The sequence below is a fragment of the Oncorhynchus kisutch genome, linkage group LG10 (genome assembly GCF_002021735.2).
Source record: "Oncorhynchus kisutch isolate 150728-3 linkage group LG10, Okis_V2, whole genome shotgun sequence".
Lineage (NCBI taxonomy): Eukaryota > Metazoa > Chordata > Actinopteri > Salmoniformes > Salmonidae > Oncorhynchus > Oncorhynchus kisutch.
In genome coordinates, this window is record NC_034183.2 from 40,210,280 (window position 1) to 40,498,637 (window position 288,358).

Below are 288,358 nucleotides of genomic sequence, written 5' to 3' on the forward strand. Positions count from 1 at the left end.
GCAACGCTACTGGGTTTTTTATGCACAACAGTTTCCCGTTTGTATAAAGAATGGTCCACCACCCAAAGAACATCCAGCCAACAGCAGGCCAGTGGTCAAAAATGGGTAATTGATGAAAGAAGCTAAAGGAGGCTGATGCAAATTGTGCAGAGCAACAGACAGGCTACAGTTAGTCAACTGACAGTCCAGTACAACATTGGTGCCCAAAGACCTATAAAAGAATGCACAACTCGCCGTACCTTGACACGAATGGGGTATGGCAGCTGACGACCTTACGGAGTTCCACTTCTTTCAGCAAAAAACCAAGAAACTGCTGTTGCAGTGGGCTAAAGAAGAAAAACACTGGACACTGGAGTATTGGGAAAACATTGCCTGGTCTGATGAAACTCCGTTTACTTATGTTTCATGCTGATGGGAGCACTAGGGTATGGAGAAAACCATATGAGTACATGCATCCATCATGACACATGTCAAAACTGCAGGCTGTGGGTGGTGTGATGGGTGCGGGGTGTATTTCACGGCACACATTGGGCACATTGATAAAAAGGGAGCAATCGTTTGAATGTCACAGGACATCTGAACACCATTGCCTATCAGGTGGATCCTTTCATGGCAGCAGAGTGTGCATCTGTGAATATATTTTGTTCAGCAGGAAAATGCCTCATGCCATAAGGCTAGGATTGTCCAGGAATGGTTCCACGCACATGACAGTGAATTCAGCTTACTGCAGTGGGCCTGCACTGTCTTTGGATCTCAATTTAAATGAGATGGAATGACCTATTCGGAGTATAGATCCACTGCCAGCCAACTTAACACAACTGTGGGAAGCATTGGAATTAACATGGGCCAGGATCCAAAGAGGAGCGCATTCAACACCTTGTGGAGTCCACGCCCCGACGAATTGAGGCTGTTCTGAGGGCAAAAGGGGGTGCCAACTCAATATTAGGAAGATGGTCCTAATGTTTTGCGCACTCCACTTCAACCAACGTAACTCCAATAGAAAAAGTATCCCAATTGGGTTCTTAACAGTTACATGTAATGAAGTATCAATACATGAATATTAAACTAAGCAATTTGTTTCAGCAATATTGTACAAATAATATAGGGACACATGCTAAGATGCCTAGCTAGCCACAATAAAATGATAGCTAAATAGCTAGCTAGCTATTGGATTATAGATTTCAAGGTTGTTTTTTTGCATGTTCAACTAGCTGGTAGTTATAAGGCTAAATGTTTGCTAAATCTAGCTAGTTATCTTGTGTCTGCATTGCCCTTGTTGGGCTAGAAGCAGGTTAAGTGTGTTCAGGGCATTTTAGCACAGCTGTAGCAGTCAACAGGCAATAACAAGCTACTGTACCGTATAGGACATTAATGAATTGATGTTTTAACCAAATGTTCAAAATGTGTCGTTCAGCATAAACCTGCTCTCCACCACCAGTACAAGGAGATGATCATGGGTGAACAAGCAACACTTGAGGTATTTTGTCTTTGTACTTTGAGCTTACTGCCATGGACATTACATTTCCCGCTCCAAAGGACAAGACAGAAATGTGCTCTCAGGCTAGATGCCTTTGTTCATATTATAACATGAACCAAAGTTACTCAAAGGATCTTATAATATAGATCTAGGTCTAGATATTGTTTTTACCTTCATGTGTTTGTGTTCATTTTTCCCCCCTAATTTAGCACTTGAAGTTAATCAAGTATTTGATTGTTTAGTGTTTTTTTTATGTCAATGAGGAGCTATACCGAGCCCTTAGCATTGTTACAACATTTGCGGTGCACACTGCGATGCGGTACAGAGCTTGATTTGGCCTCTGCATGCCTCCGGAGGCTTCTCGATTGCATCACACCCTCCATACGAAGCCTATGACCACATTTTCAGATCAAGCATAAATTGGCTCTAAGAAGCATCAACGAGGACAGCTAATATAAACTAGCTTGACTCCGTTCCATTAACTCCATTCCAGCCATTACAATGAGCCTGTCCTCCTATAGCTCCTCCCACCAGCTTCATCTGTTGTTCATACAGGAAGCAACAAACAAACTACTATGGAGACAGTTATAAAATAGTGTATAATCCCCAGCTGAGCGAAAGGCACTGCAGTTACACCTCATCACTTAAAGCCCGCCCATATCGATTAACCAATGAGAATGTACATTTAAAGTACATGTTTTAACAGTATGAGAACAGCCATAATTCATACACATATAAAGGGACCTATGAGCATTTTAGATGAAAAAATGCAAATGTAAAAATTGGCATATATCACAGTTTTGGAATCAAACTCTTTGTGTACAGATCATACATACAGGAAAAGCTCATGGTCAGTGTAAAACCCTTCCTCTGACTTTCCCACTCATACCACCAAGATTAATGTTCATGTTAGCTCTTGTTAAAGCACCTGTGCATATCCACAAATAACCCAAAGTATTCACATTATAGCCCATCTGATGCTCCTATATTACAGCCCTGATAATACCTGCATACTGAGATAGATATATGTATTCATGTGGCAGGGAAATAACATAACAGCAAATTGCCAAAACAACTTTATAAATCAGTCGTCCCAGGCTCTCATTGCCGCGGCTACAAGGTGCTGGTGCTGATGAGAGGCTGAAGGAAGTGGGCATCCATCGCTACAGCGACGCCATCCATACGTCGTCAGGGAAATGGGCTTGTCTCGGGTGGCCCGGGGGCCCCGCGATCATTGTGCGTGTCCCCCCACTTCTCCCGCATCTAAATGGAAATGCCGGGTGGGTTCAAATCCATCCCGCCATCCCGCCATCCCCCCATTCCACAGTTTGCCTCGTTCTCAATTTAGAAAACCAAAAATCTCTCATGAATCAAAAGTTACAAACAGATTTTGCCGTGTCGTAACTCTACGATGGCTTTTCCCTTGATTGATTCTTATACACACACGGTTGGATTACCATAATGTGTTCTTGTGGCAAAAATTCTGTCAGGGGCGAGGGAACGGACTTGGGGGTAGAGGGAGCCGGGATTGGGGTGAAGGGAGGGAGAGGGGGAGACGGATGGGGGGGGGGGGGGGGGGTCTGTGCGCAGGTAGGGAGGGAAGTAAATAACAAATGTTCTGGGCTCCACCTCATCGGGAGTGATTTCAATGCAATGTTTCATCATAGCAACCGGAGAAGAGAGTGTTTGGGGTTTAGGCTATCAATTACAGATACAGTATGTGTAGGCAGGCAGACACTATCATTTGGCTGATTGTCACCAGTCCACAGCAGTGACACCAGGAAGTGATCCATCACTCTATTACCTGTGACACGTGGAGAAGGATAACAAGGCGTAGTGGAATCATGAGGGACTGGGGCCCCCTCCGACACCAAGCTCTTTAACATGCTCGGGGACACACATTCTAATGCAGACATTTAACCTTCCCACCTTCAGCCATTTTTCTTTCTGTTCTTTGAGACAGGGTAGATTGATGTGTTTTGACTTGGAATAAACAGAAGCTTCTGCTGTTGATTAAACTCACATTGGGTGCACAGTGCTTGAATGGGTGTTCCCTGTGTTGTTTACTCCAGTGAAGGCCAAGGCACATCTTTGGTTAATGCTTGGTGATATAATAAATTGAGGGTCAAGTTTTTTTCACCCCCTACCCCTTTCATACAGACAATCTGAACCTGCATAATGAAGGTGCTTTAGAGGGAAAGCCTTTTGTTTGAAAGGGGCACAAAACACCTAAAACAATGGTGCCCACCTTACAGATGGAGCAAAGTTATAGCAAAGAGATAGCAAAGTTGACCTCAAACTGTGACCAAGGATACTAACCGTAACCGTTGCACTTAAACGTAACTGAGTGATCATTCGTACTGTAAAATCAATATGAGAGTGCCCAACACACAAATAAAAAATGATTATGCTTGAACTTTGTATTAGTATTAAGACAACAAACAGAGGAACAGTTTATAGAAGCTTGATATTGAACACAACATCTCACACAGCAACCTATACATTTTCTCATTATCTTGGATAATGATAAAGGGGGAAAAAAGGGGGATAAAGGGGGAAAAGTGAGGCCTATATTTCACCCTAACATTTTGCTGGAAGTACAGTATAACGATAATGAGACCAGACGAACGCAGATATTCCTGGTTGACCTTCTCTAACAGAATTCAATGATAATGGCCAATATGCTGCCAATCTTCACAATAACACCATGCCACATACACACACATACACACACACACACACACACACACACACACACACACACACACACACACACACACACACACACACACACACACACACACACACACACACACACACACACACACACACACAGCAGACATGGTAAAAAATTTATAAAAACAGCAACGTACACGTCCTACCGAGGGCCAGAACTGAAAACAAAGTATTTTTAGGAACTCACCAAAAATCAGAGAAATCCTCATTTTCATGTCATTATTATTTCACTTTGGGACCTCTATTCTACAGATTCCCTCAGGTGAGGTTATTCTTCCACATAGATGGCCACTACCCTGGCCTTACCCTGCTGTACAATAACCACAGATAACACAGAGAGAGTCAACTTTAGTCCTCCCATTACAATCTCTGTCCTGAGCAGTGACTATATCAATCTGGAGGAGTAGGGGAAGATTGCCTGATTTGGTGCCCAGGGAAACCTCATCACTCTCGGGTCTCATTGAGTGTCTGACCGACCCTGCCTGGAGCCCAGGCTTGGCTCTGTGGCTCATTGCTGCTCAATGCTGCTCTGCTTAACATTATCACCCTCATCTGTAAACACAGTCATCCATCACCCGGCCCACACGGCAGCCCCCCCTCTTATCCAAACTGATAAAGAAGGTGTATACTCTTATAATTTGCTCATCTCTAGGAGAAGGAATAATAATAATAATCTCTACTTGATGTACAGTCAGTGGCTCCCTCCTCCTACTCTCTATTGCTCTGTTTCTCTCTCTTTCTCTCACTCCACGTTGCTCTCTCATTGGGAGCTCACTCACTTAAATTCTCTCTCTGTGCCCCCTCCCTGTCTCCTCTCCAGTCATAATGTGCTTGTGGATAGTCTATTAATGAAGCAGCCTAATTTGACACCTCAGCGTGGTGTAATGGATTAAAATGCTGTGCCGCCATCCGTCTGGCCGGCACAAATAAACCGCTCGGTGTAAATATTGTAATTCATACCGCCTCTCGCTCAGATGATAATAATCTTAGCCTGTTGATGCCTCGCAGATAAAAAAAATCTGACGATGAGCAAAGAGGGGAAGGGGGAGGAAGGATTCGCATACCGCCCCAGCAGATCCGCAGTTGACACAATCTCTATTGCACTCTACACTGCCCTTTCCCACAAAAGCAACACCTATATGTGAGAATGCTGTTTATTGACTACAGCTCAGCGTTTAACACCATGGTGCCCTCCAAGCTCATCACTAAACTAAGGACCCTGGGACTGAACACCTCTCTCTGCAGGTGGTGAAGGTAGGCAACAACACATCCACCAGACTGACATTCAGGGATGCATGCCACACTGACACCACACGGGGACCCCTCAGGGGCACATGCTTAGTCCCCTCCTGTACTCCCTGTTCACTCATGACTGTGTGGTCGCGCACGACTACAACACAATCATTCATTTTGTTGATGACACGACGGCGGTAGGCCTGCTCACCGATGACGATGAGACAACCTATAGGGAGGAGGTCAGACACCAGGCAGTGTTGTGCCAGGACAACATCAGCAAGAGAAAGGAGCTGATCATGGACTACAGGAAACGGAGGGCCGAGCACATCGACAGGACTGTGGTGGAGTGGGTCAAGAGATTCAAGTTCCTAGATGTCCACATAACTAAGCATCTACAGTGCATTCGGAAAGTATTTACACCCGTTGACATTTTCCACATTTTGTTACGTTACAGCCTTATTCTAAAATCTACAAAATCATTTTTTCCCCCTCATCAATCTACACACAATACCCCATAATGACAATGCAAAAACAGGTTGTTAGATTGTTTGGCAAATGTATTAAAAATGATTCAGTATTCAGACCCTTTACTCAGTACATTGTTGAAGCACCTTTGGCGGCAATTACAGCCTCAACTCTTTTGGGGTATGATGCTACAAGCTTGGCACACCTGTATTTGGGTAGTTTCTCCCATTCTTCCCTACAGATCCTCTCAAGCTTTGTCAGGTTGGATGGGGAGCGTCACTGGACAGCTATTTTCTGGTCTCTCCAGAGATGTTCGATTGGGTTCAAGTTTGGGCTCTGGCTGAGCCACTCAAGGACATTCAGAGACTTGTCCCGAAGCCACTCCTGCGTTGTCATGGCTGTGTGCTTAGTGTTGTTGTCCTGTTGGAAGGTGACTCTTCGCCCCAGTCTGAGATCCTGAGCGCTCTGGACCAGGTTTTCTCAAGGATCTCTCTGTTCTTTGCTCCGTTCATCTTTCCCTCGATTCTTACTAGTCTCTCAGTCCCTGCCGCTGAAAAACATACCCACAGCATGATGCTGCCACCACTTGCTTCACTGTAGGGATGGTGCCAGGTTTCTTCCAGACGTGACACTTGGCATTCAGGGCACAGATCTTGGTTTCATCAGACCAGAGAATCTTATTTCTCATGGTCCGAGAGTCCTTTAGGTGCCTTTTGGCATACTCCAAGTGAGCTGTCATGTGCCTTTTACTGAGGAGTGGGTTCCGTCTGGCCACTCTACCATGAAGGCCTGATTGGAGGGCTGCAGAGATGGTTGCCATTCTGGAAGGTTTTGGGCACCTCCCTAACCAATGCCCTTCTCCCCCAATTGCGCAGTTTGGTTGAAGTTTTTATTGCGCTTTCCTTGGTTATCCATTTTTGTTTTTGATATAGCTAGTCTGATGGGTATAATGTGTGAAAAATAACATGTGTTTTTGTGTATAAAGGGTTCACAAAAAAAATTATTCTCGAGACATAAAGCAGATAAGTAAATGTAATAATATTGAAATATCAACACATTACTATAGTGGGACAAATCCTATAATCCCTGTCACATAGGCTTATTTATTGATTTCAATCATGTCACTAATGTCAATGCCACACGAGAAGATATTTACGTTGTTAGGAAATATAAAGTTCCAAAGAAAACGATGAATTCCTAAGAACATTGTTGAGGAATTGCACTTACAAACGTTGTTTTCCTTTAAAAACTTTGCACGTTTTTTTTCCGTAAGTAGTGGTTGGTGAATCCAGCCCCAGGTGTGTGCATGCAGATGTCATGGTGTGCATGCAGATGTCATGGTGTACATGCATGTGTGTGCATGTAAGATGGTCATGTGGTCATCAACACCCCCCCCCCCCCCCCACACACACCTATTTGGCATGAGGTTAGTGAGACGACAGTGACACTCTTTCTAGGAGCAGGTGTCATAGTTAGAGTGACAGTCCCAGTCAGACGTTCACTAGATTAGCCACAGTGCCACGTGACAAGCAGCTTAACTCCTGATAAGAGCAAAGCCTTTTGGTCGGAGCCAGCTGATGTTGTTACCAGAGATGGTTTAGAGCAAGAGATATTGATCTACAGGTTTATGAATGAATGGACACACTTCATGGAGATGGAGGATTCTGGGAGGATCAGCGAGGATCCGTGCAATATCTAATCCGATGTCTGACCACGCAATATGGTCTATGGGTCAGCTGGGGTTGAGCTTCCCCGAAGACGTTGTAGCGAACATGGCACGTTTTTGTCCTGCTCCACATAAATCAGAAGAGATTGGCTATCATAAATCTATGACCTTTTCCTGAAATTAAACATGCTTCCTACCCTATATTTATGTTCTAAGTGAAATAATGACATAAATTATATGAACAGTATGTGCTGCACTGTAGCAGTGCCTTAGTGTGCTCTATACTACTGTACCACATATCTGCCCAAATTGTCTTAACTTAGGCCTACATGTATCTCAAAAACAAGGGAAGCTCGTGGCAGTATATTGCTGATCACAAGATCGTGTATGTCTCTAACAGGGGGAGGAATAAACTTATAGACATTACGCAGTCCTCTGGTGGACCGACTCGCTTAACAGATTTACGTCTACCGCTCTATGCTCTCTGAATGGCAAACAGGTGCATTTGCAATGTAAATGGGTGTATTCTTCTCTATATTGAATTGTTTTCTTAATCATTTCCTTTGTGCCATGAAGTAAAGAAAACAGATTCTGTCTAAAGAGCATTGGAAGTGTTAATGACCCCTTGGCTCAGCAGCAACATTAGTGCCTGGCAGCATAGCAAACACAGGGTCAATCACATTATCTCTAGGTGCTTGCTAACATCAACATTCTCTTTCTGATGAGCAAGACAATTGGATTCTGGAATTTGAAAGAAATACGTTTATAATGTCCAGTGGTGTGAATCTTCACCTCACGTAAGATTCTATTTCGTTCAAAGCATCTTAAAGATATGCCTATGTTCTGTAATCGCATTGTTTTCAACTAAATATAGAAAATATACCATCGAGGTACTTTATTTTTCTCATACAACTTTGTATGTTACTGAACGTCATATTGTAGATGCAGAATAAAGTGGGAATAGGCATACGCTCTTTACTTTTCAAAACCAAATGACTACATTTTAAATAAAGAATATGTAGCAAAATTAAGGTTTCCAAATGCATTGATCTTTATAATATAGTTATCACCACCAAAAGATGAAACAGAAAGATAAGATTGGAAAGAAACCTAATTTCCTTTCAAACCTTCGGTGGGACATCCCCCCCCCCCCCCCCCCCACATTAATAATCTACCCGTGGTTGAAATCTGTGCATAATGAAAATCTCTTTTATAAATATGTATGCAGCCAAGTCACAACATAATAGAGGTCTTTAGTGAAAAACAGATGTCTGGCTGGCTGATTTCTAAAGGACGAAGAGCAGAGAAGAGCACTGCAGAAAATGATGTTCCCTAGCTTAGAAATGTCTTTAATTAATAGCACATTTTACATAATGATTACACTGTAATTGTGCCAACTAGCAGAGTGTCATTAAGTACATCCTTGCTCCTTTACAATGCTCTCCGGCTAAAAAATAATGAGTTACATGGTATATCACTATGCAACAGGTCCATAAATAACATTTAAGCCCATACAAGGAATGTACTTATAAATAATAAATATTTGCCTTTTGTAATTGAGCAAAAAAAACGACTGCCTCTTTTGTCTGCCCTCCTATCCCCACCAATTTGGCTTTGTCCTGTTATTGGCTAGTTGGGGGAAAGGAGATTTTTCAAATGTTTTCCTTCCTTGTAAGTACTGAATAATTTATTTGCCGGCTAATAGCCAACACTGTCAACACAGGGTGGTTAAAATATACCTGTGTCCAGATAGATGCGTTGACTGGCCGGGAAGTGATTATTTCCTGCTTCCAGATATTTTGTTGGATGCAGTCCCTGTATACACTGCAGTAAATCACTGCCTTCCAATTACACAGCTCCACAAAACAAGGCTTGAATTCAAATCAGGCCGCAAAACAGAGACAGAGATAGCGTCTGCTTGCCTGCCCGGGTACTGTTACTCATGTGGGTGAGACAAGGGGGTCCGAAGGTGGAGTTGGGGGTGCAGGAGAGGGAGGGGTGGAGAGTAGGGTTGGGAGGTGTGAAGATTTGTTTCTTGTTTATTGCTTATTCCATTTTATTGTAAAGTGGCTTGGGTGCAGGTTGCTCTAACCTCTTGGGGGAGGCTGAGTTCCAAATATTTCAGTTGGTCCCATAGCACATGGTGTACATTTGCCTTTTCTGTGCCAGAGGTCACCTGTAGGTATGAAGAGAAATCATCATATTGCAAAGATATAAAACTAGAGAGAGGAGAAATGATTTAATTATGAATAAGACTTTGGAGGCTTGGAGGAGGTCTTGGAGGGGGTTTTACATTTACATGACATTTTAGTCATTTAGCAGACACTCTTATCCAGAGCGACTTACAATTCATTCATCTTAAGATAGCTGGGTGAGACAACCACATATCACAGTCATAGCAAGTACATTTTCCCTCAATAAAGTAGTTATCAGCAAAGTCAGTGTTAGTAGGAAAATACAACTAGGGATTCATTTAAGATACTCTTTGAAGAGGTAGGAGTTCAGACATTTTCGGGAAGATGTCCTAGGGTCAGGGGGAAGCTGGTTCCCCCATTGGGGTGCCAGGACAGAGAAGAGCTTGGAGTGGGCTGAGCGGGAGCTGACCTCTAGAGGTGGGAGGGCCAAGAGACCAGAGGTGGCAGAACAGAGTGCTCGGGTTGGGTTCTAGGGTTTGAGCATAGCCTGAAGGTAGGGAGGGGCAGTTCCCCTTGCTGCTCTGTAGCCAAGCACCATGGTCTTGTAGTGGATGTGAGCTTCGACTGGAAGCCAGTGGAGGGTGTGGAGGAGTGGGGTGACATGGCAGAACTTGACATGGGAGAACCACCAGGCAGGCTGCGGCGTTCTGGATAAGTTGCAGGGGTTTGATGGCACAAACACGAAGCCCACCCAACAGAGAGTTGCCGTAGCCTAGACGAGAGGTGACAAGAGCCTGGATTAGGACCTGCTCCACTTCCTGTGTGAGGTAATTCTCTAACAGATGTTGTAGAGCATGAACCTGCAGGAGTGAGTCACTGATTTGATGTTTGCAGAGAATGAGAGGGGTTTGTCCATGGTCACGTCAAGGTTCTTTGCACTCTGGGAGGGGGACACTGTGGCCGGTAGTGAGAGCATGTGGTGCCGACTCTATCCACTATCCACGTCACCTGGTAGGAGCGTCCTGACAGGTAGGATGCAATCCAAGAATGTGTAGAGCCTGAGACGCCCAGCCCTGAGAGGGTGACGAGGAGGATCTGATGGTTCACGGTGCCTTCGAGGCAGTGGATAGATCTAGGAGGATGAGAACAGAGGAGAGAGAGTCAGCTTTGGCAGTGCGGAGAGCCTCGGTGACACAGAGGAGAGCCGGACTCAGTTGAGTGAGCTGTTTTGAAACCTGACAGTTTAGGGTTAAGAAGATCATTCTGAGAAAGATAACGTGAGAGTTGGTCATAGACAACACGCTCAAGTGTTTTGGAAAGAAAAGAAAGAAGGGATACCAGTCTGTATTTGTTGACGTCAGCGGGGTCGATTGTTGGTTTCTTGAGGAGGGTAGCTACTCTCCATTTTGAAGTCAGAGGGGACACAGCCAGTAGCAGAAGGGGAGGGCCAAGCCAGCCGGGAGGAAAGGGGACAGTGAAAGTCATAGGATGTGGAAAGGGAGGAGAGTAGGGTCGAAGAGGCAGAATCAAGAGACAGGAGAAAGAATGATTTAGCAGAAGGTAGAAATTATAAGAGGAGAGAGTAGTGGGTAGTGGCTTAGTAGGAGCTGAGTGGGTAGGGTTGAATGCGAGAGCGAGAGAAAAGGAAATAATGTGGTGATTAGAGACATTGAGGAGGTTGCAGCCAGATTAGTAGGTGAACAGGACTGGGAAAGAGTGAGGTCAAAAGAGGAAAGGAGTGGAAAGAAAGAGGTGGAAAGAAATTAATCAAAGTCAGGCGTCGGGAGGTTGAAGTCACCCAGTACGATGAGAGGTGATCCATCGTCGGTAAATTAGCTTATCAAGGTGTCAAGCTCATTGCGGAATTTTCCAAGGGCACCTGGTGGGCAATATATGACAACAATGTAAAGCTTGAGTGGACAAGTGACAGTGACAGCATGTAATTGAAATTAGAAGATGGATAGGTGAGAGAGGGGGAAAATAGAAAATCTCCACTTAGTAGAAATTAGTAGTGTGAACATTTAAACAAAATAAGAAAAATCCCAAACTGAAAAACAATGTTGTTTTGTTTTTTCCCCCTACAAAATTCTAATCGCAATGCAGTTACCACAAAACATATTATTTTCAATGTTATAGCATAACAAGACGATAGGCTATAAGAGGCAAACTTTAGGCTACTTCGGAGAATTTGCGAGGCATGCAAAATAGATTACTAAGACATATGCGTGCCGCGTTTTTTCTTCCTGCCCCCTCCTCTCTTTCCCTCACGTTGGCTCGCTTTGTGTCATATTCATTACACTGATTCTGTTGCTAAACTTTTCTTAAATGGAAGCAAATGGAAAAAAACGGGGAGGGACCTACCTGAATTTGTCCAATAGACACTCGTGTTTTAGCTGTTCCGTTTTGCGACTGTTTGGACTAATGATTACACCCCTTTTCTTTCTCTTCACTAATGATGTCAGTGTGTTCAGTCTTCAGTCTGGTGTGTGTAGAATGTCCTAGCCTATTCATTGATGATAGACCCTGCTTTACTGAAGTTGTGGGACATTGCAAACCAAGAGATTGTGAGATACAGCCTTCCATTGCAAGATATAGCTTTTAATGACCTGTACATAGGACTGGTGCACAGTTCTGACTGTCTGCCTGGTGGCCAACCTGGCTATACTGTGCCCCTCTCCTCTCTCTCCCTCCCTTGCTAGCTAGCTATGAAAGATGCAAGTGTTTGTGTTCTTGGAAGAATTGCAAAAAAAGACTGAGTTGATTCTTAGTGGAATCGAATCTTGACACTCAGAGGTGGAATTGGTCATAATGGTCGTACAGGTGCAATGGTTAACCATCTGAAAAGGGAAACACCACGAGACCCAAACCATTACTGGCAGCAGCACAGCTGCATTGTGAATTACCATGACATTTTATTCATTTTCTGTTTCAATTGATTGTTTTAACGTAAAACCGATAAAGAAATGGCTCTTTAAACGTTAAGAAAAATTGTCCATTTGTCACATCCTTGGCCCTGTACCACCACTGCGACCACCAGATGCTCTCGGACTATGAGAAAATATTCCATGTCTCCGTAAAGGCCAAAAGGTTTAGTACCTGAAGAGCAACATAGGCTGACATTTAGTTTTTCCAGTTATTGATGCATTCTGCATGAATGCAATCCGTCGGTGGCGTTGGTTGGCGGGACGCTCAGCGAGATGGAGAGATGGAGGGATACAGAGGTGTGCGGGAATTGAATACACTCTGAGGCAGGGAGGCGAGCGGCCTCAATCTTGAGTGTTTTTGAGTGTTTTTCGTCCGCCGCTGCGCTGTGGCGCGTCGACCAGGGAGCTGATCAAAAGTTAATCTCATCATCACATATGCAGATTTCCCTGCACATGTGATTCACATTTGATCAGCTCCCCGGCCAACACCCTCCGGATTCTCTCCCTCTCTGCCACTCGCCTCCCTGCCTAAGAGTGTATTAAATACTCTCCCTCACACCTCCGATCGCCCCATCTCTCCATCTCACCAACCATCCCCCTCAACCAACGCCACCGACGAATTGCATTCATGCAGAATGCATCAATAACCGGAAAAACTAAAAGGCCTTGTCAGGGACGAGGAGTTGTCACAGGTGCAGGCAAATGATTCTCCACCGGCTCTCATCTGAGCTGCAATCAGCTTATAATCTGGGTATACATCAGGCTCTGACATGGACATTTCCTGCTTCCTTTCTCATTCTCTGTGGCAGTAATCACAGCGAGAGGCGCTCAACCTCACCAAAATGTATAAATAATTTTAATTCAAACATATTAACAGTCAAAATACGGGAATCCGTCATGGCGGCGTACGGGGAAAGGCTTCTTAAGAAGCAATCAGGGCCTCGGAGTGTGGTCTTTGTCTTTTGGCGACTGAGAGACAGGGTGCAGATTACTATCAGCCAACCCTGTTCTGCATAACTGCTCCCCCCCCCCCCTCAGTGCTTTTAAATGTTCCTGACGATCTATTACATTTACCAAGCAGCCTTCCCAGGCGGCTGCACGGCCCCCCTTGCTTCTCCCTTTAATCTCATGCTTCCTTGGGAATGCGAAGGAGATCTGGACGAGGGTTTAAAGACCTTTTTATGAAGGCAGGCATGTGGGCCTCTATCCATCTTCCACCAACTAGCAGACACGTTTATGTTCCATGGACGGGTTATGTCCCGCCATCTTAAAGAACAAAAACTTGCCCTTTTTACCTCATTGGGAAGAAGAGATGCTGGACATGTTACAGTGTTTTTTTTAGGGTTCCTAGACCAGCACCAGATCTTACGCTTGACCCAACAATGGACGTGACTTGGATGTATCTCTCACAAACTAGAACGATTTTCAGTCTTTAAATGTTAGACAACATTATCCTCCGGTGTGTTGATTATGTGAGATCAGACATGAATCTACGCTAGAAAGTGTAAATATTGAAGATGCATACATATTGTAGACTCACAGATAATGCTACGATCATTCCATCGACCCTGTGACAATACGAGTCAAACACGGATGCCCATACAGGCATAGGCACAGGCTTCCCATTGGCACTGAAATTAATTCCATTGCTTTGCTGTCGGAGTGTGTCATCGGATACGCACACATAAGTATAAAGATGTAAAATGGCATAATCCAGCCATCCAACCATCTTATTAAAGCACATCAAAATATATATTTTTTCATTCCACCCAGAGGAGAAAAGAATGTTAGCACTATCTATTCACAGGAGGTGAGAATTAAGGCAGTTTCCGCCTGGAAGCCACTCAAGCTTGTCAGGACACGGACTGCGGTTTTATGTCATGTCATTTATCTGGCGTTTATATTCTCTATGACCGCATTGTCTCTTTCAAGAACCTTTGGAAAATATACACGCTGTACAAACAGCCACCTCTTGTCCGTGGCGTAACTAGGAAATGCTAATGTTTTTCTAACAGTCACGGCGTCATAATGATCCACACACACACACACACATCTCAGACACACTTCCTTTTTTAAAATTCCTATTTAAATAAATATGTATTTAATAACACAGATAACAGTCAGAGAGAGTGGAATCCACATGGAAAGATAGGGGCATGTAGAAAAAAAATGGAAGGATGCGGGGTGAATGACAAGAATGGATCGAGGGATGCCCTCTCTTCGTCCGCCGTAAAGCACATCGAGGCAAATCAACACCCCATGGATCACAACCCTTTTCATTACAGTTTTAACAGGCACCGCACTTTCTATTCCTCACCTCGACAAAATCTTTGATGTAAAAGTTCCATAATAAAAAGAATAATAATGGTTTTCGCCATGGCCACAAGTTAATGGTTTGGATCCTAGTTGGGACTGTATGGATATGAGAGTGGAGGCAGCAGCAGCCAATGACCTGGTGGTCCTGTAAAGGTGGGTTCAGATTAGGCTTGTCTGTAGGCCTTAAGGAGACATATTTAGAATCGTATGTTATTATAAAAAAGGATATGACTGGATAACAGCATCAGTAGTGTATGCCATGCAATAACTGCACGAACAGTGTGCTCAACACATTGGTCATTTGAACCTTACCCACGTCATTGACCATTCTACAGCTGGTTATATAGAAATACACACAACACACTCACACACTGAGCCACATAAACGTCGGACATCATGTGAGTGTGTGCATGCTGTGAGAGTGTTTATTAAATTGCAAATCAGGGCAGCAAATTGAAAAGCCCTTGATCTTGTCATATAGATTTTCCCCCATCTATCCCACCCTTCACCCCTCTTCCCCCATCTATCCCCTGGCCTTCCCCCATCTATCCACTAGCATGAGGGCACACAGCAGGAATTATAGCTCAGTGAAGTGCGGTGGCAAAGCCCGGGAGATTCATAGACAGTTGAAATGATAAAGTCTGGTCCAGGAGAAGCGCTACCGGTGCAATAACAGCCAGAGAGTCACAATAAAGTTTAGTTTAATGACAAGCACAAATAACCTGAACATTTGGCTGGGCCGCTAAACCCTTGCTTCAGGATCGCATCTGATATATTAGTGGGCAACTGACCATGACTGCCGTGCGATTGTGCTGCTTGCCACGGAGGCGTGGGTCGCGGTGATACATGCGGCAAGGTGGCAGGTGTCCATTTTATAGAGTTATTCACTCGGAAATGCTGCCGGAGTGGACACTGGACGTTGGCTGGGCCATGGAGGGTGGAGGGGGCCTGGTTACATTATTGTTATTGCACAGCTGATATCTCCCAGACCCTGGCCCTGTTCACGTGCCCCACTGGACCTCTGGCTGGCTCAGCACCACTGCAGTGCAGTAGTCTAGTACACCAAACGCTAACAGGCTAACGGGTAGTCTCTGAGGTGATAACCAACCTGATGCGCTAACATGATAATGGCTAGTCTCTGAGATGCAGCTAGCCAAGTGCGCTAGCAGACTTATAGTGTCTGAGGTGATAACCAACCAGCTGTGGACAGGGGAGCCTGGCCTGACTAGCATCCTAGGCTGGGCTGGGGCACTTTGGTTGGTTAAACGACACCCAGAGAAAAATTACAGGGGCTTCAGCTTTTGGTCACTGTGTCCCGGTCTGGTCTGGTCTGTCCGCAGGGCTGTCCATTTTAGACAAGCCTCATGTAAAAACAGAACGGATATTATGTTTTCCCCTGAATCAATTTGGTGACCACATCATCTAGCAGTGTCCTGATACACCTGGTTAAATGACCAATGATGACTAAGTCTGAACCACAGAGAAACAACTAGATTATTTAGATCAGTGGTTGTCAACTGATTGATAGTAAATGTACCAATTATCTGAGAAGGGAAAACAGTCCTGTCTTTTCCATTGTCAATAATTCCGTTTGCCCATATTCTTGATGAAGACCACAAAATCAATCAAATCCAGTAAATAGTACTGCTAAAAGCTCCCTATTGGAAATACTGTGATTGAACAACATTTTTGAAGAGGTTAAATTATTTAAAATATATATAGATTAGTTAGTCATTTCTACACACTTTCTACCTGGTTTTATTCGATTAAGTTCGGACATTTTTTATTTGATTACATTTTTCTTTACTCAGACACTCAACCCATTCAAAACGTCCCGAGAAACAAACCAATTGAGAATCGCTGATTTAGATGATCTATTTTTACATTCTGAACATCCTCGCTAAAGCGAGATCACACATGATCATGTGAAAAACAATGGGACATAACAATATTCAATTTGCTCCAACACTCGTTTATCACACGCTTATTGTCACCTACTTAACCATAGTGAGTGATGATGGCTGGCTGGCCATGGCCTATGGTGTAGCTGATGGGCTGATGGTCTGATAGGCTGGGGTAGGAGATGGAGTGTCGGGCAGCTGGTCGCTTGGTGGTGAAATAGGGGATCAGGACTGGCTGAGTGTTGTGAGGACCAGCGGGAGAGACGACCACTGGGAGATGGACGATGGTGTGGCGCACCGGATAGTTTTCCCACAAATCAATCACTTGCTCCCTTAACAGTACTACACCTATGAGTATTCGTTCGCTTGAACATTTTGGTTGATGAGTACAGGGAAAAGACAATGCAGATATCCAGAAAGAGTGAAATAAGCCACAATACAGCCTTTGAATCATCCCTTTTGGGATGAACCCAGCACTGTAGACTCTAACAAGGGACACTAAGCGACCACCCTCTGCTAGGCTAGTTGTTGCCACGTTTTCTGTTTACACGGGCTAAAAGAGCTCATTTAGCGTGGCCATTGTTGAACGTGGCCCTCAATGCAGATCAATTTGAAGGGCCATTATCCAAGGAGAACGCCAGAGACAAAAGGAAGACAGCTAGTGACAAATGATCCAGCCCATAGTAGGGTATAAGACACGCTTACCATGCTAACAACATGGTCGGCAGAATGGACCCCACCCCCCGTTGAACGCAAACAATGGGCTTCCTATTAATCATCGTTGATACGTGTCATCATTATCCCTCAATGAATGGCTATCCAGACATCCCGGCGGACATCAACATGACAATTCAACACGCTGCAACGCAACTCCACTGAGAGATAGACTGGAGCATATTTCAATTTCTAAATGGTAGTGGACACAAAATAATAAACGGATTGTGTCGTCATCATCATGTCATCTGGAGGACTAGAACAAAAAATGGCGTTTGTGGGAAAATGGCACTGAGTGTTGGGGATGAGGGAGATGGTGGTGGTGTCTGGGTAACCTTGCAGGTACACTGTTGTGATTATTCTGTACAGGTTGGGATAATGTTGGGCCCTGGGGGACAGAGAGGAGCTGATTGGTGATTAGAGATATAATTAAGAGCAGCTTTGACATGGCCCCTCCCCCCTTCCTCCCCCCTCATACTCCCCCAGTCTCCCCAGTGCCCCCCACCTCCCCTAAAAAGCCCTCAAGGCCACTTCTCATCTGTGTTTATGGCTCTTCACCCTATTATCCCACAACAAAAGGGAGCTTCGCCACACAAACCCCAGCCAGCTGCCTGCCTGCCTCCCTGCATGCCTGGCTGCCTGCCTCCCTGCCTCCCTGCATGCCTGGCTGCCTGCCTCCCTGCATGCCTGGCTGCCTGCCTAGTTACCACCACTGCCCTGGAATACACTGGTCCTCTCCAGTGACAATAAAAAGAAACTTGAGATGAAACAAAAAAAAGTTACACCATATTTGCTCAGACTAACTATGATGAAAGGCAATGAAGACAAGGGCTCCTCATGCAGGTATCAATATAAATATTACTGGAAGGTCAATTAATATGTAAATGAACTCCTCCATTTAATTAGCTATTTAACTATTTTCTGAGGCATGGACATATTAAATCATGCTTAAAGACCCCTCTAACTAGGCTCCTGACAATAGTGCTAGGGAGTCGCGGGCTCATAAACTACCGGCTTGACCTATAAAGAGCCGCGAGTCTGCTAATTCCATCTCAGGCTAATTTTATGACTTGCATAAAATAACCATAGTGCAGCTTTGTGGCTGTAAAGAGGACGTGGGTGATAAAACTAGAGCCGGGGAAAGCATCAGAAATCTCCTCTTTACTAGTGTCCTCGTTTATTATTCTATTATTCTTTGCAGGGTACCAGGCTCCCGTGAAAGACAAATGACCTTATTATATTAAATCATTTGTGAGGATATTAACCGTTAATCACATATAAACAGCATTTAAAAGGTATTGATTTCCCAGCAGCTCATAACAGCTTTTTAAATTGATGTTCAATAACATGATAATAGATAATCAGCATAATTCTGCCCGTCAAAGTAGGGGACAAAGGTTAATGAGCGTTACTTGCAGTGACCTCATCCCAACTCCCCTTCACACCCCTCCAAACCCCGACTGATGACCTCTATCTCAACAGGTTCATGACCTTGGCTGTTCCCATCACCCCAGAAAGGGATGGACAACATGTTCAACATGGACAAAATACCTGTCTGCCCTCTGTCAGTTTTCAGAAGCATACCATATTACTCACCATGGTATGCTATTTCACATGTTCAAATGGAAATCAGATTAAAACTGGTGTTGTCATAAAATGACACTGTGACATTACAAATACATCATATGTACACTGAGTACACAAAATATTAAGAGTAGTATGTGAATTACATTCAGTGAAGTACAGTACGTAACGCAACTATGAGAACAATACAACAATTACCTTGGGAGCAGAGGTAGAGGAGAGGAAGAGGGGTCAAATGGGCCAATAATGAGACTAACCTACACACAGTAAATAAACATTGAATTCAACTTAGTGTTGGTGTAGATACATCTATAGCTCAGTAATCACCTCTCTAATACACCAGGCTTGTATAGAGTAGAATGGCCTGTCCTATTACCACATTAAGCCTGTAGAAAATGTCTCGTCCTATTGCCGGATAAACGTACGTTGCCTGATAGATAGCTATGTCACAGGGAATCATTCAAACTTGTTTACTATACTACACCCCTATAACATTGATAATATATTTATACCAATTGCAATCAACATTCCATACAGTTGAATGATTAATTCAGAATTATGGGCTTTGACATTAGGAACACCTGCTCTTTCCATGACATAAACTGACCAGGTGAATCCAGGTGAAAGCTATGATCCCGTATTGATGTAAACTGTTAAATCCACTTCAATCAGTGTAGATGACCGGGAGACCTGTTAATTAAAGAAGGATTTTAAAACCTTGAAACAATGGAGACATTGATTGTGTGTGTGTCATTCAGAGGGTGAATGGGCAAGACAAAATATTTAAGTGCCATTGAACTGGGTACGGTAGTAGATGCCAGGCGCACCGATTTGTGTCAAGAACTGCAACGCTGCTGGTTTTTCATGCTCAACAGTTTCCCGTGTGTATCAAAAATGGTCCACCACCCAAAGGACGTCAGGCCAACCTGACACAACTGTGGGAAGCATTGGAGTCAACATGGGCCAGCATTACTTTGGAACGCTTTTGACACCTTGTAGAGAATTGAGGCTGTTCAGAGATCAAATGGGAGGGGAGGGTACAACTCAATATTAGGAAGGTGTTCCTAATGTTTGGTGGAACTCAGTGTATATCAAAATATCCAGTTTTAATAAAGAGTAGTAGACCATACCTTCTTGTCAAAGGTAGGAAAACACATTATACGCCTATAGGCACATTAACTTTTGGACACACTATCGCTAGCAGTTTACAGGTGAGTCAATGAAGAAAATTGGGCACAACAAACTTTGAAAACGGATACCTATATTTGGACTTTTCACACCTTAGGTGAATCATAACCCTTTATTTGCAAGTATGGACAGCCATATTGTATTTAACCCTAGAACTTCACTTCAAAGACTACACTTTTGGTGCAGTTTTCACATTCGTGTGTGTGTTCGCGTGCGTACATCTGTGTATGTGTGTGCATGCATGCGTGCGTCTGTGTGTGTGTGTGTCTGTCTGTCTGTCTGTCTGTCTGTCTGTCTGTCTGTCTGTCTGTCTGTCTGTCTGTCTGTCTGTCTGTCTGTCTGTCTGTCTGTCTGTCTGTCTGTGTGTGTGTGTGTGTGTGTGTGTGTGTGTGTGTGTGTGTGTGTGTGTGTGTGTGTGTGTGTGTGTGTGTGTGTGTGTGTGTGTGTGTGTGTGTGTGTGTGTGCGCGTGTGCGTGTACGTGTGTGTGTCTGCATCCTTGCGCGTGTGCGTGTGTTTAGTTTTAAGAGTCCTCCCAGTTGCTGTTGTGAATCCAGACCGCCCGCAGATACCATTTAGTTTTAAGAGTCCTCCCAGTTGCTGTTGGGAATCTGGAATGCCACAATAATACATTGCAGCAGGTAGCAGAGGATGGCGTGCAGCATGCAAATCTATCTTGGTGTCCCTCTGGGGCCGAGGCAGAGGAGAGCACAGGGAGAGAAAATGAAACGGTGCTGCACCAAACACTGTGTCTCCTCTCTCTCTGGGACCAAAGTTAATTTCGGAGAGGGAAGTAGAAAATAAGGTTCAGGCTGGGCCTCCCTATCCTCTATCTCCTGTTCCAACACACTGTGGCTCATAGTATGGTACTAGAGATGGATATGTGAGAGGATAGACTCACATTCAAAGCCTGACACAGGTCCAGCTGATTCATTATGACAGGCCTATCTTTTATTAGCTCGTGGTTCGTATTTAAATTCCATCTCGTTGGAGGATGAAAAAAAGGTGAGTTTTCTCTGGTTGAATACAGCTGATGTATTATGCAGCCAGACGTATAGCTACGGCCAGGTAATTATTATTAGCCCTGTGTGTCTTGACAGTTGTGTTGAGTAGGGTATTATGTACGGGTATATGATATTAGCCGTTTAAGTTAGTAGTGAGTCCTATAGATTGACAGGATGTAAACTCACACAGCCACTGTGCTCAGTATATCCTAAAGATTGGAATGCTCTATGTAGATTGCCGATGCAAAACCATCCCAAGACAATACAAGCAAAAATCCCCAATAACAGTCTCTCTTGCCAAACTGTTGTTAGAAGAGACGAGCTCATTTTCAGGTGTAGAATTTTATCGTAGGATGAGGGGCTGAAATCAAACACATCCAATTTGCCAGTTATTAGGAGATAGACGAACAGGAAATTAATACAGGGGTGGACGCTAGAGTGATTCAATTCCAGGCTGCCAGCACAGGCCCTGGTTTTATAGTCTCCTCCCAGAGCCGTGAAGAGAGCGAAACCAGGCTAAATGAACATGACTGAGTTTGCTACTCTGCTCCTCTCAGCCTGTTGTTACGATATGGCTTTTAGCCCAAAACTTTTCGAATTCCTTATGAGTAAAAGGGTAATCGTCTGAGTGTAGTCATTTGTGATGGAATATGTGATCTAACTGCCCTACACTCCAAAGTAATAAGGTTGATATCGTAGTGTTATAGTAGAGTATCAAAGTAATCTGACCAGATATTTTTTATATATTTAACATTGACTTTATTTCACTGCTTCACTTAAGTAAAACGTTTAAAACTTCTTCAGCAGCAGTACCCCAAAAATACTTGTGTTTAATGGTACAGTTCAGACGTGTCTTAGGGAAAGGAAACTCTGCACACAACCTTTTAGTCATTTGATGTGCGACGATTTTGGTGAATAAAGACATTCGCCAAAGCATTTTAGTGCTTTATATTTCCCTGCACCTTGTATAGCTACTATGTTGAGATCTCTCCATTGCTCAGATTTGAGAGACAGAGGTTCAAGGAGTCCAGTGTGGCTGATACTAAGGCAGGGAATAATGATGAGGTGATGGGAGGTGGAGGACATGCTCTGCACCTCTGGTGTTGGGAGAAACAGACCAAACTGTATTGATTCTGATCCTGTTTCATTTTTGTAAGTGGCCAGTGTTTCACACTTTGTTTGGGCACCTTTTTTGATGGCCCCTGACAGGCCTGTTGATGCTGCCTGGGACAATTTGACAGGCTGGACGAGGCTGGGGGGAATGAACGAGGGGAGAAAGGGGAAGGGAAGGGGAGCAGGTTGTGAGTGTGCAGCTTAGCACAGCTCAGCACCACTGACTTTCCTATCCCATCGCCGCCTCCTCCCTCAGCCTCCTGGAATCAATTCTGTGTGTTTATAGACCATTTCACAGGCCTTTACCTGTAACATCACTGGTGTCAGTCCCATAAATACCCACAGATATATAATGGTTGAATTAGTATAATGGTTAAAACAAGGCTCTGGCTACAAGCATAAAGGAAATGTCAACATGTTCTCTTCACTAAGGCAATTAGAGACCATTACTACGACAGGCTTGGCTTGGAAACATCATCAAGGTTAAAGTCAAGATCCACAAGACCCCTCCAACTGCTGTTTTTTTGTTTACCCCTTGTCTCTAATAGATGGGCCATGCACATTTTGCAAACAGAGGCATTCGCAGGGTTTCTTCCAGGTTCAACGCCAAATCAGCCCACAGTTTTCAGCGCTCCAGGTAACTGGCCAGACGAATGCTCAGTGAGCTGGTCAAATACAGAGCATTTAGACTAAGGGTGCATGCAAAATGGCGCCCTATATAGTTTACTACTTTTGACTAGCCCTATAGGCTCCAATAGGGGGGTAGGGCTCTGGTAGTGCAGTATAGGAGATAGGGTGGCATTTCAGATGCAGACTAAACCATTTAAACAAAAGGACAAGCCAGACAACACTTCCACACCACTGGTTACCACATGGGACCACATGGATGTTCAAATCCAATCAAATTGCATTAGTCACATGCGCCGAATGCAACAAGTGTAGACCTTTACAGTCAAACGCTTACTTACGAGCCCCTAACCAACAAGGTAGTTAAAAAAAAATACACAGATAAAAATAAGAAGTAATTAAAGAGCAGCAGTGAAATAAGGACAGCGAGACTATATACTGTGGGGTACCGATGCAGAGTCAATGTGTGGGGGGCACCAGTTATTTGAGGTAGTATGTAGAGAGAATTATTAAAGTGACTATGTATAGATGACAACAGAGAGTAGCAGTGGTGTAAAGAGGAGGTGGGGGGGGGGGTGTTACTGCAAATAGTCTGGGTAGCCATTTGACTAAATGTTCAGGAGTCTTATGGCTTGGGGGTAGAAGCTGTTTAGACTCCTCTTTTACCTAGACTTGGCGCTCCGGTACTGCTTGCCGTGCGGTAGCAGAGAGAACTGTCTATGACTAGGGTGGCTGGAGAATTTTTAGGGCCTTCCTCTGACACCGCCTGGTATAGAGGTCCTGGAGGGATGTGGGTGTTTATTAGATCGCCTGCGAATTCTCAGAAGGCAGCCGGACCTTTCTCCGCCTCCTCTTCACGCAGACCACGGGGATCGGGGCCTGTTCCCGAGGAAGCAGCGTATCCTTTGCGTCAGGCTCGTCAGAGTCGTGAAAAGAAAAAGAAGATTCTGCTAGTCCGTGGTGAGTAATCGCAGTCCTGATGTCTAGAAGTTATTTTTGGTCATAAGAGATGGTAGCGACAACATTATGTACAAAATAAGATTTTAAAAGAAGTTACAAACAACGCAAATAAGCGACCCAAAAATCCCAATCGGCTGGGGGCACGTAAAACGTCTGCCATCTTCTCCGGGCGCCATGTTTCAGTAGGAGATAATGTAATTCAGGTTATTCCCCACAAGTTAATGAAATGAATGAATTACTGAACACACACTTAAACTGGTCAATTGAGTATTTGTGCAATTATCTTTTTCAAATGGTTTAAATGACTTCGCTGCCGGGACAATTTTCACACAAGCAAAATAACTAAATACTAAGCCTAACATTGCTTACACTGGCAACAAACAAAAAAAAGATTGTAAAATAAATCAATTGAAACTGAATAGCCTACTTACAATAATATATATATATCTGTTTAACATGTGTTCAAGCATCGAATGCAAACAATGCAGGATTTACAAGAAGGTTTGAGTTCCACGAACAAAGCAACCAGCTCTATGTCAACATATAAAAACTGAGACACACTGGTGATAATGTCAAATCAAAACCTTGGGAGTGTTGCCTCCAGACTGCAGATGCAAGCAAGGTTAAGAGAAAATGGTTCACGACCACACATCCCCCTATGGCCTTAAAGACTGGCTACAGCTGTGTACAAGCCAGATTGGGTTTATGATGTCTTGCTCGTTCGGAGGTAACTGTGTACTCCCCAAAGGCCATGGCATTTCAGTCCAGAGTATTTCAACCTTCATCAAGGTGCTAATTTGACCAGACCACTACTGTAGTTTTATGATGAGAACGCTGGGAGCATAAGTTAAGCTAATGTACTGTATAGCAATAGATGTATGGAAAGTACACCTCATTCTTCTGTACAGCGTCGCAAAGCACGCAGAACGCCATTATTAAGAAATACAAAAAAGTACTATGTTACAACACGTCATAACAATGTTTTCACCCGTGTAACTACAGTGTTACCACACAGTCATAAGAGCAACTTAAAGTGCTGTCAAAAATGTATTCAGGAAAATTCAGTTTCCTTTCCAATTCTGCAGAAGCTACACAGTTTTAAGCCTGACTGAGTCCTGTTTGTCCTGCCATAGAGAGCCGAGCAAGGCTGGGCAGGCGACAGGCCTCACGTATGCATCAGAATGCAGTCCCCTGTCTGCTCTGTCCCAACACCGCCCGCCTGCCCTCCCAACACTAGATGATAAGTCACCTAGCCTGGCCATATTGATTGGGCTCCGGGAGCCTTATACAAAGGATAGCAGGGAGCTGAGTGATTGTGTTTTACAGAGAACATTATCACTCCACCGAATGAGAGAGTGGCGAAAGAGAGAGAGGCCCGGCCAGGAAATGGAGAGGCCACCAGCCACGGCGGGAGGGAGTATATGACTTGACTCAGTGAAGCACTCAGTCCAATTTGAAAGCCAAATTGTGGTGCTTTAGAACAAAAAGAGACGGCTACAGATTGTCGGGTGATTTTTCTCTCTTTGGTCTGGTCTTGGACAGATTTACAATACTATTACTATTTCTATTCATTGCATTTTCTTCTATAAATTCATAACAGTGCTGAATCAAATTACACTGTACTGAACGTGTTCTGCATTTCATAATCGAAAAAAAAAACACCGAAATAAATACTAGGCTACTGTGTGACATCAGTTTTTATCTTATTCCTATGTCCAGTGTTAAAATCTATTTTATCACGACAGTGGATAGAATGGTTAAGGACAATTCTGTCAAAGTGATTGCATTGAGCCTTCAGATAACAATCCAAGTCAGCATCTCTGCTTCACTTACAGTAAACCAGCAGATGGACACATTTGTCCGTTATGGTCATTTAAATAGCTTTTACCGTTTTACCCCAGTCTATTTGTTTTGAACGGTAGATTTATGGTTCTGCAAGGTTTTATCAGCTCTGTCTGTAGATTAAATATGGACCCGTCTGCCAGTAGATCCCAGAGATCCCGTTGAAGGCCTGCATAAAAGCGTCCTTTTTTTCTGCTACCTTATCTCTCCCTCCCTCCTTTCTCTCTCTCCTTCTCCACCTCCCTCTCCTCTTCTCCTCATCCCTCTCTTACCATCCCTCCCGTTATCCCTCCCTCCTTTCTCTCTCTCTCCCCTTCTCCACCTCCCTCTCCTCTTCTCCACCTCCCTCTCCTCTTCTCCTCCTCCCTCTCTTACCATCCCTCCCGTTATCCCTCCCTCTTTCATCTCCCCACGTATAATTTTCCGGTCAAGCTGTGCTCTTCGTAGATAGGACTAACTTGGTAATCAGTGAGGGTATCAGAGCTCTAATAGACTCACACAACAGCTTCTCTTATCAGCCAGGTGCAATCTGGGGCTGCCCGCTTAACAAAGAATAAAAAATATAAAAAAATCCATGCTGCCGCTGGCACTTTAATAGATTGATGCTAAAAGTTTAGAAAATAAAACCCTGCCTGCTCGGCTAGCACGGCAGAGCTGCTTCCCTCAGACAGAGGGGCCCTCGATTGGAAGTGGCAGCTCGCGTTCTCTGCATCAGCCGGCCCTGTCATCTGGCCCGGGAGGTGCGTGTGTGTGTGCGTGCGTATGTGTGTGTGTGTGTGTGTGTGTGTGTGTGTGTGTGTGTGTGTGTGTGTGTGTGTGTGTGTGTGTGTGTGTGTGTGTGTGTGTGTGTGTGTGTGTGTGTGCTAGCACCTGATACATCACACGAGAGCGGCGTCTGAAAAACACATGTACTCAGAATCAGGGAATCAATAGAACACTTAATGAACAATTAGCGGAACAGCTGTAGGGCTGTCAGAGGCCCATCTGTATACAGCTCAGAGAGAGAAGGGAGAGAGGGGCAGAAAAAGGGTAGAGTGGAGAGAGAAGAGAGAGAGGGGAGTGGGCCTAATCCCATAACACTGGGCCTATTGCTTCAGGACATATCCCCCTTCCTCCTCCCATGCCCATAACAGCCGGGCCTATTTAGCCAGCAGAGCCTTCCTCCATCTCCCTCACCTCAGTCAAAATATGGAAATGGTTCAAGACATCCTTCAGGCTGAAGGATCGATAAATTTGACAATCTATGGCATTTAATTAAAATGGCCCCCGAAAGAGAGGCAGTTTGTTTTTCTGTGCTGACTCGGCCTGTCGTTTATTGCTCAAATGAATACATAAGTGTGTTCATAAGCACCCTTACATTAAATCCTCTTTACTCTTTAAAATAGGGTGGACCATGGTTTTCACCCCCCCCCCCCCGCGCGCCTATCCAGCCTGCCAAACACCATGGACAGATTCAATTAATATCTAAACCTAGTGACTTTTAGCGTATTCTTGATGCATAAAGAGATATCCCTCCACCTCAAACCATGACAAATGAACGTTGGCGACAGTGAGCTCTCTGATTCGCTTGTCACCGACGGTGGCGACCTTAGCTGCCAATCGGGTGGACAAATAGTCAACAGTAAACGTACACCGGGTTGTTGGATAGGTTCAGCCTTCGTGTGTGTAGTCTGCATAGCTGACGTTTATACATGTCGCGAGTGGACCAGTGGTGTAGGACTGACATATATTATGGTTAACTAAGCACCATGTAGGGTTTGGACGGTTGGATGGACAGAGTCTTGTAATTGACCTTGGACACCCTCTGTCGTGATATATTAAAACTTCATTTAAAGAAGAACATCCCCGGGTGGAGGAGGGATGAAGACTCTACCTCCCTCTCCTGCTGTAATGGATTAGATGGGAATCCATTATGCATTTCAGCTAGAGAAAAAGTATGGCCTGAGACCTGCTTAAAAATATATATTTTTTGTACTGAAAATTAATGCGTTCACACGTTCCACTGAGTCATTTTAAATGTTCTTTTTTAGTATATTAGGTATATGTGTTGAGAAGACCTATATTTCAAAGGAGTGTGGAGACCTAGTATTATAATAATGGGCACATTAATACATTCATGATTTTATCCTCTGTGCTATCTGTGTTTCGCAGTTGTTCTGGTATTCTTTTAGAGATCATACGCACACACACACACACACACACACACACACACACACACACACACACACACACACACACACACACACACACACACACACACACACACACACACACACACACACACACACACACACACACACACACACACACACACACACACACACACAGTTGTTGTGACAGTTCTCTCACCTCTACATCAGAGTGGTTTTATGTGTCAGCCAGGCTGCAGAGATTGTATCACTACGCTGTGTAAATAACTAGCTCTTTGGCCCTAACTCCACGGGCGGATGCCCACCAATAGCCACCGGAGACGTTTCACTGTCCTGACATTTTCTCCCCTGACCTCCAGTCTAACTCACTCCACTTCTCCAACCTCATCTTTTACTATTTGCCTTGGACAATGGTCCACTCAATGGTAAAAGTGTTTGAAAACCAAATGATTACTAGGCATGTCATTTTTGCTAATTCTAATTAAAAAGGTTAGATTGCACCATCATGTTGAGTCTTTAACAGGTGCAGGTGCTGATTAAATTGATTCACTGAGGCAATTACATCCGGATCCCCTTTAATTACTCTGGCTTTATGGCGTCTCTCTGCAGCACCAGGATCATGGAGAAGCTAGCTAGGGCCCTGCAGCCGCAGGAGGATAGTGGTGTGTGTGTGTGTGTTGCAGATCCGCAAGTGCATAGGCAACCACACACAGCAAGTACTTAAGCATACAATCACGCACTCTCGTATGCACATACACGCACACACAAATTTGCACACGGACACACATTCTCAAACATGCACATGCCATAGACATACTCAACAGAATAGATGTACACAAATAGACACTCAAATAAACAAGCAGGTACACCATACAGTGCGCTGGCTATGAGGAGACTCCGTAGAACACTAACAGGGCTATGAAACCGCAGTGTGGCAGAGACTCATGCACAGCAATGACAGGGGGAGGTAAAGCTAGTGGTAGAGGGAACTGTGTTAGTGTGCAATATACTCTCTTTGAAGCACAATGCACAGGTGCACAAAGTATGTTATCACACACACACACACACTCGCACGCACACGCACGCACGCACACACACACACACACACACACACACACACACACACGCACACACTCACACACACACACTCACACGCACACACACACACACACACACACTTGCCACCCCTCTCGACACAGGAGTAGGAGGAGAACTGAGTCGACAGCTACACAGCAGGCAATATCCTGTGCCTTCAGCCCCGTTGAGGTGCTGGATCCTTCCTTTTCAGGCTGCGGATGCATCTGGTTAGTAAAAGCTGACAGAGGGCCGGCCATGCCTGAGAGGAGAGGGGAATGAGGAATTTCGGTGTTCCTCCACATCACCCCGGAGACCATTTGCCTGAGATTCCCTGTCACCGGGAGTAGAAATCAAAACCAGCACACACATCTGTTGTCTAAATGTTAACTGCAGTGCCCTCCATGTTGTCACAGCCAGGCAAGGTTAGCCAACACCGGCTAGGAGGCTTTTCTTTGGGCATCTGCCATGGCAACGTGTAACAGAAAGAGGAGCAAATCAAATGTATTTGTCACACGCTATATACAGGGAGTACCAGTGGCAGAATAATATGAGGTATTTGAGGTAGATACAGAGCCTTCAGAAAGTATTCACACCCCTTGATTTTTTTCCACATTTTGTTGTGTTACAGCCTGAATTTAAAATGGATTACATTGAGATTTTGTGTCACTGGCCTACATAGAATGCCCCATATTGTCAAAGTGGAATTATGATTTTAGATTTTTTTTTTTTTACAAACGAATTAAACATGAAAAGCTGAAATGCCTTGAGTCTTCAACCCCATTGTTATGTCAAGCCTAAATAAGTTCAGGAGTAAAAATGTGCTTAACAAGTCACATAAAAGTTGCATGGACTCACTCTGTTTGCAATAATAGTGTTTGACATGATTTGTTTATGACTACCAAATCTACGTACACTACACATATAATTATCTATAAGGTCCCTCAGTCGAGCAGTGAATTTCAAACACAAATTCAACCACAATAGCCAGGGAGGTTTTCCAATGCCTCGCAAAGAAGGGCAGCTGTTGGTAGATGGGTAAAAATAAAAAAGCAGACATTGAATATCTCTTTGAGCCTGGTAAAGATATTCATTACACTTTGGGTGGTGTATCAATACACCCAGTCACTGCAAAGATAACGGTGTCCTTCCTAACTAGTTGCCGGAGAGGAAGTAAACTGCTCAGGGATTTCACCATGAGCCCAATGGTGATTTTCAAACAGTTCCAGAGTTTAATGGCTGTGATAGCAGAAAACTGAAGATGGATCAACAACATTGTAGTTACTCCACTATACTAACCTAAGTGACAGAGGGAATAAAAATATCCCAAAACATTAATAATTTTTGCAATGAGGCACAAAAGTAAAATTGCACAAAATGTGACAAAAAATATTTACTTTATGTGCTGAATACAAAATATTTGGGGCAAATCCAACACAACACATCACTGAATACCACGATTCATATTCATATTCAATATTCATATTTTCAAGCATGGTTGTGGCTGCATCAGGTTGTGGGTATGCTTGTCTTCAGGAAGGACTAGGGAGTTTAATAGGATAAAATGAAACTGAATAGAGCTAAGCACAGGCAAAATGATTGTGGAAATTCTGGTTCAATCTGCTTTCCAACAAATACTGGGAGACAAATTCACCTTGCAGCAGGACGATAACTTAAAACACAAGGCCAAATATACACTGAGTTGCTCACCAAGATACCGTATTTCCAAAAAGCATGTTTTCACTTTGTCATTATGGGGTATTTGGTGTAGATGGGAGAAATACAAATCTATTTAAGCAATTTTCAATTCAGGCTGTAACACAACAAACGTAGAATAAGTCAAAGGGTATGAATACTTTCTGAAGGTACTGTATGTACATGAAGGCAGTGTAAAGTGACTAAGCATCAGGATAGATAATAATAAGAGTAAAATAAAGAACAGAGTAGCAGAAGCATATGATGAGTGTGTGCGTATGTGTGTTTGTTCTGTGTCGGTATGCTTGTGTATGTGTGTTTGTGTTGTGTTGGTATGCGTGTGTGAGAGTGTGTTTGTGTGTGTTTAGTTGTCGTGTGTGTGTTATGTGTGTGTGTGTGTGTGTGTGTGTGTGTGTGTGTGTGTGTGTGTGTGTGTGTGTGTGTGTGTGTGTGTGTGTGTGTGTGTGTGTGTGTGTGTGCGTGCATATGTAGTGTATGTGAATGTGTGTGGGTTTCGTGTGGGAGTGTCAGTGTAGTGTGTGTGAGTGTGTGGGTATAGTCTTGTGGGTGTGCAAAGAGTCAATGCAAGACAGGGTCAGTGCAGATGGACATGGACACCTCCCAGTTCCAACACAAAGTCACATTGTAGAGGAAATTAACCACATCTAAACTACTTCATTCAAAGTTTTCTTCAGGTTTTTCCTGGACACTAAATTATCTTGGTGGGTGTTGATGTATTGCTGCATCATGACAGCTGTCTGGCAGTGGGCCAATGGAGACATGCAGAGACAGGTGAGGCATGCAATGCCTCAGCACTCCTCAGGATACCAAAGAACTGAGGCAGGATAGGAAGGGACAGGGACAGGACAGGATGGGACAGAATGGACAGGACGGGAGAGGGTAAGATGTAACATGACAGGCTAGAAGGGGATAGGATGGAACAAGACAAGACAAGACAGGACAAGGCAGGACATGGTGGGACAGGATGGGACAGGGCTGGACAGGATAGGTCCGGGACCAGACAGGATGGGACAGGACTCGATGGGACAGGGCGAAAGAGGATAAGACGGGACAGGACAGGAGGAAAGTGGATAGGACAGGATGAAGAGGGCTGGACAGGGCAGAATGGGGCAGGGCCAGGACCAGGACAGGACAGGATAGGAGGACAAGACAGGGCGGTCAGGAAAGGACAGGACTGGGCAGGACAGGATGGGTAGAACAGGACTGGGCAGGATAGGACAGGATGGGACAGGGTAGGATAGGACAGGGCAGGATAGGATAGGACAGGGTAAAGCAGGACAAGACAAGACAGGGGTGAGAGGAGGGGACAGATGTGTGGATTGACGTGAAACGTAAGCGTCCGTGCGTCAGGCAGTATTTATGTTCTGACGATTGCTAGAACACATACATTTACCCTTTTAGACCTATCACAAAGTGATGAGATTTCAAAGTGGTGGAGGTGCTTGTTTGAAGATGCACTGCATACCATTCCACAGCGGTGGGCGACAGAGGGGTGAGGAAGGGCCGGGCGTAAATCTAGCACTGCTGCACCTGGCGTGGGGACAGGGACGGTTTGGGAGGGTATAGGTCCGACACCTTAGAAGAGGACAGGACTTCACACTTACACTACATGTTAGTGTGTGTACATAGGTCATACATATATCCAGTGGTGAAAAAAGTACCCTATTGTCATATTTGAGTAAAAGTGAAGATACCTTAATATGAAATGACTCAATTAAAAGTGAAAGTCACCCAGTAAAATACTACCTGAGTAAAATTCTAAAAGTATTTGGTTTTAAATATACTTAAGTATTAAAAGTAAAAGTAGAAATCATTTCATATGCCTTGTATAAAGCAAAACAGGCGGCATAATTTTCTTGTTTTTAAAATGTACGGATAGCCAGGGGTACACTCCAACACCCAGACATCATTTACTAAATAAGCATTGTGTTTAGTGAGTCCACCAGGTCAGAGGCAGTAGGGATGACCAGGGATGTTCTCTTGATAAGTGCGTGAATTAGACAACTTTCCAGTCATGGTAGGCATTCAAAATATAACGAGTACTTTTGAGTGTCAAGGAAAATGTATGGAGTAAAAAGTACAATACCGTAATTAAACATCTCCACATTATAAATGCAATGTTTAATTGCACTGTAAGATCAAATGCTAGGCTGCACCGTAAGGATCTGGGGGTTTAAGAAGGCTAATCTCAAACATCTACAGTACAGTGGAATGTAACATGGTTGGATTTTCAATTATGTTTTGGTGTAACGGCCGTTGTTGGTGGAAGAAGAGGAGGACCAATGCGCAACGTGGTAAGTGTCCATCTTGATAATTTATTAACATGAACACGAAACAAAATAACGAGAACGAAACAGTCCTGAACGGTGAATACAAAAAAACACTGAACAGAAAATAATCAACCCACAACTCAAAGGTGAAACCAGGCTACCTAAGTATGGTTCTCAATCAGGGACAACGATTGACAGCTGCCTCTGATTGAAAACCATACCAGGCCAAACACAGAAATCCCAAATTATAGACAAAAGAACATAGACTGCCCACCCCAACTCACACCCTGACCATACTAAAACAAAGACAAAACAAAGGAACTAAGGTCAGAACGTGACATTTTTATTTTTTTAACACATCTTCACCCAACACACATTGCGTCACTATGAAAGGTCTAGCTCTAGCCTACAGAGACACCATCACAGGTGTAGTCCCAAGAATGTGTGTGCTGCCGATTCGCCAAAAGCCTGCTTCATTCCAATCCCGTTCCTGCACACTGGAAGATGCGTCACCCAAGGGCTGTGTGACCAGCAACACAAGCCATTTCCTCCTCTGAATGACACCAAAATAAAATCTTTATTGAGTGTCCATCTGTGAGCTCCAAACTCTGGGACAGAAGGACGCCTCATGGATTCCCTTCCCTTTCATGTGAGGAATGTGCTCGGCTGGGCAAATTAGATTTTCAAGAATCCACAATGTCAATGACACTATTGGCAGCTGTGTCTGTGTTAATTAAACAGGAGGGCATGGTTAGGATAGTTAGAGTGTGTGTGTGTGTGTGTGTGTGTGATATTCATACATCCCTGTAAGTACAAGGTGAACATAGCAGACCCTTACAGCACACAGCAGCCATCCCTGTGCCTCCTAGCACAACACACTCTTTCATGTTCACTTGGGGCCTGACAAAAATCCCCAAATCCTGATCCCCCATCACATTCCCCCCCCCCCGTCCACAGACTTTCCACAGCAGTCAAAATACAGAAACATTGCTGCATATTTAATGGCTTGATGTAACAGTTCTCTTTCCACAGAGTCGGCCGGTTGGCCTTAAAAAACAGCCTTGTTCTGTATGAACGCTCTGATCTGACACTTCCTGTAAATGATGTCATTATGTCCTCTACCAGCTCAAATGAGGCTGTATCACATCCGGCCGCGATTCGGAGTCCCATAGGGCGGCGCAAAATTGGCCCAGCGTCGTCCGGGTTTGGACCGGGGTAGGCCGTCATTGCAAATAAGAATTTGTTCTTAGCTGACTTGCCTAGTTTAATTAAAATGTTTTAAATAATACAAATCCAACCAAATGTATCTGTCACATGCTTCGTAAAACAACAGGTGTGGACTAACAGTGAAATGCTTACTTATGGACCCTTCCCAACAATGCAGAGAGAAGAAAAGAGAAATAATAGAAAAATAATAACACAAGGAATAAATACGCAATAAGTAACAATAACTTGGCTATATACACACAGGGTACCGGTCCCGGGTCGATGTGTTGGGGCTCTCTGGTTTCTCAGTGAATGGACATGTGAACAGATCCCTGAACTGGGACCCTCGATCCCAATGCCAATGCCATAATACAAGAGTTTGTATTGTACATGACAATATGTAGAGCATAGCTCAAACGATGGGGGCAACAGAAATATTACCCATGGCAACAGTGCGTCGTTGAACACAGCAATATTTTATTTTCCTCTACAGGCGAACACAATCCCAGCCTGTGTCACAGGGTCACATCTTCCCCCCCGGCTGGTTAATGGGCTGTAGAGATGGTTAGCACGTACGATTAGTTTTAATCTAGTACATTTGACTGGGTTACAAACAGGGTTGAATACATTTCAACACGTGTCAAGTTTTGTATTTTTTTCATTGCAAGATGAGACAAAACCTAAAACAAAAACTCTTTAATGCTTTTGGAACGTGTGAAGAGTTGCAGGGATCAGATTTTATGACTTTATTTTACTTTTCTGCACAGCAGTGTGAGAATCAATATTGTGATAAAGAGACGAATTTGGTTCATATTTGGCAGCGCTGGTAGAATGTAGCTGTCTTTATAGATTTACAGTCGAGTACAACATTTCAAATATATTCAACCTTATCTTCAACCCACATAAAAAAAATATATAGTTTATTCTACAAATGTCTGTCACCATTTAAACAAGATGATTCAATTATTACAATGCAGTTAGTATGTGAGTATAGTGTGTTTGAAGTTTGTAACTAGTGCAATTCTAATGAAAGTGCAAGGAGAAGCAAGGCATTGTACACGTCACCTACATAGATGTTTGACCGTGACATTGACAAACCTTCCATTTAGACTCATTTCATTTGCTTTGAAATGAAAAAAAGAAAAGTCATGTACCAAAGTACCTTTTCAAGGACAATAATCAGAAATGCTCGAATAACCTACCTCGGAAAATGCTAAACATCTTGAAATGATTTGGCAACATAATACTTTTCCTCCTAAGGTAAATGTGAACAACCTAGAACATATTTTACCAATCCAAACCTCCAGTACTTTCTCAGTATTGCTAAAAAAAACGAACTCTAGTATATGAATGGCACTCTCCTATACAAGCACTTCACCAGGCCCAGCTATAGAACCACAGATATATCCTTCCTCATACACGTCCTCTGATGATCCCGTTGGCAGCTTCTGTAGTGCAGCACTGATTTCCTTAAAAGGTAAATGTGTGTTATATTTGGCTGAGAGTCACTCTTCCAATAAGCCAAGGCACCAGATTATCCATCAGTATCAATAATGTACAATGTATAAGATTCAGTAGAGCGCATATCCCTAAGTACAATTTCATATCCATAATACAGACTTCTGGTATGTTTGATTCTTTTTTCTAATGTTACTGATTACATTTGAGCAGTCAAAACTAACAGCAACTATCTACAGTACAGGATAACAGTTTGAATGTTTTTAAGTTGAGCTAATTAAGCCATGAATGCTGGTGTGAGAAAAATAAATAAATACATTTAAGTGTCTGAAATAATTGTTTCATAGCTAGCAGATCCATAGGGTATAGGGAGTGTCTGAGAGGGGGTCTTGAGAGGTCCCGTTTGACGAGTCCTGGCCTTGGATAAGCCTGTTTCAGTCTGTCTGGTAAAGTCACTTCGCCGGCCATTGAAAAAGTCTCTGATCATGACCTTTGCCCTTGGCGTCGGCCTTCAGAGCAGCACAAAGTCTCCAGCAGTGGCAGCCACTGTCCGTGGGTTGTGGATGAAGGGCCATTCCCTTTTCTCCGGGGTTAATGCTGCCGAAAGGTCGTAATCTCTTCCGAAACCTTGCATGGAAGTGAATGCTGGGGATTTGTCCTTCACTGATGGCTGAAATACCTGATTCATAAACAAAAACAAAGCATACAATAACGGCACATGAAAGTCAGGAAAGTTTCTGGAAGTATCCAAAGAAGCCCACCTGAGAGCTGGAGAGCAGAGAGGGGAAACCTGCCTCAGATTCTAAGCTAAATGCTGCCCCCTGGTGTCGAGTTCATTTTATGTACAGAAGCAATATGGTCACAGAGCAGATTTTATCAACAGTTAACGCCTAAACTCACCATGTGTGGCCCTGTGCAGACATGCCCCAAAAAAAATCTAAAATCCAATTGCGCTATTTACTGCCTTGACTCTATATGATAAAAGTTCGGTCACACACAGCCATTCTCTCATCTCACTCCCTAACCTTGCTTTCAATGGGATATCCATTTCATCTGATTACAAACTAATAGGACTTTGACCAAATAGTAAAGGCTTTAGTTCACCCACCTTGGACAGTTCTTGGCTGATTCTCTCATAGGCTTCTACTATAGAAGTATCCAGGACTATGGTACAACTAGGATCCATCTTTACTGAAAGGCATCTTCTTTGGCGACGGGCAACGATATGACTAGAATCCTGTGTCAAAACGGACAGCAGTGTGTTATTGCCGGTAATATTACAAATCAATGATTGAATTGCTTGTGAGTACAGTATCAAAGATATAAGTGCGAAACTAGAAAGACATACCATGAAGATAAACACGTTATGTTTTATGAGTGCAATGCCGTTCTAATTAATCCTGTCACACTCGCAGACTGGTGAAAATAAAGATCTAGCTGTTACTGATCTCTTGTCACATTGTGTGCTCCACCCTTTGACCAAGCATCAGTAGAAGTTCCAATGCAGCAGTCCAGTACACTATGATAAATCCAGGTTTTATGTGTACCGGTGCTGAAATATTCAGGATCATAGTAGCTGAGCTCCTTATATTCCACATGCTGTATTTCTCCCCAGCAGCAGCCTCACATGTCTGAACAGCAAATAAATCAGCAGCCAGAGACTCAGTAATTTGCTCATAGGCTGCTTTAGGATTCACATCCTTAAGTACTAACAGAAACTATTAAATTCACATTACTGAGCCCCAGTCAGCTCAGTGTAATTTCCCATTACCTGCAGAGGGAAATGGCTCGTGCTGACATCCACAAAAGACTGACAGTAATGAGGGTCCATGTAAATCAAGCTGTCATCTACAAGGACAAAACAAAAGACAAGTTATTCAAAAAAAACATCTGATTATTACAAACACTACCACGCCGACGACACATCTCTTCTCTCCACTTTCTATGCAGAGTAGCTCAAAGTCATTCCGCTAGGCAACTGTTAGCCTTCTTACAGTCCAATATGCTTCTTGTTTTTTAATATCGACCAGGGTGGATTAAACTCTGCATAATCAAATGTCGTTGTGCGAGCACATTTCTTTCCCCCCTGGCCACGGAAAGGAGGCTGTCATTGAATTTTTGTGTAGGGCAATTACTTTTACAAACACACAATTATATTCAGCTATTTGCATATGATGTATGTGGGCTGGAGTTGCGTTTTGGCAGCGAGAATGTATTGCTTGTCATTTAGACATAATCCGGCACTGTATTTAAAATTGGTAAAATGTAAATGCATAAATATTGACTGCCAACATGTACAACTGAAGGTTCCTCCTGGCCGCTGAAGGTGATGGAGAGTCACTCACTTTGGGCCTCACTGGATAGATGAGGATGAGATGATATGCATAATGCCTCCTATGGAAATCAATTACGAACACAACTTGGGAGGTTTACCCCTCATGATAAATGAGCCAGGCTTTGATGGTCAGAGAAAAATAAAATAAGCGCTGTTTCACACACACTCCTCTCATATCCAGTCCTCTACGGTCTTCTCGTCACGTACACAAATGCATGAACTTACTTTGCCTCTTTATACAGAGAGGAGAAAGGACATTATGCTAAATGATCTTCACTTCCCTCTCTCTAGTCCTTTGCTTGGTTGCTGTGTGAAACACTAACCTTGAAAGCCCAGGATGTAGCAGGCCTGTTTGGACTTCCCCTCGATGATGCCGATACAGTGTTCCAAACTCTATATGCACCGAGGAGGATTGAGACCAGAGGACAAACAGTCAAATGGGTCGTGCCACCAACTGGGTGCCTTTTGGGTAGTGTAATTATTATTTTATTTTTTTATGTAAAAGTTTGATTTCACTTAATTTTACAATTTTGTCCCCCCAAAAAAGTATTCCCATCTCACAAAAAAATGACTACATTAAGTGTCAAATAAAGTGAAAGGATTGACTATAATAGGGTTGACTGTGGCAAGTGTCTCGTTGAATAGGATGCAGCGATACGAAACAGGATTTTTTTTATTTCTCTACCCAAAATAGAGTATGTCATGAACATGGCGGGGACGAAGCCCAAAACAAACAAACATACATATCTATATCACAGGGCAGTAAAATTCTGGGTGGAGAGCCAGACCCAGTCGCCTGGAGAGAAAACAGGCACCTCACTGTGGTGGCAGTCGGTCTGTTCCTTTGTGACGACGCACGGCCCGCTGGAGACGAGAATGCGCTGTGTTCCAGATCTCCTCAGCCGAGCGAAGCCAGTCGTCCACCACAGGGGCCTCGGTCTGGCTCGAATGCGAAGCTGCCAGGGCCGGATGATACCCCAACACACTAGAAAGGAGTAAGGTTAGTGGAGGAGTGGCGAAGGGAATTCTGCGCGTACTCAGCCCAAGGTAGAAAATCCGCCAACTCCCCCGGCCGGTCCTGACAGTAACACCTCAGGAACCTGCCCACATCCTGATTGACCCTCTCCACCTGCCCATTAGCTTGAGGACAGTACCAGGAGGTGAGACTGACCGTGACCCCCAGGCGTCCCATGAACGCCTTCCATACGCGTGAAGTGAACTGAGGGCCACGGTCTGACACAATGTCCTCCGGGATCCCATAGTGCCGGAAGACCTGCATAAAAAGAGCCTCGGCGGTTTGCATGGCCGATGGGAGTCCCGGCAGAGGAAGGAGATGACAAACTTTGGAAAACTTGTCCATTAACGAAGAGAAAAGTTGATGTCCCCCCGGGAGGGGGGGGAAGGTCAGTGAGAAAGTCCACCGAGAGGTGAGACCAGGGTCGTTGTGGAACCAGCAGGGGAAGGAGCTTTCCATAAGGGAGGTGTCTGGGTGTCTTAGATCGGGCACAGATGGAGCAGGAAGCAGGAACCCAGACATCCCTAGCCAAGGTGGGCCACCAGCACTTCTCAGTCAGGCAGGCGATGGTACAGACTATCCCAGTATGTCGTCCCACACCACTGCCGCGAAGATACGGAATGGAGGGATGATGGGTGTCTCCTCCCCCTGCCTCTCCTCTGCGTCATAGAGGTGAGACAGGGCGTCCGCCTTCACGTTCTTAGAGCCTGGCCTATAGGAAAGCATGAATTGGAACCTGGCGAAGAATAGAGCCCAACTGGCCTGTCTAGGGTCTAGTTTCTTCGCTGTCCTGATGTACTCCAGGTTGCGGTGGTCCTTCCACACCAGGAAATGGTTTTGGACCCCTCCAACCAGTGCCTCCATGTCTTCAGAGACTTTTTGACCGCCAAGAGTTCCCGGTCCCCTACATCGTAGATCCTCTGGGCGGGGCTCGGCTGCTTGCAGTAGAAGGTGTAGTGCCACAGCTTTGGAGGGGTTCCGGTGTGCTGGGACAGCCCTGCCTCGACTTCTACTTTGGAGGCATCCACCTCGACGATGGGGAGTGAGGGATCGGGATGTGCCAGCACAGGAGCAATGGTGAAGCGTGCCTTCAGCGTCTTGATTTCCTTCTCCACTTCCGCCATCCAACGAAGCCCAACGGGGACCTCCTCTCAGCAGGAAGGTAAGAGGCGCGACCACTGGGCTGAAGGCCCGGATGAACCTCTGGAAATATTTGGCCAACCACAGGAATCGCTGGACTGCTTTCACGGAGTTGGAGATGTGCCATGACCTGACTGCGCTGATGCATTGCTCCTCCATCTCCACCCCCTCCGTGGATATGAGGTAGCCCAGAACGGACACGGACCGCTGGAAAAACATTTTTTAAATTGTTTAACATATAGATGATGCTCCAACAGTCTTCCCAGCACGGACCTGACCAAGGAGACATGCTGGGCGCTGTCAGCAGAATAGACCAAAATGTTGTATATACAGTATTAACCACAATGCTGAACTTAACGTGGCTTTATTCAGTGTTTGATAATCAATGCAGGGGCACAGTCCCCCATCTTTCTTATTAACAAAAAATAAGCTTGAGAAGGCTGGTGACGTAGAGGGGCAGATAAAACCCTGCTGGAGGCTCTACTGTGCGTAGGTCTTCATGGCCTCGGTCTCCGCATAGTAGAGAGGGTAGACGTGTCCTCTCGGGAGGGCTGCGTCAGACAGCAGGTCAATGGCACAGTCCCAGGGGCGATGAGGAGTCAGGCATGTAGCCTGGGTCTTAGAGAAAACCCGGTGCAGATCCTGGTATTCCTCCGGTAAATCCACCTGAGGGGCGTGATCTGGACTTTCCACAGTAGTGGTGTTGACACACACCGCGAGACACCTCCCTTGGGATGAAGCAGGGGAATTCCCTGGCTTGTCACTTCCGCACCTATTAATGGCCAGAGGGCAGGTTGGGAAGAAAATACCCTTTTCTCCACAACAGGAGCCCAGATTCCTCCTTCTATGTGCTGCCTCGGGCAAGCGGCCCGAGGCAAGAGGCCGAGATGGTCCGGAACTCCAGGGCGAACACCGAGGCGGTCCTAGATTCCTGGGGTAGTCGGAGTAAGCACTCACCCCACTCTCAGCCCAGCACAGGATGATCGAACATCGAATGGAAGCGGGTGAAGAGCTCGTAGGACTCAACGTTGGGCACACCCAGGGCCCAACGTCCAGGGCCCGTCCGGTCAGTGCCGAGATGACGGTGGCAACCCTGTCTCTCCCGGAGACAGCCTCGGCGTAGAGAGCGAGGTCAAGGTCACATTGCAGAAGGAATCCCTTGCATCTCGCTGGCGCCCTGTCAAAGCACTCTGGGGTATTCCGCCGACCGGCTCAGATGGGACGGAGGCAGGTAGTGGTGGTGTGGGGGCTGGTGCTGGAACCGGTGCTGGAGACTGGAGGGACTGCACATTCCCCTCCAAACGCAGGATGGTTGCCAATATGCTGTCCATGGCGTCTGGAGAGACCGCCCTTGTGATGCTGGACTGTCCCTACGATGGTCGCCAGCTTGGCCTTTCCCGCTGTCTCCATTAGATGGGTTGATTATTCTGTCACATTGTATAATGATAGGAGACAGGCGCAGAAATAAAAAATATATTATTATTTTTCTCTACCCAAAATAGAGTATGTCATGAACATGAAGAGGACGAAGCCCAAAACAAACACGTCTATATATAACACAGGGCTGTAATCCAAACAAATAGTGAGGACGAGACCCGTAAATTCACAGGACGAGACCCGTAATAACAATACACGGGACGACACCCATAATAACATGTACACAGTCCCACCTCAGGCGTACCTGAGGCCTGGTAGTACATAACCGCTAGACACAGGCCTTAACACAGTAACACGAAAGCCGATACAACAGAGCACAGGTACTCACAAGACCAACGGACATGGAACAATAACCAACAAAGACAATGAGGAACAGAGGGCACATATATACACATACTAATCAGGGGGAATGGGAACCAGGTGTGCCTAATGAGACAAGATAGTCCGGGGTTGATGGTAATGATTCAGTTCAGTGATGAGTAAAAGGCCGGTGAGGTAGACCTCGAGCTGGTAAAAGGAATGAGAAGCAGTACCGGAATCCGTGACAACAAGGTTGAGGACTTCATCTTAAAACAGCCATGGGGCGGCAGGGTAGCCTAGTGGTTAGAGCATTGGACTAGTAACCGGAAGGTTGCAAGTTCAAACCCCCAAGCGGGCAAGGTACAAATCTGTCGTTCTACCCCTGAACAGGCAGTTAACCCACTTTTCCTAGGCCGTCATTGAAAATAAGAACTGACTGACTTGCCTAGTTAAATAAAGGTAAAAGAAACAGGGAGGGGCAATTGAAAATAACCTCCACAAAACTATAACTGTTAAACTATAACAGCAGTTGAGGTTAGAGTTGTGGAGTAACTACAGTGTTGTTGATCTATCCTGTACTATTTTCATCCGTCTTCCGTTTTTGTTTGGTGAAAAAGTTAGCGGGTCGAACATAACACGTCAACCCATAGATGTTCAATGATTGTTTCAGGGTATCTGCAGGTTCCATGAAGTTTAATGTAATAAATGTTTAATGCCAATTGGAATGAAATTTAATACTAGAGGTTGACACATGAGTTAAAATTCATCCCTGTCCCATCTTGTCCTGTCAATTTGTTTCCCGTACTGTCCAGATCCCGCAACAGTTCTATAACCCCAGATCTTTCGGCCCTCCACATGATGATCAAACATCGAGCGGAAGAGGAGGGTGAAGCGCTCATAGGACTCGACCATGGCACCCCAGTCCAGAGCCCAGCTCTCTCTGTCCAGATCCCGCAACAGTTCTATAACCCTGTCATCTATAATCCATCTGAGGGCCGGATTAAGAGATCATAGCCTTTTAAAAACACATTTAATGCAATTCTACATCATTTATATGACAGAAGACATTAGCTGGGCCTCCCGAGTGGCACAGTGGTCTAGGGCACTGCATCACAGTGATAGCTGTGCCACTAGAGATCCTGGTTCGAGTCCAGGCTCTTTCGCAGCTGGCCGCACTGCTTCTCGACACAATGCCTGCTTAACCTGGAAGCCATCCGCACCAATGTGTCAGAGGACACAAGTACACCTGACAACCTGTCAGCGTGCATGGTAGAAGAACATCCCTGCTGGCTAAACCCTCCTCTAACCTGGATGATGCTGGGCCAATTGTGCCCTGGCCCATGGGTCATGGGTCTCCCATGGGCCAGGGCACAATTGGCCCAGCATCATCCAGGTTAGAGGAGGGTTTAGCCAGCAGGGATGTTCTTCTACCATGCACGCAGACAGGTTGTCAGGTGTACTTGTGTCCTCTGACACATTGGTGCGGATGGCTTCCAGGTTAAGCGGGCATTGTGTCGAGAAGCAGTGCGGCTTGGCTGTATTGTGTTTCGGAGGACGCACGGCTCTCGAACTACCAATTAGATACCACGAAATGGGTAAAAAAATAGTAAGACATTAGCTGAATCGTTTTTAATAACACATAAATTACGAAAATGAGTGGCTACTCTGACTGACAGGTCAATCTGGTCTTGAATTCAAACAAACAACAGACCAGGCCAATGGTCTGTTGACCAGACCAATGGTCCAATGGCCAACAGACCAGGCCAGATTGTACAATATTAGGAGGAAATATATATATATATATATATATATTGAACAAAAATATTAACACAGCATGCAACAATTTCAATGATTTTACAGTTCATGTAAGGAAATCAGACAATTGAAATAAATGAATTAGGCCCTAATCTATGGATTTCACATGAATGGGCAGGGGTGCAGCCATAAATACTACTCAGAAATACTCCTCAATCACTGATTCAACCACAAAGACCAGGGAGGTTTTCCAAAGCCTTGCAAAGAAGGGCACCGATTGGTATTTGGGTAAAAATAAAAAAGCAGACATTGAATATCCATTTGAGCATGAAGTTATTCATTAAACTTTGGATGGTGTATCAATACATCCGGTCACTACAAAGATACATACTTCCTTCCTACTAACTCAGTTGACAGAGAGAAATTAAACCGCTCAGGGATTTCACCATGAGGCCAATGGTGACTTTAAAACAGTTACAGAGTTTGATGGCTGTGATAGCAGAACACTAAGGATAGATCAACAACACTGTAGTTACTCCACAACTCTAACCTAAATGACAAAGTGAAAAGAAGGAAGCCTGTAACAGAATACAAATATTCCAAAACATGCATCCTGTTGCAATAAGGCACTAAAGTAATAGTGCAAAAAATGTAGAAAGTGTTATGTTTGTGGCAAATCCAATACAACATATTACTGAGTTCTACTCTTCATATTTTCAAGCATAGTGGTGGCTGCATCATGTTATGGGTATGCTTGTAATCATTGAGGACTCTTTGACAGAGCTTGAAGAATTTGGATAAGAAAAAAGACTCACAGCTAAAACGCTGCCAAAGGTATTGACACAGGGGTGTGAATACATTTGTAAATGAGATATTTCAATAAATGTGCCAAAAAAAAATCTAAAAACACGTTTTCACTTTGTCATTATGTTGTGTGTAAATGGGTGAGAGAAAAACATATTTAATCCATTTTGAAATCAGACTGTAACACAACAAAATGTGGAATAAGTCAAGGGGTATGAATACTTTCTGAAGGCACTGCATATCATAGGCTACAGTAGGCTACTGAATATAATTTCCAGTAGCACTACGAGTCACCTAATAATGAAGATGAAGTCATAGGCTACTCACGTGATGGCCGATGCGCTCGTCATGGCATTAGCCTACCTCAAGATGAGCTACTTTGAGAAACAGTGCTAAGAGTTGTTGAGAAAAAACAAATATATTGGTTCTACAGACAGAATAGTCTTCTTTTTTCAGCAGTAGGCATTTGCTTTCCAAACTGTACATTTTTCACGTGATTGCATTTCGAAATCTGCAAAAGTCAAACCAACAGCCGCAACAAACCATAGAAATATAATCCATAGATGGCTATTCACATTCAAATCTGGAATGGCCTCCATTGCTAGTGTACCAACGAATTTAATTGTCATATTGCCACGGTAAACTGTTACAAAACCCTTCTATGGATTATATATCTATGGGCACAATGCAACAAATAAAGGAAACTTGAGTAAATGAGGAATACAAAGTACATGCTACAGTATGGTGTGCATTTTGCTTGCGTCATTTAGGTCCACTTGTAGAATCTATGCCAAGGCGCATTGAAGCTGTTCTGGCAGCTCGTGATAGCCCAACACCCTTTTAATAGACTTTATGTTGGTGTTTCATTTATTTTGGCAGATACCTGTTTGTGATACCTTAATCCAGTTATTCTTTTTAAAGCTATTGATCCTCTGTGGCTAAATCATGCTCTCTGGTGTATTTTTTAACATTGAGAGCGGGCTCCTGTGGTTGGATATAAAATTATATTTTCAAAAGTAAAGCAATTCATGGTCTTGGGTCCAGCCCCTGAATCACACAATTGAGCAGTCACATTTATTTATTATGCTGTTTATTTTATTAATCAGTTACCCAATCAAGGCAGGGCCCCCAATAACCTACATGGGACATTTTCCTCCTCTCCCCCCACCTCCATCTGATGATTATGGTTACCCGGACTATTTGCATTGTTGCTACTCTCTGTTTATCATATATGCATAGTCACTTTAACTATACAGTCATGTACATACTACCTCAACTGGGCCGACCAACCAGTGCTCCTGGCTAACCGGGCTATCTGCATTGTGGCCCACCCACCACCCGCCAACCCCTCTTTTTACGCTACTGCTACTCTCTGTTCATCATATATGCATAGTCACTTTAACCATATCTACATGTACATACTACCTCAATCAGCCTGACTAACCAGTGTTTGTATGTAGCCTCACTACTGTATATAGCCTGTCATTTACTGTTGTTTTCTATCTTTACTTACCTATTGTTCACCTAACACCTTTTTTGCACAATTGATTAGAGCCTGTAAGTAAGCATTTCACTGTAAGGTCTACAGTTGTATTCGGCGCACGTGACGAATAAACTTTGATTTGATTTGATTAGCAGAGCAGCAGCATGCTGTCTACTAGACTCATTGAGATCGGGCTCCTGAGTCCTCTTGTGGTTGGCTGTTGTAGTAAAAAATACATACTGACCAAAGGTATGTGGACACCTGCTTGATGAACATCTCATTCCAAAATCATGGGCATTAATATGGAGTTGATCCCCCTTTGCTATAACAGCCTCCACTCTTCTGGGAAGGCTTTCCACTAGATGTTGGAACGTTTGGCGATTAGTCCTGGCAAAGCTGTTCGATGGGGTTGAGGTCAGGGCTCTGTGCAGGCCAATCAAGTTCTTCCACACCAATCTCGACAAACCATTTCTGTATAGACCTCGCTTTGTGCATTGGGGCATTGTCATACTGAAACAAGAAAGGGCCTTCCCCAAACTGTGAAACAAAGTTGGAAGCACCGAGTCGTCTAGAATGTGGAACTAAGGGGCCTAACCCGTAACATGAAAAACAGCCCCAGACCATTATTCCTCTTCCACCAAACTTTACAGTTGACACTATGTATTGGGTCAAGTAGCGTTCTCCTGGGACCAGCGAAACCCAGATTTGTCCGTTGGTGTGCCAGCTGGTGAAGCATGACGCTCGACCATGGAAACCAATTGCATGAAGATCCTGACGAACAGTTCTTGTGCTGACACTGCTTCCAGAGACAGTTTGGAACTCGGTAGTGTTGCAACCGAGGACAGCTTTTTTTTTTTTTACGCGCTACGTGCTTCAGCACTCAGTAGTTCCATTCTGTGAGCTTGTGTGGTCTACCACTTCGTGGCCGTAACCGTTGTTTCCACTTCACAATAACGGCACTTGCAGTTGACCGGGGAAGCTCCAGCAGGGCAGAAATTTGAAGAACTGACTCGTTGGAAAGGTAGCATCCTACGACAGTGCCACGTAGAATGTCACTAAGCCCTTCAGTAAGGCCATTCTACTGCCAATGTTGGTCTATGGAGATTGCATGGCGGTGTGCTTGATTTTATACACCTGTCAGCAACAGGTGTGGCTGAAATAGCTGAATCCACAAATTTGAAGACGTGTCCACATATTTGAGTATATATAGCATATAGCTTTACTTACTGTGTTTGGCCTCTGAGATCCAGACGCCTATAGTCTGCCCTGTAGATAATCATGGCATTCTGCAATGAATAGTTGGCTGCCAGGTATAGGTCAGTATCATGACAAAATCTATTTAACATTTTGCAAAATAGACTTTGTGATACTACTCGAGATGATAATTTACTTAAATGTTTCTAATAAGTAAACACCTGAATTCTGTCGTTCCTATTTTCTTGTCAGTTATTTATATAACATAATAAACAGATATTGTAAACTTCCAAAGTACTCCATTGTGTAGTTGTGTAAATAAAATCTCAGATCATAAACAAGGTTATAATGGAATTCAAAATCATGGCATATAGAGGCCTATCTTTTCAAGTTATTGCTTTACAACTCAAGCTTTGGAAGGCATAACTCATTCCCAGTTAAATGTATTTCTATTCTGACCCTTAAGTAACACATGTTTCAGTGATTGATGGTACATTTCAAAAACTATATGGAATCTTCTCAAAATGTCTGTGAATTTTCTGTGACACTTTCTTATCCGGATAGTAAATTAAACATATCTGCACCAAAACAAATTACAGAAAGAAAATAAAAACTGATAAGGAAAGACATACCCAAGTAATATAATATCATACACAACCGCTTGCCCTTGCATTCAGGTGCCACACAAGCAAACCATATCATATTCTCCTTTCCATCGTTCCTGTAACAAAATCAACCATTTCTATAGTAGTCCATAAGTACATTGACATTTCTAGCTTGGTCTTCGATCTGTTTGTGCTATATAGTCAACTCCTATGCTATGGTAACATGGCATGATAACTATCATACATTAGGGCGAGGGCAAAACCACATAAACAGATCGGGGACCAGGCTATAGCATTTCTACAACCTGCACCACCAGCTTAGGATGTACAGCAGACACCACCAGCATCAACCTAGGAGAGTTACAGCTGCTTCTCTGCCAATTGATGTTCACCTGTTCGTGTGTGTCCCATACTCTTTGTCCTCGTCTTCACCAAGTAGCTCCTCAACAACAGCATCTTCCTCGAAGAAGTCCATGACCTCATGGTCTTCATCCTGCAGGCCTTCCTCAACGATGACCATATAGAACATAAGGGGATCATGAATGAACACAGTGAAAACTCACGGACAACTAGAAACAGCTCAACCCAAGTTTATTCACCCACTGGGTCATGCAGCTGCAAAGACAAGATGCCAGTCACTCCAGAACATATTTATACCTTCCAACTAGGCAGAGTCATCTCCTTGCATGTCTAAGATAGACACTCATCCTCTGTTGTTAGGCAGAAACAGAGTAGGTTCCTCTTAAATGTCTGTGAATGTGTGTGTGTGTGTGTGTGTGTGTGTGTGTGTGTGTGTGTGTGTGTGTGTGTGTGTGTGTGTGTGTGTGTGTGTGTGTGTGTGTGTGTGTGTGTGTGTGTGTGTGTGTGTGTGTGTGGTAGGACTATAATCAGATGGTCTTCAGGGTGGACCGGTGTGGCTCCCCTCCCAGCAGTGTCTTCTCTCCTCATCTGTTGACCTTATCTTGAGTTGAGTTCAACATCCCTCATGGTCCCGGTTCCTCAGCAACTGGTCTGCCTTATCAAGAACTGAAACTAGACTATAGCCCTTTGCCTCCCTCCTAAGGAACATTCATATTCAACAATGACATATTGAACAGAACATGAACTTTCTGCACTTCCCCTTTTCCTAATCGGTAACTTTCCATATCACTCAGTAACTTTCCACACACCTAGATCCTCTTTACCCTTCCTTAACTCCTAACATATACATTCCTTATACATGTAAAGTAATCAATAGGTTCTAGTATGGTAAAAAATGAATACGTTTTTTTCAAGCTAGAATCCAACAGTAGCTACAAGTTATCAACCTTTTGGCAAGGTGACAGTTGCATTTTATAATCCTAAGGTTTTCACTCTCACATTTGAGAAAACGGAACAATTTCATATCTGATAGTCCATAAGTGAAATATCAAATCAAAGTTGATGGGAGCTAGGAACAGGACAACTGTCGTCGGCACCATCTTGTTCAAATAATATGATCACATATGCCTGAAGCAAAGTCAAACCAGCTAGACCTCCAGTCTGAGCTTTTAAAAGTCATATGATTTATCAAATCAAAATCAAATCAAATGTATTTGTCACGTACACATGGTTAGCAGATGTTAAATGCGAGTGCAGTGAAATGCTTGTGCTTCTAGTTCCGAACATGCAGTAATATCAAACAAGCAATATAACCTAACAATTTCACAACAACCACCATATACACACAAGTGTAAAGGAATGAATACGAATATGTAAAAAATATATATGAATGAGTGATGCCTGAATGGCATAGGCAAGATGCAGCAGATGGTATAGAGTACAGTATATACATATGAGATGAGTAATGTAGGGTATGAAAACATTACATAAAGTGGCATTGTTTAAAGTGGCTAGTGATAGATTACACCAAGATGGCAAGATGCAGTAGATGTGTCACACCCTGACCTTAGAGATCCTTTTTATGTCTCTATTTGGTTTGGTCAGGGTGTGATTTGGGGTGGGTATTCAATGTTCTATTATTTGTATTTTTATGTTTTGGCCGGGTAGGGTTCTCAATCAGGGACAGCTGTCTATCATTGTCTCTGATTGAGAACCATACTTAGGTAGCCCTTTTTCCCACCTGTCTTTGTGTGAAGTTGACTTTTGTTTATGGCACATAGCCTGTAGCTTCACGGTTGTTTTCTCGTTTGTTGTTTTGTTGGTGTCATTTTTTATAATAAACTAAAATGTACGTTCAGCACGTTGCACCTTGGTCCACTTCCTTCAACAGCTGTGACAAGATGGAGTACAGTATATACACTGCTCAAAAAAATAAAGGGAACACTTAAACAACACAATGTAACTCCAAGTCAATCACACTTCTGTGAAATCAAACTGTTCACTTAGGAAGCAACACTGATTGACAATACATTTCACATGCTGTTGTGCAAATGGAATAGACAACAGGTGGAAATTATAGGCAATTAGCAAGACACCAAGGAGTGGTTCTGCAGGTGGGGACCACAGACCACTTCTCAGTTCCTATGCTTCCTGGCTGATGTTTTGGTCACTTTTGAATGCTGGCGGTGCTTTCACTCTAGTGGTAGCATGAGACGGAGTCTATAACCCACACAAGTGGCTCAGGTAGTGCAGCTCATCCAGGATGGCACATCAATGCGAGCTGTGGCAAGAATGTTTGCTGTGTCTGTCAGCGTAGTGTCCAGAGCATGGAGGCGCTACCAGGAGACAGGCCAGTACATCAGGAGACGTGGAGGAGGCCGTAGGAGGGCAACAACCCAGCAGCAGGACCGCTACTTCCGCCTTTGGGCAAGGAGGAGCAGGAGGAGCACTGCCAGAGCCCTGCAAAATGACCTCCAGCAGGCCACAAATGTGTATCTGTCTGCTCAAACGGTCAGAAACAGACTCCATGAGGGTGGTATGAGGGCCTGACATCCACAGGTGGGGGTTGTGCTTACAGCCCAACACCGTACAGGACGTTGTTCATTTGCCAGAGAACACCAAGTTCCCCAGACCTGAATCCAATTGAGCACATCTGGGATGTCTCGCTACATCCACCAATCCACAGACTGTCCAGGAGTTGGCGGATGCTTTAGTCCAGGTCTGGGAGGAGATCCCTCAGGAGACCATCTGCCACCTCATCAGGAGCATGCCCAGACGTTGTAGGGAGGTCATACAGGCACGTGGAGGCCACACACTACTGAGCCTCAATTTGACTTGTTTTAAGGACATTACATCAAAGTTGGATCAGCCTGTAGTGTGGTTTTCAAATCCAGACCTCCATGGGTTGATAAATTTGATTTCCATTGATAAGTTTTGTGTGATTTTGTTGTCAACACATTCAACTATGTAAAGAAAAAAGTATTTAATAAGAATATTTCTTTCATTCAGATCTAGGATGTGTTATTTTAGTGTTCCCTTTATTTTTTTGAGCAGTGTACATATGTGTCAGGTTCGTCGTAAGAACATTCGGACCAAAGCGCAGAGTGTTATGGGTTCCACATATTTATTGAGGTAAAACACACAAAACAATAAAGAACAAATGAACCGTGACATTCTAGATGCTCACAGGCAACAACACAAAAACAAGATCCCACAAAACACAGTGGGGTAATGGCTGCCTAAATATGATCCCCAATCAGAGACAACGATAAACAGCTGCCTCTGATTGGGAACCATACCAAGCCAACATAGAAATAAAATAATCTAGATTACCCACCCTAGTCACACCCAGACCTAACCAAAATAGAGAATGAAAAGGCTCTCTATGGTCAGGGCGTGACCATATGAGATGTGTAATGAAGGGTAAGAAAACATTATATAAAGTGGCATTGTTTACAGTGGCAAGTGATACATTTAATTACATCAAGATGGCAAGATGCAGTAGATGGTATAGCGTACAGTATATGCATTTGAGATCAGTAATGTAGGGTATGTAAGCATTATATAAAGTGGCTAGTGATAAATTGATTACATCAGAGTTGAGTCTGTATGTTGGCAGCAGCAACTCAATGTTAGTGATGGCTGTTTAACAGTCTGATGGCCTTGAGATAGAAGCTGTTTTTCAGTCTCTCGGTCTCCGCTTTGATGCACCTGTATTGACCTCGCCTTCTGGATGATAGCGGGGTGAACAGGCAGGTGGTTGTTGTCCTTGATGATCTTTTTGGCCTTCCTGTGACATCGGGTGGTGTAGGTGTCCTGGAGGGCAGTTAGTAACCCTATCATAAGGGTTATACATTCATTCTTGCATTCAACAGCCAGATGGCTTACTATTTTTTAGGATTCATATCACAGATAAACATATACCTAATGAGATATAGCTAGCTAAAAATAATAGCTACCCTCTCGCTTTCTTCTGGCTGGCAGGCTAGTAGCTACAAATCCAAATATAAGCCTATTCGTTTTAGCTCTAATACCTAATGACAAATACTCTTCAAATAGTCAATTTGAGCATTTTATTTTGTACAGTCATCAAAGAAAACCGAAATGTAAAAAAGACTAGCTGTAAGCTAAATCAAGTAGGCTATCTTGGTACATTTTGGGTGACTTACTCTGACTGCAGCTTGAACAACAGTAAACAGGCTAATGTTAGCTACCATTATTAAGTTAGCTAACTGACTTTGGTAGCTAGCAACCTAGCTAACATTTTCTGAGGAGACAGATAAATGAGAGGCCTGGAAATACGATGACATTGCTAAAGTAGGCAAGTAATTAGTATGAAACAACTTTGCAATTATTATGTCATCAAATTTACATTAGAGAGATGGCAATTGCCATAGCTAGAAAAGTTAGTCAAATATCTAGCTAGCAACACTAAAGTTATTTAGCTAAAATCCAGTACTGTCCCGTAATATTAGCTGGCTAGCTTCTTTTACAATACTAACACTACCGTCTCTAACATGTAGACTCGGCTTTCCTGAACAGTCCTATTCCAAGTCAGAATGATGAACAAACTTAATTTCAATTTACTTTCCCTGTTGTCCACCGATTTCGTCCCTATGTCGGAGGTAATCTGATACAAATGATCCACGAGGAAGTCTTATCAACCCTACCTTCATTAGATGGTTTGTATATCAGTTTGTATTACCGTTTTATTTTCAATACTGATGCGATTCACATGTGACAAACACTTGCACAATATGGCCAAGCCTAACCTAACCACAGATCGAATGACAAACACTTCCAGCTGATTGTGAGGAAACGCGCTTCGGTCAACCACGTTAGGTTACATTCGGCTACTGTTTATATATTGTGCTTCACGTGCAATGAGTCAAGAGATGGAAAATACAACCGACAAACCGGCATCGCAAAAAGTAGGGTAAACAACACTGTCCTGTGGATACCCTATCTCCACCTCCTACCGCCAAAAGGACCAACAGCATGTACAAGCGATAATAAGTGTAAGTATAATTGTATTCAACATTCGGAGTTGTAGAGATTATTGCCTCTTTTCTAGGGCGACTTCGGTCAGTCCGATGCAAGGTGTGCTGTGCTGTGCAGGAGATTCCACTGAACTTTTCTGACAGCCAAATCAGAAAAAGTGATTGTTCAAATCAAATTTTATTGGTCACATACATGCTTAGCAGATGTTATTGCGGGCGTAGCGAAATGCTTGTGTTTCTAGCTCCAACAGTGCAGTAATATCTAACAAGTAATATGTAACAATTTCACCACAAAACACACAATACACACAATTCTAAGGTAAAGGAATGGAATTAAGAATATATAAATATTTGGACAAGCAATGTCAGATAGACTAAGATACAGTAGAATATAATAGTATGTAGTATATACATATGAGATGAGTAAAATATGTTAAAATTTGTGGCTAGTGTTCCATTATTAAAATGGCCAGTGATTTCAAGTTTATGTACACTACCGTTCAAAAATTTGGGGTCATTTAGAGATTTCCTTGTTTTTGAAAGAAAAGCTCATTTTTTGTCCATTAAAATAACATCAAATTGATCAGAAACACAGTGTAGACATTGTTAATGTTGTAAATGACTATCGTAGCTGGAAACATCATATTTTTTAATGGGATATCTACATAGGCGTACAGAGGCCCATTATCAGCAACCATCACTCCGGTGTTCCAATGGCACGTTGTGTTAGCTAATCCAAGTTATAATTTTAAAAGGCTAATTGATCATTAGAAAACCCTTTTGCAATTATGTTAGCACAGCTGAAAACTGTTGTTCTGATAAAAGCAGCAATAAAACTGGCCTTCTTTCGACTGGTTGAGTATCTAGAGCATCAGCATTTGTGGGTTTGATTACAGGCTCAAAATGGCCAGAAACAATGCACTTTTTTCTGAAACTCGTCAGTCTATTCTTGTTCTAAGATATGGAGCCTATTCCATGCGAGAAATTGCCAAGAAACTGAAGATCTCGTACAACGCTGTGTACTACTCCCTTCACAGGACAGCGCAAACTGTCTCTAACCAGAATTGGTAGCTTCATTAACTTCTTAAGGTATAGGGGGCAGCATTTTCACTTTTGGATAAATAGTGAGCCCAATTTCAGCTTCCTGCTACTCATGCAAAGAATATAAGATGTTCATATTATTAGTGAATTTGGATATAAATTTGAAAAAGTGCGTCCCACTTGGCCAAAAATCAGGGAAAATGCAGCGTGGCAAATTTAAATAAATTGATATAAAAATCAAACTTTCATTAAATCACACATGTAAGATACTAAATTAAAGCTACACTCGTTGTGAATCCAGCCAACATGTCAGATTTTTAAAAGGCTTTTCAGCGAAAGCATAAGAATCTATTATCTGATGATAGCACAACAGTAAACAAAGAGGGTAGCATATTTCAACCCTGCAGGCGCTACACAAAACGCAGAAATAAAATATAAAACATGCCTTACCTTTGACGAGCTTCTTTTGTTGGCACTCCAATATGTCCCATAAACATCACAATTGGTCCTTTTGTTCGATTAATTCCGTCCATATATATCATATCCAAAATGTCAATTTATTTGCGCGTTTGATCCAGAAAAAAACAGCTTCCAAAATGCTAACGTCACTACAAAATATTTCTAAAGTTGCCTATAAACTTTGCCAAGATATTTCAAACTACTTTGTAATACAACTTTAGATATTTTTAAACATTAATAATCGATCAAATTGAAGACGTTCCATCTGTTTTCAATGCTGGTAATGCTGGTGATTTACCGCCGCTCTGATTTCCAAAAGACATTCCCGGCTGTATGTAATAACACAAAAATAATAATCTAAGAAATAACACATAAAAAAAACTAAATACTGCAAAGTTGTCTAGGAACTAGAAGAACGGCTGCCCTATCTATCGGCACCATCTTGTTTGGATGGAATACAGTTCAAAGGCAGCCATACTGCACAATATCGCTTACCTTTGAGCGGGACCAGCACAAAACTAGGAGGGAATATGTAAATAAAAAATGAATGGTCATTGGTCTATTATAATCAGATCACCTTTTGACGCTATTCACCAGCCAAAAATTATATTACAGCTGAACAGGCTGAAATTCCAGGCAATTTTTTCTCACAGCTATTACACTAAAGGGGCATTCCCAATTTCAGTTTTCGACCTCAAAGTGTGAAATGATCATTAAAAAAAACTAGAAAACATGTTAACGCACTGTCTCTTTGATATTTTAAAGGGACACAAAAGGCACTCATTTATTGTAAAGACCCAATTACTCGGCCATTTAGAGATATGGCCAAGTATATTGGCAACACAGTAATACCATCCTCCCCTCAGCAGCCTCATGTGATTGGTACCCTTGCACTTTTCTAAAAATAAACTCAGCAAAAAAAGAAACGTCCTCTCACTGTCAACTGCGTTTATTTTCAGCAAACTTAACATGTGTAAATATTTGTATGAACATAGCAAGATTCAACAACAGACATAAACTGAACAAGTTCCACAGACATGTGACTAACAGAAATTGAATAATGTGTCCTTGAACAAAGAGGGGGTCAAAATCAAAAGTAACAGTCCGTATCTGGTGTGGCCACCGGCTGCATTGAGATCCGGGCTCTTCGCTGGCCATGGCAGAACACGGATATACCTGTCTTGCAGGAAATCACGTACAGAAGGAGCAGTATGGATAGTGGCATTGTCATGTTGGAGGGTCATGTCAGGATGAGCCTGCAGGAAGGGTACCACATGAGGGAGGAGGATGTCTTCCCTCTTATGCACAGCGTTGAGATTGCCTGCAATGACAACAAGCTCAGTCCAATGATGCTGTGACACACCACCCCAGACAATGACGGACCCTCCACCTCCAAATCGATCCCGCTCCAGGGTACAGGCCTCGGTGTAACGCTCATTCCTTCGATGATAAACACAAATCCAACCATAACCCCTGGTGAGACGAAACCGCGACTTGTCAGTGAAGAGCACTTTTTGCCAGTTCTGTCTGATCCAGCGATGGTGGGTTTGTGCCCATAGGCGATGTTGTTGCCAATGATGTCTGGTGAGGACCTGCCTTACAACTGGCCTACAAGCCCTCAGTCCAACCTCTCTCAGCCTATTGCGAACAGTCTGAGCACTGATGGAGGGATTGTGCGTTCCTGGTGTAACTCGGCAGTTGTTGTTGCCATCCTGTACCTGTCCCGCAGGTGTGATGTTCGGATGTACCGATCCTGTGCAGGTGTTGTTCCACATGGTCTGCCACTGTGAGGACGATCAGCTGTCAGTCCTGTCTCCCTGTAGCTCTGTCTTGGGCATCTCACAGTACAGACATTGCAATTTATTGCCCTTGCCACATCTGCAGTCCTCGCAGTGGCAGTCCATGTATAACAACACCTGCACAGGATCGGTGAACAGGGCATCTTTCTTTTGGTGTTTTTCAGAGTCAGTAAACTCTGAAAGTGCCTTAATTTTTCACAACTGTGACCTTAATTGCCTACTGTCTGTAAGCTGTTAGTGTCTTAACGACAGTTCCACACGTGTGCCCCAGTGTGTGAATTTCAGACAGTGAGAGGCTACTTTGTTTTATAGAGTAGCTTGTACCCAATTCCCCCCCCCCCTTCTAATTTCCTTAATTTTGTCAAATACTTTCTGTGGTACACATCAGAGTCAAATACTTTCTATAGAACAAACTTCACGTCAGGACAGGCACCCAAAATTAATAATTAATATATGTGTATTATATTAAACAAGGGCCTCTCCCACTGTAACAAGGCCTCCAGGCTGGCCACCAGACGCTTGGCTGCACTGGTAGTTCAGGTCTCTGAGTTTAGAGGCTGGGGGGTCAATGCCTCAAACCAGTCTGAGGAACACAGACAGAGGACGATCAGGTTTTTTAACACCTAATATATATTTTCCAATTTGTTAGTTGAACACTGCTATTATAGGAAACTTTTAATGATCAGATCATTTATTTAATGTGCCTTGTTGAAGTATGTTTTGCAAATATACCAAAATCATCAGAAAACTAAATGTAGGCTGCATTCAGCGCAAGAAAGACTAAAGTTACAGCAAATGGTACCGGTATTCTGGCTGTCAGCTCAAATGTGACATTGAACCACATTCTCCAGACCAAAGACTCTTAGAGCAAAGACTCTTTCAGAAGTCATGAAATAAAGACTTGCCTTAAATCTTCTGCTATAACAGATACAGTCCAGTTTGACTTTAAATAAGAGAATGAGAAAACCCTATGGTATAATAGTCCAATTATAGCTTCTCAGTATGTCCTGTATTTCACTTTTACAGCGTTTTAGCCCTACAAACAGAGTGGGCACGTGGGGTGACGAGAGTGGGAGTGGCCAAGGCCATAAAAGGAGCCGGATTAGGGCATGCGGTATTAACATAATGCCCTTGCAGAGTGAATGAAAGGGAAATTGATCAATAAATATCTTTAAGTGGCCATTAGTAATTTTATAGTGAGAAAGAAAGATTTCTTTAATGACATATTTCAGAATCAGTGGAAGAACAAGTTAAGGCTCAAATATTGTTTTCTAAATGGCTGCATAAAAATAAAATGAGGTTCATATTTATCAGTGTGTGGGTCTCAAGAGGTCAGACTCCAAAGAACAGAGAAGCCACTTTGTTTAGGAGCCAAGAACCTTGACTCCTTGACTCCTGTTTTTGCTTTGACATTATGGGGAATTGTGTCTAGATTTTTAAAAAAATGTTTTGAATAAAGCTGTAATGTAACAAAATGTGGAAAAGGGGGTCTAAATAAATTTGTGGATTCTGCTATTTCAGCCACACTCATTGCTGACAGGTGTATAAAATCAAGCACACAGCCATGCAATCTCCATAGAAACATTGGCAGTAGAATGGCCTTACTGAAGAGCTCAGTGACTTTCAATGTAGCATGGTCATACAGTGCCTTGCGAAAGTATTCGGCCCCCTTGAACTTTGCGACCTTTTGCCACGTTTCAGAAGATATAAAACTGTATTTTTTTGTGAAGAATCAACAACAAGTGGGACACAATCATGAAGTGGAACGACATTTATTGGATATTTCAAACTTTTTTAACAATTCAAAAACTGAAAAATTGGGCGTGCAAAATTATTCAGCCCCCTGAAGTTAATACTTTGTAGCGCCACCTTTTGCTGCGATTACAGCTGTAAGTCGCTTGGGGTATGTCTCTATCAGTTTTGCATATCGAGAGACTGAATTTTTTTTGTCTTGATGACAGATTTGCACACTCTTGGCATTCTCTCAACCAGCTTCACCTGGAATGCTTTTCCAACAGTCTTGAAGGAGTTCCCACATATGCTGAGCACTTGTTGGCTGCTTTTCCTTCACTCTGAGTTCCAACTCACTCAAAACATCTATATTGGGTTTATGTCGGGTGATTGTGGAGGCCAGGTCATCTGATGCAGCACTCCATCACTCTCCTTCTTGGTCAAATAGCCCTAAGACAGCCTGGAGGTGTGTTACATCATTATCATGTTGAAAAACAAATGATAGTCCCACAAAGCGCAAACCAGATGGGATGGACAGTCCATGGACACTCCCAGCTGCCCACTGCACTGAGGCTAGGAAACACTATCACCACCAATAAATCCACGATAATCAAGAATTTCAATAAGCATTTCTCTACGACTGGCCATGCTTTCCACCTGGCTACCCCAACCCTGGCCAACAGCCCAACCCCCCGCAGCAAACTGGCCCAAGTCTTTGCTAGGTAAAGCTCTGGCTTATCTCAGCTCACTGGTCACCATAGCAACACCCACTGTAGCACGTGCTACAGCAGGTATATTTCACTGTTCATCCCCAAAGTCAACACCTCATTTGGCCGCCTTTCCTTCCAGTTCTCTGTTGCCAATGACTGGAACGAATTGCAAAAATCACAAGTTGAAGACTTATATCTCCCTCGCTGTACACAGCCCATCTGTAAACAGCCCATCCAACCAACTTCCTACCTCATCCCATATTTATTTTTGTTTTTCTGCTCTTTTGCACACAAGTATTTCTACTTGCACATCCTCATCTGCACATCTATCACTCCAGTGTTTTATTGCTAAATTGTAATTACTTCGCCACTATGGCCTATTTATTTCCTTATCTCCTTTCTTCATTTGCACACACTGTATACAGATTTTTCTATTGTGTTATTGACTGTACATTTGTTAATCCCATGTGTAACTCTGTGATGTTTGTGTCGCACTGTTTTTGCTTTATCTTGGCCAGGTCTCAGTTGTAAATGAGAACTTGTTCTCAACTGACCTACCTGGTTAAATAAAGGTGAAATAAAATAAAAATGGCATATGGCTGCAGAATGCTGTGGTAGTGCAGTGTCACCCTCAAAGCACCCCACACCATCACACATCCTCCTCCATGCTTCCAGGTGGGAACCACACATGCAGAGATCATCCGTTCACCTACTCTGCGTCTCACAAAGACACGGCGGTTGGAACCAAAAATCTCATATTTGGACTCATCAGACCAAATGACAGATTTCCACCGATCTAATGTCCATTGCTCATGTTTCTTGGCCAAAGCAAGTCTTTTCTTCTTATTGGTGTCCTTTAGTAGTGGTTTCCTTGCAGCATTTCGACCATGACGGCCTGATTCACGCAGTCTCTTCTGAACAGTTGATGTTGAGATGTGTCTGTTACTTGAACTCTGTGAAGCATTTATTTGGTCTGCAATTTCTGAGGCTGATAACTCTAATGAACTTTATCCTCTGCAGTAGAGGTAATTATGTGTCCTTTCCTGTGGCAGTCCTCATGAGAGCCAGCTTCATCATAGTGCTTTATGGTTTTTGCAACTGCACTTGAAGAAACCTTCAAAGTTTTGACTGATCATGTCTTAAAGTAATGATGGACTGTCATTTTTCTTTGCTTATTTGAGCTGTTCTTGCCATAATATGGACTGGTCTTTACCAAATAGGGCTATCTTATTTAATAAATAAATTCAACACATTAACATTTAACAAGGCACACCTGTTAATTGAAATGCATTCCAGGTGAATACTTCATGAAGCTGGTTGAGAGAATGCCAAGAGTGTGCAAAACTGTCATCAAGGACAAGGGTGGCTCCTTTGAAAAATCAGAGAGTAATGAAAGCTGTCATCTGTTGAGATCCTTCAGCCATAAAACCTTGGTGATAGGCTTTTCCTTGGTCCAGAACTGAAAATCAGCTGTATCATCCCAGGGTGTCTGTGAGATCCTGAATGGGTGGTAGAGGATGGCTGTCTGCCACGTTCTTGTGATTGGGTAGCCTGTAGTCGATACACAACCTGAGTGTTCCATCCTTTTTCAGGACACAGACTACCGGTGTGGAGCAAGGTGATTTCGACTTCACTATCCATCCATTAGCTGTAAGGGGTGCGTAACTGGTGGCAGCAAAATCAGACGCAGGAGAGCAGAACTGGGTAATAACCGGAGCAGTTTAATATATATATATATATATTAGTCATCTTGACTAACATATATAGTCATCTTGACTAACATATACATATATATATATATATATATATATATATATATATATATATATATATATATAACCACCGGCATCCAGAATAATACAGAATGGGTACAAAGCCCATCGCGCAACAGACAACAAATGTGCACAAGCACTTACAACAAACAATACCACACAAAGACATGGGGGGAACAGAGGGTTAAATACACAACACGTAATGAGGGAATGAAAACCAGGTGTGTGGGAAAACAAGACAAAACAAATGGAAAATGAAAAATGGATCCCCGATGGCTAGAAGACCGGTGACGTCGACCGCCGAACACCGCCCGAACAAGGAGAGGAACCGACTTCTGCAGTCGAGACATTAGCGAGCAGGTCTTATACATAGTCTTTAACCTCCTTCTAAGAGGGCTTATGACTGGGATATCATCCTATAAGTTGAATGCCATCTGGAGGCTGGGGATGCTTCCTATATCAGTATTGTCGCGGGAGAATGCACATGATTCTTAACATGGCATCTGCTTGACAATCTTTTGTTACTCTTCATCAAGATGACTAACATTAATTGAGAATGTGTTCTCAGTCAACTCACCTGGTAAAATAAGGGTTAAATAAATACATTTAAAAAACTGGTGGGTGCCAGAATGTTGCTGTCTCATCTCTGTCACCTTTGGGGTTGGATGATGAGCCAAGGCTGTTTACTTCAATGACAGTTTGCTTGTGGCAGACCAGTTTGTCTGTCTGCACAATTTTTGCTACTGGCTGGATGCTGCCTAGAGCTGTTCTTCTACAGTAGGTAGAGTCACGTCATGTTTGGTATGATTCCCTATTGGCACTTCAACGTAAGGTCTTTCTGTCTGGCAGATCTCCATTAGTCCCTCGCCAATGTCAAACTTGTCCAATTACAAGTTCTCTTCACTGGGTTCGCATAACACCACTAGATTGGAGGTGTCAAAGCTATAGATGGCACCTTACACTTGCTACAGGCAACCTGACCAGGGTGAATGACAACATCTTGTAGACCTACTTTCACCATGGCATACTCACCATGGCATACACAAAATTCCTAAATTGTCATACTTGAGTAAAAGTAAAAATACCTTAATAGAAAATGACTCAAGTAAAAGTCACCCAGTAAAATACTACTTGAGTAAAATCGTAAAAGTATTTGATTTGAAATATACTGTACTTCGAATGAAATGTTATTGATCAAATATACTTAAGTATCAAAAGTAAAAGTAAAAATCATTTCAAAATCCTTATATTAAGCAAACCATATCAAACTATTTTATTGTTTTTATATTTACTAATAGCCAGTTAGCCTACAATTAGTGAATGTGTATTTGTATTTTAAGTGGCCTGGTATTAGGGAATTTTTTATATTTTCATAATTAATTGGGCAACACATTACCTTTAGCTATACAGAATATCTTACCACCATGCGTTTCCATCTCCTCGTCTCTTCTTTTTCTATGGCATATTGTCGATTTGCACTAATTCATGTGCACCCTGCCACCGACAGTGCGGGATGGAAACAGGATTCCAAAAACGTAATGACAAAAAAACGACCAAACTTTTCTGTAAAAGAATAAAACAGCTCTGATCCCTACACATGTTCAACTCGAACCTAGGAGGGTGGGTCTTCTGGCGCCAGTACTGCTTTCGAGGTCTTCAGATGTAAAATCCTTTAGTCCCAAAAACTTTTCTGCCGCAGCCACATTAATGTCAAGTTTCTTAGACTTCTTTGAGACTTGTGTCGTACATTTTGTAACTGTGGCAATGAGCGCCACAAAATCCACCTTTTAAACACACATGGTATATTTTAACTGCCAGCAAACATTTACAATAGTCTGTGGAACGTCCACCACCACATGTTAGCTAGTATCACTTGTTTTCTCAGTACTTTTAAATCGCCTTCTCATAGGAGATTCGATTGAACGCTCTAACTTTTGCCACCTCAATCTCCTTCACCCTTACAGGGCACTCCAAGAACTCGGGATCATGACCCCCACCACAGTTATAACACCATTGTCCTTCTACACACCATTCTACAGTATACTCTGTCCATCTGCATACACTTGAAACTTTACAATTCTTACACTGCAATGGTTTGGGGGGGCGATAGCTCTTACAGCATATCTTACATAACAAAACTTCACAAGCGTAGGTATTTGCTCTTTATAAAAAAAACAACAGGACAGACAGACTTTCTTCTTTTTCTCCATTCACCCAGCGGGTCAGACGCCAGGCACCAACAGCACCAGGAATTCTCTTCAGGTATTCAACCTGAACATCTGTTGTCATCCCTGAGATGACTCCTTTGACGGGTGCTCTACTCCGAAGTTCAAAACACAAAACTTCTGTTGTCCGGATTCTTTTGAGGCTCACTGAAATCTTCCTCTTTCTTCAGAAATACAATTAATGAAAATAAGACCAATCCTGGTCACTCTGACAGACTCCACTTTTCCCAGCGCATATTTTACACTCCTCAAATGGGTCTCCCACATGTATCCTTACTCAACAAACGCATCCCAACAAGAGGCCCGACATCCTGGAACATGTCATTCACCATTATAGACCATTTCCTTTTTGTTCCAGTTTTTCGAAACTACTGTTGTCCATTCAGAACATTACCAACTTTGATCGACCCGCTGCTTGATTCGAACTCCATCTCGAGTCTACTTCCGCCACCTTTCTTCCATCTCCTCTCTCTTCTTTATTTCCTTCTCGATTGGGCAGACAGGCTGTCAACAGTTTCATGAAATATGTTTTGTTGCGAAAACATGTTCCACAACAGATTTCACTTGGTTTCCCAAATTAAGCACTGGGTAGCTGCAGGAAAAGGTTGGACAGCCTATGGCATACAGAGTTTGGGTGCAATATCACCTGTCGGGCAGCATGGAGTGAAAGCATGGAGTGAAATGTGTTCTTATAATTATTTCTCAGCTACACATAATAAGCACATGCTCCACTATAAAAGTGAAGTAGCCTACAGAACGGACAGGCGGGAAAGTGCAGAGCCACCATTCCCTATTCAAATGGTAGTGGGGCACACATGTTTCTTGTGTTATTAAAAACAAGGTAGCACATGCTAAGGTAGTTGAAGTGTACAGCTACATTTCAGATCCATTTTTGTACAGCTACATTTCAGATACATCTACCTTGTTTTATTAGGCCTCTAAAGCAATACTATTACTGAACAAAAATATAAACGCAACATGTAAAGTGGTGTTCCCCTGATTCCTCGCTTCATACTCGTCGCCAAACCCACTGGCTCCATGTCATCTACAAGACCCTGCTAGGTAAAGTCCCCCCTTATCTCAGCTCGCTGGTCACCATAGCATCTCCCACCTGTAGCACACGCTCCAGCAGGTATATCTCTCTAGTCACCCCCAAAACCAATTCTTTCTTTGGCCGCCTCTCCTTCCAGTTCTCTGCTGCCAATGACTGGAACGAACTACAAAAATCTCTGAAACTGGAAACACTTATCTCCCTCACTAGCTTTAAGCACCAACTGTCAGAGCAGCTCACAGATTACTGCACCTGTACATAGCCCACCTATAATTTAGCCCAAACAACTACCTCTCTCCCAACTGTATTTAATTTTAATTTATTTATTTATTTTGCTCCTTTGCACCCCATTATTTTTTATTTCTACTTTGCACATTCTTCCATTGCAAAACTACCATTCCAGTATTTTACTTGCTATATTGTATTTACTTTGCCATCATGGCCTTTTTTGCCTTTACCTCCCTTCTCACCTCATTTGCTCACATTGTATATAGACTTGTTTATGCTGCATTATTGACTGTATGTTTGTTTTTACTCCATGTGTAACTCTGTGTTGTTTTATCTGTCGAACTGCTTTGCTTTATCTTGGCCAGGTCGCAATTTTAAATGAGAACTTGTTCTCAACTTGCCTACCTGGTTAAATAAAGGTAAAATAAATAAATAAAAATAAAAAATAAAGATCCCAGAAATTTTCCAGACACACAAAAATATTCCTTAACTCAATTTTTCCCCACAAATTTGTTTACATTCCTGTTAGTGAGCATTTCTCCTTTGCAAAGAAAATCCATCCACCTGACAGGTGTGGCATATCAAGAAGCTGATTAAACAGCACGATCATTACACAGGTGCTCCTGGGCTGGTGACAATAAAAAGCCACTCAAAAAAGGTGCAGTTTTTGTCACACAACACAATGCCACAGATGTGTCATATTTTGAGGGAGTGTCCAACATAGCTGTTGCCAGGGAGAATTTGGCAGTACGTCCAGCAGAGCTCACAACTGCAGACCAAATGTAACCACTCCATGTCTGTAATAAACCCCTTTTGTGGTGAAAAACAAATTCTGATTGGCTGGGCCTGGATCCTCAGTGGGTGGGCCTGGTTTCAAAGTGAATAAGCCTATGCCCTCCCTGGTCCACCCATGGCTTTGCCCCTGCCCAGTCATGTGAAATCTATAGATTAGGGCCTATTGAATTTATTTAAATTGACTGATTTCCTTCTTTGAACCGTAACTCAGTAAAATCTTTGAAATTGTTGCATGTTGCGTTTATATTTTTTTTCAGTATGGTTGTGCCCCCCCCCCCCCATGGACTTGTAAAATGCCCCCCTCAGGCATGTCATCCTGGACCCTGATCTGGCCCCATCATCTGCAAACAGGGAGAGGCCAACACCAGGCCCGACATCCTGGAACATGTCATTCACCATTATACTAAACAAAACTGGACTAATTAGAGTGTCCCATTCTCTATCTCCACAGACTCAGAATAGGCCCCACCAACTCTGACTCTAAATAAACATTTATTGGTTGCATACACTGGATTTGCTAGTAACAAATCAAATGTATTTATATAGCCCTTCTTACATCAGCTGATATCTCAAAGTGCTGTACAGAAACTCATCCTAAAACCCCAAAACAGCAAGCAATGCAGGTGTAGAAGCATGGTGGCTAGGAAAAACTCCCTAGAAAGGCCTAAACCTAGGAAGAAACCTAGAGAGGAACCAGGCTATGAGGGGTGGCCAGTTCTCTTCTGGCTGTACCGGGTGGAGATTATAACAGAACATGGTCAAGATGTTCAAATGTTCATAAATGACCAGCATGGTCAAATAATAATAATCACAGTAGTTGTTGAGGGTGTAACAAGTCAGCACTTCAGGAGTAAATGTCAGTTGGCTTTTCATAGCCGATCATTAAGAGTATCTGGGACAGGTAGCACGTCCGGTGAACAGGTCAGGGTTCCATAGCCGCAGGCAGAACAGTTGAAACTGGAGCAGCAGCACGGCCAGGTGGACTGGGGACAGCAAGGAGTCATCATGCCAGGTAGTCCTGAGGCATGGTCCTAGGGCTCAGGTCCTCCTCCGAGAGAGAGAGAGCGAAAGAAAGAAAGAATTAGAGAGAGCATACTTAAATTCACACAGGACACCCGATAAGACAGACTGACCCTAGCCCCCCGACACATAAACTACTGCAGCATAAATACTGGAGGCTGAGACAGGAGGGGTCAGGAGACACCGTGGCCCCATCCAATGATACCGCCGGACAGGGCCAAACAGGCAGGATATAACCCCACCCACTTTGCCTAAGCACAGCCCCCACACCACTATAGGGATATCTTCAACCACCAACTTACCATCCTGAGACAAGGCCGAGTATAGCCCACAAAGATCTCCGTCACGGCGCAACCCAAAGGGGGGCTCCAACCCAGACAGGAAGATCACGTCAGTGACTCAACCCACTCAAGTGACGCACCCCTCCTAGGGACGGCATGGAAGAGCACCAGTTTCCAATCTCTCCAAAAGAATGTGGTGATCGATGGTATCAAAAGCAGTACTAAGGTCTAGGAGCACGAGAACAGTCAGCCTCGGTCTGACGCCATTAAAAGGTAATTTACCACCTTCACAAGTGCAGTCTCAGTGCTATGATGGGGTCTAAAACCAGACTGAAACATTTCGTATACATTGTTTGTCTTCAGGAAGGCAGTGAGTTGCTGCGCAACAGCTTAGTAACAGTGACTAATGTTCAAGGCAGGGTACTGGGTGGAGGCCAGCTAGTGGTGACTGTTTAACAGTCTGATGGCCTGAAGATAGAAGCTGTTTATCAGTCTCTCGGTCCCATCTTTGCTGTACCTTTACTGTCTCCCCCTTCTAGATGGAAGTGGGGTGAACAAGCTGTGGCTTGGGAGGCTGAGGTCTTTGATGATCTTCTTGGCCTTCGTGTGACATTGTGAGCTGTAGATGTCCTGGAAGTCAGACAGTGTGCCCCCGGTGATGCGTTGGACGGACTGCACAACCCTCTGGAGAGCATTGTGGTGGCGGGCGGAGCAGTTGTCGTGCCAGGCTACAGCCTTACAGAATACTTTTGATGGTGCATCTGTGGTAGTTCGTGAGGGTCTTAGGGGACAATATAAATTTCTTCAGTCTCCCAAGGTTGAAGAGGTGCTGTTGTGCCTTCTTTACCACGCTGTTGGTGTGGAGGGACCATTTCAGGTACTTAGTGTTGTGTACACATGAGGAACTTGAAGCTTTTGACCTTCTCCACTGCAGCCCCATTGATGTGAATGGGTGTGTGCTCTCTCTGATGTCTCCTGTAGTCGACGATCAGCACCTTCGGTTTGTTGAAGTTGAGATTATATTCCTGCCACCACTCTTACAGGGTTCTCCCCTCCTCCCTGTAGGCGGTCTTTCCGTTGTTAGTAATCAGGCCTACCATTGTTATGTCGTCAGCAAACTTTTGAGTTGGGAGACATGCATGACCATGCATTCATGGGTGAACAGGGAGTGCGGGAGGGGGCTGAGCACGCACCCCTGTGGGGCCCCCGTGTTAAGGATCAGCGTGGCAGAGGTGATGTTGCCTACCTTCACCACCTGGGTGCCTGTCAGGAAGTCTAGGACCCAGTTTTACAAATCTAGGTCCCAGTTGCACAATCCTGGATCCAATTAAACAGGTGACCCCGCACCCCAGCATCATGCAGCCTCAGCAGCAGTCCCCCTTTCCAGAGCATGTCGTATGCCTTTTCAATGTCCAGTAATAATTCCACCACTTCCTCCTTGATGGCCATCGCCTTCTTTATATCACAGTCCAGTGCTAGCACCGAGTCCATGATTAATCCGCTCTGGTACGGAGAAAAGAGACCAACACTTTCACACATATGTACTTGTCTGTTACCATTCTTTCCATTACTTTACACAGTACAGAGGTCAACTCTATGGGTCGGTATGAGCCCGGGTGGGATGCTATTTTCCCCGGTTTCACGATTGGAACTACTACAGAGGTAGTAGGGATGACCAGGGATGTTCTCTTGATAAGTGCGTGAATTAGACAATTTTCCTGTCCTGCTAAGCATTCAAAATGTAACAGGCACTTTCGGGTGTCAGGGAAAATGTATGGAGTAAAAAGTACATTATTTTCTTTAGGAATGTAGTGGAGTAAAAGTAAAACTTGTCAAAAATATAAATAGTCAAGTAAAGTACAGATACCCCCAAAAACGTACTTAAAAGTACTTTACACCACTGGTGGATAGCCTGAAACGTTTTGACACATACAAGTATGTCATCTTTATAATTTACAGTGATCTCTTCTCCATCCTCCAACACCAGCATACCCAACCGTCTGCAACTTCCCAACATTCGCCAATCACCACCCACACATCCCCCACCGGTGTATCTGCCCCCAATCTCACGCAATATTTCTCCAACACTCCCACTTAGCTCCCTTAATGACCTTCCCCACCTTCCATAGCTTTAATACTCCACCGCTGAACCCTCCAATATATGTCGTGTCAGGGCCCTGTATTCCAAATTTCGAGCACGAACTGCAGCATCACAATCCTTGTTCCTCCGTGTTCTCTGTGGGATAGTAAGCACAGAAGCTTGAATTGGCAATGAACACAGGAACTCATTCCATTCTTTAACAGATCAGTCACTGTGAACCTCACTGAAACATTCTGCACATTACTCTGCAAATTCCTCCCATCAAGCTTTTCCAATGTCTTTCATCCACTTCCAAAAGTTTCCGGCCAAACCAGCTCAGAATTGGGAAATGGTCGCTCCCAATTGTACAGTATACCGGTCCATTAAATCCGAATCCCCTCTTCTGGCCAGAACCCCTGATGCCAGCATCAGACAATGCATGAAATAGTTGCCCTCCCAATTTGAAATCTGGTTGGGAATCCATCTTTTATGCAGACTAATCTGTAGTTGTAAAAGTTAAGTACTTTAATTCTGCACTGGACACGGCACACTTCAACCGTTATACATTCCAACTCAGTTCTCAACATTACTCTTTCATACTGTACACCTAGTTTCAGAAACATCACCCCCCCCCCCCCCCCCCCTCCACTCGCTCTTCCCGATCAGCCCATGTGGCCACATACCCAGGCAAAACTAAATCCAAACATGGTTTCAAACACATTTCCTGCGCATACTGTCTCATGCGTATCTTTATATACATCCACAAAAGTCTTACATTCTTTCCCATTAGAGATGAAACTTCTCGCATTCTACGGCACTATCATAAACGTCATTCCATATCATTCGATTCTGACACTTCCCCAACACCACCGTCCTCCTGAGATCCACCTCTCCTCACTGCCTGTATATAGGAGTGAAAACTCACCACTGATTTATCCTTGATCTCTAAGAATGCCTCTGCTTGCTTAATCACTGCATCTTTCAGGCCCGGATGACATGTTCACCTGTCTCGCTACCCAAAACACTTCCACCATAAAGGCCAAGAACTCCTTCTTGATCAAGTACGAGTCAGCTGGAATCACTGATATTGGTGAAGGGGCCATCCATGGACCCCCCACTAACAGCAGCGCACACACCTGCATCTGTGCAGCATTGCTGTCCACAACTCGCTGCCCTCTTCATACGATACTCCCTCCTCCACTCAAATCTTCTATACCTGCTCAGCTTGAACATGGTGTGTTCACAACCTCGTAATGCTGCCACAAGGTTTCCCCCCACAATTACAACACTTCGGCTTTCCTCCTGCACACTCTGAGTACTCATGATCTCCTCCACATTTCCCACATCTTCTTGTCCTCCTGCACACCACTACCACATTCCCATACCTCTGGCATGTAGAGCACCGCAAGTGAGGCTGCACATATGCCTTGACAGTGAAGCTCAGGAATCCAAGGTTCACTCTCTGTTGCAAGATCTCCTCGCTTCTCTGTCCATTTCGAGTCCCTTTTGTTGGAATCGGGCTAAACTTTGATCATTGAGATATTAAAGACATGATTGATTAGAAGCATAGAATATAAGGAGTGAAAGAGAATGGGTTTTATGTCAGAAGGTAATGGGTCTCTGTAGAAAAACATATGGCTTTGGAATGTGTTGGGTGGACGGGAGGTGATCACAGGATTGCTATAGGGGATCGGATGGCCATCTGTGGATTAGGAGAAGGAGGGGTTGAGGTCAGGTCAGATCCCCTGAAGGGAGTAAAAAGGGTTTATTACCCGATTACCCTCTTCATGTGGAACCATAAGATGTAAGGATTGGAGAGAAGGAGGAGTGTCTAAAGTGGGGTATATATACTTGTGATGGTGAGATTTTTTTTTTTTTTCTGAATACAGCTGTGTCGACCCTTTGGGAAGAATTAAACTTGGTTAAGCTTCTCTAGTGTCTGTGAGTTGTTTACTCTGAAAAATAAGAACCTAACACCTTGAACAGGAAGACATCTACGATTCGAACCCCCTCCAGATTGTTCCTCAACTCCTCCTCCGTTATATCCAGAGTTACCCCATAAACGAGTCCCTTGGCTCTTTGGTTCAGTCCAGTCTCAAAGCTTTGGTCCATTTGGCAGGATTTTTGTATTGAAAATGTCTCCAATCTCTTTGCACAAAACGTCTGATACTTTAAGAGGGTTAATGCTACTGGCCTTCTATCTCCTCCTAAACTTCACAATAACCTTAAACTCCACCCCCCACTTTCCTCAACCCTCATTGAGGAACCTTTCCACTCGAGCCACCTGGGTCACTGTTACTGCCACTCTCCTCTCCCTCTTTTTCCACTTTAGTAAACTCTTTAGATTAGCTACCTCCCAACCATCTCCCTTCCCCTCTTTCCCACTTCCAGGCATGATGTTGGTCTAACTGACCGACCGACCACTTCCCACAGGTATACAGCCCCTTACAGCCCCACTAACAAACACTACTACCATGTGTGACCTCCCTGTCTCAACGACCTTTCGCCCCGGGTTGTCTCTCCTCTCCAGAATATGAGATCCATGGACCTGCACTGCTACTTCTTCTTCTTAAGTTTTATTGGCGGCTCGCAACCAACTGAAAGGTGCATACACCGCCACCTACTGTACTGGAATGTGAGGCTGGTCATGGCCTCCCTATTCATCTATAGTCTCTTATCTAGCCCTGTGTTTCCGCCTACTGTTCTGGGGTGTGAATTCACTACACTTTGTGTCACAGAAATGGAAGGGAAAATGGATGAGGAAAGGGGAAGAAAAATTTGCCCTATCAACTAACCTACACCCATTAAAACCTCACCACTTTCCCACTACTTGGCCTTATCTGATCCTATACCAGGCCGTAGCTTGGGAGGACTGAACACTATCGTTCAATACACCTAGTAACTCCACAGTAAAATCGCAGTAAAATCCAAGTACTTCCCTGCAGCTGCCACCACAACATCCACAACATCCATTTTCTGTGATTGATGTTCCATTTTTGCAGTACAGTTGATAACCATGGCTATGAACACTAAGAAGCCAACATTCTACCAGGCTACTACAAGCACATTCATTCATTCCATTAAGTTGTTGGTGTTATAAAAATCATAGAAATATAATATATTTATGCTTAAAATGCACTTTTATTGTGTCATAACATTACATTTCCATAAATGTATATTCAGACAGTGTATGGATAGAATAAATGGGATTTGCGATGTCTTAAAAATATATTTCAACTTTATTTAACCAGGTAGGCTAGTTGAGAACAAGTTATCATTTACAACTGTGACCTGGCCAAGATAAAGCACAGCAGTCCGACACATTCAACAACACAGAGTTACACGTGGAATTACAAACATACAGTCAATAATACAGTAGAAAAAAGAAAAGTCTATATACAGTGAGTGCAAATGAGGTAAGATAAGGCAATAAATAGGCCATTGTGGTGAAGTAATTACAATATAGCAATTAAACACTGGAATGGTAGATGTGCAGAAGATAAATGTGGAAGTAGAGATACTGGGGTGCAAAGGAGCAAGATAAATAAATAAATACAGTATGGGGATGAGGTAGTTGGATGGGCTGTTTACAGGTGGGCTTTGGGGGTGACCAGTGAGATATACCTGCTGGTTGGTGCTACCATGGTGAGCTGGGATAAGGCGGGGCTTTACCTAGCAGAGACTTGTAGATGACCTGGAGCCAGTGGGTTTGGTAACGAGTATGAAGCGAGGACCAGCCAACGAGAGCATACAGGTCGCAGTGGTGGGTAGCATATGGGGCTTTGGTGACTAAACGGATGGCACTGTGATAGACTGCATCCAATTTGTTGAGTAGAGTGTTGGAGGTTATTTTATAAATGACATCGCAAAGTCGAGGATTGGTAGGATGGTCACTTTTACGAGGGCATGTTTGGCAACATGAGTGAAGGATGCTTTGTTCCGAAATACAAAGACGATTCTAGATTTAATTTTGGATTGGAGATGCTTAATGTGAGTCTGGAAGGAGAATTTACAGTCTAGCCAGACACCTAGGTATTTGCAGTTGTCCACATACTCTAAGTCAGAACCGTCCAGAGTAGTGATTCTGGAAGGGCGGGCAGGTGTGGGCAGTGATCGGTTGAAGAGCATGCATTTAGTTTTACTTGCATTTAAGTGCAGTTGGAGGCTTGGTGTTGGAGTGAGATTTGAAATAACTATTTGAAAATGGACTGAAATAAACGGAATTTCTTTCAACAGCAAATACGTGCCAAATTGCATTTTGAAACTTGTGTTAGGCGAATGAAGTGTTTGGTGTCATACAAAAACAGTCTGTCTGACTTGTGGCAGGGTGTGTTCGTGTGCGCCTGCTTTAGGATCTTTACGGTAGCTATTCCAGACTCATTGTTTTCCTTGGGAGAAAGCAGCGGAAAGTCTGTGAACCCAAGCACATCAGCGTCTACAGTCATGGCTGAGCGCCGCGCATTCGCCCAAAAAATCAGCAGGTAAGGGCGTTACTTCCAATTTTAACACTGACAGAACTGAGTCCCTCGTTCAAGCTACGCCGTTTTCAATATTTAAAAAACTCGTCTTCTGCCCTCCGTTTCAAGGCAAAGCCATCCCCAAATAAGGCCCTGCCCGCTAGCTAGTTATCGTTAGCCATATCAAAGATGCCCAGTGCCAGTCATAGACCCGCCATATAGTACAGCGCTGTCTGTTTCTCGCAATGTTATTTTTGTGTATTGTGCCGTTGCATGCATACGGGGTTGAAGTTTAGCTACGTTTGACATCTATCATACTATCAAACCCAACCACTATCGGTCTTTACAGGGATTTAGGTAAGCATTAGTTGGACTGACTAGTACATCCGTAGTAGACAGTTGCGGTAACTTATTGGCTACGGCTGGGTAGCACTGACACATCGACGAGAGAAAGCAACACAGTAGCTATGATGCCAGTTGAGCGCTGCGACTAATGTGGGCAAAATCGAGCTCCGAAGTGGAGCTCTTTACTGTAGGTGCTGATTTCAGTACCCAAAGAATAGCCCGCAATTACACAGAACAATGACTTGTGTAATTGCGAGTTATTCTTTGGGTGATGAAATCACTAGTTTATGATAAATAATTGTTTTTATGTGATGGAGCTCCAGTTTGCCCAAACTGAGTCGCCGCCCAACTCCATCCTAAATCGTGGAGTTGAGTTTAAACGGCTTTACAGTGACGTTAACTAACATCGTCATGGACAGTGGTAGTTTACCAGCAAAAGCCCTAACATTCAAAGTTATGTCAACCACAGTTAAAGGTAATGCATTCAGGTCTATTGAAACGAACAAAACCAGAAGCGCTGTGTCAATTTCAGTTGCTTGCTGTTCATGCCAGTGGAATTAAAGCTGGGTGTAAAACAATGCATTGCATGGTTGTGAAGAAATTGCTCATATGTGACTCACCACCTGGATTCGGTCTTATGTAGTAAAAATTGAAATAGATTTTTTTTTTACATTGCTGAAAAGTAGACTGCAAAATGGTATATAATACACTGCATTTTTGAGGAACAATGGGAAAGTAATTCTGCATTGAAAGTTGATGAACCTGTGAACTCACTTTTAAGAAACTTGAGAGCTCTCCTTTGTCTCCATCCAGTCAGCATAGTTCACACCCTCTTAAGCCAGTGAGTTAATGTGCTAAAAAGTGAGTAGAGTAGTAAAAATTAAGAATAAAAGTGGTAGTAGCCTACAATAAGGAAAAATTCCAGCTAAACAGAAAGTGTTCAGATGTAAAGATACCTTATTAGAAAATTACTGAAGTAAAACTAAGTCACCCAGTAAAATACCACTTGAGTAAAAGTCTGTGGTTTTAAAAATACTTAAGTATGTACTTATGTATCAAAAGTATAAATAATTTCAAATTCCTTAAACCAGGCGGCCCTATTTTTATTTTTTTATTGACAGATATCCAGGGGCACACTCCAACACTCAGACATAATTTAAAAATGAAGAATTTGTGTTTAGTGAGTCTGTGTGGTATGTCACAAAATCATGTTACGACCACAAATGTCAATATAAATTTTTATATATCAATATTTTGCTAAGTGGATGGGTCTCTACAGAAGGTGTAAACAGTACAGCCAAAGGTTACTTGCATAATAGCAATACCAGAAATAGATGGTGTCAATATAAATCAAATATACAGTATGTTCACAAACAATATCAATAACGATAGTGATAGACGAGGTAGTTGTATGCATACAATCAGGGGTAAAGTGCCTGAGCAGCAGGAAAAAATATAGTAGCAGCAACGTGTGTGTTAGGTGAGAGTCATTTGAGTAGAGGCACTGCTGATGACTGGTCCGTCCGAACCACGCATGAGCAAGGGAATCTACAGTTGAAGTCGGAAGTTTACATACACTTAGGTTGAAGTCATTAAAACTTGTTTTTCAACCACTCCACAAATTTCTTGTTTATTAATTACAAGCTATAGTTTTGGCAAGTTGGTTAGGACATCTATTTTGTGCATGGCGCAAGTAATTTTTCCAACAATTGTTTACAGACAGATTATTTCACTCTATCACAATTCCAGTGGGTCAGAGGTTTACATACACTAAGTTGACTGTGCCATTAAACAGCTTGGAAAATTCCAGAAATATCATGACTTTAGAAGCTTCTGACATAATTTGAGTCAATTGTAGGTGTACCTGTGGATGAATTTCAAGGCCTACCTTGAAATCAGCCAAGACCTCAGATTTTTTTTTTGTAGACCTCAACAAGTCTGGTTCATCCTTGGAAACAATTTCCAAACGCCTGAAGGTACCACGTTCATCTGTACAAACAATAAACACCATGGGACCATGCAGCCGTCATACTGCTCAGGAAGGAGATGCGTTCTGTCTCCTAGAGATTAACTTACTTTAGTGCGAAAAAGTGCAAATCAATCCCAAAACAACAGCAAAGGACCTTGTGAAGATGCTGGAGGAAACAGGTACAAAAGTATTTATATCCACAGTAAAACAAGTTCTATATCGACATAACCTGAAAGGCCGCTCAGCAAGGAAGAAGCCACTGCTCCAAAACCGACATAAAAAAGCCAGACTACGGTTTGCAACTGCAGATGGGGACAAAGATCGTGCTTTTTGGAGAAATGTCCTCTGGTCTGATGAAACAAAAATAGAACTGTTTGGCCATAATGACCATCATTATGTTTGGATGAAAAAGGGGGAGGCTTGCAAGCTGAAGAACACCATCTCAACTGTGACGCACGGGGTTGGGGCAGCATCATGTGCTTTGCTGCAGGATGGACTGGTGCACTTCACAAAATAGATGGCAGCATGAGGGAGGAAAATTATGTGGATATATTGAAGCAACATCTCAAGACATCAGTCAAGAAGTTAAAGCTTGGTCGCAAATGGGTCTTCCAAATGGACAATGACCCCAAGCATACTTCCAAATTTGTGGCAAAATGGCTTAAGGACAACAAAGTCAAGGTATTGGAGTGGCCATCACAAAGCCCTGACCTCATCCTATAGAAAATGTGTGGGCAGAACTGAAAAGGCGTGTGCGAGCAAGGAGGCCTACAAACCTGACTCCGTTACACCAGCTCTTGTCAGGAGGAATGGGCCAAAATTCACCCAACTTATTGTAGGAAGCTTGTGGAAGGCTACCTGAAACGTTTGACCCAAGTTAAACCATTTAAAGGCAATGCTACCAAATACTAATTGAGTTTATGTAAACTTCTGACCCACTGGGAATGTGATGAAAGAAAGAAATGCTGAAATAAATCATTCTCTCTACTATTATTCTGACATTTCACATTCCAAAATAGTGGTGATCCTAACTGACCTAAGACAGGGAATTTGTACTTGGAATAAATGTCAGGAATTGTGAAAAACTGAGTTTAAATGTATTTGGCTAAGGTGTATGTAAGCTTCAGACATTAACTGTGTATATAATGTAGGTAGATGACATAATGACTGGGCCGAAGGTTCACCTTCCAACAGGACAACAACCCTAACCACACAGCCAAGAGTGGCTTCGGGACAAGTCTCTGAATGTCCCTGATTTGCCCGGAATGGAACCCGATCGAACATCTCTGCAGAAACCAGAAATCGCCATGCAGCGACGCTCCCCATCCAACCTGACAGCTTGAGAGGATCTGCAGAGAATAATGGGAGAAAATGCCCAAATACAGGTGTGACAAGCTTGTAGCATCATACCCAAGACGACTTGAGGCTATAATCGTGGCCAAATGGTCTGAATACGTATGGCAATGTGATATTACTTAAAAAAATAAAATAATAATACAATTTTATTTTAGTTTGTAGATTGATTGATTGGGGGGGGGGGGGCAGCAGCAATTTAATCAATTTCAGAGTAAGGCTGTAATGTAACAAAATGTGGAAAAAGTCTTTACTTTCTGAATGCACTCTACGTGCGTAATGTATTATGGTCATTGCAGTAAAATTACCATATTTTATGTGCTGAACTGTAGATTATTGGCCTGTTGGAAACTACGACTCCCTTCTGTGTCACACAGTTCAGGCTGAATCTGATTTATCTCTAGAGAAACTGTGCAATGTGCGCATTTGAATTCACTGAAAAAACACGAACAAAATGGAATTCAAATAACTGAACCGACCGGTCAATAAATTGTTTAAAAAAATGAAAAATAACCAACATTTCTGTTAATCAGTTAGCACTAGTATTGACTCCGGTGCGAAGAATTATGTAGATTAGATTTCTGTATTTTATTTTCAGTAAGTTTGCAGAAATATGAAACACTTTGTCAATATGGGGTGTTGCATGTAGACGGGTGAGAATTAAAAAAATATTTAATCTATTTTGAATTTAGGCTGAAACACAACCAAATTAGGAATCAGTCAATGGATATGAATACTTTCTGAAGGCACTATAGGTATTACAGACAGTTAGGTAGAGGTTGAAAATGTCAGTGAAGACACTTGCCAGCTGATGGCGCTGCAGTGGATAGCGGCCATCTTAATTTTCTTTGGTACATAATATTTCCTATGACCCGAAAACGGCTTCTGGACATCAGAACAGTGAACACTAACTTCGATTTGAATGAATATTTCTACTTCAACGAGTCGACAGCTCTAGACTTTCTGCTTACTCCGGACCAAGCCCAGTCTGGCCAGGGACCAGGCCACAGCAGGGACCATAATGGTGTCACAGGGAACCGTAAGGACAACCGTAAGGACAGTAAGGCCACCACCAGGGCCAGGGCCAGGGCCAGGGAGAGAGCCCTCATGGCCACAGCATTTTCATTATTTGCCAGTTGGAAACACTGGGCCAATTGTGCGCCAATTGTGGCCGGTTGTGAGACCCTGGTTTGTTCCCAGGCTATCTTGTGACGCTGTTAGCACTGAGATGCAGTGCCTTAGACCGCTGCGCAACTCGGGAGCCCTTCTAGCAGGGACCATAATATATAATAGTAATGTTTGGCCCACAACAGAACGGCTGCCCTTGACTATACTGTACCTGTCCTTCAGAGTGACCAGACTACTGCAGTAAATGAACTGGCCTTATCTGTTAACTTATTACGCCTACACTGCCCTTTTCCACTTTTCCAACGTGTGTGTGTGTGTGTGTGAGAGACATCTTTGACAGTACGCAGCCTGGAGGCAACATCTGACTGTTTTCCATAAGCAAAGCCTAGATTGAATAGATTAAACTGTCAAGTGGCTAGCCTCTGTCTGGACTGAAGGGTTGCCATTTGTTGGAGCAAAGAATTTAGCCTATAACTATGATCTGTCTCTCTGTGTTTTACCTGTTAACTTAATCTTAAGGATCGGTGTCCCGATAGCGGGAAAACTTCCGGTGAAACTGGAGGGAGCGTAATTCAAATAAATTCTAATGGTTATTATGGATTTTAAACATTTAAGTACATATGTGTCTTATATCGGCTGAAAGCTTAAATTCTTGTTAATCTAACTGCACTTTCCGATTTACAGTAGCTATTACAGCAAACATTCCATGCGATTGTTTAAGGACAGCGCTCCACATCAAAATATTTTTCCACCAGCACAGGTTTCACACATTCACATATAAAGATTAAATATTCACTTACTTTTTGTCAATCTTCCTCTGATTTGTCATCCAAAGGGTCCCAGCTGTAACATGTAGTGTTGTTTTGTTAGATACAATCCTTCTTTATATCCCAAAAACTCGATTTGAGTAATCCATTCTTTCAACTTGCAGAGAAAGGAATCTGAAAAATAATTATGGTTGGTTTTTCTTTGGATTTTCTCCTACCATATCTATTGTGTTTATATTAACCTACAAACTTCTAATTGTTTTCTTTCCAATGGTACCAATTATATGCATATCCTGGCTTCAGGGCCTGAGCTACAGGCAGTTTACTTTGGGCACGTCATTCAGGCGGAAATGGCGAAAAAGGGGTATAGCCCTAAGAAGTTGTTTAATGGTTTGATATTCACTGCTAAGCTTCTCTCTCCTCACCTCCCTACAGGACTGTAGCAGCTGAGGTGAGAAAGCAGATTGCTGGTCAGTATGGGGGCTCCCCACAGTTCCTCAAGAACCTGAACGTGGGTGCCGCTGCAAGCAACACCGTAAGCTTCTAACCACAATGCATCTTGGTGTTTTTGCAGAGGTAGAGGTAAATGGTGGGAGGGGGAAGGGTTTGAGTCTATCAGCTAACAATTAACAGGTCCATTCTTCATATCCTCTCACCCCTACGCTGTGGAGAGTGATAACACTGCCTTGCTCCTCTCACCAGTAATGAATGAGTAGGCGTGTCCAAACTTTTGACCTATACATACATGAAGCTGGTTGAGAGAATGCAAAGCTGTCATCAAGGCAAAGTGTGGTTACTTCAAAAATATTTTGATTTAGGCCTCCCGGGTGGCGCAGTGGTTATCTATCCATCTATCTCTGAACACCATCCAGTTGATTTCTATTTGCCATATATTTTTCAACTGTGATATGATGTTTCACAGTAGGTCTAAAGCTTTCTATTCTCATAGTTTTTACAGATTGTAAATAAACATTTTTGCTAAGTATTATTGATTGATTGACTGACTTTTCAAATAACCCAGCAGTGCTATATGCACAGTTAACTCCAAGTAAGTGTTGCAATTCTTCATCCTTTCCTGAACCTACGACAAAAAAACTATCTACATATGTACAGTACCAAAACCAATGTTCTAATGATTGTCTCTTCATAGATAAATCTGCAAAGCTTGGATTGTTGTATCTCTCATATATATATAACATTCTATTGGTTGAAAGAATTTTGTATAATAATTTTAATTGAAAAACTCTGTTTTGAATCTGGCATCGTTTTGTGTATCAGTACATAAACCATGTGCAATGGAAACGGTACATAGAAATCTCTTCCCGGCTACACTGAACAAAAATATAAATTCAACATGTAAGGTTTTAGTCCCATCTTTCATGAGCTGAAATAAAAAATCCCAGAAATTGTCCGTACACACAAAGCTAATTTCTCTCAAATTTTAACATTCCTGTTAGTGAGCATTTTTTTCCTTTTCCAATAAAATCCATCCACCTGACAGATGTGGCATATCAATAAGCTGATTAAACAGCATGATCATGGGTGACATCTGTTGATGTAAAAAAAAAAGCATGATTAACAAAAAATAATAATAATCTGATTACACAGGTGCACCTTATGCTGGGGACAATTTAAAGACCACTTTTAAAATGTGCAGTTTCGTCTCACAACACAATGCCACAGATGTCTCAAGCTTTGAGGGTTGCATGCAATTGGCACACTGACTGCAGGAATGCCCACCAGAGCTGTTGCCAGATCATTTAATGTTTATTTCTCAACCATAGTGACCGCCAACGTCACTTTAGAGAATTTGACAATACGTCCAACCGACCTCAAAACCGCAGACCACATGTAACCACACCAGCCCAGGACCTCCACATCCGGCTGAAGGACAAGGTCCTTACTTTCTCCCCCTTCCACTCCTTTTTTTTTCTTTTTACGATAGTGCTATAATTACTTGGTTGTACATTTTGGATAGAGCAGAAATGTACATATATTTTTGTTAGCTGCATGTGTGACAACTCCACCAATCCTTTTTCTGATATAATTTAAGGTTATACAGTTTTACATTTTGTTTTCCAAATTAGTTTTTTATCAACTAGTATATTTGAGTTCAACCATTATTTGTTGTAATATTTGTTCTGTCTTGTTGTGGATTAAACTGAAATTGCAACAGACTTTCTGTGGCTTGTTTTAAAAATATAGTGAGAGGTTGTAATCGGGAAAAAAAGCTATTTTTGAACAGGTGCAATACATTTATAAAATAAAAAGCTTACCTTGACTTGGAAGAGTGAGTGTTGTATAGCCATAGCCAGCTAGCTAACATAGCATCTCTCTCTGCGAGCTGGGTGTTTGAGTGGACTATACTAGCTAAGCTAGTTAAGTAAAAATTGAAAGTTATAAAAAAACAAATACTACGAAATATAGCTAGCTCTCTCGCTTCTCCTTCATTTTTGAAGACATTTCTCGAACTGTTCAACTATTGTCTTTGTCAACTACTCACCACATTTTATACACTACAGTGCATAAGCTGTAGCTTATGCTTTCATTACTAGATTCATTCTCTGATCCTTTGATTGAGTGTGACATGTGGCAAGAGCTCTGATAGGTTGGAGGACATCTATGGAAGTGGGTGAGAACCATGAGCCTCCTAGGTTTTGTATGGAGGTCAATGTTCCCAGAGGAGGATGGGTAGTTCTGTTTATACCATGGTGCAACCCCACAGAGTGCTGTTGAGGCTACTGTAGACCTCCATTGCAAAATAGTGTGTTTTTAATCATTTGGTGATATGTGAATATATTAAAATTCTAGATTTTTTTTGTGACACTATTTTTTAAATGAAATTCACTGAGGAGAATGGTCCTCTGAGGAGCCTGTCTGCCAATATAGAAAATGCAGTTGCCTGATAATTGGTTTTGAAACGTTCTCAGGATAGAACTTGTCTCAACATTTATCAAGCCACGGCATTTGCTGACAGCTAAGCCTTGATATTTCTTTGCTAGTAATACAGCTGGACTTTTTGGGGATGATTTTCTGTGGCTAAGGTAGGCCTTTTTCAGATATATTCTCTGATTTTTGTATTCACTCTACCAAAGCCTCTCCTCTCTGTTGCCAGGTGCCTCTCACAGAGGCAGTGGAGCCAGTGGATTTTGAGGAGTACCTCCGCACTCACCCACCCATAATCGAGTCGGGCCCCCTGAGGGACCTGATCGAGTTCCCCCCGGACGACATCGAGGTGGTCTGCACCCCCAGAGAGTGTCGCACAGTGGGACAGGCCGTGCCTGAGGAAGGGTAGGTGCTTGACTGGGACAATACTGACTGGCTGGGTTAGAGTGAGTTCCTCAGGACCAAATCAGATCAATCAATACAATTCATTTAAAGCCTTTAAAAAATATATCAACAGTTATCAAAAAGGGCTTTACTGTAGCCCCCCCCCCCCAAAAGCCCCATACAGTACGAGCTGAGTCTGTATCAGTTGAGACATTATCAGATTCCTCTAGGCCTACATCAGGTCTAACTCAGTTGCAGCAAACAGGATGCATCTCCTCATTTTAACACAATTACACCAATTGATTTACCAAATGAATAAAGCAAATAACTGTTCTGGTTTTGATGTCCGGTTAGGAGGGGTGTGACGTTACGCAATGTTTAGATATAAATATATTGTCTAGAACAGACATGAACTAACAGAAATTACTATTTGTCTGGTAAAATAGGTGGAATTTGTCTGCCATTGAAATCCTTGGGCTGGACGCCCAAGTGTTTTTTTGTGGTCGCCAATTATTATACATTTTGGGGATGGAAAAACACGTTCACTGTGTACTTAACCGGCTGAAACCAGATAAAGTATGTAGAAAATCATGGACCTTTATTTTAATTTTTTTAATAATATGATCTCTGAGAATTAACAATCACACAATTTTATTTGACCTTTTATTTAACTAGGCAAGTCAGTTAAGTACAAATTCTTATTTTCAATGACGGCCTAGGAACAGTGGGTTAACTGCCTGTTCAGGGGCAGAACGACAGATTTGTACCTTGTCAGCTCGGGGATTTGAACTTGCATCCTTTTGGTTACTAGTCCAACTCTCTAACCACTAGGCTACCCTGCCGCCCCAAATAAAAGCTAGAGTCAAGGAGAATTGAAATAAAAACAATTCATTTAGAAGTAGCAGTTTTGTTATGATGTTTGAGCAAAATAACACAGCATTAGCCATGGCAAAATGCATAGAATTGCAGGAAATTTGCTTTAAAACTGCAAAAATGTCTCCTCTCCATGGAGACGTTTTGTAGAATTGTAGGAAATTGGCTTAAAAATGCCAAGATTTCTCTACACCACCAAGATGGGGGATGTCATACCAAAAAGTGTCCCCCTCTGCGTCACAATGGGATTTGATAAACTATTAGCGTTTGTTGCTATATCAACGGTGTGATGGCCTAATGATTAAAATTTGAGTTCACTACAGCCTAAATGACGTTATTTTAGTCATCGCTATGCGAACAAGGCTGATTTCCGTGACAATTTCGTTGTTTAAACAAGTTTTGTTTAGCTTCCGTACCTCTCCTAACTTGTCTGGCTGTCATGTTAATATTTGAACCTGCCCTTCCCTTATCTACACTGAAATAATATAATTTCTGTCGTCCTCTACTCTGATTCATTTTCTTTCTATCTTGCATAGCTCATTAGTATAACCTTGTTGTTGAACATAGATAGATAGATATCTCCATATATCTCTATATATCTCTCTCTCCTCTCTCTCTATTTTCACAGATTGTTTCGGTGGGGACAGTCACATGGCAATCATACTAAAATACTGAATTCTGGTTTGTGGAATTTTAAAGGGGTTGCTGTGTGGGTGGGAGGTTCTGCCTGTCACTTGTTCTCAACAGGCATCCAGTCTCGAAAGGGGGACTTGTACTGAGTGTTTGCAGTGCTAGTGTTTTTAGTTAATCTGTGTATCTCACATATTATGTGCCCAGTATGACAGGGCAAGACAACTTTCTTAGCAGGTAATGACAATAACAGTAGCTGTAAATATCAATAACAGTAGCTGTAAATGTATGTAATGAAATGGAGTACATCAGAGGGATCCGTCAGGGGGTTGGGCAGAACCCCTAGTTCCTGGTCCTGGAGAACTGGAGCAGAGTTAAAGGGAACCGGGTAGGAGACAGAGACGTAAACAAGCAAACACACAAGTTACACTTTACTGCAAGAAAATTTGATGGATTAGTGCAGTGTTATAAATGGGAGCTATGTACTTTTCATAACTTTTGGAAGGTGTAGCCTACCTCAATGTGGTCCCCCTCTGGTTGGGGGGAGGGTTGATGGTCCTAAAGTCATTTGGAGAGGTAAATTGAAGAAGATGACCATTTATTGCTTTTTTAAATGTCAACCAATTAATTTTTACCTGGTCAAAAACCTTCACATCCTTCTCAGTCTGTGCCTGAAGGTGGTCTTTGAAGGTGTTCTGATCTGGTTTGACAACTTCCACCACATCAGGTGGTGTTTCAGTGATCTGAAAGTACGTTATACAAAAATAGCAATAGACAAACAACAAACAAATCACAAATTTGAAAGACTACAGTATATGCAATAATTGTATACACAATTGCATTGTTTACCTCAGTCAACAGCTGCGGCACCTGTCCGCACCCGGTGGAGACCTGGATGCAGTTGTTGTGTGCAAAGAGAATTACCTTCAGGTTGTTCTCCCACCCTTCCTGGTGCCAATCAAGGGACCTGCCCATGGCAGTCTTGAGGGTCTGGTTGGTCCATTCAGAAAACCTGGAGCAGGGGGTAGGAAAGTGATATCTATTGACAATGTAAGATATTGAAATATTTTGAAGATGTCCATCATCGCCTTGGGAGTTGGCCTCGCCAGTCTCGTCTTTGGAAGGGGTATGATACAAAACGAAAATCTAGTTGCAAGCAACCTTTTTTAATGGGTTACAGAAGAAAATGTAGAGTTAAGCACGTACTCGTCCTTTACTGACCTTAATGGGTATTGCCTCCACCCACTTTTTAAAGTGATCGGTCGCTTTCAGACACCAGCTGTTGCCATTCCTGGATGTCGTGAAGGGTCCGATGAGGGCCACCCAAACACTTAAAGTGTTAGGGAGAAGGTTACGTTATTCTTATGCAGATTTTAATATTTGTAAGTAGACTGACACACACATTCTATAATATTGAACTCTGCTGTGGTCAAATAAAGTAACCATTACAAAACAACTTATCAGGGCAAAATTTGAGTTGAGATACTTACTGATCATGTGCCATGGTGAAACAACTATGATGGGCTTCAACTCCGGCGCCACAGTCTTCACCCTCTCAAACTTCTGGCAGGCTAGACAGGGTACTGACCTTCAAGCAAAAAGTGACATTATGTGACATTCATTTAAATCCTAATCATTTCAGATATAATAGAATGTGATTGATAAACAAAAGGTTATTTCACTTGCCCAGCTCTCCTCCACCTGGACAATTCCCCGTCAGAAGAAGAGTACAGTAGGTTGATTCTGGCAATCATGCATTTTACTCCGAAATTGCCAGCATACATCTCGGTCAGCACGGCCTCCTTCTGCTCCTTAGTAAATAATCCCCCTCCTGTGTGGCTGGCCATCCTTCCCCTTTAGGTACATATGATTGCCTAACAAGTTGGAAGAGAAGAATTGTTGAAATACTTGAGTCTACCACTCTCTTCCCACCTCTCTCACGTTCATCCTTTATCACTTTCTTCTGTCTGTCTGGTGAAGACACCTAGTTAAGGGCATTTGTAAGCACCATAACTTTTTGACAGGGGGACACTTTTTGTCATGACAGGGCCTCTAAAATATTCTCTAAACGGGCCGACCGCACCACCTGCCACGCCCACCACCAAACCCCTTTTTGAACTAGAAAGCCCCCAGAAATAGGTCCTCAGTAATAGCTCTATGAATTACGTTTCCATCTGCAACATATGAACGTTAAACCTCACTGAACACATCTGGTGTTGAGGATGAGACGTTGACTGTAACGTGCGATGTCGCTTTGCCTTCCAGGCACAATGACGCCCACGTCAGAGACTGTGTCAGGTCCTACACTGAGGACTGGAACGTTGTCAACAGAAGGTAAAGCTCCCCTCTATTATTTAGGGAGCGTGTCCTTTTTTAGAAAACCTATAAAACATCTTAACACCCACATTTGAACCCTTATTTTACACATTTTTACAATTACACTTGGCAGCTAGTTATTTATTACACCTCAACACTCGCATTCTGGTCTACTTATTTCAACAGATACCATAAGCTTGGTACTGGGTTTAACCCTAACACCCTGGACAAGCAGAAGGAGAGGCAGAAAGGCCTGCCCAAACAGGTGTTTGAGGCTGATGAGATGCCAGACGGTAGCGCTTATCAGGACGACCAGGTAACCCATAGCAATGGGGCAGTCGACTAGGTAACCCATAGCAACGGGGCGGTCATCTTACACTTTCAATATTTTTATAGTGTGTGTATATAGGCCCTCTCTAACCTGTGTGTTTGTCCTACCCCAGGATGACCTGAAGCGTAGGTCCATATCCATAGACGAGACTCCGCGTGGCAGCTGGGCCTGCAGTATCTTTGACCTGAAGAACTCTGTCCCCGACGCTCTCCTGCCCCATTTGCTGGACCGAGCCCCCAACGAGGAGATCGACCGCCACAATGAGGAGCACCGCAAGTCCAACCGCCATCGCGAGCTCTTCGCCCTGCACCCCGCCCTCGAAGAGGTTAGGACAAAGGCGCACACGCACTGCTGCATTTCTACAGAGACGGAAGTGCATTTTGACGTCTCAGGCCAGCGTTTGCTTTGCCAGGGTCTTGTGCATGTCTGTCTCTTCACATTAATGTGTATCGTCAGCCATGATCAGGGTTGCCATGTTCTGCGGTTTTCCCGAAAATTGGGCTAATTTAAAAATGATGTGGCAGGTGAAAATGTATTGGTTGCAGGTTTTTGGGCCACTTCTAAATTACACTGCGGCCTCCTTGGCAATTTCTTTAAAATATATATTTCACTGTGACCTGTTGCTGACTATCAGGCAGTGAGGCAGCGTGTTCCTGAGTGAGTGAGGTGTGTAAGTAAAGGGTCAGAGCGGTGTCTGTGTGTTGACACTGAGCGCTTCAAGCAGACAGCCGAGTCACGTGAGTGAGAGGAGACCGAGCAGCAGGTGTCCACGTCGTGATAACTTTTTGCCAGTTGTGGGCAGGCTATTCAGATTGTCATTATGGAGACACTTATTTCCAACCCTTTTCCCATAAAACATACTAACGCGTTAGAACGGATACGCATCAAGAATGAACGGCCATTAGACTTTAGGCGCTGTAGAGCGCATTAGATACATTTGCTTGAAGGTGGTTTAAACTGCATGATAAACTGGGTGGTTCGAGCCCTGAATGCTGATTGGCTGAAAGCCATGGTATATCAGACCGTATACCAAGGGTATGACAAACATCAATTTTTACTTTTAATTATGTTGGTAACCAGTTTATAATAGCAATAAGGCACCTCGGGGGTTTGTGGTATATGGCCAATATACTACTGTGCTGTGTCTAGGCACTCCGCGATGCATCGTGTGTAAGAACAGCCCTTAGCCATGGTATATTGGCCATATATCACACCCCCTCATGCCTTATTGCTTAATTCGAGTGGGAATTTGAAATGGAAGTTATAGAACTACCTCGCGTTCTTCTGTTATGGACAGAAGATTAGCCATCTGTCTGTTGGCCATAATTAGACTATTCATTTCTATGCTGATGTAGGCTACTGTAATCTGCTGTTTAATACAATAAATATCACTGGAGTCATTGCAAATCAATTTGTGTCACTTGTGAAGCCTTCCTGGAGCTGTCAAATTGATTTATTCAGTGTTGGAAAAAGTAGGCTACCCAATTGTCATACTTGAGTAAAAGTTAACACCTTAATAGAAAGTGAAAGTCACCCATTAAAATACTACTTGAGTAAAATTATTTGGTTTTAAATATACTTAAGTATCAAAAGTATAGTAAAAAGTATATACAATTTCAAATCCCTTATATTAAGCAAATCTGATGGCACCATTTTATTTATTTATGCACAGCCAGGGTTTATCTCCAACACATAATTTACAAATGAAGCATGTATGTTTAGTGAGTCCACCAGGTCAGAGGCAGTACGGGTGACCAGGGATGTTCTATTGATAATTGCATGAATTGGACCATTTTCCTGTCCTGCTAAGCATTCAAAATATATCGTGTACTTTTGGGTGTCTGGGAAAATGTATGGAGTAAAAAGTACATTACGTTCCTAAACAAAATAGTAAAGTAAAAATATAATTAGTAAAGTACAGATACCCCCCCAACAACTACTTCAGTACTTTTACTTTAGTACTTTACACCACTGGATTTAATAAATAGGCTTTTTTATAACTTCAGTGTGTTGTAGCCTTGTGTTATTATGCAATTATTTAATGGCCATGTTTAGTAAATGAAATTAGAAGTTAACTGTGACCATGATCACAAATGGTATCGCAATTGCCGATCAGCTGTTTAATAGAATGCATTAGATTGACGGTGACAGTCAGATTAGGCTACAGATTAAAAAATAAATAAATACACTGGCTGTCATTGACAAGCATAGGCCTATTCAGTTCATATCCATATTATTCATATTTGCTTCAGTGATTGAAATTAAGACCCCATCCTCAGTAGCCTATTCCAGCAGGCTGTTGGGCAAGGGAAGCACTTCTTACCTCGAAATCGCCTCGCTATTCATGTTGACTAAATTAGTCTAGTCAATTAGAACTAAGCAAGCTGCTAAATCATTCATTTGACATCTTGCCTAGGCTACTCTAGGATATCTGAAATGAGGTGTAGGCCTACAGTTACTTGTAGAAGTATTAATTCATATTGGCCTTTTTCCTATTTTGTTGCATTAGAACCTGTCATTTTAAATGGATTTTTATTTGGATTTCATGTAATGGACATTCACAAAATAGTCCAAATTGGTGAAGTGAAATGAAAAAAATAACTTGTTTAAATGTATTGATTTTAAATGGAAAAGGGGATCCGTGCATGTGAAGCCACTAAATAAGATTTGGTGTAACTAATTACCTTCAGAAGTCACATAGTTGGATTGCACACAGGTGGACTTAAGTGTCACATGATCTCAGTATATATACACACCTGTTCTCAAAGGCCCCAGAGTCTGCAACACCACCAAGCAAGCAGCACCATGAAGACTAAGGAGCTCTCCAAACAGGTCAGGGACAAAGTTGTGGAGAAGTACAGATCAGGGTTGGGTTGTAAAAAAAAATATCTGAAACTTTGAACATCCCACGGAGCACCATTTAAATCTATTAATAAAATGTTTTAAAGAATATGGCATCACAACAAACCTGCCAAGAGAGGGTCGCTCACCAAAACTCACAGACCAGGCAAGTAGGGAATTAATCAGAGAGGCAACAGAGACCAAAGATAACCCTGAAGGCGCTGCAAAGCGTATCTGGAGTATCTGTCCATAGGACCACTTTAAGCCGTACACTCCACAGAGCTGAGCTTTACGGAAGAGTGGTCAGAAAAAAGCCATTGCTTAAAGCAAAATAGGCATGTGGGAGAAAGGCATGTTGGAGACTCTCCAAACATATGGAAGAAGATACTTTGGTCAGATGAGACTAAAATTGAGCTTTTTTGGCTATCAAGGAAAATGCTGGTGCAAACCCAGACATAGCATTTAAGGAATGATGTATGGTGTGAAATACAGGGAAATATTTGAGACTGGGATGGAGGTTCACCTTCCAGCAGGACAATGACACTAAGCATATTTCTGAAGCAACACTCGAGTGGTTTAATGAGAAACATTTAAATGTCTTGGAATGGTCTAGTCAATACCCAGACCTCAATCCAATTGAGAATCTGTCGTAGGACTTAAAGATTGCTGTACACCTGCGGAATCCATCCAACTTGAAGGAGCTGGAGCAGTTTTGCCTTGAAGAAATCCCAGTGGCTTGACGTGCCATGCTTATAGAGACATACCCCAAGAGACTTGCAGCTGTAATTGCTGCAAAATGTGGCTCTAGAAAGTAATGACTTTGGGTGGGTGAATAGTTATGCACGCTCAAGTTTTCTGTTTTTTTTGCATCTTCAAAGTGGGAGACATGTTATGTAAATCAAATGATACAACCCCCCCCCCCCTCTCCCACAATCCATTTTAATTACAGTTTGTAAGACAACAAAATAGGAAAAATGCCAAAGGGGGTGAATACTTTAGCAAGCCACTGTATCAGGGGCTATAGCCTGCATCTTGCTAACCAAACTGTGGCAAAGTTGAATTACAACCATAAACTCAGATTACAGTCAGTAGGCGTAGCCTAATTCTATTGAATGACAAGTCAATCTAATTGGCCATTAATAACGGTTTGTAGTCTTAACATCTGGCACATAATAACAGCACAATTGCCCGAAAATAATTTAACAGCAAATTATAATTTCTCTTGCTACATATTACAATTATTTTATTAGTTCACAATAATTATTTTGATGGAAAACCACATTTTTCTTAGGTCATTAGAAGTGAAGTCGATATTCCTTCTTAACTTTCTTGGTGACGGGGGCAGTATTGAGTAGCTTGGATGAATAAGGTGCCCAGAGTAAACTGCCTGCTACTTTGTCACAGATGCTAATATATGCATATTATTAGTAGTATTGGATAGAAAACACTCTGAAGTTTCTAAAACTGTTTGAATTATGTCTGTGAGTATAACAGAACTCACATGGCAGGCTAAAACCTGAGACAAATCCAACCAGGAAGTGGGAAATCTGAGGTTTGTAGTTTCATTTAAGTGATTGCCTATCCAATATGCTGTGTCTATGGGGCCAGATTGCACTTCCCAAGGCTTCCAGCAGATGTTAAAAGTCTTTAGAAAGTTGTTTGAGGCTTCTATTGTGGAAGGTGGTCGAATAAGAGCTGTTTCAACAAGTGGATGGCCGAGGCCAATCAGTTGTTTACTGCGCGGTCACGCCGTGCCTTATTTTTTCCTCTGTAATGAATACGCTATTGTCCGGTTGGAATATTATTGAAGATTTATTATAAAAATACCCTAAGGATTGATTGTAAACATCGTTTGACATGTTTCTACAAACTGTAATGGAACTCTTTTGACTTGTTGTCTGGATTTTGCGCTCGGCATTGTGCCTTTGGAATAGTGAACTATACTTGTGAACAAAACCGAGGTATTTGGACATAAATATGGACGTAATCGAACAAAACAAAAAATTATTGTGGGAGTCCTGGGAGTGCAATCCGACGAAGATCAACAAAGGTAAGTGAAGATTTATAATGCTATTTATGACTTTTGTTGACTCCACAACTTGGCGGGTAACTGTATTGCTTGCTTTTGTGGCTGTACCATGTTCTCAGATGATTGAATATTGTGCTTTTGCCGTAAAGCTTTTTTGAAATCTGACACAGCGGTTGCATTAAGAACAAGTTTATCTTTAATTCTATGTAAAACGTGTCTTTCATCAAAGTTTATGATGAGTATTTCTGTTATTTGATGTGGCTCTCTGCAATTTCTCCAGATGTTTTGGAGGCATTTCTGAACATGGCGCCAATGTAAACTGAGGTTTTTGGATATAAATATGAACTTGATCGAACAAAACATACATGTATTGTGTAACATTGAATCCTGGGAGTGTCATCTGATGAAGATCGTCAAAGGTTAGTGATTCATTGTATCTATATTTCTGCTTTTTGTGACACCTCTTTGGTTGGAAAATGGCTGAATGCTTTCTGTGACTAGTTGCTGACCTAACATAATGATATGTTCTGCTTTCGCCGAAAAGCCTTTTTGAAATCGGACACTGTGGTTGGATTAACGAGAAGTGTATCTTTAAAATGGTGTAAAATGGTTGAGGAATTTAAATTATGAGATTTCTGTTGTTTTGAATTTGGCGCCCTGCAATTTCACTGGCTGTTGGCGAGGTGGGACGCTAGCGAATCTACTCTCTTGCTGCTGAGAAAAAAAAATGGGGTAGTTTTCAGGCCTTCTGTGCGGATTTTGACTAGTCATTTGCCTAGAAATTTTAGCTAGACCTGGCAACCCTATCAATGCTAATGCTGTCACATCACATGGCTTTTTAAAGCGGCGAATATTCACGAATTCGACGCTACTGGTTTCACACGAGTGAAAATACTTCTTCAGATAGTGTTTATACACCGCCTATTCCAATATATAATGTACTATACAAAAACCTATGTTAATGTTTTTCTTCTTCTTCTTATACTTTCTCTGCGTCCTCAGGAGGAACCCATAGAGCGCCACTGTGTGCCTGATGTTCCTAAGGAGCACTTTGGCCAGAGGCTACTCGTCAAGTGCTTGTCCTTGAAGTAAGTGGGGGAACACACCGACAACCTTTAAAAAGCATTTTAGCTGCACTCTTTTTAACTGCCTTCTGCTTTCTACTGACCCAATCCTTTTTTCCCCTTCAAGGTTTGAGATCGAAATCGAGCCCATATTCGCCAGTTTGGCCTTATACGATGTCAAGGAAAAGAAAAAGGTAAGCTGTTATGTTTTCCTCAATGCCACTCGGCCCGGAGTTGTTGGGTCAGTCTCTGAGAAATCATTAAAAGTGGTTGGAGTCCAACATGAACTAGATGACTGGGCTATAAAAGTTTACATATGAGGCCTGTTATCATTGTGTCAATGCTCTTTAAGTCATACCATGTATCTGTATGAGTAACACTCAATTGTTGCTCATACGCATCAAACGTTAAGAGGGAAACGGTAACCAATTTAAAATGAAGTCCCTCGAAGCCCCTCTTCCATGCTCAGTCAATTTACAGTGAACAAATATTTCAGAGTTTTTAAAACTTCAATGTTGTCAGATTAAGTATTCGTAATGGATTGAGAAATACATTGCACTAACCGATATCAATATCAGAGTAGTCTCTTGTCTTTTTACACTGTTTATTCCATTCAAAATTTCACGTCTCTCTCCCTCATCAGATATCAGAGAACTTCTTATTCGACCTGAACTCAGAACAGACTAAAGGGATGCTGCGCTCCCACATCCAGACAGCAGCCATCTCTACCCTGGCCCGCTCAGCCATCTTCTCCATCACATACCCCTCGCAGGATGTGTTCCTCGTCATACAGGTCAGCATCACGCACATTTCTAGAGTTGCAAAATTCCCTAAATGTAAAATTAAATAAATAAAAAATCAGAAGGGAATAAGTAAATCATCCAACATGGATTTCTGAAAAACCAGAGAATTTTTGCAATGTTAACTTAATCACTTCCTGTACATTGGATCTGCCGATCTGTATGTGAGTAGTGACTGATAACTTCCTTCCTGTGTGTTGGCTGTCCCCAGCTGGAGAAGGTGTTGCAGCAGGGAGATATAGGAGAGTGTGCAGAGCCCTACATGGTCTTCAAAGAGTCCGACACAGCCAAGGTAAGAGCGTTCTTAAAAAAAAACATTCAAATACGCAATAGACTCAAAGTGAATGGTAATCTTTTCATAGGTTAGGTAGATTACAATGTTTATTGGGTAGGCTCTGTGGTATAGCTCATCAAACAGATGGAGGAGATGCAATGATTTTCTCTCCTTCCATATATAGAACAAAGAGAAGTTGGACAAGTTGCGGAGCCAGTCGGAGCAGTTCTGCACACGCCTGGGTCGGTACCGGATGCCCTTCGCCTGGACAGCTATCCACCTGATGAACATTGTGAACAGCGCTGGCAGCCTGGAGAGAGACACTGAGCTGGAGATGGGACTTCCAGGTCAGAACGCTTGGGGATCAATAAAGTTGTACAGAGTTGAATTGATTACCATAGAGGATGGCCAGTTCTTCCTGGATGTCAGTGTCAGCTGAGAACAGAACAGGGCTGTACATTTTGTCTATATGAGTCATCGGGTGGACATTAGTCATACCGGGGGTAAGGTTGCTGATGGAGAGGTTTCATACTGGGGGAGGGGACTCAGGGAACACATCTACTACATCCGCTTTTCATCAATTGTTAACTTTATTATCATATGAAATTAAACATTTCATTGAATATAGAGTGTAGAGGCTGCTCTATATGACTACCCCTGACCTTGTGATGTAATGAGGATTCTGTAACTCTGACGACCCTGGCTGTGGCTTTCTGTTGTTGTCCCCCCCCCCCTCCCAGAGAGGAAAGGGTCATGGTCGGAGAGGAGGAACTCAAGCATTGCGGGCCGGCGCTCCCTGGAGAGGACCACCAGTGGAGACGAGTCATGTAGTCTGAGCAGCTTCAGACCTGCTACCCTCACCGTCACCAACTTCTTTAAACAGGAGGGGGACAGGTTGAGTGATGAGGACCTGTATAAGTTTTTAGCTGACATGAGGAGGCCGTCTTCTGTACTGAGGAGACTGAGACCTATCACAGGTACAGTAACAATACCATCAGCACTACTCACTGCGTCAATAAACACAATCTTTGGAATTAAATCACCATATAAATCCACTAACTAGAAAAGGACCTTTACTGAAGTAAATTGAATGTCTCTGCTCTAACCAAGAAGCATTATCTTGACATCTAGCCACTTAGCTAGCAAGATAGCAAACCAAATGCATAGCTAGAGCTGAATTTAATTTGACACATCTTAGATTTCTTATTGTTATACTTACAGTTAGTTATAAGCAGTAGTGTAGCATGCACCCCCAAAACAATATAAATTATTTATAGTGGTGGGAATCCAACAAAGAGTCACGTAGGGCCCCCAAAATTCTAGTGCCGGCTTTGTATGGATGTGGGTACACTGTGGCCCATCATGATGAGTTAAGATTTTGTGTGGCCCCCATCCCCATCAAGGGGTGGCAGGGTAGCCTAGTGGTTAGAGTGTTGGGCCAGTAACTGAAAGGTTGCTAGATCGAATCCCCGAGCTGACAAAGTAAAAATCTGTCGTTCTGCCTCTGAACAAGGCAGTTAACTCAATCTTCCTAGTTCATCATTGTAAATAACAATTTGTTCTTAACTGACTTGCCTAGTTAAATAAAGGTAAAACATAAAATAATAATTCTAAGTTACACATCCCTGCTCTAGAGGGAGTCTTTTATTCGCCTCTAAACAGATAGCAAATCCACAATAGCTGATTCGCTTGATAATTTTTTACCGCAGCTTTCTGCCCCCTTCATTCTAGAACCATTTTTTTTATTTAACAATTGCTTATGGTGCTATCCCTAAGATCTGGAAGGCGGCGCATGTCCTCCCCTTCACAAAGGGGGATGCTTCTGACCTAGATAACTACCACCCAATTTCTAAACTACTGTAATATTTTTGCAAGGCAAGATACAATCAGTGGCAAACTCTTTTTAACTTCAAATCATATTCTTAATGTGCACCAGTCTGGTTTTAGACACGGATATAGCACCTTTTCAGCAGCTACACTTGTCTTCAATGATGTGTTTAATTGCTTAGATCATAAGAATCACTGTGCTGCCATATTTGTAGACATATCCAAGGCCTTTGATACTGTCGACCATCCCCTATTCATTCAAAGGTTGTCTGAAATGAGCTTCGACCAATTGTCATGCAAGTGGTTTGGAAACAGACAAGATGTGCACAATGTGCTTTCTGAACGTGTCAAGTTACCGCTGTATTACTAAAGGTGTCCTGCAGGGGTCTGTTTTTATTATTTACAGTGCATTTGGAAGTATTCAGACCCCTTGACTTTTTCCATATTTTGTTACGTTACAGTTTTATTCTAACATGGATGATTCTTTTATTTTTATCGATCCATACACAATACCCCATTATGACAAAGTGAAAACAGGTTGGTAGAATTTTTCACATTTATGCAAAATAATCAACGGTTACCTTATTTACATAAGTATTAAGAAATTGAGCTTGGGTGAATCCTGTTTTTATTGATCATCCTTTAGATGTTTCTACAATGTGATTGGCATCCACCTGTGTCAAATTTAAATTGTTTGGACATAATTTGGAAAGGCACACACCTGTCTATAAAAGGTCCCCCCGTTGAAAAACCAAGCCATAAGGTCGAAGGATTTGGAAAGGCACACACCTGTCTATAAAAGGTCCCCCCGTTGAAAAACCAAGCCATAAGGTCGAAGGAATTATACTTAGAGCTCCGAGACAGGATTGTGTTGAGGCACAGATATGGGGAAGGGTACCAAAAAATGTCTGCAGCATTGAAGGTCCCCAAGAACATAGTGACCTCCATCATTCTTAAATGGAAGAAGTTTGGAACCACCAAGACTTTTCCTAGAGCTGGCTGCCCAGCCAAACTGAGCAATCAGGAGAGAAGGGCCTTGGTCAGGGTGGTGACCGAGAACCTGATGGTCACTCTGACAGAGTTCAAGTGGGGAGATGGGAGAACCTTCCAGAAAGACAACCATCTCTGCACCACTCCACTAATCAGGCCTGTAAGTGGAGTGGCCAGATGAAAGCCACTCCTCCGGTAAAAGGCACATGACAGCCAGCTTGGAGTTTGCCAAAAGACACCTAAAGGACTCTCAGACCATTAGAAACAAGATTCTCTGGTTTGAGGAAACCAAGATTGAATAGCGCAAAGTATAGAGATGCTTGATGAAGGTTCACAACGACCCTAAACACACAGCCAAGACAATGCAGCAGTGGCTTAGGGACAAGTCTCTGAATGTCTCTTGAGTGGCCCAGCCAGAGCCCGGACTTGTACCCAATTTGAACATCTCTGGAGAGACCTGAAAATAGCTGTGCAGCGACGCTCCCCATCCAACCTGATAGAGCTTGAAAGGATCTGCAGAGAAGAATGGGAGAAACTCCCCATGTACAGGTGTGCCAGGCTTGTAGCGTCATACCCAATAAGACTCAAGGCTGTAATGGCTGCCGAAGGTGCTTCAACAAAGTACTAAGTAAAGGGTCTGAATACTTATGTAAAATTTCCAATTTGCAAAAATTTCAAACGTTTTTTGCTTTGTCATTTTGGGGTATTGTGTGTAGTATGATGAGGGACAATAACTATTTAATCCATTATTAGAATAAAGCTGTAATGTAACAATGTGGGGAAAAAGTCAATGGGTCTGAATACTTTCCGAATGACCTGTATATAAATAGTTTTGGTCTATATGCAAGAACCCATAACATTCAGCTGAATGCAGATGACACTCTTATGTGCACTATTGCTCCTGTTGCTGAACCAGGCTATGTTAGAGCTGCAATCTGATTTTGTGCAATCATCGTTTTAATATTGATACTTAATGTGGAAAAAATTAAATATGTTATTGGTTTACACATTTATGCATTGGATGGTTGCAGGTTCCCGCCCATAAATATATTGACTTTTGGATTGATAAAATGTGACGATAAAAATAAAAAAAACATACAGATGAGCTAGTTAAGAATTTGAGATTTCAAGTAGGCTTCTTTTTTATAGAAATAGATCATGCCTCTCCCTAAACAGCAGGAAGCAGATTGTACAGTCAACTTTCCTGCCAGCTCTTGGTTATGGTGGCACCATTTATCAGAATGTAGCAGCCACTACTCTAAAACCCTTGGATGCAGTGTACCATAACGTGATTCGCTTTATCACAGGTGACAGGTTTAATACTCTTCACTGCATCCTTTATCAAAAGGTCGGCTGGACCTCTCTAAATTCCTGTAGATCACTTCATTGCTCCCTTTTGGTTTACAAAGCTCTGCTGCGCGAGCTTCTAACATGTCTCACTTCTCTGTTAAAGTATATAAGAGGCACCAAACCCGCTTACAGGATTGGTTAACTCTAGTTAAATCAGCCTTTTAGTTTTAACGCCCCACCCACATTTGGAATAATTTACAATCCTCATTACTTCTTGAATCGCTTGTGTCAATATAGGGCCATTTTAGAACTCTAAGGAATGAATTCACTGAGTGTTGCAAGTGTTTCGGTTGATTGTAATCATTTATTTTGTATTGTAATGTATCTAGGAGTATTTTTTTGTTGCTGTTTTATTGCATTAGAATTTTGAATTGTTTGTTCTCATTGCACCATTGAGTATGAGACACTGGTCTCAATTGAGATCCCCTGAATAAATAGAAGTTAAATAAAAAAAAACACAAGTTATAGTTCAAATGGTATCAAAAAGCTGTATGCAACCTATTCCAGACTGCGCTTGAAACTTAGAAACACCATTCAATCTTAAATGGCGGAAGACTGGTTACGACCGGAATGTTTCCTGTCGAAGTCTATGGCCATTGAAATGCATTGGGATTTATGTAAATATGGTTGTAGTGTGCAAAGTGTAAGTAGTATCAAAAAGCATTTTGACCAGTGCCAATCTGCAAATTAAAAAATTATTTTGGTGTTGGTAGCTTTTACAGTTTTAGTGCTGGAGGTTCCAGTGCAATAATAATGATGATGATAATAATAATAATAACAGTTTCTAAAGTTGTGAGACACTGGGCCTCCCGTCAGAGAAAATCAAGAAAAATATATTCTATTAATTTCTCAAATAAATACAATAGTTTCAATAAAACTGTTGGAGAACAACCTTTTCCTCATGGACACTGTCCTGATTGAAGGCATTAATCCTGAGACCCCAGAAAAAAAGTAGCTTTTTATTTATCTGAGTTTCCAGTCTTTTTATTTGGCCTCACAATGAAGTGTTTTAACCTTTTATTTTCAGGACAGCCAGGTCTACAAGTGTAACACAAAACAATTTGACATGAGTTTTATTGACAAATGTCAAATTATACATTTTTCCAATGCAAAAACCTGATAAAAAGGAATTTGTGTACAGAAATGTATACTTACAGATATTGTTTGCTCAGTGGAAATTAATATCCAACTAGTCGGTGACAACTGTTTGGAGTTTTGACGGCAACTATGTGAGCTTCTTACAGTATTATAGACACTATTCTCCTGGGATTTCCTATGATCTATGTAGGAGAAACCCTTACTTTCTAACAACTCTTGTGTAGCATCATAGAGCAAAAACATGTTACATGTTTGAATGTCTCGGCTCTTCATTAGACTACATTTAATAGTCTGTAGCTCAAACCATTCGGACTCTAAATACGGTTTTGTAAAAAGATCCCGCCCCGGGCCCCCTTTGGGATTTGCCCTTGTCTCACAAACACTGCTCTAGCTCAGCCCCCATTAATCACAGACTAATGGTTAGTATCAATGGATGCAGAACAAATAGACAAAATCCAATGGCACAACACAGAAGTGTGTGTTTTAAAGGGGTTAGACGCCCAGAACACGCCGGCGTCACAGTGGGCCTGTAGGAGTTAAATCATGCTCTGCACAACTTAATGAACATGCAACTGACCTATTAAAAAATACATCAATGAAAGTGCTTTCAGGATATCCAGGTAATTATTATTTTATCTGAAAATAATCTATTTTGGTTTCTGTTACAAAGTATGTCTGGCATTTTTAAAATGCCGCTGCCCCTTTAATAGTTTGGTTGCGCAGTTGTGCCTAAACCATGCTACAAACACTGCTTGTATATGTGTTTTTTTATAAGATGCCATGTGCACAATTCTAGGAGTTGAGAGGTAAATGTGGTATCACTGGAAAGCTGGGACACCCCTCTTTTTAAAATTATCCATCAAATCTGCTTTAAAAGGTGTGTTTTCCCTGCGATGGTAGATAGAAAAATACCTCATATTTATTTGTTATTAGAGAAGAGAATACAGTTTGACTTTCCTTTCACGCCTCCACTAAAACTCTCTGGCGCCCAACACTTTGAAAACCTCTGACTTACGTATAACTTCCAGTGAGAGAGTACCACTGCCATATCAGTCCATTAGGCTTAGATATTCGTTGAGGTGTAGAGCTCTGTGTGTGATGTTGTTTATGTTATTTACCCTGTCTTGTTCCCTCTAGCCCAGCTGAAGATTGACATCTCGCCGGCCCCAGAGAACCCCCACTACTGCTTGACCCCTGACCTCCAGCAGGTCAAGCCCAACCCAGACAGCAGGGTCCGCCCCACCAGGGAGATACTGGAGTTCCCACCCAGGGACGTCTACGTACCAAACACCACCTACAGGTAATGAAACAATACCACTTACAGTTCATTCGGAAAGTATTTATTTTCTACTATTTTCCACATTTTGTTACGTTACAGCCTTATTCTAAAATGGATTAACAAAATGTTTTTGCTCGTTTATCGCCACACAATACCCCGTAATGACAAAGCGAAAACAGGTATTTAAAATGAAAAACAAACTTTATTTACATTATGAATACTTGTGTAAATGTGATTTCAGTTTTACATTTTTTTAAATAAATGTTGAAAAAATGATTTACCTGTTTTTGCTTTGACATGGTGTAGTGCGTGTGTGTGTATATGAGTAAAAAACAACAACAATTTCATCAATTTTAGAATAAGTCTGTAATGTAACATATGTAGAATAAGTGAAGGGGTCTGAATACTCTTCGAATGCACTGTACTTTACTTAGCCTTACCCAACACCAGCTACAGGTAATGATTCACTTTACCAACTAGCAGGCAACATAACAAGATGACATGGCATGGATATTTATTTAACCTTTATTTTAGCAGGGAAGTCCCATTGAGATGAAGGCCTCTTTTTCAAGAGAGCCATGCATACAAATGCAGCATTTTACAAATGCAATGCAATAAAAACATACAGTACTTACAGGACAAGCAATTAATGAAAAGCATTCCTCAACAGTTCAACGGGACTTCTAGAGTTAGCCATCCCTGTGATCAGGCCTGGTAAGTCTGTAGTTTAACAATGAAGTTTGGTGCGGCAGGTAGCCCAGTGATTAGAGAGTAGGACTTGTAACCGAAAGGTTGTAAGATTGAATCCCTGATCTGACAAGGTAAAAATCTGTCGTTCTGCCCCTGAACAAGACAGTTTAACCCACTGTTCCTAGGCCGTCATTGAAAATAATGAATTTTTTCTTAACTGACTTGCCTAGTGAAATAAAAGTAAGGTACGGCGGAAGTTTGTGCTAGAGGGCTTGAATTTGTAATCCAATACCATCCTTAAACTTACAATCTAATACCACCAACAGGCATTCCTGACACGTTGATATCATTCCTAGTCCTCAAAGGGAATGTGACACACATGAAGTCCTTCCTGTTTTTGAGACTGTGTATTTCCTTCTAACTGTTCTGATCAAATACACTGGAGCCTGGAGGACACAGACGAACCAAACAGTCTTTCTCCCTTCCACTATCCCTGTCTCGCTTTCATCTGAGCAGTGGGGGTAACACTACTGTAACAGAGCAGCACAACACACAACCTACAGGCCTTCCTGTTGATATTAAGCTTTCCTCCTAGCGATGGCGCATCAGGTTCAACGTGTAACAATCTGTAACATCACCCCATGTCCCGTGTGACTGCCTGGTCGACTGACTAACTGCACACGGCTTTGTGTTGAGTGGCCTCCTGAGCCCTGCTGCTATTTTAGTCAAGGTCAGAGAGTGAGGGGGACAGAGGACTTTTATCAGACGCTGTGTTGACATGGTGAGAGAGAAAGAGGGAGATGAAGGGAGGGAGAGAGAGGGCTCTTATCAGACACTGTGGTGGCATGGAGGGAGGGAGAGAGAGAGCAGGAAAGAGAGCGAGAGGACCCTTATCACAGGTTGTGTTGACATGGCCACTTCAGCTGCCCTGAGGCCTTGTTTGTCTGCTGATAGCAGTCAGGGCCTTCCTAGATTGAGCCCCTGCCAGCTTTAGTAACTCTGCTTTAGTTGCTCTGCATACTTCCTGGTTAAGGAAATTGATGTGGTGCAAACATCCTATTACATTACTAGGGGGGATATATCATAAACCCTCAAAGTTCCAGAATGTTTTGGTAATGGCAGTCATTTTGGTCAGGGAGAAATCCAAACCATTCTAATTGGAATAAATAGGGATGCACGATATATCGGTGAACATATCGGAAATGGCCGATATTAGCTAAAAATGCCAACATTGGTATCTGCCGATGTCTTGTTTAACGCCCGATGTGCAAAATCGATGTCAATGCTGACCTACATACCTATTTAACGAAGGTAAATGACGTAATGACAACGACAATATTTATGACCTGCACTGTAGATGCGCGAGGCAACGTTACCAGCATCATAGCATACGTATCGATGAATCGTTGTGACATATGAAATACGAGTGATAGTTTAATCAATGTGTAATAACTACGTAAAAAATGTATGAACGCGATAAATTATTATGTGACGTGCAGTCATGTTAGGGTCCTGATTGGTCAACAAGCTTATTTGACACGTCAGATATGTTTTTTGACACGCAAAGACCCAAATGGCGTTCCATAGAAATCCTGGTTGAGAATGAATCGACTGAACGAAACAGCACAGCAAGTAAGTGAAAGAAATAGGTCTTAATTATATTTTACTGGTAATGGGGACATGCGTAAATGCCAACAAAATAACTTTGTGTGTGTGTAAGTTTATTTAACTAGGCAAGTCAGTTAAAAACATTCTTGTTTACAATGATGGCCTACCCCGAACAACGCTGGAACAATTGTGCGCCACCCTATGGGACTCCCAATCACGGCCAGATGTGATACAGCCTGGATTCGAACCAAGGACTGTAGTGACGCCTCTTGCACTGAGATGCAGTGCCTCACACCGCTGTGTCCATGTGCGTGTTAACTATTTAACTGTACTAGAATGCTTAAAAGGCTGCTAAAATTGTAAATATCGGTTATCGGTATCAGGGTTGTTGTTTTTTACCAAGAAAATATCGATATCGGCCAAAAATGTCATTTCGGGGGATCACTACATGCAATAGTTATTGCCAACCTAAAATATTGTCATGTGATTCGTTCCACAAAAAGTCCCTTTTCCGTCCCATTGATATTTTAGTAGAAGTTGTGCACCAATATAGATGTCTTATTTTATTAAATGAAGTGACCTTTAATGTAGACCACATGGAGAATTCAATAAGTTAGATTTTTAATATGAAAAAGGTTTGCCAAAGTGCAAAAAATTATCTTCTAGGAAGCTTTCAAATGCACTTAATCCAAAAAAATGTGGTTTTACCATCATTGTAAATGATGTTATTATCTAGTTATTTTGTTGCTTTGACAGTAATTTCTGAAGATTATGATTAGTAATTAATTTAGGTTCTACCCTTGGCAATTTTCTGGGGTTTTGTGGTTGAAAACTGAGCCGGTCGAGCATAACACGTCATCCCTCTTACCCAAAGATAGACGGGTTAGACATGTTTTAGCAATTACTTTTTGTGACGCTTGCATTCAACTGCCACTCCCTGTTGCACACGGATTTATGACTGATATAAGATTAAATTGTCAACCCTGTTACTTTACCTAGAACTTAATAGGCACCTACTATAGTTACTTCCTGAGATGGGGAAAATATGTCAATGGACCATGTCTACATTTTTGTTTTCTGTATGGCTGTGGATTGACTGCGTTGTTTGTCTGGAATGTTGTCGTATTGGCAGTTAATTTGAAGAACTACTGCAATCATTCCACTAAACTTGTCTGGCTAGCTAGCTATCAAACGCACAGTGCAGATAATCTTCAAATTAATTGTCTCACACCATCTTATCACAGCACTGGCTGACCATGGTTGACCAACTCACCAAAATTGCTTACCATTTATACTGTCATAAGAAAGTTAATGTCTATTCTAGTATTCTCATTCCTAATTCTATGGTAGAAAACGCTGTGAGCTCTGAAGTTTATTTACCTATGTACATTTACGTGTTGAATGGACAAGCGGTACAGTACATCTGGGTACAGTAGCAAATGCAATTTACTCACTGTTGGTTGAGTGTGCTGTATGTTGGCCTCTCACTTGCATAAGATAGTTAATGCAAATAATGTTTCAGGAGTGTTATCAGCATTGCAGGCTGATCAGACTCAACTGTTGACTTTATAGGCCAGGGGTGTGATGACCTGTGGTTGGTAAAGCATTGCCTAAACCTGCTTAGATGGCATTAGATCATTAGCCCAGTTGGTTGGTTTTTCCTTGGCAAAGAATACAAAGGACAGCAGTATATTTGTTTTGGGTATGATGGTTTTATTTGTTATTATAAATATACAGTAGTTTACCAGAGCCTCTCTGATAAGTAATAGTGCTGAGCGATTAGTTTATTTTTTATTTATTTATTCCCTCAATTTTGGTTAAAAAAAAACATGAAATGTTTGCCTTAAAATGATTTTAGAGCTTTTTAATAAATATTCCAAAGCCAAATATTGAGAACATCCAAATGCCCAAATATTGGAAACATTCCATTGTCTTATTACTTTTTATTCTATTTAATTTGTTAGTCATCTCATCTAAGCTCTGCTCAGGCAGTAGCAGCCAGTCAGACAACCATCTGAAGTTCTCTCCAATGAGTTATGCTATTTAGCTAAGCTAGTAGCTAGCTGCCTATGCTGTATGAAACAAATATTTTCAAGACTGCTAATTACCAAATACTACAACTGTCAATCGGGTAGAGCTAGCTCTCAAACTGTCTCTATCCCTTTTGTCGGTTTTGTGTACATAACTCTCTCATATGGCCGGGAGTAACATATGGAAGGCAGTACAGGCGCGATGGATGATGGGCATTGTAGTTCATTACCACTTATGCGCTGAACTAGGTTAAATATTGTTCTATTGAAAAACTTTCTTTAGCATTTCAGTTCGTTCTTGATTTGATTTCTCTATTGTTTTTATTTCTCTAGAGGAACAGCGTGTTGAGCTGACAAAAACAAAATTAAATTGAATTCAAGTAATTGAACCAACGTCGGTCAATTAGTTTAATAATGGGGGAAATAACTATATTTAATTGAATCGCTCTGCAATAATTAGTAAGAAACATAACATATGTACAGTAAGTAGCAGCCGTTTTAAATGCAGCAGAAAGATAAGAGTTGGCAGGAGACGAGAGTCAATATGACCAATCTAAATGACCTGACGTTAACTACCCTGGCAGCACATTTAATAGAACATTATCAAAATTGTTTTAAATACAGTATAACGTTTTTAAAAAGATGGTGAAAACACTAAGCTCATATACATTTGAAGATCTATGCATCATTTTGATATTTTGTCTACTTATGTGTGAATATTTGGTACATTCAGCAACAGCCACCGAATGTGCAGAAATACAATATAGAGTGATAAATCAGTGGATAAGGACATGCCTGAGGATGATGTCTTTGTCACATGCAGTTCATTAATTTAACATAATGAGTAGTAACTTATCTAAAGCAGAGTGTTCTGTCGGTTACATAATTACTTAATAGATTTTTTTTTTTTTTCACCCATTGAAGGTAGCCTAACTTCTCAGTGCTGGGATGTGTTGCAGACCAGGACAGACAGTGTTGAATCATCTGACATTCCATCCAAACCAAAACGTGGCTCTTATAATACTGATTACCCAACTCTATGTGTATCTGGAACAATTTGTGAGGTCATTGACCGGCTGACTGCTATTGCATCATTCTGACGAATCATCTTATTTTCTCTGTCATACAAAATTGTTGGCTGGCTGTTATTGGCGGCAGACTTTTTTTCTACTGTCAACAGCTGCTCTATCTGTTGCTACCATGCCAACAATGTGTAATGCGAGGGTGGGTAAGTGGAAGGTTACGGCGAGAGGGGGTGTATTTGTTGTTGCCGTACCAACGAGGTGTAATGTAGGTGGGGACGAGGTTAAGGGGGACTTGAGGTGAGGGGGGCGGGTGAGGCGGGCCGTATGGAGATCTTGGTGGTCTTGAGGGAGTAGGAGGTCCCCATAGGTTTCCACTGGATTCCTTTCCTCCTCATGGAACGACCCTTTGACCTCAGCCACATGTACCTGCCGTTCAGGTTGGTGTCACCACAGGCATTGAACCACCAGCCACCTGCCAGAAATGGGTTAAATTATATAACAAGTCTAGAACCCATAGTCAATCTCTGTGCTGCCTGTTTGGAAATGTCTTTAACAGCTGTATGGTACCAGACAGTGCTGTGAACCTGTACCAAGTGTGTAGTCAGTACCTGTAGTTGCATCATGTGTGTGATCAATGCATACCTGTGTAGTTTTTGGCGCAGTTGGAGTCCTGGTGGTTGTCGTTGTCTCTGTCCTTGGTTGAGAACCTCATGCCACTGTGGTTGCCCATGGCGTCGGGCAGATCACCAGACAGATGGGTGAGGTAGAGGGTGTAGTGGGCCTGGGGTCCCTCCATGGTGAACTGGTACTCTACAGACCTCCTCTCCTCCTTCCAGTCCTCCAGCTCAATACGCAGGATAGATTCACCCTGACCAGCAAGGCTGTGGATCTTCCTCAGGCCCAGCCAGAACTCTCCTACAATTACACCGATAGCACACACAAATGTCATTGAATGGCTATAGAGCTACAACACACAGATAAAACACACCTTCTCTCAGAGCTGTCCTATGATAACACAGAGAACGTACACATTCTGTTAGAACCCTTCTATAGTAACACAGATCACACACAAATGTCAGAACTCTACTTTAACAGATCACAAACACATACAAAGCCATCAAATGGTCATAAAGCTAGTTCAGATTCTATACTGTAGGCCTAGCTACTTTGTTTTGTTCTGTATGCAATGGCCCATAACTCGTGTTAAATAGTGTGGGCCAAGTTCTGACACTCAATACTATTTTCCCTAGCCCCTGGCTGCATAATGTAGTCATGGGTGTGATGACATAATTACGCTCGTAACAGCGACGGAAATTGACACTGAACAATTCACATCTTAAAGGACCTGTTGGAATGCAGTCGGATTATATGCCTATGACCTGGGGTCCAAGCCTGGCTGAAGTTAAGTGCAGCTATTGCTTTGTCTAGTCAGACAATGGAGGAAGTCAATCTGTCAAAGGGTGCCTGATAAGCTAATTTACAAGAACTGTTTCCTATCCTCTGTTCCTTCAGGAAGTACTTAAGAGTGGTGGAGTGTGGGTGTATTGGCTGTTTCCTGCTTTATGAATGCCTACAGGCCTTTGTAGACTGGAATCAGGATATAAAGGCATAATCAGGTATGGGTGCTTGCCGCTGAGTTGAATTGAGCCATAAAGGTTTTATTTTTTTATTTTTTTGGTTATGGATAGAGATGTACTGTCTACTAGATCCCGACTGATGTATTGGTTCAACGATATTATTACGATTTTATCGCTAGTCCAACGATAACCGACACACAATAAATAGGATGAATAGGATGAAAAAAATTGAATGCTTATCTGAACACTTGCGGCCATTCTCATGTCATTGTTGTCACAATGTATTTAATCAACATTTGAAGCCTAGAGATTGGACAATTGCTCATTTGGATGGCGATTTATGAGAATTCAGTGGGGAAAATGACACTTTCATTTCCCCGCAGTAAAACAGTATATCGGCAGATATATCAGTATCTGTATGTTTTCTCCCCCCAGAAATCGGAATCTGTATCGAACCCCAACAAAAACTTATCGGTCGGGCTCTACTGTCCACACCACTGACAAAATTTACTGATAGAAAGAAATAAGCCAAACTAACTTTCCAGATCCCCAAATCCGTTCTCGTACTTCTCCCATGCTTGGTCAAAATCCACAGACCCGTCCTCCCTGCTCTGGATGACTGTTGATCCTCCTCCTGTCGATGTGGGAGATGGGACATGTAGTCAATACATGGACAGAGAAACACAGCAACAACAAAATCCAGTTCCTTTCTCTAGACTGATTATGGAAACTTGTAGGAAGTGCTTATTTCCTTCTGATAGCCTGTATGACTCTGTTTCCTATAGACTCGTTTCTGCTTGTCTGTTTTGTCTAGACCATTTAGACTTCTGTAAGAATATGTCAAAGATGTATACACAACGCAGAGGACGAGAGGCCTAGAATTAACAATCAATGGAAATAGATGTTTTTCAGTTCAACATCTGTTTAGAATCTGTTAAAATTGTCAGTCCTGAACTCATGGATACTTTTGCTGTTTTCATTGGTCTGAATCATCTCTACATTGAGTCTGGAGCAGGATACTTGTTATTTGGTTGTACTGCAAGGAATTCTAATTGGTCAGCCACAGGCTAGTGTGGGAGGGCGGGTAATAAATTGCTTTGTTCTGTGGAGAGAATCACCGAGGATGGGGGAGCATGAACACCTACTATCTACCTCCCTGCGTGATTTATTCTCTTTGGTGAATAAACCTATTTTCCTCCCCCTGATTTGCTTTGGGGTTTGTGTTTTTGAAGAGTAACATCAACTGCTAACGCTTGTATGTAATGCAAAGAAATGGCTTGACACATTACTGTCACATAGTTGGTTGAGAATTTGACACGGGATTGTGTCTTACCTGAGGTCAGTTCACAGAACACATTGAAAGGCTCAGACTGGTTTGGCTTGATAGAGTACACCCCGCTGTTTCTCTCTCCTCTGTTGAACAGATCACTGCAGTCCATGGATAGGTCTGTGTCCGGACCAGTGGAGTTGCCTGTCAGGTATCCAAACATGTCTGGCGTCTCTGAGTTGGAATCTGCAACTTTGTCAGTTGTGTCCTGGAAATTGTCAATGCTGATCTGGAATAGCAGGCAAAGTTAAAAGCGGTATGGTGTTGTCTATTTAAATGTTTTTAGTGGCCTTTTTTATACACTGATTGAACAGGGATGAAAGAAATGGCCATTACCTTTGGTCTACTGTATACAATTCGATTATCTCTTTAAAGCAACAGAGATGTGTACCTTTTCCTCCAGAGTCCTGATCTTAGTTTTTTGGTGGTTGAGCTGATCGTGCTGCTCCCTCACAGCTTTCAGCAGGTCCGTGATGGTCCTCTCCTGAGCCGCAATCACATCCTGAAACAGACCAGTTAACACTGTCTCGTTGATGCTCACATTAAAATACATTTCCCAATGGCATAACTTGAAATTGAAATCATTACTACTCATTAAAAAGGTATGTTTTCATTAACTTAAACTTCTCAATTAATTCAGCAAAATAAAATTTGATGCAATATTCAGTAGGAATTGTATATGTTGAATATGTGTGCCAGAAACACTGAATCTTATTCTAGAACAAAGACATTTCACATTGAAACAAAAGAAGTCATAAAGCTCAGTATTGATTTAATATGAGTGAAGGTCAGCAGTGTACCTTGAGTGACTTGATCTCGTAGAACTGCTCTGCGGGCATCATGCTCTCCGACAGTCCCTTCAGTTTCTCCTCCAGCCCTCCTACTTTACTCTGCAGCTGGCTCCTCTCTTGCAGGATACTGTTGATCTTGGAGTTGATCTCCAGTGACAGGTTCCGGATCTCCTCGTTGTTGGCCTTGAGGAATGTGGTGGTCTTCTTCAGCTCCTCCTCTTCCTCCTTTATCTCAGAGGTGACCACAGAGAGCTGGTAGAAAGATCGGTCAAAGATGTTGAGTTTTTGAAAGATGTCGTTGATCTGGGCCTTGGTCTTGTGGACAAACTCCCTGAGGCTCTGACCCAGCTGGAGCAAGCCGTTGGCAAGAAGACGGACATCGTCCAGCATGGCAAAGCGGGACTTGGCCTCGGCTGGAGGCTGCGTCTGGGTCTGGAGTTGAGAGGGTACAGTGGGGTAGACCCTGGAGGTATCCTGATGAGCTGCCTGAACTGTAGATACACCCAGCAGAAACAAGAGGCAGAAGAGCTTCATGGTCAAATCTCTCTCAGCAATCGTGGAATAGCAAGAAGTAGTCTCTCTCTCTCTGTTCTTCCTCCGCTGCCCTACTTTCACTCTCCGGCTGTCTGTACACCTCTTACTCTTTCTCTCTCTCCCTCTACCTCTCTCTCTGTCACTCTGCTAGAACGATGTGAGAGCAGCAGGCAGGCAGGCCTGTGTTATATACCCCAGTCCAGCGAGGGAAGGGTAGGTTAGTTGATCATTAAGCCCTGTTATGCTTGAGCTACTGGGCCCCCTGAAATCCCCTCGGCGGCCCCCTCAACCCCCTCCCTTCATAAACAAACAAATCACTGCAGTGAGCGAATAGCAAATACACCCCTTTAGCACAACATCCCCCCCCCCCCCCCCTTAACCTCCCAAATCCCCCACCACACCCTACCCAGCCTCCATCTGCAGTACACTGCTTTAGCTGATCAGCAGAAAGCCAACAGTGGAAGGCCATCAGATGATGGCTCATTTGTCCCTATCAATCTCACCTTATAGCAGCCACACCTCACCATGATTCATAATATGTCACACAATTGTTTTCTATGGGTTTGATTTAACGTCCTGCTGAATCAGCCCAGCATCACTCTCTCAGGTCCCTCTCGCTGGGTCTAGATGAGGTGTGCTCTATGTACTGAGAGAGGCAGGTGGATGTCATCAATGCTATGGTGTTTGCTGTAGTTTGCATTGGGGGAGAATAAATGTAGACGACTGTGAACTCATTTTGTTGCCATATTTGACTATTCTAGTTCTGCAATCTGACCGTGCTCACTTTGTGAGCATCTTTTGTTTCTCCTACTTAGCCAAGATTATTTTAATCCTACCAATAATCTGACTACTTTGAGATGTTGGTCAAACTGTCTCGACAACATGTTTCAATGATGGTTCAGTGACTCTAAATCATATTAGTCCTGCTCTATGTTTTATTGGGTGTAGAGGTGTGTGGGTGGGGGCAGAGATGTTTTTTTGGGGGGGGGGCACTAGGACTTTTTAGCAACTTTTTGCCTCTTTAGGATTGTTTGTCCAACTGAAAAGCGATGGTTATACTTTATTTTGTGGTCCCCAAAAGTTTCAAATGAAACGCCAATACATAATGAGGAAATAGTGATGGACAGCAACTTCCCTTCAACAGAGGCACATTGTGGGGAGGTAGTTAGCGTCTCCTTTGTCAGAAGTTGCTTTAGCATTTATGTTACCTGTAAATGCATGACGAAACTCACCATGCCGTTACAGACACGGGTAACTCTAGTGCAGGGATGGGCAACTGGTGGCCCCCCTTTTCAAGGCCCTCGGATCAACCCCCCAACCCCCTTATTTTGAAATGTGTTTGTGCATCAGCAGTTTTTCTCTTATGTCAGTCACTGATAGTCAGTCAATTAGTCCATGCTAACCAATTTATTTTAGATTACTAAGTTAGTTTAGCGGCCAGCTATCTAAACTTATTATCATGGTCGAATTACAGGCCGGGTGGCCCCCATTGATTTTGTTAGTCAGTCTCACTCAAATATATTACTAAAAACTAACATTTCTCTCCGTCCCATGGCAAAATGTGTAGTATCCCATGATGAGTTCAGATTTTTTTGGTGGCCCCCACCCCCATCAAAGTTAACCATCCCTGCTCTAGTACATAGCAATGTTCATAGCAAATGCAGATACGCTGGCTATTTGTTCATACAGTACAGAGTCTCTGGCTGCAATATGTCCTTAGTAAATATGGGTTTCTGAACGAACACAACTGGCTACATGATTCCTTACTCCCTATATGTTATCCTTTCTAAATCTGTGGGGAGCACAAACAGGGTACAGTATTCACATTGGGACATGTAGTAGGCCTACAGTGGGAGGACGAGTGTTGACTGTGTGACTCTGAAACAGTGCTTAGGCTTGGTTTGGTTATGCAGCTACTCTGAGTCAAATAATTGATTAACCTGAGATGAATCTGTTGAGGCTGAAGGACCAATAGGAGAGAATTGGCCCCGTGCTGAAAAGGGAGCTGTATCTGGTCCGTATGTGTGAGAATGTTTTTTTTTCTTCCTGGGGGTTATTGCAATGCAATGACATCATTCAAAAATCACCATGGGTGCCTCAAAGAACAATCAAGCCGATCAAAAATAAATATTAATCCAGCTCTTCGCCTTCATGGAGAGACAGCTACTAGACAGGGAAAGGAGGAGGGAGGAACGAAGGGAGAGGAAATTAGATAGATAGAGCGTGAGTGAGGGAGATGAACCGAGAGAGAAAGGATCAGGGATTCCCACGGTTTCAGCCCGTTTGTCGTCACAGCTGTGGTCCTAGGGGGACCTCCCCTGCGGCGGAATCTACGTCAATGTGGTCAGGCCACTGCACTGCGGCTTACGTTCTGGGGTCGTAACCCTGGGAACCCTAAAGCGTGTGTGTCCAGCTTGTTAGCACTAGAAAAGCCTGGCCTCATTGGACCTCCCTTCGTGGCAATGACACATCTTTTCAACATTCTAATAGTCTAATAAATAGATGAAATATATGCTATTGTAAAAAAAATAAAAAATGTTTGGTTGTGTTTATGAAGGTCTTAGGTAACATTAGAATACGAAAAATTGGTACCACCTTATTTGGATTGGATTGTAATGCATCTACAGATGGAACTGATAGTTAGTCCATTTCAACTATCTACATACTATCTACTAACCCTTGACCTAACCCCAACCCTTGTCCCAACTGTAAATTAACCCTTAACCTAACCTTAACCCTTACCCTTATTCTAAATCTAACCGTAACTTAGCAAGCAGTTGTTTATATATAGATAGTTTATTGATAGTATAACCATCTGTATAGTATCTACAGATGGACTATCCAAATAAAGTGACCTGCATAAAAAAAAAATATTTGAAATAACGTAGCATGTTCATTTGTTTGTTACTGTAGGTTATATGTAAAAATAAACACTAAAACCACAGTTTCAAGTGTAAAATAAATGCTATTCATGGAGTGTCTTTGTTACAACTATGAAACAAAAATAATGTATGTTGGAACAGAGTAAAAGCTTATTTTTTATAACAAAACAAATAAAAATACCCAAACCACCAAGACCCCCGGTCAGATAAAGAAAATATCAGTAGCCTACACATCCGTTTAAGTGCCAAGTGTGCCAATCAGCACAAACGCAATAATGGCATTATACTTTAAACCATGACTTAACTTAAAAAATGGCAAAGTAATACATTTTTTAAATTGGTTTGCGTCATTATGACACACTCTGCCTTTCTAGTGTTAACTGAAGCTCCGCTGCTTACTGCCTGTGGAGAAGAGAGGAGGGCTTTTTTAAAACATCAACCTATTGGCTACCACAATATTGTCCAATTGCCACTATAGACACTTAAAAAAGGGTAAAATAACTTTCCATTTTACATATCTATCATCGATGATGAACATTATACCTCTTTGACGGAATTGAACATACGCAGTTGGCCATGGCATTATTGCACCTTCCCCCAGCAGTCGTGCAGTAAGGCAAATGTTGCCCCCCCCCCCCCACACACACACATACACACAACCACCAATCCAGCCCAGCAGAGGATTTAGTTGCTGTGGATCCAGAGTGATTGACAGGACGAGCCTCCCTTTTCCACCAGTCGGTGGCCACAGAGGCCTACCCTGATGGCCTTGGTCACTCCAGTCACTGACCTATTGATAGTACTGCACATGTGTTATATTTAGTACATTATATGTAGGAGGTATGTAATGTCCTAAGGAAAATGGCGAGGGGACAATGTTGTGAAATTCACTCGGAGCTGTTGATACATACAGTATCAACAGTGCTGCTATGTCAGTTGAGTTCATGTGTTACTGTTTGACGGGAAGGTGATTTGGTTTCACGATGGGAATGCGTGTCTGTATATGTGTGTCTCAGGAACCTGCTGTATGTGAACCCACACAGCCTGAACTTCGCCAACCGTCAAGGCTCCGCCCGGAACATCACAGTGAAAGTGCAGTTCATGAACGGGGAGGACCCCAACAACGCAATGCCGGTAACAATGACACACACACACACACACACGAGAATGCTTCTTAGCCCACCCACAATAATTATTCTTAGCTCACCATGCCACGAGAATTCATTTTAGGGTTATTAGTGTATTTTGGTGCTTTACCAGGTACTGCTGCACAATCCTAGACTGATTTCATGGAAATGGATTGTGAAGAATGGTGTTCAAGTATATTTGAGATCTGTTACTAAACACATCATTTTAACACATGCAGACAAACAGGTCTAATGTCCACTGTATGTTGCCTCTCTTCCTCTGGTCCTCTGTAATTCAACCCCTGTATGCTGTTCTTCATCTAAGTTTCTTTCTCATCTCTCTCTTCCTCAGGTGATTTTTGGCAAGTCTAGCTGTGCAGACTACGCCAAAGAAGCATACACTGCTGTAGTGTATCATAACAGGTGAGGGACTCAGATCCAGCTGTCAGACAATTCACTGATGTTTCCATTTTGTATGAAGTGTGCTTAGGCCCTTTCTTAAAAGAAATATACACAGAACCATTCAAAAGTTTGGGCACACCTACTCATTCAAGGGTTTTTCTTTATTTGTACTATTTTCTACATTGTTGAGCTTCAATTGGTGGACAGAGCCTAACATTCTCCTGCAAAATGTCTTGATAAACTTGAATTCATTTTTCTGTCGGCGATAGTACGCTATCCAGGCCCTGAGGCAGCAAAGCAGCCCCAAACCATAATGCTCCCTCCACCATACTTTACAGTTGGGATGAGGTTTTGATGTTGGTGTGCTGTGCTTTTTTTCCCTCCACACATAGTGTTGTGTGTTCCTTCCAAAAAACTGTAGTTTCATCGGTTCACAGAATATTTTGCACCTGGAACATCCAGGTGCACTTTCGCAAACTTCAAACGTGCAGCAATGTTTTTTTTGGACAACAGTGTTGTCTCCCGTGGTGTCCTCCCTTGAACACCATTCTTGTTTAGTGTGAGTTTTTTAAAGTTTTTTTATCGGGCAAGGCAGCCCTAACCAACATCTCTAATCTGATCTCATTGATTGGACTCCATGTTAGCTGATTCCTGACTCCCAATTAGCTTTCGGAGAAGTCATTAGCCTAGGGCAGTGGTCACCAACCTTTTCTGAGTCAAGATCCCTTTCTGAGTCAAAATGCATGCCGAGATCTACCGCTCTGATTATTTTTTTTTATTAACATGACTTAAAAAACGTAAGCCTATGCAACATTAACCAGTTAAAAACAGTACTGTAGCAATGAGGTTTGTGTAGTAAGCTATAATCCCAATACAATATCACCGCATACTGGCTGCTTGAATTTACCTGCCAATGCATTGTTGTTCTGGACATTTAAAAAAAAAAAAACATTTGTGGTAGCTATATGATCACACCGGTAAGCGATCCATTGTTGTATTACTTGTGAGGAACAGCTGAGTGAGCACACATTTAAATAATTTGCTTTTTATTTTACTGGGCTGATGGTGCCTGCATCTGATGGTCAGTCTCAATGGAGGGAGAGAGCAGCAGACTGAGGGGTCCGTCTCTCAATATCCCTCCGCTCTCCCTTTCCGCCACTCACACTGACCAAAAAGCGACACCGTCTTCCAGCTGATGGTGAAACTCGAGTCGCACCGCATTACTTCTGCCTCATGGACAAATTCTCCTATGAACAGAGAAAGTGAAATATTCCTTGATATTGAAAAAGACCCAAGCTGCTAATAATAACAACGCAAGCCTTTATATACACTTTCCTACTCATTCATTACTGCTGCACTGCTTGTTGTAGCGCTGAGTGGAAATAGGAAGAACGCGCATTTTATGGGTTATAAAAGTGTTGAATATAAAGTGTTGAATATAAAGTGTTGACAGTGCTGAGTATGAACCTAAACATGAACTCACTCATAAAAACAGCAGCTCTTTGACGTATTCGTTGACAGTCTCTCTCTGGTCATGGTTTTAAATGTTTTGAAATCTCACAGTATCAATTTTTGCCGTAGCTTTCTTTCATGCCTGCATTTACTGCAGACTCGGTCATCTGAGCAATCTGATTGGCCAACGGTAGGCCTATAGTGGCACTTGATTTCCTCTCCGGGCCCGCCGGGTTGGCAGAGCTTGTACCTTCAGACACGTGAAATGGCAACAGTTTGCCTACCCGGCGAGCAGGGCAGTTGAATTGGCTGCACCTACCACCAACAGCCCGAGACAAATAAAAATAGGAAAACAAGGCTTAATCGTTGTTATTTTTTTTTACAGAAATGTTTAGGGATTGACTAGAAATGCCTTGGAGATCAACAGGTTGATCGCCATCGACCGTTTGGTGACCACTGGCCTAGGGGTTCACATACTTTCCCCAACCTACACTGTGAATGTTTAAATGATGTAGACAAGAAAAATACAATCAATTGTGTGTTATTAGTTCAAGCACACTATGTTTGTCTATTGTCGTGACTTAGATGAAGATCAGATCAAATTTGATGACCAATTTATGCAGAAATCCAGGTAATTCCAAAGGGTTCACACATACTTTTTCTTGCCTCTGCAACTACGTTATATGGTCTATGAATGGCAAAGGGATATAGGAGATTGACTTTATTCACTCAGTTCAACACCTTTTTATAAACTCGTCAGCACTTGCTGTTCGGTCGTCAATGAAAGGGAAGGGGGAATGACATGTCGTCTTAACTGCTTATAACACAAATTCTGTTTTGTGATATTAAGATGTTGACAATGTGTATTAAAGATCTATTTAGGAAAAGTCAAGGACATGGGGGACACGAATTTAAAAAATGTAGAGTAATAAAACGTAAATTAGTTTTGCGTCCATATGACGCTCTTGGCTTTTCTAGTGTTAAGGTTTAACATAGTTAACTATTTTTTTTATCACAGATTTTGAAAGGTTTCACCTTTGGATGTTTGGGGTTTAATTCCCTCGGCCTGTTCAATAATGTTATATTTTCCATTAGGGGGAAAGGTTGCTCAGGATCCTTCGCTCCAAAGGATGTTTCTACCCTTTATCCACAAACAATCTATTTTGTCTCCATGAGAAAAAGGCTTGCTCTGTATTAATTTAGATGGTTTTGTTCTATAGCTATTAACCCCTTGCTTCTTTCTTTGCAGTCTTTTAGTGTGTTGTTTATTCCTATAAACCTCTGCCCTAACCAACCGTGACATTTATATGCTTATTCCTATTCCTTTTACAGCCCTAACTGACCAGGACTCTGTAATGGCTGTTCCCCGGATCCCCGGACTTCTCTATAATCCTCTTAGATGTCTATTCCTATACGACCCCAGTCTTTCCCAGACGTTTATTTATTATGAAGCCCTAACCAACCATTAAATCAACTCTGTGTGTAATGGTTGTCGTGTTTCCCCCAGGTCCCCAGACTTCCATGATGAGGTGAAGATCAAGCTGCCGGCTTCTCTGACTGACCACCACCACATCCTGTTCACTTTCTACCATGTTAGCTGCCAGCAGAAACAGAACACCCCTCTGGAGACACCCGTGGGATACACGGTAACTACTGCACATGTATGCACAAACGCATGCGCACATGTGTACGGGCATGTCACACACGTGTGTGTGTGTGTGTGTGTGTGTGTGTGTGTGTGTGTGTGTGCATGCAAATGCACACCGTTTCACACGCACCACACACACGCACACGCACATGCCTTTTGCTTTTCAGGCCCTAATCATCTGTATTTCTCTCCTTCTCTCTCCTTAGTGGATTCCTATGCTGCAGAACGGTCGTCTGCGTACAGGAAACTTCTGTCTGCCTGTGTCTCTGGAGAAACCTCCTCAGTCCTACTCTGTTCTCTCCCCTGATGTTCCTCTACCTGGGATGAAATGGGTGGATAACCACAGAGGTGTTTTCAACGTTGAAGTGACATCCGTTTCCACTGTCCACACACAGGTATAGCCTACCACAACCAACATTTTCTAATTATGACATAACATTGAAGGTTGTGCAATGTAACATCAATATTTAGACTTAAGGTTGCGACCCATTCGATAAAATATGGAACGGTTCCGTATTTCACTGAAAACATAAACGTTTTGTTTTCTAAATTATAGTTTTCAGATTTGACCATATTAATGACCTAAGGCTAGTATTTCTGTGTGTTATTATAATTAAGTCTATGATTTGATATTTGATAGAGCAGTCTGACTGAGGTGTGGTAGGCAGCAGCAGGCTCGTAAGCATTCATTCAAACAGCACTTTCCTGCATTTGCCAGCAGCTCTTCACAATGCTTGAAGCACAGCGCTGTTTATGACTTCAAGCCTATCAACTCCCGAGATTAGCCTGGCAATATTGTAGTGCCTATATGAACATCCAATAGTCAAAGGTATTTGAAATACAAATGGTATAGAAAGAAATAGTCCTATAATTCCTATAATAACTATAACCTAAAACTTCTTAACTGGGAATATTGAAGACTCATGTTAAAAGGAACCACCAGCTTTCATATGTTCTCATGTTTTGAGCAAGGAACTGAAACATTCGCTTTTTTTCATGGCACATATTGCACTTTTACTTTCTTCTCCAGCACTGTGTTTTTGCATTATTTAAACCATATTGAACATGTTTCATTATTTATTTGAGACTAAATTGAATGTATCTATTGTATTAAGTTAAAATAATTGTTAATTCAGTATTGTTGTAATTGTCATTATTACAAATATATATTAAATCAGCCATTTGCCATTGCTGATAAATATATATATATGCTGATAAATGGCTGATTTTAATCGGTATCTACTTTTTTTGGTATTGCCGTTGAAAAAGCATAATCGGTCGACCTCTAGTCTGTTGTTCTTACCACAGAGCAGACAGAGCAGAGTCTCAAATATTTATTTGATCAAAGCCAGGTTTTCTTTGTTACTGACTTCTCCCATCCCCCCATCTCTCTCTCTCTCTCTCTCTCTCTTTCCCTCCCTCCTTCCATCCCTCCCTCCCTCCATCAGGACCAGTACCTGGATAAGTTTTTTGCTTTGGTCCATGCCCTGGACCACATGTTCCCTGTGCGGATAGGAGACATGCGCATCATGGAGAACAACCTGGAGGAGGAGTTAAAGTCCAGCATCGCCGCGCTGAACTCCTCCCAGCTGGAGCCCATCGTCCGCTTCCTCCACCTCCTATTGGACAAGCTGGTGCTGCTGGTGGTGCGGCCGCCCGTCATATCAGGACAGATAGGTACCGCATCCAGGCTCATAGGAACTGTAGCCTTTCAATCAGTTCATTTAAATAATTGTATTCCGTCGGTCATCTAACCTTCCAAATGATTAACAATAATAGGAAGATCATAAATGACACAAATATTCAAAGTGCTCATATTTTAAGAACAAACCTGAAACATGTGCCTTTGAACTTTATTTATTTGTGATGCCTTTGAACTTTATTTATTTGTAATGCCATTGAACTGGCACTGAATAAAACGACTGCACTATCTGGTCCTAAATGTGTTGTCCATGTTTGTATGTGTAGTGAACCTGGGCCAGGCGTCGTTCGAGGTGATGGCGTCCATAGTGAACCGGCTTCATAAGTACTTGGATACTAGTCAGGACATGCACGGCAGAAACAGCCTGCTCTCCTCTTATGTATACTACGTCTTCCGCCTGCCCAACATGGACCCCAACTCCCCCTCTCCAGGTACTTTAGCTTAATTTTTTTGTTTTACCCGTTTTACTTCTATTAAAATCGATTAAATTGTAAGCGCCATTACATTTGTTGTGGAGCAATAATTTGTATTTTCTTCTCTTCCATGTGTGCGTTTGTCTTAGGTCCAGGTCTGGGTGGTTCAGTCCACTATGCCACCATGGCCAGGTCCGCCCAGCGACCTGCCAGCCTAAACCTCAACCGCTCTCGTAGCCTTAGCAACAGTAACCCTGATATCTCTGGCACACCCACCTCCCCTGACGATGAGGTCCGATCCATCATCGGTAGTAAGGTAGGAGACACGTTACAGACCAGACATGGTTTACGTTATGTTTCTCAGTTCTTTTGGGGTGTAGTCAGTCCACTATGCATCAATGGTGCAGTGTTTTCCAATAGCGCCAGCCGTTTTTCCACTTTATATTAACTAGGCTACTTTTCATTTCAAAGTTTCAAATCGCTAGTCCGTCGCACCCTTTCCCGCCAGAATGAACGATATGCATCTTCTAGCGATCTATTGGGGTGCTGCCGCCGTGCTGAAGTTTGCAGGTCTGTGAGTGTCTCGTTAGTCAGTGTAGCCTACCGAATAGGCTTTTTGGAAATTATCTGCAAATAAATTATGAAAACATTAGATGGTGAATCATCACTGCAGGAACAATAGGTGGTGGAGAGCCGCATTCTGGTCCAAATATGATAATGTGGGCCCTCGCGCAATCCATGCATTGAAACGGAATTGACCTTAGTAGGGAATCAACTAAATGTATAGGAAATGTATACATTTCTCTAAGTTTATTGTAAGTCATGAACAGAATGCATCATTGGTTCATATTTCCTGCTACTTTCTGAAGAGGCAATGAGAATGCCCCTGTTTCTGTGTGTACGGCAATGATGGGGGTTGGGGTTAAAAATAAAATATAGTACAAAACGCACATCACGACGAGACGACACCACACCACTACATAAAGAGAGGCCTAAGACGACAACATGTCATGTGTTGCTGCCATCCTAACACAGCATGGTACTGTAGCAACACCACATGACAACATGGTAGCAACACAAGATGGCAGCAGCACAAAACATGGTACAAACATTATTAGGCACAGACAACAGCACAAAGGCAAGAAGGTAGAGTCAACAATAGATCACGCTTAGCAGCCACAATGTCAGTAAGAGTGTCCATGATTGAGTCTTTGAATGAAGAGACAGAGTTAAATCTGTCCAGTTTTTTTTGCAGCTTGTTCCAGTCGCTAGCTGCAGCGAACTGAAAAGGGGAGCAACCCAGGAATGTATGTGCTTTGGGGACCTTTAACAGATCGGATGTTGCATGTGAAGGATGAGGGCTGCAGTGGGTATCTGAGATATGGGCGAGCTCTGCTTCTAGCTCCTAAGCAACTTTGTAGTATTTAGTTATTTCTTACAAAAAACGTTCTGGGCTAATAATGTGTCACATACATACGGAAATATCTTTTGGATATCAGTGCGACGGTAACTCACCTGCATTATGACCAGGAATATGACTTTCCCGAATTGGATCCTTTGTTCGTACCCCACAGGGCAATTGAACTTATCCCAGAGCCTGCTCCAAGATGCCACCGGGGGAGGAGAGGTATTCGGAGTGGACTTCTAGTCAGACTCTGGAGGCATGCACACCTTCCACCGCTTCTGAGTATATTACTCACTTAGTCTCTGGACAATAAAGTCTATGAGCTCAGGGTGAGGATCTCCTTCCAGAGAGACATCAGGGACTGTAACATACTCTGTTTCACGGAAGCATGGCTCTCTCGGGATATACTGTCCCCGTCCATACAGCCAGCTGGGTTCTCAGTACATCACGCATAGAGGAATAAAGAACTCTCCGGAAAGAAGAAAGGCGGTAGTGTATGTTTCATGATTAACTACTCATGGTGCGATTGTGATAACATACCGAAACTCAAGTCCTTTTGTTTACCCGACATAAAATACCTCACAATCAAATGCCGACCGTAATTGTTTTGGGAGGTAAATTATAATATATAAAATAAAAAAAAAACTTAATTTAACTAGGCAAGTCAGTTAAGAACAAATTCTTATTTTCAATGACGGCCTAGGAACAGTGGGTTAACGGCCTTGTTCAGGGGCATAATCTTTGGTTGTAGTCACAGCCGTGTATACTGCTCCCTCAGGCCAATACTATGGCATCCCTCAAGGAACTACACAGGACTTTATGCAAACTAGAAACCTCATCCTGCGGCCGCATTTATTGTAGCTGGGGATTTTAATGCAAATTTGAGGAAAATACTACCGAAGTTCTGTCAACACATTGACTATAGTACTCGCTCTGGAAAAACACTGGACCACTGCTACTCCCCCTTTCGAGATGCCTAAAAGGACCCTCCCCCACCCTCCCTTCGGCAAATCCGATCACAACTCCATTTTGCTCCTCCCTTCCTATAGGCAGAAACTCAAACAGGAAGTACCCATGCTAAGGTCTATTCATCGCTGGTCTGACAAATCGGAATCCACGCTTCAAGATTGTTTTGATCACACGGACTGGGATATGTTCCAGGTACCCTCTGAGAATAACATTGACGTATACACGGACACGGTGACTGAGTTCATCAGGAAGTGTATAGGGGATGTTGTTCCTACTGTGACTATTAAAACTTACCCAAACCAGAAACCGTGGATAGATGGCAGCATTCACTCAAACCTGAAAGCTCAAACTACTGCAATTAACCATTTGCAAGGTGACTGGGAATATGGACAAAAAAACAAGTGTAGTTATAAGGCAATCAAACAGGCAAAATGTCAGTACAGAGACAAAGTGGGATCTTAACTTCTTATGGTATAGGGGACGGTTGCGTCCCACTTGGACAAAAAACAGGGAAAATGCAGCGCGGCAAATAAAATAAAAAATGATCAAACTTTCATTAAATCACACATGTAAGATACACAATTAAAGCTACACTCGTTGTGAATCCAGCCAACATGTCAGATTTTTAAAAGGCTTTTCGGCGAAAGCATAAGAAGCTATTATCTGATGATAGCACAACAGTAAACAAAGAGGGTAGCATATTTCAACCCTGCAGGCGCTACACAAAACGCAGAAATAAAATATAAAACATGCATTACCTTTGACGAGCTTCTTTTGTTGGCACTCCAATATGTCCCATAAACATCACAATTGGTCCTTTTGTTCGATTAATTCCGTCCATATATATCCAAATGTCAATTTATAAAGCGCGTTTGATCCAGAAAAAAACAGCTTTCAAAATGCGCAACGTCACTACAAAATATTTCAAAGTTGCCTATAAACTTTGCCAAAATACTTTTGTAATACAACTGTAGGTATTTTTAAACGTTAATAATCGATCAAATTGTAGACGGGTCTATCTGTGTTCAATACAGGTGACAACAAACCATGCTACTTTTCACATCTTGCGCAACTCTCAACAGTGTTAACCAGTTCCTAGATGGCCTACTTCTTCATTGGACAAATAAATAACCTCAACCAAATTCCAAAGACTGGTGACATCCAGTGGAAGTGGTAGGAACTGCAATTCCAGTTCCTAAGAAATATTGTTTGCCAACGGGAACTCACTGAACAGACAGAGACCTAAAAAAAAAAAATCTGAACGGTTAGTCCTCGGGGTTTTGCCTGCTACATAAGTTATGTTATACTCACAGACATGATTCAAACAGTTTTAGAAACTTCAGTGTTTTCTATCCAAATCTACTAATAATATACTGGTAGAAATGAGGGAAATGGTTTCCCTGTATTTAAATCCCCGGACACAAGGAGCACCGCATCTGGGTGAGCATTTTCTTGTTCGCTTATGGTTTTAGTTCCAGCATCGGTTTGTGGTGGCAAATAGATGGCTACGAAAAATATAGATAAACTCTCTTGATAAGTAGTGTGGTCAGCTTATCATGAGGTATTCTAACTCCTGTAAGCAGAACCTTGCGACTTCCTCAATATTCGATATCGCGCACCAACTGTTTTGACAAAGAGACACACCCCCCTCCCCTCAGCTTACCTTAGGCAGCTGTCTGTTCTGCCGATGTATGGAAAAACCAGCTAGATTTATATTTTACTTGTCCTTGTTCAGCCACGAAGCGGTGAAACGTAGGATATATGTATTTCAGATCACATGGATAGGATAATCTCTAATCAAGCTCATCCAGTTTATATTCCAATGATTTCATGTTCGCCAATAGAATGGAAGGTAATGGCGACTTATCCACTCAGTCTTGTTAGATATCCTGCACGCCAACCTCTGTCGCCGCCTCCTCCTCCGAGTGACGGGGATTGGGTCTGGGATGAGCAGTATGTCCTTTGGCTCCGATTCGTTGAAATAGAAGTACTCATCCAAATCGAGGTTCGTAATCGCTGTTATGTACAAAACATTTTAGGATCAGCACGATAATATAATACAAAAATAACACAATGGGTCAGCCTTCCCCTCTGGCGTCATTATTAGATTAAATAATTTCGCTGTATATTTTGGATGGAATCAGTTAAAACACTGATGGTGTTTTACTTTTCAATAAGAAACTAAACTATAGTTCAGTTGTAGTCTGAATTATGTTATATGGGACATATTTTAGATTATAAACTGGGTGGTTCCAGCCCTGAATGCTGATTGGCTGACAGCCGTGATATACAGTGCTTTCGGGATTCAGGCCCTTTGACTTTTTCCACGTTACAGCCTTATTCTAAAATTGATTAAATAAAGAAATCAACACAGAATACCCCATCATGAGAAAGCGAAAACAGGTTTTTATACATTTTTGCAAATGTTATATTTTTTACCAAAGTATTCATGCCCTTTGCTATTAGACTCGAAATTCAGCTCCAGTGCATTCCGTTTCCATTGATCATCCTTAACCTCTCTGGGATCGTTCGGGACGCTAGCGTCCCTCCTCGCCAACAGCCAGTGAAATTGCAGGGCAGAAATCTCATAATTAAAATTCCTCAACCATACAAGTATTTTAAACCATTTTAAAGATACACTTCTCGTTAATCCAACCACAGTGTCCGATTTCAAAAAGGCTTTTGGTCGAAAGCAGAACATATCATTATGTTAGGTCAGCAACTATTCACAGAGATCCTTCAGCCATTTTCCAACCAAAAAGCAGAAATAAAGATCAATGACTCACTAACCTTTGACGATCTTCATCAGATGACACTCACAGGACTCAATGTTACACAATACATGTATGTTTTGTTCGATCAAGTTCATATTTATATCCAAAAACCTCAGTTTACATTGGCGCCATGTTCAGAAATGCCTCAAAAATATCCGGAGAAATTGCAGAGAGCCACATCAAATAACAGAAATACTCATAAACTTTGATGAAATATACATGTTTTACATAGAATTAAAGATAAACTTGTTCTTAATGCAACCCCTGTGTCAGATTTCAAAAAAGCTTTACGGCAAAAGCACTATTCAATCATCTGAGAACAGCGTTCAGCCACAAAAGCAAGCAATACAGTTAACCGCCAAATTGTGGAGTCAACAAAAGTCATAAATAGCATTAGAAATCTTCACTTACCTTTCCTTATCTTCGTCAGAATGCACTCCCAGGACTCACACAATAAATTTTAGTTTGGTTCGAATACGTCCATATTTATGTCCAAATACCTCTGTTTTGTTCGCGCGTTTAGTTTACTATTCCAAAGGCACAATGCGCGAGCCCAAATCCAGACGAAAGGTCAAGTGTTCCATTACAGTTTGTAGAAACATGTCAAACAATGTTTACAATCAATCCTTAGGGTCTGTTTATAACAAATCTTCAATAATATTCCAACCGGACAATAGCGTATTCATTACAGAGGGAAAAATAAGGCACGGCCCGTCCTCGTGACCGCACAGTAAACAACTAATTGGCCTCAGCCGTCCACTTGTGGAAACAGCTCTTATTCAACCACCTTCCACAATAGAAGCCTGCAACAACTTTCTAAAGACTGTTGACATCTGCTGGAAGCCTTGGAAAGTGCAATCTGGCCCCATAGACACAGCATATTGGATAGGCAATCACTTAAATGAAACTACAAACCTCAGATTTCCCACTTCCTGGTTGGATTTGTCTCAGGTTTTCACCTGCCATATGAGTTATGTTCTACTCATAGACATAATTCAAACCGTTTTAGAAACTTCAGAGTTTTCTATCCAATACTACTAATAATATGCATATATTAGCATCTGGGACAAAGTAGCAGGCAGTTTACTCTGGGCACCTTATTCATCCAAGCTACTCAATACTGCCCCCCTGTCACCAAGAAGTTAAGATATTTCTACAACTTGATTGTAGTCCACCTGTAGTAAATTCAATTGATTGGACATGATTTGGAAAGGCACTTGTCAATATAAGGTCCCAGACTTGACAGTGCATGTCAGAGCAAAAACCAAGCTTTGAGGTCGAAATAATTATCTGTATAGCTCTGAGACAGGATTGTGTCAATGGTCTCACTGACAGAGCTCTAGATTTCCTCTGTGGAAATGGGAGAACCTTCCAGAAGCACAACCATCTCTGAAGCATTTCACCAATCCGGCATTTATGGTAGAGTGGCCAGATGGAAGCCACTCGCACAGCCCTCATTTACATGGATTCACTGACTTCAAAGAGGATTGGATTGAAAAACCCCACTGTTTCTGCCTCCACATAAGCGTTCACTGTACCACTGTATCACTTACTGTACACTATGAACCTGAGAGCAGCATTTCTCAACTGTGTGACTTGTCAACCCTATAGCTGATGGACAAACATCAGCAGGAACACCTTATCTCTGTAACCCCTGTATTGGCAACCTGACACACAGAAGAGAGAGGGTAACCTCCGCGACGAAGGCATAGCAAAGCATACAGTGGCACACTTTTAGTAAAGTTAAACAATCTTCATGGCTCTGTTAGTTGGGTCATTTCCAGGGGTATCCAAGTGTATTGCAGAGACACTTTGTAAATTAGTTAATAGCATGGACTTGCTCTAATGCAGCCATATAAATCGTACTTTGATCAAATTACTTAGTTTGACCCCAAAAGTACTTAACAGATGAGTGAGGGATGAACACTCCCTTCTCGGTCTTTCTGAATAGTCTGGTCTAACGTGATGCTAGTGATGGATGCTACCCCCATAGAAATAGAATATCCACCCATGATGGCACATCGACTTGAATGGAGATTCCTGTTCAAGGTATCCTAGTGATTCTAGTTCTATGGCTTCCCCTGTGTGATGAATGATACCTACAGTATAATGCTACTAAACTAACCTGTATTCTTATTTCTGAACCAAGGGTGCAGATTATTATGATGGGATATGCAATCTAATCTGTTCATGCATTTCTGTTTTCATGAATCAGGAGTTTCTCATGAAATTATTTCAGATCTTTAACTAACTAACTTTATTATTCCGCCTTGCTGCTTACGATTCAATCATCTTAACCGTTAACCTCTATGCTATTCCTTCCTCCTCTGTGCTGCTCTGTCCGCTTGTGGTTCCCTTAATCTTGCCTACCCTTTGACTTGGGACCCTTGATGTCTCAGGGCCTAGACCGCTCCAACTCCTGGGTGCACACCATGCGGTGTAAGAGCACCCCTTGGAGATCCAGCCACGGTTCTGCCTCTGACACAGACACCATGCAGGTGCTTAAACAATAACTCCCTTCCTCTCCCACCAAAAAAATACATCACTGTCACTCCCTACCCTTCTTAACCTGCACCTCAACCATCCCGCACCTCACCTACACGCTCTACCAGACTTAGGAAGTCAAAGCTGCCTCTATGAACCTTAAACCACCATCTTTAGTTCCTTCTTCTTTAGTTATTTCCCTTCTTGTCATCCTTTCTGTTTTTACACAACACCTTTCTCTCTCCATTTGGCTGTAGAAGAAACATCTATGCCCATTCTGAAGTCGTGGCATTGTCACTGTCTTGAAACGAGTGCGGAAGGATTTCTCACCGCACTTACTAATACCCCTAGTGTAGGAGAGGTGTTGCACGTACACGGCCAACTTCCAGGCAAGACCCATGTGACTCCGTTTGTGCCATTTTTCTTTTCTCATACTTGAAAGCGATACAATTTTTATTGGCAATCCCAGAGGCGTGCTTCATTTTCCCAACATTCATTTTAATTTGCTTTCTTCACCCTGTCCTGTTTCATTTTCACCATGATCATTTAAACCCATGCATGACCTACGACTAATCTCATTCAGCGTGTGGGATGGGCTTGATATGGAGTGTACTGGGTGGGTTTGGACTGCGAGTGTGTACGTGCTTGTCTTTGTCCTTTTTTTTGTTGTCTGTGTTGTGATTATGGTTGTCGTCATGAAGGGTGTTTTGTGGCTCTAGTCATGTCCAAAGATTCAGTTAAAAAAATCATATATGCATTTTTATTTAACTGAGGTAAGTTGTACGCACAAGTTAACCCACATCTGGGTTGTTTGTTGTCATTTCCCCCCCCCACATTTAATACTATGCACGAACTGCATGTCTAGGGGCAGTTTTTTCCACGTGTATAAAATGTATCTAATGAGGTGTGTAAGAAATGTAAATATGAGGGAACTCACACACTGCACTTCTACATTGCTACTGTATGTTTTTGTATACTGTCGTTTAGATTATGATGTTTTGTGTGATTTGTTTGTGCTCATGTTTGTTAATTGTGTGTGTGAGAGAGGGATTCTGCTGCAGACACATCTCCTTGGGTTGAGAAGGTGCTACAGCTAGACCCCACACCTGTTGACCCTCACTAACCTGTTGTTGTTGTCACCGTCCCATCCATCCCACCCGTAGGCCATGGAGCGCTGTGGCAACCGCATGTCTTCGCACACTGAGAGCGCCAGTTTCTTGCAAACTTTAACAGGACGGTTACCCACCAAAAAGGTATCTGCCACTGTCTACACCGGGGGAGGGGAGGAGCCATGCAGAATGCCCCCCTCAACTTATTCGCCTGTCTGTCTTTGGATGTGTGCCTCTTGTTTGGATCGTGTATTTGGAGATTGTGGTCTTTTTGGATGTAGAGCAGGGATGGGCAACTTTGATGGGGTTGGGGACCACAAAAAAATCTGAACTCCTAATGAGGGGCCACAGTGGCTTGCAGGTCTGCATACCTACATCCATACATACACATTTGTGGACCCCAGGAAGAGTAGCTTCTGCAAAAGATAATGGGGATCTAAATAAGCATGCGGCCCTAAGTGACATTTTGTTTGAGGGGGTCCCCCCACCTTGCGAGCAAAACATTTTTGTAGCCCCCCTCTTGACAGTTGAGAGGGAAATTTTGTTTTATTAGTTCATTTTCTGCAATTCTACACATTTTGCTATGTGGCAGTTTTAAATCAAGTTTGCTGTAATTCTACACATGTCATGGGCTGGAGAAAACATTTAGCAATTTTATGCAATTCTACTCATTTTTCATGGAGCTTCGATATAGATTTGTGGTTTTACAGCTAATTTCCTGCAATTCTACACATTTTGCCAAAGGGAGGAGAGAATTGTTTGCAGTTTTTAATATGATATCTGATTGAGTGACTAACAAAATCCATGGGGGACCCCTGGTTGGTAATTCAACTGTGATTACCTCCGGTTTAGATAGCTGGCGAGACTAACTTACCGATCTAAAAAAAAAATGGGCTAATTGAGTGACTCGGTGAATGACATAACAGGGGAAAACTGTGATGCTCAACCACATTTTGAAATTTCACCTTGTGTATTCTAACTCTAACCAGTAAGTCGAGGCCTCGACTGACAAAAGGGGTGTCGCTGGCCTGCAGTTGCCCTTCCCTGATGTAGAGTGTAGACCTCTTGGCTGTGATTTGAACTGTGTGTGTGTGTAATGTACCACTAACTATAGCACTTTTACTCTTGTTCCGGGAAACGGCACACCCTTTTTTAAATTTTTAATATTTAGATTTAAATGAAGGCTCCTTTTTCAGTCTTACCACCAGACACAGGTGCACCAAATGGATTATTTCATTTTTTTAGCAAATATTACATGATTCAGTTAAGCTCAAACTAAATTGATGTGTGTGCCTAACTGTCTGGTCTGTGTGTCTCCATCTCTCTGTGTCTCAGTTGTTCCACGAGGAGCTGGCCCTACAGTGGGTGGTGAGCAGTGGCATCGTCAGGGAGGGAGCTCTACAACAGGCCTGGTTCTTCTTTGAGCTCATGGTAAGACTACACACAGCTGCATCTCTGGCGCCCTTTTCACACTACTAAGCTGTGCCGACCTGTACTGTTCTGGCCTGGTTGCATATCCAACATAATTGCTTGGTTAGTTTTAAAAACTGATTTTAAGAAGATAAATTGTACAACTACGTGGCATAGACTTAGACATCACTATGCCTGTCCCATTATGGAGTCTGTGAGAGCATGGGAAGCACCATTGAGGACATCTTCATTTTGAAGTAGTACATTTTTCTCTCCTACTACTTGAGTTGGCAAACAAACTGAAAATGTGCGTACTGCCACCTGTAGTGTGTTGTTTGAACAGGTTTCATGCCAAGGTTGGCGATGTATTGTCACCTGCAGTTATGGAATGTTTACTCACGAGTGTAATTCATTGGCTGATCCCACTTGATGACCTGGATGGAATTATGTGATCCTTCCTTAACCCATATGAAGTTTCACACAGTTACTACTTCAAAATGGTGTAAGTCCTCAATGGCACTGCCCATGCTAAATCAAGCTTTTGGGCCCTAGCGTCCTCTATCATCTGCTATGGTTGGGCCCTGTCTCACCTTGATGACCTCACTCCTCAGGTGAAGAGCATCATCCACCACCTGTACTTCACCGAACGGCTGGAGTCGCCCAGAAAGAACCGTTTCCCTGAGCGCTTCATGGATGACATCACAGCCCTGGTCAGCACCATCGCTGGGGACATTGTCTCACGCTTTCAGAAGGTAGGAGTGAAAATTAGAATAAACTTTGTCACCAGCATAGGACACACGGGACACTACAGATCAGGCTTACATCAACACAGCAATTTCTAATGCCACTAACCACACAGATACTTCAAGTAAATTTATATTTTATGGTTCTGAGTAAATCAGATCGAGCAGTGTTCTCGAGAATTTACCCTGACCTCTGACCCTGTGTTTATGTCCAATCAGGACCTGGAGTTGGTGGAGCGTCTGAACACCAGCCTGGCCTTCTTCCTGAATGACCTGCTGTCTGTCATGGATCGAGGCTTTGTCTTCTCCCTCATCAAGACATACTGGAAACAGGTACTGGGAGAGGGAACCTACCCACTTAGCACCCCAACAGCACCTCAATGACAACATCCTTGTAGAATCTGCTTTCATTTAAAAGGCTTGGTGATGAAACCACTATGATCGATTACAGAGTGACTTTGTGCACAGGATTTCGGAAGTAACGCCAATTATCAATCCTGCTATCCTGCCCAAATGATTACCGCTCTGTAGCACTCACGTCGGTATCCATGAAGTGCTTTGAAAGGCTGGACATGGCTCACATCAACACCATCATCCCGGAAACACTAGACCCACTCCTATTCGCGTACCTGTTCCAACAGATCCACAGATGACGCAGTCTCAATCACACTCCACACTGCCCTTTCCCACCTGGACAAAAGGAACACCTATGTGAGTATGCTGTTCATTGACTACAGATCAGCGTTCAACACCATAGTGCCCTCAAAGCTCATCACTAAGCTAAGGCCAATGCTACTAAACACCTCCCTCTACAACTGGATCCTGGACTTCCTGACGGGCCGCCCCCAGGTGGTAAGGTTATGTAACAACACATCTGCCACACTGATCCTCAACATGGGTGCCCCTCAGGGGTGCGTGCTTAGTCCCCTCCTGTACTCCCTGTTCACCCACGACTGCGTGGCCAGGCACGACTCCAACACCATTACGTTTGCTGACGACACAGCAGAGGTAGGCCTGATCACCGACAACAGTGAGACAGCCTATAGGGAGGAGGTCAGAGACCAGGCCAGGACAACATCCTCTCCCTCAATGTGAGCAAGACGAAGGAGCTGATCGTGGACTACAGGAAAAGGCGGACTGAACAAGCCCCCATCAATATTGACTGGGCTGTAATGGAGCGGATCGAGAGTTTCATGTTCCTTGGTGTCCAAATCACCAACAAACTATCTTGGTCCAAACACACCAAGACAGTTGTGAAGAGTGCACGACAACACCTTTTCCCCCTCAGGAGACTGAAAAGATTTGGCATGGGTCCCCAGATCCTCAAAAAGTTATTCAGCTGAACCATCGAGAGCATCCTGACCGGTTGCATCACCTCCTGGTATTGCAATTGCTCGGCATCTGACCGTAAGACGCTACAGAGGGTAGTGCGTACGGTCCAGTCCATCAGGGGCCAAGCTTCCTGCCATCCAGGACCTATATACTAGGCGGTGTCAGAGGAAGGCCTAAAAAGTTGATAAAGACTCCAGTCACCCAAGTCATAGACTGTTCTCTCTGCTACCACACGACAAGCGGTACCGGATCGCCAAGTCTAGGTCTCAAAGGCTCCATAACAGCTTCTATCCCCAAGCCATATGACTGCTGAACAATTGATCAAATTGCCACCTGGACTATTTACATTGAAACACCTTTGTTTTTACACTGCTGCTACTCGCTGTTTATTAACTATGCAAAGTCACTTTACCCCTACCTACATGTACAAAATAATTTGACTAACCTTTACCCCCACACATTAACTCGTTACCGGTACCTCCTGTATATAGCCTCGTTATTTTATTGGTTTACTTTTTAACTCTTTCTTGAATTGCATTGTTGGTTAATGGCTTGTAAGTAAGCATTTCACGGTAAGGTCTACTACACCTGTTGTATTTGGAGCACGTGACAAATAAGATTTGATTTGAATTACAGTATTGGATATCACTTCACTGACTTGGAGTAAAGGGCCTCAACAGTGCTTCTCCATCAAACCCCATTTTGGGCACTTTTCTAGACCTCATTCCATGTCTTTCCCCAGGTGTCCACTAAGCTGTACATGCTGCAGAACCCGACTCTGGAGTCCCTGAGACTCGACTTCCTGAGGATCGTCTGTAGCCACGAGCACTACGTCACACTTAACCTGCCCTGCAGTCTCCTCACGCCTCCCGCCTCGCCTTCACCCAGCGTGTCATCCGCAACCTCACAGGTCAGCTATACACCGTACATACAACCTGGACACACACATACAGCTGAAGTCGGAAGTTTACATACAGCTTAGCCAAATACATTTAAACTCAGTTTTTCACAATTCCTGACATTTAATCCTAATAAAAATTCCCTGTCTTAGGTCAGTTAGGATCACCACTTTATTTTATGAATGTGAAATGTCAGAAAAATATTGGAGTGATTTATTTCAGCTTTTATTTCTTTCAGCACATTCCCAGTGGGTCAGAAGTTTACATACGCTCAATTAGTATTTGGTAGCATTGCCTGTAAATTGTTTAACTTGGGTCAAAGGTTTCGGGTAGCCTTCCACAAGCTTCCCACAATAAGTTGGGTGAATGTTGGCCCATTCCTCCTGACATAGCTGGTGTAACTGAGTCAGGTTTGTAGGCCTCCTTGTGCACGACAACGCTTTTTCAGTTCTGCCACACACATTTTCTATAGGATTGAGGTCAGGGCTTTGTGATGGCCACTCCAATACCTTGACTTTGTGGTCCTTAAGCCATTTTGCCACAGCTTTGGAAGTATGCTTGGGGTCATTGTCCATTTGGAAGACCCATTTGTGACCAAGCTTTAACTTCCTGACTGATGTCTTCATATGTTGCTTCAATATATCCACATCATAGATGTAGCCATCTATTTTGTGAAGGGTACCAGTCCCTCCTGCAGCAAAGCACCCCCACAACATGATGCTGCCACCCCCGTGCTTCACGGTTGGGATGATGTTCTCCGGCTTGCAAGCCTCCCCCTATTTCTCCCAAGCATAATGATGGTCATTATGGCCAAACAGTTCTAGTTTTGTTTCACCAGACCAGAGGACTTTTCTCCAAAAAGTACGATCTTTGTCCACATGTGCAGTTGCAAACTGTAATCTGGCTTTTTTATGGCGGTTTTTGAGCAGTGTCTTCTTCCTTGCTGAGCGGCCTTTCAAGTTATGTCGATATAGGATATTGTGGATATCGACACTTTTGTACCTGTTTCCTCCAGCATCTTCACAAGGTCCTTTGCTGTTGTTCTGGGATTGATTTTCACTTTTTGCATCAAAGAACATCCATCTCTAGGAGACAGATTGCGTCTCCTTCCTGAGCGGTATGACGGCTGCGTGGTCCCATGGTGTTTATACTTGCGTACTATTGTTTGTACAGATTAACGTGGTTCCTTCAGGCATTTGGAAATTGCTCCCAAGGATGAACCAGACTTGTGGATGTCTAAAAAAAACTAATCTAAGATCTTGGCTGCTTTCTTTAGATTTCCCATGATGTCAAGCAAAGAGGCACATGAGTTTGAAGGTAGGCTTTGAAATACATCCACAGGTACACCTCCAATTGACTCAAATTATGTCAATTAGCCTATCAGAAGCTTGTGAAGCCATGACATCGTTTTCTGGAATTTTCCAAGCTGTTTAAAGGCACAGTCGACTTAGTGTATGTAAACTTCTGACCCACTGGAATTGTGATACAGTGAGTTATAAGTGAAATAATCTGTCTGAAAATGACTGGTGTCATGCACAAAGTAGATCTCTTAACTGACTTGCCAAAACTATAGTTTGTTAACAAGAAATGTGTGGAGTGGTTGAAAAACAAGTTTTAATGACTCCAACCTAAGTGTATGTAAACTTCCGACTTCAACTGTATATACGCACGCACACACGTCCTGGAGTAGTAAGTGGTGTGTGGACAATTTCTCTAAATCATCCCCTGCTTCTGTTTCTCACTCTCTCCATACCTCTCTCCATCTCTACAGAGTTCTGGCTTCTCTACCCATGCCCAGGACCAGAAGATTACCAACATGTTTGAGTTGTCTGTCCCCTTCAGAGAGCAGCACTACCTGGCTGGTTTGGTGCTGACTGAACTGGCTGTTATCCTGGACCCAGAGGGCGAAGCGTCAGTAATCGTAAACTGTGTTACTGTCTGTGTGTTTGTGTGTGATCGGGAGACCGAGAGGTTATGTCATTTGGCTCCTTTGTCGCTCTCTGTCATACTCGAGGCAGGCTCCTAGGTGGTACTGTCTTTCTCTCTGTACTGTCTGAAGGTCTAGGGAGGTACTGTGGTCACTTGCATGTTTCTCTCTGTCATTCTGTACTGTCTGAAGGTCTAGGGGGGTACTGTGGTCACTTGCATGTTTCTCTCTGTCATTCTGTACTGTCTGAAGGTCTAGGGGGGTACTGTGGTCACTTGGACCTCATGTTTCTCTCGTCATACTGTACTGTCTGAAGGTCTAGGGGGGTACTATGGTCACATGGACCTCACGTTTCTCTCGTCATTCTGTACTGTCTGAACGTCTAGCGGGGTACTGTGGTCACATGGACTTCATGTTTCACTCGGTCATTCTATACTTTCTGAAGGTCTAGGGGGGTACTGTGTGTGATGTGCTATTGAGAAAGTGTCTCTCCTTTGACCTATACTGTGTGTCTTTGTCATTCTCGACCCTCTCAAGGCTAAGGGACAGTACAATATGTGAGTGAGTGACTGTTAACTTCTTATGGTATAGGGGACGCTTGCGTCCCACTTGGCCAAAAGCCTGGGAAAATGCAGTTTGGCATATTCAAATAAATTGATATAAAAATCAATAAAGTAAGATACTAAATTAAAGCTACACTCGTTGTGAATCCAGCCAACATGTCAGATTGTAAAAAGGCTTTTTGGCGAAAGCATAAGAAGCTATTATCTGATGATAGCACAACAATAAACAAAGAGGGTAGCATATTTCAACCCTGCAGGCGCTACACAAAACGCAGAAATAAAATATAAAACATGCCTTACCTTTGACGAGCTTCTTTTGTTGGCACTCCAATATGTCCCATAAACATCACAATTGGTCCTTTTGTTTGATTAATTCTGTCCATATATATCCAAAATATCAATTTATTTGGCGCGTTTGATCCAGAAAAAAACTGCTTCAAAATTGCACAACATCACTACAAAATATTTCAAAAGTTGCCTGTAAACTTTGCCATATCATTTCAAACTACTTGTTGTAATACAACTTTAGGTATTTTTAAACGTTAATAATCGATCAAATTGAAGACGGGTCTATTTGTGTTCAATACAAGACGACAACAAACCAAGCTACTTTTCAAGTCTTGCGCAACTCTCAACAGTGTTACGCAGTTCCTAGATGGCCGTACTTCTTCATTGCACAAATTAATAACCTCAACCAAATTCCAAAGACTGGTGACATCCAGTGGAAGCGGTAGGAACTGAAAACAAGTTCCTAAGAAATATCGTTTCCCAATGAGAACTCGGTGAACAGACAAAAAATTATTCTGAACGGTTAGTCCTCGGGGTTTTGCCTGCTACGTAAGTTCTGTTATACTCACAGACATGATTCACACAGTTTTAGAAACTACAGAGTGTTTCTATCCAAATCTACTAATAATATGCATATCTTATATTCTTGGCATGAGTAGCAGGAAGTTGAAATTGGGCATGCTATTTATCCAAAAGTGAAAATGCTGCCCCCTATACCTTAAGTTAATAAGCGGGGTTATCGTTCATCAGACGTATACAATGACTGTAAAAAAATATAAAAAACACCGCCCCCTTTGCCCTCAGAACAGCTTAAATTTGTTCGGGTCATGGACTCTACAGGTTGTCGAAAGTGTTCCACAAGGAGGCTGGCCCATGTTGACTCTAATGCTTCCCAAAGTTGTCAAGTTGGCTGGATGTCTTTTGGGTGGTGGACCATTCTTGATACACACGGGAAATTGTTGAGCGCGAAAAACCCAGCAGCGTTGCAGTTCTTGACACAAACCTACAAAAATTTCGATGTGAACATCTGCCACATATAGTGTCAGTTTAAAAGCCCAGCTAATGATGGTATTGGACTTTTTCCCATATAGCCTATGCATGGTCCATATTAGCAGGAAGCGTTATCACTTGTAGCCCAACTGATGCAGCATAGTGTCTATAAATAAATAGTCTACCCCATGCTTCAGCCTATCTGCATTTACCCTACTGAGCTTATCATTAGCTAGATTCCAAATGTGATATTTTAACAAGTTAGCATCCTATTGATGCATTGTATGTCCCAAAAGACTTGCATAAACACATTGAATGTGATGTAGGCCTACCTGTTAGGGTAACTTGGGGTAAACCTCCCCTGGGGTATCACTTACCGAAACCACCATGTCACCCCCCCCCCCCCCCCCCAACAAATCAAATCAAACTTTATTTGTCACATGCGCCGAATACAACAAGTGTAGACCTTTAAAAAATGAAGTAAAAAATAATTAAAAGTAACACAAAAGAACAATAACAAGGCTATATAAAGGGGGTACCGGTACCGAGTCAGTGTGCTGGGGTACAGGTTAGTTGAGGTAATTTGTACATGTAATTAGGGGTGAAATGACTATGCATAGATAATAAACAACGAGTAGCAGCAGTGTACAAAACAAATGTGGGGGGGAAGGTGGTGTCAATGTAAATAGTCTGGTGGCCATTTCATTAATTGTTCAGCAGTCTTATGGCTTGGGGGTAGAAGCTGTTAAGGAGCCTTTTGGTCCTAGACTTGGCGCTCTGGGACCACTTGCCGTGCGGTAGCAGAGAAAACAGTCTATGACTTTGGTGACTGGAGTCTCTGACAATTTTATGGGCTTTCCTCTGACACCTTCTAGTATATAGGTCCTGGATGGCAGGAAGCTTGGCTCCACTGATGTACTGGGCCGTACGCACTATTCTCTGTAGCGCCTTACTGTCAGATGCCGAGCAGTTGCCATACCAGGCAGTGATGCAACCGGTCAGGATGCTCTCAATGGTGCAGCTGTAGAACTTTCTGAGCACCTAGGGACCCATGCCAAATCTTTTCAGTCTCCTGAGGCGAAAAAGGTTTTGTTGTGCCCTCTTCATGACTGTCTTGGTGTGTTTGTTTATTTAACCTTTATTTAACTGATGCGGACACCAAGGAACTTTAACCTCTCGACCCGGTCCATTACAGCCCCGTCGATGTTAATGGGGGCCTGTTCGGCCTACCTTGTCCTGTAGTCCATGATCAGCTCCTTTGTCTTGCTCACATTGAGGGAGAGGTTGGTGCCCTGGCACCACACTGCCAGTTCTCAGACCTCCTCTCTATAGGCTGTCTCATTGTGATCAGGCCTACCACTGTTGTGTCGTCAGCAAACGTAATAATGGTGTTGGAGTCGTGTTTGACCATGCAGTCATGGTCAAACATCGTCGTCCCTACAGTGGAGTACAGGAGGGGACTAAGTACACACCCCTGAGGGGCCCCAGTGTTGAGGATCAGCGTGGCAGACATGTTGTTGCCTACCCTTACTACCTGGGGGAGGCCCGTTTTGTGAAGTCCAGAATCCAGTTGCAGAGGGAGGTGTTTAGTCCTATGGTCCTTAGCTAGTGATTAGCTTTGTGGGCTCCATGGTGTTGAACACTGAGCTGTAGTTAATGAACAGCATTCTCACATAAGTGTTCCTTTTGTCCATGTGGGAAATCGCAGTGTGGAGTGCGATTGGTGGATCTGTTGAGGCGGTATGCATATTGGAGTGGGTCTAGGGTATCCAGATTTATGCTGTTGATGTGAGCCATGTCCACCCTTTCAAAGCACTTCATGCCTACCGACGTGAGTGCCACGGGGTGGTTATCATTTAGGCAGGTTACCTTTGCTTTCTTGGGCACGGGGACTATGGTGGTCTGCTTGAAACATGTAGGTATTACAGACTCAGTCAGGGACAGGTTGAAAATGTCAGTGGAGACACTTGCCAGTTGGTCTGCACATGCTTTGAGTACACGTCCTGGTATTCCATCTGGCCCCGCGGCTTTGTGAATGTTGACCTGTTTAAAGGTCTCACTCACATCGGCTACCGAGAGCGTTATGACACAGTCTTCCATAACAGCTGGTGCTCTCGTGCATGCTTCAGTGTTGCTTGTCTCGAAGCGAGCATTAAAGACATTTAGCTCATCTGGTAGGCTCGTGTCACTGGGCAGCTTGCGTCTGGGTTTCCCTTTGTAGTCCGTAATAGGTTTCAAGCCCTGCCACATCCGACGAGCGTCAGAGCCGGTCTAGTATGATTCAATATTTCACTGTTGGGACGACGTCGTCGATGCACTTATTGATGAAGCCGATGACTGAGGTGGTATACTCCTCGATGAATTGGGACATGCTTAACACCCTGGCCATCCTACAATCTAAAATAGATGCCCTCAATCTCACTCTAATTATCAAGGAACCTACCAGGTACAACCCTAAATCTGTAACCATGGGCACCCTCTTAGATATCATCCTGACCAACTTGCCCTCTAAATACACCTCTGCTGTCTTCAACCAGGATCTCAGTGATCACTGCCTCATTGCCTGCGTGCGTAATGGGTCCGCGGTCAAACGACCACCCCTCATCACTGTCAAACACTCCCTAAAACACTTCAGTGAGCAGGACTTTCTAACCGACATGGCCTGGGTATCCTGGAAGGATATTGACCTCATCCTGTCAGTAGAGGATGCCTGGTTGCTCTTCAAAAGTGCTTTCCTCTCCTTAATCAAGCATGCCCCATTCAAAAAATGTAGAACTAAGAACAGATATAGCCCCTGTTTCACCCCAGACTGCCCTTGACCAGCACAATAACATTCTGTGGCGTTCTTCACATACAGCGTGGTGAAGAAGGCGCAACAGCGACTCTTCAACCTCAGGAGGCTGAAGAAATTTAGCTTGTCACCTAAAACACTCACAAACCTTTACAGATGCACAATCGATAGCATCCTGTCGACCTGTATCACCGCCTGGTACGGTAACTGCACCGCCCTTAGCCGCAAGGCTCTCCAGAGGGTAGTGCGGTCTGCGCAACGCATCACTGGGGGAAAATTACTTGCCCTCCAGGACACCTACAGCACCCGATGTCACAGGAATGCCAAAAAAATCAAGGACATCAACCACCCGAGCCACTGCCTGTACACCCAGCTATCATCCAGAAGGCGAGGTCAGTACAGGTACATCAAAGCTGGGACCGAGAGACTGGAAAAAGCTTCTATCTCAAGGCCATCAGACTGTTAAACAGCCATCACTAACATAGAGAGGCTGCTGCCAACATACAGACTCAAATCTCTGGCCACTTAAATAAATGGACTTAATAAAGGTATCACTAGTCACTTTAAAAAACGACACTTTAATGTTTATATCCTACATTACTCATCTCGTATGTATATTCTGTATTCTATTCCATCTACTGCATCTTGCCTATGACGCACAGCCATCTCTCATCCATATATTTATATGTACATATTCTTTTTCATCCCTTTACATTTGTGTGTAGAAGGTTGTTTTTGTGAATTTGTTAAGATAACTTGTTAGATATTACTGCATTGTCGGAACTAGAAGCCAAGCATTTCGCAACACTTGCATTAACATCTGCTAACCATGTGTATGTGGCCAGTAACATTTGATTTGATACCTCACGCTGTCTTTTGTTTCCGCAAAAGTTTTTGGGTCAAAAATGACAAAACAATTGTTTAAAATTAGCATCAGCTAGAAACGCTATAATGCAATGCGTCAGGAAATTGTTTGGTCAATGTGTTTGGACTTGTCCCTGTCCAAATACACCAAGAAAACAACAACCTCTGCCTTTCTCCCTCCCTAACCTATAGGATGTTTGGCTTACATAAGAAGGTGATCAGTGTGGTCCATAACCTGCTGTCCAGCCATGACTCTGACCCCCGCTACGCTGACCCTGAGGTCAAGGCCCGTGTCGCCATGCTCTACCTGCCACTCATCGGCATCGTCATGGAAACGCTGCCCCAGCTGCACGACTTCACGGGTGGGTCTAAATTCTACATTTAAGCCTTCCGTGTCCCAGACTTTCAGGAGTATTCTGAGTCTGTAGATATGTGGAGTTTATCCATACTTGAATGGCTGTGTGATTAGATTAAAGGACTATCAGGTGGCTTTAGAAGTCTTTGGGCATCCCACTGGTTCTGGTGCTGCTCAGGAAAAGCACATTAAACAATACTCCCGACTAATTTTGTTTTGTGCTTGTTGAACCTGATTGGTTCCCCCCCTCATTTCTGTAGATTCTCATATCCAGTGGGGCCGCCCTGGGGGAGCTCAGGGGTCCGCAGATGGGGCCGGGGGGGATGAGTCTGTAGAGGACGGCAACAGCATGATCAGTCAGACTGTTGCCATGGCGATAGCTGGGACCTCATCTCCAATGTCCCGTCCCAGCAGCTTCCTGCTCAACCCACAGGCAACTACAATTCCTGTTCTCTCTTTCTCTATCCCTTCCTCGCTTATTCCCTCTGTCTTTTCTTCCAGAGTCTCTTTCTCTCCTGTTAAGTTCCCCCTTTCTACCTCTTTACTTTCATAACTCTCTGTTTTGCTCACATTTTTTCCCTTGGTCTCTTCCCATCTCCCTCTCTCCAGGCCAGTCGTCCGCACGCCACCTTCTCAGCAGAGTCCAGTCGCAGTCTGTTGATCTGTCTGCTGTGGGTTCTGAAGAATGCAGATCAGTGTGTACTACAGAAGTGGTTCACTGACCTGTCTGTCTCCCAGCTCAACCGTCTGCTGGACATGCTCTTCCTCTGTGTCTCCTGCTTCGAGTACAAGGTAACGTGTCTCCTGGAACACAGGAAAAGCATGCGCTTGTTGTAGATCTATTGTAGTAATGCCTCAATTCTGTAGAACCACGTCAAGTGTATTGCCTCACTTGACAGTCCGTTATTTCGTGCCTGGATAAGACTGGGTGGAAAGAAACTTATTTCAAACGGTTTTATTAATTTGTACTTCCCAGGCTCTTATGAGTTGGTTTTCAAATCGTTACATGTACAGTTGAAGGCAGAAGTTTACATACACCTCAGCCAAATATATTTAAACTCAGTTTTTCACAATTCTTGACATTAATCCTAGTAAAAATTCCCTGTCTTAGATCAGTTCGGAACACCACTTTATTTTAAGAATGTGAAATGTCATAATAATAGTAGATAATAATTTCAGATTTTATTTATTTCATCACATTCCCAGTGGGTCAGAAGTTTACATACGCTCAATTAGTATTTGGTAGCATTGCCTTTCAATTGTTTAACTTGGGTCAAGCGTGGGTTCATTTTGGCCCATTCATCATGATAGAGCTGATGTAACTGAGTCAGGTTTGTAGGCCTCCTTTGCTTGCACACGCTTTTTTAGTTCTGCCCACAAATGTTCTATAGGATTGAGGACAGGGCTTTGTGATGGCCACTCCAATACCTTGACTTTGTTGTCCTTAAGCCATTTTGCCACAACTTTGGAAGTATTTATTTTATTTTTTTATTTTACCTTTATTTAACCAGGTAGGCTAGTTGAGAACAAGTTCTCATTTACAATTGCGACCTGGCCAAGATAAAGCAAAGCAGTTCGACAGATACAACGACACAGAGTTACACATAAAACAAACATACAGTCAATAATACAGTATAAACAAGTCTATATACAATTTGAGCAAATGAGGTGAGAAGGGAGGTAAAGGCAAAAAAGGCCATGGTGGCAAAGTAAATACAATATAGCAAGTAAAACACTGGAATGGTAGTTTTGCAATGGAAGAATGTGCAAAGTAGAAATAAAAATAATGGGGTGCAAAGGAGCAAAATAAATAAATAAAATACAGTTTGGGCTAAATTATAGGTGGGCTATGTACAGGTGCAGTAATCTGTGAGCTGCTCTGACAGTTGGTGCTTAAAGCTAGCGAGGGAGATAAGTGTTTCCAGTTTCAGAGATTTTTGTAGTTCGTTCCAGTCATTGGCAGCAGAGAACTGGAAGGAGAGGCGGCCAAAGAAAGAATTGGTTTTGGGGGTGACTAGAGAGATATACCTGCTGGAGCGTGTGCTACAGGTGGGAGATGCTATGGTGACCAGCGAGCTGAGATAAGGGGGGACCTTACCTAGCAGGGTCTTGTAGATGACATGGAGCCAGTGGGTTTGGCGACGAGTACGAAGCGAGGGCCAGCCAACGAGAGCATACAGGTCGCAATGGTGGGTAGTATATGGGGCTTTGGTGACAAAACGGATTGCACTGTGATAGACTGCATCCAATTTGTTGAGTAGGGTATTGGAGGCTATTTTGTAAATGACATCGCCAAAGTCGAGGATTGGTAGGATCGTCAGTTTTACAAGGGTATGTTTGGCAGCATGAGTGAAGGATGCTTTGTTGCGAAATAGGAAGCCAATTCTAGATTTAACTTTGGATTGGAGATGTTTGATATGGGTCTGGAAGGAGAGTTTACAGTCTAACCAGACACCTAAGTATTTGTAGTTGTCCACGTATTCTAAGTCAGAGCCGTCCAGAGTAGTGATGTTGGACAGGTGGGTAGGTGCAGGTAGCGATCGGTTGAAGAGCATGCATTTAATTTTACTTGTATTTAAGAGCAATTGGAGGCCACGGAAGGAGAGTTGTATGGCATTGAAGCTTGCCTGGAGGGTTGTTAACACAGTGTCCAAAGAAGGGCCGGAAGTATACAGAATGGTGTCGTCTGCGTAGAGGTGGATCAGAGACTCACCAGCAGCAAGAGCGACCTCATTGATGTATACAGAGAAGAGAGTCGGTCCAAGAATTGAACCCTGTGGCACCCCCATAGAGACTGCCAGAGGTCCGGACAGCAGACCCTCCGATTTGACACACTGAACTCTATCAGAGAAGTAGTTGGTGAACCAGGCGAGGCAATCATTTGAGAAACCAAGGCTGTCGAGTCTGCCGATGAGGATGTGGTGATTGACAGAGTCGAAAGCCTTGGCCAGATCAATGAATACGGCTGCACAGTAATGTTTCTTATCGATGGCGGTTAAGATATCGTTTAGGACCTTGAGCGTGGCAGAGGTGCACCCATGACCAGCTCTGAAACCAGATTGCATAGCAGAGAAGGTATGGTGAGATTCGAAATGGTCGGTAATCTGTTTGTTGACTTGGCTTTCGAAGACCTTAGAAAGGCATGGTAGGATAGATATAGGTCTGTAGCAGTTTGGATCAAGAGTGTCCCCCCCTTTTGAAGAGGGGGATGACCGCAGCTGCTTTCCAATCTTTGGGAATCTCAGACGACACGAAAGAGAGGTTGAACAGGCTAGTAATAGGGGTGGCAACAATTTCGGCAGATCATTTTAGAAAGAAAGGGTCCAGATTGTCTAGGCCGGCTGATTTGTAGGGGTCCAGATTTTGCAGCTCTTTCAGAACATCAGCTGAATGGATTTGGGAGAAGGAGAAATGGGGAAGGCTTGGGCGAGTTGCTGTTGGGGGTGCAGTGCTGTTGACCAGGGTAGGAGTAGCCAGGTGGAAAGCATGGCCAGCCGTAGAAAAATGCTTATTGAAATTCTCAATTATGGTGGATTTATCAGTGGTGACAGTGTTTCCTATCTTCAGTGCAGTGGGCAGCTGGGAGGAGGTGTTCTTATTCTCCATGGACTTTACAGTGTCCCAGAACTTTTTTGAGTTAGTGTTGCAGGAAGCAAATTTCCAAGTATGCTTGGGGTCATTGTCCATTTGGAAGACCCATTTATGACCAAGCTTTAACATCTTGAGATGTTGCTTCAATATATCCACATAATTTTCCTGCCTCACGATGCCATCTGTTTTGTGAAGTGCACCTGTCCCTCATGCAGCAAAGTACCCCCACAACATGATGCTGCCACCCCCATGCTTCACGGTTGGGATGGTGTTCTTCGGTTTGCAAGCCCCCCCTTTTCCTCCAAACATAACGATGGTCATTATGGCCAAACAGTTCTATTTTTGTTTCATCCGATCAGAGGACATTTCTCCAAAAAGTACAATCTTTGTCCCCATGTGCAAACTGTAGTCTGGCTTTTTTATGGCGGTTTTTGAGCAGTGCCTTCTTCCTTGCTGAGCGGCCTTTCAGGTTATGTCAATTTAGGACTTATATATATATATATATATAGATACTTTTGTACCTGTTTCCTTCCGCATCTTCACAAGATCCTTTTGATATTGTTCTGGGATTGATTTGCAGTTTTCGCACCAAGGTATGTTAATCTCTAGGAGACCGATTGCGTCTCCTTCCTGAGCGGTATGGCGGCTGCGTAGTCCCATGGTGTTTATACTTGCGTACTATTGTTTGTACAGATGAACGTGGTACCTTCAGGCGTTTGGAAATTGCTCCCAAGGATGAACCAGACTTGTGGAGTTCTACAATTTTTGGATTTCCCCATGATGTTTAAGCAGAGGCACTGAGTTTGAAGGTAGGACTTGAAATACATCCACAGGTACACCTCCAATTGACTCAAATGATGTCAATTAGCCTGACAGAAGCTTCTATTTTCCCTCATTTTTTCTGTCATAGTTGAAGTGTACCTATGATGAAAATTTCAGGCCTCATCTTTTTAAGTGTGAAAACTTGCACAATTGGTGGCTGACTAAATACTTTTTTTGCCCCACTGTACAAGTATTTCACACCAATTTAAAGATACACTTCTTGTTAAACCCACCACAGTGTCCGATTTCAAATAGGCTTTACGTCGCAAGCACCACAAACGATTGTTAGGTCAGAGCCAAGTCACAGAAAAACACAGCCATTTTTTCCAGCCAAAGAGAGGAGTCACAGGAGTAATCACTAACCTTTGATGATCTTCATCAGATGTCACTCATAGCACTTCATGTTACACAATACATGTATGTTTTGTTCAATACAGTTCATATTTATATCAAATAATCTCAGTATTCATTGGCGCGTTATGTTCAGTAGTTCCAAAAACATCCGGTGATTTTGCAGAGAGCCACATCAATTTACAGAAATACTCATCATAAATGTTGATGAAAATACAAGTGTTATACATGGAACTTTAGATACACTTCTCCGTAATGCAAACGCTGTGTCAGATTTCAAAAAAGCTCTACGGAAAAAGCAAACCATGCAATAATCTGAGTACGGTGCTCAGAGCCCAAACATGCCAAAAAGATATCCGCCATATTGTGCAGTCAACAGAAGTCAGAAATAACATTATAAATAATCACATACCTTTGATCATCTTCATCAGAATGCACTCCCAAGAATCCCAGGTCCACAATAAATGTTTTTTTTGTTCGATAATGTCCATCATTTATGTCCAAATAGCTCCTTTTGTTAGCGCGTTTGGTAATCAAATCCAAACTCACGAAGCGCGTTCACTAGGAGCAGACGAAATGTCAAAAAGTTCCGTTACAGTCCGTAGAAACATGTCAAACGAAGTATAGAATCAATCTTTAGGTTGTTTTTAACATACATCTTCAATAATGTTCCAACCGGAGAATTCCTTTGGCTGTAGAAAAGCATTGGAACAGAGTTCGCTCTCACGTAAACGAGCGTCACGAGCTCAAGGCATTCTGGCAGACCTCTGACTCATTCCCCTCTCATTCACCCCCACTTCACAGTAGAAGCATCAAACAAGGTTCTGAAGACTGTTGACATCGAGTGGACGCCTTAGGAAGTGCAACATGACCAATATCCCACTGTATCTTCAATAGGGAATGAGTTGAAAAACAACCAGGATGTGGGAAATCTGAGGTTGGTTGTTGTTTTTTCTCAGGTTTTTGCCTACCATATGAGTTCTGTTTTACTCACAGACATCATTCAAACAGTTTTAGAAACTTCAGAGTGTTTTATATCCAAATATACGAATAATGTGCATATATTAGCAACAGGACTGAGGAGCAGGTAGATTACTCTGGGCACATCTGCGCACCTTATTCATCCAAGCTACTCAATACTGCCCCCAGCCATAAGAAGTTAAAGTCAACTTGGTGTATGTAAACTTCAGACCCACTGGAATTGTGATACAGTGAAATAGTCTGTCTGTAAACAATTGTTGAAAAATTACTTGTGTCATGCACAAAGTAGATGTCCTAACCGTCTTGCCAAAACTATAGTTTGTTACAAGAAATGTGTGTAGTGGTTTAAAAACAAGTTTTAATGTCTCCAACCTAAGTGTATGTAAACCTCCGACTTCAACTGTGTGTGTGTGTCTTTCGGAGAGGTTGGGTTACAAGTGGAAGTATCAGTTGGACCTTGTGTGCAGTTGACTAATAAAGTCATCTTACTCGGAGAGCTTTCCTACTCTCTTCGGCTCACCTATAATCCATCTCTATTCCATTTTACCTCTCTTGCTGTGGTGGTGTGGCGCAGTAACCCTGTGTAACTTCTCTCCATCCTCATCGTGGAAAAAGGCCCATGTTGTTTTCACCACCATGCAGGGGAAGAAGGCCTTTGAGCGCATGAACAGCCTGACCTTCAAGAAGTCCAAAGACATGAGGGCCAAGCTGGAGGAGGCCATACTGGGGAGCATCGGGGCACGGCAGGAGATGGTCCGCCGCAGCAGGGGACAGCTGGGTACACACGGAACATACACGCACACACATTGGGAAAAGTGATCTGAAAATGACCATTCCATCTCTCTCGCCTTCACCTTCTCTTTCCCTTTCGCTCCACATCTCCTCACCCTCTCTACCCCTTTGCCTAATTTTTCTCTTCTCTCCTCCTCTTATGTCGTCCCCCCGTAGAGAGGAGTCCGTCAGGCAGTGCCTTCAGCAGCCAGGAAAACCTGCGCTGGAGAAAAGACATGACACACTGGCGCCAGCACAGCGAGAGGATGGACAAGTATGCTTGCGCTTTTTACACACACACACATACACACACACAGAGCGCGAGATAGAGAGGGATGCATGCACACATCGCCATCTCACAATCCACTCGGGCCCTATAGTGGGCTTCTTAAAAGAAACAAGAATCTAGTTTGAACTGAACAAGCCCACACCGAGCGATATGGGTTGGATTCCTGATGCTACAACAGCAGAATACACGCTGATAGACCCTATCCTATTGTTTTTAGATGCTCAGTGTTTAAAACGCCTGTAAGGCACATGCGTCTTTTCCTCTGTCCAATTTGATCTGTTAACTCATTCCTCCGAATGTTCTCTCGTGTCTCACTGTGCCTCTGTATAGGAGCCACAGATCACTCAGGTATTGTATTGAATGGTACCCCTGGAGTCAGTGTGCTGCTGTGCTCTGAGTTTCTCCTGCTGCTTTGGTGACCTGACTCATTACCTCCGAACCCTGACCTCTGACCCCCTAACCTCTCCTGTAACGGTGCTTGTGGTTTATCTCTGTCTGGCGCCTGCAGTGGGACTGCTGGTCCTTTAACCAGTGTGCAGTGCTCATTTGGGTTCTGACTGACATGTGTCTATTCCCTATTCTGGGTTTAGATGGGTGAAATCGATGTGATTCTGTCGCAAATGGTAGGCTCTCAATTGGTTGATTCAGCATGTGTGACAATTTGCACAGTAGAAAATGTAGATGATTGTACAGCATGTGTACTTGCCAATTAGACCCGTTTGTAATACTGAATGTCCGTTAATCAACAACAAAACAAATGGAAAAGCACTTTCATAGAAATCACATCTTCTATAGGTGTGGCCTCTCTACCCCTACCACTCTCCATCCAACCAGTGCCCCCCTAACCTTCCTCCTGTCTTACCTCTGCTGCCTAACATGCTGACCACACCACTCGCGTCATGTGCGCGAACATTGCGAAATAAATGTACACATACAACATATGTGTACATTCGCAAGCGCAAGCGTCTACTTGGCCAGGCGCTAAAATAGAAATTGGGTATATTTGTGACGCTCAACGCGCTTCAAGTCCGGCCTCTAGCATCTCCTCATTGGCTTTTAGGACCATATACCCACATGCCATCTCCTCATTGTTTTTTTAGGAGCGTATACCCACGTGGGTGATTGAAAGTTGAACTGAGGTCAGCACTCCAGTCAGTTGCAGTAATGTGCTGTAAAGTTGGTTGCCAACCGTCATATAAAGTCCAAAGAAAAAAAAACGCCTGAAGGAATGAGGAGAGATAATGAGAACCTAATTTGGTTTGCCGTTTTGTTGGAGTAGTGGACCTTGAGCATTTCAGGTAAAATAACAACCCAGTGTTTATATCCCAGGACAAATGAGCTAGCAACAGTAAGCTAGCTAGCTCTATTGCCATAAATGTTTAATGCTTTTTGACCTGTTCCCAAATTAATAGAATTGGTTCAGAGTTTGTTTTGATATTTCAACCTGCGTGTCCTGATTGCTTCTGGTGTGAGTGAACTAAATCAACGTGTGCACGTTGACGCACGTACGCGTCCGGTTTGGTCAGCATGTAACTAACCCCCCCCCCCCCCCCCCAAGGGTTGGAAGTGCGTTTGGGTCCCTGGTCCCCTGCTCTCCTCTCAGCGTGTAGCTACCGTGTGCTCTGGACTCTGTGGTGTACTGTGTGAGTACTGTGTCGTGCAGGTTTAGAGACAGCATCCTACTACACAGCCCAGGGAGTCCAACCCAAACCCAGGAGCCTTTAGTAGTTAGGTGTGTGACTCGTCAACTGTAACAAAGCATGTCATGACCCCCCCACCACCATCATCCTATTCTTCAACCCCTCCATACACCAAACCCCTTACAGTACGTTGCACATGGAAGAACTCCTGTCTGTGTGCGATGGCTCAAATGTGACTGACAGGCATGATGAGTGCTGTGGCATTCAAGGGGACCCCATAAATATGGAGCTGGCCAGCGGCCATTTTGGAGAGTGTCTGACCTTCTGTCCCGTCCTGTTTCCTGTGACAGGACCCGAGCGGAGCTGGAGCATGAAGCACTTATTGACGGTAACCTGGCAACGGAGGCCAACCTGATCATTCTGGACACTCTGGAGATCATCGTCCAGGTACAGAGGAATGACGTTTCCACCAGCAGCACTGCATATATTGCGACGAGAGAGATGCAAGACTTTGCCAGACTCTCACAGTCGCTAACAGTATTGGCGCATGTGTACGTGCACAGGTTCGCTTCACGCTCTTGCAGTGTGGCAGCCAGGGCGCCAAAATATCTGATAAGTATAGCCTCGTGCTACAGCCCTCTTAGTTGTTGTGGAAATGTACCCACTATGCTGTTTACTCTGTGCACCTATGTCATATCGCTGAGTCTACCTTTAAGAGGCACCGGACTCCTCACACACGCACACAGTCAGGTTGTAAGATGGACACACTTGCAAACCAAATTTCCCTCTGGAGACAATACAAATGTATTGATTGATTGTGGTATGTATTTTTAAATGTTGTTTTATTTAACCTTTATTTAACTCGGCAAGTCAATTTAGAGCAATTCTTATTTGCAATGACACTATTTGTGTATCCTAGGCGGTGTCTGTGACCGAGTCGAAGGAGTGTATCCTGGGGGGAATGTTGAAGGTGCTGCTCCATAGCATGGCCTGTAACCAGAGTGCCCTCTACCTCCAGCACTGCTTTGCTACACAGAGGGCTCTCGTCTCCAAGGTCAGAATTGACTTTCTGTCTACAATCGTGTCGATATCTTCCATCGAGGAGTTGCACCTTTTTAAAGAGATTTTGTGAGGTAGATTTGTAAAACGTCTGCGTACTGTCATAGTATTGTCTGTTTATCATACTTACGTACATTTCTGTGTGCGTGTGTGTGTAGTTCCCAGAGCTGCTGTTCGAGGAGGAGACAGAGCAGTGTGCTGACCTGTGTCTGCGTCTACTGAGGAACTGTAGCAGCAGTATTGGCACCATCAGATCCCATGCCTCCGCTTCGCTCTACCTGCTCATGAGGCAGAACTTTGAGATCGGCAACGTAAGTACAACGTCAGGACAACGCACAGCAAACACGGACACATAAGAGTACTGTCTACCTGCCCGCTACTTAACCAATTTCCAATACAACTATTGATCCCTTTAGGGGTCATTGAGTCCTTATTGATGAAACACAGGAGAAGGATTGCACGTCTTGTACATATTCCACATGTTCCTCCTTTTCAGGACAGGTTCCATTGTCCATGTAGGTGTTCTATGTTCTCGCTGTTTCTCTGACTGGCCCTGCTCCTTTTTGTAGAATTTTGCCCGGGTGAAGATGCAGGCGACCATGTCCCTGTCCTCCTTGGTGGGAACGTCTCAGAACTTCAACGAGGAATTCCTCCGGCGTTCCCTGAAGACCATCTTGACCTACGGCGAGGAAGACCTGGAACTCCGGGAGACCACCTTCCCTGACCAGGTAACCGCAGCAGACATGCAGGATGTCAATAGATTAGTACGGACTTACTGACATTTAATCCTTTTTAGTTATTGTGGTACTAAGCAGTGGAAGTACTTGTTCAATATATAAAAGTGCTCTATAAAAACACACAAAAACACACACAAGAACATATAAAAACACACACAAAAAAACAGATGAAAATGTCGTCAGAAAATGGCTGGCAGGAAAGGGAATACCTTGTCCAATCACGTGAGAGGATGATGTCACCTTATTACCCATGCTTCATGTTTCTATCTTTTGTGTGTACTTTAGGTCCAGGATCTGGTGTTCAACCTGCACATGATCCTGTCTGATACAGTCAAGATGAAGGAGCACCAGGAGGACCCAGAAATGCTCATAGACCTCATGTACAGGTATGGAACACACACACACACACACACATTGAACTTTTCTTCAAGGCGTTGCTGCGTCTGTGTCCAGGATCGCTAAGGGTTACCAGACGTCTCCAGACCTGCGTCTGACGTGGATGCAGAACATGGCGGGTAAACACTCTGAGAGGACCAATCACGCGGAGGCAGCCCAGTGTCTGGTGCACAGCGCAGCCCTGGTGGCGGAATACCTCAGCATGCTGGAGGACCGCAAGTACCTGCCGGTCGGCTGTGTCACCTTTCAGGTGAGGACAGGGGAAAATACTATTTTAGGACTGTATATTTGACTAGGAAATCATCCTGGAGAGACATGGTACTACAGGTTTAGTCCTAGCTCAGTGCCATCACAACTGACTCCAATTTATCAACTGAATATACAAAAAAAAAATATTCCCACGATTAACCCATTAGAGTGATATGTCTGTGTCTAAATAACGAGTGACCATGTGTGACTCGTCTTTCTCCGTTTCAGAACGTCTCTTCCAACGTGCTGGAGGAGTCTGCCGTGTCTGACGACGTGGTGTCTCCCGATGAGGAGGGTATCTGCTCGGGGAAATACTTCACCGAGGCTGGCCTAGTGGGGCTGCTGGATCAGGCTGCTTCCTCCTTCTCCCTGGTGAGAAAGAACTACTGCACTTAAGATAGACCAGAGGCAGTCCACTACTGGTTTATCTGTGACACATGGAGCGTTGTCAAGGCTTAATCTAACCACTCATAGTAATAAATACTTCACATAACCAGACCTGGGTCAAATACTTAAGATGCACTTAATCTTTTTTGCCCGGTATAGGAGAACCAATGGAATAGTCCCAAAAGTGCAATCCCCAAGCTAAATCAAGCACACCTCAATTCTTTCAATACCTTTTCCCAGGCTGGTATGTACGAGGCGGTGAATGAGGTGTACAAGGTCCTGATCCCCATCCACGAGGCCAACCGGGACACCAAGAAGTTGGCCACCATACATGGTAAACTACAGGAAGCCTTTGGCAAAATCGTGCATCAGGTAAAGCCACATGCTTTTATTTAGCTCTTGCCCTATACATACTGTAGGTATAGAGAACTGACAGACAGGACTGTTACGTGCCCAACAGACACTGTTACGTGCCCCACCTCTGTATGGAGGTCGTTTAGGACTGCCTGTCTGTGGATCTTACCCGTGCATGTCTGTGATTCTGGGACAGAGAAACACGTACTGTGACTGTACTGTGCCATGTGTGTGTTAGGAGCATGGACCCACCAGTGCATATTGTCTGTTGGAGGCATTGCAGGAAAGAGCATGCCAAATATGTACACTCTCAGACCGACAGTCACTGCAGTGTACCAACGTGACTCTAAACGTGTTTATATTGTATTTTCTTTGTCACCACAGAGCACTGGCTGGGAGGTAGGTCCTAATGGTTCCTGCTTGGCCTGCTCATTTACTTTTTGTCTCTACTTCATGTTTATTATTTGCTAGTTGTGTTGCTCTCTGCTGCTATGTTACATTATACTGTACCATCCATTAACATCTACCTAGACCTGGTGCTGTCTGTTTGTCCTTCCGTCCAACCAACTGTGGGACTGCTGATGCCATGTGACGGGCAGCAACCCTCCTCCTCTTCCTCCTCATTCTCCTTTCCTCTTCTGCTCTGTCTGCGGAAGAGGTTGTTTTAACATGACCGTTTTGGCAGGCCATGCATGGGAGCCCCAGTGTGTTACTAATGGCAAGTCTTGGTGAATGAGGACTTCACCTACTTGCACCCCTGCCTTGTCAGACCGTCTCTCATCAACAACAAACTGTCTGGTCTGGTCGGGCGTCAACACTGGTCTGGTCGGGCGTCAACATCTGGTCTGTTGCTCGCTCACCTGTTGTCACAACTCATCTCACAGGATTAGATTTTAGTCAGATATTCGTGCTGAGGATACACTCCCCCAGGTTGTTCTCTCGATACACACTCTCACAAACCAGAGCCCTTTTGTAATAGAACAAATTAACCACAAACCAGTTTCAACTGGATCCACATTCGGTTAAGAAACGTTGAATTTCAAGAGGGTGCAAGTCCAAGGATTTTGGACTGGCTTGTTAGATTTGTCCCACCTCAAAGTGAAATGTTCTCCCTTTTTTATTTGGGAAAAAGACTAACTAAATCGACCCCTGAGTTCCTTCATTCATACTGCTGCTGTTGTGTTATTAACTGGTATTAACCTGGTGTGTTGCATGACAAGGACAGAACACTCCTCCTCTTTCTCCTGAGGGAACTTAAGGACTGGGAGTACAGCTCCCTGAATGTTTCCAGGGACTGTGGAGCTCCATCACCACCATGACTGCATTCTCTTTTTTTTGCTCTCTTATCTCTCCCTCTCTCCTTCCACCTCCCTTTACTTTACTCTGTCTTTCTCTGCATGTTTTGTGTCGTGTGTTCTTAAAGTCAAAAGGAATAGTTTGGATATTGGTGGTTGCTGTCTATTCTATTTGCCTTGGTTTGTGTTGTTCTTGTGGTGTTCTTGTTTAGTTTCTCTAATGAATTACCTGGAATCCTGATTAAAATGTGTTCTTGTTTTCTCCTTTTGATTTCCCTGGTTGCCATGCCGACCCCTCCTTCCCACTTTACTAATTGTGTGTTGTGGTAAGTTTCTAGTTTGAGGATTACTTTATTTCTGTTACTTTTTTGAAGGGGAATGTAATGCAATAAACCACTGACAAACAACCACTGAGCCAAATGGCAGAGCAACTGATCACAGGAAAATATGCTATGTATTTCACTCTGTACTATATACCTATATTGCCACGGCCATGTAAGTTAAGATCATTGTTCAATGCAACCAATAGGAGCAGTACTGGGAGCTTGCAGCCTTGAGTTGATCTGGTTGGGCTCAGTCCTGACCTGTTTCTGTACAGCCACGTATATATCCTCCCCCTCTTCACACACACACACACACATACCACACCGACACACACCCGTTTCCTTAGCTGCTCCACTCCTTCCTGAAAAACTACAGAGCTCTCTGCTTGACCAGCGCCTGTTCATTTCATTTGGCTCTGTCCATCCTCATTCATCTGTCAGTTTAAAGGCTTGGGTACCTGGCCATCTGGACCTTAGACCGTGACAGACTTTTTACACGTGTACTCAAATCAAGTCAGATGTTATTGGTCACACACACACATATTTATCAGCTGTTATTGCGGGTGTAGCGAAATGCTTGTGTTCCCAGCTCCAACCATGCACACGTCAACACAACACCCAGAAATAAATACTGTTTCTAGGCCATTGCACATATTCCAATCTGATCAGCGATAACACATCATTGGTCAACGTGGTCATTGATAGAGCCTCTGAGAGTTGTTTGTTTATTCAAACATTTACATTCACCTAATAACAGTGTTTATTACGCTGAAGGTCGTTGGTCTGTGTTCATAGTTGGTGTTTGCTGAGGATGAGAACTTGGAACTTGATGGTTTCACTGAGTTGGATGGATTTCAGCTAATGCATCAATAGTCTGGCTCAGACATAATCAGACTGGCACCATCCACGGGGTTATTACCGTGCTTTATCCTTACACTTCTGATGACATTCTGTGTAAAAGCAACATGTTTTTGTTCAAGTAGCATGCATGCGCTTATATTTTACATTTGCCCACGTAAAACATGTTTTCTGTCTCACAGGATGGGAAGAGAATGTTCGGTACTTACTTCAGAGTCGGATTTTACGGCTCTAAATTTGGGGACTTGGACGAGCAGGAGTTTGTGTACAAAGAGCCTGCCATCACCAAGCTAGCAGAGGTCTCACACCGACTCGAGGTAAATGGCAGTTTGTCTCAAACTATCTTTTGGTTATTTTTTTCCAATTAGGCCACTGTTGATAACAGTCCTGAAATGTTTCGCATGTCAGCAGTCAAGTTTTCAAGATGTTGGACTTTCAAGATGGAAAGTGTCTCTTACTACAGTACATTATGTTTTGGGACCGTATCAACAGTGGACTAAAGAAAGAAATACCAAAAGATTGTTTTTCAGTGGATTTTTCCTTTAGGTAATGGTCTCTTCTCAGTTTGTGAAATGGTCTCGGTCTACTCTGTGAGAGAGCTGGAGCACAGAGTGTGTCCTGTGTGTTTGATCTCTTAGGGGTTTTATGGCGAGCGCTATGGGGAAGACCAGGTGGAAGTCATTAAGGACTCCAATCTAGTGGACAAGTGCAAACTGGACCCAAATAAGGTGCGTGTGGCGGTGGGGGAGAGGGTTTGTGGATAAAGATGTAATTCCAAATAATCACTTATTTGAATATTCATTTAGGTTATTTGAAGGCTATTGGTTATTTATGTGTATTGTGGTTGATGTTGGTAAAACAGGTGTCACTGTGTGTCTTTACTGTGTCCAGGCTTATGTCCAGATCACATACGTGGAGCCGTACTTTGACACCTATGAAATGAAGGACCGCATCACGTACTTCGACAAGAACTACAACCTGCGGCGCTTTGTCTACTGCACGCCGTTCACGCTGGACGGGCGTGCGCACGGGGATCTGCACGATCAGTTCAAGCGCAAAACCATCCTGACCACCTCCCACGCCTTCCCCTACATCAAGACCCGCATCAACATCATCCACAAAGAAGAGGTGAGGCACTGGCACGTCATCTCATAGAGTGACCATTACAGCGATGTTCTTACTGACAATCATTCGTATGAAAAACAGGCATATACAGTGGGGAGAACAAGTATTTGATACACTGCCGATTTTGCAGGTTTTCCTACTTACAAAGCATGTAGAGGTCTGTAATTTTTATCATAGGTACACTTCAACTGTGAGACGGAATCTAAAACAAGAATCCAGAAAATCACATTTGTATGATTTTAAGTAATTAATTTGCATTTTATTGCATGACATAAGTATTTGATCACCTACCAACCAGTAAGAATTCCGGCTCTCACAGACCTGTTAGTTTTTCTTTAAGAAGCCCTCCTGTTCTCCACTCATTACCTGTATTAACTGCACCTGTTTGAACTCGTTACCTGTATAAAAGACACCTGTCCACACACTCAATCAAACAGACTCCAACCTCTCCACAATGGCCAAGACCAGAAAGCCGTGTAAGGACATAAGGGATAAAATTGTAGACCTGCACAAGGCTGGGATGGGCTACAGGACAATAGGCAAGCAGCTTGGTGAGAAGGCAACAACTGTTGGTGCAATTATTAGAAAATTGAAGAAGTTCAAGATGACAGTCAATCACCCTCGGTCTGGGGCTCCATGCAAGATCTCACCTCGTGGGGCATCAATGATCATGAGGAAGGTGAGGGATCAGCCCAGAACTACACGGCAGGACCTGGTCAATGACCTGAAGAGAGCTGGGACCACAGTCTCAAAGAAAACCATTAGTAACACACTACGCCATCATGGATTAAAATCCTGCAGCGCAAAGGTCCCCCTGGTCAAGCCAGTGCATGTCCAGCCCCGTCTGAAGTTTGCCAATGACCATCTGGATGATCTTGGCCAACAACCTCGTTCCCTCAGTAAGAGCATTGAAGATGGGTCGTGGCTGGGTCTTCCAGCATGACAATGACCCGAAACACACAGCCAGGGCAACTATGTGGCCTAGCCAGTCTCCAGACCTGAACACAATAGAAAATCTTTGGAGGGAGCTGAAAGTCTGTATTGCCCAGCAACAGCCCTGAAACCTGAAGGATCTGGAGAAGTTCTGTATGGAGGAGTGGGCCTCCATACAGAGATTCCATAGATTCCGTCTCTCACAGTTGAAGTGTAGAGGTCTAAAAAATTAGACCTCTACATGCTTTGTAAGTAGGAAAAGCTGCAAAATCGGCAGTGTATCAAATACTTGTTCTCCCCACTGTATCCCTGTCTGTTACTTTTAAATATTGAAGCAATTGTCTCTCGTCTGCTTTCTCCATCTGATTGTCAATCCCTGTCTCTCTGACCCTGTGTTAGATCAGCTCCATGCCCATTGAGGTGGCCATAGAGGATATGCAGAAGAAGACCCAGGAGCTGGCCTTCGCCACTCACCAGGACCCCTCCGATGCCAAGATGCTGCAAATGGTCCTGCAGGGGTCTGTGGGGACCACCGTCAACCAGGGACCTCTGGAAGTGGCCCAGGTGTTCCTTTCAGAGATCCCCAGTGACCCTAAACTCTACAGACACCACAACAAACTACGCCTCTGCTTCAAAGACTTCACGAAGAGGTGAAGTACCAATTACTGCTCTAGAGGTCAATAAAGTTGATTTAATTTAAAGTACTGTTGTTTGTAAATCAAGATTATGGACTCCAATTCCCTGTGCTGTATGAAACAGGTCTTATTGAAGTCCAGTGCTCTGCTCTCACCTGTCCTATTCTCCTCCATACAGGTGTGAAGACGCCCTCCGTAAGAACAAGAGTCTAATTGGTCCAGACCAGAAGGAGTACCAGAGGGAGTTGGAGAGGAACTACCATCGTCTGAAGGAGGCGCTACAGCCACTCATCTGCAGAAAGATACCCCAGCTTTATAAACCTGTGCTGCAGGTCACCTCTCACAGGTGTGTGTGTGTGTGTGTGTGTGTGTGTGTGTGTGTGTGTGTGTGTGTGTGTGTGTGTGTGTGTGTGTGTGTTGACAAGCAGGAACATGCTTGTGAACATTAGAAATGGTTTAACTTTAAACTAGGGGTGTGCCGATCTCGTCATACTGGAAATTCGGAATCGTATCCATTTTATCACACTTTGATACTCGTAATCAGATTTAGTCTTGATCGGAAAACCCGGACGTGCGCTTTAAATGCTGGTAAAGTCTAAACCTCAAGTGCACATTACTGCTCTATCACTCAGAGTGCATCATTATGTTCCTTGTCGTGGAATTATTCGATTCAAAAGGAGAGACTTGTACATTTCTTCAAAACAAGTAAACGTTCTTATTTAATTACTGCAGTAGTGGAGCTTGTCAACAAGCCCCCCCCATAGGTGATACGTTGAGCCCAACCAGCAGGACTAAGCCACAGCATTTTATAGCAAAGTCCATCCTCCTGGATGTTCATGGCAAACAACAGATGTATGGAATGGGTCACAAGGTTAAGATTCGTATGAAAGATGCTAATAATTCACAGCAAAGGCTATCCGCTGTCGAGACTGTTCTCGTTGTGTAGAAACCAGAGTCTGGCCCCACCAACTCAATACTGGAGCCATCTCCCCATGGTAACCCAGTACAGAAACGGTAACTCATGCTATGGAATTTGGTCTTGTTAGGTTCATGGTAAATCTTCTGTCAGCATTAAAGCTCCTAGAGGCCCATCCTCAGTAGAATACACACAGATGAAAGTGTTCTGAGAACCTGTTATTCTGTTGCATAAAACAACCATTTGATGCAATAACAGTATTATAACATAATCTTGCAATTTTCTCCACCATGTCCTTCATTCATTCACCCACATTGTTAAATGACCCCGACAGATGAAAATGCACATGATTTACTTAATCCTATTCAATTATCAACAAAATAGGCTACTAACTAAAATGTATGGCTGGCTACTAGTGCCTGCATTTATTCCAGACACAGATTTAAATGAAGGTAGGCTAATTCGCTTGCCCCTGTATATTGTTTCACTTTCGAGAGGAGCAAAACTTTTCTCTACTGACACTTATGCCACAACATTTGTATAATAAAAATAAACTACATTTGACATTTTATTTTCTAATGATCTGTCGCTCGGTAAAACTTTTCACTGACTTGTTGATGCTCGATTGAAAATGTAACAAAGTGGATGATTTATAATAATGCATATAAAATGTAAGTGTAGCCTACATATGAAATGGTGTTTCAGGTCTAGTAGTTACATGAAACTATGCTATTACAGTGCCTTGCGAAAGTATTCGGCCCCCTTGAACTTTGCGACCTTTTGCCACATTTCAGGCTTCAAACATAAAGATATAAAACTGTATTTTTTTGTGAAGAATCAACAACAAGTGGGACACAATCATGAAGTGGAACGACATTTATTGGATATTTCAAACTTTTTTAACAAATCAAAAACTGAAAAATTGGGCGTGCAAAATTATTCAGCCCCCTTAAGTTAATACTTTGTAGCGCCACCTTTTGCTGCGATTACAGCTGTAAGTCGCTTGGGGTATGTCTCTATCAGTTTTGCACATCGAGAGACTGACATTTTTTCCCATTCCTCCTTGCAAAACAGCTCGAGCTCAGTGAGGTTGGATGGAGAGCATTTGTGAACAGCAGTTTTCAGTTCTTTCCACAGATTCTCGATTGGATTCAGGTCTGGACTTTGACTTGGCCATTCTAACACCTGGATATGTTTATTTTTGAACCATTCCATTGTAGATTTTGCTTTATGTTTTGGATCATTGTCTTGTTGGAAGACAAATCTCCGTCCCAGTCACAGGTCTTTGCAGACTCCATTCTTCCAGAATGGTCCTGTATTTGGCTACTTTCGCACGGCACTGTATATATTCAGTATTTTGGGCTTATGTAGAATACTGATGAATCATTAAGTGATCTTGCGAGACGTTGATTCACTTTAAGTTTTACACTTTATTAAACAAGCACCATTCTGAGAAGTGACGAAGCATCGCTCCGGTGCGATCTGGTCGATCTATACCCCTGTATAATAGAATGTGTCGGTCTACGAGAGGATCTCCGAGAAACTCCTCATTTAGAAATATTTGTCATCTTCATTTACACGGTTTTGGCTGCACCCTTCAGCAACACACTATCACAATAAATGTAGTAAATAAAATAAATAATAAATAAAAAAACTCTCACCTGGGATTAGAAGCCTGACTGTGAGCTATCTGTCCAACTTACGTTTGTTGCATGTTTTACTGACTTTGATTAGCAGATGGTGCTGTGTGACTTCTGTTAAGGACGCTCATGGGGGGAAAAAGGGTATGGTCACGTCAGTGTTTTTAATTGGCCGATACAATATTTGTCACCGGAAAAATCATGTCCAGCTGGTGTTTTTAGCATAGGGATAAGTATGCCAGGTTATTTGATAGGAAAAAGCTAACAAGTAGCGTTATATCACGTGCAACTATGGCAACAATTTTTTTTAGAGACATAGAAACAGTTTACATGTAAACTGCATCTAATGTTCACAACACTTTCTTTGGAGTGTTTATGATGTTAATTTGGATGTATGAAGTACTCCTATTGCTTATGTTTTGTCATGCATTCCCCTCCACATAAATATGATTTCCTGCTTTTGCTTCTGTTAAATGCAGCAAACGGACAGCTTCACCAGGTAGTTTGCTATTCTGTGATTTGGAATCACCTCTGTAAAACTGTCTGCACTTGGTCTCTACTGGGTGTAAGGTTATATGCATGGCCAATCTGGTATGTCTTGGCTTCTTCATATTTCACTGACTTTGCATTCTGTGTTCTTTTTTTCCACAGGGATTCCTTCAGCAGAATGAGTCTCCGCAAGCTTGAACTTTGAAGATGAAGACATTTTTTTAAATTAAGAATCATTGCCTTAGTTTTATTCATGTGTATAGACAGAGTCAGCGTTCCCGATAGCGAGCAGACGGAAAGCTAAAGAAGTGTTACCACGAACTCGGTTACGTCATACAAGTGTCTTATTCGTTTACAGGCAGGCAGCCTGTTTACGCAATCAGTGGGTTTAACAAAGTGGATCTTACTACGTGTAATGTCAAATCTGTATTCATATTTCACGTGTGCACTTTTTTTTATTTACTGTGTATCAATGCATTTTACAACTTGAACATTTTAATATTTAATCAGAAATTGGAAGGAAAGAAAACTTGCAAAATATGTACTGACACTATTTATCATCATGCTTTCTCATTTTTAGTTAGGGAAATGTTTTAAACATTGACATTGAATAGTTATGTATTTTTTTTTGTTGACTATTTTACTAAATAAATATTTGAATGTCCAAATGGGTGAGTAATTGTTCTTTGAAGACGAAAAGACAATCTTGAAGAACTCTGCATATGCTGGTGTTTTATTAAATGTACAAGAGAATCTACAAATTAGGAGGAGCGACAAGTTTAAAACGTGGGAATAATTCACATGCAAAAGAATCTACTCTGGACTTTTCTGGTTTCAAAACCAAACCATTTATTTTCAATCTTTAGAATATCATATTTTTGAACAGCAGGGAAAAGATTCATAGAAATGTTGTTTTACATAAGTTACAACTTTATTGCTTATAGTAAATCATCATTCTAGATATGATCTTTCATAAGGCCAGAACTTGTTTAACTGGAATGAGGTACTGCTGTTGGACAGAAATTTACAAGAAAACATCCCATGTAGGCTACATACATTACATGTTTTTGCACCATGGATTAGTCTTCTTCAATACGATGTTGTACTAGCATTTTGTAAAGTGATTGGCTAGGTATTTATTGACTGCTCGAATGTATTTATAAAATTTTGTACATAATAATAAATAGACCAAGAAATGTTATTTTCTACACGTGCAAAAGTTATTCCACCAAGAATTAGACAGAGATGGTCACCTTTATCTGTATCTAACTGAACTTAAACATTATGGACCAAAACTGAGCAGCTTATTTCTGACGGTCCAACAGTATTTGAAGGCATGGAGCCAGTGTTTTCCCTAAGTAAAGCTATGGACTTCCCGGACCGTGGGGGCTTAAAATAAGGTTGCCTAATGAGCTGTATTTTGGTGGCCTCTGGTACGTTATAATGACTTGATTCCATCTAAAATACACAGCAGAATGATTGGCTACTTCATCAAATTGTGGTACTGTGTAGAAAGACATGGCTTTACAATTTTAAATTACTGCAAATGTATACGAATTCAGTGTATTATTAGTTATTTTGGATGTTGTCTAGGCCTATATGAAAAGACTGGTTTCAAGTCTTACATCCAGTTTTACTGCATGACATGAATTACTGTGTCCGTAGGAACCAGGGCTATCGCTCAATGCAAGCCATTTCGATCTACGGTGTCCACAGATCGATTTATAAGCGGAAATCTCGGGTTGGATCCGTTACCAGTAACCACGCAGGTCCCCAAAACGGGACCTGACATCTAAGAGGTTTATAAAACAGAAAAATGTGTTAAACATCTTGAAAAAAAGGTTACATAAAAATAAAATAAAAGGTTTATAAGTATATATTTCTGACTTCACAGAATTTTGTATATTTTTTTATCGTTGTCATATTTGGAACAGAATAAGTCTCTCTCCGCTACCTATTGTTCCTGCAGTGAGGAGTCACCATCTTCATTGAATGCGTTCACAATTTATTTGCAGATTAACTTCCAAAAAGGTTACCAGTATGCAAATTAGGGAGGCAAATGAACAGCTCGCTCCAATGTGATTCGGTGGGCTACACTGAGTACGGTTACATGCACACAATAATGCGATTATTGTGGGTAGACAGAGTAATACATTTGATTAAAATGTTTAAATACTTGGCAAGAAGAACGATACCCCTAATAATCCTGTTTACATGCATAGCCCCCCCCCCCCCCCCCCCCCCCCCCCCAAAAAAAGATTGGTACCCCCAAAAAAGTATGTTTTAGTACGAGTCTTTGCTAGTCCTGTGTTAGCGGACCGATATAGCCGCCTGTAGCGTGGGCAAAAAAGATCAGCATCTACACCAAACTACTTACATGGACACATCAGCAAATGGCCAATCAAAATAAACGTTTTGGGAAGCATATTTGATTCGGAGTTTGGACATAACGTTTGTATGTGAAAACTATTCTACTAAGCATTCATTTAGTTGTTCCAAACTCACTTCACTAGATCTAAAGAGGGGGGCTTGCTCGGCTGGTGTAAGCAGGTCAAATACACTACTGGAATGCCGATTAAGTTGTTTACATGTCCTAACAATTTTAAAGATTGCTCAGAAAAACAGGTTTTAATCTGCGTATTCTTAAATCGGCGTATGGTCAGAAGTGTGTGATGGGGCGGGGGTAGGTTGACCTCAGGACTCCCCACTGGAAGCCCGAGGTAGGGGGGAGCGTGGGAATCTATCAAATAGCGCACCTCTAACTTTGTACAGTACTAATGCAATGAGTAAAATCAGTCACACTACGAAATGCTACCAAATAAACTGAAGGGTGGGTTCGCCCAGGGAGCCATACAAGCTACAACCACCACTGACCTACACACATACAAAGTGGTGTCCCTGGCGGAAGACCCTCCTGTAAAATAACAGGTATGGAGTAGAAGTAGAGCAGGCTCTCAGGAAGTCCTCCTCAAAAAAAAGCATTTCAGAGTCATCAAAGAGCATCCACTTCCCCTCGTTCTGCAGCAGGCTGCTCAGGGCCTGCTCCGTAGACACCCCACCTCCAGCCCCCTCGCACCCAGTCACAAGGACCTCCTCAGCCTCCTCCTTTATCCCTCCATTACTACTGTGTCCTGGGGCCCTGGAAATCCGTCTGGATCATCTGGTGGTGATGTCTGTCCCAGTAGTAGGCTGCCTTGTCTGGGTTGGCTGTCTGCTTGTTGCCCCCAAAGTCATAGCTGGACAGGCTCCTCTGGCCCCCCCAGCAGTACCACCCCCTCTGAGGCCTTCTTGGCCCCCAGCTTGCTGTTTATTGTGGTGCTGGCAGAGTTGGCGTTAGCAGAACCATTTTATCCTTTACCATTGAGACTAAGACACTTCCCCTTCATCATAATCCAACACCTCTTCCTTGGGTTGCGGACCATGCAATTTCCCACCACACTCCTCTTCCTCTCCGCTCTGCTTCTCATCCCCCTCGGGCAGGTGGACCTTGGTGTCCTTGCTGTCCATCATCCTGATGTAGGTGGTGTACCGTCCGCTGGAGATGGTGACAGCGCTGTGAATGACCACAGCAAACAGCTGGTAGTGCTGCCCTCCAGTGGCTGAGGGGTGCATGCACCACTCCTCCAGAGAGCGCTTGAAAGGGGTCTGTAGGGGGGGGGTATTCACCTTTGAGAGGCCGGCGTACAGGTCCTTCCTGAACAACACAGAGAGAGAGAGAGAGAGAGCGTCAGTTTACACATGCTGAGTAGCTTGAGACACAGAGGTTACAAAGATGGTTGCAAAACAAACACTGAACTAATCTAAACACACTGAACCTTGACACCGTCCTTTTTTCATCAGATCGTCTTATCAAGTACTGTTGTATAATGTGGTGTTGCGCTTCTGTGTTATATTATATCTGATTGTGTGTTGAAGTTGTATGTAAGTGGCAAAGTATCCATCCACTGTAACTAGAGTAAGTGCAAAACCAAGCAGACTTGAGACAGGGGGCATTATAAAGGACAGAGAAGCACTTGAGGTGGATGGTGACGACCTCTGGGGGGGTTTTATCAAACGGCAGACTCCTCTCAGCCTCAGTGTAGTGGTGGCAGGTCTCACAGAGGTACTCTCCTACGATCCTCTCCACCGAGGCAAACTGGGAGATTGGCCACTTCAGAGTTTTCAGCTCCAGCTTAGGGTCAGGGGAGACTGGAGGGGTGGAGAGCAGAGCAGAGGAGAGGGTGTTAGGGTGAGATGGTTGTAATATGAGAGGATATACATTGTGGAGACTGTTGTTTGGGCTGATCTTTGAAACCGCTTGTTTAAGTGGTGACTGTTCATGTATGTGTAACGGGTGCGCATGTGTGGTAGAGTCTCTAGGCTGCAGGATTGCCGTATTAAACAAGAACCCTAGGTGAGTGTGTGTACACATAGTAACACCCCTCACATTCCGAGCTATTGTCTGGGCCGCGGTGTTCGTCCGCCTGCACTGGGACACTGATGTCCTGGAAGTCTTCTCTCCTCTCATTCCAGACAGCGTGTCCTCAACACCAGAAGGCCCTGGAACAAACGCTCCATCAGGTCCACACCCAGGCACTCTGGACAGGGGAGAGGAAAAGAGGAGAGTCCAGATTCAACATAGTAATAGACAAAACAGAATGGCTAAAGCAAGGGTAAAATAAAAAATGTGACAGACAGGACACGGTCGATGAAGTGGATTTCCAATGGCATGTACTCGGCTATGACCTCACTTTCAGCTTTCTCCTCCGCTTCCTTTCTTACTTTCTCCCGAGGGTTTTTCCTGTGTTCCCCACCGTTCTCCCGAGGTTGGCTACTCTGCGTCTCCTCCTGGTCAGGTTCGGCTGTCTCTGTCTTCCCTCCTGTGTGGCAGCTAATCCATCCCATGCTCATGAACTTAGAGAAGATACTGGGCTGCTTCCCTGAGGACAGCCAAGCTCAGCTTGGGCCTCTTCTTCACCTCTCCTTTCCCTTCCACGTCGCTTTCCTTCTCTTCCTGCTTCTTCTACCCCTCTTCTTCGCCTTCGAATTTTGGCACTACAGTGATGTCACTGGAGGACTTCCTCTTGGGTTGGGAGAGAGGTTTCCCGTTTTCGGCTGACGATACTGCCTTCTTGGCCTGCCTCGGTGTCACTCTTCCTCTTACCGCTTGTTTGACCATCATCGTTAAGTGAGATTTCTGAAGTTTTAGCCTGCTCCTCTGTTGCAGTTTGTTTTGGTGCCCACAGTGGTGGCAGTGTCTGGCTTGACCTCTGACATCATCATCCTGGTCACCCTTCTGTTCTTTCCTGATGGTCTATGAGGCCTCCTGCATGAATCCCAGGATGCATTGGAGCACCTCCTGGGTGTAGTGCTGTAGGTAGCCCTCGTATTTGGGATTCAGCTGAATGTAAAACACTAATCAGACTCAGTCAAATATTGAATTGAATATTTATTAATACAAGTTATTCTCATTGAGAATCCTTTTTTTGTTGACTTCTAAAAGAGAAGAGGTGGTGCCGAATCACATGGAGTTGCTGGATAGTTTCCACAGTTTGATCACCTGAATTGAACAGCTCCAGTCCAGCTACCTAGTCCACCCTGACAAGTTCACTGAAGGGGAGCTGGCCAAGCCTCCACACAAACTAGTCAACACACTCAGTTCAGACCCCAGCCCTACAGCAAGGCCCCGCAATACTGGGTCACATTCATTAGGTAAAGTGTTTCAGAATGTTCTGATATAATGGTTGTGTAAAATGGAGAATGTACTTTAATTTATAGAGACACAGAGCAGTTTCACTTTTTTTTATAAATGTTTTTATTACTGACAAAAGAGCAAAGTACAAATACTGTATCAATAGGTCTGTATAGCAGCAGATCAGGTCTACATTATTTGGGTGGTAGAGCTAGCTAATCAGGTCCAAAAAAACTGGGATATAGGCCAAATCTGGAAACTAAGTGAATATATTGATGAAAGTCACCTTGTCCTAGAGAGATTTACATGGTTACCAAAACATCATGCCAGGGTAAGCCTACACAAAGCACAACCCTTATTTTAAGTGTTTCTAAATTCCCTTACGGGAAAAATGAATGGTGGAAAAACGATTGGAAACATTTCCCTGTTTGACCTCTTGACCTCTAGGTTTTATGGGTATTATGACTCAAACTGTGGTACTCTATGGGGCAGGTGGAGGGGGCATCCCATGGCTTATGCTATCCGAGTGACCCAAACATCATACAAACTATGAGGTCCCCATGCCATGATAAAAATATTCCTAAATGCATATTATTTTTTATATTTTGATTCTCCCAGACTGTGCAGCTTTTATGTTGGTGATTGTTAGTTCTCAAAGATTGTCTTAGAAAAAAATATATACAGTGGGGAGTACAAGTATTTGATACACTGACGATTTTGCAGCTTTTCCTACTTACAAAGCATGTAGAGGTCTGTAAATCACATTGTATGATTTTTAAGTAATTCATTTGCATTGTATTGCATGACATAAGTATTTGATCACCTACCAACCAGTAAGAATTCTGGCTCTCACAGACCTGTTAGTTTTTCTTTAAGAAGCCCTCCTGTTCTCCACTCATTACCTGTATTAACTGCACCTGTTTGAACTCATTACCTGTATAAAAGACACCTGTCCACACACTCAATCAAACAGACTCCAACCTCTCCACAATGGCCAAGACCAGAGAGTGTGTAAGGATATCAGGGATAAAATTGTAGACCTGCACAAGGCTGGGATGGGCTACAGGACAATAGGCAAGCATCAATGATCATGAGGAAGGTGAGGGATCAGCCCAGAATTACACGACAGGACCTGGTCAATGATCTGAAGCGAGCTGAGACCACATTCTCAAAGAAAACCATTAGTAACACACTACGCCGTCATTGCTTAAAATCCTGCAGCGCAAACAAGGTCCCCCAGCTCAAGCCAGCGCATGTCCAGGCCCGTCTGAAGTTTGCCAATGACCATCTGGATGATCCAGAGGAGGAATTGGAGGAGGTCATGTGGTCTGATGAGACAAAAATAGAGCTTTTTGGTCTAAACTCCACTCGCCGTGTTTGGAGGAAGAAGCAGGATCAGTACAACCCCAAGAACACCATCCCAACCATGAAGCATGGAGGTGGAAACATCATTCTTTGGGGATGCTTTTCTGCAAAAGGGACAGGACGACTGCACCGTATTGGGGGAGGATGGATGGGAGATTATCAATGGTCTTGTATGTCTTCCATTTCCTAATAATTGCTCCCACAGTTGATTTCTTCAAACCAAGCTGCTTACCTATTGCAGATTCAGTCTTCCCAGCCTGGTGCAGGTCTACAATTTTGTTTCTGGTGTCCTTTGTCAGCTCTTTGGTCTTGGCCATAGTGGAGTTTGGAGTGTGACTGTTTGAGGTTGTGGACAGGTGTCTTTTATACTGATAACAAGTTCAAACAGGTGCCATTAATACAGGTAATGAGTGGAGGACAGAGGAGCCTCTTAAAGAAGTTACAGCTCTGTGAGAGCCAGAAATCTTGCTTGTTTGTAGGTGACCAAATACTTATTTTCCACCATAATTTGCAAATAAATTAATAAAAAATCCTACAATGTGATTTTATGGATTTTTATGGATTTCTTTTCTAATTTTGTCTGTCATAGTTGAAGTGTACCTATGATGAAAATTACAGGCCCCTCTCATCTTTTTAAGTAGGAGAACTTGCACAATTGGTGGCTGACTAAATACTTTTTTGCCCCACTGTATATATCAATCACATATCTCACATGTGACTATATTCAAGGTTAGAGTCAAGAAATGTACATTCTATTGATCTATTAAATAGTTTACATTTTAACATATCCAAATCATGTAGGGAGCAATATCTGAGGGTTTATACTTGTATCTGATCAATCCAAGTTAATCATCAAAACAAAATACATTTTTTTAATGTTTAATGAGCTGTTATTGGCAGACAGTTTTGGAAATCTCTTTGGATAGTTCCACACTGGGGGCATTGGTGAGGCTTCTCTCCTGTGTGTATTCTCGTGTGGGATTTTAGGTCCTGTGATTGTAAAAATCTATTTTCACATTGGAATGGCTTTTTTCCTGTGTGTGTCCTCTCATGATCTTTTACATTCCTGAACCAGGTGAAAGTCTTTCCATAATGAGAGTAGTGGTGTCGTCTTGTTTTATTTGCGTTTCTGGGTCTAATTCCCCACGGTTGAAAAGCATGCATTTGGTTTTACTAGCGTTTAAGAGCAGTTGGAGGCCACGGAAGGAGTGTGGCCTCCAACCGCTGTCAGATTGAGAATCTGGTCTCTCTCCTGTCAAACATAAACACAGTATTTAGTTGAACAGAGAAACCTAAATTTATCCTCCATAAAATGAAACAATCTTCCTATGAGATTTAATCTAGACTAGACCCTAAATCTGTAAACATGGGCACCCTCATGGACTTTATCCTGACCAACTGGCCCTCCAAATACACCTTCAATCAGGATCTCAACGATCACTGTCTCATTGCCTGTATCCGCTACGGGTCCGCTGTCAAACGACCACCCCTCATCACTGTCAAACGCTCCCTAAAACACTTCTGCGAGCAGGCCTTTCTAATCGACCTGGCCCGGGTATCCTGGAAGGATATTGACCTCATCCCGTCAGTTGAGGATGCCTGGTCATTCTTTAAAAGTAACTTCCTCACCATCTTAGATAAGCATGTTCCGTTCAAAAAATGCAGAACTAAGAACAGATATAGCCCTTGGTTCACTCCAGACCTGACTGCCCTCGACCAGCACAAAAATATCCTGTGGCGGACTGCAATAGCATCGAATAGTCCCCGCGATATGCAACTGTTCAGGGAAGTCAGGAACCAATACACGCAGTCAGTCAGGAAAGCAAAGGCCAGCTTTTTCAAGCAGAAATTTGTATCCTGTAGCTCTAACTCCAAAAAGTTCTGGGACACTGTAAAGTCCATGAAGAACAAGAGCACCTCCTCCCAGCTGCCCACTGCACTGAGGCTAGGTAATACAGTCACCACCAATAAATCCATGATAATCGAAAACTTCAACAAGCATTTCTCAACGACTGGCCATGCCTTCCTCCTGGCTACTCCAACCTCGGCCAACATCTTCCCTAAAGCCAACACCTAATTTGGCCGCCTTTCCTTTCAGTTCTCTGCTGCCTGTGACTGGAACGAATTGCAAAAATTGCTGAAGTTGGAGACTTTTGTCTCCCTCACCAACTTTAAACATCTGCTATCTGAGCAGCTAACCGATCACTGCAGCTGAACATAGTCCATTGGTAAATAGCCCACCCAATTGACCTACCTCATCCCCAGACTGTTTTTATTCATTTACTTTTCTGCTCTTTTGCACACCAGTATCTCTACCTGCACATGACCATCTGATCATTTATCACTCCAGTGTTAATCTACTAAATTGTAATTATTTCCCTACCTCCAGTGCGGCTTGGTTGGGTTGTGTATCGGAGGAGGCATGACTTTCAACCTTCGTCTCTCCCGAGCCCGTACGGGAGTTGTAGCGATGAGACAAGATAGTAGCTACTAAACAATTGGATACCACGAAAAAGGGGTAAACAAATAAGTGTATGTTGTGTAGTAAGCTGTTTGTAGCCCATTTTCCCCTCTTCATTTTGCCTACTGTTCTGACTTGGTGGTGCACATGTAGCCTATAACCTGTTTTAGAGAAATGTAATCATTGAATATTGTAAGAGCTTTCACTGTCAGCTTATATGCCCCCTTTATTTATCCTACGGTTCTGACTAAGAACGGCCCATGTTCTGAATTCTGTCGCTGTACATTTCAAAAGTGCTGAACAAATAGTTGAATTGACTACAGTACGTCCATCCTAGCTCGCTCATTAACGTCTTAATCAAAATTTTGGATTGCCTCTATCTGCTTGTCGTCACCTTTTGCCATAGTTTGTACATCTCAATTGTCAGTAGAAACCACATTTTTTAAGCAAGTCAGACATATCAGCTATGTTTTTTTTTTAAAGGCAGTAAATGAGGCTGAATTAACTGTTTCACTGCCAGACAAGGCTCCGCTGATAGTCAGGTGTAGCAGTGGTAAACTGTTGGGACTTTATGTAGGCCCTAATAGTTTGTGAGCACCGTTTGTCACCGTAAAGTGCAATTCATGTATTGTTTAGTGTTGTGTAGTGGCTTTGCTGGGATGCATCCCCCATTTTTTGGTTTTTGTTAGTCCCACCAAGATTTACACGTTAAACTCGCCACTGACTATTTCAGTCATTTGATCTAGCTCTCGAGAACACAAGATGGCATATAGCCCTCTCTAGGGTTCTCAGTCGGATGTATGGGCCACAGCTGGGCCAATGTGTACATTTCCGACATTGTTTTAACGTTAAAAAACAATAATCCTCACTTGCGGTACGGTTTTGGAAACCTTTGGAACTTAACTTTCATATGACAGACACTGCAGATAGGTACTTGAATGGGTAACATTTGACCCATTGTTAATAACGTTATGTTGGTGGTCCACTCTTAGATGGTATAGGCATCTTACAGGGTGGCTTTAACGAATTACTACATTAAAAGAACAAGTGTAGAACTTCAGTAGAATGCCCAGATAAAGGGAAGATCCAGAATTAGTACATCCATCCATTTTCTAAAACGTTTTTATTTAATTAATTAATTAATTAATAATAGATTCAACTTTTATAGTGCTATTCATTACAAAGAATCACAAAGCAATTCATTGTATACATACAAAGGCTATATAAGCTATTGATTCTTGAAGAATATAACTTATTATGAAATGGGTTGTTTTGATCCTGGGTGCTGGTTGGAAAAGCAGCGTTCCAAGCCTTACTGTTATTGGCTGTTATAGGCACACTATGCCTGGCTAACAGTTCAATCTGAAAATTATCACCCTGCCTCATAAGAATGTCATGTTCATGTTGCTGTCCTAATCATCTCTTGTATTTATCTAAACTTGCACATTATTATTTCCTTTTGCTTCCAGCCTAGCATTTAGTTTGGAACAGCGGGGGTTAATATAAGCCTAGCTGTCTGCCTGTCCGACCTCAGGAACAATGTTTCACCTTGGAATTTCGATCTCGGTACCATAGATAAAGAGAACTCCTTTCTATTTCTGACGCAGATCACGCTGAAAGTCCTGCCTTCCCATCTCCTCATTGGTTTATAGAAGCAGGTACCCACGTGCCATCTCCTCATTGGTTATACCCACGTGGGTGATTGAAAGACAAACTGTTTTGCCGGTCGTCGTGGTAATACTATGAAAGTTTAGATGCCGATCACCATATAAGTTCAAAGATGAAAAAGCCTGGAAGGAGGAGAGATGACAAGAAACGATTTGGTTGGCCGTTTTATGTGTGGATTAATTGTCAGAGTGACCCCATGCATACTTCCAAAGTTGTGGCAAAATGGCTTAAGGACAACAAAGTCAAGGTATTGGAGTGGCCATCACAAAGCCCTGACCTCAATCCTATAGAACTGAAAAAGCGTGTGCGAGAAAGGAGGCCTACAAACCTGACTCAGTTACACCAGCTCTGTCAGTAGGAATGGGACAAAATTCACCCAACTTATTGTGGGAAGCTTGTGGAAGGCTACCTGAAACATTTGACCCAAGTTAAACAATTTACAGGCAATGCTACCAAATACTAATTGAGTGTATGTAAACTTCTGACCCACCTAAGACAGTGAATTTCTACTAGGATTAAATGTCAGGAATTGTGAAAAACTGAGTTTAAATGGATTTGGCTAAGGTGTATGTAAACTTCCGACTTAAACTGTAGCTTCTCAATTCTCCTGTGTACCCTAATCGAGAAAGTGGTACCCTAATCGAGAAAGTGCCTTCCCACACTGGGAGCAGTTGTAGGGCTTCTCTCCTGTGTGTATTCTCTCATGCTCCTTCAGGCTCCTTAACCACCTAAAACTATTTCCACAGTGGGAACAATGGTAGGGCTTCTCTCCTGTGTGTGTTCACTCATGCTTTTTACTGGGTAAAACTCTTTCCACAATGAGAGCAGTGGTAGGGCTTCTCTCCTGTGTGTGTTCTCTCATGCTCCTTCAGGCTACCTAACCACCTAAAACTCTTTCCGCATTTGTAGCAACAGTATGGCTTTTCTCCTGTGTGTGTCCTCTTTTGGGTCCCACAACTCAGTAAAACTTTCCACACTGGGAGCAGTGGTGTCGTCTCGCTGGTTTGGACGTCTCTGGGTCTGGTTCATCGGAGGGACTCTCTCATCGTGAGTGTCTGGTCTCTCTTAAGGGTGTGTTCTGTCATGCCTTTTCAGGTAGCCTAACTGGGTAAAACTCTTTCCACACAAGGAGCAATGGTAAGGTTTCTCTCCTGTGTGTATTTTCTTATGCTCCTTCAGGCTCCCTAACCACTTAAAACGCCGTCCACACTGGGAGCAGTGGTAAGGCTTCTCACTTGTGTGTGTCCTTTCATGCGTTTTCAGGTCCCCTGGCCAGGTAAAACCATTTTTACACATGGAGCAGTGGTAAGGCTTCTCTCCTGTATGTATTTTCTTGTGTTCCTTCAGACTCCTTAACTGGGTAAACATTTTTCTGCACTGAGAGCAGTGGTACGGCCTTTATCCTGTGTGTGTTCTCTCATGCCCTTTCAGCTTCCATAACCACTTAAAAACACTTTCCACATTGGGAGCAGTGGGGTGGTCTTGCTGGTTTGGATGTCTCTGGCTGTGGTTCCTCTGAAGGACTCTTCCTGCTGTCAGGGCAAGAGTCTGGTCCCTCTCCTGCCAAAGACAAATCGAGAATTTAGTTCAGAAAGGAAACACCACACATTTGCTTAACCATTTACTAGAAAAGATTAACAATACATTAGGTCTTGACTAGGGATGTGCACGGTATTCGAAAATTCTAATATCTGAATGGATGTTAGTATTTGGATACTTGTGAGTATTCATTTTTGCGACAAAAAAAGTGACATATCTTAACACTGAAAAGTTTCTAAACTAAATGAAGATATCCATCTGACATTGTTATATAAAAGGACATACTATGACATTCAATATAACAACCTTTTCATTGTAGCCGTAGCCTTCATGTGTAGCTTGTTGTTTATTTTGGCCAATCAAGTGTCTCAATGTGTAGCAAGTGAAGTGAGAGTACACATAATGCAATATGGAATACAATTATGGAATTGAAAGGAGCAGGTAGGCTACAACGAGGCTGTTGTTTTACCTGAATCGGGTTGGGGAGAAAGCACAGCATGTCGCCTCAATTAGCCTAGCTAGCTAGCTTCTCTAGGCTACTCCAGTCAAGACGGGGCACTGTTATAAGGGATGATAAATAACATTGTGGCTGTTGTGGAGATGCTACTGCATCGCTCTCTCCCTCTGTCTGTTTGCTCCCATCTCACCGGCCCCTACTCACCTGCAGCAAAAGAGTGCCAGCCTCTTTGCCTCATGCAGCAGTGCTCAGGTTAAAAACGTGTATTTTGTATATCAAATATACGGATAAAGATTCATGATACTATTCAAATAGTGAAATGATTTCAAATCCCCATCCTTCGTCCCTCTGGCTCACTGCCAGAGCAAACCGGCATATAAAGATGATATAATAACTACAGGCAGTGAGCACGGTATGCTATACCAATCCCCCTGACTCTGCTCATGTGATCAGCTGATACCAGCACTCGGGTTTCCCTTCTGAACCGGCTTCGCTTTATATAAACAGACCTGAATGAACTGTTTTCCTATGAGGTCTAATCCAGACCACATCCCTCAATAACCCGAGGCAAAGCTTTACAACATTTCATAATTTTAAAAAATGTTAAAAACTTGCAGCCATCATAGTAATAAAGAGTTTCAAATCTAATCTTGCTCTCATGGAATGTCATGTTTTTAGGCTGAGCAGATCTCTATAATAATAGATATTAAGAAACATTTCAGTCAATGTCATTGGATACATTGTTAATAAAGGGTCTGTTGGTGGCCCACTCTTTGATGGTGTAGACATCTTACAGAGTGTGGCTTTAACAATTCCTAAATTATTCAAAAACACTTAAGTGTAGGGGCACGTTTGAGTTGTAAGGCTAAAGCGGAGGACTGTAGACAAAAGTTGACGAATAAAGTCAGGAAGGTGCATTTGCGACAGTCAAGTCTGACACTGTTGTGGTTTCCCAACAGCAAGGCTCAGATCAGCATGGCAGTGTTAAAGTAATTGACATTGTTTATAAAAGTATTTCTCTATAATTTCATAATAAACTTCTCCAACCCCATATCACACACTCACAAACTGAAATAATATATGTAGCCTACATTGTACAATCAATTGGTGAGATAGAGCCCCAAATATCACATTTAAATGTGTATTTATCCACTGTACATGAATCACGGCAAAGTTGGTTCCTGTTTCAGTCACGTCGTTTGGGCACAGCCGCGTGGTTCAAACTTCAACACTCTAATGATTGGTTGACAATGCAGGTGATGGCTGCAGGATGAAGCTGGTGAAGAGCAAATGCAGAAACTTGCAATTGACTGCAGTAAAAGAAATGAACTTTGAACACTTGGTTTTTGTAAAGTTTATGCAGTCTGACAATTTTTTATCGCTATAATGTAACACACTTTGAAAGGCCGGAGACAAACGATGGTCTCCGACTTGACATAACTGCTCTGCGCGAACCTAGAACTTCAGTAGAATGCCGCTTTAAAGCCAATATCAAGAATTCATTCATTTTTTGACTTGAATAATTACAAATAATTTGTAGACTGCAAATTGACCAAACAGATATAACATTTGACAAAAAAATCTTTTCAAACCTTGCTTTACATTTGTATATAACCACATATATCTTTCTATTCTGTGTGTTAGGTGTAACAATAGTATTGTTATGTGTTGCAGTGGGGACACTAATGTGTGCAACACTCGCTCCTACCATTCTACTGCAGTGACCAGCGTCTCTATTGATGATGAGATGTTGACTGTTAATAAACAATAGTTAAGCAGATGAAATGCTTTAACCGTCCTATCTGAAAAGAGACAGAACAGATATGAAATATGGTGACAGCGGAGACGAACTTGTCGGCAGGAAAATTACTTTCGCCATCGAGAGGCTGTGAGTAGCAAACTTGGAAGTGACTCGAAAACAGTGAGCTATGTAGCTATATAGCAAGAAGGCCACCTAAACGGGTGACACAGAGATAAACCACGTTGCAAGATGGAGAGCGCGCTTGGATTAAAACCACCAACAACATTATGCTTGGACACCAACAACAGCTGGAGAGCCGGAAATCGTGGAAAGAGGAGTTGACACTCTACCTGGTTCTTACTACACTAGAGGATGCGGAGGAGACCGTGAAAGTGAAACTTTTCTACCATCTCATTGGAGAGAGTGGTAGGAAGCTGTGTGAGACAATGACGTGTTCAATGTCCGCGAGGTCGTCAGTGAACCAGTTTATTGAGGCGTTTGACGCGAAATTGCAACCCAAAATTGAATGAGACTGTTGAGAGGTCAAGGAACTGATGAAGGTATTGATAAATAGGTGACATATTTTAAAATGCTAGCCAGTACATGCAATTGCGGTGATATTAAAGACTGGTTGATCTATGATAGAATTGTATGTGGCACATGCGAATTTCATCTTAGAGAGAGACTGCTAAGAGAGGATAACCTGACAGACAAATGTATGCCGATATGTAGATCTGTTCTGTCGATCTGAGTTGTCACGTAATAACAGTAAAACAATTCAAGGTAATGCAGTTGGGGAAGTACATGCAATAAAACATACAACAAATAAAGAAAAGGACTGGTATCCAATCTCATGCAAACTCTGTGGGGAAACACATGAGAGGAGTAAAAACAAATGGCCAGCTTTTGGAAGCAGTGTAAAAAAGTGTGGGAAGGACAATCGTTTTGCTGCAAAGTGCATGTCAAAGCAAGGGAAAGGAAAATGAGTGCATAACGGGACAGACAGATGAGGACACTGAGTGTTACTACAGACAAGAGACCTAGTCAGTTATTTGCAGCAAATGATCATTGTCAAAGAACTTGTGAGATTCCAGTTAGATTGTGGAGCAAGCTGTAATATTATCCCAATAAATCCTAGTGATGTACAGCAAGAGCTCACTACAGCCACTGGGCAAATGCAAGATTCAACTGAGGAATCCAGGAAAGAAATCCAGATACTGTGCCGCCTGTTTAAAGTTTGACGAGGTCTCTACAGTGCCAATACTAGGAAGTAAAGCAGTTCAGGCCATGAACCTAGAGAAATGGCAGTTTACATTTATTCTTTTGCTGTGGATAGCATTGTAACAGAGGGTACGGACACAGATGTTCAGTGAACTATGGAGGAGACGATGTCTGGAAGGAAACTACAAAATCGAGATTGACCACAAGGTGGAGCCAGTGAAACTACCTAAAAGAAGAGTTCCAGTCACAATGATGAAGCCATTGAAAGAAGGCAGAGCAGCCTTCAGGACAGGAGGATTATTACACCGGTGGAGAAAAGAACCCGATTGGATAAGCAGCCTTGTGATTGTGAAGAAACCAAATGGTAAACTGAGAATATGTATAGACCCCATACCATTGAACAAGGCACTAAAGAGAAGTCACTTTCCTCTACCAACAATCGATGCATTCTTACTGGACCTTTTTAAAAGAAAGAGTATTCACAGTGTGTGATGTCAAGAAAGGATTAGCCCGGCACCTGAAATGTTCCAAAGGAAATTGAGCCAAGAGCTGGAGGGTTCACCGGGAATACACGTCATCGCAGATAATATTTTGATTACAGGAGCGGGTGATACGCTGGAGATAGTAAACAGAAACAATGTTGAGAAACTGAGGGCATTCCTAAACAGATGCAGAGAAAAGAACATAAAGCTGAACTCAGACTGGTTCCGCCTGAGAAGAAAATAGATTCCATACTTTGGACACCTACTGACATCAGAAGGACTCAAAATCAACCCGGTGAAGTTTGCGCGATACGAGAGATGCCGAGACCGACGGATGTGAAAGGAGTACAACAACTACTTGGTGTGGTGAACTATCTGCCAAAGTTCTACAAACACTTATCTGACAAGTGTGTTACTGGGACAGCTGACGCACAAAGAAAATCCATGGGACTGGAGTGAGATGCTCAAACAGGCGTTCCTCAAGATCAAAGAAACCAATGCCAACGCACCAGTACTGAAGTTCTATGACCCTGAAGATGTTTTATTTTCTATATATTTGTTTAACCTTTAATTAGGCAAGTTAGTTCATTCTTATTTACAATGAGGGCCTACCCCGGATGACACTAGGCCAATTGTGCGCTGCCCTACGGGACTCCCAATCACCGCTGGATGTGATACAGCCTGGATTCAAACCAGGGACTGTTGTGACGCCTCTTACACTGAGATGCAGTGACTTAGACTGCTCCGCCACTCGGGAGATGAACTGACACTACAGCACGATGCCTCGAGAGACAGGACTAGGCTCTGCCTTGATGCAAAGTGGGAAACCTATAGCATTTGGGAATCGAGCACTGACAAAAACAGAGATAGGCTACGCCCAAATAGAAAAATAACATTTGGCAATTGCTTTCTGCATGGAGAAATTCCAACAGTATTCTTATGGCCGGAGAGTGAGTGGACATTCTGACCATAGGCCACTGGAGAGCATTGTGAGGGAGTCTTTGCTGAGCACACGAAAGAGACGTCAAGGAATGTTGCTCAAACTACAGAAATATGACATTGAGGTTACATATGTTCCTGGGAAGGACATGTTGCTTGCCGATACTCTGAGCTGAGCATACTTACCAGGAAGTACCACAGAAGGATCAGTTGAAGCTGAAATAATCGAAAGCATTAATGTGGCCCAATACCTACACATCTCAGAGGAGAAGCTCAAAGATAGTCACTCTGAAACCACAAAAGACAAGAAAATGCAGACACTGATACAGACCATTCAGTCGGGATGGCCAAAGAAGAAAAGGGATACACAGAAAGATGTCATACACTACTACTCATTTCAAGATGAACTGAGTGTTCAAGTTGGAATCATATTCAGAGGAGAAAGAGCAGTTATTCCAGACACACTCAGAGGTGAAATAACTAACCAGATTCACTTTTCTCACATTTGGAATGAAGGATGCCTCAGGAGGTCAAGAAAATGTGTACACTGGCAAGGCATGAACGAACAGGTTAGGACATTCATAGAAAAGTGTGATGCCTGCAGGATGCAAAACAACTAAAAGAGACACTTTGTCCACATGAGCTGCCAAGCCAACCATGGGAAAAGGTAGGCACAGACATGTTTACATTTGACAAACAGAGATTATCTGATTACTTTCCAACTTCTGGGAAATTGACTACTTACCTGTCCACTACTGTGATGCGCAAGGGATACCAGAAGTCTGTTTCTCTGATAATGGACCTCAGTTTCTCCCAGGATATCAAAAGATTCAGTGAACTGTAGGAATTCAAACACAAGACCTCGTCACCTGATTACCCTCAAAGTAACGGGAAAGCATAGTCAGCCGTGAAGGGGAGGCAGGTAGCCTAGTGGTTAGAGCGTTGGACTAGTAACGGAAAGGTTACGAGATTGAATCCCCAAGCTGACAAGGTAAAATTCTGTTGTTCTGCCCCTGAACAAGGCAGTTGACCCACTGTTCCTAGGCCATCATTGAAAATAAGAATTTGTTCTTAACGGACTTGCCTAGTTAAATAAAGGTAATAAAAAATAAGACGGCAAAACATCTGATGCTGAAAGCCAAAACAGCAGACAAAGACCCTTGCCTGGCTATAGTGGATCATCGCAATACAACTTCGCAAGGACCGAACGCGAGCCCAGCTCAAAGACTGCTGAGTAGGAGAACCCTACCCATAAGGGACAGTCTTCTACAACCAGAGATTGAAAAACAAAACAAGGTCTGATTCAATACCAGAACTAGTTCTGTACGATGGCGGGTGGCCTAAACTGCGTCGTATGCCATTACCTAGAGCAAGTTGTAATCTTAACTGGCACATTTCGAACGATGCTTTTGTGAGGCGCAGTCGGGAACTAGTTCTGTACGATGGCGGGTGGTGGGATCGATAAACCAGAATCATTTGCTGCAAATGATTTACTTAAAAATCATACAATGTGATTTTCTGGATTTTTGTTTTAGATTCCGTCTCTCACAGTTGAAGTGTACCTATGATAAAAATTACAGACCTCTACGTGCTTTGTAAGTAGGAAAACCTGCAAAATCGGCAGTGTATCAAATACTTGTTCTCCCCACTGTACATGCAAAATACAAGGTCAGTACCAATATCAATGTAAATGGATACCAGTGATAGCTGAGGTAGATATGTACATCAGGGGTAAAAGTGCCTGAGAAGCAGGAAAAATATAATAAATAGTAGCAGCAACGTACAGTGCCTTCAGAAAGTATTCACACACGTTGACTTTTTCCACATTTTGTTGTGTTACAGCCTGAATTTAAATTGGATTAAATAGAGATTTTGTGTCACTGTCTTTCATGCACTATGCCATAATGTCAAAGTAGAATGATGTTTTAAGACATTTTTACAAATGAATGCAAATTGAATTAAGTATTAGAAGTATTAGACACAGTAAGTATTAGACAACTTTGTTATGGCAGGCCTAAATAAGTCCATGAGTAAAACTGTGCTTAACAAGTCACATAATAAGTTACATGCACTTTGTGCAGTAATAGTGTTTAACATGTTTTTGAATGACTACCTCATCTCTGTACTCCACACAAACAGATACTTGTAAGGTCCCTCAGTTGAGCAGTACATTTCAAACACAGATTCAACCACAACAACCAGGGTTGAATCTGCCTCACAATGAAGGGCACCTATTGGCAGATGGAAAAAAGGAAGCAGACATGAAGCATGAAGTTTTTAATTACACTTTGGATGGTGTATCAATACACCCATTCACTACAAAGATACATCATCCTTCTTAATAAACTCAGTTGCCAGAGAAGAAGGAAACTGCTCTGGGATTTCACCATGAGGCCAATGGTGAATTTAAAACAGTTACAGAGTTTCATGGCTGTGATAGCAGAAAACTGAGGATGGATCAACAACATTGTAGTTACTCCACTATACTAACCTACGTGACAGAGGGAAAAGAAGGAAGCTGGTACAGAATAAAAATAGTAAAATAAACATGAATTCTGTTTGTAATAATGCACTAAAGTAAAACTGCAAAAAATGTGGCAAAGAAAGTAACTTTATATCCTAAATACAAAGCCTTATGTTTGGGTCAAATCCAACACATCACTGAGGACCACTCTTCATATTTTCAAGCAAGGTGGTGACTGCATCATGTTATGGGTATGTTGTCATTGGCAAGGACTAGGGAGTTTTTAGGATAAAAATATACGGAATAGAGATAAACAAAGGAAAACCTAGTTCTGTCTGCTTTCCAACAGACTCTAGGAGACAAATTCACCTTTCAGCAGGACAATAAACTAAACACAATGCCAGTTATACACGGGAGTTGCTTACCAAGATGACACTGAAAGTTCCAGAGTGGCCTAGTACTTAAATCGGCTTTAAAATCTACGTCAAGACTTGAAAATGTCTGTCTAGCTATGATCAACAACAAACTAATTTTGGCAAATATTGTGCAATCCAGGTGTGCAAAGTTCTTAGAGACATACCCAGAAAGACTCACAGCTGTAAGGTGCTTCTACAAATTATTGACTCAGGGGTGTGAATACTTACAGTGCTCTACGTAATTATTGGGACAGTAAAACATGTTTTGTTGTTTTGGCTCTGTACTCCAGCACTTCAGATTTGAAATGATACAATGACTATGAGGTTAAAGTGCAGACTGTCACCTTAAATTTGAGGGTATTTTCATCCATATCGGGTGAACCGTAGAGAAATTACAGCACTTTCTGGACATAGTCCCCCCATTTTAGGGGACCAAAAGTATTGGTGTGTATAAATGTAGTCAAAAGTTTAGAATTTGGTCAAATTCCTAGCATGCAGTGATTACATCAAGCTTGAGACTCTACGAACTTAGATGCATTTGCTGTTTGTTTTGGTTGTGTTTTAGATTATTGTGTGCCCAATAGAAATGAATGGTAAATAATGTAGTGTCATTTTGGAGTCACGTTTATTGTAAATAAGAATAGAATGTTTCTATACTTAACTAAAATATAAACACAACATGCAACAATTTCAACAATTTGACTGAGTTACAGTTCATATAAGGAAATCAGTCAATTTAAATAAATAAATGAAGCCCTAATCTATGGATTTCACATGACTGGCCAGGGGCGCAGCCATGGGCCTGGGAGGGCAAAGGCCCACCCACTTGGTAGCTAGGCCCACCCAGCTGCTTATGGTAGAGAAATGAACATTAAATTCTCTGGCAACAGCTCTGGTGAACATTCCTGCAGTCAGCATGCCAACTGCATGCTCCCTCAAAACTTGAAACATCTGTGGCATTGTGTTGTGTGACAAAACTGCACATTTTAGAGTGGCCTTTTATTGTCCCCAGCACAAGGTGCACCTGTGTAATGATCATGCTGTTTAATCAGCTTCTTGATATGCCACACCTGTCAGGTGGATTGATTATCTTGGCAAAGGAGAAATGCTCACCAACAGGGATGTAAACAAATTTGTTTACAACATTTTAGAGAAATATGCTTTTTGTGTGTATGGACATTTCTGGGATCTTTCATTTCAGCTCATGAAATATGGGACTAACACTTTACATGTTGCATTTATTTTTGTTTAGTATACATTAATGTGGACGCTACCATAATTACGGATAGTCCTGAATTTATCGTGAATAATGATGAGTGAGAAGGTTAGACAAACAGTATCATAACCCACCCAAAAAATGCTAACCTCTCCTGTTATGGTAATGGGGAAAGGTTAGCATGTCTTGTGGGTATGATATTTGAATTCAGGCTGTAACACAAAATGTGAAAAAACACAACTTGATGGCAGTAGCTATCTACTGTAGATATACAGCCAGCAAGCAAAATAATTGCAAACGGGTTAGCATCTAAATATTAGCTTGTTAGGAACATATTTCCTCCAATGCTAGGAACGTATTTCTTCCAATGAAAAGGTGCCTCGGTCCCAAAGCACATATTCTCTGGAGACTTGTGGGCAGAGTGTTGTTGACGTCTCCCACTGTATGCACTTTTGGTAGCCTGATTGTATCCAGACTAAGGAGAAATCTGCACAAAATGAGTCCCTGACCACGTCCTGAGGTGGTCAGTCAGATCTGAACACAATCAAACCACAAAGCAACTTTTGTGCATCTAGACCTGTCTTTTCAATGTGATCTTCGTATTCTGATAGCAGAAGTTGCATGTAAGTGTCAAGTGTAGACACGGCCTGATATGATTGTATCCCGCAGTATGAGCCTCTTTTCTTCCTACCCTAGGCTGAGTTAGCAGCCCTGGGCTCCACTTTATCAACTCAGATCACCCCTCTTGGTCTATCTCTACTTGCCACAGAGGTTAGCTCACTTCTTCCTACTGTTAACACTTTATGGGTAGTTTGTGACAAGATATACTATGCGTCAGCAGGGGCTATTTTTGTGTACAACACCAAATGAGCAATCCATTATTTATTAATAGTCTGCTCTGCACTATTTTAGCACGGCCTGGCTCTTACTACGCGTTCTCACCTTTCACGCTGAATAAGTTCAGCCACGGGGTATAATAGCGGCAGGTCCTCCCTTTCTAGTTGACCAAACAACAGCCTCACGGGTGAGTCACACTCTCTAAGTCCCATTTTTACAGTTACCCTCGAGCTCCTCTGTAGTTTCCTGATCGAGCCCACAATATGGTCTGGCTGCAGGACACCTAAGGTGAACCCCCTGAACCTGTAGTTGTTATAATGCTACATTTCTTCTTCAGCACTTAATTCATCAAATAATTTAACTAGTTATTGACAACCAGTAACACTTCTTTTTGGGTTCAACAGTTTCATAATTGATGGATTGTATTGTTTTTTTTATATACCAATTGCATTGCAGTAGTTTCTAAACAATAGTACTTCAGTTATTTTCTTACCTTACCCAATAAATTATTTTTACTTATAATACGACAATCATCAAAATAAAAGCTAGACTGTCAGGGAGAATTGAAAATTCATAAAACAATTTTGCAGTATTGATTTTGTTATTATGTTTGCGCAAAATAACACAGCATTAGCTATGGCAAAATGCATAGAACTGCAGGAAATTAGATTTAAAACAATAACAATTTATCTTAGCTTCATGGAGAAATTTGTAGAACTGCAGGAAACTGGTTTAAATATTGCAAAAAAATTTGCAAATGTATTAAATTGAAAACTGAAATACCTTACCTACATAAGTATTCCGAACTTTTGCTATGAGACTCGAAATTGAGTGGAGTGGAAAATTCAATAGTTTGGACATGATTTGGAAAGGCACACGCCTGTCTATATAAGGTATAACGGTTGACAGTGCATGTCAGAACAAAAAAACTGGATTGTGTCGGGGCACCGATCTGGGGAAGGGTACCAAAACATTTCTGCAGCATTGAAGGTCCCCATAAACACAGTGGCCTCCATCATTCTTAAATGGAAGAAGTTTGGAACCACCGAGACTCTTCCTAGAGCTGGCCACCCGGCCAAACTGAGCAATCGGGGAGAAGTGCCTTGGTCAGGGAGGTGACAAAGAACTCAATGGTTACTCGGACAAAGCTCTAGAGTTCTTCTGTGGAGATGTGTGGACCTTCCAGAAGGACAAGCACCTCTGCAGCACTCCACTAACCAGGCCTTTACGGCAGAGTGGCCAGACGGAAGCCACTTCTCAGTAAAAGGCACATGACAGCCCGTTTGGAGTTTGCCAAAGGGCACCTAAAGGACTCTCAGACCATGAGAAACAAGATTGTCTGGTCTGTTGAAACCAAGATTCAACTATTTGGCCTGAATGCCAAGCATCACATCTGGAGGAAACCAGGCGCCGCTCATCACCTGGCCAATACCATCCCTACTGTGAAGCATGGTGGTGGCAGCATCATGCTGTGGGGATGTTTTTCAGCGGCAGGGACTGGGAGACTGGTCAGGATCAAGGGATAGATGAACGGAGAAAAGTACAGAGAGATCCTTGATGAAAACCTGCTCCAGAGCACTCAGGACCTGAGACTGGGGGTGAAGGTTCACCTTTCTAAAGGACAACAACCCTAAGCACACAGCCAAGACAACGCAGGAGTGGCTTTGAGACAAGTCTCTGAATGTCCTTGAGGGGCCCAGCCAGAGCCCGGACTTGAACTCGATCGATCATATCTGGAGAGACCTGAAAATAGCTGTGCAGCAAAGCTCCCCATCCAACCTGACAGAGCTTGAGAGGATCTGCAGAGAAGAATGGGAGAAACTCCCCAAATACACATGTGCCAAGCTTGTAGCATCATACCCAAGAAGACTCCAAGAAGACTGTAATTAAAGAGTTAAAGGGTCTAAATACTTATGTAAATGTCATATATATATATTTTTTTTATCAGTCGCAAATCCTGTTCTTGTTTTGTCATTATGGTGTATTGTGTGTAGATTGAGGGGGGAAAAACTATTTCATCAATTTTAGAATAAGGGTGTAATGTAACAAAATGTTGGAAAAAGAGAAGGGGTCTGAATACTTTCCCGAATGCACTGTAACATCTGTTTTTTTGTGTTTTGTTGCTGTACATTTTATCATAAATTTTATTTTATTTGGGTTGGTAAAAAATCTGAGTAGTGGGTAGATTTTTTAGATATTTATTTTATGCCCTGGTAATGACTGTATACCGGGGTATTTGGAAATATCCACGGTATGGTTTTTCAATACCTTCAATAACGTTGAAACTATTTACTTGTAGCTACTTTTTAAGTAAATACCTGCAGTAAACTTGAGCAATACGTTAGGCAATAAAGCCGATCGCATTCTTAATTTCACTGGTCACACGGTCTTTGTTTACAAGCACACAATGACCAGAGACCCAGAGCCTTGAGTCACAGCATGCGCCAGGTGATCTAGTTACAGTATGGAATTCACAACTAAATGTTTACCAGCTAGATAGCTTATAACTAAGTTAATGGTTTAAAATGGGCTAAATGCTCTGCAGTTGTGCATTTGGTTTGCTAATTCAGTAGCTTGTTATCTAGCTAGCTAAGTGGTTTGCTTCTTACCTGCAATTAGCTTGAATTCTCATATTTGATTTTTTATTGTGTTTCTCATGTGTTTTCTTACCTATATTATTACGTATATTATTTCCTTTATATTATTTCCTCTCACCTTGATATTGAATACTGCATTGTTGGGAAAGAGCTTGCAAGTAAACATTTTACTGTACTGTTTCACACCTGCTGCTGTACCCTGTGCACGTGACAAATACACTTTGAAACTTAAAATGTGTGTGTGTGTGACTTTGTGTCTGTGTGCGCGAGAGTGTCGTGTATATTTGTGCAGTGGTGTAAAGTACTACTGAAGTCGTTTTTTGGGGTATCTGTACTTTACAATTTATTTTTGACTACTTTTACTTCACTACATTCCTAAAGAAAATAATGTACTTTTTACTCCGTACATTTTCCCTGAAACCCAAAAGTTATAAGCGCAGAAATCGACCCAGCCGCATGAGCATGCTTTTGCGGCACAGTCGATAGCGCGCCGGACCTCGGGCTCGAAGGTCGAGGGTTCGAGACCTGCTTCCTGTCTGTTTCATCACACTATTATACAGTATTGCACAATGTTTACTATTGACATGGTATATCACACTGTTGGCTTAATAAATTTTTCCACAAGGAAAAAGTACATTCATTCACGTTTCTTCTCCTGCAGATAGTGTATGAGATCAAGGCTGATACTGTAGGTCCCATTCTATACTATCATACAGTATTGCACAGTGTATACTATAGACACAGTAATATTACACTGTTGCCTTCTTTTTCCAGTATTCCAGGCTGAGTTTGCTTGGTCACAATAGTTGGTTGGTCACAATAGTTTTATTATACTATTTTAGTTTATGTGTCAGGGGGCTAGGGTCAGTTTGTTATATCTGGAGTACTTCTCCTGTCATGTCCGGTGTCCTGTGTGAATTTAAGTATGCTCTCTCTAATTCTCTATTCTCTCTTTCTTTCTCTCTCTCGGAGGACCTGAGCCCTTGGACCATGCCTCAGGACTACCTGGCATGATGACTCCTTGCTGTCCCCAGTCCACCTGGCCGTGCTGCTGCTCCAGTGTCAACTGTTCTGCCTGCGGCTATGGAATCCTGACCTGTTCACCGGACGTGCTACCTGTCCCAGATCTATTATTTGACCATGCTGGTCATTTATGAACATTTGAACATCTTGGCCATGTTCTGTTATAATCTCCACCCGGCACAGCCAGAAGAGAACTGGCCAACCCTCATAGCCTGGTTCCTCTCTAGGTTTCTTCCTAGATTTTGTCCTTTCTAGGGAGTTTTTCCTAGCCAACGTGCTTCAACACCTGCATTGCTTGCTGTTTGGGGTTTTAGGCTGCGTTTCTGTACAGCACTTTGAGATATCAGCTGATGTACAAAGGGCTATATAAATACATTTGATTTGATTTGATATTTTACAGTACAGACAGTAACTATCATAGTTTCCCATGGAAACTCACGTCTCAGCTCTATTACACTGAGGGTTTCAGTGCATAGCTGTGTTTACTATAGTTCTGTTGCACTACTTTACAGTACCGACAGTAACTATCCCTTAATTGGAAACTGACAGCTCTATTACACATTAAAAGAAATCACAGTGTGCAGCCAGGTTTACTATAGTTTTTCTGTTGCACTGCTTACAGTAGGCTACATACAGTAACTATGCTATACTGAACAAAAATATAAACACAACATGCAACAGTTTCAAAGATTTTACTGAGTTACAGTTCATAAGGAAATCAGTCAATTGAAATTCATTCATTAGGCCCTAATCTATGGATTTCACATGAACTGGGAATACAGATATGCGTCTGTTGGTCACAGATACCTTTAAAAAGAAAGTAGGGGCGTGGATCAGAAAACCAGTCAGTATCTGGTGTGACCACCATTTGCCTCATGCAGCGTGATACATCTCCTTCGCACAGAGCAGACTGTTGTTTGTGTCCAGTGGAATGTTGTCCCATTCCTATTCAATGGCGAAGGTGCGAACTGGTTGGATATCGGCAGGAACTGTAAAACACTGTCGTACTCGTCGATCAAGAGCATCCCAAACATGGGACATGTCTGGTGAGTATGCAGGCCATGGAAGGAATGGGACATTTTCAGCTTCCAGGAATTGTGTACAGATCCTTGCGACATGGGGCCGTGCATTATCATGCTGAAACATGAGGTGATGGTGACGGATGAATGGCACGACAATGGGCCTCAGTATCTCGTCACGGTATCTCAATGCATTCAAATTGCCATCAATAAAATGTGATTGTGTTCGTTGTCCGTAGCTTATACATGCCCATACGATAACCCCACCGCCACCATGGGGCACTCTGTTCACAATGTTGGCAAACCGCTCACCCACACGACACCATACATGTGGTCTGTGGTTGTGAGGCCGTTTGGACGTACTGCCAAATTCTCTAAAACAATGTTGGAGGCAGCTTATGGTAGAAAAGCTGCCTCCATTCAATTCTCTGGCAACAGATCTGGTGGACATTCCTGCAGTCAGCATGCCAATTGCTCACTCCCTCAAAACTTGAGACATCTGTGACATTGTGTTGTGTGACAAAACTGCACATTTTAGAGTGGCCTTTTATTCTCCCCAGCAAAAGGTGCAAACGAGAAAGGGATGTAAACAAATGTGTGCACAAAATTTGAGATAAATAAGCTTTCCGTGTGCATGGAACATTTCTGGGATCTTTTATTTCAGCTCATGAAACATGGAACCAACACTTTACATGTTGTGTTTATATTTTTGTTTAGTGTAGTTTCCAGTGAACATCCTAGTTTCCCTTGGAAACTCACTTTTCAGCTATTACACTGCGGTCTTGCACAGTGTGAAGCTGGGATTGCTAGTTTTCTTTTGTACTCACAGTTAACACAGTAACTATCCTAGTTTCCCCTGGAAACTCACATTACTGCTCTATCACACTGCTGTTTTTCACACAGTGTGTAGCTGGGTTGGTGCTCAATCGTTTTTCTGTTACACTACTTTACAGTACATACAATAACCATCTTAGCTAGTTTCCCTTGGAAACTCGCAACTCAGCTCTATTACACCGAGGGTTTCAGCATATAGCTGAGTTTACTATAGTTCTGTTATATTACTTTACAGCACAGACAGTAACTAGATTACACTGTGGATCTTAGCAGTGTGTAGCTGGGGTTGGAATATTCTTTTGTTACACTGCAGGGTATACACTACCCATCTCTTCTTCCCACAAAGAGAAACTACCATTTCCAGTAGGGCTTTTCACCTTGAGAAATGCGAGGCCCAAAGGCCAAAATGAGAAGTATGTGGAGTCCCCGTGAGCACTGAATATAGTGATGGAAGGCTACAAACTCCAATTACAATGCCAGCCACCGTTATAGGTTTGGCGCCTCAAATATTTCAGGGTCTTCTAGTGTTGAAGCCCTGGTTGTGTTGAAGCCCTGTTTCCGAATGAGTTCAGATGAAGGAGTGTCAACCTACATCCTAACCCCTCATTCTGGCCAAGGGTTCTGTCTGACACACACGTTAACCAGCCATTACAGTTGTTCACATACGCCCCACTCGCTGTTGCGGATGAACTAGGGGCTTCCCCCAGTGTGTTGTTCCCGGCTAGGGCAATGGACATTTACTTTTCACAGATGCAAGCAATACAAAAGCTTCATCATTGTTCGTTTACTATGGTGTGAGAGTTCTGGGCCCTAGCCTATCCGACCAGACTCTCACAATGCATTGCGGACACAGTTACTGCAGCATTTCGGCTGTCCCGCCGTCCTTTGCCTTTACTGTGGTGGAACATTCTACTGGTGGAGGAACTGCCTTACCTGTACGATTGGATAGTCTGCCCCACCCAGGGAACAGGCCACAATGGACATGAGGACCATCTTGAACTACATTTGAGTTCTGGGCCACACCCTAAACGAGGGGAAGTGTCACCTGACCCCCCTCACGGAAGGTGATCTACCTCGGGATGTTCATAGACTCTACTCTCATGAGGTCACGCCTCCCTCAGGTGAGAGTAACAAAATCATATCCTACCTCAACTGTTGCCGGCTCGGACGAGCCATGTCGGTGTTAAAGTGCCAACTGTCGGTGGCTTCACTGTTGGTTCAGCTGGGCATTCTCCATCAGGCTACTGGTTCAACCTCCACGGCTGACACCCCAAACAACACAGACACAATCAACTGTTGGTCCTGAGTGCATGTTTAAGGACCTTATCGAAGTGGCTATCTCTCTCCTTCCTGTTAAAGGGGGTGAGCCTGATCAGAGTCCACAGCAGAGAACTGGTGTGCACTGAAGTTTCTCTGACGGGTTGAGGTGCCATGTTCAGAGGCATGGTGGCCAGAGGCCGTTGGAGCCCCCCATCGAGTGTTCAACACATCAATGGGCAGGAGCTCAGTGTGGTTCGCCTAGCTCTTCAACAGTTCCAGCCCTACCTGGTAGGACAGCATTTCCTGATCCAATGGCTCAGGAGCTCTTGCCTTGAGCCCAGACCCGCTTGGTATCTCTGCGAGCAGCACATATCCCTGGGGTCCTGAACAATGCAGTGGACATGCTCTCTAGAGATTGCCCGCCGGGCGGAGGGAGGGGGGGGGGGACTGGAGTCTACACCCTCAGGTGGCGTTACAGCTTTGGGACAGGTTCGGGAGAGCACAGATGAACCTGTTTGCATTTCAGGAGAACACTTATCGCTGGTTCATGATGAAGGACCCTTACGAGTCTGGATGCCCTTGCTCACGACGTGCCCAGCAACAACTCTTTACGTTTTCCCACCATTTCCCCTGATCACAGCTATGCTAGACAGGGTCATTATGATTGGCCACCAGCTGCTCATGATTGCTCCATGCTGGCCAATACCACCATGGTTCAGCCTTCTGTTTTCTCTCCTCTCAGGGACCCCATGGCAGCTTCCCCTGAGGCCTGACCTTCTCTCCAGGCTGAGGGGTGGGGGCATTAGTGGACCAGTATAGGCCTTCAGGACAATGTGGTGAACACGTTGCAGAGAGACATGGTTTTTTCCACCAATGAGTCATATTAAATGTGGTGGGGCATATTCTGTACCTGGTGTGAAAGCCACATGTGCTAACGGTTTTCCGGTTTTCCCGGTTTTCCGGTTTTCACAGTCACTGTGGGCCGAGTGGCATCCACAATGAGAGTGAATTTTGCCGCTATCTCGCCATGCCATGACGAAGGCCAAGAGGGACCCATGGCTGGCTACCCGTTGCTCTCCAAATTTATGAAGGCAGTTCGATGTCTGTGTCCTGCAATGGTTCGCTGGGTGCCATACTGGAACGTTGGCGTGGTGCTGTGAGCACTTGCCAAGCTGCCCTCGAGTGTCGATGACTTTGAAGCACCTATCCACAAAGGTGGAATTCCTGTTGGCTATTACCTCCACTAAAGAGGGTGAGTGAACTTCATGTTTTTTCAGTGAGCACTGAATGTTTTTCCGAATGGGACCAGACGAGAGTGTCCAATACGACAGTCTAATCGGCTATTTGTTTGCCTATGGTGAGAGAGTTCTGGGCCAGATCCTATTGATACAAAGACTCTCACATTGGATTGTGGACACTACTACTACAGCATATCGGCTGGCAAGCCGGTCTCTGCCGTCTGCTGTAGAGTGGCATTCTTCTAGAGGAGTAGCTATATCGTAGGCACTTCTCCAAGGAGTTCCCCTCAATGGCCAGTTGGGCATTGTTTAACACCTTTTTCTAGGTACTATCGGGTCATTGTTGCCCCCGCCACTGAGGTCGGAACGGCTGTGCTGGGTGCTGCTTCCGCTACCCTGAGTGGGGACGGAGGGACATAGCATCTATGACTGCCCTGAGCTTAGTCCGACGGGACTTTGCTCTCTAACTGGCCCTTATCTAGTTCACAGATGAATCTGGTAATTGTGATACCATATTGGAATGATCCAATATAGTGTTACATAACGAAGGCTATGTATGTAACCACAGTTATCTGAGCTATTGGATCACTCCAATCCTCTTTGTCTGTGATCTACGAAAAAGACATGCGGTGGAAGTAGTACAGCGGCAGCTATTTAAGTGGGTCAGCCCCAGCACGACCCGATACAAGGGACTAATCTGAAGTTCTCGGAATGTATCCTGCCGTATAAAAATCAACATGTTTGAACTGTCGCCAAATTGTTGTGTCACGATGGGTGGTTGTCCATTGGATTATATGTCACGCTGGAAGCGTGGGTAACACAAGTTGAGAGAAGTATATTTTATTTCCAGACAAAAATGTATTTTTCATTTATTCCAAGTATAGGGCAATCTGCAGTTGCTACGTCCATTTTTGGACTCATAAATGGGTAGGTTTTATTTACACAAATACATGTTCCACAATGGAGCACTTTGACGGTTTACAATAGAGAACACAATAGAGAACACTGAATAATAATAACACTGAGATAAACAAAAACATTTCAATCTGAACAACTACCCCTGTCAGGTTAAAAGCACAACTAATGACGGTATTCGACTTTTTCTGTAGCGCTCAGTGTTATATCTGGTGTGTGTTCACTACGCAGATTATGTCTCAAAACCTTTCTTAAATGGAAGCAAATGAAACTAAACGGGGAGGGACCTACCTGAATTTGTCCAATAGAAACTCTAGTTTTAGGTGCAAAATGCAACTTTTGGGACTAATGGTAGGCTAGCGGTTCAGAGCGTTGGGCCAGTAACCGAAAGGTTGCCGTTTCGAATCCCCGAGCTGACTAGATGAAAAATCTGTCTATGTGCCTTTGAACAAGGCAGTTAACTCTAATTACTTCCTGTAAGTGGCTCTGAATAAGAACATCTGCAAAATAATTTGTAAAAAGATATGTATATTGTGTTGACTGTTTTCCCGTAGTTGCCCACCCTCCATTGTCCTTACTCTGGATCTCTGATCCCTTGTAGGTCAGCTGGATATTTTTTTTTCGACCTCTGCAGCTTGAGAGCAAGTTTCAGACAAAGCTTCTCACGTCTCTGTTGCAATGAATGATATGTGGGCCGACACATTGATTCTTGAAAAATATATCTCATAAATGGATCTTAGCTTAACTGTACCCCCATTAGAACCCAACATATAAATTTGTTTTACTCCAACGTTTGTAACCAAAGTAAATGTAATGAACAAAACACTGTGGTCCTACAGCCTCAAAACATGGTTAAAACTATCATGTTGATATCATGGCGGGTCAGTCCTTGTATCCATACCTCTATGAATTTGAGAGTGGTAACATTTCTCCACACCCATCCCTAAGCTTTTTACCGAAACGGGGGCGGGAAGAACCCTTTGTTATTGTTTCACTGTGGATTGCCCCAGTAGCCCTTTTTCTGCAGTCAAATTACCTAGTGGCCTCGTGGGTGGAATTGTATTCATATTTTGTATGTTTTCTACGTCAAACGGTTTAGTTATATATTTCAGTCTTCTGTGATGTATATAACGTGTAATATTGGGATGCAAACTCAAAATGTAACACATTTCAATTCTATATCTGACGTGATACAGGTGTCTTCTTTTGTTTAGGCCCAGGACCATGTGTCTGAGGTATCTACTTTGAAACAAAAGTATACTTGATTAAGGCTACCAAGAAACACTCTGTGTGACCCACTGCAGCAAAAGGTAGCATAATATTATATGCAAAAGTACAAAGAGAAGCATGTGTTGATCAGTGCAGATTCTTAATGAGCAAGAATTTGAAAAATATACCATACCACTGCATTCAAGGCAAATGATTGATTCAGTCAAACGAACAGATACTATCTAAGCAGCCAGGACCCAAACGATTATCCATCTTCTTGTTTAATGTAGGATATCATCTGGCCAAGATATACATGGACCACGGAGCCAGTGCATTTGTCAATACGGAGCAGATAATGCAATGCAGGGCATTAGAGCTGCTGCTGTGGTTCCTTGCTTGGTCAGCAAGCCGACGTTTCGATGGAGCTAAGCTGTGTTCTTGGCGAATCCATTCTGGTCGAGGCTGAGCTGAGCGATACGGAGTGATGTGATGCACCATAGCATGCGCATACTGTGGACCCAGGCTCCGGTACGTAACCTGATGGATTAGATTATTCATGCGTTTATTTATCCTATGCTCCTGTAGACTAGCCTACATAAAACATTAACGGATAAGTTCAAACAAATATTACATTAGGTATTCCAGTCATTTAGCAGACGCTCTTATCCAGAGCGTCGTACAGGAGCAATTAGGGGTTAAGTGCTTTGCTCAAGGGCACATTGACAGATTTTTCACCTAGTCGTCTCAGGGATTCAAACCGGTAAACCTTTTGGTTACTGGCCCAGATAGCACGTGATTTTGACACTGTTGTGCAATAATTCACCACGATATAAGAGTATGTAATATAAGGCATGATGTTGTACACTATAGAACTATAATTATTCTATTTATTATAATTCTATGGTTGTAAATCTAGTCTGATGGTGGGCTATGTATGCTATTGAAGGAGATATAGCATGCTTGCTGATTCCAGGTCTGTGTTGGTGGGTGGGTGGTACAGCAGCTCAGAGCTCTGACATGGCTCCCCAGGGTAGCATCATTAGGGGAAATGCATGCAGGGGGAGACAAGGAGAGAGGGATAGAGCGATAAAACGATAGGGTAGTGCACTCCAAGAATGACAAGTATGTCCTGAAGCCTCCGAAATGAAACCCCCAGCACTGTTTTTCTAATTACAGTGGGCAGTGGGGCTTAGCATTACACCCCCCCCCCCCCTCCTTTCCCCATCAGACACACACATGTGCTACAGTGAGTGCTCAATCATACCCTCACAAACAGTAGGAGCCATGTAGGCTACAGGGTCAAGCTGCCCTGCTTTTTAAATCCCCCTCGTTGTTTTGCTTTTTCATCAGTGGGTTTAGTACCCTTTCAGTCTTAAAGCAGCCATGCCACACTGGCTCTTTGCAGTCCAGCTGAAGTCTGTATCTAACAGACACACAGCTGTGTGTGAGATCAGAACCTCAGCACTCTCATTGGTCCGGCGCTGAGGAAGTGGGTGTGTCCACACAAGCTAATCTGACCCCGTCAGAGCAGCAGTGCTGGTGTTGTGAAGTACTTTCCCTTCCTGTACATTCAGTCCTCTACATTCAATTCAATCATTCCTATGCCTCTGCTCCAGACGCTACAGGTAAGCGTGAGAGAAAGGCACAGAGAGAGAGACACACACACAGGGAGAGGAGAGACTGACTGAAGCAATGTGCTGGACTTGGACTTGAGTTCCCATCAACACTTCTGAAGCGGACAGCTGGGAAAATAAGAACCTGCCTTGGAGGTAAGAATATTGGAGAGATTCCTTGCTTCATTCATCTCCTTCTCCCACCCCTCTTCTTTCCTCTCTTCTGCTGGTCTCGGTCTGTTTCCTTAACTGCTACTATCTCAGTCCCCTCATTCCTCTCTTCTTCTTTTCTCCTCGCATTGTTTCTATCTCTGGTCCCCCCCCCCCCACTCTCCTTTCTTCCGGTTCTCTGATATCGTGTTTTATTCTCTCCTTGGGGTTTTCAGACTTTCTGAATGTGGTAATAGGATGCCGCCACACACACACACACACAGCGAGAGATTGAGTGCACACCGTGTAACTAGTATGGTCTGTCTTTATGGTCTATTAGAGATTTTTACCGTCGTTGTATTCCATATTCTATCCCGTTTGGCGGTTGGCCGCGCTGTTTTAGTTTACAGTCCTGCTGGGCTGGCTAATGTCTTACAGCTGGCACTTCTCTCAGCCAACCAGCCTGACACAGTCACACATGTAGCCATACAGGGCAGTGGGGATGGAGCGGGAGAGGGAAAGAGAGATGGGGGGGGGGGGGGAGCGAGAGAAATGTAGATGGAGAGAGGTAGGTGAAGATGAATGGAAAGAGAGAAAGCGAGGGAAAGAGATGGAGAAAGAGAGAGCGAGAGCATTGCACCAGGCTGGGCTTTATCTTGAGGGCATCCTTTGCTTGGCTGCTCTTTTATAACCTGCATTTATTCACACAGCAAGGCTCTTTCCTCCTGTCTGGTTAGTGAGTCTGTGAGTGAGTGAATGCATCGTTCATTGTCATCTTCTCAGGCAAGGAACATTCAAGGCAAAACGTTTACATTTTCTCTGCTCTCGGCACGGGCTGCCTCTCTACCTTCGAATGGCAGAGTGATGCTGAGTTTGTGTTTGACATACATTTTAAAGTGAAAAATCTCAGCACCACTCTGTTACCGTGGAATTGCCCTACTGTTGTTGTTTCTGTGCATGTGGCTATTTTGGTCCATGTGTTCATATGTGTTTGTGTCTGTAGGCCTATTTATATTTGTCTGTAAGGTTGTTTTGGTTTATGTGTGCAGTGGTAAGGAAAAGTATGCGAACCCTTTGGAAATACCTGGATTTCTGCATAAATTGGTCATAAAATTTGATCTGATCTTCATCTCGGTCACAACAATAGACAAACACAGTCTGCTAAAACTAATAACACACAAACAATTACACGTTTTCATGTCTTTATTGAACACACAGTGTAAACATTCACAGTGCAGGGTGGAAAAGTACTATATGTGAAACCTTGGATTTAATAACTGGTTGACCCTCCTTTGGCAGCAATAACCTCAACCAAACGTTTTCTGTAGTTGAGGATCAGACCTGCACAATGGTCAAGAGGAATTTTAGACCATTCCTCTTTACAAAACTGTCAGTTCAGCAATATTCTTGGGATGTCTGGCGTGAACTGCTCTCTTGAGGTCATGCCACAGAATCTCAATTGAGTTGAGGTCAGGACTCTGACTGGGCCATTCTGTTGTCGATGTTTTGGGTTGTTGTCCTGAAGCATCACCCAACTTCTGTTGAGTCCCATGTCTTGATAAACTTGGGAATTCATTTTTCCGTCAATGATAGCAAGCTGTCCAGGCCCTGAGGCAGCCCCAAACCATGATGCTTCCTCCTCCATACTTTACAGTTGGGATGAGGTTTTGATGTTGGTATGCTGTGTGTTCCTTCCCAAACAACTCAACTGTAGTTTCATCTGTCCACAGAATATTTTGCCTGTCGCACTATGGGACATCCAGCTGCACTTTTGCAAACTTTACACGTGCAGAATTTTTTTTCGACAGCAGTGGATTCTTCCGTGATGTCCTCCCATGAACACCATTCGTGTTTAGTGTTTTATGCATTGTTGACTCGTCAACAGAGATGTTAGCATATTCCAGAGACTTCTTCTGTAAGTCTTTAGCTGACACTCTAGGATTCTTCTGTGCAGTGCTCTTGCAGTCATCTTTGTAGGACGGCCAGTCCTAGTGAGAGTAGCAACAGTGCTGAACTTTCTCCATTTATAGACAATTTGTCCTCCTGTGGACTGATGAACATCAAGGCTTTTAGAGATACTTTTGTAACTCTTTCCAGCTTTATGCAAGTCAACAATTCTTAATCGTAGGTCTTCTGGGATCTCTTTCGTTCGAGGCATGGTTCATATCAGGCAATGCTTCTTTTGAATAGCAAACGTAAATTTTGCGAGTGTTTTTTATAGGGCAAGGCAGCTCTAACCAACATCTCCAAACTCGTCTCAGTGATTGGACTGCAGGTTAGCTGACTCCTGACTCCAATTCGTTTTCGGAGAACTCATTATGCAGAAATCCAGGTAATTCCAAAATGGTTCACACACATTTTCTCTCCACTGTATGTAGAATGCGTTTTGCATTTCTGTTTGTTTGCGTGAGTATGGTGTTTATTGTAGTTTACCAGTGTGTGTGTGTCTGTTAATTTTTTCTTTGTGTGGTCACCGACAGGAAAGTTCTGTTCGTAGAACTCACTGCTTGTAACAGGAACTTCCAGGTTGACAGAAAGGAGAGCAGTCGTTGATAACATCAATCAAAAATCATTTTGGTTTAATTACAAGCTGCAACGGTGGAGACACCTTCAGCACCAGAAGTCAAGAAAATGAGAAGTCCCTTATACAGTATATAAATCACACGGCACCGAAGGTTCTGTAAATGCCAGCACGGGAGGCTTGTAGGAAGCCCCAATTACAGCTGTTACAGAATCACAGTGTCACAGATACATGATCGGTGTCCTCAAATCCAGTCTGGAGTCAAAATCTTTAACCATAACCTTCAACACTGGCAGACATTTGATGCTGGCAGTTAAACAGGTCAACAGAGGACCGTCAGTACATAGTCAAAACAGATCATTGTAGACGAACAAGTGAAAACGACTTCATTCAATTTCAGTTTTTTTTTTTTTTATCTATGGGATGACGTTGAATCAGTATGGAAATCCATCAACATAAGGGCCTTGCGTATTTTTTCCACCCAACTTTTAACATAAATCCCAATGCATGGTGAATTCTTTTGTTGATTTCGCTTTACAATTCACATTAGCTGACAACTCCCAAAAAATGTAAGTCAAAACTAGATGTTGAATGTCCGTGTCTGCGTCTTCCCGCATTGCAATTTAGTTTATTACGTATCAACAGTAAATTAAATACAGGAAAATAAATAGTCAAACACTAGTAGAACACCGGGCCTTTACCAGCCCTGTATTAGTGGACAGATATAGCCGTCTGTAGCGTGGGCCTCATTTTATTTTACCGTACCCTTGGTGGGAAGCTTCGTATACATGGTGCTTGTGTTTGTCCTATAACATTCCTATCTTACACACACCTGGACTCGTGGAGGTGCATGGTTGCCTGTGTGTGCCCTATCACTGTTGGCCAAGCGCCTAACACCTCCAGATGGTTCACATTCTCCAGACTCTGGCTCCCGCTGAATATTACTGTAGCTCCCACTGAGACATATATCAACCTGTAGCATGGTATGTGCGTGTGTGCGTGTGTGTGTGTGTGTGTAGGGATTTCAAATTGTTTCATCTTCACAGGATGACTAGAAAAAAAAACATTTTCTCTCCTTCCACTTACTAGCTCCAGTAGGGCTAAGGAGATTGAATGCCTCTTAATGCCTGCTTGTCTCGCTTCGGGGAGTCAAGCAGCCCAAAACCCCTGGGCGTCAATCATCAAGGCAGGCAGACAGGCAGGCAGGGAGAGAGGCAGAGAAAAAGCCTCCCAGGAATTTCAGAGAAAGTACAGATCATAACTAAGAAAAAATGCCTTGGGATAGTAATGGGTTAATAATGAGATAGTACGACTTCATATAGATGTCCTTAGATGTTGTTGTGGCTTTGTATCATGTTATTGTGCTGGTGTTCTTCCGATAAGGCCCAAAGTTGTTACTGACCATGTTATCGAACTGTGAACACCTTTGGGCCTGGAGTTTTCCTGACCACATGACATGACTTGGTCCTAATTCCTGATGGCACGCTATGTTCCTCCTGTCATTGTTGGAGGCAGTGGGGTTGTGCTCCATCAGGGCTGTTGTCCGGCTGAGCTCACGGTTCTAGCTGTCCTCTATTATGTTCCTTCATAGTAAGTCTGGGAATCATACCTTCCGTGCTCTGCACTGCTCTGAGGCACTCACCCCAGGCACATCTGCTAGAGGGATTTTAGCCCTGTCTCGCATTGGACTGTACTCTACCAATGTAGAATAGCATTGCAAGGCTACATTGTCACTAGCTTGCCTTGCAGTGTGCACTATACTCTAATAATAGAGATTAGCAGCCCAACATTGCCACTGGAGCAACAATAGCAACACAGAGCTCTAGTACCAGTACATTTCCCTCTCAGGAGACTGAAAAGATGTGGCATGGTTCCCCAGATCCTCAAGTTTCTACTGCTGCACCATCGAGAGCATCCTGACCTGTTGTATCACCGCCTGGTATGGCAAATGCTTGGCATCTGACCGTAAGGCGCTACAGAGGGTAGTGCGAACGGGGCCAAGCTTCCTGCCATCCAGGACCTATATAATAGGCGGTGTCAGAGGAAAGCCCATAAAATTGTCAGAGACTCCAGGACTCCAAGTTATAGACTGTTTTCTCAGCTACTGCACGGCAAGCGGTACCGGATCGCTAAATCTAGGACCAAAAGGCTCCTCAACAGCTTCTACCTCCAAGCCATAAGACTGCTGAACAATTCATAAAATCGCCACCATTGACCCCCCCCCCCCCCTTTTTTTTGTACACTCGCTGATTTGATTTAGCTGTCCAGTGCATTCGGAAAGTATTCAGACCCATTGACTTTTTCTAAATTTTGTTACATTACAGCCTTATTCTAAAATCTATATTAAATTGAATGTTTTCATCATCAATCTAGACACAATAAATACCCTGTAAAAGACAAAGCAAAAACAGTTTTTTAGAAATTTAAAAAAATATTAAAACAGTAATTCTTTATTTACATAAGTATTCAGACTCTTTGCTATGAGACTCGAAATGGAGCTCAGGTGCAGTTTCCATTGATCCTCCTTGAGATGTTTCTACAACTTGATTGGAGTCCACCTGTGGCAAATTAAATTGATTGGACATGATTTGGAAAGGCACACATCTGTCTATATAAGTTCCCACAGTTGACAGTGCATGTCAGAGCAAAAACCAAGGCATGAGGTCGAAGGAATTGTCCATAGAGCTCCGAGACAGGATTGTGTCGAGGCACAGATCTGGGGAAAGGTACCAAAACATTCCTGCAGCATTGGAGGTCCCCATAAACACAGTGGCTTCCATCATTCTTAAATGGAAGAAGTTTGGAATCACCAAGATTCTTCCTAGAGCTGACCGGCCAGCCGAACTGAGCAATCGGGGGAGAAGGGCCTTGGTCAGGGAGTTGACCAAGAACCCGATTGTCACTCTAACAGAGCTCCAGCGTTTCTCTGTGGAGATGGGAGAAGCTTCCAGAAGGACAACCATCTCTGCAGCACTCCACCAATCAGGCCTTTATGGTAGAGTGGTAAGATGGAAGCCACTCCTCAGTAAAAGACACATGACGGCCCGCTTGGCGTTTGCCAAAAGGCGCCTAAAGACTCTCAGACCATGAGAAACAAGATTCTCTGGTCTGATGAAACTAAGATTTAACTTTTTGACCTGAATGCCAAGTGTCACGTCTGGAGGAAACCTGTTACCATCCCTACGGTGAAGCATGGTGGTGGAAGCATCATGCTGTGTGGATGTTTTTCAGCAGCAGGGACTGGGAGACTAGTCAGGATGTAGGGAAAGATGAATGGGAGCAAAGTACAGGGAGATCCTTGATGAAAACCTGCTCTAGCGCACTCAGGACCTCAGACTGGGGCAAAGGTTCACCTTCCAACAGGACAACGACCCTAAGCACACAGCCAAGACAATGCAGGAGTGGTTTTGGGTAGCCCGGGCAGAGCCTGGACTTGAACAGGATAGAACATCTCTTGTCAGACATGAAAATAGCTATGCAACGACGCTCCCCATCCAACCTGACAGAGCTTGAGAGGATCTGCAGAGAGGAATGGGAGAAACTCCCCAAATACAGGTGTGCCAAGCTTGTAGCATCATACCCAAGAAGACTCGGGCTGTAATCGCTGCCAAAAGTTATTCAAGAAACAACTGAGTAAAGGGTCTGATTACTTATGTAACTGTGATGTTTTCTTTTCTTTTTTATAAATTAGCAAAAATGTCAGAACCTGTTTTTCTTCGTCATGGGGTATTGTGTGTAGAATGATGAGGGGGAAAAAAACTATTTAATACATTTTAAAATAAGGCTGTAACATAACAAAGTGTGACAAAACTCAAGGAATAATTTCTGAATGCACTGTATATTGTCTTCTTTGTGGATAGGCTCCGTAGTGGGTGTGTGAGTTGGAAATGTCAGCTGGGCAAGGGTCACCGTAGTTTGGCAAGGGTTAAAGCATTTCCAGGGGGAAATGAGGGATAGACGAATGGACGAGGGCATGCGGGTGATTGCTTGTCCTTTGTTTCCTGCCTGGGTAGGAAATTTCTCAGAGAGTGGACTGAGGAACAATGGATGAGCTCACTTTAAAGTTGGCCCCCAGAGTCTTAATACTGATCTATAATTGGTTCCTATTAGCGGACAGGAAAAAACAAGCCGTGAGAGGACTGCGGAATGGCCATGGGACTGTGATTTTCTTAGTGGAACCCTCCAAGACCAACTTCCTGTTGGAATCTCCTGTTGGAGCTGGAGGAGACCACTCCCTGCAGCTGTAGCCACTAGGACAGTGTTAAGTGTGTATTGTGTTTGAAGGGTCCAGTGTGTGTCTGAGCACTTGTGTGTGTATTTGGCTGTGCGACTATAGTCCCTTGGGACCCGGGGTCTGCCCTGACAGTTGACTGGAGTGTGAGGTGTTCAGAGGAGAGGTGTTCCTCTCCCCGGAAAGACCTGCTGCCAGAAGCACTGATCCTATGGGGGCACAATACAAGAACAAAGATAGATCAGCTTTAATATTGCAGATAGATTGTGGCTCCCATCAATGTAATTGTCTGCATCATTTCCAAGCCCCCATATACACTACCGTTCAAAAGTTTGGGGTCACTTAGAAATGTCCTTGTTTTTGAAAGAAAAGCACATTTCTATATCCGGTGTCTGTGTTCTTTTGCCCATCTTAATCTTTTATTTTTATTGGCCAGTCTGAGATATGGCTTTTTCTTTGGGATGCTGGACTTCTAGACAGAGTTGCAGAGTCGCCTCTTCACTGCACTGTTGAGACTGGTGTTTTGCGGATACTATTTAATGAAGCTGCCAGTTGAGAACTTTTGAGGCGTCTGTTTCTCAAACTAGACACTCTAATGTACTTGTCCACCGGGGCCTCACACTCCTTTTTCTATTCTGGTCAGAGCCAGTTTGCGCTGTTCTGTGAAGGGTTGCGTTGTACAAGATCTTCAGTTTCTTAGAAATTTCTCGCATGGAATAGCCTTCATTTCTCAGAACAAGAATAGACTGATGAGTTTCAGAAGAAAGTTATTTGTTTCTGGCCATTTTGAGCCTGTAATCGAACCCACAAATGCTGATGCTCCAGATACTCAACTAGTCTAAAGAAGGCCAGTTTTATTCCCTCTTTAATCAGCACAACAGTTTTCAGCTGTGCTAACATAGTTGCAAAATGATAAATTAGCCTTTTAAAATAATGAACTTGGATTAGCTAACACAACGTGACATTGGAACACAGGAGTGATGGTGGCTCTGTATGCCTCTGTATGCCATAAAAAAATCTGCCGTTTCCAGCTACAATAGTCATTTACAACATTAACAATGTCTACACTGTATTTCTGATCAATTTGATGATATTTTAATGGACAAAATAATAGCTTTTTATTCAAAAACAAGTACATTTCTAAGTGACACCAAACTTTTGAAAGTTACTGTATATATTTGTAAATATACAGTACCAGTCAAAAGTTTGGACACAGCTACTCATTCAAGGGTTTTTTCTTTATTTTTACTATTTTCTACATTGTACAAAACTACAAGAAAACACGTATGGAAACATGTAGTAACCAAAAAAGTGTTAAACAAATCAAAATATATAAAAATATAATTTGAGATTCTTCAAAGTAGCCACCCTTTGCCTTGATGACAGCTTTGCACACTCTTGGCATTCTCTCAACCAACTTCATGAGGTAGTCACCTGGAATACATTTCAATTAATAGGTGAGCCTCGTTAACAGTACATTTTTGGAATTTCTTTCCTTCTTAATGCATTTGAGCCAATCACCTGTGTTGTGACAAGGTAGGGGTGGTATACAGAAGATAGCCCTAGTTGGCAAGAACAGCTCAAATAAGCATAGATAAATGACAGTCCCATCATTACTTTCAAGAACTTTGAAAGTTTCTTAAAGTGCAGTCGCAAAACCATCAAGTGCTATGATGAAACTGGCTCTCATGAGGACCACCACAGGAAAGGAAGACCTATAGTTACCTCTGCTGCAGAGGATAAGTTCATTAGAGTTACCAGCCTCAGAATAAGCTATTAACTGCCCCTCAGATTGCAGCCCAAATAAATGCTTCAGAGTTCAAGTAACAGACCCATCTCAACATCAACTGCTCAGTGGAGGCTACGTGAATCAGGCCTTCATGATCGAATTGCTGCAAAGAAACCACTACTAAAGGACACCAATTAGAAGAATGGACTTGCTTGGTCCAATAAATACAAGCAATGGACATTAGACCTTTGGTCTGATGAGTCCAAATTTGCGATTTTTGGTTCCAACCGCCGTGTGAGACGCAAAGTAGGTGAACGGATGATCTCCGTATGTGTAGTTCTCACTGTGAAGCATGGAAGAGGAGGTGTGGTGGTGTTTTGCTGATGACACTGTCTGCGATTTATTTAGAATTCAAGGCACACTTAACCAGCATGGCTACCACACCACAGCATTCTGCAGCGATAGGCCATCTCATCTGGTTTGTGCTTAGTAGGACTATCATTTGTTTTTCAGCACAACAATCACCCGAAACACACATCCAGGCTGTGTAAGGACTATTTGACCAAGAAGGAGAGTGATGGAGTGCTGCATCAGATTACAACAATTGCCTGACCTCTACCCAATTGGTTTGGGATGAGTTGGACCGCATAGTGAATGAAAAGCAGCCAACAGGTGCTCAGCATATGTGGGAACTCCTTCAAGACTGTTGGAAAATCATTCCTCATGAAGCTGGTTGAGAGAATGCCAAGAGTGTGCAAAGCTGTCATCAAGGCAAAGGGTGGCTACTTTGAATAATCTAAAAAAATGAACCCATTTTTGGTTAATACATGATTTCAAAGTTGTGATGTCTTCACTATTATTTTACAATGTAGAAAATAGTATAATAAAGAAAAACCCTTGAATGAGTAGGTATTTCAACTTTTGATTTGTACTCCATATTTTTTTATATACACTTGAAGTTGGAAGTTTACATATGCCTTAGCCAAATACATTTAAACTCAGTTTTTCACAATTCCTGACATTTAATCTTAGTAAAAATTCCCTGTCTTAGGTCAGTTAGGATCACCACTTAATTTTACGAATGTGAAATGTTAGAATAATAGTAGAGAGAATGATTTATTTAAGCTTTTATTTCTTTCATCACATTCCCAGTTGGTCAGAAGTTTACAATTTCTCAATTACCATTTGGTAGCATTGCCTTTAAATTGTTTAACTTGGGTCAAACGTTTCGGGTAGCCTTCCACATGCATCCCACAATAAGTTGGGTGAATTGTGGCCCATTCCTCCTGACAGAGCTGGTGGAACTGAGTCAGGTTGTAGGCCTCCTTGCTCGCACACTCTTTTTCAGTTCTGCCCGCAAATTTTCTATAAGATTGAGGTCAGGGCTTTGTGATGGCCACTCCAATACCTTGACTTTGTTGTCCTTAAAACGTATTAATGCTAAGGGGCAGTATTTTGACGTCCGGATGAAAACCATGCCCAAAGTAAACTGCCTGTTGCTCAGGCCCAGAAGCTAGGACATCGACATGTAATTGGTAGGTATGGATGGAAAACACTCTAAAGTTTCTAAAACTGTTAAAATAATGTCTGTGAGTATAACATAACTGATTTGACAGGTGAAACCCCGAGTACAAACCATCCAGGGAAAGCCAATTTATTAGGAACCTGGTTGCAGTTCCTATGGCTTCCACTAGATGTCACCAATCATTAGAAATTGGTTGATGTTTTTCTTTTGAGAAATGAAGAAGTAGTGCTGTTCTTTGTATGTGTCACTCTGAAGGTCCCTAATCTTTTGTTGCTTGTGAACAGGAGCGTGCTCCGTGTTATTTTTCTTCGGTATTGGAAACAGATTATCCCGTCTTAAATTTGATTGATTATTTACATTTTGGGATACCTGAGGTTGGATTAGGAACGTTGTTTGAAATGTTTGGACAAAGTCTACAGGTAACTTATTAGATACTTTGTAGTCATGTTGGGTGAGTTGGAACCTGTATATTTCTGAATCAAACACGCCAAATTGGGGATTTTGGGGATAAAAAGAAGGAATTTATCATACAAAACAACCATTCGTTATGTCACTGAGACATTTGGGATTGCAAAAAGAAGAAGATCTTCAAACGTAAGGCATTTATTATATTGTTATTTCTGACGTTTGTGTCGCACCTGCCTGGTTGAAAAAATGATTTTCATGTGTTTGTATGCAGGGCGCTGTCTCAGATAATCGCATGGTGTGATTTTGCCGTAAAGCCTTTTTTATAGCTGACACAGCGGCTGGATTAACAAGCAGTTAAGCTTCATTTTGATGTATTACACTTATATTTTCGTGGATGTTGAATATTGATATTTTTGTTGTTTGATTTTGGCGCACTGTATTTTCACTGGATGTTGTCAAATCTTGGCACCTGAAGGGATCACTAAGAGGTTTTAAGCCATTTTTATTTTAACTTTGGAAGTATGCTTTGGGTCATTGTCCATTTGGAAGACACATTTGCGACCAAGCTTTAACTTCCTGACTGATGTCTTGAGATGTTGTTTCAATATATCCACATAATTTCCCTACCTCATGATGCCATCTATTTTAAGTGCACCAGTCCATCCTTCAGCAAAGCACCCCCACAACATGATGCTGCCACCCCCGTAATTCATGGTTGGGATGGTGTTCTTCGGGTTGCAAGCCTCCCCCTTTTTCCTCCAATCATAACAATGATCATTATGGCCAAACAATTCTACTTTTGTTTCATCAGACCAGAGGACATTTCTCCAAAAAGTACGATCTTTGTCCCCATGTGCAGTTGCAAACCATAGTATGGCTTTTTATGGCGGTTTTGGAGCAGTGGTTTCTTGCTTGCTGAGCAGCCTTTCAGGTTATGTCAATATAGGACTCGTTTTACTGTGGATATAGATAATTTTGTACCTGTTTCCTCCAGTATCTTCACAAGGTCCTTTGCTGTTGTTCTAGGATTGATTTGCACTCATCTCTAAGAGACAGAATATGTTTCCTTCCTGAGCGGTATAATGGCTGCATGGTCCTATGGTGTTTATAGTTGTGTACTATTGTATGTACAGATGAACGTGGTACCTTCAGGCATTTGTAAATTGCTCCCAAGGATGAACCAGACTTTTGGAGTTCTTCAATTTTTTGTAGGTTTCTTTTGATTTTCCCATGATGTCAAGCAAAGAGGCACTGAGTTTGAAGGTAGGCCTTGAAATACATCCACAGGTACACCTTCAATTGAATCAAATGATGTCAATTAGCCTAACAGAAGCTTCTAAAGCCATGACATCATTTTTAAAATTTTCCTAGCTGTTTGAAGGCACAGTCAACTTAGTGTATGTAAACTTCTGACCCACAGGAATTGTGATACAGTGAGTTATAAGTGAAATAATCTGTCTATAAGCAATTGTTGGAAAAATGACGTGTCATGCACAAAGTAGATGTCCTATTCGACTTGCCATAACTATAGTTTGTTAACAAGACATTTGTGGAGTGGTTGAAAAACACATTTTAATGACTCCAACCTAAGTGTATGTAAACTTCCGACTTCAACTGTATGTTCCCCTTTACGGACACAGTATATTTTACAATAGTCGTCTTTTGTTTGTTATTAGTCCCATCCTTCAGCTCCACTCAACCCCTCCCATCTATCTCTGAACACCATCCATTTTTGATTTCTATTCATCACATATTTTTCAACTGCGCTGTGATGTGTTACAAAAGTTCTGAACCTTTCTATTCTTATTGATTCTACGTATTGTAAATATTGTATTGTATTGTATTATTATATTATTGATCGATTGACCATGACTTTTTAAATCACCCAGCAGTGCTATTTGCAGAGGGGGACATAACTTGTCTGGCGGGCATCTAAAGCACATTTTCCTACACAATCTAATATGGCCCTTCTAGTCTCTATTTAGAACAACAAAAGGTAAGCAAAAATGCCCACAGTCATTAAGCTAGGTAAGAGATTATTAAATATGTTTAAGTGGTTGATAAAATGGAACTAGGTCCATGGTAATTCAATAATCAATATAGTGTTGCCAACCTGAGCCGCCTTCACGCCCGACCCCAAATAGTCTAGTCAATAACTCAACTCTCTCCCCAACACAACTTCCTTCCCGTCTTTTTTTTTTTATCTCAAGGGAAAGGTTTGGAAAACAAAAGTTGAATGAAAACTACACATTAACACACAGAAACAGTACACCCTTAGTATTTATCATAGCATAGGCCTATTAGTTCTGTAAAGCTTGTTTTACTTCAGCACAATATAAATGGGTCACCCCCTCCTGATGCTAGGGGGTCCACGGCCCTGTAGCTCCCCAACCCAACACAGCCCATTCAGCTTTAGGATCTTAGTGAAACCTTCATGATTGGTTTCAGGTGTGTTAGGCCAAGCCCAGAGCCCCATGGCCAGGCCCAGACCCCCATGGCCAGGACTGAGCAGCCCAGCAGCTAGGGATTGCCTATATCTCCTCTGGCGTGGGCATGTTTTCAATACAGACTCCTTTTGTCATACAGTATTCCATATAAGGCATCCAAATCTTATGAAAGTTACACAGTATACCCTTAATCTTAAATCAAATCGAGTGGTACTGTACTTAACTTGACATTTCTTCCATACATTGTGGGAGAATAACCAACCTTCTAATTAATGGAAATGCATTTATGAGCCACTATAAATGTTAGGTTAAACAGTTTCTTCTCATAGCCGTCTCTAGTATCAACCTTTCTAAGCAATCAAAAACAGGGAGAGGAGAATCTGTAGACATGCTGAGATAAAAGAACATAATCTTTGCCAGAATTCAGCCAGCCTTCACAAGACCATAACATATTCAAATATGTCCACTTTTGTGCTTTATACCTCCACCAGAATAATACAATTTCTGAGTGCATGATATTCAGTTTCACCGGCATATAGTACGTTCTATGGATGGCCCTAAACTGCAGTAATTTATGTCTGAGATTATATGAACATGACTGGACATTCTAACATATCTGTATCCATTCATCATCATCAATAGCGTCTTCGTCCCATTTTTGTTTTACATGTTTTGTGTTATCGGGAAAAGAGTGTATCAATCATTGATACAGTTTGGAAATGAACATTGGAGGTTTGTCAGACTGCCTTAAAAAGCATATGGCTTGTCCAGTGTTTGCTGGATAGGGAGAATAAAGTGTTGTATCTGCATGTCACGTCTACTCCCGCTCCTCCCCTCCAGCGTTCGACGTCGCCGGTACTCTAACCACTGGTACTGGGATCCATCATTACGCACACCTGGTATCAATCAATGCGTGTACCTGCACGTCAACATCAGGCACACCTGGACTCCATTACCTCACTTATTAACCCCACCTATATCTGTCACTCCCTTAGGTTCTTTCCCAGTCAGTATTGTTTAGGTGATTCATGTCTATACGCTGCTTGTGTTTATTCTATTGTTCGACGTTTCATTTCTTATTCATCTCACCACCTGCACTTGCTTTCCCGATTCCCAGGGTATACATTGCACTGCAAGAACTCACCTCCGTCACAGACTCATCTTCCCTGGCTGCCTGACTCTGCTGAGACCCCTGTCACCATCTGATCATCCTAGAATTAGGCAAGACAAAGAATTACCTTGGTGTACATTTATACATTATATTACCCAAGAACATAATAAATGGTTAAAAAATGTAAATCAACATTATTTTCAGATCCCAGACTGTTGTCCTGTAGCTACTGTAGGCCCACCCATCAATTCAAGATGGAACTTTGTATCATTCACTGATATTGTTAAAACTTCTTTGGGACTGGGGGGCAGCTTTGGGACTGGGGGGCAGCCGAGTAGCTTGGATGATTATGGTGCCCAGAGTAAACTGCCTGCTACTCAGGCCCAAAAGCTAGAATATGCATATAATTAGAAGATTTGGATAGAAAACACGCTGAAGTTTCTAAAACTGTTTGAATGATGTCTGTGAGTATAACATAACTCATATGGCAGGCAAAAACCTGAGAATAAATCCAACCAGGAAATGGGAAATCTGAGGTTTGTAGGTTTTGAAGTCTTTGCTTATCCAATATACAGTGCCTATGGGGTCATATTGCACTTCCTAAGGCTTCCACTAGATGTCAACAGTGTTTAGAAGCTTGTTTCAGGCTTCTACCGTGAAGGGGGGGCGAATAAGAGCTGTTTGAATCAGGGGTCTGGCAGAATGCCATGAGCTAAGTCAGGTGCTCGGCCGTGAGAGTTGGCTGCGTTCCAGACAAAGGAATTGTCTGGTTGAAACATTATTGAAGATTTATGATAAAACCATCCTAAAGATTGATTCTATACATCGTTTGACATGTTTCTAGGAACTAATATTACTTTTTGGACTTTTCGTCTAAACTAAACGCTCGCGCATTATGCATCTGGATTACTGGGCTAAACATGCAAACAAAAAGGAGGTATTTGTACATAAATGATGGACTTTGAAGACTGGTCTTTCCTGGCTGTTTGACCCTGCTGGGACCCATGTCACCATCGGATCCTGCTAAGATAGGATGAGCATATTGTTGTGTACTGACTGCATCCCACGGGATGCCTGCGAGACCTGCAGGTCCCGACAGATCATTGCGGCGCAGTCACTACAGATTATTTGGAAACGGTCTTCTTTCTGCTTTGTGTGTGTTAGCCTACCTATTGTATTTAAAGCACACATTTGTTCACATTATTCACACACTCAGAATTCGCTGCTTCAACTTCAGTAGCCTACCTCTCCTGGTTGGGCGTGAGAGTTCAAGTGCGCCTAGTGTGTGTGGTCTCACTGAAATAGAGTAGGCTGCCTACATGGGCGGAGAATCACATGGTAGTTCACTTGAATATGAAATTAACTTAAATATGATTAGACTGTAGTTTACTACAGTGTCTGTAAATTAATATTGATAGTGAAAAGAAGCGGAGGGCGCTCAACCAACTTGAGTCTAAGTTAAAAAACATGTTTTAATCATGATTGAATAGGAAAAGGCACAAGGATAGGTTAGCGCACATAGGTTAGGCTACTCTGGTGACCATAGGTTAGGCTACTAGGGTGAGCGAGCGTTGTGCCTTTTCATTTTCAATTAGTATTGAAGCCAGTTGTCTCTGGCTGCCAATCATCCTCCTAAAAACTAGGCTATATCCTATAGGACTATGCAAAACGTGTCACTGTCATAATTGTTGCTGTTTCCGGTTCAGTAGCCATACCTGTGAGATCAGGTGTGCATGTGGTCTCAGTTAAATAGAGTAGGCTATAGCCTATGTAGAGAAGCACGGGACACTTATATTTGAAAGGAAATGTATTTCCTAAATAGGCCTATGATTAGACTATAGTTTACTACATTGCCTAGAAATAGGCCTAAATATTGGTCACCCATATTTCTCCATCTGAAAATCTTCCCACTCCTAAAATTGCTCAAGAGAATGTGCAAGTTTCTCCAACTGTTCTCTCTTCAAACTACATTCAGCATATTGATTGATATGGACCTGTGATACAATGTAAGGGCCATGTGAGAATCTCTTGGGACAAGTTCTTGCGGTACCGGGTGGGAGTCGGATTGAAAACCAGCAGATGTGGGCGGGAGCGGAATGAAGAAATCGGTTGGGGCAGGGGGCAGACCTCTACTGTGCACCATGACACTGAAGCCTGTAACTTTAGAGCTGTTTATTACTGTGTATGACTGTTTATTACAGTATTACTGTATGTGAAAAGTAGGGAATTAGTTAGGAAAACAGATCAATAACGTGACATACTGACTAATATAACTCACATTGCGCTGAAAAAACATCAGAATATCAATCTTCAATCGTTTGGCCGATGGTTTCATCGTTTGATTCAGGTCTAGTTTGATTGAGGCAAAAATAATAGCTAATATAAGCCAACTTTTGGCCAGCATCTCTAACGGTACATTAACTGGCGAAAGCTTGCCAAGTTCATTTACTTCTGAAACATGACAAAACAAAGTCCATACAAACAACTGCTGTTAGATAGTAATAATAGCCACCTTATATCGCTACCTGACAGATAACTAGAGGCTAGAGCTGACCTGGTTGTGGTAGCTACTCACTAGCATAGCTTATAAATATACCTGAGTCGAGAGGAGATTAAACATTAGCTAACATTACATGCCAGTTACAATACTAGCTCAGCACTGCAAATAAACACTTGTTTTTTTTCTGTTAAGTTAAACAGCAGTTACCTTGCCAGCTACACCAGTCAACTAAAGAGTAGCCAGTTTCTGTTCCTTTTACAACTCGGTGAAAGAGTGCAACGCGTACACTGAACTATGCTCAACTCTCCCGTGCTGGTCCAGCCAGCCTTCCAGAAACGTTGCCTTCACACAACCTGTCAGCCCGCTCTGTGGTGTCCGCGTGGTCCTAAATCCATTCATATAAACACTCCAAACAGCCTTGGAGGTGTCTGCATGGTCTTAAATCACACTTTTGCCTTGTTTTGTATCACATTCCAATGATACAACTGGGAGGGACATAAATATATATTTCAGAATGTGAGGGGACATGTCCCCGTCTCCAGTGAAAGTTGCGCCCCTATGGGAAACTGTCGACCACAGCTATGTGAGAGAGTAGAAGAGGCTATATTTACCACTGTGGCTTTTTAGGACAATAGTGAGTTTGAGTAGTTTGGCTGGGTCTATGCTTGTTTTCCACTTTCTTACATTCAGTCATTTTGGATTTCATTCAGTCATTCTTCTGGGTATCACTCCTTCTCCCTCTGTCTCCTCTCCTTTGACTCTCTGTCTCACTGATCTCCTCCCTCTCTTCCCTCCTCCACCACTCCTCTATCGCAATAGGTCAAAGGGGTATGTGGAGGCCCCTGTAGTGTCCTTGTGGTGAGTGATAGTGTTGATGTCTTCGGGTAATTAAAGCTGTAAAACATAACATGCTCCACTTCACTACTTCTGCTGTTCTCTCGGGACAACAGAACCATGCACATGCATTTCTAATCTGATGACTTGCTAACTAATAAAAGTTTTATCTCTCCCATCCGCAACTATAGAGGAAACTTGAGTTTATTGCCCTTTCTCTCATGCGTCCTCTGCAGTGGCTTTGGGTGATAATTGTGTTCTGAGGGCCTAAACATATGCCTACCAATCCTCTGAGAATCCAATGAGAGATGTGAGAGGAGACGAAGAAGAGCAGAGATAGAGTAGGACTTGAGCAGAGAAAGAGGGAAGGGAGAAGATGAAAGAGAGATACTGGTGGGGTTTAACTATTTACCATCTTTCAGATTCTCCCACTCTGCGAAGACACTGCAAACGGTTCGTAGGGAGCAGATTGCTAGAATGTGGATAAGCTGAAGCTGGGCAGTAGATCAACAGATGGGGCCGTGTTTGGCTGCCATATATCAGGTCCTCTCTCTCTCTGTGTGTGAAGGCAAGCCAGCCGGGCCCAGGCATGGAGGATAGCCAGTCACTCAGTGGGTATACTATGTACTGTAAGTAGTGATGTAGTGTACACACAGGCACAGAGAGCCATGGAAAAGGGAGAGTGAATCCAGTTGGGAGTAGACCAGACCACACACACAAGTTTGAATTGTTATTAGTCATACATACTGTACATGGTATACACTGTACAATTAAACATTTACTTGCAGGTTCCTTCTCAACAATGCAACAACAATAAAAAACAAGAAAGATTAGAATATGAGCTTAAAGTAAATGGCTCAGTAGAATAGAATGAACGTTTTATCATGAGTCTAATAGAGGAAGGCTCAATTTATAGTCCAATATTTACGCATGTATCAGAAAAAGGGAGATTGACGGGATAATTGTGCAGTATTAGCAATAATAAATAACATTCTGGTAGCAGGAATTGTAATGTGTGTGTAGCATGGATTGTGCTTCCAGCTCCAACAGTGCAGTAATAATACCTAGAAATACAATACGCACAAATGAAAATAAACTAAATTGTGAAATATCAGAACGAGATATATCAGAATGACCTGGCCTCCACAATAACCCGACCGCAACCCAATTGAGATGGTGTGGGATGGGTTGGACTGCATAGTGAAGAAAAAGCAGCCAACAAGTGTTCAGCATATGTGGGAACTCCTTCAAGACTGTTGGAAAATCATTCCTCATGAAGCTGGTTGAGAGAATGCCAAGAGTGTGCAAAGCTGTCATCAAGGCAAAGGGTGGCTACTTTGAAGAATCTCAAATATAAAACACATTTAGATTTTTTAACAGTGACAAAGGTTCAGGGCAGGGCACTTGGCGGGGCTGGCTAGTGGTGACTGTTTAACAGTCTGATGACCTGGAGATAGAAGCTGTTTATCAATCTCTTGGTACCAGCTTTGATGCACCTGCACTGCATCAGCCTTCTAGATGGTAGTGGGGCGAGCAGGCCATAGGTCAGGTGGTCCTTGATGATCTTCTTGGCCTTTCTGTGACTCCTGGTGCTGTAGATGTCCTGGAGGGCAGGCAGTATGCCTCCGATGATCCATTGTCCTGACCACACCACATTTTGGAGAGCATTGCAGTTGCGAAACGGTGCAATTGCCATACCAGGTGGAGATACAGCCCAACAGGATGCTCTCAATGGTGCATCTGTAGAATTTCAGGGCCAAGCCACATTTCTTCAGCCTCCTGAGGTTAAAGAGGCGCTGTTGCACCTTCGTCACCACACTGTCTGTGTTAAGGGACCATTTCAGATCATCAGTGACATGCACGCCAAAGAACTTGACGCTTTAGACCCTCTCCACTCCCCGTCAATTTGGATGGGGGCGTGCTCTCCCTGCTGTCTCCTGTAGTCCATTATCAGCTCCTTTGTTTTGTTGAAGTTGAGGGAGAGGTTATTTTCCTGGCACCACTTCACCAGAGCTCTCACCTCTTCTCTGTAGGCTGTCTCGTCATTGTTGGTAAGCAGGCCTACCACCGTTGTGTCGTCAGCAAACTTGATGATTATGTTGGAGACGTGCGTGGCCAGCCAGTCACGGGTGAACAGAGAGTACAGGATGGGGGCTGAGCACGCACCCCTGTGGGGCACACGTGTTGTTGCCTACTTTCCCCTCTTGGGATCGGCCCATCAGGAAGTCCAGGACCTAGTTGCACATGGAGAGGTTCAGAACCAGGGCCCTGAGCTTAGTGATGAGCTTGAAGAGAACTATGGTGTTGAAGGCTGAGCTGCAGTCGATGAACAGCATTCTTACATAGGAATTTCTCTTGTCCAGATGGGAGAGGGCAGTGAGCAGAGAAATTTTGATTGTGTCATCCGTGAATCTGTTGGGGTGGTATGCGAATTCCCTAGGTTGATGGGTAAGGTGGAGGAGATATGGTCTGTAAATAGCCTTTCAAAACACTTCATGATGGCAGAAGTGAGTGCTACGGGGCAATAGTCTTTTAGTTCAGTTACCTTCGCTTTCTTGGGTACAGGAACAATGGTGGACATCTTGAAGCAAGTGGGGACAACAGACTGGGATATGGAGAGATTGAATACATGTATATCTGTAAACACTCCAGCCAGCTGGTCTGCACATGCTCTGAGAATGCGACTTGGGATGCCGTCTCGGCCGGCAGCCTTGCGAGGGTAAACATGCTTAAATTACTTAATGATGTTGGCCATTGAGAATGAGAGCACGCAGTCTTCATGAGCTGGGGGCCTGCGTCAGCGGCTTGATGTTGATTTCCTCGAAGCGGGAAAAGAAGGTGTTTAGCTTATCCGGGAGCAAGCAGTCCGTGTCCATGACTTGGTTCACTATCCCTTTATAATACGTTATTGTCTGGAGTCCCTGCCACATACATCTTTTGTCTAAGCCATTGAATTGTGACTCCACTTTGTCCCTGTACTGGTATATTTGTGTATTTGATTTCGCTACGGAGGTCAATGCTGGTCTTTTTGTACACGTCCATGTTCCCAGTCACCTTGCCATGATTAAATACAGTGGTTCGTGCTTTCAGTTTTGCGCAAATGTTGCCATCTGTCCACAGGTTTTGGTTTGGATATGTTCTAATCAACAGAGTGGGAACAACATCCTCTATGCACTTCCTGATGAACCCAGTCACCAAGTCAGTGTATAGGTCAATGCAATTCTCAGAGGCAACCCGGAACATTCCCCAGTTTGCATGATAAAAACAATCTTGAAGCATAGATTCTGATGAGTTAGACCAACATTGAACAGTCCTTACCACGGGTACTACCTGTTTAAGTGTTTGCCTATAGGAGGTGGAGTAGCAGAATTGAGGCGTGATCTGATTTGCAGAAGGGAGGGTGGGGTATGGCCTTGTAGCCATCCCGGAAGGGGGTGTAACAATGATCCAGAGTTCGTGATGTGCATGTAGCACAGGAGATGTATTGATAGAATTTTGTTAGCGTTCCCCAGCTACAATAAATGTTGCCTCAGGATATGCGGTTTCCAGTTTGGACATAGTTCAATGTAGATCCTCGAGAGCCGCCACGTTGTCGGGTTGAGGGGGGGATGTATATACGGCAGTGACTATGACCGAAGAAAATTATCTCGGGAGGTATTGCGGTCGGTATTTGATGGTGAGGTATTCCAGATCAAGAGAGCAAAAGGACGTGAGTTCCTGTACCACAATCAAACCATGTCCACCTGATGGAGGGAGAACCCTGCTGGCTGAATGGATGGGGACAATATATCCAGAGAGAGACATGACTCTGTAAAACAGAGTATGTTAGTCGCTGATATCTCTCTGTAAGGAGATCCTTGCCCGGAGCTCATCTACTTTATTCTCCAGAGACTGAATGTAATGTACATGGAAGCAGTGGATGGTATGCACGCCGCCTGAGTCTGACTAGGGCCCCACTTCTTCTTCTCCGGTGTTGGCATGTTGATCCAGGTCAGGGAGGTCAAATTTCTGCTGGAATGTCTGGTGAATGACCACAGATCTAATGTCCAAAAGTAATTTTCGTCTGTACGTAATAATACAAGAATCGTTCTGGGCAAATAATGTCATAAATAACACACACACACAAAAAAACACTGCAAAGTTGGCTAGGAGCTGGAAACACAGTGAACATGTCTATCGGCACCATCTCGTTGTGTGTGTGTGTGTGTGTGTGTGTGTGTGTGTGTGTGTGTGTGTGTGTGTGTGTGTGTGTGTGTGTGTGTGTGTGTGTGTGTGTGTGTGTGTGTGTGTGTGTGTGCGCGCGCATGCGCGTAAGTGCGAAGAGTCAGTGCAGGTGGTCAGTCCCATTCAAATGTTGAGCAGTCTGATGGCTTGTAGAGCCTGTTAGTAACAGACCTCATGCTCTGATACCGTCTGCCCCACGGTAAGGGAGGGAACAAACTTGATGACGGGGTTGGTGTCGTGGCAAAGCCACGCAATCACGGGTAAACAGGGAGTACAGAAGACGGCTGAGAAACACACCTGAGGGGCCCCTGTGTTAAGAGTCGGTGTAGAGGTGTCGTCGCCAATCCTCACAGCCTGTGGTCTGTCTGTCAGGAAGTCCAGGATCCAGTTGCAGAGGGTAGTGTGCAGACCCAGGGCTCTGAGCTTGGTGACGGACTTGAGGGGGAACAATAGTGTTGAATGCTGGACTGTAGTCAATGAACATCATTTATACATAGGTGTTCCAAACACACACACACAGTCCCGTGGAGCTGAGATGCAACAGCAGTACAGGTGTTCTATAGCTTAAGAAGGACTTCCGCATCATACCACAGTCAGCTCCCTGAGTAACAACACTGCTGCAGCATGGCTAAACCAACTGAAGCACAGTGTGGTGTGGACGGGAGAGACATTATGGCCTGCGAGAGTGACTGGTCGATGTGTGTGCGCGAGTGTGTACACCTGTACTGCTGCCGCACCTCAGCTCCACGGGACTGGCTGGTCTGTGTGTGTGCATGCGTGTGTGTGCATTAGTCAGAGTGTGTGTTTGCCCTCTACTTACGTCTATTTATTGAGGCCTGCACTCTCCCTGTCTCTAACATTTCTCTCTCCCGTAAGCCGTTAAGTGTGTATGTGTATGCGTGCGTGTGTGAATCATTTTAAGAGCTCTGTTTCGACCTCTTCAAGCTGTTAAAATAGTGAGTGAACATTCAATCGAGCAATTTGTGCTCTCCTTATTTCATATCCGTTGCAGAGAGAGACCACATACACAATATAGGTATGCATAAATTGTGTCTTTATGGTCACAATAGACAATGTTGTATTTATAAGAAGCTCCATGGAGTGGTGTTTTCATGTAGCTATTTATTAATCCAAATATTGGTGTGTGTTGCTCTGTCTCTGTTCTCCCCAGATACAGCGATAGAGGGAAGAGGTGGATAGGATCATACGCAGCCAATATGAGATCTCAGAGAAAGGGGGTGGGACAGAAAGAGATATATGTACGTGTATATATATATATATATATAGAGAGAGAGAGAGAGAGCGGAGAGAGACAGGAAGAGATAAAAAGGAGAGAGAGAGGGGGGGGGGGAAGAGAGAGAGAGAGAGAGAGAGAATATTGCATCTGGGAATATGGTGGCAGAGGTCAGTGTGCGGAGAGAAAGATAGAGAGTGAAACGTAAATGATCATGAAAACGCTTCCTCACACTGATGCCCCATGGTAAGCCAGCCCTGCTGTTGGTTGTTTTGAGGGGTCAGAGGTCAGCTATGGGTCCTATAGGTGTTCAATCACATCCAAACTTATTTAAACCTCTGTTCATTATCATTACTCCCAACCATACCTGAGCCCCGCACCATTTGGACCTAACCCTAAACCTGTCTCTCCTGAGGGTTGGATAACCTGATCCACACTGCCAGCAGTACAGCATTGTGTTGTGGCACAGATATGAAAGTGGTCACTAATGCTCAGTTGTTGTTGTTGTTACAGATGATTTAGGAATCCTCTGCATTGTCTACTGTGGCTGGCTGGCTTATACGCCTCTTCAGTCTTTCTCTCTCTATGGATGATCAGTCTGGCTGTCGGCCACAAATACAGATTATGTCCAAATCATATTGCTCTGGACTGTCAGCGAATATGAAGCGCATAACAACCCAATTTGTCGGCTGAACAGTGGAGCAGATGGCTACTGATTATTGTCTCATTGTGCCAGTTTGGTTCCTTTGACTTCTACATCTGGAGACATGACACATCGATATCGGTTTCACTGAAACCTTTACTGCAGTTAACTTACCTCCTCCCTATGGGCTGACTCGTTGTTGTTGGTTATCAGGCCTACAAATGTGATGTCGTCTTCAAAGTTGGCGATGGAGTTGGTGTCGTGCAATGCCACGCAGCTGTGGGTGAACAGGGAGTACAGCAGAGGGCTGGGGAAGAAACACCCCGGGGTCCCCTGTGTTAAGGGTCAGTGTGGAGGAGGTGTTGTTGCCAATCCTCACAGCATGAATTGCCTCAATGGGATGCTACAGTTTGATATTTATTTGTTGTTTCGACTGTGACCAATGCTCCATCATGGCCGTCCAGTTCTGTATCGTAAACAGATACCAAGAGAAAAAGTATATTCTGGAGTCGTATCATTCTATCAGCCAGCGTTGTCTGTGATTCTGCTGCTGTGGATTTAAAGGTTTGAGCTGTAATCATCGACCAGGAATGCCTCACCAAGCGGGCCTCACACCAACACTGACGCTAACAGATGGGCAGTAAATGGGTTGTGAGAAAGGGTGTTCTTCAATGAGGCACTTTCTCTTCACTGCGTTAACAGGAGGTTATTTTGGTCTTAAATGCACTCTGTCTCCCTTTTTCCTTCTAATTCTAAACCTCTACTTTCCTTCTAATTCTGAACCTCTACTTTTCCTTCTAATTCTGAAGCTCTACTTTTTCCTTCTGATTCTGAACCTCTACTTTTTCCTTCTGATTCCGAACCTCTACTTTTTCCTTCTAATTCTGAAGCTCTACTTTTTCATTCTAATCCTGAACCTCTACTTTTTCCTTCTAATTCTAAACCTCTACTTTTTCATTCTAATCCTGAACCTCTACTTTTTCCTTCTAATTCTAAACCTCTACTTTTCCTTCTAATTCTAAACCTCAACTTTTTCCTTCTAATACTGAACCTCAACTTTTCCCTCTAATTCTGAACCTCTAAATAATATTATTATTATTTTATTATTTTTTTGAAAAATATATTATAAACATTCACATCAAATTAAATATTTTGCTTGATCAAATAACATGGAAAACAACCACTTTACAAACCACTTAATATACATGTACATTATTGTATTGTACATAGGCTGGTCATGTAGGTTTGTACCTGTAGATTTACCATCACCATGAAGAAAAACAATGCACAATAGAGTAATTGAGTACATCGAGACATCAAGCAGTTTGTGATGATGTGGCTCAGTTGGTAGAGTGTAACGCTTGCGATGCCAGGGTTGTGGGTTTGATTCCCATGGGGGACCAGTACGAAAATGTATGCACTCACTACTGTAAGTCGCTCTGGATAAGAGCATCTACTAGAGTGGAAAAGGAATGAATAGACCATTTCAGTTTTTCACATAGAAATAAGTATTTCTAGAACCTGGAAAGCATATATCAAGCAAGTTTTTAAGAAAATATTCCACAAGTATTATCAGATTAACTGTTTTGTACAGAGCCAAAACAACAAATCTGTGTCACTGTCCCAGTACTTTTTGAGCTCAATGTATTTCACCCATAGTGGGGGAAGTAGGAGTGCTGAGGGTGCTGCAGCATCCCTTGAAAAGTGGGCATTTACTAGTATTAGCAGACCGATATAGAATTCATTTTTTCAACTTTTCTTTCAGTGAGTTGTATCATTAAGAACAGTATTTTACAGGATTCAGTAGTTGGAATTGTAAGAGATGTTGCCCTGCCCCTTTCTCTGTGATTGACATTCTAATGGAATCCAGAAAGAACAAAACCCTGTCCTCAAACATTCACATCAAATCACATGGAAAACAACCACTTGATGTGCAGTATTAATTTAGCATCCTTACAAACCGCTTCATGTAAATTTACCTTACTATATTGTAGGCTGCTCATCTGGGTTTGTACCAAGGTCCCATGTAAGCTCAGTTGGTAGCGCATGGTGCTTACAACGGCAGGGTTGTGGGTTTGATTCCCAAGGGGGACAAGTAAGAAAATGTGTGCCCTCACTACTGTAAGTCACTCTCCATAAGAGAGTCTACTGAAAATGTTTCACTTTAATTTCAAGAAACTGGAAAAGATATCAAGCAAGTATTTTTATATTCCACAAGTATTATCAGATTAACTGTTTTGTACGGATAATTATCAGACTCAAGTTACAAATGCTAGTAAACACACAAAAACTTTTAGTTTGCATTCTTTCACAAAAGTAGTTCACTGGGCTTTCACTAGTCCTGTATTAGTAGACCGATATCGATGTCTCCAGCGCGGGCAAAAAAAAAAAAGAACAAAAAAATCTGTATCCGTCTCTCCCACCTCTGAAAAAAAGATTGCAGCCCCCCCCACCCCCAAAACTACTAATGACTATCGCTAATGTACACAGGGAAACAACCCTACGTATCAGATCTACCCTTTGTGAGCTTGAGGAATCGGTTAAATCCTAGATTCTTAAACACCTTAGGTTTCACACACCTAATCATTGTGAAATGTCGCATATCATATGGCTGTGTCTGCAGTCGTACTATCTACAGTATACCTGGAGCTTTAGCTGATGCTGTGACTTTAGTGTTTCAGTTTGCACCAGGCAGCGTATTTGTCCTAATCAAAGCTGCTGAGTGTGATTGAATGTGAAGCTCAGAGGAGGGCCACATGTCCTCACGCTAAAGCAGCCCAGCTGCATGTTAATATGGGGTGAATACGCCGTCAAACAGGGAGAGAAAGACAGGGAGAGAAAGACAGGGAGAGAAAAACAGGGAGAGAGAGAGCGAGAGGGAGGGAGGGGGAGAGAAAAAGGGAGGGAGGGAGGTAGGGAGAAAGAAGAGAGGGAGAGAGAGACCCTTCCTTCCATAGGATTACCATGTCAGGCAGGATGGACCACTGCTTAGATTGATTAGAAACTAATCCAGCTGGATAAGCCTGTGTGATTATAAACGCGTGGCCGGCTATCGCCGACACTATCCCCGTCGCTCTTTCTCGCTCTTTCGATTTCTCGATCGTTCTCGCTCTCCTTCTTTCTCAACAGACTGGAGGACCTTGAAGGGAGGTGACACGTGAGTGGTGGTAACCTCTGACGCACACTATTGGATCCTTTTGGAGGGACAAACTGTCCATTTCGCCATGCAGCGCTTGGGTTGCGATTCATGGGAATCTCTTATTCCTCTGGAACGAGAGTGGAAAAGTGGTCCAGTGCTCTCTGTGGTTATAGTCCCAGGACTGTTAGCATGGAAGCAGAAGTTTGTGTGGTCGCTGTGTGTTTGGCTGGGGGTTTGGGAACAGATCTGGGAAAAGAATAGACAGGGTGAAACAGAGGATTAGTGGTATTCTTAACCCAACATGTATGGCCTATAGAGGGGGGAGAGAAAGGGGACAGAGAGAATGGGAGAGAGAGAAGGATAGAGAGGAGTTCAAAAATAAGGTTTCCTCTGTTCTCTACCAGGCATGCTGTGAGAGAATATATATATATTTTTTAAATGTCCAAACTGGTATAGTGCCCTGAATCTCTCTCTCTTCCACAGAATATCCTCTTCAGTCAACTGTACTGTAGGACCAACTGCTCTTTCAATGTTTACCTTCGGCGAGTTCTTCCAGTGTCCTAAACTACTCTCACGCTTTACCCCAATGAGAAATAGAACACCGTTTTTGTGAGTGTGTGTGTGTGTGTGTGTGCTCGCGTGCGAGAACACGGTCCCCGGCCGATCTACTATTTCTATGGGAATGCAGCAGCAGCTTGAGTCTGTCAAGGTTTTCAGATATTATTTGTGGCGGCGGCGAGGAATTCTAGGAGAGTGTTTTTAATGTTAATAAAACAGATGGGTTGGAGAGAACAGGGCCAAATTTGTACTTAACCAAGCAGCGGTGATAAGAGATGTACAGGAAATTGACTTGTGTGTGTGTGTGCGCGCGTGCATGTGCGTGTGTGTGTGCGTGCGTGTCTTTAAAGAAGCCTAGGCAGCATCCAGCCCTTTGAAGAGCAAGGGGGAGCCAGTGGGGCCTAAGTGAGGTGAACTACTCCCTCCCTGACTCACTAGCTTCCTGTTGGACGTCCTCTCGCTGAACCCCCTCCGTGACCATGAACACACAGAGAATCCTTCAACATCTAGCACACACTACCTTTCCTCCCCTCCCTAAATAGCCAAACCCAAAACATGTCATGAAGTGCAGAGGAAAATGCATTGGTTTGGCCTCTTTGTTTAAGCCCTCTCTTTTGGCTTCAGTCAAATGAAACTCACCCTAAATTGATCCCCTTCAAGCCAAAGCATGTTCTCCCTCCATTTTTCTTCTTGACCTCTCACTATGACTTTATTTGTTGTTGTTGCTGCTGTGTTGACAGTTGAATTCCACTCTCCTTTCATATTTTTGTATTTCTGATTGACAGACCAAGGGTCCAGGAGAGAGAGAAAGAGAGATAGAGACAGAGAGAGACAGTGACAGAGAAAGTCAGAGAGAGAGAGAGAGAGACAGAGACTCTGAGTGAGAGAGACAGAAAGGGAGACAGAGAGAACCAATTCAAAGAGTAAAGGAGAGGTCTGGGGAGGAACAGAGGAGTGAAAGGACATCGGGTAATTTGCCTCTACGGCAGGAACAGAATTACAGCACTCAGCAGCTTCAGCACAACCTTTGTGTTCGGACGTAATGAGTGGCCTCTGAAGCCACAGGGCGCCTCCTAAAATACACCAATTACAGTGGAGCAACCCTCGGGAGGTCCCGCTGAACTTCTAATGCTCTCTGTGTCATGGTTAAATGTGTGTGTGGTGGGTGGGTGGGGAGTTTGTTCTATGTGTATTTCTGTTGCAATCAGTTGATGTGTATGAGAATATGAGTGAGTGAATATAAGTGTGCATAAGTTGTGTGTGTCTTTGAGTGTGTGCTTATAACTGTGTACTGTATGTGCCCCCCCACTTCTCTATATGCCTGTGGTTTTTCAGTGTGTGTGTGTGTGTGTGTGTGTGTGTGTGTGTGTGTGTGTGTGTGTGTGTGTCTGCCTGTTTCTCAGTGTGTTTTGTGTGTAACGTAAGCAGCTCAGAGGAGACCCATCTGTGGGGGGAAGAGAGAGAGGCTGTCTGGTCATGTGACCACCCTGCAGTAGATAATTAACAGACACCCTCACCAGAGGACCCGGTGTCTATGAGTGAGTGAATATAAGTGTGCATAAGTTGTGTGTGTCTTTGAGTGTGTGCTTATAACTGTGTACTGTATGTGCCCCCCCACTTCTCTATATGCCTGTGGTTTTTCAGTGTGTGTGTGTTGTGTGTTGTGTGCTGTGTGCTGTGTGCTGTGTGCTGTGTGCTGTGTGTGTGTGTGTGTGTGTGTGTGTGTGTGTGTGTGTGTGTGTGTGTGTGTGTGTGTGTGTGTGTGTGTGTGAACCCTTGGGTTGTGTGTAATTTCTTCCAGGAGAGGAGAAAAGAGTGAAGTGGAGGAGAAGAGAGAGAGAGATATCTCTCCCCTGCACTGGGAACACTCTTCCTTTGCCTCAGTGTCTGCCTTTCTTCCCCTTGCAGAATCAGAGAGAGATAATGTGAACTGTCCTTGGGAATAATGGCATCACACTTCCATCTGTCCACTCATACTGCACCATTTACATTTTTCACAGTTGATCACTTAAACTGTATAGTCAATCAGAATCACAATAAAGGCATAATGTTTGAACATTTGCCCCCATCCTCCCACACTACCATCATTCTAACAGAAAAACAACCACACTCTTGTAGTGTTAGCAGTGGCAATTTTAGCATGTCAATCTAAAACTCAACCATTCCTTTTTATGCATGCCAGCGAACGCTAAACAATACATCAAATGCACTATAACGGTGCCTACAAAAAACTGTTAGGGTCCACTTAAAGCTGTTCCAACAGCGTTGCTTTCCTTTCAGCACCACGGAGTGAATCCTTACCACCGCTACACCTGGCTATCAGCGGAGCCTTGTCTGGCAGCCAAACAGTTTCTTTCTGCCTCATTTACAAACCATAGCTGATATGACTGACTTGCTTAAATAAATGTGTTTGTTTTTTTACGGACTCCTTGTGGATTTCTGTAACTCGATAAGCACCGCATTGTCCTTCAAAAACAATGAATGCTGACATGATGAGTGTTGACTTTTGAACCATACACAAACATTATTACATTTTATGTTCAGTAAATTCATAATATTTGTTCTTATGCCATTACGCATGTAGCTCTAAGTATAAGCAAGTGCAAGCAAAAGAGCTGTGACGAGGTAGGCTTGTTCGTTCAGCACTTTTGAAATGGACAGCGGCGGAAATTCAGATAGACGTTAGTTCAGATAAATTCAGCAAGATGTTGAGGCCTTAACTGTACTCTTCTTTAGGTCACCACAGACAGAGAGAGAGATAGAGAGAGAGAGAGAGAGAGAGAGGCGGACTCAGCACTTAGCCTACCATTAGAAGTTTTTTCATTATGCGGTCTAAAAAAGGAAGGGAAATACAATCACACGGATTCACTTTTATAGACAACATATCGACGCACAAAAGGCTTTTTTTTTGCGCAAACAAAAACATCTCTTGCGATATGAACTGAAATGACATCGGCCTATTACTGAACGTTTTGTTGAACAAAAATATTTGAATGGGAAGAGACTGTCACCGACAAACGTGGTTACAGACCCAACAACATCATATAGTATCCCCTCTTCGTGGAGAAAAGCACAAAGGCTAACTATAAAAACAATGGGTAAGAAAAACAGCGGCATGAATCATTCTAACATTGCCTGAAATGATAAATAAGATACTAATGAGATAGACCTGTATGAGAAATATAATACCGGAGATGTAGCCTACAAACTATGGCATGAGGGAACGATGAGAGGATAAGAGGCAAGCTGTAATTTCCATGAAGACATGAGCGAGCTGAGACGGACGTAGTTTGTATGCCTAGCTATTCGTTCAGCCACACAATTTAACGCATGCTATAATTCTGGCGAGAACCTGCCTATTCGTCTCCATCTTTTTTTGGTTGTGATGGTCGACGGCTCGTCTATTTGCCATGTCTAGCTGAGCCACCATGTTGGATTTTTCCCAGTAATCCGAGTTTAACAGCACAATTCCCATGTTTTGAGACCCTTACAGACAGATGTTTTCAAATCCTTATACCCAGATTTGGACCACACACCCTCTCCACCAAAAAGCAGGCAGGCGAAGCAAATAGGGATTGCTTGGCGACACTCACGGTCAGCCACTGATTTCTTCCGAACCACTCATTGTTGAATTTGCGACTTCTGACTTTCTGAATGTTTATGTCCAAGGGCGATTGAGCACCAAGACGTTTTATCTCTAATTTATCTTCATATGACAAGGGTTGAAAAGGATTTGCCAGTAGATTACTGACATGATTCAGGATGATGATTGCTAATCTAGCTAGCTAGCTAAGAATTTGAAAATATGATGTTGACATGATGAGTCCAATCAAAGCTACGGGAGATATAAGGTGATTTGAAGTCATTTTTATCTGTGGCCAATGACCATTGAGCCTTCTTGGATTGGCTGTATAAATCTATGGCATGCCTGGCTCTCTCGTAGACTCTGCGGTGAAGTAGTGTCCCCATGAGTGACAGAACAGAGTCAGTCATGGCGCAACCAGAGAAGATGAACAATGCCTTTGCTCTGTGCTTTCGCTTGCTGCCCCTCCACCACAGAAAGCACTGAGCTAAAACACAGAAACAGCTGCATTTCAGAGCCGCCTTTTACTCAAAGAAATAGAACAATTTTGTACACTGCTTTATTAATTCAAGGAATCGTTTATTTTTTTACATTGTTTGCTAAACTGATATGTGACAGGAATTAATGCCAGAATTACATGCAAAATAGGCCTTATTTAATTGCCCTAAATGACGGGCCTCCACTGTGTTTGAGTATGTTGTTGAGTGTGTGTGTGTGTGTGCGTTTGTGCAGCATGCTTGCGAGTGACACGTGCGTGTGAGTACTTACATCTAAAGTAGCAGCCACTACAGTCGTAGAGTATCTCTCTACATAGTGCAGATAAAGCAGCATGCAAATTGTTGCCAGAAACACTTCCCTGTTATAATGAGTCCAGGAGATGTTGGCTGATTCAGGGCCAGTCTAAACTCTCCCCAGCTGTACAAATTTTATCTGTCTCTGTAGTGTTGAGAGGAACCGTAGAGGCTGTGTAGTGGTGTTGGGTAGTGGCACTCAATGCTGGGAAAGAGGAGCCACAATAAAACACAAGGCAGAGCAAACAGTAGGGAGAGAGTGAGAGAGAGACAGACAGACAGACAACAAAAAGTACTGTCCCTTTGCCAGGGAAAGAGAGGGGAGGTTTTCAGAAAGACAGTGTGCTAGCAGTGGGTCAGAGGGAATGTATGTGACTGTGAGAGAGAACAGAAAGGAAGGGTGACAGAGTACTCTGCAGGTGACAGTGCCAGACCTCATCACTCATGTATTCCCTGAGCAGCTTCACATCATGTAACATACAGTTGCAAGAAAAAGTATGTGAACCCTTTGGAAATGCCTGGATTTCTGCATGAATTGGTCATAAAATGGGATCTGAACTTCATCTAGGTCACAACAATAGACAAACACAGTCTGCTTAAACTAATAACACACAAACAATTATACATCATGTCTTTAATGAACACACCGTGTATACATTCACAGTGCAGGGTGGGAAAAGTATGTGAACCCTTGGATTTAATAACTGTTTGACCCTCCATTGGCAACAGTAATGACCTCAACCAAACATTTTCTGTAGTTGTGGATAAGACCTGCACAACGGTCATGAGGAATTTTGGACCATTCCTCTTTACAAAATTGCTTCAGTTCAGCTATATTCTTGGGATGTCTGATGTGAACTGCTCGCTTGAGGTCATGCCACAGCATCTCAACAGACTCCAGAAGGCATTTTCTTCTGTTGAAGCCATTCTGTTGTTGATTTACTTCTGTGTTTTGGGTCGTTGTCCTGTTGCATCACCCTACTTCTGTTGAGCTTCAATTGGTGGACAGATAGCCTAACATTCTCCTGCAAAACATCTTGATAAACTTGGGACTTCAGTTTTGCGTCGACAATAGCAAGCTGTCCAGGCCCTGAGGCAGCAAAGCAGCCCCAAACCATGATTCTCCCGCCACCATACTTTACAGTTGGAATGAAGTTTTTTTCTCCACACATAGTTTGTGTGTTCCTTCCAAACAACTCAACTGTAGTTTCATTTGTCCACAGAATATAGCCCTGTAGATCATCGAGGTGCACGTTTGCAAATTTCAGACGTGCAGCAATTTAAAAAAATTGACAGCAGTGGATTATTCCGCGGTGTCCTCCCATGAACACCATTCTTGTTTAATGTTTTACGTATCATAGACTCGTCAACAGAGATGTTGGCATGTTCCAGAGATTTCTGTAAGTCTTTAGCTGACACTAGGATTTTTCTTAACTTCGTTCAGCATTCTGCGCTGTGCTCTTGCAGTCATCTTTGCAGGACGGCCACTCCTTGGGAGAGTAGCAACAGTGCTGAACTTTCTCCATCTACAGACAATTTGTCTTGCTGTGGACTGATGAACATCAAGACTTTTAGAGATACTTTTGTAACCCTTTCTGGCTTTATGCAAGTCAACTATTCTTAATCGTAGGTCTTCTGAGATCTCTTTTGTTCGAGGCATAGTTCACATCAGGCAATGCTTCTTGTGAATAGCAAACTCACATTTTGTGAGTGTTTTTTATTGGGCAAGGCATCTCTAACCAACATCTCCAATCTCGTCTCATTGACTGGACTCCAGGTTAGCTGACTCCTGACTCCAAATAGCTTTTGGAGAAGTCATATAGACTCCCATGATACAGAAATGACATGACCTACTGGAGACCTACCACAGATGTACTGTATGTGTTTGTCTAATGGTTTAGACTGAGACGTCTCTGTGTAGTGTTACAAATTGGCGGAGACAAGCGGCAGCACTAACAAAATGAAATGGTTCAGTAATGGTGACAGTAGTCCTACATGTTGCTATGTTGAAGTCTTCTTCAAACACTGTGCTTAACCAGAGAAAAATGGCTTCTCCGTGAAGCAGATGCAATCAAACTGATGACCCCGTGTCTACATGTATTCACAGAGACAGAGATCAAAAAAATATATTAAAAAAGAGAGACTTGAGTTGTGTTCATTAAAAACATTTACAACTTTTAAAATCGTTTCATGGCTTGACATCCCTATCAATCACTTTGTAAACGTGGGAATTTGATGTCCCCTTCCTGGAAAGGGTCGTTAATATATTGAGCAATCCATGCTAAAACTGAACATTGTTTGGGTAATGTCATAAAAGCAGCCGTTCATTTGTCAGGCCGGCTGGCACTTACAGATGAATGTGTCGTATTTATACATCGGCCTTCGCCTCAGCCAGGCCAATCAGGAGTTCATTCCATCAGTACCTCATTGCACCATTTACCAAAAAGACACCCCAGTGATATTACTACGTGATGGATTACTCCCACCAGCAAAAGAGTTGACAATCTATTTTCCTCAGAGAAATCGTTCATTTTTCTTCCTTCCTACATTAACATATTCCACTTCAGCAGCAATGTGATGCAATAAAGACCAAAGCGGTTGATAGTTTCAGATCAGTTTGGCTGAGGGCGAGTCAGAAAGGGCTGATCATTTTAAAAAGGGAAGCAAAGAAAGAGGAGAAAGAACTTCAAAGCCGTGGCAGAGATAATGGTTCTCAGTGGGAAAGACTGTTGCCAAACATATTCTACTCATTAATGAGGAAGAGGGTGCGGGAAGAGAGGGGAGGGGAGGAAGAGGCTGTAAGGGTGAGTGGAAATGTGTTATAAGTCATTAGTGTAATATTTTATAGCCACAATAATATCATGCTGATATACTAGACTCAGTGGTGGTGCTAGGAGGTTTTCTCTGGAGGAGCTAAAGGGGGTAGCTTGGTCGACGCATAGGGGGTGCTGATCATTTATGGCGTTCATGCAAGCGTGTGTGCGCTCAAGCGAGCTGCATACCTTTCCTACAACAAATGTTCGGCCATCAGTGCCATGAGTGTTGCAACTTCATTGGGATAAACCCGAAGGTACACAAATGCCATCACAAAGTGTGTCCCCAAGGACGCATAGACATATCAGCACCATGGACAGGTAATGTGGCTTGGCAGCTGTTAGAGCCCGTGAAAGTCGGATCAAAGATTTCAGCACCTGACATCTTCACTCAGAGTCAGATGAAGAGGGAGCAGCTGGAGTAGCAATGTTCTCTGGGTGTGATCCATGTCTCCGTCATGGCCAAAAAGTCAATGGACTGAAGGGCAGCATAGGCTGAGGTGAACTCTGCATTCTTTACCACAGATCGGCAGTTCCCAGCTGCCAGAGACCAGGAATTTCACATGGGTGTGTGCGCGCAGAGTACACTAAATTAGGAGGGTTGCAGCCAAGGGGTGGGGGGCATCTGCAAAGCCTACAGGGAGAGGACAGAACAGGTATAGAAAACAAAGACATAGTTGCCAAAGTTACAAAAGAGCAAAATGAGATCTAAAAATAATTAGGTAATATACTTAAGCGAGAGAATGGTGAAGAGCCTTCCTCTCTTTCCTTCCTCAAATAACTTGGTGGAACCGTCTTTGTTTCTGCGACGGTTTTATTTTTGTCACGAGACCACCGCTTACAGCGGCCTCTGAGAAAACCGGGGAGACAGAAGTACTAACACTAATTGCTCATTGCCTTGCAAAGGTGAGGAGCACACCTCCCAGTACTAATTGCCTAGGAGAAGAGAAACCACTCCCCCTCCAAGACAGCCACTGATTACCAAAACAACAACAATCACAAACTGCCCTGCCCCTTAATCCTGGTTGATGTGTGAACAATCATCTGCAAGTTCATAGCAGTCAGCATTTCACAAACCAAATAGGCTACTAGGAAGACAGGCAGGACTTAAAGTAGCCCTGGCTAGCAAAAAGAAAGTACTAGACAACAGACAAATACAACAATTTTACTTATCACTCCTGGAGATATCAGGAGTCCTGTAGCCATAGAATGAAGCACACTCAAATAAAATTGTATTTGTCACATGCGCCGAATACAACAGGTGTAGACCTTAGTTACCACAGTGAAATGCTTAGTTACAAGCCCTTAACCAACAATGCAGTTAAGAAAATCCCTCAAAAAAAAGTAAGAGATAAGAATAACAAACAATTAAAGAGCAGCAGTAAATAATAATAGCGGGGCTATATACAGGGGGTACCAGTACAGAGTCAATGTGTCAATGTGCGGGGGGCTGAGATGAGATGGAGCCTGAAAATCTGGTGATGTACTCAGAAAAGAGTATAGACCATCATACCAAGGACTTGAACGCTCCAAAAGTGGCAGTATCAATACATGTTGAGTGGAATGGGCATATTCGGTTGCTGTCTTAAAAATGTTTGTTTTTGGTCCGGTTTTTATTTCCTGGATTGAGCTATTATACAAACCCTCCAAAGCATCTTTACGAACAAATGGACAGATCTCTGAATCATTCAAGTTATCAAGAGACAGTCTGGTTATTTATTTTCTTTAGCCGCGGAACCCCTAGAATCAATCATTCATAGCTCAATCTGGGGCATAGAGATTGGTGAGCAACATGTGATATCATTGTATGCAGATGACTGTTAGAGATATTTAGAACTCATGCGTGGAAAGGTTAATGATAACACCTTCAAGTCCTGGTTCCAACGTGGCGTCATGAATTTTGAACATGTGTACTGTAATGGATCTTTATTATCATTCAATCAACTACAAGAAAGATTTGGATTATCCAAGACCGATTTCTTGAAGTTCCTAAAACTCGGAAATCGCGTTCAATTACCAACAGAATTTGGATGAACGTAAGGCATCTAGCATAGAAGAAATAATGAAAGAAGCTGTTACGCCAAAGAAGTTGATTGCCAAGTTATATCAAGAGTTGATTGAAACGTTAACTGATGGTTCAGAGGTGTGGCCCACCTCCTCTCCAGCCAGTCATTTGTATTTTGTATTTATTATGGATCCCCATAAGCTTCTGCCAAGGCAGCAGCTACTCTTCCTGGGGTCCAGCTAAATTAAGGCAGTTATACAATTTTGAAAACATTACAATACGTTCACAACAGATTTCACAACAGATTTCACAACACGTTAAATGTGTGCCCTCAGGCCACTACTCTAATACCACATATCTACAACACAAAATCCATGTGTATGTATAGTGCGTATGTTATAGTGTGTGTATGCATGTGTCTGTCCCTGTTTTTGTGTCTCTTCACTGTCTCCACTGTTCCATAAGGTGTATTTTTAAATCTAATTGTACTACTTGCATGAGTTACATAATGTGGAATAGAGTTCCATGTAGTCATGGCTCTCTGTAGTACTGTGTGCATCCCATAGTCTGTTCTGGACTTGGGGACTGTGAAGAGACCTCTGGTGGCATGTCTTGAGGGGTATGCATGGATGTCCAAGCTGTGTGCCAGTAGTTCAAACAGGCAGCTCGGTGCATTCAACATGTCAATACCTCTCACAAATACAAGTAGTGATGAAGTCAATCTCGCCTCCACTTTGAGCCAGGAGAGATTGACATGCATATGATCAATGTTATCTCTCTGTGTACATCCAAGGGCCAGCTGTGCTACCCTGTTCTGAGCCAATTGCAATTTTCCCAAGTCCCTCCACAAGACTGAACAGTAGTCCAGGTGTGACAAAACTAAAGCCTGTGGGACCTGCCTTGTTGATAGTGCTGCATTATAATGGACAGACGTCTCCCCATCTAATGGTGTATCAATATGTTTTGACCATTACAGTTTATAGTCCGGGTTTACTCCAAGCAGCTTACAGGCTTTAGTTGAGGTTTAGGGTTTAGTGAATGATTTGTCCCGAATACAATGCTTTTATATGTTTTATATTTAGGACTAACTTATTCCTTGCCACCCATTCTGAGTGTTAAGTCATCCGCATACATAGACACTGTCACGCCCTGATCTGTCCCTCCAGGTGTCGCCCATCTTCCCCATTATCCCCTGTGTATTTATACCTGTGTTCTCTACTTGTCTGTTGCCAGTTAGTTTTGTTCATCAAACCTACCAGCGGTTTTTTGCCTTGCGCCTTTCTTGTCTATAGTTCCTGTTTTTCTAGGTTTTCTGGTTTTGATCTCTGCCTGCCCTGACCCTGAGCCTGTCTGCCGTCCTGTACCTTTGCCCCACTACTCTGGATTACCGACCTCTGCCTGCCCTGACCATGAGCCTGCCTCCCGTCCTGTACCTTTGCCTGCCCTTGTTCGATTTAATAAACGTTTGTTACTTCAATACTGTCTGCACCTGGGTCTTACCTTGAAACATGATAGACACACTGGCATTACCATTGGCATGTCGTTACGAAAGTTGAAAAAGGTAAGGGGCCCTGGGGAATACCTGGTTCTACCTGGATTATATTGGAGAGGCATCCATTAAAGAACAAACTCTGTGTTCTGTTAGACAGGTATTTTTTTTAATCCACAGTATAGCAGGGGGTGTAAAGCCATAACAGATATGTTTTTCCAGCAGCAGACTGATCGATAATGTCAAAAGCCGCACTGAAGTCTAACAAAACAGCCCCCACAGTCTTTTTATCATACATTTTTGTGTCATTTGTGTAAGTGCTGTGCTTGTTGAATGTCCTTCCCTATAAGCGTGCTGCAATTTGTTTACTGTAAAATAGCATTGTATCAAGTAAAACACATTTTTCCCCAAATGTTTACTAAGGGTTGGTAACAGGCTGATTGGTCGGCTCTGAGTCAGTAAAGTGGGCTTTACTATTCTTAGGGAGTGGAATGACTTTTGCTTCACGCCGGGCCTGAGGGTCCTGCTGTATCACACATTGACTACTGAGGGTTCCCAATGTTTGCGGGGGGCCACATTAACATTTCAGCTGTTAATAAGGGGGCATTGTTCTGCACTGTTTGCGTTAAGGGGGTGTGTCACAATATCTATACATTGAACCACTTTTGCAGTCAAATATCAGTACACAACCATCCATTTCATATAGAACGAAAACCTTAGGAGATATGTAAAAACATGGTCGCGCTTTGTAATATCTCAACTTGCCACTAGCCTATTAGTACTATCAAACTTCACCCATATATTACACTGCTGACGGGTATGGAGTGCAACATTACTAGTTAGCTTGTGTTCTCTGAACAATAACACCACTGTTCCTGTACCAGAATGTGTATACTGTATTATAGGTTATAGCCAAGAGAGGAGGAAGTGGCGGCTTGTTAGAGCACAGGCATGGTTCTAATGTCAGTGGTGCTCATGACGACCCCCATTAACAATTGAAATGTCAATGTGGCTCCCCTCAAACATTGTAACATTGGGAACCCTCGGTACATGTGTGACAGGACCTCGTACGCAGGAGTAGACTATAATGAACACGTGGGCTTCCCGCACATTGTAATCATGTATTTTCCATTCCATTGTTTGCTCAGTTTGTAACTGTAGTTGGTTAAGTAAACATTATCCCCCCCCCCAAAAAAAGGCATTGAATGATAACCAAAACAGGACATGGACCCATGCTGCAATATTTCTATTTACAATTTCATCCACATCCTCACTTTATGTCAGTATTACAATATTACTGCTTGCTCAGCCCTCTGTCCTTGGTCTGCATTGCACAGCACGGGAGTCCTCAGTCCTGCAAAACACATGAAACGCATAAGTAGGTTGTTAAATTGTCAATATGTCCGCCATGGCTCTGGTCCATACATGACACTTTTGCTGTTCTCATTTTGCTGTCGGGTTACTACCCACTGTGAACAGCAACAGGCCGGTCAAGTCACCCACGATTGTGTTCCTAACTCTACTTCACATAGGTGGTGTAGAGATTTTATCAGGGTTGTACAATCACGCATGGTGACCTGATTTGCATTTTCTTTGAGAGAGAGCGAGAGAGAGAGAGAGAGAGAGAGAGCTTGTGTGCATGATGATGTTATTTACAGTGATTCTGGGCAAACTTCAGTGAGGCTGAACTGTTGTGGTCTGTTGACTCCTGGAACGTGGACACGAAGGTGGAGCTAGTGAAGAATCACATTGTCTGTCTTTCATGGATCAATGTATCGCCAAAGTTCTATGAACTTGACAATGACATACTCCGACATTGGGTTTCCGCCACTTCTGAATCCCCCAGACGAAGTTCGGCCCACATTCGTTTTCAACGGGAGCACGAGGAGGAGTAATGCACAGGGGATTGTGGAAAGGTGAGTGGTGCGAACCCTGCTAGCGGGGCGATAAAGTAGAGCTTATGCAAATTGCACGCGGCCACCTCTGCCGTTGTCCAATCAGGTGAGGAGCAAATATGTACTTGAAAATCTTCCGTTCGTGAAACATAGTTCCAAAAAAACATGGAGCCAAGAGCTGGAAGTGAGCTCAAGAAGAACGATGGAAAAGTGGAAAAGCGTTGCAGTAACTACTGACAAAGAAGAACATAGAGGGGAAGCGGCTGCTTTAGAAGTGGGATGCACTGTTGAGCTATGTCCCAAGGGGTTCGTGCTGATTTTACGAGATTGTGACAGCCGGTTAAATGGGGTCCCTTGAGAAGGCAAGAACAAGATATATGTCAGGAGAAGTGCAGTATTATCGCAAGGAGACGTATACTTGGAATACAGAGGAGGAATGGAGGGAATAAGAGCAGCAGAGGAGGTCTAAGAGAGAGAGGGAGGAAGAGGGTGAACTTGAGTCGGTTAAAAATGGCAGGAAAAGGGAGATGGTTTGTTAAAGAAGAATGGTAGAAAGTGTAAGCAGAGTGAGCTGAAGACAGGAGGAGAAATGGAAGTGAATGAGGGTGAAGTGTCGGAGGTGGTAGGGGTGGTGAAGTTCTCGGGAGCCCGAGACTTGCACCGAGGTTCAGGATAAAGATGAGTCTGTGACAGTAGGAGTGAAGTTGAGAAAAGTGGACCCTTGCCTTTTGGCTGATCCATTTGTGGTTTCAGGGTGGGTGAAAACAGAGTTGGGTGCAGTGGAATCGGTGAGAGTATCCAGAAATGGTTGTGTGATAATTGACGCAGACAGGGTGGCGTGAGTGATGAAACAGAAGAGTCGTTGTCTGTTCTTTTGAATTTTGATGTTGAGTCTTTGCCCGACAAAGTGATGTTATGATATATAAGTTATCCTGTACGAGCTTTTGTGCCAAATACATTACGTTGCTACAGGTGTTAAACTTATGTGGCAGGAGATTCCTAGGTGTGAGAAGTGTGCAGAAGGGCATGAGACAAAGGAATGTGTAGCATTGGGGAAAGTAGTGGAATGTGTTAATTGTAGGGGTGCCCATGTGACTGGGAATCAGAAATGTCCCGTGCAAGAGAGGCAGGTTGAGGTTTCCAGGGTCAGAGAAGTTGTCATATGCTGAGACAGTGAAGAAAGTAGAAGGAGAAGGATCAAGGGGGAGGGATCCTGAGAGGAGGGGTGTGAGTAGTAGATCTGTACCAGCACAAAGAGATAGGTCAACAAGTGATATATGTTTCAGTAAGATTGGATTTTTAGCATTTACAGCAATGGTTATTAACTGTACTGCAGGGATGGAACGTAAGTCGCAGACAATTGAGGTTGTGGCGGCAGCTGCAGAGAGGTATTTGGGTGTACGAGACTTGACGTCAGAAGAGTTACAGGGTGTGTTAAGTGGTGGTGTCTCGTCCTTTCAGGTTGTTGGCCTGAAGTAGGACTAAATAGATTTAAATAGTGGAGTAGGTTGGTGTTATTTTTTATTACTATAAAATAAAATAAATTGTGAGTGTAGTGTTAGATGGTAGGGTTAAGCAAAGTATAAGGGAGTTGTACCCCTGTACCCCCCCATCGCCATTAAACCTCGTCGAACAAGAAGACGGAGTTTAAAACCAATCATCGTTGTGTCTGCTCTTCCAAATCGATATGATTTTGCTTTGCTAGGATACATCAGCTTAGTGGCGTGGAGGAGGATTGCAGAGATTGTTGGCGTTGATGGCGGGTGAAGAGAGAACAAGTTTTACTTGTGCTGCTAGCTAGCTGTGAACATCAAGCAACCTAGACCTCAAAACTATGATCAAAGTCAACAAAGGATTAGAAATCACCAGTAACACTAATTATAACATTGTAAATTATACACCAAGCATGCCTTTCCCATGTAATATGCTACCAATTGGATGATGGTATCTTAACATTATGATTTTCATATATTATAGCTTATGGCTCTTTCATTATACCGGTGTCATGACATTGATGATTATAGCTCACTCCCTGCAAAATACATAGGCCTACATGCACATGAATGGGTAAAGAAAATTGTGGCTTTGACTTGCAAACATTGTTGTGCAAATCTCCCTTTACCCATAATCAACACCAACATCTCTGCAATCCTCCTCCATGCAATTGACCTGTTTTTGTCTCTGTATTCTAAAATATTCTCAGCAAATTAACGAGGCTCCCCATGCCACATTATTTTCATTTTTTTATATATTTTTTAATTAGCCTACAAATTGCCAGATCCTTGTTTTCATGTATGGTACTGTACCTAGAACACAAGGGTTGGATTTGCACAAAACAATGTCAGAAAGATCATGTTGAAAACGTCTGATGGTTAGCCTCATATACATTATCTACTGGTGTAATTTTAAATGAGAACATATAGCTAGTATCAACATGCAAAGGATGTGTGAGTTTAGCTATTTTCTGCTGCAGATGTACAATGACAAGGGGCACATTGATTGCACATGCCCAGCAGGCCAGTTACACCATCATACTGTAGGACTATGGCCGCATTGGTGATGCATACCATTATGATAAGCTGCAAACTGGGTCCACATGGCTCATACCCTGAGACAGAGTGATAATCAAATAAAACCGATTGGAGAGCTCACAACTGGACAAAAATGTAATGTTCCCTTGAGAAAGAAACACAGAAACCACAGTTAGAGACAGATCCCCTTTGCTCTTTTTATTGCAGGGTTGTGGTGAATGAACATTGACCCTAGTTCATCTTGAAATGTTTTTAAGTTAACAATTAAAACAAGTTTAAACACTTCAATTCAATGAATCAACATTGAATGAATCCAAAAATAATTTCCAAATATACAAATAATGTAACTTGTTTGTGAATGTTAGACATCTTAATAAGAAGGCTATTATTACTAAAGCATCATTTTGGGTGAACAAAAAAGTCCATACCAGAGTTGACCAACCTTGCTCCCCTCCCTGATCTACTTGGTGAGCACACTTCTATTCCAGACCAGCAATAATACACAGTATTATCAACTCATTAGGTTTGATAAGTTGAATCAGGTGTGTTAGTGCTGGCCTGGAACAGAAGCCTGCACACCCAGCATCCCTCCAGGAGAAGGATTGGCATGATACAGTTGTAATACATTTGTAGCCTACATTGTGTGATTTAAACTGTGCTGTTGTGTACAACATTTGCTAAAATACACATGACGAAAAGTATGTGGACACCTGCTCTTCGATAAAAAAACATGAGCTGGCGCATACCCAGAATAATAGTTTGTGTGGAGGTGCTGACTAACGAAGAATAGACTATAAACTATCAAAAGAAAGAAAGTCGCACACTTCCAGCAATTTAATGGTTATTTGCCAACGTTTCGGTATCACCTGCTCGTCGAACATCTCAAATCATGGGCATTAATATGGAGTTGGTCCCCCCTTTTCTGCTATAACAGCCTTTATTTTTCTGGGAAGGCTTTCCACTAAAGGTTGGAACATTGCTGCAGGGACCTGCTTCCATCCAGCCACAAGAGCATTAGTGAGGTCGGACACTGATGTTGGGAGATTAGGCCTGGCTTGCAGTCGTCGTTCCAATTCATCCCAAAGGTGTTTGATGGGGGTAATTAAGGTCGAGGCTCTGTGCAGGCCAGTCAAGTTCTTCCACACAAATTTCGACAAACCATTTTTGTATGGACCTCACTTTGTGCACAGGGGCATTGTCATGCTGAAACTCCCCCAAACTGTTGCCACAAAGTTTAGAATGTCACTGTGTGCTGTAACTTTAAGATTTTCCATCCACTGGAACTAAGGGGCTGAGCCCGAATCATGAAAACAGCCCAAGACCATTATTCCTCCTCCACCAATCTTTACAGTTGGTGCTATGCATGGGGGCAGGTAGCGTTCTCCTGGCATCCGCCAAACCAAGATTAGATTGAAGCGTGATTCATCACTCCAGAGAACGCGTTTTCACCTCTCCAGAGTCCAATGGCAGCGAGCTTTACACCACTCCAGCTGACGCTTGGCATTGTGCATGGTGATCTTAGGCTTGTGTGTGGCTGCTCGGCCATGGAAACCCATTTCATGAAGTTGCTGACGAACACTTCTTGTGCTGATGTTGCTTCCAGAGGCCGTTTGGAACTCGGTAGAGAGTGTTATAACCAAGGACAGACGATTGTTATGCGCTAAGCGCTTCAGCACTTGGCTGTGAGCTTGTGTGTCATACCACTTCGTGGCTGAACCGTTGTTGCTCCTAAATGTTTCCACTTCACAATAACAACACTTACAGTTGACCGGGCAGCTGTAGCAGGGCATACATTTGACAAACTGACTTGTTGGAAAGGTGGGCTCCCGAGTGACGCAGTGGTCTAGGCACTGCATCTCAGTGCAAGAGGTGACACTACAGTCCCTGGTTCAATTCCAGGCTGTGATTGGGAGTTCCATAGGGCGGTTCACAATTGGTCCGGGGTAGGCCGTCATTGTAAATAAGAATTTGTTCTTAGCTGACTTTCTTAGATAAATAAAGTTTAAAACCTCTTGATCCTACCAATACCGGATCCGGGAGCGTGACTACAGGCTCAGCTCATTACCATAACGCAAAATGCGAAAAAAATATTCTTAGAAATATTTAACCTCCACACCTATACAAGTCCAATAGCTCAAATGAAAGATAAACACCTTGTTCATCTACCCAGCAAGTCAGATTTCTAAAATGTTTTACGGCGAAAACACACCACACATTTATATTAGACCACCACCGAAACAAAAGACCTGCGGCGGCCATTTTGTCCCAGAAAATATAAAATTATAAAAGCAGGATTAAAAAATAAATCATTCACTAACCTTTTGAAAATCTTCATCAGATGACAGTAATAGGACATGTTATACAATACATTTAATTTTTTTTCAATAATATGCTATTTATATCCATAAATCTCTGTTTACAATGACAAAAATTTTGAAAAATGCTACTCAAATGTCCAGAGAAATTATGATAGCTCCGACAGATAACGTCAGATAACAAGCAATACACATGACTAAATATACATGTTCTACATATAGTTACAAAGATACACTTCTTCTTAATGCAACCGCTGTGTTACATTTATTTTTAACGTTACAGAATTCGTTCACTAGGCTACAATATGAGGCGGCGCTCAGATATTAGCTGTATGTCTCCTCTACGTTTGGAGAGCACAGAAACCCAAAATGAACCACATAAATATTCCCTTACCTTTGATGTTCTTCGATCAGAAGACGAGGAAGGAGTTATACTTACCCAATACATCGTTTGGTTTCAAGTTGTGTGTCTCTGTATTAGCATATGCTTACAGCTTCAGCTGAAATGCACCCAAAATGACTTCTGGTCCCGCACTCTTGCGCATCAAAACTTCAAAATTACATATTATATGTCGACTAAACTGGTCAAACTAAGTGCAGAATCGAGCATTAGGATGCTTTAATCGTGTAAAACAAAGATCAGCGCTAACAGATAAACCGAAGTCAATTGGTGCTTCATGGAAAAAGTGTCCGGCGTGCGCAATAGAGTGCCTGTATTTCCCCGTGACCCGAATGATTTCGCCCGCCAAAGGATGGGGGCGCGCTAGATTCTAACAAAGGACGCGTCATTTGAAAGCAGACATCGCGCTGAACACACAGAAACAAAAAAAATTTAAAAATTTAAAAATTTTAAAAATTTAAATAAAAAATAAAATACAATTAAAAACACGCACAAACTATTCCTGGATCCGTAGCTGGTTGGGAAGGGTGGGGGCGATGACGTCAAAGTTGACCCAACTTTGCTGTTGAGAGGAGGGTGTTTGGAAGAAAGGCTGCCCTGGGAGTTCTGCTTTACATACAGACATAATTTAAGTTTTAGAAACTTTAGAGTGTTTTCTATTCAATAATAATAATTATATGCATATATTAGCAATTTTGGAGGAAAAAAAATGTCAGTTTACTATGGGCACGCACTTCCTCCAAAGGGGGCAGTATTCAGCCATAGGATCAAGAGGTTAAAAGGTAAATGACGGTACCATGTTGAAAGTCACTGAGCTATTCATTACAGGCCATTCTACTGCCAAGGTTTGTCTATGGAGATTGCTTAGGTGTGTGCTCGATTTTATACACCTGTCAGCAACGGGTGGGTGAAATAGCCGAACCCACTAATTTGAAGGGGCGTTCACATACTTTTGGCCATATAGTGTATGAACACATACAACCCATGGCATACAAGGTTGTGCCAGCAGTCTGTTGGGACCTTCACTGGGACCGAAACCAGCTGCAGACAGGCTTTCACAGCTCTCCATATCTGAGGACAGACATCACAAAGAAACTGGCTTCATTTGATTAGTTAGACAGCCCTGACTATTATCTCTCTGTCTGTCTTCATAGTGTTTCTCTCTAGGGACTAAAACTGGAGAATATTTGCATAATGTCATCCCACAACCTTCCCAATCTAACTAGTACACCTACTCCCTTTTCTGACAGCTGGAGCATAAATCCTTTCACCGCCTTCCATTGCTGTTATCTACAAATGCATTTGGAGCACAAGTTTTTAATTTACAATGATAAGTAGACCCACATCAAGATAAGCTAATATGAAGTTAACTAGCTGATGAAATTTATCTTAGCAACAGTACAGTTGGCAAGCTAGCATCATTCTATAGCTAGAGGACTCCTGATATCTCCAGGAGTGATAAGTATATTTTTTGTCTTTAGCTTTGTCTGTCTAATAGTCTTTTTTGCCAGCTATGGCCATCTACTTTAAGAGCTGCCTGTCTTTCCAGAAGCCTACCTGGTGTGTGATCTTCTGACTGCTCATAACTTGCAGCTGATTGTTGACACATTAAACAGGATCAAGGGGCAGGGCAATTTGTGACTTGTGTCGTGACTTGACTTTGACATGAATCTGAAGACTGTTATTTATTGAATCAACTAACTATGTGTAATTGTTACCCAATTAAATGAATCATGCAACACTTAACTCTAGGATCTGGGGAACCACGAGAGCGGTTCATTAAAGAGTTACCATCTTAAACTCTAAAAGGTATTTACCTATCACATCTATAAACAGTCAACTTATTAATCATAACCTCGTATCATATCATCATTCTGAACAGTCGTAACCTCCTTGCATCTGCGACAACCAGAGCCTTACTTATGATTCAGTACTACACAAATTGGTTGAATTGTTTATTTACTAGCTAATTAAATGGGAACACAGGATAAACACACACACTCTGCACCGGTTATTGACAGGAGACGTGATACACTGAAAGCATGTCCCTAGAGGAATGACAACAACATGGATGCTTGTTAAAGAAGAGATGGAGAAGGAGCGATAGGAACAGGGACACAACATTGTCACTTTCAGAAATTACTCTCACCTACAATAACCATATACAGTGACTTGCGAAAGTATTCGGCCCCCTTGATCTTTGCGACCTTTTGCCACATTTCAGGCTTCAAACATAAAGATATAAAACTGTATTTTTTTGTGAAGAATCAACAACAAGTGGGACACAATCATGAAGTGGAACGACATTTATTGGATATTTCAAACTTTTTTAACAAATCAAAAACTGAAAAATTGGGCATGCAAAATTATTCAGCCCCCTTAAGTTAATACTTTGTAGCGCCACCTTTTGCTGCGATTACAGCTGTAAGTCGTTTGGGGTATGTCTCTATCAGTTTTGCACATCGAGAGACTGAAATCTTTTCCCATTCCTCCTTGCAAAACAGCTCGAGCTCAGTGAGGTTGGATGGAGAGCATTTGTGAACAGCAGTTTTCAGTTCTTTTCACAGATTCTCGATTGGATTCAGGTCTGGACTTTGACTTGGCCATTCTAACACCTGGATATGTTTATTTTTGAACCATTCCATTGTAGATTTTGCTTTATGTTTTGGATCAGTCTTAGGTCTTTTGCAGACTCCATCAGGTTTTCTTCCAAAATGGTCCTGTATTTGGCTCCATCCATCTTCCCATCAATTTTAACCATCTTCCCTGTCCCTGCTGAAGAAAAGCAGGCCCAAACCATGATGCTGCCACCACCATGTTTGACAGTGGGGATGGTGTGTACAGGGTGATGAGCTGTGTTGCTTTTAAGCCAAACATAACGTTTTGCATTGTTGCCAAAAAGTTCAAATTTGGTTTCATCTGACCAGAGCACCTTCTTCCACATGTTTGGTGTGTCTCCCAGGTGGCTTGTGGCAAACTTTAAACAACACTTTTTATGGATATCTTTAAGAAATGGCTTTCTTCTTGCCACTCTTCCATAAAGGCCAGATTTGTGCAATATACAACTGATTGTTGTCCTATGGACAGAGTCTCCCACCTCAGCTGTAGATCTCTGCAGTTCATCCAGAGTGATCATGGGCCTATTGGCTGCATCTCTGATCAGTCTTCTCCTTGTATGGGCTGAAAGTTTAGAGGGACGGCCAGGTCTTGGTAGATTTGCAGTGGTCTGATACTCCTTCCATTTCAATATTATCGCTTGCACAGTGCTCCTTGGGATGTTTAAAGCTTGGGAAATCTTTTTGTATCCAAATCCGGCTTTAAACTTCTTCACAACAGTATCTCGGACCTGCCTGGTGTGTTCCTTGTTCTTCATGATGCTCTCTGCGCTTTTAACGGACCTCTGAGACTATCACAGTGCAGGTGCATTTATACGGAGACTTGATTACACACAGGTGGATTGTATTTATCATCATTAGTCATTTAGGTCAACATTGAATCATTCAGAGATCCTCACTGAACTTCTGGAGAGAGTTTGCTGCACTGAAAGTAAAGGGGCTGAATAATTTTGCACGCCCAATTTTTCAGTTTTTGATTTGTTAAAAAAGTTTGAAATATCCAATAAATGTCGTTCCACTTCATGATTCTGTCCCACTTGTTGTTGATTCTTCACAAAAAAATACAGTTTTATATCTTTATGTTTGAAGCCTGAAATGTGGCAAAAGGTCGCAAAGTTCAAGGGGGCCGAATACTTTCGCAAGGCACTGTACTTTGCACACAAACCTCCGCCCGTTTGAGCAAGATATCGTGAATGGATTTACGTGAAATGCCTGCGTTCGCTGGGGATCTCTCGGTGAAGGGGCAGCCTTGGAAAGGGGGTTGGGCCTTTTCGCGGCACGCGTGTAAGGCTCTGGTTGTCCGAAATGGTTCCAACAATTCTTCTACTGTTGTCCTTCTTCGTCATTGTCTGGTATCAGGTGACTTGTCGGGTAGTCCTGAACAGAACTACATAGTTTATTTTTCTTCCATTCGCTCTTGAAGATGCTTCTTTGAAGATAGGCTAGCCAGTCGTATGGATGGTTCCCCAGTGGGGTGATAAGAGTAGCAAAATACGATGCTTTGAGCAGAGCAACAGGATGGTCCTACTTAAATTCGCTTCCAAAGCCACCTTACTTAAGACAGCTAATTTGCCGTACCAGTGATCGTCCGGGAGGTGATTTTATTGTCTCTACCTTCGGTTGAGATTCAAAGTTCAAACCACTTTAAACATGTAGCTGCTACTTCACACTTTTTCTGGTTCCATGTGTTAATTCGTAACCCATCATTTATACCTTTTGCTCAAAAGGGGCGGTTCCGGATGGCTGGCACGCTCCCTGACCTCACTTTGGGGCGGTGATTACTCACTGTGCAAAGTTATGGAAAACAATTATCTCTTATAGCTTCTCAAATCGCATCCCTTCCTTAAGGAAATACTGTAACTTGGAAAGTACACACACTAACAAAGCTAAGGTTTTCATACTATGAGTTGAGCATGTAATATGAAAAATTATGAAAGTGTTTCTGTTAATACATTTTTTAATGACATCACAAAATAACAAACAAAATGACATTAGTGTTCTATAGATTGCCTCTGACCATTACCCACGTTCTAAATATTGTTCCAGTATTCGCTTTTGAAAGTGTTAGAGTTTCAGCGGGATTAAGCACATTCCTTTGATGAATTTTGAGAGCACAGGTCTGGATCTTCTACCTTCAGGTGAATGGGAGTCTGATTGAAGTTATTCATTGCACACGTGATCTGACCTATTTGGATTCTCGTGGTCAGTCATGACACATGTTTTGGTGGCTGTATTGGAGGTGGAGTGGTTTCTCCTCTCCAAGGCAATCAGCAATTAGTACAGGGAGGTGTGCTCTTCACCTCCGAGAGGCAAATAGCAATTAGTGTTAGTACTTCAGTCTTCCCTGGTTTGTCAGTGGCAGCTGTAAGTGGCTGTCGTGTTAGTGGTGATCACCTCGGCAAAACTAATACTGTCACCGGAGCAAAGACCGTTCTGTCGAGTTATTTGTGGAAGGAAAGCGAGAAAGGCTCCACACCGCTCTCTCACTTTACTATCTTACCTAGTTATTTTTAGATCTAATTTTGTAGCTTTGGCAACTATGTGTGTTTTCTATACATGTTCACTCCCCTGTAGGCTTTACAGATGCTCTCCACCCCTTGGCTGCAAACCTTCTAATTTACTGTACCCTGCGCTCACAAGGTTACAAACAAAAAGGGAGTCGCAGCAGTGTACAAGAGCGGTGGGGTATGTCAATGTAAATTGTCCGGGTGGCGATTTTTATGAATTGTTCAGCAGTCTAATGGCTTGGGAGTAGAAGCTGTTGAGGAGCCTTTTGGTCCTAGACTTGGTGCTCCGGTACCGCTTGCCATGCAGTAGCAGAGAAAACAGTCTATAACTTGGGGTCCTGGTGTCTCTGACAATTTTATGGGCTTTCCTCTGACACCGCCTATTAAATAGGTCCTGGATGGCAGGAAGCTTGGCCCCAGTGATGTACTGGGACGTTCGCACTACCCTCTGTAGCGCCTTACGGTCAGATGCCGAGCAGTTGCCATACCAGGCAGTGATGCAACCCGATCAGGATCCTCTCGATGGTGCAGCTGTAGAACCTTTTGAGGATCTGCGGGCCCATACCAAATCTTTTCAGTCTCTTGAGGGGGAAAAGGTTTTGTCGTGCCCTCGTCACGACTGTCTTGGTATGTTTGGACCATGATAGTTTGTTGGTGATTTGGACACCAAGGAACTTGAAACTCTCGACTCGCTCCAGTAGAGTCCCATCGATGTTAATGGGGGCCTGTTCGGCCCGCCTGATGATGATGCTGGAGTCGTGTTTGGCCACACATCTAACATCCTTCAAAAGATTAGAATCTTGGTAATCAAACTACATTTTCCGATTTAAAAACGCTATTCCAGAACACAAATGCCATGCTTTTGTTTGAGAAGAGCAATCAACAACCACAAACATTTTCCGCCATGACAGTTTTGACACATTCACATCTGAAGGTAAAATGATGACATTCTGGTTTCTTGCTCTTATTTCTCTTCCTGAGGGTCCCAGTGATCAAATGAAGTGCTATTTTCTTTGATAAAATCTATTTTTATAGCCTAAAATGAAACATTTTGTAAACCGTTTGTGTCCATCTCTATCAACTTTTTAATGAGCATTCAACGTAATTACACACGATAAACAATTGTTTATCTAGACATAGTTGGTTTCTTTGCAATCCTATGGATGTTTGCAACACAGCCGAAGTGACCGAAGTGAACTGATTTGAAGACAAGGAGCAATGACTTCATTGCGCACCAATTATATTAGCGAAGCTTCGTTGATTGACTGTATTTCTGCCCAATGACCACTGATCTTCTTGAAATCTAGCTGGGTAGATAGCCAATGAGCTGAGGTAAAGGCCAGTATGTGATGGTTATGGGTTGGACCACCATCCCTTGTTTGTAAACACACGCGTAACAAACTTCATTCTCGCCATTGACCATCAGAGTAGTTGCAGTCACGCTTGTTACGCACAGTAGTGTTATGGAAAGTAGTATTTAGGAAAGTGTTTTTTCAACGATTTCATTGAAGACATCATGGCGAATAAATTAGGAAAAGCGAAGTCCAAGTCTAAGTATACAGATTTGCACCAGATTATAGAAGAGAATGATCGGGAAAGTGAGACAGATTTTTTTGTTTGAGGAATCTTTGAGTGTTATGAACATTGAGGGGCTGTTTCTGCAAGGACAGGACGTACTTCTGGACAGGTAAGTGCTAATGCCGTTTTATGAAATATAAATATATATATATATTTTTTTTTTGCAAAAATATTATTATTATTATTTAATTATTTTGCAATTTGCAATGAAATGTGTAACGTACACATTGGCTATAGTGTGTGTGTGTGTGTGTGTGTGTGTGTGTGTGTGTGTGTGTGTGTGTGTGTGTGTGTGTGTGTGTGTGTGTGTGTGTGTGTGTGTGTGTGTATGACCCATAACCTGTGTGTGTGTATTGTTTGTTTGTTTGTTTGTTTGGGTGTGTGTGTTTTTTGGTTTGTTTGGGTGTATATATATATATATATATTCCATGTCAGATATATACACTGCTCAAAAAAATTAAGGGAACACTAAAATAACACATCCTAGATCTGCATGAATGAAATATTCTTATTAAATACTTTTTTCTTTACATAGTTGAATGTGCTGACAACAAAATCACACAAAAATGATCAATGGAAATCAAATTTATCAACCCATGGAGGTCTGGATTTGGAGTCGCACTCAAATTTAAAGTGGAAAACCACACTATGTAATGTCCTTAAAACAAGTCAAAATGAGGCTCAGTAGTGTGTGTGGCCTCCACGTGCCTGTATGACCTCCCGACAACGCCTGGGCATGCTCCTGATGAGGTGGCGGATGGTCTCCTGAGGGATCTCCTCCCAGACCTGGACTAAAGCATCCGCCAACTCCTGGATAGTCTGTGGTACAACGTGGCGTTAGTTGATGGAGCAAGACATGATGTCCCAGATGTGCTCAATTGGATTCAGGTCTGGGGAACAGGCGGGCCAGTCCATAGCATCAATGCCTTCCTCTTGCAGGAACTGCTGACACAGGATCCAGTTGCAGAGGGAGGTGTTTAGTCCCAGAGTCCTTAGCTTAGTGATGAGCTTTGTGGGCACTATGGTGTTGAACACTGTGCCGATCATCCTTGAGATGTTTCTTCATCTTGATTGGAGTCCACCTGTGCTAAATTCAATTGAATGGACATGATTTGGTAAGGCACACACCTGTTTATATAAGGTCCCACAGTTGATAGTGCATGTAAGAGCAACAAAAAAAAAGCCATGAAGTCAAAGGAATTGTCTGTAGAGCTCAGAGACAGGATTATGTTGAGGAAAGATCTGGGGAAGGGGACCATAACAACTCTGCAGCATTGAAGGTCCCCAAGAACACAGTGGCCTCCATCATTCTTAAATGTAAGAAGTTTGGAACCACCAAGACTCTTCCTAGAGCTGTCCACCTGGCCAACCTGAGCAATCGGGGGAGAAGGGCCTTGGGCAGGGAGGTTTTATTAACCTTTTGAGAACACAAATGATAGGTTATTTGAAGGTAATTAAAAAAAGTTCAGAGAACATTTTTCAATAAGACGTTTAATAACACCGATAGCTAAGTTTGGGTTAACTGTTTTGAACTCCAAGCACAGGACACATGGAATTTCATTTGCTTAGGCATTAATCATGCAAATCCATAAATGTTTTTATTACGGCACGGTGTCAGTGAGATTCCAACCTATGGTCTTCTGTTCTCTATGCTGCACCACCAGGATGGAGATATCATGCCATGTTTTTAAAAACATTTTTAAGACTTTTCAAACCGATCCCATTTCAAAGGAATCGAGCATTAAGACCAGGTGTGGCCAATTAGTGACATTGGCAAACACACCTGAACACACTTAACAAGATAGAAGATAGAGAGAGTTTGTTGATGCTGAGAACAGAATGCAAATGTTTTGAAATGTTTTTAAATGCAAATGTTTTTTTAAGTGTTTATGGAAAGTTTCCTTAATGTTCTCTGAACAATTTGAGAACATGACTTTAAATAAAACCACGAGGAAACCTGTAGAAAAGTATTGAAATTCCTACAGAAGAATTTGTTTCTTAATGTTCTCTGAACTATTTGAGAACATTCCCAATGCCAAACCAGTTGGAGAACATTCCTAGAACATCACCAAAATGTAAATGAAATGTAACCATGTTTGAACTTTTAGGAAACGTTCTGTTAAAATAATAAAATACAAAGAAAAAAATGTTGGACTAAGAATGTTTCTGAAGCCAACCTACTGGGCACAGACTTCAAATCAACGCAATTCAATTGAATTGAAATTACATGGAAACAATGTGATTCAACCAGTTTGTGCCCAGTGGGGAAGCAACTATCCTGCACCATTCCCAGAAAGTTGTGATAAGGTTGTATGCAAAATAACCATAGGACAACCACCCTCTAAGAAACATATATATGGTTCTCAGAACGTAGCTGACTAACTGACGGACCATCATCTCTAGGGGAGCCAAACCACCCTACTCCTAGTGAATGTGATTATGACTGACTCATACAAGCCCATAGGTCGATGGTCCAACTTCTCTCCTCCCTCTATTTCTCTTATTATTCTACCCCCTTTTCTTCTTCTGTTTTCTCCCCTCCTCTTTTTGATTCCTTGCTCCTTTCCTCTCTCCTCTATTGTGCTCTTTTCCTTTCCTTAGATTGAGTCTTCTCCCCCACCCCACCCCCACACTCCTCCTTTCCTCTTTGTGTCGAGGGGCATGTTCAGCCTCCCACTTCTCTCTGTGTGACCCTGTGGAATACATCACACATAAACAACAGACCGTGGTGGGCAACTTTATCTTCCCAGCTCGCCCGGCCCCATTCTTCACGCCTATCCAATATCCTGTGATGCGCTTTGTGTTTCGCTGTGCTTAGCGTGCTCTCTAAGCGCGTTGAGGGAGTGGATCAGAGACCTGACTACAAATCGAAGTAGGATGAGAGGCACGGAGAGGCAGGAGTAGTGGCTGGTGAGGTAGGGTAGAGAGGCAGGAGTAGTGGCTGGTGAGGTAGGGTAGAGAGGCAGGAGTAGTGGCTGGTGAGGTAGGGTAGAGAGGCAGGAGTAGTGGCTGGTGAGGTAGGGTAGAGAGGCAGGAGTAGTGGCTGGTGAGGTAGGGTAGAGAGGCAGGAGTAGTGGCTGGTGAGGTAGGGTAGAGAGGCAGGAGTGGCTAGAGGGGGTAGGAGAGTCGGGCGCTGGGGAATATGTAATTCAGACGTCCAGTAGAGTGACTGTCTGCAGACCAGACCTTGTCCACATGACAGCCTCAGGCCTTGAGAAACAGTCAGGGATACTCTCCTCTCCTCTACGAACCAGGGGTGAAGGGAGAGCCAAGAGAGGCAATCAGACAAACTCTATAGGAGTAATGGATCATAGGCTACATTCTTCTAGTTTAGAAGGCGCTGGATTTGTACCAAAGTAAACTACCCAAACGTTCCTAAGACGAACAGTTTATTTACTTACAAAGCTATTTTCATTGTTATCAGCAATTAGGCAAATCCCCCGAGTCTTTCTCAATGTGGTAGAGTTTAAAAGCGGTGCTTTTCATCTGTTGGTGTGCATGACAAAGATGTATGTCCTGGCGGTTGTTGTTTTTTTGGTGAAAAAAACCTTACGCAAACACAGCTCGGACTCCCTTTGGGCAGATAAAGGCAGCTCTTGTTGTTCTGTAAGCACGTCTTATAATCTACAACAGAAGAGACTCTGCTGCAGTAAGGCAGTGAGATCTGGCCTGTAAAACCATATGCCCCTGTGACACAACACTAATCCTACCACGACAGATACAAATTTCTGTCAAATTGTAAAACGTGAGCAACGAGCATTATTATACAATTGGATTGCATCGTAAGTAGCAGAAACCAAATGAACCTTCTCGACATCCCTGCTTCCTCTATCCATTAATACTGTACATTTTTCTTAGTGGTTATGTAACTAGAGATTCCCGGGAAATATTTCCAGGGTCGTGACCCTCAGTTACTTCCTGTCAGACTCAACAAATTGCCCACACGGGCAACACACACACACACACACACACAAATACACACGCACACACGCACATACACACACACACGAGAGCGAGGAACTTCCTTTTCTTAACCCATGCCAGGAGACAGAGGTCTAGAATGCCTGATTATGTTGACAATAATGTAGAGTATGGCTGAAAAATGGCCCATTTGTTGAGCTCATTATTTGCTGAGGCAAGGTTAACTGCTTCCGTCAGGGGCTTGAACCTACTGTAGCATGATGCCCCTTCAGGAATGTGAACAGTACCCCTCAGGTTACACAGTCATCTTGATATTATAATGAGCTGAGCTACATTCTACATGCCACAGGCCCTCTACCCAGGCTTTACTGCCCTCCTCCAGTGATCTGTGTGTCTGCTGGCCATGACTCTGACTTCTGGCTTTTGCGATTAGCGACAGCAGAGGCTGTTTAGTCTCCCGCCTAGACAGAGTGAAGGAAACGAGGGGGAGAGGGTGGGGAGACAGAGAGAGAGAGAGAGAGTGAGAGATCCAGAGAGAGAATAATATAATATATGTAATTTCAGCAGACACTTTTATCCAAAGTGACTTTCAGTCATGTGTTCATACATTTGACATATGGCTGGGCCTGGGAATCGAACCCACTATCCTGGCGTTGCAAGAGCCAAAGCTATGAGCCCCAGACAGACAGACCGAGAGAGAGAGAGAGAGACATGGATGGGCAGACTAAAGCAGAGATCCACAATCACCCAGCAACAACCCACGCTGTCTAAATCAATGGCATCATGGCTGTCTGGAGCACTTTGTCATCAGACACATGCCCTACACTGACACTGCTGAAGACTGGTAGGATGGGAGAAGGGCTGTGGAGGAAACAGGATGAAAGAGCGAGTGAGTGTGAGAAACAGACAGAGGACAGATGGAGGAAGGGAGGGAGTGAGAAATTAAGTGAATAGATCCAGGCCTACATTATGTTTATAAGAAAGGCATTGAGAGAGAACTAAATGTGGGGAAATCGACAGAAAAAGTGAATGACAACAAGGACGTGTGCATAAGAGAAAAGGGGATTGAAAAGAACAGAGAAAAAATCCTTCCCGCTCTCTCTGTTTCCTGTCATAACTGTTTTGTTCCATTTTAACTAGAGGGCTTCCCTGCTTCCCTTCCTGCCTGCACAGTATGTAGAAGACAGACACAGGAGGAGAGAGAGAACAGATTGAATTCCTTAGGATGAAAATGATTATTATTGTCCCGGAGTCTCAGGAGAAACACGGACTGAACAAAAACACTGGAGGGGGTAGACAGACAGAAGTACTGGAGGGGGTAGACAGACAGTAGTACTGGAGGGGGTAGACAGACCGTACTGGAGGGGGTAGACAGACAGTACTGGTGGGGGTAGACAGACAGTACTTGAGGGGGTAGACAGACAGTAGTACTGGAGGGGGTAGACAGACACTAGTACTGGAGGGGGTAGACAGACAGTACTGGAGGGGGTAGACAGACAGTAGTACTGGAGGGGGTAGACAGACAGTACTGGAGCGGGTAGACAGACAGTACTGGAGGGGGTAGATAGACAACAGTAGTGCTAGAGGGGGGTAGACAGACAACAGTAGTACTAGAGGGAGTAGACAGGCAGTACTGGAGGGGGTAGACAGACAGTACTGGAGGGGGTAGACAGACAACAGTAGTACTAGAGGGGGTAGACAGACAACAGTAGTACTGGAGGGGGTAGACAGACAGAACTGGAGGGGGTAGACAGACAACAGTAGTACTGGAAGGGGTAGACAGACAGTACTGGAGGGGGTAGACAGACAGTACTAGAGGGGGTAGACAGACAGTACTGGATGGGGTAGACAGACAGTACTGGAGGGGGTAGACAGACGCTAGTACTGGAGGGGGTAGACACACACTGGTACTGGAGGGGGTAGACAGACAGTACTGGAGGGTGTAGACGGACAGGCCTGGAGGGGGTAGACAGACAGTACTGGAGGGGGTAGACAGACATTACTGGAGGGTGTAGACATACAGTAGTATAGGAGGGAGTAGACAGACAGTACTGGAGGGGGTAGACAGACAGTCTTGGAGGTGGTAGACAGACAGTAGTACTGGAGGGGGTAGACAGACAGTAGTACTGGAGGGGGTAGACAGACAGTACTGGAGGGGGTAGATAGACAACAGTAGTACTGGAGGGGGTCGATAGACAACAGTAGTACTAGAGGGAGTAGACAGACAGTAGTACTGGAGGGGGTAGACAGACAGTACTGGAGGGGGTAGATAGACAACAGTAGTACTGGAGGGGGTCGATAGACAACAGTAGTACTAGAGGGAGTAGACAGACAGTAGTACTGGAGGGGGTAGACAGACAGTACTAGAGGGGGTAGACAGACAGTACTGGATGGGGTAGACAGACAGACAGTACTGGATGGGGTAGACAGACAAGATAACCATTTGGCAGGACAACAGAAGGCTAGTTTGTGTTTGTGTCATGTTCTAATGCCTGTCAGTCATGGGTCAACAAGGGTATCTCTCTATCTGTCCCCCTTCCACTCTCTCTCTTTCCCCATCTCCCCCCTCTCCCTTTCTCTCTCTCTCTCTTTAGTTCAGTGTTTCCATTAGCCTGTGTGTCTCAGGAGCAGTGCGACTCAAAGGCGTCCGTTATAACGTAAACAGTCCTTTCCCTCCGCTGGTCTTATCAGCTCCTCACACTCTGCTCTTCCTCAGGATGTCTGTCCACGCAGGGCCCGACTCGGCCCAATCACAGTCCCACCCACCACTCTGCTCTTTCCTACCTCACTATAGCCGCCGGCGCTTTAATTTCAGCCCTCTTTATACACACTCAAGCACGTACGCTCACACACGCACATGTGAGCACACACACACACACACACACACACAGTTTGCCGTCCCAAGACATGTACTGTGTTTAACAGTACCTCAGCAGTTAATATAAATATTGTTGCTTTTCTTTTGTTCTGGCCATTTTCAATCATACTCTACCAGTCTTTGAAGTCTCCTCTGTGTAAATGGCGCCCTGGCTCTTCACTCGGTCCGCCCAGAACAATGCAGCAATATTTTGTATGTGGACATATAACTGAGATGATGTTAATGTTGTGTCAGGTGAGTATACGCTGTTACTCTAGTTCATGTGTCCTATAGTTACACGAAGCCTGTATATGCACTGCAAAAAGCACATTATTTATCTTATTTCAACATATTTGACCTTAATCGTCATATTAAGGTCAAATATCTAGAACAATATTTTGAAATAAGATAAATGACTTGTATTAAGCCTCTTTTTTTGGTTAAAATATGCCAAATTAACCGCCAATGGTGTTCGATCATTTTGCTTGGCACAAAAAAAAGGCATTTTAAGTGAATTATCACTAAATGTTAGGTACTTAGGCTTGCTTAGATTTCACTTTTTGTGGACCTACTGATAGTCGGTGTAGCGAGTACCACTACAGCCTGTTATCACTTCACTGTGGAGACCCAGGAGTATCTGGAAGCAATATCGTGTGTGTGTGAGACAGAGAGAGAGAGAGAGAGAGAGAGAGAGAGAGAAAGAGAGAGAGAGTGTGTGTGTGTGTGTGTGTGTGTGTGTGTGTGTGTGTGTGTGTGTGTGTGTGTGTGTGTGTGTGTGTGTGTGAGACAGAAAGTGAGAGAAAGAGTGTATGTGCGTGTGTTTGTGTGTGTGTTTGTGTGTGTGTGTGTGTGTGTGTGTGTGTGTGTGTGTGTGTGTGTGTGTGTGTGTGTGTGTGTGTGTGTGTGTGTGCGTGCGTGCATTTACTACACGTGTATCTGATAGGAACGGGGTAAAGAAAAGAACATGAGAATGGAAAAAGAGACAACAAGCATTCCATCTGCACGAGCTGAAACTGATAAAAAGAATCATGCACTGGGTTGCCTATATATGGTGATGAGATGTTTTTCAGCTCACCGGGGTGAATGGTTTACAATACGTTGGGCATGCTGGACCAGTGAAGCACACACACACACGTGAGTGTTAGACTAAGTGCAGTGGAGACTTCGATCTCAAATACTTGGAGCGTTTGCTTTAGCCTGCCTGGAGTGCCAGGTGGGTGAGTTTGCATTGTTGGCCATTTGTTATTGGTTCCGTTGTGTACAGGCAAACTCCATAAAGCACCGCTAAAAGTATTTGACATGGTTTTCTAGTATCTGAACGCAGGTCTAGTGCAGTGTGCATTGGGCTTCTGCTGCTGAGCTGTGACTGTGAGTCTGCCAGTTAAAACCTTTTTTAGATACGTGCAGCATCCCTCACAGCCACGTGTTATTTCAACATTTTTATAAAGCTGCTATAAAGCTTATTGTCATTTGTAGTTCTTTTTTTTTCTTCATACACAATGACTCCAATGTTTTCTTGGTTTCAATGTATTTTTCTAAGGCTTCTGTGCGCTACACAGAGTAGGGTTTAAGGTTGCGGTATTGTAGGCTACATACCGCACAGCATGGGTTTTTAGGTACAGTCAGTAAGGAACGCGTATCTATAGAGTCCATACAGTCCTTGTACATGTACATACAGTCTGTAGATAATGGGTACTCTGTTTGTTGCCAGTGGGTGAAAGTCTAAAGGTAGCATAACCCTATACTGTGTCTATACACGGCTACAATATATACTACATATGTGCATGTTTTGAAAGCAGACGTGATGTCTTACTGCATTACATGCATCAACAGATACGGGCACAACGTTCACATCTCTGTTACAGACGACCATCTCACAGCGTAGACTCCCAGCGCGCCTTTATGGTTCTGCCTGCTGCATCTATGTCTGTGTGACCCATTTTCGGGAACAATCCACTGATAAATTGCAACCCCATGTTCCTCCCCACATGGGCACTCTGCGTGTGTGTGCGTGTGCGTGTGCGTACATTAGAACTAGCTCTCACAGTCTCACGTCAGAATTAGACATTCATCCATGCTTCTCAAGCGTCAAATTTCAAGGTGTTTAAGGTTAAGTTCAGGCATTAACTCTTGCAATCTTAAGGTTAGGCATTAACTCCGAATGGTTAAGGTAAGAGTTAAGGTTTGGGATAGGCTTAAAAATAACTTTCTAGCGCTGGAGTCGAACTCGCAACCTTTGGAATCAGAAGCAGATGCTTACGCCCATCCGCAGTGTCTACAACATCGTTCACAGTTGCGACTAGTGGCAGGTTTTCACATCCTCAGACATGGATGGATGTTGAATACTGACTTATACCACGGTTGACCTGGCTGGTACAATATGTGTGTGTGTTTTTGTGTGTGTATGTATGTATTTATGAGGAGTCTGGGGACTGTGATAGGAGATCTGGTGAGCCTGTGAGACAGAAAGAGGGAAACTTGTTAACGTGTGTGTGGGTGTGGGTGTTTTACACGTGTTTGTTTGTATTGGTGTGTGTGTGTGTGCTCCAGCGATCCCACTGGGCAAAAACTGGTTGAATCAACGTCATTTCAACAAAATGATTCAATGTGATGGCGTTGAATCAACGTGAAACACTGATTGGATTTGAAAAAAGTCATCAAGGTCAGGGAATTTAGTATTTTTTTACACCCACATTTGAACCTAAATCCCTTGTTTTTTTTCATTTTCTTTTTAACTTTACCTAACAACTCAAACAAATGTAAATCAAATCTAGACATTGAACTCACGTCTGTGCCCAGTAGGACGTGATCCAGTCTGTCTGTCTGCTGGGCATGGGGGGCCTGCTCTCGATTCCCATTACAGAGAAGAAACTGAGAGGGAGAAAACTGCCAATGATTCACAGTTCTACCGGTAGCTGTGTGTGTGTGCGCACTTGCATGTGTGTGCACCTATGTGCACATGCGTGTGTGCGTGTGTGTGTGTGTGTGTGTGCATGCGCGTGCGTGTGTCGGGCAGTACTGTTACGTAGGGTGTTTCCAAGTAATCCTGAAGTAAGTTCGGTGCCTACTTCAGCTTAGTGTACCAGAGTTTAGTTGTGAAATACAGCCTCAGCCAGGTCTGACACAGGCAGAGCTGCCTGATATATGGTTCTCACTTCTGTGATTAGACAAACCATGGCCAGACCTCTAAATCAAAATGGGAGCAGGGAAATGGTTCTGTCCAGATGGATTTGCTTATACGCTTAAAGGTTTATTGCAATTAAAATTTAGAAGGATAGAATGAAAAATAGTCCAATCCAACCACAGGTTGTTGTTTATTTAGCTGAGAGTACAGTACAGTAAACAGCTTAGAAAATGTGCTGTGTAAATATGGAAGTGTGTCGATATTGACATGATCCATGTCTGTGTCTTGTTTATGGCAATTTAATTATATCCTAAATCGCCTTATTTCTCCTGCTATTGCCAGTTTAATGAAAACACTCTGCGTGAGCAGCATCGAGTGCATGTACGCGTGCGTTTTGGGTGTGGGTGTGTGTGTGCCTGTTTACGCACATGAGTGCGTGTGTCCCTCTCTGTGCACAACGCCCTTTATAATAAAGGTGGCTTGGTAATTGTCTTTAGGGTTTGCTCACATCCCGCCTGAAGAATTTATGCCGGGGGAAGATAAGAGATGCTGTATTCCTGTTCAATAGAGCCTGTTTAGTAGAGCCTTGTTTAAACGGCAGTGTGTGTGTGTGTGTGTATTTGTGTGTGTGTGTATGCGTGTATTTGTATGCGTGTGTGTGTTAGGGTTGGGCCGATATGATTAAATGTAATATTGGGATATTTGACATAGACAATATATCTTGAAGTAAAAGACAATAATTTCTTAAACCTTTACAAATCAATACTCTCCAGTTTTATTAGTTAGGCTCTATCAATATGTTGAAAATGAAGTCTAAATGAATTAACTAAACATTATCTTGTCACCACACAAAAATTATTAAATGAGAATGTGACTATAATATTTTAAATAAGCAAAAGAAAAATGGAAGTCTGGGAGGATTTAGTCATTAACGGCACAAAACAATTATATCGGATATCACATATTTGCTGTAGCATATCGTAGAAGAGGTATCCCCAAGTATCGCCCAACCCTAGTGTGGCTGTGTGTGTGAGCGTGTGAGTGGGTGAGTGATAGGGCTGTGCTTAACAGATAGCGCTTAAACATTGACTCCTGGCCCTACAGTAATGATTAGACCGGTGAGTGGTGGGGCGGCCATACTTCTCAAGACCAGACAGCGAGATGATGGGGAGACGGTAAGAGAGTGTGTGGGCCAATTCTCTTTCCAGGGGATGGGGGGGGATACATTCCTTTACAGCAGAACAGCTCACAAACACACGCACTGTAGCGGTGTTGTTTGGCTTGTGTGTTCCTGGGTATTATTCTTTCCTGGTCTTATTTTCCTGGGCCAACTCATCGCTGTAGGCAGGCAGAGGGTGATCAATCCTACACAGAGCTGCTGCCTGACTATCGGCTCTCTCTCCTTTCCTCTCAGACCCCAACCGACACCTTTCTTTTCCTCACTTCTTTTTTTTTTTCGGGTGGGTGTTGGGTTGAAGTTGTGAGGGAGGGAAGGCAGCGGTAGTGTGTACAGACGGCAGAGAGGAAAGGAGTTGAGGAAGAGAGGAACAGAGGAGCTGGCTGCATAGCAGGTGAGAGGAGTCCCCTCGCTCTCCGTTATTCCCTGTGACTCACCTCCTTTTATCTCTGTTTCAGTCTATTTTCTCCCTCTCTTCCCTTTGACAGTCCTGTCGATTTCTCTCTCTCTCTCTCTCTCCACTCTATGTACGCTCTCAGTCCCCCTCGTTCCTTCCTTTTTCTCTGTACCCTTCTTTCTCCACCCCCTCCTCCTCTCCCTCTGCGGGGTACGCGGGGACGCGATGCTCGGAGCAGCGCAGGTGAGAGATGTGTGTGTCAGGCTGTGGAGTGTGTGACTCTTCCACATGCCTGTGTGCGCGCGAGGGATCGTCTGCTGTGTGTGTTTCCGGTTTGCTCTGTGTCAAGTCAGGCTGCTATGATAGCAGAGAGGGGTGGCTCGTTTTAGTGTGTTTCTGCTGTTCCTGTTTGACGTTGGTGCTGCTGCATTGCAGGAGGAACAGGCAGCCTCTGAGCTCATGTTTCTGGGCTGAGCTCACATACACTAATACACAAATGGAGAGAAATTAACATGCAGTCGGTTTACCCTTACTGGTAACCAGCCAACTAATTTGCCTGCATTTGTGTGTGCGTATGAGAGTGTGCCCCTATGTTTGTGTATATGTGTGTGTGCATGTAGGTGTAAGTGTGTGTGCGGAAACATGGCTCTGTAGCTGTCACAGTAATACAATCAATAGTGTGTGAATTTTGAGAGTGTTGACTCCCTCCTTATTCAAATGGAGGTGCCTGCTCTGCTCCACACTACATCAGTGCTGCTGACTGTTACCATGCAGACTTTTACTACCTGGGGTCTGCTGGCTTTTGTGTGTGTGTGTGTGTGTGTGTGTGTGTGTGTGTGTGTGTGTGTGTGTGTGTGTGTGTGTGTGTGTGTGTGTGTGTGTGTGTGTGTGTGTGTGTGTGTGTGTGTGTGTGTGTGTGTGTGTGTGTGTGTGTGTGTGTGTGTGTGTGCGTGCGTGTTTGTGGCATGTAATCTGCGTGTGTGCACGTCTGTGTGCTTGAAAATGTGTTTGTGCATATGCAAATGCTTGTGTTTGCTTCTGTTTGCAAATGTGATGCGTGCATTCATGTGTGTTGTTTGTTATGTGCAGAAGGGAGTGCAGGGGATCTGATATAATTTGACAGTGCTGTAATTGATCCAGTCTAATGTGACATGTGCCCAGCCCTTCCTCATCTCCCTCCATCCCTTGCCATCCCTCTCTCCATTCTTTATCTTTCTCTCCGCCTTATTGTAAAAGGACCTGTAAGTAAGTCACTGTTAGTCTATAACTGTTGCCTATGAAGCATGTGCCAAATACAATTAGATTCTGTCTCTTTCCTCTACACACAACCCAACTTTGTCATCTCTCCTGACAGCAGTCCCTTCCCCTCTTTCCTTCTCTCTCTTCCTCTCCGTTCCCTTCATCCCTTCCCCCTCATCTCTTTGCCTAGGAAGCCAGCTCTAACATGCCGACGATTTCAACATATACTGTAGGGCAGCCCCGTGGCGCGCTAATTAGAGGTAGCTTTTCCCTCAGAAACCCCCATTTCCCTCTGATGGGGAGGTACGCTAAGGGTTAGCCATTATGCTAAGTCTGCTAGGCTGTGATAGGGTAGCCATGGGGCTGGGTGAATAAATAATTGATGTTTGTGTTGTTCTTTATCTCTAATGAAAGTGGGCGGCTGGTCTCGCACAACACACACACAGTATAATGTATTACTCCATTCCAGACAGAGAGATGGAGATTTTGTCTGGTTTCTCTGTGGAGTCGATGTGTTCTGTGTTGTGTCATCTGGAGGGAGAACTCCAACTCTGGCAGCTTATTAGAAGAAACTAATTGGGCTGTCCAAATGCCCAACCCTCTATTTTCTGCTTAAGTTGCAGACGATTCTTAACAACAAGCAACGAGAACGTTCCAATGAGAAATGTTGAGTAAAGACCCCCTGACTCCTGGATGTGTGTGTGTGTGTGTACTGTGTGTATGTATGTTTGTGTGTGTATGTTTTGTGCGTGTGTGTACATGTGTGTGTGTGTGTGTGTGTGTGTGTGTGTGTGTGTGTGTGTGTGTGTGTGTGTGTGTGTGTGTGTGTGTGTGTGTGTGTGTGTGTTTGGGGGTGACCAGCTATGTCCACTTTCTCAGGGTTAAGTAAAGGTAAACACAGATAGTGGACATGTGAGGGAGTTGATCAAAGACGTTCTAGAGCTGTGCACCTGGTACCAACTGATGAGAAACTCCCAGATGTTGTGTTGTTGTCTCGCTCAGCCATTCGTTCGGCTGCCGTTTGCAATTTCTTGCCGCTTGTTCAGTGGGTTTGTTTAGTGATATGACGGCGCAGCTGTCCTCTCCCTCTTTCTCTCTCACCCACCTCTAGACTCGTCTCTCCCATCTAATTTCCCCATCTCTTCTCTTCCTCTCTGGCGTGTGTTATTGTATTAATGTAATTCAATCTGCAGTGTAGCAAAGGGACTCATAACGACCCATGACGTTCAATTAAGGCTTCGCCCCCCTGTGGTTTGCGGGATCAGCTGGCATTTATTAAAAGGCTGTCAGTAGGAGGTTATTTGCTGTAACTGCTATGGTGATGTAACATCCATCGTTTCCGGCCAGGCATTACTATAGCGGATGTCAGTCTTCATATCATCAGCCCCAGTCATGCTTCACTGTTCTTAAAACATGGTGTTTGTAGATTGTAGATCACTTATCTCGTTGAGCATCATGGAAATAGTGTGTGTTTTCTTGTCATTGTTGTGAAGAGGCTCACGTGTGCGGTTTTGACTTTGGACCCACGGAAACAGACCTCAACCTGTCCGGTACTCGTGGCCTTGTTATTCTTATTTACTGTTGTGAGGTGATGGGTCCCCCACTCTGGCCCAGTTTCCTCTGCCTGCCTATGAGCATATTGAAGTGATGTTCTACGTGTCACCCAGCAGTGATGCGCATTTGCATCACGCCTTTGAACATCACGTCACAGTGAGCTGCTCTCACTTAGCTCAAAGGCCCTCGTCAGAGAGGGGCACCTTTAAAGTGACGTTACTGTCACCATTAAAGGCTCTTAGATTCCTCAAAAGGAGGTTGGTGGAAATTCAGCTGGAGAGAGAGACTCACTAAGTATCTTCGTCCAGGTCTGGCCAGCCTCTGTTTCTCATCTTCCCTGCGCCCCCCCTCCCCCTCCCTTCTCTCTATTTAATTTCTGTCCCTGTGTTTTTAGTAAGGATCTGTGTGTAATTGCCTGTAGGGTCCGTAGCCTCACACTTTACTCAGTGATTATTAACGGCATTCTTCCGCTCGCAAATGAGCCATTTAGGCCTCCAGGTCAGCGAGCAGAATGCGGATTGCCCCGCCGTCACATTAAGGATTCGGAGTGTCAGGGACAGGGATGCCCCTGCTCCCATGGCGACATCCCGGGGACTAGCTACAGTAGCTGTCTGTGTGGTAGGGGAGTACACTGTCAGTAGGATCCCGTGTTTCAGATGACAGTCGTAGAATGTTTCACAGCTCACTCCCCGCAAGTCTCTGTCTCACAGCTGAACTGGAGGCAAGTAGGGCCGATGTGGATAGATGGCTGTGGATAAAACCATGACTGTACAAGATAGAGACACACCGGTGGATAGAAACACATCTGCTCTTGATCCCACATTGCTTTATTGTCAGTGTTTGGGGATTATTTATGGAGTGCTCCAGCTGGTTGTTATGGATACATGATCAGGTTCCTGTGTGGATTGGCTGTCATTTTAATTGATGGCCTTGCCATCCAGCGCGGTGCCTGTGTGCTGTAGTGTATTCCTGTGATACACTCTGATGGCAAACAGCCTACCTCTAATCTAAGCACACAGTCTTTGCCCAGCACCATCGTCCCAGTGTGTACTTCGTACAGACACAGGACATTTGTTGCCGGGCAAAAAGATGCTTCCTCTGTTCTCTCCACAGTCATCAAAGCAGAATGTGCAAAGGGAAGATTGCCACTTGCCATTTGTTCATAGACTTCGGCTTCAAAAGTGTTGTGAATAATTAAGGGATTTGTGATGGTAGGAAAGGGACTAAGAGATGACAATGAAAGTTCTTTGGAACCTACAGTTTTCCATGATAACACATTTAAAATGACAAAGCAATCATAAGGATTGATACAGGTAGCATCCATGTTTTTCTTTATCTAACCGTAGTTTATATTGCACTGAAATTGAATCCCGCCTGCCGGGTTCAAGACCACACTCAAACTCTCATTAAATCAATGCTCCCGGCTAGTAACTGTATCCTCCTAAGGAGCAGATATTTTGTAACCGGAACAAATTAGCATGGCAATTGTGTGAATGTGTGCTTATTTGCTAAATTGCTTTGGCATTTATGTTTTGCTGTCGAGTTAACGTAGCTATTGAAAATGGGTTCAATATGGAAAGCCCACTTAAGGCTGTGGGAGAGTTCTAGCCTGGGCTGTGTGTTATTCGTATGATTGGATATTACATTTAAAATCTTTGCATAAGCCTCTAAAAGTTTTGAAATCTCAGTTGTTTTCCCATCCCTGTTGCCTCACCCAAAGCCCTCGTAAAAAAACAGGGGCTCTGGTTTCTTGGCAGCTCCAACTGGAACAAACAGCACAAAATGGCACCCAGATGGAACATTTTCCTACTTAGCTGGATGAAACTGTAGCCCTTGTGAGTGTTGTGGTGGTTTTATATGGCCACCGAGGATCTCTCCCTCTCCGTTAGACAATAACACAGGGGAGAGGTTGTCATTACCAACAAATAGTTATCACGGGTCACTGGTAGAACACAATGAGAAACAGTCATTTCACAGGCTACGCTACGTTCTTATCTCTTTCCAACACAAATATGTTTAAGACTATACAGAGGTTGTATTAAAACCAGTTGGCCAGTGTCGATATTCAGTGTTATTTCAGTGGCTCACAGACTTCTATTCTCGTTTCCAGGTTGTCAACTCTGACTAGAGAGAAGTAAGCCCATGACCCTGAACTACTACAGCGATGGACAAGAAAAGTGGTAAGTAAACCCACATAAAAATACCAGATTACTATATAATTCTGTAGTTTTTATTTATCAAGGTAAGTTGACTGAGAACACATTCTCAACCTGGAGAAGAGTTACAGGGGAGAGGATGAATGAGCCAATTGTAAGCTGGGGATGATTGGGCGACCGTGATGGTATGAAGGCCAGCTTGGGAATTTAGCCAGGACACCGGGGTTAACCCCCCTTCTCTACTATAAGTGCCATGGGCTCTTCAGTGACCACAGAGAGTCAGAACACCTGTTTAATATCCAAAAGACAGCGCCTTACAAAGGGCAATGTCCCCAATCACCACCCTGGGGCATTAAGATATTTTTGGGGGGACCAGAGGAAAAAGTGCTCCTACTGGCCCTCCAACACCTCTTCCAACAGCATCTGGTCTCCCCTCCAGGGACCAACTAGAACCAACCCTGCTTAGCTTCAGTGGCAAGCCAGCAGTGGGATGCAGCGTGGTATGCTACTGTAGTGAACTGTAGTATCCCTCGATCATGTAGTGCGTACTACACGATCGAGGGACACAGCGCAGGACACGTTTGAGACGCAAGCAAGAGCATAGAAAATGCAGACAGCATGGCTTCTAACGAAAACATACCTCCACGCCCACAGCTTGACAAAACTGGCTCCAGAAGTGAACTATGGGAAAACTTTGTTTACAGATCAGACGAGGGCTAACCTAGCAAAAAAAATGAAGCAAGAGTTTGCTGAGGAGTATGTCTGTCTGTATTAAAGCCCTTTTGTGGGGGAAAAAATAATTCTGATTGTCAGGTCCTAGCTCCCCAGTGGGTTGGCCTAGGCCCTCCAAGGCCCACCCATGGCTACACCCCTGACATTCATGTGAAATCCAGAGATTAGACTTCTTTTCGGTATATGATTACAAAAACCAAAAGTCATGTGAAATGCACTTAATTTGACAGCAATACTTCGCATTTGTCTGGGCTTTCTAGCAGTAGCCACTAGCACCAGCCAGCAGCCCTGGGCATCCTGGGAAGTGAATGCACTCTTGGAATCATTGAATGCTGTGTAAATTCTATTGTATTTTTATGGTAGACTGCAATATAGAAGTTTCAGAAATGGGCTTCAAAGTATGTAGTTTTGGAACTAAACTATTAATTTAATACATTAAATGAGTTAGCTGACATGAATTAGAGGTCTAATGTCATTTGACCCAATATTATGGCCATAGATTAGCAAATTAACCCTGATATGTATCAAATTACATTTTTGAAACAGTTTAAATGTATGGTTTTGCATATGGAAAATTGGAGGTATTCTGATTTAGTATGGTGTTCATTCTTTTGTTGCAAGAAATTGATTATATAATAGAATACATTGTATTTGTTATACCAGTTAACATTGTTCAATGTAAAAAAAATAATTAAGCCCAGTGGTTATTCTGTGACTTTAGCTAATACATTTTTTGTTTGTTTTTTCCCATGGTATCGTTTCATTACATGAATATCGTGTCAGTATATGAGTATCGTGTCAGTATATGAGTATCGTTTTGGTATCGAGTGTCATTTCGGTATAGAGTATTATGATCCTTAACCTGGTATTGGTATCCAAGTCAAAATTCTGGTATCGTGACAACACAACATCTTTACCGTCCAGAGGCAGTGTATACAGCAGGCAAAACACTCGTATCACCCATGGATCAGTTCATTCCTAAAACATTCAGGCTGACAATTAGCCACCATGCTAGAGTGGCTAATGCCTAGGAATGCTAGTCCCGGGGGTTGTGTATCACGTTCAGCCAATAAGGTTGCAGCAGTCTGTTGTCTACCTCTGGCTGAACGTGGGGGCGCAACATCAGGAAGTTGCATTAGCCACTAGTATGGTGGTGGGAAAGGGTGTTTCAAAGTAACTATATATTTTGGACAGTAAGATGAAACGACAATGTCGCCATCTGCCAGACTTCGGGATAATTATTTTGAGGAAGGTGTAGAATCCTACGCACTGTAGTATCCCTCGATCACGTAGTGTTTGATTGATTAGACTATAGAATGTTGTAGTATACGGTAGAATACTATACTCCACACGAGTATACCCTTAATCGATTTGGACTATTTAAATGTTGATATAATGCATTTAGACATTTGTGAAGCATAACACAACATTTTTTAAAAATGCATTTCCATTGTGGTCCTAGTTCAAACATCAAACCTGTTATCCATTTACAGCTAACCCACATGAAAATAGTACAGTATACTATGGTCTAAATACCGTAGCATACCATAGTATTTACTAGGTTTTTTTGTGCCTATTTACTGTAGTATACACTAGTGTTTTCATGGACATAACTAGTATGTTTAATGACACATGAGTAACACATTAACAAGAGTACACCAAAATGACTTGGATGCTACTTCCACTAGCCTTCTGAAATGGTGCTTTCACAGAGATTCAGCGAACCAACTTTGTGAGATTACCAAAAAAGTGACAAGCAATGCTGTACTTCCGATGGTAGAAAACAAATAACAGCTACACTGCATTTACACGAACAATAGATTTTAGAAATACAAATGGACTTTACTTAAAAACAGTCACCCTTTTGGAGGGTGCTGCCAATAACTGTCTGGACCTCAAACCAGCAAAGCCTCTCCAAACAAACCAATTGAAAACAAAAGTACATTGCAATGGCTTTACATAATGAACATATTGAATATTGCCACATAAATAAGTGCCCTGGTCAGACTCAACACATACCATTCAGAACAATTGACCACATCCCAAACATTTCTTCAAGACAGCATGTCACAAAATGGTTACTTACACACACAACACACACACACACACACACAACACACACACACACACACACACACACACACACACACACACACACACACACACACACACACAGTGCTTTAATACATTTCCTGCATGTCCTCCCCTAATAAAACTTTCACAATATTCTTCAGTAACAAGATTGTAACTGATTGAGGTTTAGAAGAGTGCTATGGTGATGTCCACCTACTGTGGGACTACAGTTAAATAGCTGACGGAGGCAGAGATGTAGTTCCGTTTAAGAGTCTTTATAGATTCAGGTAATGGAGATGATACATGGCAGAGAATGATTGACAGTCACTGACATGGGACTTGTATTGAATTGAGACTTGGTAGGCATTGTATGGAATAAGGTTTATCGAAAAGTAGACCGTGGAGTGAATAATAATGAGCAATAACAGCAATGAATATACATCATGCAATTGTCTGTTAATCAATGGCAATATGCAAATGAAATAAGCATAAAAATGCGTTCTGAATAAATATAGCAGCAGTTAGAAAGCAATAGCATGCAGCATGGTAAGATGAAGATATAGCAGGCTAATTCATCAATGTCTACATAGCATGGCAAGCAAACAAAACAACTAACAGAAGTAGGGAGCTTAGCAATAAAGCACCTACTGTAGTTAGCATAACCAAGGCAATGCCCAAAAAGCATAACATTTATTAACGTGACCATTAACACTACAAGTACCAAGAGAACAGATCAATGGACTCAAAATGTCTGTTTGACTGAGCCGTTAGCATTTCACAGCCACTAGCGAACAATATCACCTGTACAAAACAATCAATGACGAGGGAGTCCTCTTCTTATCCTCTGCTGTGAGATAAAACGTTTGTATTTGACATTTCAATGTTATGGTTTGTGAGAGTTGTTTGCCCTGCTCAACTACTCAGCTCTGTCTTGGTGAAGGAACCAGATTGAAAGGAGGCACCCTCGAACCTGCCCGTACCTTGCCATAGAGCTGGGTAGAAGGCACACCTGTCACGAATACCCTCCCCCACATCCACGTCACCGAGCAGGGAATTCTGAACAAATATATATTTTTAAACAACTGCCAGTTCCTTTTGGTTTTACCAGTATAAATAAATCATCAGCAATCATTAGACCATCAAATACACATACCCAGATAGTGGCTTGCTCTACTCTGACAATCATAAAAATGCTAGGTAGATGAAACGATCCTCTTTGACTAGCCCGAGATGTACTCTTCAGGAGCCTACCGTTACTCCTTAAAAGGACAACTTAGGATGTTTGCCAAAAAATACAGAAAGGATAGTGGAGAATGGTGTTTAATAATAAAGAATACGCATATTTTCCCTGCAATTAAAGCTAGTTAAGGAGGAAATTGATGCCTTTGAGCCTGAATGGAGGATGCTTTAATCTAAGAGTTGGTCCACGGGTACCGTGACTGTATCGGCTGCCTAGGTTACTATAATCTTTTGTGTTCTGGTAACGTGTTACCTTCAGACATGTCACCATTGTGTTCATGAGAATCTCGTCTTTCCGTGTGGTGGTATGGTATTCATGCATCTGTTACTTTCCCACTTATCGTTATTCAGGATTCATTCAGAATTATCCATAATCATGGTAGCATCCACATTCATGTAGAAGTATTTCGAAACATATTCTATTCTTATTTGCAATAAACCTGACTCCAAAAATTACACAATACATTATTTACCATTCATTTATATTGGGCACAAAATACTCTGAAACACCACCAAAACAAACAGCAAATGCATCCAACAAGTTTATACAGTCAAACGTTTAATGCAGTCATTGCGTGCTAGGAATATGTGAACAAATAATTAGCTTTTGCTACTTTAATACACATATAAGTGAATTTGTCCCAATCCTTTTGGTCCCCTAAAATGGGGGGGACTATGTACAAAAAGTACTGTAAATACTAAAAGGATCACGCAATATGGGTGAAAATACCCTCAAATGAAAGCTGACAGTCTACACTTTAACCCCAAAGTGCTGGAGTACAGAGCCAAAACAACAAATCTGTGCCACTGTCCCAATACTTTTGGAGCTCACTGTATTTCACCCATAGTGGGGGAAGTAGGGGTGCTGAGGGTGCTGCAGCATTCCTTGAAAAGTTGTGCACTGGGCATTTACTAGTATTAGCAGACCGATATAGAATTTATTTTTTCAACTTTTCTTTCAGTGAGTTGTATCATTAAGAACAGTATTTTACAGGTTTCAGTAGTTGGAATTGTAAGAGATGTTGCCCTGCCCCTTTCTCTGTGATTGACATTCTAATGGAATCCAGAAAGAACAAAACCCTGTCCTCCAACATTCAACATCTATATTCCACAAGTATTATCAGATTAACGGTTTTGTACGGATAATTATCAGACTCAAGTTACAAATGCTGGTAAACACACAAAAACTTTTAGTTTGCATTCTTTCACAAAAGTAGTTCACTGGGCTTTCACTAGTACTGTATCAGTAGACCAAAAATAGATGTCTTCAGCGAAAGCCCCACCCAAAAATCTGCATCCCCCCCAAAACATCATCGCTGATGAGCTTCGTGTTTTACCCAAGGTCGGACAGTACTGTACAGCATGTTCCTGAATGCATGGGGATGACTGTGAATACTAAAAACTCTCTCATCATGTTGCAGAAAATGGCTACCCTAGATCCGGAGGAGAGAGTGGAGGTGGGGGTCAGAGGAAGCAGCTGCCCTACTCCGTAGAGACCCCCTACGGCTTCCACCTGGACCTTGATTTCCTCAAGTATGTGGACGATATCGAGAAAGGCAACACCATCAAGAGGGTGCACATCCAGCGCAAGGCCAGAGGCCCTCCTAAGTTCAGCACCCTGCCCAGGAACTTCAGCCTGCTAGGACATGGAGCCAGGCCGGCCCCTAAGGACACCTGGTCCTCCACCCTAGGGCCCAAGCCCCGGGGCAGAATTACTGATGTCCAGCAGATCTTGGATTTTAGACCCAGTGACGGTGGCACATCGGGTATTCTTAGCCAGAACAGCAGGGTGCAAGGGAGTAGCTTTGAATCTGCCAGGCCCAGGGAGGAGGCAGGTGCTGGGCCTTGGGTGTTAGGCGAACAGCCCCTGGGGAGGCCCAACCTCCTTCGGACGTCCAGCATGCCAGTCACCATCCCGCACAGGAAGGCCTCTGAGTCCGGGGATGAAAGAACGGAGAACGTCTCATCTGAGAACGTGATCCGTGCTGTTCCCCAGGACCGGTCGGGGCTGCACCAGCAGATCACCGCAGCCCTGAAGAGGGTCAGAGAGCTGGAGGACATGGTGAGGACCATCCCAGAGCTCAAGTCCCAGATCTGCTCACTGAGGGTGGAGAGAGAGCAGCTAATCCTCAGGCTGCAGGTTCAAACCAAGCCACAGCCTCCAGCCCACCCACAAAGTGCCTCACCCTCCCCAGCCCCAAGCACTGATCCCGGGCCAGCCTCTCAGCCGCCGGGGGCTAAAGCAGCAGTGTATCCTGGGAGAGCAGAGAGCACCGTGTCAGAGGCAGAAACGCAACAGGAATCCTTAAAGAGTACCGCGCAAGAAGAAGAACCAGATAGGCTTTTAGCAGCACAGGAACCAGAGAGACAAATACAGACAGCAGAGGGACTAGATAGACAAACATTTCTGAATCCATTAGTGTACGCAGAGGAAAGGCAAACAGAGCAACTAGAGAACATTGCAACACCGAAAGCACCAGAACCTCTAGACAGCAGAGTGTTTGTGCAAGTCACAGAGGGAGTCAGTGTCAGTGGTGAGGAGCACCATCTCAGTGTCGAACAGCTCCAGGCTAAGCTAGTAGCGCTAGAGGCTAAGCTAAGTCAGGCTAGCGAAGACCTGGAGAGAACGAACAGTCTCCTGAAACAACAGGTAGAGGAGAACATGATGAAGGAGGAGAGGATACTGCAGCTGAGCGTGGGAGGGACAGGAGGCGGGGAGGAGGTGTTCAGGCAGAGACAGACAAGTAGGAGGACCAGTGTGGACCAGCAGACCGAGACGGAGAGAGTGGGAAGTGCAAGTCAGGAGACAGAGACAGAGAGGGCGGATATGGTGGAGCAGGGCACGGATACAGAAAGGATAGTCATCTGTTTAACCGGAGAGGGGGCTGGTGGTGTGGAACAGGGGACAGAGACGGAGCGGTTTGACACTCAAGACCAGGTGACAGAGACAGAGATGGTCATTGTATGTCCAGTCAGACCACGTGCTAATAGTGTGGATCGGGGAACAGAGACAGAGAGAGTGGACACAGTGGACCAGGTGACAGAGACACTGCCCGGAGACAGCTTAGACCAGGTGACAGAGACAGAGACGCAGACAGTCGTCAGTGTAGATCAGTCAACAGAGACAGCACCTGCACGTCCAGTGAGACCAGCGAGACATAGGGCCAACAGTGTGGACCGGGGAACAGAGACACAGACAGTGGATACTGTGAACCGGGTGACAGTGACAGAGACACAGACAGGAGTCCGTGTAGACCAGGTGACAGAGACACAAACACAGACAGCACATGTACGTCCAGTGAGACCAGCGAGACATAGGGCTAACAGTGTGGACAGGGGGACAGAGACAGAAAGAGTGGGTACAGTTGACCAGGTGACAGAGACAGTGGTAGCACAGAGTGCATATCAGCAGACAGAGACAGAGGGAGACAGAGTTGAGACTAGCAATAACCACCATAGAGAAATAGAGATTGAGAGTGCGGCCATAGTAAGTGCGGCCATAGAAAGTGCGGTCACAGAAATTGTGGAAGCAGAACGTGTCGTCTCACGCAGTGTGGTTAAAGAGGGTGAGATCGCTGAGAGTGCAGTACGTTTTGTGGTTATAGAAATTGTGGACAAAGAGAATGGGGTCACAGCGAATGTGGTCCCAGAGAATGTGGTCACAGAGAATGTGGTCACAGAGAATGTGGTCACGGGAAGTATGGTGAAGAGACAAGTAGTGGTAGTAGAGGAGACTGTCGTTGAACAAATGACATTGACTGAAAGTGTTGTTACACAGAGTATGACCACAGAGAGTACAGTCGTAGAGAGTGCAGCCACAGAGAACTTGGCAACTGAGAGTGAGGTGGTAAAAAACACAGTTACAGAGAGTACGGTCACAGGAAGTGCGGTCATAGAATCTCCAGCCCCAGAGAGCCCAGAAGTAGCACCCACTCCCTCTTCCAGCCAGACCCAGATGGGTCAGAAGGAGTCGGAGCAGGCCCAGCCCCAGTCACAGGACTCTCGTCGGGGGTCCAACCCAGCGTTGGCCCAGGCCCCTCGCCAGGGGTCTAACCCAGCCCTGGGCCAGGTGGTGACGCGCCTCACAGGGCTGATCAATGAGCAGTGGGCCCAGCTAGGTAGCAGCCAGGACAAGCCAGACAAGCAGGAGACCACCAGCCCGAGTGCCCAGAAGCCTGCAGAAGGGCAGGGTGCGCCCGCTGCAGGGAAGCCTTTAGCGGGGAAGGCAACGGGGAAGTCAGGTCTGTCTAAGATGAGCTCCATCCAGAGCCAGCTGGTCAGCTCCCTCAGTGCCCTGTCTGCCTTCTACTCCCCTGGACAGAAGGCAGCTGCCAGCAAACAACAAGGTAGGTCAATGTTTTTGTACAGTATCAATGAAGTTAATATAGTAAGTACATATGTGGTCCAGGCTGGAATCAAATCCGCTCTACATGTATGTCCCACTTTCATCTCAGACTGGGCCAAAGTAAGCATTTCGCTGTTAGTCTACGTTGGTTGTTTACAGAAGCATGTGACAAATGAAATTTGATTTGCTGATATTCTAACGTTCCCCAGTCACATGTGGACACACTTTCAAACCCTCTCCTCCAACATGCTCAGGCGTTGTGTACCATGAGGTCACGCCTCTTCGATAGCTTCATCTCCATGATGCTGAGCTGTCTCCTGTCTTGGCACAAAGAGCCCATGGCCTGTCTCTGTCTACAGTGGGTCAGGTCAGAGGAATCCTCCATTGACTCTGATAGGCCAGGGGCCTCCATGTGTTTGTGATGGCTATTGATTGTGAGGGCTAGTGGAGGAACACATGTAACGGAGCAGGCTAAATGGCGTTGTTGGATGACCTCCAAGAACAGATCAAATATGCAGTTTCGTCCCCCCCCCCCCATTCCCTCCTTCTTCCCCCTCTCACCTCTCTTCTTCTCCTTGTGTTTTGGCCCAGAAGCTAGAGCACACATACTGTAGCTCATGTGAATGTCAGTGGGGAGAGCATACACAACAGCGTGACCTTTGATTGTGACCCCCCACCCCCCCCACCATCCACCCCTCTGCGCTGTGCGTTCAGCTATTGATTGTTCTGGAGAGCGTCATTGACATTTGAGAAAAGGTCTGGCTTAAATTGGCAGTCGAAGACATGTACACTGGATTTAGACTACCAAACAGATTCAGATTCAGATCAACTTCATTATCCCACCAGGGGGAAATGAATTTGGTCATGTGCCATAGCTACACGTTTAAAGTGGAAGTGCAATATGCTGTATACTGGAGGGACCAACAGCCTAATGTCTGTTGGAATGAAAGAGTCCCCATATCTATCTGTTTTGATTTTCTTTTGAAGAAGCCTCTTTCCCATTGTCCTGCTGTTGTAACTGAGTTTTGAGTGTAGGGGATGAGTACTGACCTGTAAAATGCTTTCAAGTCTTAGGAGGATGGATTTCGTGGCTGATTCTTGATTTATACCAATTATCCTTCCCACCGTCTTGGTCAAGCAGTGAAGCTTGACTTGGTCTTGCATTCGCATGTTTCCAAACACACATATCAGACCAAAGGACAGGACACTCCTTATTTAGACCCCATTACCGTCTCTTCAAAATAAGTTATAAAATACAGTCCAGTTTGTAACATTCTCTATGAAAAGTGCTTTTAAATGATGTGTAATGTGATGTAGTGAGCTTTGAAAATATTTATGTATGTACGTTGTAATTCTTTTTTTAAATCATTCAAATGTTTATGACAGTAGTATATATTTTTTTTTTCATCAAGTTTCTGACATTTTAATGTTTATTAGTTATTTTATAATATTACTTTTGGACCAAAATATCAACAAATCTCAAAATTGATAGGTAGATGCAAAAATGCCATTTCAACAAACACTACCCTATAAGGTACATCCATTGTATCATTAGATATTTGTGAATCAAATCCCCAAGCTGAAAAGTTACAAATCTGTTGTTCTGCCCCTGAACAAGGCAGTTAACTCACTATTCCCCGGTAGGCCGTCATTGTAAATAAGAATTTGTTCTTAACTGACTTGCCTAGTAAAAATAAAGGTTACATTTATTTTTTAAATTCTCTATACCAAGTCCCTTACATGTACGAGCCTCTAGTCATGTCTAGATGGTATACATCTTATGTCAAAAGTTTAACATGTTTGCATTTTAGCTAACTCTAACCCTTTTCCTAACCTTAACCTAATTCTCTTAACCTGTTATGTTAATTATCCTAACCTGCTGTGTAAATTCTCAGAACCTGCTACAAAAAGTAAATTCTGACATAAGCCGTAAACCATTAGTCAAAACCCATGGCTCTCCGCCATCCCACTTCTGACACCAATGTAACAAATTATATAATAATTAGGTGGGTGTGTAACGGTTTCCTTCCGGTGAAAGAGAGGCGGACCAAAACGCAGCGTGGTGGTTATTCATGTTTTTTAATAAAGACACTAGACATGAATAAACTAACAAAAACAATAAACGTGCGAAAACCTAAACAGCCCTATCTGGTGCAAAACACAGAGACAGGAACAATCACCCACAAAACCCAACACAAAACAGGCTACCTAAATATGGTTCCCAATCAGAGACAATGACTAACACCTGCCTCTGATTGAGAACCATATCAGGCCAAACATAGAAATAGACAAACCAAACACACAACATAGAATGCCCACCCAGCTAAACACATACGAACGATGGTCAGAACGTGACAGTACTCCCCCCCCCCCCCCCCCCCCCCCCCAAGGTGCGGACTCCGAACGCACAACCTAAACCTATAGGGGAGGGTCTGGGTGGGCATCTGTCCGCGGTGGCGGCTCTGGCGCTGGATGTGGACCCCACTCCATAATTGTCTTAGTCCACCTCCTTAACGTCCCTTGAGTGGCGACCCTCGCCGCTAACCTTGGCCTAGGAAACCTAACAACGGGCCCCACTGGACTGAGGGGCAGCTCCGGACTGAGGTAGCTCGGGACTGAGGGGTAGCTCGGGACTGAGGGGAAGCTCGGGACTGAGGGGAAGCTCGGGACTGAGGGGAAGCTCGGGACTGAGAGGAAGCTCGGGACTGAGAGGAAGCTCCGGCAGGTTGATGGATCTAGCAGATCCTGGCTGGCTGGTGTTTCCGGCAGATCCTGGCTGACTGGCAGATCCTGGCTGAATGGCGGATCCTGGCAGATCCTGGCTGACTGGCGGATCCTGGCTGACTGGAAGTTCTGGCGGATCCTGGCTGACTGGCGGATCCTGGCTGACTGGCGGATCCTGGCAGACTGGCGGATCCTGGCAGACTGGCGGATCTAACTGATCCTGGCAGACTGGCGGCACTTGCGGCGCTGGGCAGACTGGCGGCGCTGGGCAGACTGGCGGCACCGGCGGTGCTGGGCAGACTGGCGGCACCGGCGGCGCTGGGCAGACTGGCGGCACTGGCGGCGCTGGGCAGACTGGCGGCACTGGCGGCGCTGGGCAGACAGGCGGCACTGGGCAGACTGGCGGCACTGGCGGCGCTGGGGCAGACTGGCGGCACTGGCGGCGCTGGGCAGACTGGCGGTGCTGGGCAGACGGGAAGCTCCGACAACGCTGGAGAGACGGGTAGCTCAGATGGCGCTTGGCAGACGGGAAGCTCCGGCAATGCTGGAGAGGAAGGCTCTGGCAGCGCTGGACTAAGGAACTCTGGCGCCTCTGGAATGAGGGGCTCTTGCGCCTCTGGACTGAGGGGCGGGAGCTCTGGCAGCGCCGAACAGGCGGGAGACTCCGGCTGCGCTGGAGAGGAGGAAGGCTCCGGCAGCGCTGGACAGGCGGGACGCACTGTAGGCCTGATGCGTGGTGCTGGCACTGGTGGTACTTGGCCGAGGACACGCACAGGAAGCCTGGTGCGGGGAGCTGCCACCGGAGGGCTGGTGTGTGGAGGTGGCACTGGATGGACCGGACCGTGAAGGCGTACTGGAGATCTTGAGAGCAGGGCTGGCACTAACCGCCCTGGCTGGATCTTCACCCTAGCCCGGCAGATGTGGGAAGCTGGGATGTAGCGCACCGGGCTAAGCACGCGTACTGGGGACACCGTGCGAACTACCGCATAACACGGTGCCTGACCAGCACCACGCTCGCCACGGTTAGCACTGCTAGGAGCACTGTAGTGCTGAGATGGTACAGGACGTGCAAGGCTAGGGAGATGAACAGGAGGCCTGGTGCGTGAGGCTGGCACAGTCTTCACCAGACAACTAGCACGCACCTCAGGACGAGTATGGAGAGCTGACCCAGGTGTCATCAAATCCCGGACATGCTCCGTCGGGTGAATTCCGTGTCTCATGCAACCAACACAGCAACTCCCTCATATCTCTATCCTCCAATCTCCCCATTAACTCCTTCACCGTCTCTGCTTCGCTCACCTCCAACACCGGCTCTGGTTCTGGTTTCCTCCTTGGCTCCTTACGATAAACAGGGGGAGTTGGCTCATGTCTGACTCCTGACTCTGCCACACTCTCCCTGTGCCCCCCCCTGTGCCCCCCAATACATTTTTGGGGCTGACTCTCTGGCTTCCATCCGCTCTGCCGTGCTAGCTCCTCATAATGCCGCCTCTCTGCTTTTGCTGCCTCCAGCTCGGCTTTGGGGCGGCAATATTCCCCTGGCTCTGCCCAGGGTCCTTTCCCATCTAGAATCTCCTCCCAAGTCCATTTCTCCAAGTAGTGCAGCCTCTCCCACTGCTGCTGCTGCTGCTGCTGCTGCCTCTGTTGCCTCTCCTGCTGCTGCTTTTGCTGTTGCCCGTCACCACGCCGCTTGGTCCTGTTGTGGTGGGTGATTCTGTAACGGTTTCCTTCTGGTGAAAGAGAGGTGGACGAAAACGCAGCGTGGTGGTTATTCGTGTTTTTTTATAAAGACACTAGACATGAATAAACTAACAAAAACAATAAACGTGGAAAACCAAAAACAGCCCTATCTGGTGCAAAACACAGAGACAGGAACAATCACCCACAAAACCCAACACAAAACAGGCTACCTAAATATGGTTCCCAATCAGAGACAATGACTAACACCTGCCTCTGATTGAGAACCATATCAGGCCAAACATAGAAATAGACAAACCAGACACACAACATAAAATGCCCACCCAGCTCACGTCCTGACCAACACTAAAACAAGGAAAACACATACGAACGATGGTCAGAACGTGACAGGATGCTAACACATGTACAAGTTTGTATTATACACATGTGTGAACTGGATTTTTTTCTTCTCGCATTTTGGTATATCCCACTCACCCTGGGGTCAAGGATCAGACATTATTGATAGTGACCCTTGAGCAATTAGGGTTAAGTGCCTTGCTCAAGGGTATTTCAACATATTTTTCACCTGGTTAGCGTGTGGATTCAAACCAGCAACCTTTCTGTTACAGGCCCAACACTCTTAAGCACTAGGGTACCTGCCACCATTCAGGTGGTAATCACAACCAGGACTGGAACCTGTGTCCAGTGACTGTTAAGCCAACACCTTAGCCATTACACCAAGTGATCTGTACCTCTTTGCAAGGTTGTTCAATGTTAGGTTAAGGTCACTACAATATTAATTACAGCTCTCTATTGTCACACGCTCTTATGTGAGCCTTTATAAATACTTCAGAACTGGCAGCGGACATGCTCGTACTTCAATTAACATAACCATAGACCACGTAAACACTTCCACTCACAGGTGGCCAAAAATAACTAACTGAAAGCCACGCCTCCAATGATTGCACCTTTATATTCAAAATATTGTGTACAAAAATGTACCATTATACTAGATTATCCGCACATGTAAAGGTACCATAAGAGATCATATCTCTGGTACATTGTGTATTTGGATCGTTTTGTACCACAGGGAACAATACTGTACCCTTACTGTACCCTTTTGTTTACTGAGTAGTGACTGGAGCAGGTGTTGTAATGTCATGTTGTTATCCTCCTTGATGCTGTTAGAATCTTCTTGTGCACTTTCTGCTGGGTCAAACATCTGTTTCAGATTTATATAGAGTAGGTGATTAGTGTATCCATATGGTGTGTGTGTGTGTGTGTGGACACAAGAGACCCTGTACGTGCTGAAGATGGAAAGCACACACTACCCTATTTCCCAGAGGCCTGACAACTCTCTCTCTGTATCTATATCTCTCTCTCTCTCCCTCCCTCTCTGTATCTATATCTGCCTCGCTCTGTCTCTCTCTCTCTGTCTCTCTCTCTGGCTCTCTCTCGTTCTCTAGGTCTGAAATCCATCATGAAGAAGAACGATGCTGCTGACAAACAGGGGAACAGAGGAGGAGCCAAGAAGAACCTAAAGTTTGTGGGAGTCAACGGAGGGTAAAGCTCGTACAGTGCTGTATGTAGGTGTAGCCTATATACATGTACTGTTAGTTGCAATTTTCTTTTTACTATACTGTATACATTATGCATTGCAGAACTATATTTAGCATATGTTGTTTATGCTATAGTACGTATAGCATAATGAATTCGGCATACAATACTATATGGTTCTATAGTATTTCAAATCAAATCAAATCAACTTTGACTAAAGCAATTGTACACAAGAGGGCGTGCTAAATGACTTTTTTAGCACGGCTGTGTTGCGGTTGTAAGTACGAGGCGGAGCTGAGCACAACCCTGAGTGTACAATTTCTTTACCAATTAAATAAATAACGCTAGTTTGATAAATGTATTCATAGGCTACTATTTCATCCCTCCACAAAAATATAGTTTTGACACAAATCTATGGTTGCAGGCCAAGCCAGCTGGTCGATTGGCGTCGTTATCATTCAAACCTACTGGTCGTTCATTCAATTTGCATCATTGCTATGGGCAGGCACTGCTAGTGCTGCTGACAGTGATGGCGCTGTCCGCCGTGCTGAATTTAGCGCATCAATAATCACGCTCATCAAGCAGAAATACCAACACTTGTAGCCTACTGCCGGACCATTTTACAGAAAAGGGAATTATTGTAATCATAAAATTTACACGATTTATTTATTTCCATCATCCACTATTGGTTGTAAACATTAATGTGCACTTTGCCATTCATTATGCAGCCTTTGAAGTATGCATCTAATGGGGCCTAGTCAGCCGTTTAGCCGGAACTGGCGGGTGGTTCTTGAAGTCGGACCCTGTCAGGATGTTGTTCCATCTTTTCCTGCTGTCCTGGGAATGGGTCCATTAGCTCTAATATCAAAATATGTAGACTATTTATTTCCACAACAAACCTTGCACAGTCGGCGCAGCATGGAGCTGTGTGTTAACTCCGACTGGCTCCCGACAGTACCATACACTACAGAGACCACCCGCTTGAGATGCAGGTAGAAGGCTGGGGTGTCTTGCAGGAGATTGCTAATATAAACTGAGTATACATGAAGAACATCTTCTCTTTCCATGACATAGACTGACCAGGTGAATCCAGGTGAAAGCTATGATCCCACACTTGTAAATCCACTGCAATCAGTGTAGATGAAGGGGAGGAGACAGGTTAAAGAAGGATTTTTAAGCCTTGAGACAATTAATACATGGATTGTGTATGTGTACGTTTCAAAGGGTGAATGGACAAGACAAAATATTTAAGTGACTTTGAACGAGGTATGGTAGTAGGTGCCAGGCACACCGGTTTGTGACAAGAACTACAACGCTGCTGAGTTTTTCATGTTCAACAGTTTCCCGTGTGTATCAAGAATGGTCCACCACCCAAAGGACATCCAGCCAACTTGACACAACTGTAGGAAGCATTGGAGTCAACATGGGCCAGCATCCTTTTGGAACGCTTTTGGAACCCCTTGTAGAGTCCATGCCCTGACAAATTGAAGCTGTTCTGAGGGAAGGGAACTCCTAGCTGAGAAACGGTCAACTCCATTCTCTTATATCGAGGCAGAGTTTTGAGTTTTGATAAATGGCCGCATGATTTTCTAGCAACAACATTGAGTCACCTTCAATCAACACTAATCAATTCGGAAAATGCTTACCTGTGCCTATGTTTGTCCTGTACAACCGTGGACCTTCCACGGGGTGCTGAAATTCAGACTTTTAATTCAAACTTTTATTGAAAACAACCACCGACTTTTTCCTAATTTGCACATAAACTACGATTCAGTTGGCACACGTGCATTCACGCGGAATTGAGCAACACAAATCTGAAAAAAGTTGGTTGTATTTGTTACAAGTTTGCATTAAAAGTATGAATTTCAGCACCTGCCGAAGGACCACGGTTGTACAGGACAAACATAGGCACAGGTAATCAATCACAAGGCTTGTTTTGACCAGCCCATTGTAGAACACTACAGATGCCATATCTTAATTTTAGCCAGTTTCATACAGCAGGGAAATGTATTCTTATGTTGTTTTAATGGACATTTTCTGTAAGGTAGCCTTGCAGTTAGAGACGCGAGCCAGAAACCATGAGCAAGGCACTTAACTGATTCAGAGGGGTTCGGTTAAATGCGGAAGACACATTTCAGTTACATTCAGTCAGACAACTGACTAAGTATCCCCCTTTCCCTTTTAACCCCCCACAACAACAGCTCCCCGGGCGCCCATTGTGGCAGCCCCCCGCAGCCATCCAAATAAACTTGTATGTCTATATGTGTGTGTCTTTCAGAGGGGTGGGTTAAAAGCAGAAGTAATATTTCGGTTGGACCTTGTGTGCAATTGACCAATAAAGTTATTTTAATCTTAATCTTAATTTTCATTAGGGCAAATCAAGACTGAAAAATTCAGGAAAATTCCTGCAATGGTATGATCAAATTAAGATACGGCATCTGTATTTCTTCACACTCCTCAAACAGCCTGTGGTGTTCTGGCCTTCTGCTCACTCTTTCTCTGTTTGTCTATCTGCTCCATCTTTCATCCTGTCTGTCCCATAGACACATTGCCCTCACTCTGACACTGTGTGGGTGTGTGTGCATGCTTGTGTGTGTATGTGTGTGATGCTCTCTGATTCAGCTGTGTTCTGATTGTCAAAGGCCTCTCTCCTGTCTGTGTGATTAGAACAGGCTGGCCTAGCGTTAGTGCTACAGTTAGTATATGTAAAGGACTTAGCATTAGTGCTATAATTATTATAAGTAAAGGACTTAGCATTAGTGCTATAGTTATTATAAGTAAAGGACTTAGCATTAGTGCTATAGTTAGTATAAGTAAATGACTTAGCATTAGTGCTATAGTTAGTATATGTAAAGGACTTAGCATTAGTGCTATTGTTAGTATAAGTAAAGGACTTATCATTAGTGCTATAGTTAGTGTATGTAAAGGACTTAGCCATTACTGCTTCCTCCTGATTCAGCTCACACCAAGGCTCAAACCCAGGACCTCTGCCTTGCTAGCAAATGTGACCATCCTCCTGAAGCTTCTTAACAGTCACTGCCACGCAAAAAGCTAGCTATTTGCTGGCACAAATGGGGACACTTCAGGCTGAGGAGTAAGTTTCACACATTCCCATGTGCTACAAATACACTACCTGCTGACTGGCCCTCCCACCAGCACACACATAATTACTATAGCCTGGCCATAACACATTGCTGGGCGGGACAGCAGACAGCAGCCCGCCCCTCTCATCAAAACTATAACAGACAACACAATCAGAATGGATCTACTGATGTACTGATTCTTTGATTTCTTACCTGATGAGGTTCATTCAGATAACAGCTCAAAGGGAGACTCGTATCATGATGCAACAAACTATAATAATTGTGTAAGCTGATCAAAATTAACATTTCTGAAGATGTTTTTTTATTTTTTTATTTAGGGGGTGGAACATCTTTAATATTGCAAATAGTTTGTGGATTCTATCAAATCAATCTATCAATTCCCCCATTTATATTTTTTATAAATACAGTTGAAGTTGGAAGTTTACATACACTTAGGTTGGAGTCATTAAAACTCGTTTTTTAACCATTCCACGCATTTTTTGTTAACAAACTATAGTTTTGGCAAGTCGGTTAGGACATCTACATTGTGCATGACACAAGTAATTTTCCCAACAATTGTTTACAGACAGATTATTTCACTTATAATTCACTGTATCACAATTTCAGTGGGTCAGAAGCTTACATACCTAAGTTGACTGTGCCTTTAAACAGCTTGGAAAATTCCAGAGAAGGATGTCATGGATGTCATGGAAAAAAATGTAGACCTCCACAAGTCTGGTTCATCATCGGGAGCAATTTCCAAACACCTGAAGGTACCACGTGCATCTGTACAAACAATGCTACGCAAGTATAAACACCATGGGACCACGTAGCCGTCATACCGCTCAGGAAGGAGACGCGTTATGTCTCCTAGAGATGAAAGTACTTTAGTGCGAAAAGTGCAAATCAAACCCAGAACAACAGCAAAGGACCTTGTGAAGATGCTGGAGGAAACAGGTACAAAAGTATCTATATCCACAGTAAAACGAGTCCTATATCGACATAACCTGAAAGGCCACTCAGCAAGGAAGAAGTCACTGCTCCAAAACCGCCATAAAAAAGCCAGACTACGGTTTGCTGCAGATGGGGTCAAAGATCGTACTTTTTGGAGAAATGTCCTCTGGTCTGATGAAACAAAACTAGAACTGTTTGGCCATAATGACCATTGGAGGAAAAAGGTGGAGGCTTTCAAGCTGAAGAAACCATCCCAAACGTGAAGCAAGTGGGTGGCGGCATCATTTTGTGGGGGTGCTTTGCTGCAGGAGGGACTGGTGCACTTTACAAAATAGATGGCATCATGAGGGAGGAAAATTATGTGGAAATATTGAAGCAATATCTCAAGACATCAGTCAGGAAGTTAAAGCTTGGTCGCAAATGGGTCTTCCAAATGGACAATGACTCCAAACACATTTCCGAAGTTGTGGCTTAAATGGCTTAAGGACAACAAAGTCAAGGTATTGGAGTGGCCATCACAAAGCCCTGACATCAATCCTATAGAAAATGTGTGGGCACAGTAAACTTAGTGTATGTAGACTTCTGATCCACTGGAATTGTGATACAATGAATTATAAGTGAAATAATCTGTCTGTAAGCAATTGTTGGAAAAATTACTTGCGTCATGCACAAAGTAGATGTCCTAACCGACTTGCCAAAACTATAGTTTGTTAACAAGACATTTGTGTAGTTGTTGAAAAACTAGTGTATGTAAACTTCTAACTTCAACTGTATATTATTGCTAATTAGCTGTTCTGTGAATGGAAATATTCTCACCTTTTTAAAGGGTTCACTGTGTCATATAAAAAATGGAATAGCCTGGTTATGGTTGTCCCTAACCTTTGACCCATACCAGGAAGTGCATGCTGTATACCTCTGTTCAGATGTTTTCTCCATCCATACCCTCCATGTCCCTCATCACAACCCAACTTTAAGAACACCCACACACACACACACATTGCCATGAGAACATAGCACAGACCTCCCTCCTTCAGACCCTGATCCCATGACCTCTCCTTACACTGCCTCTATTTGCCCTTCTCCTTCTGGAATTCTGTGGCCCCTGAACAAAAGGTCCACAAACATCCATGAAGGAACACGATTCCATGCCAGACCTTAGCCAATCTGACCTTAGTCTTTCTGATTAAGGGCCCTATAGAAGTTCCTTGACAGTGACAAAAACTTACAAACACACATACCTTTTCATGAACTACCATCTAAATATACGCCTTTCCATGAACCATCTACCCCATGACCAAGCCATGTTCTCACTGGTCACAGATGTTAGTGATTCCAAGATGTTACACAAAAATGTTATGTTAGGCCAATGGCCAGCCCACATGGGGCTGAATGGACTTATTTGATCATTTCAATGCTCTTCCAACATCTGTACTCTCACTGATGCTGTTTGTGCTGTTGTTAATGTCCAGGTATGAGACTACCTCAAGTGAGGAGGAATCCAGTGAGGAGGAGAAGGGGGAGGTAGAGGAGGAGGAGGCGGACAGCTCTGAGCCTGAGGAGGAGCGGGAGAAGGAGGAGGGAGCTGGAGCAGCTCAGGGCCAGGGGGAGGCCACAGCTACAGAGGACGAGGCCCAGGGAGCAGGGGCCCAGGCTGGGGAGACAGAGGGCCATGAAGACTCTCAGGACCCAGAGAACAGCCAGGCACTCCTGGAGGAGCAGCCAGCTGCAGCATCAGGGTGTGTAGGGAGATAGAAGGAGAGTGTGGATGTGCAGGGAAATGGATTATCAAAAAATATATGATTATTTAAGTAGTGAGATAGAGAAGTTGGTGACCAGAACATGTGTTGTTTGACTCCCACAGTGGGCCAGCCACCAGGCAGTTCTTGACCAAGGTTCTTTACCCACATTGTTTCATTAAATATCATCCAGAGTGGATGACTTCTGAAATGAGAACCGCACGCGGTTTTGCCGCAACAGAGTAGAGCAACACCCTTCAATTGATGCGCTGGGAAACAAAAGAAAGTGGACGCATCTCTCACAAAAACAGATATAAAATGAAAACACAGATAATTATAAGGGAGCAAGAAAACGTATAAATTGCCTACAATATTTACAATAACTTTTCAATCAACAAATTGACAGATTTCCAAGGAAAGCCCAGAGAGGGGTAAATACCAGATATTTACATTTTTAATACCTGTAACTGCCATTTCCTGCCATCTAGAGCAAAAAAATGTATTTTTTTTTACATAGTGCTGCAACCAGTCCACAAGATGGCACAGCACACCTCTTACATTCATTAGGGACAACCTTGATCCAGGGCTTTCTTCGGGTGAGGCCCAGCTGAGTAAAGCCTGGAACCTACAGTATAGAGCCTTCAGGGCCCAATTAGACCACAATGAGACAGGTGCTGAGTGAGGCTTTAATATATCAGCCGTCCACCCCACTGATGGGGCCCGGCCCTAGAATGGTCTGGCCCCTTCCGCTGCTGACATACCAGACATATACACACATGTATGCACACACACACACACACACACACAACACACACACACACACACACACACACTAAAGTGTGATTCAGTTCCCTGGAGGATGTGTTGCATATGTTGACCTTTGGGCTATGTCTCAGAAAAGCCCTCAGGGGTTGCGCTATTGTTCTGTCTGTGTTAGTCAGGAAGGAGCAGGCGTGACATCATGTGGGCTCTACGTTGTCGTTGACATCATTACATGCAGCAGCGTGATGAGAAAACAGACATGCCATGATTATAGAGGAAAGTACAGTTGCGCGTGTATTGCTTTCGATGAGTCATCGTCACACAAGTGTATCTTTATCTTTATTTATAGTCTCGGTAAACGTAGTGTCCAAGCGATGTAAGCGATCATGTTTCATAAAGGTAATGTGCTTTACATTATGCTACCGTTGGATTTATGTATCTGCTTTTTTCTGTATGATTAGGCCTGGCATGTTTTGAGGGACTCGATTTCCCTACTCCGGTTCATGCTAATCTAATCCAGACTATTTCACCACCACATATACGTCTGTCTGTCAATATGAATTGCTATGAAAGATAACTTAAAGTTCTGCCACGTTCACACAGGGAGACGATCGATAAGAGCTTCATGGAAGCGTGTGACTACATTGAGGGTCGTATGGCAGAGGTGGTGGCCCCCGATAAAGAAATGGTAAGAACGGTTCCCTTCACATTGTCGTGCCTGAGGTTAATCGTGGTTAAGGCCGACACCCTCTTCACATACAGTGCCAGTCAAAAGTTTGGACGTCTTCACTATTATTCCACAATGTAGAAAATAGTCAAAATAAAGAAAAACCCTTGAATGAGTAGGTGTCCAAACTTTTGACTGGTACTGTATGCGATCCATAAACAGTGTGGGATTTTAATCACAGCCCGACTATGTACCTAATTTTTGTACCGCTTTCAATAAAAACTGGGTACAAGTACAAGTGCTATCAAACATGGACCCTAACCCTACCTTGAATTCCACACCTCGGCTAAACCCTAAACCCACCCATAACCCTAACCCTAGCTTCATGTCCACATCCCAGTACAACCCTAACCCTAGCCTCAACCACAACCCTAGCTTCATGTTCACATCCCAGTACAACACTGTGTGTGTGTGTGCATGTATGTTCACATGTCCTGATGGTGTTGTACCAGGAGAGTGTGTGTGTCATAGTGTGTGTGTTCTCTCCCTCTGTCAGAGACATGTCCTGATGGTGTTGTACCAGGAGTGGTTCCGTGTGTCCAGTCAGAAGGACTCTCGGGCTGACACCGTCACCCTCTACCTGAGAGAGGTGGGCATCGCCACGCCGACCCTCCTGCGTTACATCGTGAACCTGGCCGACGGCAATGGCAACACAGCGCTCCACTACAGCGTGTCCCACTCCAACTTCCCTGTGGTCAAACTGCTGCTGGACACCGGTACGGGACAATCATACACCTCTCTCCAACACTCTCACTCTCATCTATCAATTCAATTCTCTCTCGTCCCTTCTTCCCAGTCTCTATAGTGCGCCCTTTTCCCCCCTCCATACCCCCTTTTCCCTCATCGAGCCCTTAGCTATTGACTTGAAATGGTCTGTGTGTGAGTTTGTATGTGCCCGTGGCACGCCTGAGCACGTGCTTTTGGTTTTGTGTACTGTATGTGTGTGTGTTTGTGTGTGTGTGTGTGTGTGTGTGTGTGTGTGTGGTAGGTCTGTGTGAGGTGGACATCCTGAACAAGGCGGGCTACACAGCCGTGATGCTGGCCTCCCTAACAGCTGCTGATGGATCAGAGGACATGGAGGTGGCTCTGCAGCTACTGAGACAGGGAGATGTCAATGCCCGCGCTAGCCAGGTACACAAAACATGTACACACCCTCTCCTACAAGTCACCTACAAGCCCTTTTATTTTTACCTCTCCTGCACAAGTTAATTGTTGTTCACCTTTTAAACCTTCATCATTTTGTTTTGTATTTTCTTGTGTGCCCCAAAAAAGTATATATATTTAACAAAAAATACCTATTGAGCAAACCTATTCACCCAGTCACTCAGGACCAGTGTACTTGACTCTCTTCCTCACACTCATTCTTCCTACCACAAACATATACTGTATCGTTTCCCTCTCTCGCGTTTCCTTCCTGTGCTCTTTTCTTTTCTCTTACTTCCCTCTCTCCTGGTCTCTAAGGCAGGGCAGACGGCTCTGATGCTATCGGTCAGCCATGGTCGTACAGCCATGGTGCGGTTGCTGCTGAGCTGCCAAGCTGACCTCAACATTCAGGACAAAGACGGTTCGACCGCACTCATGTGCGCGTGTGAGCACGGTCACACCGAGATCGCTCGGGTGCTACTGGAGTCTGGCCACTGTGACACCAGCCTCACAGACAAGGTAGGAACACATGCTGTACACATACACACATCAGGGCATACACACAAACATGAACACATACATACCACAGGAGATTAGTGGCACCTTAATTGGGGAGAATGGACTCATGGTAATGTCTGGAGCAGATTCAATGGAATCGAATACATCAAACACGTGGTTTCCATTTGCTTCTGTTCCGTATTATGAGCCGTTCTCCCCTCAGCAGCCCCCTGTGATACATAGAGTACAGTTACTTTTGGACTTCCCAATATTTCAAAACAACACAACAGTGCCACCATATGGCTAACACTGTGAAGTGCATCATGTTCATTTAATTGAAAGAGTACAGAGACCCGCAGAGGATGTCAAATCCCCTAACCTTTGAGCTGCGGGGAATTGACCAGAAGCACACTATCCTATTTTACCCCCACCGAGTGATAGCAGCATGGGCATCCAGCTTCTAGGTTAATGACTGGTTTGTAGTGATGTCTCTCTGGGTTTGACACACTAATCCCTCCTAGAAGGTATTACACTGTACAGGATGTGTATGGTGTCTGTATGCGAATTGCGTGGCGGCTATGGCTGGAATCAGACCTTGTGCGAGGCCTCCAGGGCAAAGTAGACCCTGGAACTCCAGACATCGCTTTGTGGGTGTGGTGCTGTGGCAGACAGGCTGCAAATATCACTCTCTCTATCTCTTCCTTTCCCATGGTCCTGACATGGTATTATCCTGCTCTCACTCTCGTCACACAAGCCAGCCATTGCACCACTGGCCCATTGTGACGATAACCTTTTTTGGGGTGTAGGTTTTGCCTGTACGCTCATTACCCAGGTCTCCTGTTTCTGCTGTTGGTTCTACTGTGGGAAGGGGAGCGAGGGAGGGGTCTAAAGCACATATTCTCTGGCTAGTGGAGAGGACAGTGTTCACTGTTCAAACATGATTGACCCACACTGTTTTTGTTTTCTCTAAAAGTTAATCAACATTCTCTCTCTCTCTCTCCGCCTTTGCCTCTCTCTCTCTCGCTCTCTCTAGGATGGTCAGAGGGCTCTGTCGGTGGCGGTAGCATCCTCCCACGCTGAGATAGTTGACCTACTCAAGAGCCACTCAGATTCCACCACCACCCAGGCCTCCAACCCCTCTACCACCACCTCTGCCACCATCATCACCACCACCACAGCCTCTCTCCTCTGAGCCCCCTCCAGTAGCTCCTCTCTAACCCCTACCCTACCCCAGCCCCGGACCCACCCCCACCCTGGACCCACTATACCCCGAACCCCTTTCCCTGGACCAGAGGAGGCTGGTGGGTGGAGGTATAAGAGGACGGGCCCATTGTAATGGCTGGAGTGGAATAAATTGAACGGTGTCAAACTGATCAATCATATGGAAACCACATGTTTGACTCCATTCCATTCATTCAAATGCAGCCATTACAATGAGCCCGTCCTCCTATAGCTCCTCCCACCAGCCTCCACTGTCATGGACCATACTCTTTTCCAGACTGTCTGGAGGACAGACAAAGGCTGTATTCACCACGACTGCCTATATCTCCCCACCGACCAGAGCTCAGCTTACAGGTAGGCCTATTGGACCGGAGCCCCATGGACCAGAGCTCAGCTCACAGATAGGCCTATTGGACCGGAGCCCCACGGACCAGAGCTCAGCTCACAGAAAGGCCTATTGGACCGGAGCCCCACGGACCAGAGCTCAGCTCACAGATAGGCCTATTGGACCGGAGCCCCATTTAGGGAGTGGGAATAATGTGTCAACTGTTTGGCAGCCAGCCAATGTGACGCTCAAAAACCCAGTAGCAGTGGTGACAGTGGTGATTGACAGGTGATCCAGGAAGAGGGCAGGACAACAGAAGGATGATGGTTTGCTGCTTTATAATACAAAACAAGCTATTCAGGCCATGATCGACCTTAACAATCGGTCATTTTATTATTAATACTATGTTTTTCCTTTTTAAATACCTGTATCTAAGTTTCCATCCAATCGGCAACAGATTTTCATGTGAATATTTTTAAATCGGCATAAAGATAATATGCACATTTTCCCTCCGGTGGTGTGTTTCTAGCAAACTGACTTGTTGCAGGAAAATTAAATCTGTGCGTGATGTATTGCACACAACATTCACATTTTCGCATAAATTCAAGTTCAACGTTTTTGTTGTTGTTGTGTGTTAAAAAAAAAAAAGAATGTTTAACCTTTATTTAACTAGGCAAGTCAGTTAAGAACAAATTCTCATTAACAATGACAGCCTTCCCAAGCCAAACCTAGACAACATGGGCCAATTGTGCACCATTGAATCACAACCAGATGTGTTACAGCCTGGATTCGAACCAGGGACTGTAGTGACTCCTCTTGCACTGAGATGCAGTGCCTTAGACCGCTGCGCCACTTGGGAGCCAAAAGTTCAATCAATCGATTAAGCAATCAATCAAATGTATTTATAAATACCTTTCTCCATCAGATGTCACAAAGTGCTATACAGAAACCCAGCCTAAAACCCCAAACAGGAAGCATATGTATAAGGGAAAAACTCCCTAGAAAGGCCGGAACCTAGAAGAAAATATAGAGAATCATATAGAGAATCAGTCCCTGAAGGCTGGCCAGTCTTCTTCTGGCTGTGCCAGTTGGAGATTATAAGAGTACATGGCCATTAAAGCCAGATTGTTCTTCAAGATGTTCAAACGTTCATTGACCTAAGTCAATGTGTTTCCATCGCATTTTACACTAGTTTTGACACAAATATAGTTTTGCCGTTAAATATCAAATATACCTACTCTGGTTTTGCCAACAGCTCGCAGATACACTGCGGGTAGGCTAATCTACACAGTGAGAATATTATGGATAAGAATATTTGCATTTTGTCAAATGGCAGTCAAACATCGATCATCATGACACCAGAATAAGACCCTCGATATTTATTCGAACAGAACATCAAGTTCACAACGCGCACTTTTAACAGAACATCAAGTTCACAGCGCGCACTTTTAACAGAACACCAAGTTCACAGCGCGCACTTTCAAAACCCTGTGTGGTTCATCATAATTGACTTAATATGTAGCCTAATAAACTGTACGGTTTCCCGAGTTATATCAGTATTTGCGCATAAAGGTGTTTCCAGCGGCATTTCACGCAACATAAATTTTACCGACCCAAAAATATCCCAACATGTCTAACGAACAAATTCTCTGTTGGCATTTATACAATTGTTACGAAATGTCCTGTTTGCATCACAGCTGTTGTGATTTTTTTTACAAGGTCTGACTTTACTCACATGAAAACTGGATGGAAACGTGTTTATTAATGACATCACTATTATTTTATATTTGGACATGAGCCATTTATTTAACTCATAAAGTCTGAATGTTATTATAGCGTTTTATAAAATACACACA

General features: G+C 43.3%; 4 protein-coding genes and 1 pseudogene across 29 annotated transcripts in view; 2 read left to right on the top strand and 3 right to left on the bottom strand.

The window, feature by feature from the left end:
• Nucleotides 1-34,983: 34,983 nt before the first annotated feature.
• Nucleotides 34,984-48,541, bottom strand: LOC109898141 (cysteine protease ATG4C-like). Of its 3 annotated transcripts, none has more exons than XR_004211236.1 (5): nt 38,911-42,322; nt 38,419-38,488; nt 37,532-37,608; nt 36,869-36,997; nt 34,984-36,439 (listed from the first exon to the last, which is right to left on the bottom strand). XR_004211236.1 is itself a non-coding variant. In XM_031833670.1 (5 exons), the coding sequence occupies exons 1-5, from the start codon at nt 48,504-48,506 to the stop codon at nt 36,272-36,274; spliced, it is 504 nt and encodes a 167-aa protein (XP_031689530.1). In that variant the 5' UTR covers nt 48,507-48,541; the 3' UTR covers nt 34,984-36,271. The 3 variants fall into 3 exon arrangements, 2 of the variants coding, with proteins under 2 accessions (XP_031689530.1, XP_031689529.1); XM_031833670.1 differs by lacking the exons at nt 38,419-38,488; nt 38,911-42,322 and adding exons at nt 48,221-48,329; nt 48,486-48,541; XM_031833669.1 differs by lacking the exons at nt 38,419-38,488; nt 38,911-42,322 and adding an exon at nt 48,221-48,461.
• A 24,081-nt stretch (nt 48,542-72,622) lies between these two features.
• LOC109898142 (dedicator of cytokinesis protein 7) lies at nt 72,623-160,524 on the top strand. Of its 22 annotated transcripts, XM_031833672.1 has the most exons (49): nt 72,672-72,861; nt 78,835-78,934; nt 81,515-81,690; nt 85,438-85,506; nt 85,675-85,804; nt 85,932-86,144; nt 91,692-91,777; nt 91,881-91,947; nt 92,397-92,546; nt 92,765-92,845; nt 93,012-93,174; nt 93,568-93,804; nt 99,230-99,392; nt 112,852-112,969; nt 113,315-113,385; nt 116,324-116,462; nt 116,671-116,859; nt 117,913-118,141; nt 118,433-118,597; nt 118,729-118,895; nt 126,127-126,225; nt 127,375-127,464; nt 128,656-128,751; nt 129,342-129,482; nt 129,693-129,806; nt 131,548-131,715; nt 133,476-133,615; nt 139,320-139,489; nt 139,743-139,915; nt 140,092-140,274; nt 145,843-146,005; nt 146,176-146,272; nt 146,618-146,635; nt 148,278-148,374; nt 148,847-148,981; nt 149,145-149,297; nt 149,556-149,714; nt 150,009-150,109; nt 150,177-150,369; nt 150,597-150,740; nt 150,996-151,127; nt 151,494-151,508; nt 153,777-153,902; nt 154,224-154,313; nt 154,477-154,713; nt 156,043-156,293; nt 156,457-156,624; nt 159,314-159,333; nt 159,486-160,524. In XM_031833672.1, the coding sequence occupies exons 1-49, from the start codon at nt 72,824-72,826 to the stop codon at nt 159,503-159,505; spliced, it is 6,444 nt and encodes a 2,147-aa protein (XP_031689532.1). In that variant the 5' UTR covers nt 72,672-72,823; the 3' UTR covers nt 159,506-160,524. The 22 variants fall into 22 exon arrangements, 20 of the variants coding, with proteins under 20 accessions (XP_031689543.1, XP_031689532.1, XP_031689534.1 ...); XR_004211239.1 differs by lacking the exon at nt 146,618-146,635 and having other exon boundaries at nt 72,631-72,861; nt 151,494-152,730; nt 153,768-153,902; nt 159,486-159,991; XM_031833674.1 differs by lacking the exon at nt 151,494-151,508 and having other exon boundaries at nt 153,768-153,902.
• Nucleotides 103,029-109,196, bottom strand: LOC109898143 (angiopoietin-related protein 3-like). The gene is made up of 6 exons (XM_020492965.2): nt 108,429-109,196; nt 108,020-108,130; nt 107,635-107,857; nt 106,840-106,935; nt 105,367-105,639; nt 103,029-105,196 (listed from the first exon to the last, which is right to left on the bottom strand). The coding sequence occupies exons 1-6, from the start codon at nt 108,951-108,953 to the stop codon at nt 105,006-105,008; spliced, it is 1,419 nt and encodes a 472-aa protein (XP_020348554.1). The 5' UTR covers nt 108,954-109,196; the 3' UTR covers nt 103,029-105,005.
• Nucleotides 160,525-162,197: 1,673 nt separating the features above from the next.
• LOC109897222 (ubiquitin carboxyl-terminal hydrolase 1-like) lies at nt 162,198-188,266 on the bottom strand (annotated as a pseudogene).
• Nucleotides 188,267-193,440: 5,174 nt separating this feature from the next.
• Nucleotides 193,441-288,358, top strand: part of LOC109898144 (KN motif and ankyrin repeat domain-containing protein 4) — a 96,168-nt gene continuing 1,250 nt past the window's right edge. Inside the window, exons 1-10 of one of the 3 annotated variants that reach the window (XM_020492967.2) lie at nt 193,441-193,664; nt 261,664-261,733; nt 267,175-270,099; nt 275,963-276,059; nt 281,560-281,826; nt 283,192-283,276; nt 283,812-284,031; nt 284,304-284,446; nt 284,777-284,977; nt 285,990-288,358. The exon at nt 285,990-288,358 is cut by the window's right edge and continues 1,250 nt beyond it. In XM_020492967.2, the coding sequence (XP_020348556.1) occupies nt 261,718-261,733; nt 267,175-270,099; nt 275,963-276,059; nt 281,560-281,826; nt 283,192-283,276; nt 283,812-284,031; nt 284,304-284,446; nt 284,777-284,977; nt 285,990-286,148 (4,113 nt within the window). In that variant the 5' untranslated portion in view covers nt 193,441-193,664; nt 261,664-261,717 and the 3' untranslated portion in view covers nt 286,149-288,358. Of the gene's footprint in view, nt 193,665-256,244; nt 256,362-256,422; nt 256,758-261,663; nt 261,734-267,174; nt 270,100-275,962; nt 276,060-281,559; nt 281,827-283,191; nt 283,277-283,811; nt 284,032-284,303; nt 284,447-284,776; nt 284,978-285,989 lie in introns of those variants that run through there. The other 2 variants (XM_020492969.2, XM_020492970.2) reach the window with 2 other exon arrangements.

Excerpts from the sequence above, each read along its gene's own strand:
- LOC109898141 (XM_031833669.1), bottom strand. The coding sequence starts at position 48,368 with ATGATCCCCTTATGTTCTATATGGTCATCGTTGAGGAAGGCCTGCAGG. Across the intron at positions 37,609-48,220 it reads TATGGGACACACACGAACAG|ATGACAGCTTGATTTACATG; the intron begins GTGAACATCAAT and ends TTGTCCTTGTAG. Across the intron at positions 36,440-36,868 it reads TCAGCCAAGAACTGTCCAAG|GTATTTCAGCCATCAGTGAA; the intron begins GTGGGTGAACTA and ends TTTATGAATCAG.
- LOC109898143 (XM_020492965.2), bottom strand. The coding sequence starts at position 108,953 with ATGAAGCTCTTCTGCCTCTTGTTTCTGCTGGGTGTATCTACAGTTCAG. Across the intron at positions 106,936-107,634 it reads GTTCTGTGAACTGACCTCAG|GAGGAGGATCAACAGTCATC; the intron begins GTAAGACACAAT and ends CCACATCGACAG. Across the intron at positions 105,197-105,366 it reads CTGCGCCAAAAACTACACAG|GTGGCTGGTGGTTCAATGCC; the intron begins GTATGCATTGAT and ends CATTTCTGGCAG.
- LOC109898142 (XM_031833671.1), top strand. The coding sequence starts at position 72,824 with ATGGCTGAGCGCCGCGCATTCGCCCAAAAAATCAGCAG. Across the intron at positions 81,691-85,437 it reads CAGGCCGTGCCTGAGGAAGG|GCACAATGACGCCCACGTCA; the intron begins GTAGGTGCTTGA and ends TTTGCCTTCCAG. Across the intron at positions 156,625-159,485 it reads CTGCAGGTCACCTCTCACAG|GGATTCCTTCAGCAGAATGA; the intron begins GTGTGTGTGTGT and ends TTTTTTCCACAG.